This window comes from Tursiops truncatus, chromosome 1 (genome assembly GCF_011762595.2).
Source record: "Tursiops truncatus isolate mTurTru1 chromosome 1, mTurTru1.mat.Y, whole genome shotgun sequence".
In the NCBI taxonomy this organism is placed as follows: Eukaryota; Metazoa; Chordata; class Mammalia; order Artiodactyla; family Delphinidae; genus Tursiops; species Tursiops truncatus.
Window position 1 is genome coordinate 162,984,179 of NC_047034.1, and position 286,261 is coordinate 163,270,439.

The window sequence follows — 286,261 nt, forward strand, 5'->3', positions numbered from 1 at the left end:
AAGGCTCCTGAGAGAGGCAGGGGAGTGACTTCCCAACACTACTAAGGCCCACCCCGTTTTTGAAAGAAGCTGGGAGGCCCAACTACCTCAAAATCCTGGAGGGAAATTCTCTATCAAGCTGAGTAGCTCCCCTCCTCCCCCTTTTCCTCTCTCTTGTCCCTGGTTGTTGAGCCCTTACCCAGCCTCATCTGGGCTGCTCACCTCCTCTTCCTGTCCCCTTTGGAAGGAAGAGTCTCAGATTACACAGACCTCAGTGGCATCAGGCTTGCTGAGGGTAGGGGAGAGCCATATGCCTCATTTCCAACCCACTGTGTCCTCCATGTCCAGCCAGGGAGCCAACTTCCCATAGCCCCAGAAGCCCAGGTGTCAAAGTGGCTCTGAGCCTTAGTCTCTTCATAGCAAAACAAAGATGATAATATGTGTTGCTGTGAGGAATAAGGTATGAAACTGCCTGGCACATAGCAGTCATGCCACGTGCTCTTATTACTGTGTTCTGTTCTTTAGGAAGAAGCAGGAGGGGGGCACTTTTGGTCAGACGAGCAATCTTGTTGCAAGCATCTGAAATCAGGTTTTCCCAAAAAGGCACTGGACACTTGGACATTTTGTGTGTGTGTGTGTGTGTGTGTGGGTGTGGGTGTGGGTGTGGGTGTGGGTGTGGGTGTGTAGGAATATCGTGCCTTTCTGCCTTTCTGGAAGGAGACACAGTGGCCTGCCTGACCCCAATGCCTTGGCCTAGGGTGCCCGGTTAGTTCTGAGAAGGAACCTTAACCCCAATGCCTTGCTTTCCATCACCTACTTCTGTGGATCTACAGAGCCAATTTGGACTTTGCTCTCTGAAGTAACTGCATATAAGAGAGAAGAGTAGATACCTTCTTCAGAGAATTTAAGGTTGCAAACTTTCCCCACACAACTCAAATTCTTGGGAGAGGAAAATCTTTGTAAGCCCTGGGCCTCTGTTTCCTAGGGGATAACCTGGCAGTGCAGAAAGGATGGGACTGTGGTTACTTGACTCTTTGTGAGCCCGATTTCTATGTAGAAAGCTTTGCTTTATCCCAGAACTAGCTATATGTCCATTTTCCACAGTAGAGGACCTGGCACTAACCTGGTTTCCAGGCATTTGGAGGGACAGTTTTAAAACTAAGTTTTGAGCTCCTTCCTGCACACAAAAGCGTGCTGGAGACGCTGTGGGAAGAAGGAGGAATAATGGGACAAAGTTACCATTTTTAGGGAGCTCTCTGGGGAGATAAAAAATAAACCCAGGACATAGTTGCAAACCTAGAGGTAGAATTAAGTAGGTATGAAATCATGACTGAATAAATGTATTTATATAAGTGAAAGAATTTGGCGGAAGAGATAGTGTACCCAAAGCTCTGTATGTGTTAAAGGGAAAGGGATGGTGGCTAGTCGTGTTTTGACCTGAAGATGGCTTTGAAATTTGGAAAAGTTTACAAGAAAGTGCTTGGGGCTTCCCTGGTGGCGCAGTGGTTGAGAGTCCACCTGCCGATGCAGGGGACACGGGTTCGTGCCCTGGTCTGGGAGGATCCCACATGCCGTGGAGCAGCTGGGCCCGTGAGCCATGGCCGCTGAGCCTGTGCGGGAGGGGCCGCAACGGTGAGAGGCCCGCGTACCAGAAAAAAAAAAAAAAAAAGAAAGTGCTCAAGTGGAGAGGACAACTGGAAAGAGTGGCCACCACGAAATTTCCAGCAGAACTTGTCAATCTTACCAACTTTGCCCTCTGGGACTGATTTTTTTTAATTGAGATATAATTCACATATCATAAAATTCATTATAGAGTTTACAGTTCAGTGTTTTTTCATATATTCACAAAGTTGTGCGACTATCACCACTATTTAAATCCAGAACATTTCATCACCCCAAGAGAAATTCCATATACATTAGCAGTTGGACTGAAAAAAAAATTTTTTTTTAATTTTATTTAAGTATAGTTGATTTACAATGTTGCGTAGGACTGAAAAATTTCAAATGTCAAATTTAGGCCAGGAAAAGATGACAAGAAATGCTCACTGAGACCCCACCCTGGGTAACATTAAGAAAGCTTTAGATAGAAAAGTCTGGGACCCAGTTCAGAAGCTGGTGCCTAAGCCAGCTCACAGCTAGCTGTCTGATTTGGTGATATTCCAATCCATAGCATCTGCTTTTAAAATCTGTCAACACCAACATGCTACCTTAGGGTAGCTCATTTCTTTCCCCATAGAGGGCAACCATGAGCGGTGTAGAGGAAGTAGGCAAAAGTCAAATGCTGAGAGAAAAGAAAGAATTTCCTTTCTCAGGACCTACCCATTAAGAGGAAGTCACCAGACCTGTCCGGTAAGAGAAACCAGGTCACTTCCAGAGCTGAGGGTAAGTCACTTGCCCTCTCCCAGAGTCTCTGACTGGTTTGGAACCTTAAAACCCAACACCGTTCTGGGAAAAGAGAGGTGAAAACGAGGGACCCAGAAAGCATCAGAGTGGTCCTGCCAGCTTCCCCTGTAGAATTAGTAGCTCTGATAAGAGCCCTTTGAGTCCCATGGGTGTGACCAAACTTGGACTCTGGGGAACCTGATGAGGCTGGACTGAGTTTCCCCAATAATGTCAGGTGGAGGAGTGACCACTTGATGTCAGGCCAGTATTCTCAGGAGGCCCAGTGATCATGTAGGTCATATTTGGCAGTAAAGCTGTGCCTCAGTACTGGGCCTGATTATCCTGCTTTTGGCACAGAAATGCTGGATAAGTCCTAGACTGTTGATGCTGTAAGGATTAATAATGCGCAGCATGTATTGAATATGTACTGTGGGCTACTTTACATGCATGTATTTGCTCAAACTTCACAGCAACTTTAAGAGGAAGGTACTATTTTTTAATCCCCAGTTCACAAATGAGGACAGAAGGTAAGCATGGTGAAAAGCCTTGGCCAAGGCAGGCTGGGAGTCAAACCCAGGCAGTTTTAACTTCACATTTTTTCGTTATAAAGCCTTTAGTCCTAGCCCCTTATGATACAGAAGGGGAAACTGAGGCCCAGGGAGGCATAATGGCTTTTCCAAGCCAGTCAGGGACACTTCCAAGCCTCCTGGTTACCAGTTCAGTGCTGCCTGGGCTCCGGAGTGTGATGGGGACACCTTGGGGGCCTTTTCCTAGCCGACCCTGCCTGCCCGGCCAGGCTCAGGCACCGCCGGTAGATCAAATGACTCAGAGGGCAGGGACTACTTTCCGCACGACCCCGCCCTGTCCCGCTGCTCTGAGGATGCCGAGCTCTCGGGTAGGGCGGGTGGCAACTCGTCCGAGCGAAACCGGGAGAGCGTCGCCTCTGGCACCTGGCGGGGGGCGGGGGCCCCTCAGTGGCGCAGCCCGTCTCGGCGCCTGCGGGGCCGGATGGGCGGAGGGAAGACGCAATGAGCGCAGTCCGCCGCTCATTCTCCTATTGGCCAGTCGGGCCCCTGGGGCGGTACCCTGAGTGTCTCCCTCCCGTGATTGGATGACATCGGCCTCGGGCCCGCCTCCAGCCTCGGGCTGTGAAGGCCTGGCCGCGCTGGGAGGCCGCATACGTAGGCGTGTTGCAGCTGGGAGCCGGGGTTGGGGGGGGTGGGCCGGGGGAGGCGTGGAGGCGTAGGGCTCCGCTGACCAAGGCAGGACGCGCTCCTCGCGGCCCTTCCCACTCAACTTGAGTCTCCTCGTCGTCAGCCCGTTTCATTTTTGTCCTCATCTCCGAAAGCTGGAGGGCCGTCTTCTCAGACCTGGGCCAGACTTTTAAAAAGGCGGCGTCATACCCCTGCCCCAGGCCGTACTCCCCTCCGCTCAGATATAATGACTCTTTCCCGCTTTCAGATCTCAGGCGCCCAGAGCCGCTCACTGCAGCGTACCCCTCCGGCGCTGTCCTCGGACCTCACACCTGAGACTGCACTGGTTTCCTGTCCCCTCAGACCTGAGCTCTTAAGCCTCCCGCCCCGCGGCCCCTGCAGAGAAGCCTCCAAGCCGTCTTTGCACTCACCTGACCCTCTCGGGAGGACCAGTTTCGGGGGACCAGACCAGACCCTGATGGAGAGAGCTGGACCCCCAGCCTCTCTCCTGGAGTCACTGGCTCCAGAGTCTTGTCTGCGGGTCACTGAGCCATCCCCATGGGAGGGTCTCTGTAACTCATACACCAAACCCTGTCTCGTCCCTCTGCAATAACTGGAAAAGACAGGAGGAGTGTCACAGGGGAACTTTATTGAGAGGAAACATGGTCACACCCAGCAGACATGCTTTCGCTCGCTTCCTTGGTCTTGCTCGCTGCATGCACACACTCTCTCTCTCTCTCTCTCTCTCTCTCTCTCTCATCTCCAGCCTCTGCCACACAATTGAGTTCTCAGCCACAAAGGTGGGATACTCCTCAATTCCTAAGATCCAGAGGCAGCAGGGGCAGGAGGGGGGCGGGGTGAGGAGGAAGTGGCCAGGTTCAGGGGTGGGGTTGGGGGGCGGCGGAGGTGCAGAGAGCAGGGCTGGGTGGAATGACCAGTGGCCAGGAGCACCTGAAAGCTGCAGGAAGCATGGAATCCTCTGGCTCCAGGCGGCCTCAGCTCTGCTGGTTCCTCTCTGTGGAGCATTTCTGAGCTGGGGCAGAGCATTTGGGGAGAAGGGTTGGGCCTCCCACCCCGTACAAGTCCTCTCTGCCAGGAGTGGGGGACGAGCGGGCAGGGCAGGGAGGGCAGCGGGCACGGCTCAGCTCTGGGGCTCCTCGGGAGCCTCGCACCCCTCTTCCCCGGCGTTGTCGGCCGTCCACAGCGTCAGGTTGTCCCGCAGCAGCTGCATGATGAGGGTGCTGTCTTTGTAGGAGTCCTCGCTGAGGGTGTGCAGGTCAGCCATGGCTTCGTCGAAGGTGGTCTTGGCCAGCGAGATGGCCGCCTCGGGGCTGTTGGCGATCTCATAGTGGAAGACGGAAAAGTTCAGGGCCAGGCCCAAGCGGATGGGGTTGGTGGGCGGCATCTCCTTCTTGCTGATGTCCATGGCATCCTGGTAGGCTGAGCGGGCTGAGTCAATGATGCGCTTCTTGTCATCACCGGTGGCCACCTCAGCCAGGTACCGGTAGTAGTCGCCCTTCATTTTCAGGTAGAAGACCCGACTTTCGGCGTCACCGGCCTCCTTGATGAGATGGCTGTCCAGCAAGCCCAACACCGTGTTGCATACGCCCCGGAGCTCTGTCTCCACCTTCTCCCGGTACTCTCGCACCTCCGGGCCCTTCTCTTCTGAGCCCTCCTCGTTGCCCTTCTGCTCGATACTGGTCAGGACTCTCCACGCGGCCCGCTGGCCACCCACCACATTCTTGTAGGCCACTGAGAGCAGGTTGCGCTCTTCGCAGGTTAGCTCCTCACCCTTTTCCACGGCGCTCTTCATGAAGGCTGCCATGTCCTCATAGCGTTCAGCCTGCTCGGCCAACTTGGACTTCTGGATGAGGCTGGCTCTCTCCATGGCTCTGGGGACAGACAGGCGGCAGGCTAACTGGCTGCCTCGGAACAGATGCCGGGTTCTGTGCCTCTTCTGCTCTCGGCCTGCCTTTTGGCTGGAAGGCCAGGCCCACAGCAGGGTGGGGAGGGGCAGAGGGCGGGACTGGGGCCCCAGACCTGCCTCCTCTCCTCTTCCCCACCACACCCTTTCCGGCTCTTCCTTAAAGGTGAAAGGGCTGGGATGTGGGGTGAGTCATTGGGACAGTCAGCAGGAGAAATCTGGGCGTTGGCCACACCTGCACCGACACCTCTCCAGCCTCCAGGCTGCCCCCTCTTGTTCAGGGTTTCCATTACATTGCCACATGAGGTAGCTGCCCCAGTTTCTCGAATCAGATCCTCCTTCACCGTGTCCTTCCAGGGGCTGAGGATGGCTTCAGCTACCTGACCGCTGTGGGCCTAGGCAGAGCCCATGAAGCCAGGTGCAGGAGGATGGGGTTCCTGATCCTGCCAGGTACATTTCCCCCATTGGTTCAGGTGAGATAACTCATTGTTTAGGTAGGGCTGTAGTTTCCCAAGCACCTTCATACCCGTGATCTATATAGTATCTGCTGTGTCTCTGCAAAATGGGCAGGACTGTGACTACTACTCCCACTGCAGAGATGGGAATACTAAGGCTCAGAGAGGGATGAGATTTGCTCAGGGTCACACAGCTTTGGCTTCTCTCCCATCAAGGCTTCTGACTTGTGAGCTCCAGGCTGTATTTAGAAGTAAGATGCAGGCTTCTTCCAGAGTCTACCTGAAATGGTTCCATCCCCCACTCCTCACTCCCCCTCAGGGTCCTGTCCCCTCTGAGCTCCCAAAATGCACAAGCAGCAGCATTCAGGGTGCCACTTAATGAGGTGTTTAACGATCGGCTTCTGACGCTTCAGCCCAGCCTTTGTAATCAGTCACCCAGTAGGTTTTTGGATACATTCCCCATCACAGCACAATTTTCCCTTTCAAGTTGGTGGCCTGTTGCCACTTGTCTGAGCACTTACCCTCTGGCTCTCCACACCAGGTCACCTCGCCCCTCCAAGCCACCTGCCATCATGCATCAGTGGGGCTCACAGAGGGTGGGGACCCAGCTCACTGACTATCCCACTTTCGTGCCTGACTCAGCCCGCCTTCTGTCAGAGGCTGGGAAGCAGGCCACCTGGGTACTCTGCCCAGTTTGCTTCCCCAGGGTGGGGTGCTAGTAACCGGGGAGAGAGACAGGACCGAAAAAAAGGAGGTGGCTGTCACACAGGCCATTTTTTTTTTAAAAGGGCTTTAAATGCTTGGCTTTTTATTTATTCTATTTTTTATTTTATTTATTTATTTATTTATTTTTGGCTGTGTTGGGTCTTCATTTCTGTGCGAGGGCTTTCTCTAGTTGTGGCAAGCGGGGGCCACTCTTCATCGCGGTGCGTGGGCCTCTCACTATCGCGGCCTCTCTTGTTGTGGAGCACAGGCTCCAGACACGCAGGCTCAGTAGTTGTGGCTCACGGGCCTAGTTGCTCCGCGGCATGTGGGATCTTCCCAGACCAGGGCTCGAACCCGTGTCCCCTGCATTAGCAGGCAGATTCTCAACCACTGCACCACCAGGGAAGCCCACACACAGGCCATTTTGTTTTACGGGGCAGCAGTCCTAGCTGAGTGCTGCCTTCCCCAGCCTGCCTCTCAGAAGTTTCCCTGCCCCTTCCCGTTGACCATGGCCCCACCCCTGACCCCTGGCAGAGGCCTCAGAGATGGAGACTGCTCTGTTGCCAATCTTCTGTCCCTGTTCACTGAGGTGCTATCTTTTTGTCAGCCAAGAATTTCACCTAAAGGTGTTGGCATTGCACCTATGAGGGTGTGTTCCTGCTTATCTGCTCCACCCCTAGCCAAAGCTCAGATGGGACTCAGGGGTGGGGCTCCTCTCTCTGGGATCCAACCAGTTTAATCCTTGAACCAGGACTATTTCACAGGCCTGTCCGTCCCCAGTTCCTCTTGGTGTCTGAATACCCACCCTCCCCTCCTGGAGGGACTCTGAGGCCAGAACTCGGAGGCCCAAAGATGAGCTCTGCCAAGGAAGCAGAAGGGATTTTAGGCTTGCCATCCCGAAGGCTTTGCTTAGATCACTGACACGGAAAACGCTAGAAACAAAATACACTGAAGTACCAATTTACAGAGTATATCTTAAGGTAGTAGGAGTCTAAGTGGGTTTTTTTTCTTTTGATTTTCCTAGTATCTTCAGGTTACCAATGGTGAATGTGTATTATTTTTCTATGACAGACAGAATAGCCTAGTATCTTTGGAATCAGACTGCCTGGGTTCAGTTCTCACAAGCTGCTGTGGCTTTGTCTAAGTGACAACCTCTGTGAGCCTTAGTTCTCCTAAGTATAAAACGGGGCTTGTTGTGAGGAAAGCACTTAGTAGAGTGGATGGTAACTATTAACATTGTGTGAAAAAAAATCCACATAATAATGTTTATTATTATAAACATACACACTCAAAGCACTAATATGGAGCTGGTTTCTATGAAATAAGGAAGGACCTCAAACCAGGCCTCAGCCGAAGGCCAGACCCTGCCCAGCTGCAGAGAAGACGAATGAATGGTCAGATGCACTCGCTCAGCACTGCCTCCTCGCTCTCCAGCCCAGACATTCCTCTGGCCTGCGCAGGCGCTGGGCCCTCAAGGACCTTCCTTCGTATTAGTCATCCAGCTCAGGCTTTCCCAAGTCCTGGGGGAAAGCAGGAGATCCCAGAACACTAGAAACCTGGAGGGCAGGGCCTGATAGGCCTAGGAATTTTGGAGATGCTTCTGTCGCAAGGGAGGAAGCATGCTCTTCCTACCACTCAAGCCAGGAGACCTGATGGTTCACACCACAAGCTCTATGCCCTCAGCACAGTGATGAGCAGGCCAGGCTACCTAACACCTCCTGCCCGCTCTGGCCTGTCGGTCCTGACTCAGTTCCTGTCTCAGGCACCTCCCTTTGCCTCCAGGCCTCCCCTTCCCAAGTCCAGGAGCCCAGGCAGGCAGGAGGCAGCAGGCCCTGGCAGGGCACGGAGTTCCACTGTCAGCCACCTGAGTCAGCAGGACAGAAGCGGGGGCTGCAGCCCAAAGGGGCTTTCCTCATCCTGCCTGCTACCTCCCCACCCTCCCATATAGCATCCATCCTACCAGCAGGATCAAAGCCTCTGGTCTCACAGACAACCAATCCGTCTTAGCCAGTAATAACAGCCTTTGAAGGGTTGTGGCATAGAGAAGATAGCTACCTCCATTGAGAAAAAGGCTAGGGCTCTGATTGTAGCAGGAGGGATTCTGGTTAGATTTCAGAAAGAACTTCCTAGGAAATTTTTTCAGTCTTGGAATGATCAAATTAAACAGGTGACTGGAGAAACTGGCACCTTCTCCCTTGGTTAGCTGTGAACAAGGGTTCAGTTATTCAGCTAAGAGCTCACGGTACTAGTTGGTTGCCTTCGGGAGAGAGATTACTTTTAAGTGACTCAGCTGAGCCTTTTCTTCCTCAAGGTGCTGCTGTTTAGAGTACCCTACGTCTCCTAGGCCATTCCAGTCGAGGACACAGTGTGGAATCACTGGAAAGAGAATGCAATAAGGTCCGGGTGTGGAACTGCATCCATTATAAGGCTTTGAGCAGGTCCCTTCCTGCCTTTTGGCCTCAGTTTCCCCATCAGTACAAGGAGGCCAACACAGATCATCACTAAGCCCCCTGTTGGCTCTGAATGACATTCTCTAATTTTAGGGTTTCTCCCTGAGATCCCCTCCTCCCACAGCAGCCAAATTCATTCCTTGGGTGGTGCAGAAGGGTCAGAGGTTGGGGCAGAGATCAGGTTCAAATCCTGGATTTATCAGCTGGGAGACCCTGGGAAATTTCCGTGCCTTTCTTGAGCCTCTGTTCCCTCACCTGTAAAAAGGCTGTCATTGCCTTCTTCATAGGTTTAGGGAAGAGAATGGGCAAGCCCTTGCTAAATGGCCACCGTAATTATTTTTTAGCTCTTAGAACACTGTGTGTGTATCTCGATGTGGGGCAGCAGCTGGGGAAAGGGAAGGTTCCATTGTTACCCTGGGCTGGGCTCAGTTCAGGGGTGTGACAGTCCCTGACTGGAGTTAAACCCTCTGTCCCAGCCTAGGCTGGGACCTTTCCGAGTTCAGAGGTCAGCTAAGGTCTCTGGAACTGAGACCAGGAGTTCCAGAGGGGCAGGGTGACGATGACACTAGCCACTCTGCCTGTGTCACTTCTGGCTCCGCTGTGCCTCTTTTTTAAATCTCCAGGACAGCACTGACCAGCTGACAAGGCTGGCGATGAGGGTGAGCCAGGTGTTCTGCAGGCCCATCACAGGCCCCAGCCCTGGACCCCAAAGCAGAGGTGGTACCAGACAGCCAACGGTATGGCAAGAAGAGGGAAATCTTTATTTTGGTTAAAAAAGGTACAGGACAGCAGACAAGCAGCACCCACCGCACGCCCATGGGCTCAGCAGACTTCCTAGGCCCGGCCTGGTTTCCTTTAGTTCCTCTGGAGAGCACGGGGTTGCCAGAGCCAGCTCAGTCCCTCAGTGCCTGGAGCAAAGGGTACAAGCATTCTCCGGGCGTCCTACCTGCCCCGGGGGTGGGGGTGGCGCCGTGGGAACAGCGTCAGACCAGCTGTGCTTGGGACAGTCACCGAACTTGTTCAGCAGCATCAGTCAGCAGCCCAGACGGCTCCTTGAAGAAACCTGCTCGGCACCCCAGACGGCTCCTTGAAGAAACCTGCTCGGCTCGACTAGAGTTGTGCCTGATTCTGGGGCTGGGCAGGCTCTAAGGCAAGATTCCTAGAGTCCTGACTCCTTACAGGGAAGGGGAAGGAGAGCGGAGGAGGGGAGGGCGAGTTTCAGCATAGTATTATGTCATCGTGCCGACAGCAGCTTTATGGCTTTCTACACTGGCCGCGTGGAGGGGGGCGGGGGCAGAGAGGCCAGCCCCTGCCTCCTATGGGGGGCCCTAGTGAGAACACGTGTGGGGCAGGCTTGGGGGCAGACCCTGTAGGCACAGACGGTGGCCCGGGTTAGGCAGGTGGAGGTGCCGGGTGCCTGGCTCCCCCCAGGCCGCTCCTGGAGAGGCAGAGAGCAGCGGTCTTCAGGAGGTCCTTAAGCCCCCGCACAAACTGGAGATCCAGGGCAGGAGAGCAAAGAGGGAGAAGAGAGAGGGTTAGCGAGACGGGAGGAGAGAGGAGGCCCACAGGGGTGCCACAGCACCTGCCTCTTCCCCACAGAAGGGCCAAGGCTCGGGCAGCAGGCAACAAAGCAGGAGAGAAAAAGGGCAGGTGAGAGAAAGCTCAGCAGGGACAGAAAGCCAGGACACAGTGTTAGTGATCAAGGGCCCCTGCACACCAGGACACCACCCGAAGGGGCCCCAGCACCTCGGAGCAGGTGCGCATCCTCTCCCCGACCTCGCTCTTCACCTCCTGCTCCAGCTGGGGAGCTGCCCTGTGCGAAGCCACTTCCTCAGTCCAGAGTGGGGCTGGGCTTCTAGACCTGCCCCAACACCCCGGCCCTTCTGCTTAGGGGGGAGTCCTGGGGGCCCCACCACGGCCAGCACACACACCACACCACACACCAGACAGATGAACGGGCTCCGTGGGGGTGGCGAGGCATGCGATGAGGAGGAAACAGTGTGTGAGGGGAGCAGGCGGTGCTGGCTGACAGGGAGATACAGTCTTACCAGCTAACCCTCTGCAAAGAGGCCTGTTAGCTCCCCTCAGGCTGTGCAGGAGATGGCAAAATCCTGACAGGTGTCCTGGGGGAGATACCAGAGGTGGGCCAGCGTTACGAGCTGTCTGGCCGGGCCCTGCTGCCCAGGCGGGGGCGGGGGCCAGGGAGGCTCTGGCTCTCAAACTGGAATCCACTGCCTTATAAACATTTTCTTAGCTGAGCAGTCCCTGGGGGTCAGCATGGAAAGACAGGAAGGAGGAAGAACTCAGGGGTCTCCAAGCCCCCAAGGCAGGGGAAGGTAGAGGCGACAAAGAAGAGACAGGATGGCCTTTTCTTACACGCCTGCGGGGGCCTAGCTGCAGCCCCCTCTGCTCAGCCTCCAGCAGACAGACTCCAGCCAGGGGAGAATGTTAGCTAGGTCACTGGGCTGCCTGCCTTCTTTCTGTCTCCCCAGGAAAGACCAAGTTTGGCTGGAAGAACAGAGAGCTGCCAGTTGGGGCCTCAGCAAAGAAAGAGCAAACAAAAACCAAACCAAAGCAAATCAATTCTTAAAAACAAAAATTTTATTACAAGCAGGAACAAAGAATACTGGCTTAAATAAAAGGCAGGTAGGAGTCCCCTCCTCTAGCCAGCTTCCTCCCCACCCCCACTGCCACGGCAGCATGGCCCAGGGTCCTGAGGCTGGGGCGAAGCTGCTTCTCCCAGAGGGAACCCCTTGCAGCTGCCACCTCTCAGCTGCCTGTGACCCACTAGCCTCTGCAGCAAGGAAGGACAAGATGCGAGGACTTCCTATGTCACTTTCCAAGGGCTTCAGCCCACTTAAAGGGCCAAGGAAGGAGACAGAGGGACAATTTCCTATCTATTTTGACAAGAAACTAAAACTCCCAGGAGAGGAGGGACATCCTCTAAGTTTCTGACCCAGATTTAGGCCAACCTTCACTCGTCTCTCGGCCCACCCTGTTCCTTCCTTTTCTCTGGAGGGAGGCCTCCAGTTGGCCGACTCCCCATACTCTAGCCCCTGGCACTGGGTCCCATACTCAGACCTTGGAGGAAGGAGTGTGGCATGCAGGCTGGCAGCCACTCCCCACAGCCATTACCCCATCCACCTGACCAGGCCCCAGCCTGTCTGGGCAGGTCCCAGCTGGAAGCCTGACCTGGGGGCTGGGCGCTGAGTCCCAGCCACTGTTTGTCTGAAGTCCTTGGAGGAGGGGAAGATAGGAAGATGAGGCTGAACTGCCGCAGGAGCCCAGGGGTCTCCTGTGACCAATGCACACACTCCCTGTGCCCATGGTTCAGGCTGCTCCCGCTGTTGCCACCACCAGCTGACACCCAAGGGGGACAGTGGCGAGTGAGGCAGCCCAGGGGGTGTGGGGGAGTGGGAGCCAACCACATTCATACACGGGCACGCGAGCGCACACACACATACACACACACACTCACTCACTCACGGCCAGAAGGTCTCTTGTAATAAACTTATTAAAACCAAGTTGCCTTCTGATAACCCTTAACCTGGCACTACACAGATAGCAATGTGGCTGACTTCATTTTTCTTCTTCCATTTAAAAAAGGCTATGTAGAAAAGAGGTCTATAAAATTGTGCAAAATACCCAGCATTAATAATAAACCCATTTCAAGTATTGCCAGCATGAGTATAAGCTGCCCATCCCCAGACCTGACTTGGGAGGAAGGTGAGGGGCCAGGCTGGGCCCCTGGAGAACCGTCCGTGGGCAGAGAGAGGGCCAGGCCCCCGCTTCCTAGTGTGCTGCCCAGGAATCATGCAGGAGCTGAGGTCTCGGGTGCCTGGCTCCGGTTTGGCTTCCTCTGACACAGGCTACCCCTGCCACCCCCAGCTCTGCCCTCTCTACCTGGAGCCCCAGCTCTAGTCTACTGGCCAACTCCATACAAAAACAAAAATGGAAGAAAGAACAATGGCTATCACAAAAAGAATGAAGGAGACCACAGACCAAAGCAGACCACAGAAGCATCCTCTCCGACAGCCTGCTGTCCAGAGCCGATTGCTCCTCCGTCCTGCTTCACCCCTTGGACCCCGGCCCAGCAGGGCCCAGCAGCTCTCCCACCTCGGAGGCATCACACTCAGTCCGCACCCTCACTCGCACGGGGCACGGCTCAGAGGCACGGCAGAGGCTTGGCGTGGTCCCCTGGGCGGCCTCAGGAGCCCTGGCCTCTCTCTCCTGTCACTCCTGCCACTGATCAGCTGGGGGAATTTGGCACCCAAGACCGTGGGAACCTGGTTTAGGGAGCAGAGGGTACAGCCATGGCACAGTGTGGGGAAAGCCACGCAGGGTGGGAAATAAATACGAAAAGACTTAAAAAGTCTTTGGCGGCTCTGCTTCCCTTCGGGTGAAATGGGGAGGGTCCTGGCAGGTGTGGAGGGCGGCAGGTGAGTGCGGAGGGGCATACAGGCCAGCAGGTGGCAAGTACTGAGCCCGGCTCAGGGGTGGCCTCCTACCATGCTGGCATCAGGCTTGGCTCTGCAGGCTGGCTCGTCGCTTCTGATGGGCGAGGGCAACACGGTGTCAGACTGCACAAATCCCCTCCGGTCAATCAGGCTTTCAAAATACAAGGTGGGGGGACACATGAGGCCCTGCCTGACACCAGAGCTCCAGGCCGGGGGCTGGATGGCAGGGTCCTTCTCCCAGTCGAGGAAAGACCCAGCCCTAGAAAGGCTGAGGAAAGGGGAGCTGCGCTCCAGTGGGCGGCTCAAGACCCTTCCCTTCCGGAAGGGCCCTCTCTGTACTCTGGACACTTGGCTTTTGGCCACAGATTTTATCCACTATTAATTCAAACTGTCCAGCGTTCTGTCGGGCTCCCAGGCTGCAGGTAAGGGGAAGAGCAAGGATGAAAGGGCATTGGGAGATGGTGCAATTCCTACTGTCCTTTCCCCGGGGGCAGGATCGGAGAGAAGCATATTGGATATTGAGCAGGAGAAGGTGGGGATGGTGTTGGGAAGTCTTACCAGCCTCCCTCCCCCGCCCCCACAGTGCCCAATTTAACTCCGGAGCTGGACATCTAGCGCCCCCTGGTGTCAAGACAGAGGGGGCGCTTCCCAGCAGGGCTGAGCCACCAGGGCTCTCCTCTGCCAGGAGGAAGACGGAGGCCCCACCCAGTCCAGCCTTCAGCACCAGAAAGGCAGCCTCACTCTAGCATGGACAATACATTAATTGTGGTTATCCCTGGGGAGTAGGATTACATGTGATGTACAACACTCTTGTTAGTATTTTGTACTTCATTTTTTTCTACAATGATCGCACGGGATTACAAGTTAAAACTCTACAGAATTCCTTTATGTGACAAGTGTCCTGAGTGCACCCAGCAGGGGATGGTGGACAGAGGGCATCTGTGGTGTGGGGAGAGGTCTGCTGATTCCAGAACCTCTTTCAGAGGAACAGACTCACAGGGCCACCCCCCACTGGCCTGGCCAGGCCAGGCCCTATGACCTTTCCCCTGTGCCCCCTGGCTTACCTGGGAGGTAGGGGGCCGCAGAGCACAGCACAGCAGTTAGTGATAACACTTTTATGGCTGTAGGGATTGACAGAGGCCTCACCGCTCCTCTTGTTGGACCACGAGCCTTTGATCTGCAAGCAGGAAGGAGCTCTGGGTCAGGTACCTCCCTTCATTTCACTTGTTCTAGAGGCTGGGGAAGATCAGCAAATTCTGAAACCAATTCTGGCTAGTCTATTGCAGGGAACATGCCCTTAACCCAGGCCATTCAGTGAGGATGTGGGGGACTGCTGGATGTTGGGGGGCACCCAGAAGAGGAGGCGCTAACCAAGACAGAAGACAGAGCAGAGCCAAAGAGAAGCCTCCAAAGGAGACTTTGTGGGTGCATCCTTCCTTCTCTGTCCAGCCACCCAAGAGGGAGGACAGTGCAAGGGCACAGGGCTCAGGCTGACCTGGCCGTGAACTCTGGCTCTGCCACAGACTTGCTGCATGACCCTGGACAGATCACCACTTCTGAGTCTCAGTCCTCATTTGAAACATAGGGAACTCTCTGGTAACACTGTTAGATGAAATCTTGCCCATCTCTAGCTCTGTGAAGCTGGCTATCAAAGGCCTTAAGGAGATTAGCAGTAAAGGATACTGGCTTGAGTTTAACCTAGAGTTTTCCAAACTTATTTGGCCATGACATCCCTTTTTGCTTAACCCCTAGTATGATCCTACAGAAACAGCCCCCAGGAAATCACCTTGGGAGAAGCTGGCTGACATCATTTCTGCTCTGTACCAATCACCCAGCATGTGATACCCTATTGGGCATGTTAAGTTTCGTTTCCCCGAAAGACAGGCTGAGGTCAAGAAATGTATTTTCTGTTGGTCAATGGGCCTCTGAGCAGTATCAGATGGTGGCCCTGGAACAGATGCTCTCATTTGCTTTTTTGTTGTTTGGAAGGATGGTGGGGCAGGGGGGTGGGCGGTCAGGTCTGGCCCAGGGCTGGGCACACAGTGGGTGCTCAGACAATGCTTGTTGGTAGACATCTACAAGGCAGCAGGTCAGGAGGTAGATGGAGCTTCACATTTCTGTCCTGGCCGGCGTCCTCAACAAGGATGCCTCAGAGAGCCCCAGGACACCCTGAGAACAGGCACATCGCTGCTGTCTACAAGGGCAGTGCGGTGGGCACGGCGAGCTTGTGAGTGCAACCCTGGCTCTGTCCCTTTCCAGCTGGGCGACCTGGGGCAAGTCACTCAGCCATCATATGAAGAAAAGGCATCCTCGTTCCTTCTGCTTCAGAGCTGGCAAAAGGACCCAAAGAGATGACAGAAACTGAAAGAACTCTGGAAATGGTCATGAGCTGGCCAACTGGAATGACGGTTATGGCGTGAGCGTTGCTCCAGCGGGGCTGGGGAGAAAGCAACCTCGGGACCCCGGGAGCCAGCACCGAGGGGGCCTCGGAAGCCTGCACAGGGTCTCCCGGGGCCCAGCCCTGAACACTGGAAGGAGACGTCAGGTCACCTCACGTCTCCACCCGCATTTCCCTGGCAGTCTGAAAGGCAGGGCTGCACTGCGGCTGCTCCAGGCTCCCTCAGCCCTGCCTCCATCCTGGGATCGGGCCCAGGGATGAGGTGTTGCTCCAGCCTTACTCACGTCTTCATTAGTTGTCAAGTTGGAGGCGACGAGGTAAGTGTGAAACCCTGAGAGGCCCAGGATGGACCAGATGGAGAAGAAGCAGATCACCAACTCCAGCACGGTGAGCAGCGCAGTCAAGGAGGCACACGGACACTGGGGCCGGGAGCCTCCCTGTGCCTGGAAGCTGGCCTCGCCAGCCTCTCTCACCCATCCTTCCGTGGAACCACTTCCCCAGAAAGGATCTAACTTTGTAAGCTTTCCGTGATCTCAGATCACCTCCTGGGCCCCAAGCAGGGTGTGGGAGCACCCCAAGGGCAGGACGAGCCCAGGGTGATGGATGGTAGAGGGAACTGAGGATTCCAAACACCAGAACTGCGGACACGGCATGGTCCAGGGAGCTTGGTGTCTTAAGGAAGGACAGGGACTGTGGCCCTGAGAGCTCTCGGCCATCCGAGCTCCACAACAGCCCATTCAGAATCGGCTCCAGCCTGGGGCTGAACAGAAGCAGCTAGTAGACTGGATTCTAGAGCGTGAACATCAGCTCTGGTCCATTCCCCTGTTTACGGGATGAGGTGCGGGGACCCGCCCCAGTGAAGGGGCCTCGGGTCCCACCAGGGCTCCCCCTTGCCAACAAAGGATATCTCGCTGGTGTCTCCTTCAGAGTGGAGAGGAAGTTGCTTCCCTGAGAGCCTGGGGAGGAAGAGACAGGAGAGGGCACGGCTCAAGGGAGAGTGACCACAGTCCCTTGACCTGGCCAAGCTTGCTGGCCCGGGCCGCCCGCTTGCCCCTGCCCGCACTCCCACCATCATCCCCAACTCACGCAGCGTCAGGTGGGTGACCACGCAGGCGAAGATGAAGGCCGTCAGGAATGAGAGGGAAAGAATGAACGCATAGAAGAAGCGGTAGTTCCGTTTCCCCACACAGTTGCCCACCCAGGGGCAGTGATGGTCAAACCGTTCTGGAAGGGCCAGGGAGATGGGTTAGGGCCACCCTGGCCCACAACCAGCAGGGGTGTTAGAGGCCCCTCGCAGCTCCACCCCTTCGCTCTCTCCACACGTGACGCTCGGTTCCTCGACACTCCCGGCCTCTGGTCCTTCACCTGCCAGTTCCCGTAATTCTTCCTTCTTGTCTCAGCTGCAAGGCCACTTCCTTGAGAAAGTCTCCCCCAACCCCAGACAAGGTGAGGCCCCTGTTGTCTGCCTTGTTGCCACGGCATTTATCCTTTGCTGCACTTTGCCCACGTGTGTTTATATATTTATTTACAATTGGTGGGCTGGCCTGTAACCCCTATTCGATTGTGAGCCCCATGAGAGGGCCTGAGCTGCATCCCAGGGTCTGGCAGTCAGTGTCTGGTACAAAGAAGAGCCACAAAAAGTACCTGTCACCTGGCCTACGATCCCAGACCCATGCCAACAACCAATGACCCCTGTCCCTTGCTCTAGAATAGAGGACCAATGAGGGGCTGGGCCGCGACGTAACTTGTGGAGAACCGGCATCGGAGGCCTAGTCAGAGGGCTGAGCTCACACCAGTACTATGTCCCTGGGGGTGGGGTCACACCCAGACCAGTGAGGAAAGTCCCCTGTGGGAATGTGGGTCACAAGCCTGTCGCAGGCCTCACACCCAGGCCAGGGCCCTTCACGGTGTGGGGGGGGTGGGACAGATTCTCGGGGATGAATGACGCCCACTGAGTCACCCACTTCACTTCCTGCTGTCTGGGTGTTCCCCACTGTTCTCTCGCTCAGGGAGTACTGAGCTAGCGTGATGAGCTCTCCGCCCTGGGGACCGGGCACAGTCAACGTGGCTCAGCTCACCTGGGTCCTCTGCATAGCCTTTCCCTTACAACACCCTCCCAGGGGCGCATCCTGGGTCCCCATCAGAGCTGCCAGACCTCTGGAGAGCAGGGAAAGGGGACAAAACAGCCTCTGGCTCCCCAGCAACCACTGCAGTTGTGGGTCAGGAGCTTAGCTTCCAAGCCTGGCTATGTCCTCTCCACCCCACCAGCTTAAACTCCTCTGTTCCCGGATTCTTGTCCCTCTAAATTCTGGGAATCAGGTCAAAGTCTTTCGGTATAGCTGGCCCTGGGCCACATATCTAGAATGTCATTGCTCTAGTCTCTGGCTCCTTGGAACCTGGACCTACTGAGGACCAGGCCAAGGCCTGGAAGAAGGGTTCAGGGCATCTCTGTGTCTGCCCCACACTTCAGAGCTGGGGGAAGGAATCCACTAATCCTGCGCTGAAGGCAAGGTACCACTGGTCACATTCGGAGCCCCCGCTCCACAGCCCCTCCTCAGTCACAGCAAATCTAGGTGAACCAGACTTCCTGCCCAGCCCTGGATACTTCAGACACCCCCCGGCCCCCATGAGCGACTCCCCTGTCTGCAAGGCTCCATCCCTCTCAGGGCTCCCACTTACCCACACAGTTGTCGCAGACACTGCAGTGTGAGGTCCGGGGCGGCCGAAACATCTTGCAGGTGAAGCAGTACTTCAGCTTCACCACCTGCCCATTGATCATCACCTCCCGGGTCCGAGGGGGTGGCCGGTATGTGGAACTGCCTGTGTTGTCTGAGACGGGGACAAGAGACAGATGGGGGATGGCCAAGCCCAGAGCCGGGAGCCGCAGCACGGGGGGAAGCCAGTGCTGCCTGGCCGGGACAAAAGAAGCTTTAGGGAAGCTGTTTCTGGGGAACAAACATTAGGGCAAAATCCCTAAGTGGGGGACAAATCTCAAGAGCTGCTGCCACCTACCGAAACTTGCTATGCGCCAAGCGCCGCGCTGAAGCTTCACACACCTGCTCGCGTGCCACTCTAAGGAGGGCTATCAGAAAGGGAGACCAAGGAAGCCTTCGCGAGGTTTATCTGCATCTGAACAAGCCTGGATCTAAGTTCTGGTTTCCAGGAGGTTCAGGAGACAGAGGGACAGAGGACACAGTGAGAGTAAAGCTATGAAGAAACAATCAGATCCAGAATGGGGGACATCTACGAGACCACTGGCCTGCTCTCTAACAGAAGTCAATGTCAATACTGTTCATCAACTATAGTTCAATTAAAAAAAATTTTTTTTAAGTCGATGTCACTTACAAAAGGAGAAGGGAGATGGTTCTAAATTAAAAGAGATTTAAGAGATATAAACCAATACAATGCTTGGTCCTAGACTGGATCCTGTTTCCAAAAACAAAACACAGCAACAAGAGAGATTTGGAGGGTGATGGGGGACAAATGACTATAGATTAGAAATTTGGGAACTATTAATTTTCCTAGATGTGATAATGGAATTGTCATTATGAGGAGGCTATCCTTAAATCTTGGAGATACATATTGAAGTATTGATGGGTTAGGTGTCTATGATGTATATAATTTATTATGAAATGGCTTAATAAGAATTATGTGTGTGGGTGTGTGGGTGTGTGTATCACACAAATAACTAATCTAGACAGTGAATGTATAGGAATTTGTTGTATTAATTCTTCCAACTTTTCTGAATGTTAGAAATTTTTCATAATAAAAATTTTAAGAGAAAAAAGAAATACAGAGCTATATGATATTCATGGATTGGCAGAGACTCAATATTAAAAAAGGATTTATTCTCCCTAAATTAATCTGTAGATTCAACATAATCCCAGTCAGGATATTTTTGGTGTGTGGAAATTGACAAACTCATTCTAAAATTCACATGGCAATCAAAGGGCCAAGAATAGCCAAGGCACTCTTGAAGAACAAAGCTAAAGGTCTTATACCACAGGACATCAACACTTATGATAAAGCCTTAGCACGTAAGACATCCTGGTTTGGGTACAAGGGTAGAAACGCTGACCAATGGAACAGAACAGAGACTCCAGACATGAACATGTACATGTTTGTGCGGTTCACGACAAAGGTAACATTGCAGTGCCAAGAGGGAAGATGGGGGCTTCCCTGGTGGTGCAGTGGTTGAGAATCCGCCTGCCAATGCAGGGGACACGGGTTTGAGCCCTGGTCCAGGAAGATCCCACATGCCGCGGAGCAACTAAGCCCGTGCGCCACAACTACTAAGCCTGCGCTCTAGAGCCCGCGAGCCACAACTACTGAAGCCCACGTGCCACAACTACTGAAGCCCGCATGCCTAGAGCCCACGCTCCGCAACAAGAGAAGACACTGCAATGAGAAGCCCACGCACCGCAATGAAGAGTAGCCCCCACTCGCCACAACTAGAGAAAAGCCCGCGCGCAGCAACAAAGACCCAAAGCAGCCATAAATAAATAAATAAATTTACTTTAAAAAAAAAGGAAGGAAGATGGTCTCCCAGTAAACAGTGCGGGGTCCACTGGATACACAAATGGGGGTAAAAACATATCTGCGCCCCTGCCTCCCACTAAATACAAATTCAATTCCAGATGGCCTGCAGCTCGCAATACGAACGTTCTGGATTAAAAAAAAAGAAAAAGAAAAATAGAGCAACCTCATGACTCTGGAGTAGACAAAGATTTCTTAAACAAGACACAAAGGGACTACTCATAAAAGAGCAATATGATAAACAGCATTTTATCAAAATTAAGAACTTCTGTTCATCTAAAGAGATCATCAAGAGAATGAAAAGATGACCTTCAGAGTTGTATTTGCAGTATGTTTATCTGACAAAGGACAAAGGATGCGTATCCAGAATATGTAAAGAATTCCTATGAGTCAGTAAGAAAAAGTCAGACAACTGAATTCGAACGTGGACAAAAGATTCAAACAGGCATTTCATAAAAGAAGGTGGTCAAATGGCCAACAGACACATGAAAAAGTGCTCATACCTGTTAAGTCATCGGGGAAATGGAAATTAAAACCACAATATATTACCAGCACATATGCACCAGAATGGCTAAAATTGAAAAAAAGAAACAAAAAACCACACACACACACACACACACACACACATCTCTCAAGTGTTGGCAGAAATGTAAAGCAGCTAGAAATCTCACATGACCACTCTGGACAACTGTTCTGCACTAACTACCAAAGCTCAGCACACGCAACCCAGCAATCCCACTCGTAGGTGTTTTCCCAGCAGAAATGCGCATGAACTGACGTGCACCAAAGACAAGTACAAGACTGTTCCAAAAACAATTCTCAAAATAGCCAAAATCTGGAACTACCCAAACACCCATCAATAGTAGAATGGATTAAAAAAAAAGAAATTGCAGTATATTCATACAATGGCATTCTATACAGCAATGAGAATGAATGATCCTTAATTACACACGGCAATATGAATGACTCTCACAAACGTTGTGTAAAGTAAAAAATACCCATAGACGTAAGAGCACAAAATGTTCACAAACAGATAAAAGTAATCTATGGTGTTAAAAGTCAGGATCGTGGTTATCCTTGGGGGCGGGGGCTGACAGAGACCGGAAAGGGGCACAAGGGGGGCTCCTGGGACACCACTGTTTCTTGATCTGGGTGCTAATTACGTGTGTGTTCCAACCGTGAACCCTCAACAAACAGAACACTTACGAGTTGTACACTTTCAGCAAGCCTGTTATATACTTCAGTAAAAATCTGAGAAAAAGGAAAAAGAAAGTAACTTGTCCGACGTCACAAGGTGGGTAGGCCTGCAGAGCAGGAAGCTGAACTTAGATCTGCCATATGCAAAACCCACAATTCTACCCACAGAGCCTCTTGGTCCCCCAGGCCACGGAAGACCAGCGTTCCCCAGAACAGTGGCTTCTCCCCAGACAGAATCCCGAGAGTCACACAGGGCTGCCTGGGATCCCCAGCCCTCGGCTATGTTCCCAGACATCATTTCCACTGGATTGAGTCCCAGATAACATCTCCAGTTTGGCCACTTGCCCCCGACGATTACTTACTGAGTGCCTAGCGTGTGCCAGGCACTATTCTAGGCACTTGGCATGCATCAGTGAAGCGGATTCTGTCTCACGTTCCTAGCTCCCAGAGACTTTTGCTAGGCTGTTTCACCACCACTTCGACGGTAGCACGTTTAAAATGGAACTAAGCATCTAAGCATCTCTTCCTTAGCAATGGCAGCACGGTCAAGGCAGGGGGTTTGAGGCCAATGGACAGACTCCGAAACCTGGTTTTGCCACTGACTGTGTGCGAGGTTGCAGTCCAATGAACTTTTCTGAGCCTCAGTTTTCTCATCTGTAAAATGTGTATAACAGGTAGAATGGGACACGAGTCCTAGCTCCACCTTTTACCAGCTGGGTTTCTCTTGATGATGCCATTTGCTAGATGTGTGACAAGGCAAATCACTTAACCTCTCTGTGCCTGTTTCCTCGATCACCGAAATGGGGATAAGAAGAGTACTCACCTCATAAAGATGCTGCGAGGGTTAAATGAGTTAATACGTGTGAAGTGGCGCAAAGTAGATGCTTAGGAAGTGTGCACTGTTACTGCCAGCTCACAGAACTACTGAGAGGAAGAAGGGAAAGGGAACAGGTCACTGCGTGCCACTGTATGCTGGCCACGTGGCGTATATTCTCCTCTTCAGTCCTGATAACACCCCAGGAGGTAAAGTGATCGTCATCATCTCCAGGTTACAGTTAAGGAGCCTTTTCAGTGAGGCTAGTGACTCGTTCAAGGCCACACAGTGGCCGAATCAGGACGTGAACCCAAGCTCCCAAGGCTTGGGCTTGAGGTCTTCTTGTAAATTTTGAAGTGTCATGAGTGTTATTTTTCCCTGTCTAGTTCCTTATTTCTGCGGATGGCACAATCCAAGGGCCGAAAGGAACCTCAAAGAGCATATAACACAGCCCCGGGCACACAGCAGATACCTGACAAATGTCCCTTCACTGACTGCCTCTGTTCTAACTCCTTCAGTTTACAAATGAGAAAAGAGGGCCAGAGAGGTCAGGGGATTTGTCCGAGGTCACGCAGCCAGTAAGGCAGAGGCAGGGGAACCCAGTTTGAAGGCTCCTCGCAGACTCTTCCTTCTCCCTCATCCATGCCTGGCCAGTTGCTAGGTCTGGTCAGGTTTTTCCTTCATCACCTGTCACTCTCTCCACTCCCAACACCCTAACCCAGGCCAGGCCCGTATCACCAAACAGCTTCCCCAGAAGACTACCTGCTCCCAGACCCTCTGCCTTTCCACCCGCCTTGTACACACTGTCACATTCCTCTAAATAACCCCTCGTGAGTCACTTCCCAGCTCAGAAACCCTTCACTGGCCTCCCCTAAAAAACAGGATAAAGGCAAACAACTTGTCCTGATGTTAGGACCCTCCACAGTTGGGCTCAACCTCCATTCCCAGCATTTCTCCCACTACTCTGCCCCAGCTTCCTGCCCCTGTTCCTGAGCCCAGCCTCCCTTCTCTCTGCACACCAGGACTCACCGGGCCTTGTCAGCAGCCTCCCTGACCACAGGAGCCTCGGGGCTGTCGGACCTCACACACAGCACAGAACACACTCTCTGCTCCGTGCCGAGCTGGGACAGGACTGCTGTGTGTGTACACTGTCTCTCCAACTGGACCCTACACTGCTTGAGGGCAAGGACAGTGGGATAAACAGGCAGTCCTGGGCCTATCAACTACGAGGCAGCAGGCAAAGAGGAGAGATACAGGCAGGCCTGGAGTTCGAATCCTGACTCTTGAGACTTCCCTGGTGGCGCTGTGGTTAAGAATCCGCCTGCCAATGAAGGGGACATGGGTTCGAGCCCTGGTCCAGGAAGATCCCACACGCCGCAGAGCAACTAAGCCCGTGCGCCACAACTACTGAGGCTGCACTCTAGAGCCTGTGAGCTACAACTACTGAGCCCACAAGCCACAACTACTGAAGTCGTGTGCCTACAGCCCGTGCTCCGCAACAACAGAAGCCACCGCAATGAGAAGCCCGCGCACCGCAACGAAGAGTAGCCCCTGCTCGCTGCAACTAGAGAAAGCCCACGCGCAGCAAGGAAGACCCAACGCAGCCAAAAATAAATAAATGAGTTTTTTTAAAAAGTGGAACTTAATTGAACAAGAAAAAAAGAAAAGAAATAGTACACATAAGGGAACTGACACTTGGTGAGTACTTACTAGTAGCTGTTTTCATGAGGGGCAGCAAGGCACAGGCTCTGGAGTCTGGAACACTGGGTTCGAATCCTGGTTTTGCTACCCACTTGCTAATTCAGGAAGTCTCTTCACCTCTCTGAGCCTCAGTTTCCTCATCCATAAAATGGAGACAAGACCATCTCACTCTCACAGAGCTGTGGTGAGGGCTGAGTGAGAGGCTGCAAGGCACAGTGCCGGGTTCACAGGAGCCTTAGTCCTGACAAACGGCTCTGGCTGTGACACCCCAGTGTGCAGAACTCCCCAGCTCTTCCCAAAGCTGTTGATGCTACCCCAAACCCAACCCCTAATCCTGCCCCTCGGGCCCTAGGTCCCAGTGCCAGCCCCTGCCCACTGTGGTCTCCCGGCTTGGATACAGGCTTTGGAGCCAGACAGACACTTGGGCGTGAATCTTGGCCCAGTCACTTACTAGCTGTGTGATGTGTGTCAAGTCGGATAACTTCTCTGTGCCCTCATCTGCTAAGCAAATAAAATGGGACATAATCAAATCTACCTCCTAGTGCTGTTAGGAGGGTCAGGCAAGACTTCATCAAGTGGGTTTAGCAAAGTGCCTAGTACCTGGCAAGAGCTTAATAAATATTAGCCATTATTATTACTGTTGTCTCTACGAAACACTATATTCCAACAACTGATCTGTAGAAGAGACTTGAGAACACAACCCATCTGTGAGCAAAGGACAGCCACAGACCCTCTTCCGGACTAAGAGAAAAGTTACTGGAACCCTCACTGGAGTCCCAGAGGCCCTCCCAGGGCAGAGGGGTGCCCATGCCTCTCCCCCATGGCAGGGAGAGAACTCCTACCAGTATGTTCTGGCCCCTGGCAGCCAGGCCTCCTCCTCTCTAGAACCCTGAGAAAGAGGAAGTGAGGCTCTGCACACCCAGCTTCCTCGGGCTGCCAGGAGCTGGAGGTAAAGAAGAGGAAAAAGGGCCCAGTGCAAGGGTGCCAGCCAGACTCAGCAACGTCACCAACTGCAGGGCCCCGGATGAGATGGGTCAAAGCAGGCTGTGCAGGGATGCTGCTTCAGGGCTGAGCCCCGCATGCGGTAGGGGAAGACAAGCAGGTGTCCCACTGCTTTTTCTCAGGCCAGACAGTGCTGACCAATAACTACCCTGGTCTCGGCCTCAGAACCCTCCTCAACCCGCTCCTCCCAGCAGCCATTACCAGTGGTAGCTTGTTAGTGCCCAGAGCAAGACCACTTGCCATTCCTGACCACAAGTCTCAAGCCTCTTAAGTTTCAGTAGAGCAAAACCATTTTCAAAGTGCACTGACATTCCCCATCTCACTCGGACAAAAAACGCCCTGGGCTGGGCAACGACGGGACATGTGCCCGCGTTTTACAGACTTCACTCCAACAGTACAAGGTGGGGTTGAAATTAGAACCCTTGTCCTCCAGGGCATTCATTTGTCCATTCTTTCAGACACTAGCACCTATGACGTCAAGATATTGTACAAGGCCCGGGGTGGCAGGTGAGGGAAGTAGTGGGTAAGTACATAGAAATGAGTCGAGTGCGGTTGCTTGGTTACTCAGTTCAGAAAATACTCGTTGAAGAAACGAATGAAGGAGTGGTAATAAGAGATGCTCTCCCTGCCCTCCAGAGCTCTTTCTAGTTCAGGCTCTTCCCCGAGAAGTAAAAAGCACCTCCAGGTGGGAAACTAGAGCCCCAGGGACATGGTAACGGGGGGAGGCTCCTTCTCGCTGAATGGCTGGGAGGAGGAAATGAATCTCCCACGCCTTCCTCTTGACCAGGGGGCCTGCTTTGGGTATCTTCACCCCAACTCCAGCCCCGAAGAGGCGCAGCCAGGCCCCGAACGGCTGGGACTGTGACTGAAACCCAGGGCTGGCGGGGAGGCCCCTGCGGCTGGCCATGAGCTAGCGAGGAGGCGTTAGTGAGGGGAGGCCGGGGACCTCTACCTGCCCTTCTGGTGTTCCCACCTGTGGAGGAATCAGCTGCAGGGCTGCGGTTGCCCAGCTTCCAGGCTTGAGGTCAGCCTCAGTGGCCAGGCTGTGAATACCGGGTCACTGTGACCCCCACCAGACCATTTCTGTTCATTCGGGAGGTTTATGGAGCCCCTGCCGCACACAGGCTTCCTGGCAGGCCTGGGGGTACAGGAAGAGCTCGGCCTGGGGGCAGAGTGCGCAGGAGAGGTGGATAGTTACAGAGTCAGCACAGGAGGCACGGTGAGTCAAGTGTGGTGACTCTGGGGCCAGTGTGATCTCACTGAGAAACCCGGCCTGGCCACTTGTTAGCTTGTGATTTTGAGGAAGTTGCTCCACCTCTCTGAGCCTCAGTTTCTTCACTGGGTAATAACAGCGTCAACCCTGTAAGACGATGACGCCAATGAGAGATGTAAAGGCGTAACCCGCAGCTGGCCAATGAATGGCGTCACCGGTGTCTGTACTCAACCCGCCTTGAGGAGACAGAGTGGAATATGTCGGGAGCGGGCAAGAGGCAGCATTCAAGAAAGCAACGAGATGAAGCAGCGCTGCAGCTGGGTGGGACAGACTGAGACCTTGGGCTCATGGGGGCCGGGGGCGGGCACGGTAGCAGAGGGGGCCCCGTGGGTCAAGGCATCCGCATGCAGTGTGGCTGGGGCACCGGGGAGTGGAGTGAGACGACGAGGGAAGGGTGGGCACCGGGGAGTGGAGTGAGACGACGAGGGAAAGGTGGGCCGGAGCCTCCTTCATCCTGCAGGCGAGTGCGCCTCCGAGGACGAGCTTTCAGGAGGGTGGGAAATGGGTTGTTTCCTGGCCATGACACTAAGCAGCACTGAATCACATGATGAGAAAGTCACTCCCTTTTCAATTCTCTTTCGAGTCTCGACTCCATCCAGGGGAAAGTGTCAACTTTTAACACCGAATACCTGTGACCCTTACAGGCCTCAAGGTGACTGCTTTCCACAGGCGATGTAACCACCAAGAATTCTGTAACATTGTCATGCTTTTGTTCTTATGATTATCTTCTATTTAGAGCAAGTGGCTTCTGCTAACAGGGCTGATATAAATTTTCCTTGTAAAAACCGTTTAAAAGCAAGCCATGTAAAGGAAAATACTAAAGAAAGGAGGGTACAAGGGGAGACGCAGAAGCGCAAAAATCACCGAGGTTGTACTCCAATGGCCGATCCTCAGGAAACGCTGCTGAGGGTAGTAGGGTGTCACCCAAATCCTGAGCCAGGGAGGGCCAGGTCACATCTGGACCTCGGAGAGACAACTATGACCGAAGGGAGAGAGGACAGGGCCTGGTCAGCAGAGTCCCGAGCCGATCCAGGCGGAAAATGAGGTGTGTCTGCCCGGGGCAGTGGGCTTCAGAAGGAGCAGAGGGGAGACATCCTGGGGGCAGAGAGGATGCAGTTTGTGACCTGCTGTGTGGTGATGGAGGGAGAGGCGGCTTCTGTGTCTGTCGTGTGAGCTGTAACCGTGGCTAGGTGAGTGTCTGTCACTCAGATTCAGGTGTTCCTATGACTTCCCATCAGACCAGGAGCTTCTTGGGGGCAATGTTGCCGCCTCCTCCTACCTCTTTTCCAACGGCCCAGAGCCCACGGGGGAGTCTAGCTGCACGGCTCACCAGCTGACAAGTCAGGAGCTCAGGCCAGGGTGGCCAACCAGCCCTTTTGCCTGCAACTCTGGGGTTCCCCAAGATATGAGGCTTTCAGTGCTAAAACAGGGACAGTTCTGGGCAAACTGTGAAGCGCTGGCCACCCCAGCTGGGACGGTGCTCGCACGGTGGGAGCCCTAGAACCAGATCCCATGGGGCTGGAGCTGCTGGCCTGTGGGGCCAAAATGAGAAGGTCACACTGTCTGCACGGGCCCAGGCCCCAGTAACCAGCACACGTTTATATGGACAGCACCACCCACCTCAGAGCCGGCCCCCGACCTTCTCGAAAACGCTCAGTGACTCCTTTTTAAGAAGGTATGTTTCACCCTGATTAGAAGCCTCCAGTTCAAGTTTAGATTCAAAGACCCCAAAGATGCCATTTTCCAGGCTTGGGAACTGTTCTCAAAGGGGTGTTTCTGACCCTGACACTCAGGGCCCTCAAGACTGCCTCTACGCATCCTCCGGGTTCTCTGAAGCACTCCTGTGTCCTGCCAACATGGCCTGCTCAGCGCCCACGCCTGCCCCCCTCCTTCCCACTCTGTCCTCCGCTTCCTGTCCCATCTGCATGGGGGCTCCCCTCACACACCTTCCTGTGCTTGAACTCCACCCAAACTTTATGGTTTGGCGCCGGGCACCTCTCCAGGAAGCCTCCACATGACCTCCAGGCAGAAGACACCCTGGTTTCTTCAATCCTCTTCCCAAGCCTCCTCTAACCTGTGGCAGCCAGTCAGGCCTTCCACCTTGGACTGGGCTAAGCTGGAAACCACCAGAGGGAGGGTTCACATCAGATTCATATCCCCTCCCCTCCAACCTCCCTGCCTCCTCTCCCTGCAGTCAGGAGTCGGCATACAGAATTAACACATAAACGAGGAAACCTATAAAGCCTGGTTAGGAGAAATTCCAACTGTCTCTCCACCAGTCACCAGGGGACAGCAAGGAGCGCCTCTGTAGAGGCCGGTCCGTTCAGCCAACATCGCTGAGCCCTCCACGTGGCGGACAAGGTGAACAAGACACTTACCACCCGGGAAAGTCCGCTGGGTTTGCCTGACAATTCTGTAATGACCACCATGCAGCCCAGGGTCATGGTGGAAGGACAAGGTGCTCTGGGAAGGTGTCCCGAAGGTGTAGCCCACCTGGGGTCACAGAGGCTTCCCAGTCAATGGAACTGAGACCTCAGAAAAAAGAGCGTGTGGCCACGGAAGACTGGGATGTCTCCCTGCCGCCATCTCAGAAGAGAAAGCATACAGCTTGGGGGTCAAGGCTCTGTCTCTGCGCCCCCGATCCCGGCCATGGGATCCCCTCCCTCAGTTTCTGCATCAGCACAGCCGGGCTGTTGCGAGGATCTGTGGGGATAATGGCCGGGGAGCACCCAGCACAGTCAAGCTCTCCCCAAACACAGGGGATTACTGTTGTCAGTATGACCCAAACAGCTCACAGGAGGCCAGAGGACTCCAGGCAGCCAGACCTCTGAGCCTGGGCTGAGCTGGACAATAATCCTGCCTCACGATTAGCCCCGACCTGGAGAGAGGAGAAACAGGGCTGCCCCGAGCCTCCCCTGCTGCCAGCGGCCGGCCGCTGGGTCAGACCGCAGGAAACTGAAGCAGCAGAGACCAGGAGGCTGGGTGGCGAGTGGCCCAGGGGTGTGAGGGGGAAGGAAGCTGGATGCAGGCAGAGGAAGACGACAACCGAGGGCGTGGCTGAAGACAGGCCAGGGCAGAGGAGAGAGACAAAGAACAGACAAGCGTGGGAGAACATCCTCTCCCCTCCCGCCCGCCCTCCTGAGCTGCTCCAGACCATCGGTGGAATGACTTCCAGGACGGATGCAGCAGGGCTCTGCCACTCACAGGCTGCCAGGGCTCTTCAGAGGCAGCTGGGTATTTATTTAAGTCTGTTTGAAAGCCACCCTGTTAGGGGAAGGAGCCAACCACAGACCGGAAACCCCTGAGGTGTGCGAATCCCCACGTCACTTCTCAGCAGGAAGGAGCTGAGGTGGAGCAAGCTGAGATTAAGGCCGTGGCCGTGGCGCCCAGCCACCCAGGACACCCACTCAGCACTCAGGGAGGCACCAAGGGCCACCTGGGTGCTGGGAACACAGGTCCCTCCTGGCCACGCTGCCCTTCCTGCCGCTTCTCAAACACATCAGTCCGGTCGCCACTCCCGGCTTTTGCTTTTACTACGTTCAGAACGCACACTACTGGCTCATCTCAAGTGCCACCTTCTCCAAAGGGCTCCCCCTGACCGACGCATCTGGACCAGCCCACTCCCCACACCACCGTGCTCTCCCCCAGACACCCACGCAGCTCAACTCCTCATCTCTGCAGGTCTTTGTGTCTTTGCTCGGATGTCACCTCCTTCACAAGGCCTTCCCCACCCCCCTGTTTTCCCCCTATTTAAAATTGTACACCCTCCCCCAGCTCTCACCCTCCTTCCCCCAGCTTCCCTCTTCTCTGTGTCACAGACTAGATATTTAATTGTTAACTGTCTTTCCCCTCCCACCGGAATGTCAGCTCCAAGAAGACAGGGATTATCGTCAGATTTGTTCACTGCTGTATCTAGAAAAGTGCCTGGCACATAGTAGGGGCTCAATAAATGTTTGACGAGTGAATGAATAAGTGTGTTTAAGAGCAGGGACTCTGGTCAGAGTGCCCGGGGTCTCATCCACGCTCTTCCACTGACTGTGTGACCTTCGACCATTTACTTAACCTCTCTGAGACTCAATTTAATTAATCAGTAAAAGGAGAATAACAACAGTACCTGTCTCACAGGATTACTGGGGGATTAAATATGATCATGCATATAAAGAGGTGAACACAGTGCCTGGGCTCCAGTGAGCACCCAGTACCGTGTGGCTCTCAACACCGGCCCTCACATGGTAGTGTTTCTCGCTTATTTGCTCATGTGCTTATCCTCTGCTTCCTCCACTCTAGCATCGGCTCCAGCTTGCCCTGCTCACCACGGTACCCCCAGTGCCTAGCACAGTGTGGGAAGAGAAAATCAGGCCTCCTCTCAAATCAAGAAATGCGGAGCTGGGAGACACAGCCACAGCTGGAGTAGGAGCCTCACCGATCTGTTTCTCCAGGGCCGCTGCCTCACAGACGGTGGCCCGGGGCAGGATTCCGGGGTCGGTGAAACTTGTCTGTAGCAGGCAGCTCATGACGAAGAAAAACAGGATGGCAGCAATGATGGGGATGGCGAGGGTCAGCTGGCGGGCCAAGAAGGGACAGCTAGAAAAAGAGAGGGAGAGAGAGATAAGCAGACACTCCAAGGGCTGCCTGGGGCTCAGGGCTACGGCACCAGGCAGGCGCTGTCATCCCATCAAACACCACCACGGTCCTGAACAGAGGCAGATGTATGGTCCCTGGATGAGTGCAGCCCCGCACCCGTCCGTGCCTAGAGCAGACATCACTAATTGATCCTTGTACTTTCTCCCTGAGCCCCTGGCAGATGTGATCAACAGATCCCAGCACTCAACCCCTGCACTTGGCTGCAGCCTCAGATTCCTTCTAAACACAGAGCTTCAGGCAGCCACCGCCAATGAACTGGATTGTCACTTGAGATGAATCATCCAGGACAGTGTTCACTCATTTATTCGGTCTCTCCACAAATATTTACTGAGGTCTTCTCTGTGTTAAAGGCAATGACTTCAACAAGCAGCAGGGATAACGGCAGTGAATAAGACAAGAGGCCACCTGCTCCCTCAATGAGGCTTATGGCCTAGTGAGGAAAACAGACATGTAAACAGAGAACTGCCATGCAGGGCTTGGCATGTTATAATGGGGAAGGGGAAAGTAGTAGAACAGTTAGGAAAGACTGGATGAAGGAGAGACTTCCTAAGCTAGAACCTGAATGAGTAGGGTCAGCCAGGTAAAGGGTGTAGGGGGAAGAGCATGGTCCAGCCACTGCCACTGTCACCCAAGGGTTGGCATCCGGAGTCAGTTCTATCAGGCCCCCTGACCCTAGTGGGCTCCAACAGCCTGTGCACGGGTCTGACGTTGAGGCCCGCCCATACTATTAACCTCCATCCTATGTGGCCTTCCCTCCCAGAGCCAGAGTGGCACCTGATGGGGTGAGGAACTGCTATTTGGGGATGACTGACAGCTGGGAGGCCTGAATCAGCCAACGTCCCAGGAGCTGGCACAGTCGCAGGAGCAAACCCGTGGGCATCTACATGCTGTTGCTGGAGCCTCCATTGTTGGAGGCTCTGGCCTCCAGAGAGGCCCTTCCCTTGAGGAGCAGAGACTGCCAAAACCAAGGGCTCCAAGTGGGCCACGTTCTGCTCCAAACATCTCAGTGGTCCCCAGGTCTGAGCCTCAAACAGTGCTGCGCCCTCTGTGTCACCCACATGACAATTCAACCAGTTCATGTACAACCAGACTTCTTGGGAGATGGAGAAGATTTGCAGAGCCCTCAGGAACACCAAGTCCTGGCCCCTGGTTTTACAGACGGGACTCCAAAGCCCACAGTCAGATCCAAGGTCATCCAGCCAGGCGATGGCAGGATTGGGGTCTCCAAGCCCCCAGCAAATGCTCTGTCCATTTCATTCAAGAAATAAACGTATTTGCTATATTGTATTGCAATGTATTTACTGTATTGAGTGCCTACTACATACCAGGCCCTGTTCTAGGCACTGTGAATACAACAGTGAGAATAAACACCTGTTCTCATGGAGAGAGACAGGCAAGAAGCTAACCAGAAGCATAAGTGTAGTATGTCAGATAGTGGCGAGTGTTTTGGAGAATAAGTCAGGGCAGAGGGGACAGGAGGGAGGGGGCCAGTTTCCTGTATTACAGGCATGGTCAGGGAAGGACAGGAGAAAGTGAGGGAGTGGGCCAGGAAGCTATCTAAAGGAAGGATATTCCAAACCATGCAAAGGCCCTGAGGTCGGAGTATGCAAGGAAGCCAATGTGCCTGGGAGGGAATGCACAGGGGACAGTGGGAGGAGATGGGGACAGAGAGGAAGCCACCACGAGGGCTCTGGCTCTTACCCAGAGAGGCAGGGAATATTCAGATCTGACTTGGAAGTAAAGGGGGCACTCTGGCTGCTGTGTGGGGATGGGAAGCAGGGCAGAAGCTGGGAGGCCTGTGCAAGAAAGCACCAAATCACACATTAGAGAAAATCATTCACAGCAAGAAAGGCCCTAGAGCCACGTTTACCTCTCCCCAGAGCCTTGGGAGAGTGTGAGCACCTCTCGCCCTCCAGGCCCTCGCCAACAGCGTTCCCATACGCCAGGTCCCTCCTCCTCAGGAGGGACCACCCCAGTCCAGGCCCAGGCGAGCTCTCAGCCCAAACCCAAACCCTCCTGCCAACACCACCAGCCCAAGTGAGGAGAAGCAGCAACAAAGACGAGATGATTCACAAGCTCTTCCTGGAACCCAGAAGTCCTCGCTTCCTCCCTCTCTGGGGACAAATCTGTCACCAGTGAAGACATCCCCTCAGCCCAGAGGTTCTGAATTGACCAAATCCCACACTGCAGGGTCACAGGGGCCGGCCCTGCCAAGCACCACTTCCTCCTGCCTCAGCTGCATCCCTGGCTGGGAGGATCTGGTGGAGCCTGAGGGATGCTGGAAAAGGAACTTCCAAAACACCCACGTGGGCCGGCCCAGCGGGGTGGATCTGAAACTCAGCCAAGGGCCATGCTGGATCTGGGGGTTCCCCAGAGTTTCTGCTTGTTAATTATTCTGGAACTTTTTATCCACCCTGAGTCAGAAAGGAAAGGGTGAAAGGGAGAAGCTAATTGGTAGGAAGCCCTCACCTTGCTTCAAGGGGAAACCCAAGGTTGCAGATACATGATCTGGCAGCTGGAAGGGGTACCTGGGGGCCAGTGTCTTGGTGGAAGCCTTATCAAGGCCCTTGGGAAGGACTTTTTGGTGATGACAAGTAACAGCAGCAGCCAGCTTTAAACGCTTATCACCAGCTAAAAGCTTATGTGCATGGATTCCTGCCACCCTCGTGACAACCTGGGGAGGGGGCACTAGTATACACCGCATTTTATAGATGAGGAAACTGGGGTTCTGAGTAGTGAAGTGGTTGCCCCGAAGTCACACACTTGGTGCGTGGTGGAGCTGAGACGTGAACCAGCTCTGCTGGCTGCAGAGATGGAGTTCTGAACCACCTGTAAAATTGAGTAAGACCACAAAGGATGGGTAGAACCAGGAGGGAAAGGTGGGGCTCATGCAGCATGGGTAGGGGTGCGTTTGTGTGTATGTGTGAGTGTGTGTGAAAGGAATCAGGAAGCAGGTGGCTCAAGCTAGAGATCAATGGTAGAGTGGAAAACTTCTGATACAAATATGTGACCCTGGTAAAGTGACAGGCATCCCTTCCTCCATCCATGAAATGGTGACCGCTGTGTGGGCCAATCCTGAGTCACTGGGGATACGAAGAGGTCAAAAAGCCATGGGGGCAAATATGACCTGTCACACGAAAATCCTCTCGACTCTTGAAAAATAACAAGGCACTGCAACTGTCCCTGCCGTGGAACAGGCCAGAAGGTACTCTGGAGTGTTGGGAAGGGAAAGAAAGCCAGGAGGTCAGGAGGTGGGGGGCAGGGGCCTGGGACATGTCTGGGGGGACCAGAGGAGGAGGAGGGAAGGACAGGAAGCTCTGGAGAAACTAAGGAAGGTGCTGGAGAGAAAAGGGGAGGTCTGAGAGGCCCAAAGATATTTGAAGGCCTAGGGTAAGAACGACTGAAGGGAAAGCAAGGGGGGAGGGTCTGAGAGTAGAGAGATGACTAGGGGACCCTAGAGGGGCCCTGGAGGGAACAGGGAAGATGGCCGGGAAATCTGAGGTGGTATATAGCCAAAGGACAAGGAAGAAATTCAGAAGTTGTCTGGAAAGGATATAAAGAAAAGATGCCTCAAGGAGTCCGAAAGAAGCTGGGAACAAGAGATGGTCCAGGGGATAGGTGAGGAGAGGGGAATCTATCTAAGGAGCTGGGGAGGCCTGGGGCAGATTCTGAGAGGGCAGAGAGGATAGGGGTCTTGGAGGGACATGGGAGGGCAGTGATCCTGGCAGAGGTTGGCAAAGGCAGGGTGCCAGGGAAGGATGGGGGTGCTAGGGAGGGGCCAGAGGGGATGGGATGGCTGGCAGGGATGGAGGGGGCCAGCTTAGATGGTGATCCCAATTGTCACGGAAGGATGGCGAGTCTGGGAGGGGATCAGAAAGGACAGGTGGGAGATAAGCAAGGAGACTGGAGAGGCCTGAGGGCAGATTCTGAAAGGCGCCAAGGAGAAGCTGGGAAGGGAGGGTGCTTGGCAGGTGCTGGGAAAGGTGGAGGGCCCAGGAGGTGGGAGAGGACGGGGTGCCCAGCAGGGGACCAGAGGGGCTGGAGTGTCCATCAAGGGCTGGGGAAGGTGGGGTGAGCGGCAGGCGGCAAAGGGGATCGGAGGGTATGGGGCGCCTCAGGGGGCGGGGACGCCGCCGAACTCACTCGAAGACGAAGAAGAGGACGGTGGTGGTGAGGATGAGCAGCAGCGTGAGGGCGAAGACGCCGCCGTGGCCGGATAGCATAAGGCGGCCGCCGCAGTAGAAGCGGTTGCGGCCCGGGAACACCTCCCACTTGCGCCGCGGGCGGCGGCCGATGCTCTCGCTGCCGCTGCCGCTGCTGCTCCAGCGCGGCGCGGCGGCGGGCGGCGGGGGCCCGGGGCCCGGGCCGGGGGGCGCGGCGGGGCCGGGGCGGCGCGCCCCGGGGGAGGCGGGCGGCGGGGCGGCCCCGGGGCTGATCTGCTGGTATTCGCAGTCCTTCATGCGGTCGGCCGCAGACCTCGGCTCTGCACCCCGCGGGCCGGCCGGGCCGCACCAGGACCGAGGTGGATCGGAGAAGCTGCTAGCGGTGGCTGCGGCTGCGGCGGCGGCGGCGGCGGCGGCGGCGGCGGCGGGGGGCGGGGGCGCGCGGCGCTCGCTCGCAGGGGGCGGCCCCATCGCCGCGCCGCCCCGCCCCGCCCCGCGCGGCCTCCCGCCGCAGCGCCCCCTCCGCCTGGGCCTGGGATGGCGCTCGGGCCCCGCGGCCGGGTCCTGACCCGCTGCAGGGCCCCAACCAATCCCCTGCCGCCCCGATCCCTGCTGCACAATGACGGGGCAGCAGAGGCGCGCTCCAGGACTCTTTCTGTTCTTTTGCAATCAAACCATTTGTTGGGCGTCCGCTGTATTCCGGGCGCCGTGCCGAGCGCCGAGATTCGAGAGGTGGATTTCGTGAACTACTTCTGGCAATCTGTATTTCCAGGGCCAGGCTTCACCCATCTCTGATGACCTACCTACTGGACAGGCATTTTGCGGGGCCAGCAGGGGTGGGGATGGGGATACAATCTGCTTTGAAAGCCAGGGGCCTATTAATTACTGTGTTGAAGTTCAAAGTGTCCAAGGGGTATGTGTGGCACATCCTGTCCTCCCTCACCCAGCTCTGTGACCTGCATCCAGACCCAGGTTTCCTATCACCTAATGCAAGGTTGATGCCACAGGGCCCCAGTGTTTTTTTGTTTGTTTGTTAATTTATTTTATTAATTTATTTTTAGCTGTGTTGGGTCTTCTTTGCTGCGCGTGGGCTTTTTCTGGTTGCAGCGAGCGGGGGCTACTCTTTGTTGCGGTGCGCGGGCCTCTCATTGCGGTGGCTTCTCTTGTTGCGGAGCATGGGCTCTAGGTGCACCGGCTTCAGTAGTTGTGGCTCGCGGGCTCTAGGCGCGCTGGCTCAGTAGTTGTGGCACACGGGCTTAGTTGCTCCACAGCATGTGGGATCTTCCCAGACCAGGGATCGAACCTGTGTCCCCTGCATTGGCAGGTGGATTCTTAAAAACTGAGCCACCAGGGAAGCCCCAGCCCCAGGGTTTTTCAGGAATTCTGGGTGTATTATGTTTCTGTTGCTGTGTAACAAATTACCACAAATTTAGTGACTTAAAACAACACACGTTATATCTCACAGGTTCCAGGTCAGGAGCACTGGGACTGCTTAGCTGAGCCCTTTGCTTAGTCTCAGAAGGCTGCAATGAAGATGTCAGCAAGGCTGCATGCTCATCTGGGGACTCAACTGGGGAAGAAAATACCTGCAAACCCACTCAGTCTTTGTGGGCAGAACTTATTTCCTTGTGACTGTCTGACTGAGGGCCTGGCTGTCACCCAGAGGCCTCCCTGAGGTTTCAGAGGCCACCTGCAGTTCCTTGAGGTTACCACAGTTCCTTGCCACGTGGGCTTCTACAACATGGGCTCTTACTTCATCAAGCCCACAAGGAGAATCTCTAGCCCCAGTCTGCTAACACAGAGTTTTACATAACGTAACATATATGTAATGGGAGTGGCAGCCCAATACCTTCACCATATTTTATAGGTTAGAAGCAAATCACAGGTCCCACTTGAACTCAAGAGGATCACACAAAAGTGTGAATACCAGCAGGCAGGAATCACTGAGGCTCACCTTAGGGTCTGTCCACCACACTGGGGTTACTGGAAAACCTAAGGAAAAGTATAGGAAAAGAGAGAGCTGGAGACTAGGATAGGAGAGAGTAAGAAAAGAAGTCAGAATACACGATGCAGAGGGGTAGAAAGACAGCAACAATGACCTCAAGGTTCTGTAATTTTTACACATGACAAAGGCCACAGAACCATGCCCTTGGTGCCAAAGATCCTGGATTTGATGAGCCCCACCTTGGAATGAACCATATTGTGGACTTCCTCCCCTCTTGCTCTTTGGCTGTGGAACAAATCCACAAAACTGGACATACTGGTTCAAATACAGATTCCTGTCCCACCTCAACTGGATCTTCTTGCAACCCTAATTCTTGCTCCTTGTCACTTTACAGAAACCAAAACTATCCTGCTTGACTGTTAGCTACCCTCCTCTCGACCTCATAATTTCTATTTGTATCAATCCTTTCCTCTCATCTTAAAGATGTGGGCCTCATTCTGTCCATGGCCAACCCTCCACTCATGTCCTATCTCTCTTCCTGTTCTCTGAGACTACAAATGCATCTCAATTCTCCTCTATCAATTAAAATGCAAAACTAAACTAAAAAACCAACAACAGAAACTGCTTTCCGTGTTTGGCTACCTCCTCACTCTAGCTTCAGGTTTATCTTTTTCTCTCTCATTAGCCACTCTTATTAAAAAGTAGCTACCACTTCCCTGTCACTTAATCATTTCTTAACTTTTTACAACTCCCCTAAGAATTCTATCTTAAATGTCACTAGTGACCCATTTAGTGTGGCATACACTACCCATTCTCACCAAAACCCACAGTTCCCAGCCTCTCTTACAGAGAGGTACTGAATCCTGGCTAATGGAATATGAGTGGAAGTGACAGACTGTCCCATAAAACTCTCAAGTGCTGATCTCCGCTCTCCTTTCCATCTGCTGGCAGAATGGAGGAGACTCTGAGAACCTAGAAGAGAGTCAAACCACATGTCTCCATTCCAAGTTTTAGGGTCCCACTTCTTCTCAATCACAGGAAAGGCTTAGTCAGACTGAATTCAACTAATGAAATTCTACAACAGGCACCATATTTTTGTTTTATTTGTAGCAAATAAGGCTGGTGGCTACAAGAAATAAGAGAGTCTTTTATGGCTATCATGGAAGCTCTGTGACTCTCTGACCATGTCTTGAGCCGAGAGTTTAAAGACCTAAGCTTGGGACTTCCGTGGCAGCCCAGTGGTTAAGATTTCGCCTTCCAATGCAAGGGGTGTGGGTTTGATCCCTGGTCAGGGAGCTAAGATCCCACATGCCTCGCAGCCAAAAAAAACCCAAAACATAAAACAGAAGCAATATTGTAACAAATTCAATAAAGACTTTAAAAAAATTGTCCACATCAAAAAAATCTAAAGACCCAAGCTTGTCATTTTCTTTCTGCAAGGACTCTGATGCACTCAGAAGAATTCTTCCCATACAAAGTCCCTGTAAGCCATCATCACTGCCATAACAGTCAGGTGCAACAACCACTTGGGCCCCCAAGGCACTTGCCTTTTAGTTGGCACTTCATCACAAATAACCACAGGTGATAATTTAATTAATCATGTTGCCACGGCATGCCGTGGATTAGCGGCATCACGTTTCTCATTGACAAGCAGCTTTAGCACATTCAAACCCAATGACACAACCGGACCAGTTCCCTAATCCCATCTTTTGAGGTCTGTTTCCTGGGACCCCTCCTAGCACTAATTTCTGTGTCAGTCAGTGTCCCGCCAATGAGACAGAAACCACACCAGTCATTGGGGAAAATCTAACATAAAGAATGGTTAGAATGGTTAACTAGGTATAAAGTTGTTAACTAGATAACTAAAAGGATGAAAAGAAAACTGAGATACCATGGAGGCAGCAACAGCAGGAAGCATCTATAACTCCTAGGGCTAGGAGAACAAAGGAAAGAGTTTGGAAATTACTAAAACTTAGAAACTTAGAAAACGGGCCCTGGACTTCCCTGGCGGTCCAGTGGTTAAGACTCTGCTTCCACTGCAGGGGGTGCAGGTTTGATTCCTGGTTGGGGACCTAAGATCCCGCATGCTGTGCGGCGCAGCCAAAAAAAAAAAAGAAGAAGAGGGGCCCTACAGAGCTGAAACTCAGACCTCTAAGTCTAGTGCTGGTGTCTGGTGTCTCTGAACTTAGAGGAGGGACCAACACTTCTGAGAAAGAGGTGCTATCCAGATGGTGCTGGTGTCTCTGACTGGGACACCATGAAGCTGGGTTTGTAACTTTTGGGAAAAACTGCAAAGTGGATTCAGCTGTTGCTATAGGAAGGCAATGCTGCTGCTGGGGTGAAGGAGCATTGCTAGGGTGACCTCACACGAACAGGAAGCAGAAGGAAGAAAGGAGTCCTTTCTTCCTCCTGTGACCTCACTATCGCCCTCTAGTGGCCCCCATTGGCAGAGCCCAAAGTAGAGTCAGCTAACAGCAGAAAAGTGATTTGCAGAGTCCCAGCTCCACTATCTCATAGTAGAAAGTAGAAGGGTGGATTTGGAGCTGAGACAATAACTTAATAACTAGCACAAGTGTCTTTATAAAGTATTAGAAGAAAGAGGTGAAATTAGGTGAAAATTAGCTGATTTTCAAGCAGAGGTGAAAGGGAAATGGAGAAAGTCCAAAAATGATGGGCCTTTCAGGGTCAGAAAAGATGACTGCTTCTTGACTACAAATTGTATAAGATCAAAAAATGTCTTGAACAACATGAGGTGAAAGATGTGATTACCTCTAAGGCAAATATCAGGTAAAGAGTGTGGCCTTTCCACTTACTTCATATGACTTCAATGTAGCCACTATTATGCTGAGAGTGAGGCGAGGGGGTGATGAGGATATAAATATATCAGCTTGAGAATTCTATCTAGGAAAGAACTTGAGTGTGGTTAGTGTCACATGGATCTGACTAGAAGCAAATAGAGCAGAAATCTGTTGTGTTAATTTTGTGTGTCAACTTGGCTAGGCCACAGTACACAGATATTTGGTCAAAGAATCTAGATGTTTCTGTGAAGGTTTTTCTTCAGATAAGAGTACCATTTAAAACAGTAGACTTGAGTAAAAGCAGATTATCCTCCATAAATTGAGTGGGTCTCATCCAATCAGTTGAAGGTCTTAATAGAAAAAGGATGGACTTTCCCTGAGAAAGAGGTAATTCTGCCAGTAGACCGCCTTCAGACTCAAATTATAACATCAGCTCTTCCACTGGGTCTCCAGCTGCTGGCCTACCCAGCAGATTGTGGACTTGCCAGCCTCCACAATCATATGAGCCAATTCATTAAAATCTCTCTCTCTCTATGTATATAGACACATACATACATATAGATACAGATACACACACACGTACATCTAATTGGTTATGTTTCTCTGGAGAATTCTGATTTATATACCAAAAATATATATATATTTTTAAAGCTTGTGTCTCATTACTTCTTTTATTTTTTAAATGTAATTTTTTTAAAAATAATTTTATTTATTTATTTATTTTTGGCTGCGTTGGGTCTCTGTTGCTGCACATGGGCTTTCTCTTGTTGCGGTGAGCGGGGGCTACTTTGTTGCAGTGTGTGGGCTTCTCATTATGGTAGCTTCTCTTGTTGCAGAGCTCGGACTCTAGGTGTGTGGGCTTCAGTAGATGTGGCACTCAGGCTCAGTAGTTGTGGCTCACGGGCTCTAGAGCACAGGCTCAGTAGTTGTGGCGCACGGGCTTAGTTGCTCCATGGCATGTGGGATCTTCCTGGTTCAGGGCTTGAACCCGTATCCCCTGCACTGACAGGTGGATTCTTAACCACTGCACCACCAGGGAAGTCCCTAATGTTTATTTTTTATTGGAGTAAAGTTCATTTACAATGTTGTCTCTCTTTTAAAAATATTTTTATTATTTATTTATTTGGTTGCACCGGGTCTTAGTTGCAGCCGGGGAGCTCCTTAGTTGTGGCTCAAGGGTTCCTTAGTTGCAGTTTGCCAGCTCCTTAGTTGCGGCATGTGGGCTCCTTAGTTGCAGCACGTGGGCTCCTTAGTTGTGGCATGCGAACTCTTAGTTGTGGCATGCCTGTGGGATCTAGTGCCCTGACCAGGGATCGAACCCGAGCCCTCTGCATTGGGAGTGCGGAGTCTGAACCACTGCGCCACCAGGGAAGTCCCTCCAAAAATATTTTTTTTTGTTTTTTTGTTTTTTGTTTGCTTGTTTGTTGCGGTACGCGGGCCTCTCACTGTTGTGGCTTCTCCCATTGCGGAGCACAGGCTCCGGACGCGCAGGCTCAGCGGCCATGGCTCACAGGCCCAGCCGCTCCGCCGTATGTGGGATCTTCCCGGACCGGGGCACGAACCCGTGTCCCCTGCATCGGCAGGCGGACTCTCAACCACTGTGCCACCAGGGAAGCCCACCTCCAAAAATATTTTGAGGTAACTGTATTGCCAAAGAAATTATGAGCCCCAAAGAAAAAAGCTTTGACTACCTAAATTTAATATGAAACCTCAAGGGACCCTGAATAGCCAAAACAGTTTTGTACAAGAAGAATAAAATTGGAGGTCTCATACCTCCTGTTTTCAAACTTACTACAAATCTACAGTAATCAAAACAGTGTGGTACTGGCATAAAGAAAGGCATATAGATCAATGGAGTAGAATACAGAGCCTAGAAATAAACCCTTGCATATACAGTCAAAAGATTCTGACAAGACCTCCAAGACCTTTCAATGCGGAAAGGACAGTCTTTTCAATAAATGGTGCTGGGAAAACTGGATATTCACATGTGTAAGAATGTTAGACCTGGGCTTCCCTGGTGGCACAGTGGTTAAGAATCCACCTGCCAATGCGGGGTACATGGGTTCGAGCCCTGGTCCGGGAAGATCCCACATGCCGCGGAGCAAGTAGGCCCGTGAGCCACAACTACTGAGCCTGCACTCTAGAGCCCGCGAGCCACAACTGCTGAGCCCATGTGCCACAACTACTGAAGCCCGCGCGCCTAGAGCCCACGCTCCACAACAAGAGAAGCCACCACAACGAGAAGCCCGCGCACCGCAGTGAAGAGTAGCCCCTGCTTACCACAACTAGAGAAAGCCTGCGTGCAGCAATGAAGACCCAAAGCAGCCAAAAAAAAAAAAAAAGGGCAAAGGGGGACTTCCCTGGCAGTCCAGTGGCTAAGATTCCACGCTTCCACTGCAGGAGGCGCAGGTTCATCCCCGGCCAGGGAACTAAGGTCCTGCATGCCACGTGGTGAGGCCAAAAAAAATAAATAAATAAAGGGCAAAGGATCTGAATAGACATTTCTCCAAAGGTATACAAATGGCCAATAAGCACATAAAAAGATGCTCAACATCACTAATCATTAGGGAAATGCAAATCAAAACTACAGTGAGATACAACTTCACAACCACTAGGATGGCTAGTATTTTAAAAAAAGAGAAGAAGGAAAAAAAAAGGAAAATAAGTGTTGGTGAGGATGTACAGAAATTTGGATCCTTGTGCACTGCTACTGGGAATACAAAATGATGCAAATCCTGTGGAAAACAGTACAGCAGTTCCTAAAAAACAACAACAACATAGAATTAACATACGATCCAGCAATATATACTTCTGGGTATATACCCCAAAGAATTGAAAACAGGGACTTGAACAGGTATTTGTACACCAATGTTCATAGCAGCATTATTCGCAATAGCCAAAAGGTGGAGCTATCCAAGTATATCCCTCAAAGGATGAATGGATAAACAAAATGTGGTACATACATACAATGGAATATTATTCAGCCTTAAAAAGAAAGGCAATTAAAAAAAATTTTTTTATTGAAGTATAGTTGATTTACAATGTTGTGTACAGCAGATAATATTTGTTCCTGGTTTTTTAATGACGACGATAACAATGATGACGATGATGATGATAAAAAATAGCTACCATTCATTAAGTTCTTACTATGTGCTACGTGCTATGCTAGTGCTTTATCTAGTGCTTTATCTCATTTAATCTTCATAACTACTCTGTGTGGTAAGTGATGTCACCCCCATTTTAGAGATGAGAAAACAGGTTTAGAGAAGTTGAGTCACTTGCCCAAGGTTTTACAGGCCCTCCTTCTCTCTCTACATTTTTTCTTTTTGACAATCTCATCCAATATCATGGCTGCTATAATTATCATGTCTGTGTGGATTGCTCCCTGACCCCTCTCCTTGTCTCCTGGTCCACATTTCCTGGCATATGAATGTGCTGATGGCATTGTAAACTCAACATGTCCAAAATGCAGCTATTCTTTTGTTAGTACTATTCTAAACATTTTTCATTTAACTCACATAACTCTGAGATAGATAACATTATTATTCATATCTATGAGGTAGATAGTGTTATCCATGTTTTACAGATGAGTGAACAGAGGCCTAGAGATTCAGTATCTGGCTCACCTTTACACAGCTAGTACACAGTGGAGCTGGGCTTGGGGCTGATTTCAATGCTTAGACCACAATGACAATACCTCAGTTCCACTCAAACTGAGCTCTCCCTGTCCTGTTCTGTTTCCTGCTTCCTATATTCATTCTCTGCCCTTAACTTCAAATCCTACTGTCCTTCAAAGTCCAACTCAAAGGCCATTCCCTACAAAGTCTTTTCAAGTATTCCAAGCTGGGAGGGATCTCCATCTTGTGTGAATTTACAGAGAACTTACTCTGTACCACACTTACCTTTTCCCAAGCATACAAGTAAAATTTTAATTCATCCTCACCATAAAAAGTTCAAGTAGAGAATACTGAGCAAGAAGTTTAAGTATCTCTTCATTCCCCAGAATTTATTAGTTTTTTCCTTGATTAACGTTCCTGTGTTTCTGCTAGAAACTCTTATCAGGCAGCTATTTGAGGACAGGAAGCAGGGCGAGTATTCTTTAGTCCCCTAAAACAGGCAATACTAAACAATTGCTGAAAGAATCAATCAGTTGCAAATCCCATGAGCCTGCACACACTACATTTTTTGGAGGAGGGTGAGAGGGTCTGTTCAAGAAAAGTGATTTTTTTTTTTCAGGGGGACTGGTAAAGCCATGTCAAACGCTCCCTCTCCTCCCACCTTCATTAAAGAACAAAAAAGCATCTACTTCTAGGTACATAAAGCGTCTGGTTTCTGTTTTAGCTGGGTCTCAGAAGGAAATGACTTTTCTCTGAAATTGTAGACGCCCAACCCAGCTGCAGCATTGTTAGACCTCAGGGTAAACAGGAAGCTTCCTGCCTTGGGCCCTTCATATCCCTCTCGAAGGCTATTAAAGACTGTTAATAGGATAGTAAAAGGACAGCTGCTGGCCATAAAATCAGCCCATTCCTTAGCTCCTTAGAGAACTAGATCCCTCCAAGGTCAGAGAGAAAACTGTGTCCATCTCCAGGTCACACCAGGTACGTCCACCTAGCTGGGGTCCTCACTTAACTCCTCTATGATCGGCTGTAACCAGCATGGTCTTTGCAAAATACCAGAGTGATTTAGTTCCTTGGTATTAGTTGAGAAATGAGAGGTTCGCATTTATAGGGTTTCCGGTCCTTGAAATCACTTGTTTCTGGGGGTGACGAGGTCTAGTGTGAACGTTAAGCTGAGACTGCCAAAGCAGTGAAATCACCCCCTACCCTGCGGAGTTTGAGTCACCTCTTCCAGTAGGGAAACAATCAGTTCTGATTATCCCCCCCAAAAGAGGCAAAGAGGTCAATCCACGAGAGCAAACAATCTAGTACTCCTACCTCTGCAATAAAGAGCTGAATCAGGCCCTCAACGCTTCCTGCACACAGGGTGGAAGTCCCCAGATTTGCAGCTGTGGGTGAGGAGGGAGGGAACAGTTTCTGCCAACTGGAGGGACACTAGGGCAGGGGTGATCATCTTTTGCCAAGAAGGGCACTCGGGTGTCTTGGCAGAAGGCAGAGGGCTGTCCCGAGCTGTGTGTACATTTTCAGAAGCATTTGACTCTGGACCAAATTCTCTCAGCTGTGCTAAAGCTGGGGCGATGGATGGGAGATGCTTATTGGCCAGGCTGACTAGGAGCTCCAATAGAGGGTGCTGGGGCTCAGCCAGGAGCTTCCCTTCAGCTGGCAAGTTTAACTTTCAGTCATGGTCAGAGGGAGCGTGTCAATCCATCTATTTCGAAGTTTCTGCTTGTTGGAATTTTTGGCTCAAATGGGGAAAGAGTGGTGATGATGCAGAGCCTCTTACCTGGCTCAAAGAATGAGAAAAAATAGCTCAGCAGGGGTCAAGATTTTACTACAATTATAGAGTCAAGCCCATTACCAAATGGTGGCCAGGAAGATACCATTTCATTCAACCCTGGACTTACCTACAATTTATCAATTCCTGCTGCTGTGTTGGCTCATCTGACCCTTACCTACCAATCAAGAAAGCACAGGCACTCAGGCAGGGCCGGAAAACCAGTCACTGCTCACACATTGAACATTTAGTTGCCCCTGGGCAGGCTTACTTACACAGGACAGGGGAGCCTTATTTGCCAAGTGTCACTGCTCTTCCTCCTTCAGAGGAAACGTCACTGAAATTACTCCTCAGAGTGCTGAAAAGAGGAGAACTGGATATTTTTTCCAGTGGGAGAATGTAATTTTCCCCTAGTTTCAGAAGAGGTAACTAAGGCTCTGAAAACTCTCCCAAGGTCACACAGCTGGTAAGTGGGGCTTTACTGAGAGGACCAGAATCCAGGCCTCCTGCCTCCTCATGCAATGTTCTTCTTACCATGACTTTTTTCCCCCAAGTAACTTGTATTAATTTTTTTTGCCTCAATTGACCTTTAATAGCCAAATGAAGTGTGGATGCAGAGTATGTGGCAGGGTCTCAGCCCTTAATTTGTATTATATTTTTAACAAGGTAATTTATGGGAATTCACTGGTGGTCCAGCTCGGTGCTTTCACTGCTGTGGACCGGGTTTAATCCCTGGTCAGTGAACTAAGCTCCCGCAAGCTGTGCAGCCAATAAAATAAAATAAAATAATTTAAAAAATAAAAAGGTAATTAATTGCAGATATAATCAAGAGTTGTTTAATTTGCGTATCTTTGTAAGGTTTTTCATATAAATAAGTGAACAAATCATGAAAAAAATAATCAGAAACAATGTCCCATTTAGAAAAGATGGTCCCATTGTACTTAGGCTACACTGTCCAGGCCTCCGCCATCACTGTGTGGACTATGACCAGCTTGTCAGCTAGAGCCTTTGATGAAATTCACATTTAAATAATTTACATTTAAATTTACGTGTGGGTAGGTGGTAAGTTTAAGACTATCTCTGCTATGGTTGATTGACAAGACAGATCCAGGTATGCTTTAGACCTGGAATAAGATTTCTTCATTTACAGAGAAAACAGTTACTACCCTAAAGTCTGCCATAGCCAGGACCAGAAGGTGCTCTCTAGAGGCTCACACTTCTCCCATTCCTAACCAACCTTCAAGGAGAGAGAGGTTCTAACGGGCAGAGTAAGGGTTCCAGGGCAGCACAGGCAGCCCCAGCATGTATTTGTACTTTCAGACCCTGGTTAAGTCTGCTTCAAGCCTGTCCCCTAAGTCTCCAGGTCATGTCCAAGGTAGGAAGTTGCAATGCAGGAGTAGTCCCAGGAGCCAGTAGGTCAGGAAGTAGCCTAGAATGCACCGTGTGACCAGAGAACAAGTTTTCCAGTTGTACAAGAGTCCCATGATAGAGTTTCTGGGGACCTTTTGTCCTGGTGGGGAGGCCCCTGAAAGAGGCTTCCAAGGCACAGTCTCTAGGGATCTCAGCAGTGGTTCTTGATCTTGAAGCAAGTGAGCTGAAAACCAGTACACAATAGGAGTGGAGGAGCATAAAAACCTGGTGAGAACCTGGAAATCATAAGAGGGGGAAAACCCACACATTTACTGGAATGTCACTGCCTCAAATTGGATGAGCCTGGGACTTCCCTGCTGCTGGGTGAGCTATAGCTCTAAGACTACAAATGTATTACACTGGAAAAGATATTCATTCAGCAGAGCTTAGGATCTGCCTTATAAAGCTGTGCATGACGCCAGCCAGGTGACTGCAATGTTACAAATAAACATGGCTACACACTAATTACCACAATAATGGGCCAACTGATACTAAAAATTCTATGGTGGGGGCGGCGGGTGGTCAGGGGACTTCCCTGGCAGTCCAGTGGTTAAGATTCCATGCTTCCAACGCAGGGGGCGGGGATTCGATCCCTGGTTGGGGAACTAAGATCCCACGTGCCACGCGGCATGGCCAAAAAAAAAAAGTCTGTGGGGTCCACTTTTAGCCCAGGGCCAGGACTCTGATCCCCTGCCCCCTGAAACGGTTCCCTCATCCCACGGGGATGGCAAAGCAGAGAGAAAGGGGGCAAGGGATCCTGTGGTTCAACACTGTCCTTCTAGGGAAGCTCAGAGCCAGGTCTCCAAATGGCCCCCCCTCGTCTATCCTTGAAACTCTAAGCTTCGCTGGCACTCACTCTACTAGCTCATCCAGCTACAAACACAGAGTGCTCCTTTCTATTTCCCCTGTGCCTCTTAGTCACATAGCGCAGAGAACTTTACAAACAGCCAATGTGCGCCTCCAAGAGGCAGAAACTGCTGAGGAGTGGCCAGCATGGAGACAAAAAGACTTCCTCAGGGTTTATGGTGGACCTGGGGCCACAACCAGGAACCAAAAAAAATCGAATGTATGATCAAACCCTTCCCATCCCTCTCTATCCTCCCCACCAACTGAACATTGCACAAGAGAGCTCCTCTGAAAATGGAGCACCTGCCAGAGCTCAGAGTACCTCAGAAAGTCGACATTCAAGCAGACATTCTGGGTATAGTTGTAAGTTAGGGGAAGGTCCCAGAGATACCCTCTGTGCTATTCCTATAACTCAGTCAGATCAGGTCCTTTCACAACTCTCATTGTCTTCGAACATGCCCTTCCATTTGCCCAGAATGTTCTTCCTCTGCTTCTTAAATGGAATTCCTTCTTACCCTTCAGGACCCAGCCTAAATATGATGCCCTCCTCACCTCCTTCAGCCAGTTAGCTACTTTTTCCTCTGTGCTTCCACAATACTTTACCTCAAAAATATCTCCAATTCCATCCCACTATACTGTAATTTAAGCCGTTAAATGTCTGTCTCTCCATTTTGACCACAAGACCTACCAGGGCAGCAAACTTAACTTACTTATGTTCTAACCTCAGTGATCTGACCCAGGGACTCACACTAAAAACACCCCCAAATAGTTGTTGAATGAATAAATTAGGTACAGGTCACTCAAATGGGCAAAGTTAAAGGTCTTCCCTGTCCCCGACTGAGGGCTTTGGCCCGTGTTCCCACCTTTTCCCAGCCAGGAGTCCACCTCACCTGAACATGCAGGCACAGACCACCAAACAGCAGCAGCGCTGCAGCGTGGACCAGGTACACGAACACCCGAGGACTGAGGAATCCAGGCTCAGGCTTCTCTGGGGTCTCTCTGTTCTTGCTCCTTTGCATCCCAAGTGTAAGGCAGAGCCAAGGATGGGTGGTCACATATGTCCAAGTTGCCCAGGCAACCAGTATAGCCACTGGCGCAGCCAGTAGAAAATTGGGCACCTGCTTGAGTTCATAGTATCTCAAAAAGCCAACATTCCAATAGATATCCTGGATGTAGCTGTATATTAGGGGAAGATCCCAGGAGCACCAAGGCGGCTCATTCCCCTCTACGATTCGGTAGCCCTTGTCCACAGCTAACTGCAGCAAGGGCTTAGGAATGGGGTAGGCTGGGCCTGGCAGACAGAACTGGGTATAGGCGTAATATTGAAAGAGGGCAAAGGGAAGGCTAAGTGTGAGCACTGACAGGAACACAGAGCCCATCAGCTTCAAGAGCTGTCTCAGAGGATTCCTCACCATGAGAGAAGAGAAAAAGCCTCGGCACTGAGAATGCACGAGGAAGCCAACGTTGACCAGCCCGTTGGAGCGCACACCAGTGGCAAGGGCAAAGAGGAGTCCACTAGTCCAGCTTCGGCCCCTTTCCAGCTGCCCCAGGGCGCTGAATGTCAGGAGGGCAAACAAAGCTTCTGAGTAGCCAGCCGCCAGGAAGACATTGGCGGGGCTGAGGCAGAAGAGCAGCGCTCCATAAAAAGCCTGGCGGGGACAGCGCAAAACCAGACAGCCCAGGTCATGAAGCGCAAGTGCGGCCAGCACGGAGAACAAGGAATTGAGCGATGCTACTGAGATTAGCAGGCAACTCCGTAGGCTCAGTAACCCCCACAGGGGTCTCAGCAATTCAGTCCCCACCAACAGGACCAGGGGGAAACCGGGGAAGAAGGCAAAGTTGTGCTCATACAGGTAGCCATGCTCAGCAATGAACAGGAAGTGTTCAGCATCCCAGTGAGACAGGCCGCCCAGGAGACTTTCCACAAGTTGGTCCACAGAGCCGGAGGGGGCGAGGCGAGGAGGTGAGAAGGCTTCCGCATGATGGTCTGGGATGATGGCATTGAAGAGAGCCTGTGGGATGAAGGAGAACTAGGATTTTGGTTGAGCCAGTGGAAGCATTACCATTTAATAAAATGAGGAGGAACAGACATGTTGGGGAAGAATCACAAGTTCAGTTTGAGATGGACATTCCAGTGCAGAGGTCAACGAGACAGTGAGATATATGGGTCTGAGGGTCAGGAGAGCAATCAGGGCTAGAGATATAAATTTGGGAGTCATAAGTATATGGATGATATTAAAAGGTGTGAGACTGAATGAGATCACCCAGGGAAGAAGTGCAGATAGAGAAAAGAAGAGATCTGAGGACTGGGCCTCAGACATGTCAATATTTAGAGGCTCGGAAGACAGTGAGGATCTAGCAATAAAGGTAAAGAAGGAAGGTCAGTGAGGTAGGGAGGAAACCGGGAGAGCATGGTGTCATAGAACCAAGTAAAGCAAAGGAGTGATCGGCTCTTAAATGTTGCTGATAGGTCAAGTAAGATGGGGACTGAAAACTGACCACTGGCTTTAGCAATGGGAATGTCATTGGTGACTTTGACAAGAGCTACTTCAGTGGAGTGGAGGAGAGAGAAGACTGCCTGGACTGGGTTCAGCAGAGAAGGGAAGAATTGAGACAGTAGATACAGACAACTGTTTGGAGGAGTCTTCCTGTAAAGGGAAGCAGAGAAATGGGGTAGTAGGTGAATGACAATGTGGGGTCAAGAGAAATCTTGTTTTTTTTCCCAAAGGCGGGAGGTAAGTATTTGTTTGCCAATGGGAATATCCAGTGGAAAGGAAACCACTGAGTATGCAGGCGAGAAAGGGAAGAACTGCTGGAGCAGGCAAAAGGGGATGGAATCTGCTTTGGAGGTGGAACTGGCCTTAGAGAGGAGACAGACAGTTCATCCACCCTTCAGTAGTGAAGGCACAGAGGTGCAGATGTAGGTATGCTGATGGCTGTGGTGGAAGTATTCAGAAGGTTACTTCTTATTGCTTCTACTTTTCTGAATTTTCACTCAGGAAAACAAGCTGGGGAAAAGGTGCTAGAGACTTAAGAGGAAAACGTGTAAAATAAGTCATCTATGACCCTAGTTCTCAAAATAGGCTGTGCACTGGAATCGCCCAAGGGGTTTCAAAAATACTGATGCCTGGATTTCCCTCCTGCTACAACATTGATGACTTAACCAATATGGGGTACAGCCTGGGCGTTTAGATTGTTTTTAGCTCTCCCAGCTGATTCTGAGGTGCAGAAAAATTTGAGAGAATGGGTGAGCGACTGGACCAGGGAAATACACTAAGATTGCCAGGCAGCACTAAGGACTCACTTGGGTTAATGATATTGAATACAAAGAGACTAGTTAACACAGTTGTGTGCTTTTCTCTGGGCAGATGCACGCGTGGAGTAGACACAGAATTGAATTTAACCATGGCTGGGCTTTTGTCTTGTGATTAAGACATAGAGAGAAGGGAGCGAGTGAGTTGTACGTGTATGCATGGTGGACCATGGAATCTAAGCTGGGTAAGAAGAGGAGCTGAAGCCATGAGGCAGGTGAGGGACAGTGAAACCGTGGTAGAATCAATGGATAAGTCCTGAGGGAGTGGAAGAATCGTTAGAACTGGGGTAGTGGAGGGAGTGAACTGGAAAGATAGGAGATAGTGGTTAGATGTATCAGCTTTACTAATATTGAAACCACCAAGAAATATACAGTAGTGCTGGAAAGAGTAGCAGTGAATCAGGAGCTAAAACCTTCAAGGAATGAGGAGGAATGAGTTGTCGCTAACAGAGATGACAGCAACAACAAAGGGTAACTGGGGTATAACCTGATGGCGCGAGCTTTAAAGCTGGAAGGCGGGGAGGGGAGGATAATGAAATAGCATTATTATTAAATGTCTTTTTGCCCCGTTAGATTTGGTCAGCTGCTTAAGGGAAAAGAGGTCGTGACTTTTTATACTCCCACCTAGCATAGTTCTTTGACCAGGGCAGGAACTTAATAAAATTTGGTGGTTGAGCGAACAGTATAGAGGAAACATACTTGTTTCCAAATCACCATCTGAATTAGAACCCAGCTGTCCTGGTACCCTATCCCAGATGCCGAGTCACAGTATTGCTCCCTTAGTTCTGTCAATCATTCAGCTGATGCTGGTTCAAAGCCATCATCAAGTCAGTTTTCCAGCCTAGCAACAGGAGTATAACCTCATTTTTAAGGCTCTTCCCTTTTTCGGTCAGTTTCTTTATCAGGCCACTTCAAACAGTGAAAACAAGTGGGACAGGAGTGACAGTCACAGGTAACAGCCCTAGTCTCCAAGTTGAAGACACTTCTAACTAAACCTGGGACCCAGCAGAGGCTGTTATGCCTCACATAGTGGGGGAGGAGAGAAAAAAGGAGTTTTCCACAAAGGAACCACCGATGAGCCTCAGAGAGAATGTGCTTGTGATGAAAGGCACATATAATATGCTAATAGAACATCCCTAGGGTGCTGACATACATTCAACAATAACAGATACTGAAGACCTACTAAGCACTGGGCACTGTGCTAGGCACCATACATAGTTCATATATACCTGAAATTTGATTAAAATATGTATCAAGGGCAGCCTTGGAGGGGACAGGGAATTGCAAAATGCATTCTGCAGGTTGTGTGTGGGTGAGACAGCAAGGGGACATAGCTGGGGGAAGAGTAGGAGACACTGCTGACTAAACAACTATACACAGAGGGTCTCAGGACAGTGCCACCTCTCTCCCACTCAACTGACTGATGCAACAACGCTCAGTCTCCTGGTCAGGGGACCCAGGGCAACGCTTTGAGCTGTCACACCCTAAACCAGAACACACCTGTTCTGGTTACAGAACATCATGGTCTGCTGGAAAGACCACTAGCCCAAGAGTAAGGAAACCTGGGGTCTGATTCTGGTCCTTCTCTAACCTGCCTTGTGACTTTAAGGAAGCCATTTATCCTTTCTGGGCCTCAGCTACTTCATGTGTAAAATAAGAGATTAATAGATCAAAATAAATAAATAAATAAATATAAAATAAGAGATTAATAGGTCATATCTACGAGTCCTGCCCACTTTTCAGCTATGTGGTCTAGGTCTCTATAGTTCTAACCACATGGTCGGGGGTGGGGGGGGCGCATCTGGGAAAGGGAAAGAAGATGAGGCCTATTCTTAATGTCTACCCCAGTCATGTGGCAATGGCATGTTCAGGACAAAAGATCAGAGACTGACCTGCAGCACCAGAGTCAGGACACGGCAGCTGACTGCAAACCCCAGGACCTCTTTCCGGGATGTGTCCAGGGGCCACATCCTCTCACCACCAGGAATCCAGGGGGGCTGCTGCCAGGGATGAACTCCCTCAGGCTTCTAAACTCCAAAACCCAAAGAGGAAATGTCACACATAGGCAGAAAGTAAATTATTGAAAGCATTCTTCATGAAAACATCACCCCTGCTTCAGGACTACTATGGCAGACTTAACCACCTTACTTTCCAGATGAGGAAAAAGCGTCTTAAAGGCAGATGGGACCTCTTGGTGTCACTCTCAAGCACTGTATTCTTGTAGGGGAAGTTCCACACAGATAGGCATGGAGCTGGAAAGCTAAGCTCACAGAAAACCTTTAAAAGCCTGTTGAGTGCCCCTATCCAGGAACTAAAGACCTGGGTTCAAGTCCTGACTTTGTCATTCATAAGTTCTCATTTTGTTCTTCTAAGCCTCAGTTCTCTGTGTATAAAATGAGATCAGGGGACTTTCCTGGTGCCACAGTGGTTAAGAATCCGCCTGCCAATGCAGAGGACACGGGTTCGAACCCTGGTCCGGGAAGATCCCACATGCCACTGAGCAACTAAGCCCACGCGCCCTAACTACTGAGCCTGCGCTCTACAGCCTGTGAGCCACAACTACTGAAGCCTGCGTGCCACAACTACTGAAGCCCATGCGCCTAGAGCCCGTGCTCTGCAACATGAGAAGCCACCGCAATGAGAAGCCCGCGCACCACAAAGAAGAGTAGCCCCTGCTCACAGCAACTAAAGCCCATGCATAGCAACAAAGACCAATGCAACCAAAGATAAATAAATAAATTTATAATAAATAAATTAATTAATTAAAAAAATGAGATCGGACTATTTTGCCTGTCTCATGAAATTGTCACGATGTGAAATGGACTGAAGTGTGAAGAAGTAGTACCAAATCTATATTGTGGTTGCCGTTATTTAGTGTGTGCCCTTTCTCTGTTGCCCAGAATAATAAACTAGGTCCCAAACCAGAGTCCCAAAAGTGGGGCATAGAACTGAACTGGAAGACCATAATGACTACACACTCTAGTTAAGCTCTCTGATGTGTGTTCAGCTGGTCTGTTAAATTAAGTGGAGAAGGAAAAGAAAACCACCACTCAGCAGGACTTCAGCCAGCTCACATTGCTAAAACAAACTTATGGGGACGACAGAGTCGACTACTAGGGATGGGGAAAACTGTTATTTCCCATCTCTTTGTTGGAATGGCAGCAATGTATAAACAACTGCAAAGCCATTCTGAGGGAAGGAATGCACTTTAAGGCTTTTTTTTTTTTTTAACAATTCCTTGTGCTAAAAGAAGTAGCAATGGCTCCTACGGAACCAGTCGGAAATCAGAAGGAAGGGCAAGAGCATCAGGGGCAGCTCATCAACTTGGGGTGAAGAACTAACGCTAAAAGAAAAAATACTAGAACTGAGAAATTAACAGGGAGGAAGGCCTGGAAGACTTTTCTTCCTTCTCCTATCTCCTATCAAACCTTTAGGTTATCACTTGTTTCTGGAATTCTCTGACTCTCACTAGACTATGTGATATGCTCTCATTACACTCTGCCTTGTCGTCTTTATTGCTGTTGCTTATTTAGGTTGTTTATGAGGGCAGGGGCTTTGTCTATCTTGCTCCCAACTATATCCCCAGGGCCTAGCACTACAAACAAGCATTTTAAGCGTGTGTTCTAATTGAGTGGAAGTAGTAAGCACTGGATATGGCTTCACCAGTTCATTGGCTCTGGATATAAAATCCCTGCTCCGAGTACTCCTCCCACCATATCTCATGTTGAGAGCAAAACGACAAAGTCACAGAAGCCACAGGAAAATACAATTTCTCCAGAAAACTGGCCATAAGCAACAGTTCTCTTTCCTCTCAGCACAAGGGGGCGCCTGTTGCTTACTCCATCACCAGGAGGCCTGGAGGAAGGGAGGGGCCACAAACGCCACACCGGTTTGCTCATCAAAATTCAGTTCAAAGGCAAGCTTCTGAAATCCCCCCAACACTGCCAACATCTGACTCGCCGAATCGAAAGGAATCGTAGAAACAAGCACAGCCAACCTTACACGGCCGCTGGTTCTCCATCCGAGGGTGAATTCACTTTTTCCCTTCCTTCATTTCCCACCCACATGCAGAAGAGTTGGGAAAAGAAAAGCACGGAACCCACCTCTGCCTCTTCACCAGGCTTCCATTCTTCCTTTCCTTTCTCCAGAGTCAAGCTCTAGACCCAGCGATCACAGACGACTTGTAGCTACACTTAGTTTACAGGTAAACCATGTGAAAACAAAAATAAAGCCAGTGAGCTCTCCCTCTCAGCTAATTGCGGGCTTTACTTCCCAACAACCCGTTTACGAAATCACAGGCCCTCTGAACTGGCAGGACACTTACAGAGCAACTAGTTTTACTCTATTTTCCCGTGAGATAAATATGCCCCAGAGAGGTGAGTAATAAGACTCTCCAGAGTTTTTACGTCAGAGATCTCATTAGACCCTGTGTAATTACCATCGCCATTTTATGGATGTGGAAACTGAGGCTCACTGGGGTCAAGTGGCACTCCCAAGGCTATATTTAAGGAGAATTTTTTTTTGTCTGAAACATCCATCTTTCCACCAGCCGTCACTCCTGCCAAAGGGGATGCGCTCTTTCAGAGCCAGAATTACAACCAGGGTCTCCCAACTCCCAGCCCAGGACTTGTCCAGTGACAGCGCATGCTCTTGCTGGCTATGCTTAGGGCAGGGAGGGCCCTATCTGAGCAGATAGGAAAACCTGTTGAATCGGAGCCCAGGACTCACATCCTGGGCTGTAAGACTAACATCCTCAGGGGCGGGCGCGGGGTGGGTGGTGGTGTTCGGACCCAGGGTCCTTAGGACCAGAGGTCTTGATGGCCGCCGCGAGGCAGGGGCCGCCTTCTGCCAGCCTAGGCGGGTCCGAAGCCCGTTCTAGCCCCTTCCTTTCGGACACAGTCCCAAGAGGGGAGTGGGCATCTCCTCTCCCCAAAGGGGCCACGGCTCAGAGGTTACTCCCGAGGGGGCCGGCGAGGCCCGTCCCGGCCTAGGGCCGGAAGGCAGGGGAGGGCGGGAGGCTGTAACGGAAGAGGCGGCCCTGGGAGGCCGCTATGGCGGAGGGGCGGGGCTCTTCGCTTCTCGGCGGCCTCCGCCTCATTTCCCTCGGCCTCCGTTTGACAACTTCCCTCCCCCCAGAACTCCTAGGCTCCCAAGCTGGCGCCGGATCCCCAGCGCCCGCCGGTCTCTACCTCCCAGGCGGGGCCCGAACCACAGTTCCTCCATCCGGGGCCCCGAGCGGCCGCGCCTGCGTACTGGCTCCGCTGATGGCGGCCCCGCCCCGCTCCTGCCGGGACTCGGAGCTGCCCCGCCCCCCGCCGCAGCGGCCATGTTGAGTCCGGGCGAGCGGGGTGTGGATGGCGTGAGCCGGATCCTCCGCTCTCCTCCGCTCTCCTCCGCCTTGGCACTTTCCCGCTTTGGTGACACCAGGGGTTCCTCAGCCCCTTCCCCCCGCCTTCAGTTAGTCCGCCGGGGCTGCTGTCTCCGAGTCGGTGCTCTTGCCCCAGTTGCACCCCACAAACATCCACTGAGTTCCCGTGTGGGCCAGGCCCTCGGAGTTGGGGGCTGCCCCGCGGCCTCTAAACGGAAGGCAGAGCCGCACTCTCCCTGCTGTCAGGCAACAACAGCTCAGTACAGGGCCTAGCACACAATAGCTGTTCTCTGAAGGGAAAGAAAAGCCTGCTTGGGGCTTCTGTGGCCAGGAGCGGCCCCCTGCGTCCTGGGCGTGAAGGAAGTGGGGGTTCCCCCCGACTTTCCCCTCCTCCGGCTGCTCGGGACCTTCGCTCCCGCTGCAGCCCGCAGCCCCACCTCCCGTGGCTGACGAGGGCGGTGAAGGAAACTTCAGAGAACGACCCCCAGGACTCCTTTCTCCTTCCTTACTCAAGCAGTTTCTCTCTCGTAGAAAGTGGGCCCAAAAAAGCAGAAGAAAGAAAGAAGCTAACTCAACAGAACTGTCTGTGCGGGAGGAGCGGCCAGTTGGGAACCCTGTAACGGAAACTGTTAGAACAGCTTTGCACCCTCCTTAAAGGAAATAGATAATAAATCCTTCTCCGTTGGTGGATTTCTCGTTTCTCAGGATTCCAAAGCCGCCTGTGGTTTCAGTTATCTGCCCTCCAAACGAAGCTAGGGCCTGGGTTAGCCTCTGGCCACAGCCCTGGCGGAGGGAGGGCTTTATCTTCCGCAACAGCTACTACTGTGGGTGGGAACAAAAGAGGTGGTTGCTCTCGCTCCAGGCGAAGACAGCGAATCCACAGCAGTTCTCTGGGGGCCAGGGACTGTGCCTTTTGATTCTTTATAGCTCATTTCAGGCCCTGGGACCTGAACTGCCCTCAGGTATTTGTTGTGTGTAAGGTGGATAAATCACGTTTTAGTTGTGGTGTGTTGAAGGAGAAGGGGGAAAATGGAGTTTAGAACCCCAGGTTTTTCGGTGACACACCCTTGTTCTCAGCCCCGGAGGGATGTGAGTGAATCGGCAGAGCCGTGGGGCACACTCGTGCCTGGGGCCTAAGCTTGTGGCTTGGATCTCGAGAAGTCTGTGAGGCTCCAAGCAGTACTGTGTTTGCAGAGACAAAACTGAGAAATGAACTATCCTTCCTTTGTGGATTCACAAGGGAAAAAGACATGCATTCTTTAGGTTCCCTCTGTTCACACCAAATTCCCTCAAAAATCTGTTTGTAAAAAGGACAGGGGTCTCTTTTGACACATCAGAATGTTTTTTAAAAGCTCAACTGTCACCCTTTAGAGGTAGAACTTTGTCCAGCTCTTCAGCCCTACTTTCTTGCAATCTCTCCTTCCTTTCCTTCTCTACTACCCACCCCCCTTCTCTTCCGCTCTGTTTCCTGTTTCATTTTCTGGCTGCTGCTCCAACTGGAAAACAAGGAAGCTGAATCTTGTGCTCTCAAAGCTCTGGCTTGTCAGAATGGAAGAGGACTAGGTGGGGTGGGAGGGGTTCTGGGCCTTCAAGGCTGTGAGTAAGTAGTGGAGGAGGCAGCTCTCTCCAGTCTGCTTTTAGAGTCTGCAGCTAAAATGGAGCCTGCATCTACACAGGGAGCCCCTGAGCGGCCAGCACTGTGGGAGAGCTGGAGAGACAGGGACGTATCCCAGGGCTCCCAAAAGATTCTACACCGCCCAAACACTTCCATAAAGAAGCAGATATGCCACACCACCAAGAAACGGTTTCATAATACAAATCCCGGACCAAATTAAACAATGTAAGCAGTGCATCGCTGTTTCTAGACTCCTAGAATGTAAGAGACAGCATTTCTGTTTCTGAACTTGCCTGGCTCTGCTCTTGCTGTTTCCCCCGTTTGAAATGCTTCACTGCCGACCACTCTTTGGCCAACGCACTATATTCAGGTCTCAGCTGAAATGTCACCTCCTTGGAGAAGCTTTCTCTGTCTACCCAGCCACAACTACCGCTCTGTACTATCCCATCACTGTTCTGCTTTCATCATAGCACTTATTATCACCTGGTTGTCCTGTCCATGAATTTTCCTCATTTCATTGTCTGTTTTCCTCTTAGGGAATGCAAGCTCTATGAGAGCAGGGGCCTTGTTCACCAAAGTGTTACCAGCACTTAGAACAATGCCTTGCACATTGTGTGTACTCAGTAAGGAACTAGTGAATAAATCCGTTTGTTTAACCTGATACCTGCATTTTATGGATGAGGGAACTAAGGCTCGGGAAGAAGTGACTGGCCTGAAGTTACACAGCTGGGGGCAGAGGTGGGATTTGAATTCAGGTCTTCAGCCTCCCTGGCTGTTTTGTTTTGTTTTTTACCACCCCACAGTATTTTAATCTTTCTCAGGTTTACCTCTTTCCCTCTCTTCCTTTTTTTTCCCACACAACTAAGAGTCTTTACGGGCTATGCCGAGAATTCTACATAAGGCACACCAAGTCTTAACAGCTCCTACCTACTCTTTCCTCCATTAAATTACAGTTTTATCTTTTTGATTTGTTCAATGAAATAGGAGTGCCTACTATGTGATGGGGATGAGGCTGTAACACTAAGCAAGACAGACACAGTCCTTGTCCTCATGGAGATGATGGTATCATCTACCTTATGGATTTTATAGTGCTTGGCACAAAGTGCTTGATAAACATGAGCTGTTAGGTCCAGTGGTTAAGAATCTGCCTTCCAAGGCAGGGGACACGGGTTAAATCCCTGATTGGGGAACTAAGATCCCACATGCCGTGGGGCAACTAAGCCCACACGCCACAACTAGAGAGCCTGAGTGCCGCAACTACAGAGCCCACACACTCTGAAGCACGCACGCCACAACTAGAGAGAAGCCCATGCGCCGCAATGAAACATCCGACGTGCCACAACTAAGACCCGACGCAACCAAAAATAAATAAATAAATATTTTATTTTAAAAAAAGGTGCACTGTTACAACTCCCTGAACAAAAAGGGGAGCAAGTGATTTTCCCACTGAAGATGTGAAGGAAGTTTGGGAGTTCTCATGGAGCACTCACTTCCCTGGAGCAACCTGACGACTCATTTTTCTCTGTAGCTGCTTTGCTCTGCTGCCACATCTGGAGATGGCCTTGGCCATCTCTCAGTAACTCAGCTTCCAGACACCAAACTTTCCGTGGTCCTAATCTTAGGGGAATGACGGAGTAGCTGATCCTGATCTTGGCTTTGAGGCCAGGCCATTATGGGACAAAAGTGAGCACACTGGCCTCTGATTCTGTCACTGCCAGCTGTTAGCAGGCAGGGCTAATGCCTGTGATGACAGGCAGCTGTACCTTACCCAAACTTTATGCTACTTCTTTTCGTGCGGATTCTTTTCGTGGGCATTCGTTGGCAGTTTCCAAGGATGCTGGATGACACTTAAATCCATGCTGAAACTAGGGGTGGCACCAGTCAGGTCTTGGACATTTACCAGAAGCATCCTTTTTGGCTCTGGCCATATATATCACTTGAGGATGCCCATCCACCCTGGGACAAGGACCCCACCCTTCCTCCCAATTTCAGGAGCCAAAATGCTGATCATTTAAAGGCCACGGATACTAGGTGTTTTTCACCCTTTCTTCGGTGTTTGCCTTTCGGTAGTTAGAAAACCTTGACCCCACCGAGAGGCCCAGTGGGAAGGGCCTTAGCCACTTGGGGGTGGTAGTGGCCGCAAGGCAAAAGAGCCAATGAGGTTGAGAGTATTGTTTAGGCTGGACTTGGCTGCTCTCCAGCCTTGAAAGAAGGTTACGGTCACTTGCGGGGCTGGGGAGGGAGGAGCCTGGGAAAAGAACTACTTACTGGCCACACCCCTGGGTTCTCTACTGGCGAGGTTCTATTTACTTCTCAAAAGCAAATTACTCACAGCTCAGTGGCTAGCAGCCCTTTCGGCCTGCGCCTGCGGTAACTCCAGTCAGAAACTGGACACCAGGCTAGGCTCCTCCTGCATTGCAGGAGAGCAGATGAAAAGAACCCAGGAAACCAAACTCCTAGGCAATGCTCCACACACAGCCCAGAAATGCAGTTTCTTGACTAGAAATTGGAGTTTCAGAAGCCCAGAGCAAAAATAGCCAAGAGCAGTATTACTCACCAAAATATAGATATGAAAAGCTTGCCATTTAGTTTTTTTCCAGAAGAGTCCTAGGAAGGCATCTTAGTTGACAAACGTTAGCCAATTGTCTCTATTTCCCCCTCTCTCAATGGAGACGTATGAATTAGTCATTCCTGTCCCTGACCCAAATATTAACAACCACACTTAGTTTGATGAACACTTGACTGAGATTCCTGGGACAATTTTACCTCATGCTAAACACAGCAAAAAACGAATCTTGCCTGCTGTGCTCCACAGCTGGGTCCAGTTACTCCTGGTTGTTCTCCAACCCAGGAAGGAGGTGGAGTGTGGTGCATTAGGAAGAACTCGGGCCTTGGACTCAGGGGGACCTTTGTGTGTGAACTCAAACAAGCTGCTTTCCTCAGCTGTAAAACGGGAGCCAGAATACTGACCTCACAGGCATGGGGCTGTTGTGGAATTATTTGATGTACTATGTCTGGTACACAAGTAGGTACTCAATAGAAATCTTTTGTCTTGTTTTGCTTCTAAGTGTCCACAATAATAGCATTTTCTCTGTTACTGTTTCTGGTTTCTCCATTGTCTCCCTAAGGAAGGAGATGAATAGAGAAGCTATATATTGCAACATTAGCCTTATAAATGTAACTGCATCTGGCCAACATCTACCATTTCATTCAGCAGCTACTTAGTAAGTGGCTACTATGTGCCAGGCTGTTCTGCAGGACAGGGATATAGCAATGAACCAAATAAATCCCCTGCCCTCAGAGAACTTACATTAATTACAGTGGAAGACAGTAGGTAAGTACAATATACAGTAAGCCAGATGGTAAAAAGTGCTATAAAGAAAAATCAAGCAGAGAAGGGAAATGAGGCAGGGGAACAGATTGCTATCTTATTTTATTATTTCTTTTGGCCGCACCACGCGGCATGCAGAGCTTCCCCAACCAGGGATCAGACCCGTGCCCCCTGCAGTGGAAGCACAGAGTCTCAACCACTGGACCACCAGGGAAGTCCCAGATTGCTATTTTAAATAAGGTGGCCAGGGAAAGATTCACCAAGCTGATATTTGAGCAAAGACCTGAAGGAGATGAGGACTTGAGCCATGCCATTTTATCTGGTGATAACAGCTCTGTATGGTGGAACAAGCAATGGGGAAGAGAGAAGACCAAAGAGGTAACAGTAAGATAGATAACTGAGGGCCACTGTAGGTCACTACAAGGATCTGGACTTTTACTCAGAGTAAGGCTGAAGCACCGAAGGATTCTGACCTTAGGTTTTAAAGGGAGCATTCTGGTTGCTATGTTGAAAATAGGTTCAAACACCAGGCAAAGCAGAAGCAGGGAGGCCAGTTTGGAGGATATTTTGAGTTCAAGAAAGATATGATGGTGTCTTGAACTAGTGGTAGTAGCTGGACTGAGGATTATTTTTTGAAGAGAGCTAACAGACTGGATGTGGAAATGAAAGGAGTCAAGGATGTTTTTGGCCAAGCGATGGAGTTGCCATTTCCTGAGAAAACTATGGGAGAAGCAGGTTTCTAGGGGAAGACAGGGCATCTTAGGCATATTCATATTAAACTTTCAAGCAGAGATGTCAAGAAGGCAGCTGAGGGCTACCCTGATGGCACAGTGGTTAGGGATCCGCCTGCCAATGCAGGGGACACGAATTCAAGCCCTGGTCCGGGAAGATCCCACATGCCATGGAGCAACTCGGCCCACATGCCACAACTACTGGGCCTGCGCTCTAAAGCCCATGAGCCACAACTACTGAAGCCCGTGCGCCTACAGCCCATGCTTTGCAACAAGAGAAGCCACCGCACGTGCACCACGATGAATAGTGGCCCCTGCTCGCTGCAGCTAGGGAAAGCCCACGCGCAGCAACAGACCCAACGCAGCCATAAATAAATAAATAAATAGATAAATAGATTAAACATTTTTTTAAAAAGGCAGCTGAATGCTCTAATCTGGAATCAGGGAAGAGAGCTGGTCTGGAGAAATAAATGGTTAAGTTGGAGGCTGACTCCAGATAATGGTCTTTTAAAATATTTCTAAGAAAAATGGAGATCCTCCCTTTGCCAACTATTTCCAAAAGTTTTTTCCTAGAGTATCATCAATTTCTTTGGCTACTTAAACCCACTTTACTTCAAGAGGCTAACAAGCTTTTTATGCCTAGAACTTCTTCTGCAGGTAAAATCATCTCTACAGCTCTCTTAAAGTCAGACTTACACTGTGGAAGGTCAAGTGAATATGGTGCAGAAATGACAGGGTCCAGGATGCCACCATTTAGGGAGAGAGTATACCAAGGGGGACTCGCAAGGACAGGACCAGCTCCCCAACACCCCCAAAAGGGTCAAGATTTTAAACAGTTTAAAAATAAAAAGCTTCACAAACGTCTTACCAAGATTTAATGTACATTTATTCTTAACACGTGGAACATATAGTATAAAGATTTCATACTGAATAAATGATATTCATTAAGCCAAAAAAGGAAAAAAGGAGGAATTTACATCAAGTTTTAGCTACATTGTTTGAAATACAAATATGCAGATTTTATCACTGAAAAAATCTCAATTGTGTTTCTTCATCAGGAACTTCAACTGAACCTAGAACTTTTTCACACCTCGATTAGAAAGAAAACAAAACAAAACAAAAACCCAGAAAAAAATAAACTATAAGTTGATTGGCTGCTGAGACAGCAAGGACTTTTTACAGAGACCTGTACAGCATCGCACCAAGAGGGGCGATGTCTGGCAAGAGATTAAATAGCTGTGTCTCGCTTTGTGCAGGTCACCAACTTGTTAACTCGTCATACTATAAAGGGGTAGCTGGGAGGGGGTCCAAACTGTGGGGATCCAAGGGTATGTGCAATGTACAACGTCATATATATACACACGTGGCAGCGCAGCCGCTGCAGCTAAAGGTTAAAACCAGTTCTAAGAGGTGATCTCAGGGTTATTCATACAATCAAGGAGGAGAGAAAGAGGTCAGGGTGTTGTAGGTTCACACATGATACTTTGGGGGAAAAGCCTTTTTTTTTTTTTTCTCCTCAACGTTTAACTAAAAACATTTTTAAAAACTACAGCTTGCTGCTGACCCAGCGTTTTCTCTTGTTTCCATGTGAGACATTATTATTACAGTATGTTTACAGTATCAGGTGTACAGTACAGTACATGAAAGGGTCTACACTCTACTGCACAGGCCTCTCCAGTGAACAGGGTTTGTCCACAACTGCGAACTTCTCGGTTCCTGCAAGATTGTGAAAGTACAACAATAAACCACACACAGTTCAGCAGTCACCATTTTTGTCCTTCAGGGTTTTTTTTTTGTTTTTTTTTTCCTTTTTTTTTGTTTTTTTGTTTTTTGTTTTTTTTAACCATTAAAAACATTATGAAATGCGGCATCCCCTTGATGCAAGGACTGGGAAAGCCATTTTTATTTTTATTTTTTTTTCCCCAAACTCACTGTAAACGACAGTAACTTTGGTTAAAATAAAAAAAGTCTTCTATGTAGGCAGAGCTTTGTCTTTTCAAATAGGGCAGGGTCCTGAGGGGAGTAAAGTGAGGACAGGGAATAGAAAGATCGGGAGGAAGAAGGGGCGAGAAGGAAGAGAAAAGAGAAATAGGAGAGACTTTTTTTCCAAGGGAGAAGCTGGACAGCACAGGGTAAACTGGATTCTGAGGTGGTTTTGCATAAATAAAGGGCAACAGTCAGTTTCTAAGTTCTCCACACACGCACACGCACACAGGGAGGGAGGTGTCCCACGGCTGTCATGACTGGCCAATCAAAAAGAGTACATCGCAAATGACTTGTGAAACCAATGAGTTCATCAACGGTGATACCGAGATGTCCAACAGCCGTGACTCATACAGCGTGAACTCCGAGTGGTTCTCGTCCACCTTGGCCAGGGCCAGCAGCGCACGGGCAGCCCGTCGCATCATGTCCACACTAGTTGGCTCAAAGGGCGGGTTCTGCATGTGGAGCAGGCTGGCCTGGCTCTGCTGGAACTGTGTGGCAGCAAGGCTATCCTCCAGGAAGCCCAGGAGGTTGCCGATGCTGCCTTTCTGCACTGCAATGGCACGGGCCGCCAGGCTGTCACCCTGTGCCAGGTTGGCTAGCAGTACCACAGCCATCTCCCGGCACACCGGGTTCTTTCGGTCACTGAGGAAGCGCACCATGGTGCTGTACAACTTCTCCAGGCGGCTGAAGGGGGGTGTGGCCAGGATCAGGTCCACATTGTTGTCCTGGATGCTGAGTTTGCTGAGGGTTTCCAAGACCAGTCTCTGTGGGGAGAGGACGGCGTTGGGGCCCAGGGTGGAGAAGGGGTCCTGGGCTTCAGCTGAAGGGCAGACTGCCCAGTGTAGGAGTCCATCCAGGACAGGCAGGCAAATGCTCTCGGGGTATGGGGAGAGGTCCAACTGCCCCGAAATGTTGGCGAGCGTGACCAAGGTGTTTTCCCGAAGCATCTCCAAGCAGTCCCACCACCACTCCACTTTGTTGCAGCTCACCCCTTGGTCCTGCTCCTCCTCCTTCTCGTAAGTCAGTGGCGCCTGCTTCCGTTCCGGGTGCTTGTGGTGCAGAAGGATCAGCTTGCCCAGGATGAGCAGCAGCCCCGGGTGCTTGGACATCTCAAAGTCGTTGCCTGGCACAAATGACAGACTTCGGATGGTATTGGAGACACAGACGCAGCGTTTGGCAAGGGAATCCTGCCAGTCCAGAAGGGTACACAGTGGGGTCTCATCTTTACTGTGGGGTTCATCCTCTAGGATCTTGATGTTCCGATGGCTCTGTGCTGGGCTGATGCCAAATGGAAACTTGCTGCTTTCCTTGGTGGCCTCTACACTCTTAGCTCCCTCCTCGGTCAGTGTGCTAGACCGGGTGGACAACATGTCATCCATAGTGGCTGTGATCCGTTTTTCTGGGGGGCCATCAGTCGGGGGGCCCTCCTGCTCTGTTGTCCCTGGTGTACCCTCTACTGCTGTCACATACTTCCGAGTGACTGGTGGGCAGGGTACATGAGGCCGGGAAGGCAGCAGCTCTGTTTTGCTCTCAAAGTGGGTCTGGATATGCTCAGTGGTGTCCCCCCCACCAATCCGCCAGTGCAGCAAGCCACTGTCAAACTCCTGCACGCGCCCAAGCTTATCTGAGCAGTCCACCACGAACGGGTCATTCTTTTGCACGATCTTTACTGGAAGCCTGTCAAACTTACTAATCAGTTTCTCCTCACTATTCTCTGAGGCGGCTTTGTCCTTGCCCGCAAAGGCCATCTCCTCATCATTTTCAATTACTTCCTCCTCTTCTTCCTCCTCTAGTTTGGGACCTAGAAGGTCTTCCTCCTCCACCCCCTCCATAGGAGCTGGACTAGACGCTTTGCTGAATCTCCCAGGGTCCAGTAGTGTTCTCTGTCCTGGGTCACCCACCTCATACTCCTTTAAAATGCCAAAGATCTCAATCAGGCAACGTCGGAAATATTCCACAAGGAGCTCTAGCAACCCTGGGAGCTAGAAGAGAAAGAACAGGAAATAAATTAAGGGAGAAAAGTGGGCTAAGAAGAGAATCCTTGACTTGAGAGGCCTGCCAAGGTCTTCTATCTAATCTCCCCTCTTCCCTTCTAGGTCAGATGTCTGTATCACTGGGAGAGTCAGAGTTCTCCTTTCCCAAAGGCTCTCCACAAAGCAAGTCATTTGAACTCTCCTCTGCTTAGCACAAAATTCTTCCTTCTGCCCAAACAATCTTCACACAAGCCTGCTTCAGCAGATGGACCACTGACCAGCAACCCTGCACCTCACCTACCAGTGCCACCCACCTCTCAGCCTCACCTTTCTCAACCAATTTCTGCTTCTCTTCACCAGGCCCAGTTTCCTACCCGTTGGTCACTGCCATTGTCCCTCTTAGGACACTCTCTACATTCCATTGCCAAGTGGAGCCCAAGGCTAGGCATGGTGGGATAACACCTTCCAACACAATGCAGGGTGGACAGATGTTCATTTGCTCTCTTCCCCAAGCTCCCCAACTTTTCCAGGAGGCTGGACCTCTGTGCGTCATGTAACATAATGAGTGGGATGAGGCTTATATTCTCTAAACACTGTTCCAAGCTGGTGCTAGACAGACCCAAATCTCAGCTTAGATTCTGTACAGGCCATTTACTACTCCCAGCAGAAAACATTAATCTCCAGTCAGATTAATCTCTGGCTAAAGAGTATAGCAGAAAGGAAAAAATAGGGCTTTAGACTTAAAAAAGATCCAGGTTTGAATTCTGGCTTTTCCAGGAACTATCTGTATGATTTAAACTCTCTGAGCTGTAGCTTTCCTATCTTTCCACTGAAAATGATGCACATTCCTAAACTTTACAGGGTTGTTCTAACGTCTAAATGGAATATGTCAAGTGCCTGGCTTATGGAAATTGCTCAATCAATATTTGTTCCTTTTCTTTCTCATGGGAAGCAGGCTTTGGATTCAGAAAGACTGCTAACAGCTGTGTGAACCTGGGCAAAGATAAGACTCTGAGCCTATTTACTCATCTAAGAGGCCACATCTGCCTCAGAAGGCTGCAGTGAGGATGACACAAAAGAAAATATGAAGTACCTCGCACAAAGTGAGGGCACAGTAAATGGGAACTATTAATAACGATGCCCCCCTAGTCAACTCCTAAACAGATGGGCTGGTAGGTGCTGAGGATGATCAAAAGAAAGAGTAGGATAGTGCAGCAGAAACTCTTCCCAGTTGAGAAAACTCCAGGTGCGTGTCTATGGAGAAAAGGTCTGGAAAACCACCTCTACATTAACTGCCCCCCCAGCCCCCGCCCAGCAGCGTGCACTTCTTTACCCTTCCCATTCTACACCTTAGGAAAAATGGGATCAAGAAAGACCTCTTCTATTCGGAGTGGATGAAGAAAGAAAGGGAAAATAAAGAAACTGCTCTACTCACTGACAGACAACAGGTTCTTCTTGGTAGTCTAAAAAATATGGTGTCCTCACTGACGTCAACAGAATCTGCATTTCTTACCAATACCAACAAGTTTCTCCCTTTGAAGTCAATCCTGATTGACTAAATTACACAATTATTGTTCTCAGTATTCTAGGCCCATGGCTGGTGGCAAAGTACTGGCATAGAAGGTATCAGACAGCAAGTGAGAGAAAGGAGACCATGTTGGCCAGGGATGGCTTAATTCCCTGGTCACTTAGCATCATCTCCTTCAAGAAGGTCCCAGGCCCTCCCAATCTTCCCCGGGCACCTGTACTCACCTGACTGAGGTTGAAAGTCATGATGCTGTTGTCATCATACAGCAGGATGTTAATGGTGTCTAATGCCCACGTGCTCTCTGCCAGCAGCCCAGACTTGAGGGACATCATTACCCGCCATGCCTCCGGGGTTCCTGAAATAAACCTCCACGTCGTCCATCCACCAAGCCCAGGTTGGCAGGAGGCACCCCCCACCCCAGAGCTGGCTCATCAGTCAGGCTACTCTGAAGAGAACACATGGTGAGAGGCAGTTCCAATCTGGGAGATGACACACATCTGCCCCTCATGGCTTCTAGGCTCTCTTAGGACATCACTGTGTGGCAATTCCTTTAGTAAAGCCTGACATCAGCTGATTTCTTCCTTTACCCAAAGTTCTTTGGCTCTACTTTAGTCAACACTGGACCAGATTTTAATTCACCCAGAACATCAGGATGGAGAGAGAACAATGAACAAGATGTAAAGAGGCAGATTAAGCAACCCAATCAAGGAGGTCTCCTTACCGATGTCTTTCATCGTGAGCCGCCTCCTCTGCTTCAACACAGGCTGTGTGGCTTCAACAGAGCCAGGTGGGAAGGTGATGTCCCGCCGAATCATAGGGGGCTGCACAGGGGCAGGTGCTATGTGTGAGGCAGGTACTGGGGGACCTGCCTTCTGCATCTTCATCCCGGAGTGCAGGAATGGAGACTTGCTAGGAGAGGTGCGGTTCTCCATTGGCCGGGGCAGGGGAGCAGGGCTGGATACCTGAGGAATGTGATTCTGCATGCTTGGTGGGGGCTGGTAGTTGGATGGAGGGGGCCTTGTCATGGGGGGCACGGGGGCAGAAGGACCATATGGGGGCTGGCGTGTGCCATGGGAAGGCCATGGGCCTTCATGGTTGGCTCTCTGATCCGTGTGCAGCATTTCATCTGTTCGGTTCACGCCATGATAGGCAGCACCTTGCGGGGCAGAGCCCGTGCTCTGCCTGTTGGCGTAACTGTAGGTCATGTCATTACGCCCCTGCCACATGGTGCCTTGCTGAGCAACCTCAGCCGATGCCTGTATGGGGCCGCCCATCATCTGCGGTGGCATGTTCTGCTGGGCACTGGAGCCAGGGGGTGCTGAGACACGGTCTCGGCCAAACTGGAATGGAAACTGGTTCTGGGGGCCGCCTGCTGGTCGGCGCTCAGTAGCAGCAGTGGCAGGATAGGCATTGCCATACTGGTTGTACACATCTTGCTGAGGGGAAGGCTGAGCAGCTTGTTGCTGGCTGGCAGGCTGGGGCTGGGCTGGGGGCAACTGCTGCTGCTGGGGCTGCCCCTGCCCCGTGCTGTACGGCACACTGTACATCTCCCCTTCGTGCCTCTTGGCAGGAGGGCCATATGTGCCATCCATCGGCCGCTTGTAATTCTAAGACGGGGACAAGCACAGGAAAGGTTAATACTCTGCACTCAGGGACACAAGACCCACAGCTGCCCAGATGCTACACCAGACACCTGCTGGGCTTACTTCTGCCCCTCTAGAAGAGAGGACACAGACTCCAAGGGAACAAAGGAATCACCTTTATGAGTTATCTTTTGAAGTTGTTTCTGAAAGCAAGAATCATTCTCTATTCCCTCTGGCTCTCCCTTGCTCTAAGTAGAAAAATGTGGAAAAGTTCAAAACTCAAAATAAGGCCTTTTTCTAACCCTTTTGGAGAACTAGAGACGGGACTAGACTCCAAACAGGGAAGAGACTGAGGGCCTGGCTCTTCAGACAGAAGCGGCCATCGGGGTGGGAGAAGAACACCAAAGAATCTAAAGTGGACTTCACAGACTGCACAACTTAGCCTTCTAACTGGCTCTCGGGGGAACCTGTGTGTCAGCTCACCCGCTACCCTCCTCACCTGCTGCTGCTGCTGATACATCGTGGTCTGCTGGCTGGGGAAGGGGCTGCTGGAAGGGGTGCCTTGAGCGGAGAACTGATTGCCATAGGAATCATGTCTGCAGGAAGGAGAGAAACAGAGGATCAGGGTGGGAAGTGGGGAAGCCTGAGCCACAGTGGCACTGAGACCAGGTTTTACTTACCGTTGCTGCTGCGGCTGCGGCTGCGGCTGCGGCTGTGCGGGGTAACGGCTAGGAGAATACATCCCCGAGTCTGGGTTGGAAGGCATGAGATTCGGCTGTGGGGCTGCAGTGCCCATGTTTCCCTCGGGTCCTATTCCGGGCTCCGTCCTAAACAAAATTGGAGAAGCAGGTTGAGTCCATGATAGTTGTGGGGTGCTGGTGTGGGACAGGGGTGGGAGGTGGGGCGTGCTTACCTCACTCTGTCATAAGGACCTCCATAGGGATAGTGCTGTCGCGGTCCCATCGCCACATTTCCCAGCCCAGGGCCGGCAGCTCGACTGTAGGGGTCCCCCATCCCGCCGTTAGGGCCCTGACCTGAGGACATGAAGGGATCACTCCCCGGAGCTAAGAGCAAAAGGGAAGATGATGAGCAAACTGGTTCGTCAGTAGGCCTAGCAGCCTATACCTTGCCTGCCCCAAAGACCCAGGCCCTCTTCAGAGCTCAGGTTTGTACCAGGTCTTTAACAGAGATCTAAAATGGCCCCAACCAGCAAAGAAGACACACTGATAAAGGGATGACAAGGTGAGGCCAGGGAGAGGGAGACAAGAAGGGAGGATGGCTCGACAAGAAACCTTAAATCACTCTCAAGTCTACCCACCGCCCCCGCAATTCCCCGTCCTCAAGGAAGTAAGGCAAACAGCAGTTGGTCACCTTTCCTCATGCTGCCATAAGGATCCTTATTTGGCTCGTAGGACATGCGCCCCATCATGTCAGAGGTATTCATACTGGGCTGGTACCCAGGGTTTGGAGTCATGGAATTCCGCTTTTGGAATGTGGGGTCACTTCCATCAGGAAAGGCATCCTGGATCCCGACCGAATTGCTCCTGCTCCAGAGTGAGGAAAGCCAATTAGACCCCAAATAAAGGAATTCCTCCAATAATGCAAGGCACATGGGAGTCACTGGTTGGACAGGCAGAGCAGGGACCGCCCTGGGCTGCACAGGAGCTCATGCACTTCTGTCCAGGATCCCCCAAACCACCTGTCCCTGCTCCAGGCCTTACCTCATGCCTGGCAAGGGGGGGATCTGGCTGTGTGGTGTGGATGCTGGAGTTGGTGGCTTCAGGTCTCCCCCTTCTGCCATGGAACTGCTGGTTGACTGAGGTGTCTGTGGCCCCTGCATTGACCCTGATCCCGCTGTGGACAGAGATGCAGGGTGAGCAGGAAAGTGTTTAACTCTCACAGCAACACACAAATGCCCTAGGATCTCTTTGAAGCAGATCATTATAAGGCTAGAACTAGGGTTCTTTAAAACCTAAATAACCCTCCTCAAGAGAGGATCTGCAAGGCCAGTAATAAAGAAGGAAATCTGAGAGCGCTATCGCTTTTTGCTGCTGTTCACATTTGGAGACCAGGAGTGGTGTGGTGATGCCATCAACATGCTGGTGATTCCTTGAGTCTGTCAGCTTCCCTGACTACTTTTCTTTACTTCCCCCAAGGACCCTACCTAACCTATTACACATTGTTATGCTGGTACACAAGCTCCCAGTAAGAGGCCCTGGAATGCTAGAGATGGGGAGGTTCCATCTTGCCCCAAACCTGCAGAACACTGCAGGAGCCCAGGAACTCCTATTCTCAAGCATCTAACCCAGTGGCACTTGTGCAGTTTCAAATGTTCCCTTAAGCTGATGAGCACAGAACTACCCATAATTAATGTTTCCATTAGCTACCATTCCCAGCAGCAGATATCCCACTGATTAGGCCTCCCCAGCTGATGAGTCATCTCAGGCACTCACTATACCCTCAGAGGTCAACACCAGGGCGCATGTGTTTACACCCACCTTCTAGGAGCCCTGGCCTTCTTCCCTCCCCATGCTTGTCCAGGCCCCATCCTCCTCTCAGAAAGCAGGGTGGGCAGAGGCACTCCCAGCAGAGAGCTCCATTCATGTTCCCTCCCCACCCCCTCCTTCCCATTCATTACCATCTCAGCTCCCTGGGGAATTCAGGGCTCTAGTCTGAGCTGCATTCTAAGGCGCTGACATCAGTGAGCCAAAGCTCCCAGATGGCCCTGCCTCACTGCTATTTGTCAGATTTCCCGACTCCTTTGGTGTCCCTCCCACTCACTAGTTTACAAACATTTGGCAAGACGCCAGGTGCACAATGAAAATTAAAACTTAAGGGCTGCTGCAAACTATCTCCCAAGGGAGTCGCCACTGCCCGCTCTTTAGTCTGCCAACCTGTTAAGCTCTGTGGTAGGACAAGGCAAAGCACACATCCCTGGTGGCAGGCACTGGTGAATAAGGAACCTGGACCCTTGAATGCTACCCCTTTTATTTTTTTAAAACATCTTTATTGGAGTATAATTGCTTTACAATGTTGTGTTAATTGCTGCTGTATAACAAAGTGAATCAGCTATACATATACATATATCCCCATGTCTCTTCCCTCCCACCCTCCCTCTCCCACCCCTCTAGGTGGTCACAAAGCACCGAGCTGATCTCCCTGTGCTATGCGGCTGCTTCCCACTAGCTATCGGTTTTACATTTGGTAGTGTATATATGTCCGTGCCACTCTCTCACTTCGTCCCAGCTTACCCTTCCCACTCCCCATGTCAAGTCCATTGAATGCTACCCTTGAAGGGTGAGCCTTGGTGAGGCTGCTCACCCAATCCTTACCAGGAGAGGGAGGCTGGATCTTGGGCTGGGACTTCTTGGAATCAGCAGCTGCAAAGATGTCTGGGGGAGGGTCTTCTCCCCGTTCGATCTTGCACTCAAAGGCATAGAGACATTGGATGTACTGCTTTTTCAAGGAGCTGGCAGCACTGCTTGAGGTGCCGACATTGAGGTTGGTCGCAAGTTCCCGCCATTTTTTGTTCTTGTTGACCTGTACAACCAACCAGAAGAGTTGGGGGTACATCTTCCATCTGGTCTTCCTGCCCACATACCCCAAACCCCATCAGGCTACCAGGTACTCATCTTGTGATATCACAGTTCTGTTAACCACAAAAGTTAACCTTGCTTGTGGAGAGTCCACAATAAACATTAAATCCATGGCTTCCCTCTACCCTCAGCAGGTTTTATCCACAGATCACTGCAACTGTCAGACAGTGCTTATTCAAAATAGGGCAAACCTTACACCACTATTAGAGAGAATGGAATTCAGAAGGTATGGGCTTTGCTTTACACAAGTGTACTGATGAGAAATGATGTGCAAATCACCATCAGATCCAAATCATATTTTAAATGAACTGATAAAAACTAACATTTTATAAAATGGAGACGTGTGGCAATATCAACGACCACGCTGCTTGACTTTTACTTTGTCAAACTGGGGGTTTTCATTAACTGATTTTTTTTCTCAGTGTGGGGCTCCTTCCAAATTTGATACTCTGCGTCACTGCTCCCTGCATCTCAAGGACATATAACTACAAGCCCCTTTCCCTCAGCAGTCACTGTCTTGATTGTCCGGAAGATGCTTCAGACCCTATGACTCCTTTGCCCCTTCCCAGCGGCCGGCCTACAGTTCTGCCTCCTCTCCTCAGCTTCAGCACACACTGATCAAGACCAGTCCCCCAGTCCCTACACTTGGTCTGTCTGCTTTAGCCAGGCAGGTCTCCTTCTTCACGTATTCCTTTTTTTGGGCGCTCTGCGCGGCATGCGGGATCTTAGTTCCCCAACCAGGGAAGGATCCCATGCCCCCTGCAGTGGAAGAGCGGAGTCTGAACCACTGGACCGCCATGGAAGTCCCCTTCATGTATTCTTATGTTTATTCATCCACCATGTGATAAGCCTGTCTCTCAAGGCTAGAAACACTGACTTTCCAGTCCCAATCCACAGGGAGTTCAATATGTTTTGATACCTGCTGGTCTGGTACCTGTGACACCAGAGAAGAGTGATAAGGCAGCAAAGAAAGGAACAACCTAGACGAACACTTCCTAGAGCAGGCAATATCTGAGCAGAGTCTTGAAGGTTGGAGGTGGCACTGGTAGGGTATACTCCAGACTCTTTCCCATCAGCATGACAGCTGGGCCAGTCAACTGCCTCCTCCCTCCCCCGCCCTCTACCTAAACCCTACTAATCCTTCAGAAAAGCTCAGGTCTCATCTTTTGCCTTCTTGGAGCCTTCACAAACTAACTCGTAACAGCACTCTTTCTCCTCTGAACTCTGTCTTTAGAGTTTAATCACATCACTGCATCTAAAAGGTTGGCAACCTTTTGCAAACTGGAAGACAGACCCAGGCTTTGGGATTCCCTCTATATCTCATTTTAGGTCCAGTGAACCCAGAAGCCCACACAATCAACAGTGTGCCAAACCTAGCCCAATGCCCCCTTTCCCTTCAGGTAGAAGAGCCCTGACTACGAGAGCTCAATACCAGGGAGAATGGCAGGAATGAACCCAGGGTCACCTCAGAAGCCTGCTGTGGCTCGGCTTCCCACGCTCGTTATGTGGTGGTGTGCACGTGTCTTGTTTTATTTTGTTTTCCTTTTGTGGGGGAGGGGAACGAAGCCTGAGGGAGAAGGAATTCATAACTGACTGTTGGTTGGCTTCATTCCAATCATTTTCTTTTCTGCTGGTGACAGCTGTTTTCTCTTCTGATTTAAAAGGTTTGGAATACACCCCTCCCCACGACGCCTCCCCCTGAGCTCAGCCACACACTCAGATCCAATAGCAGGCTCCCGGTATGATGACTACAGAACATACATAGGAGGAAAGTTTGCAAGGCACAGTGGGCTGTCTGCCAGCGTTGCCTCACCTGTTTGACTCCTGGGCTGAGTGTAAAACAAAGATATAAGTTATTAGGGCAGGCGCAAGGCTCAGGGTGGTGCTCAGTTCAGAGGTTTCCAGTGGAGATTAACCCAATCACTTAAGTCTCCCATACAGAGTGACTAAACACAATTTCCCACCTACTTCTTCCTTCATAAACTATTTCTATTTAATAGCTCCTGAAATCCCATCTCCATTGGGAAGCTTCCTAGAATGAAAGGATCAGCAACCACTCTGGCTTCCCTTGTACCATACTGTAGACCAATTTATGTGACAGAAATCTTGCTGAAAGCTGTTTGATTATCCCCAGCTTTCGACAGTCTCAACAGGATACACACTGTCCCTACATTCCAAATAAGGAAAACGAGGGCTCGGAGTAGTTATAAACCTCGATTAAGGTCACATATATCGTAAGTGGCTAAGAAAGAATTCAAAACCAGACCCATCTCTTTTTTTTTTTTCCCAGACCCATCCCTGAACCTTGCCCTTGTCTACTACTCCAAACTGCCTGCCATGGAATCAGAATGCCCACAGACTTGCCCGATTTTTGCAACCCAGGGGGACTCTGGACACATGGTAAGTTAATGCTAATACTTTACACTACCCACGGAGGTCTCAGCCTCCTCCCTTTGCCTTATCTTCTGGAAGGCCCGAGCTCCCTGGTCTGTCAGTATGTGACTCAGAGAGCAGCAGGAGAGGGTGATGTGCCTGTGGGATGCATGGCACCAGTGATGCCACTGAGTACCTAGAGAGAGGCTTGTTGAAACCACAGGGGAAGCCAAGTGCCAGGCACTCACCTGAGTCAATCCACCAATTTCCTTCACAGACACATAGAGGCGGTACAGGTCCAGAGGTTTCCTACCCACAGCAGGCAGATTTGTCATGCCCATGGCCTTCTCCTCCGTGAAGGCCAGATAACGGTCCACCCACATCTTCCTCTCAGGCTCACCACCCAGCTCATACAACTTGGTGATCTTCTCATTGGTTGTAGTAGAAGAACTGGATTTCTGAAAGGGGCAGGTCAAGATTCTTAGGAACTGGTCAGATTCAAAGCCTATGCTAGGGGTCTTAGAAATCCCTCGATTAGGGCAGTGGTAAAGCTTCTCATTCTGGGGTGGCCACTAACATCTGCACTGCCTTCACAAAAACCAAAAGGGAGATAGACGTTCCTATAAAGAAAGAAAGCTAACACTGCCTATGTGTTATGTATTGAGTGCTGTGCTAGAGGCCTTTACACATTAGGTATTATAAATTATCCTGCTCTTAAAAGATAAGGTAGCAAGCACAAGGAGGCCATGCCTGAGATCTCATAGCTTTTAAGTAGCAGGACTGAGAGTCAAACCCTTGTCCACCTGACATCAATGTCACTACTCCCATACTACTACCCAGGAGCCTGGACACACTTTTACAGACTGTTTCAGAGAACTCAAGAAACACAAAACATGACCTTGAGACAACTGACTAAAATGAAAGCCAACTCTTCCTCCTCTCAAGAAAGGAAGGGTCCTGCTTGAATGGCTTTGGATATCCTATCCAAGACATGAGGATGACTAAAAGGGTCTAGAAGCCAGAGGTGAACGTCCACAAGAGGTGGCAGTTATGATTTTGATTTCCCCTACTTTATAAGATAGGGAAAATGAGGCATGACAAAGGGCCGAAATAATTTAAATGACTTAAATACTGAGCAGGTCCCCAAAATGCCACACAGTCCAACCAATAGCACACTCAGGACCAATCTAAGAGAGGCCAAGGACCCAAAACCCCACCTGCCTCGTCTCCCACTTTATAGAACGTAGGGCACCAACCATTCCTGCTGTTCTGAGTAAGGTCCAGGAAGAGAAGAACTAGTCCCCCATGGCATACACCATCTATCAATGCATAAGGACAAGGGTCACAGTTTCAGAGAGAGCAGTGCAGAGAATTCTACTCTGCAGGTCTGGCATTTCCTCCATATCAGACAGCTGTGAGAACATGTTATTTACGTTAGGACCCCTTAGGCTAACTCAAACCCAATTCAGTGAACTATTATCTTGGGACCCTTCATGGTAAGAAGAGGTGAGAGCACTCTTTTCCAAGATTATCTAGTTGGTGTCATAAAAGGCTGGAATCTAATCACCCTCTCTTCTTTTTCCTTCCTATCACTGAAAGGATGGGACAGAAAGTTGAGGGGTCAAAATATAAATCATTACCTTGGATTTAGATTCCGTCTTGGGTGTCCCATCTGCCTTGTTGTTCATTTTGGTGGCTGGAGTTAACTTGACATCCCCAAGACCCATCATCTCTGGGCTGGCTGCCATCCCTATAAAAGAGAAAAAAGTCCAATAGGTTTGTGACATGAAGATCACTTTGGAAGAAATCCCTGGGGTGAACAATGACTAGGACTTACCTGCTGAATTGTTAGCCATGGTTCCACCCATGGGATATGGGGGTCCCTGAGGGTTGATCATGCCAGCCATACTATTAATCCCTTGTCCATAGGGAGGTCCAGTTCCCATTATGCCCCCTTGATTCATATTGGGGTAGCCTGGTGGCCTGAGGAAGAAGATGCAAAGTGTGAGAGAGAGACAAGAGTTAGAGACACTAAGCTTTCAGATTTGGACTTGAGCTAAATAGGGCCGTGTGAGCCAAGATCATCTAGTTAGGCTTACAAGGAAAAAGTTTATGGCTCCCGCAAACCACAACCATGCACAGAGATATTCTTATCTTCCACCACCCACAAACGGCTCTAAGAGGGTGCAAGCTCCCAAAAGGAACTCACAGCTCAATTTTAAAGGATACACTCCTTGAAGAATGGAGTCTTACGGTGCCTCTTAAATACTGCCTCCTTTTAAGGCATCTCCAAAGTCAAGCTGTGTTTCCATTTAAGGGCCCTCACTATGGCAAAAGGCCTAGATTAAATGCTCAATTTTACTACTCTAGCATGGCACCTGGAGGGGCTTTGCATTCTTTTTATTTTATTTTTAAAATTATACCTCAAAAAACCCTTATTTACTTATTTTTTGGCCGTGTTGCATGGTTTGCAGGATCTCAGTTCCCTGACCAGGGACTGAACCACGGCCACGGCGGTGAAAGCCCAGAGTCCTAAACACTAGGCCACCAGGGAACCAAATCCACCTCTTTATAGTCAATCACCCTATTCTACCGTGGTTCATCAACATCCCAGTAAGAGTCGCTTTAAGAACTGTAGGCACCAACAATGGGGTACAAAACAGCAGAATTCAAAAACAGCAGAATCATAGTCACTGAAGGCAGTGGCCAAGGAAGAAGAGATGAATCTTGAAGTCATTAAACCAAATCACACGAGCCTTCTACACTTTTGCACCAGAGTCAAATACACAGGACCACACAGAAGAGTAGGAGAAATGGCAAACCACAACCTCACCACCCTCCATTTCTTACATCGTAGATCCAAATCATGTGAATCATTAAAAATCCTTTCGGAGGGCTTCCCTGGTGGCGTAGTGGTTAAGAATCCGCCTGCCAGTGCAGGGGGCATGGGTTCGAGCCCTGGTCCAGGAAGATCCCACATGCTGCGGAGCAACTAAGCCCGTGCACCACAACTACTGAGCCTGCACTCTAGAGCCTGCAAGCCACAACTACTGAGCCCACGTGCCACAACTACTGAAGCCTGCGCGCCTAGAGCCCGTGCTCCGCAACAAGAGAAGCCACCACAATGAGAAGCCTGGGCACCGCAACGAAGAGTAGTCCCCATTCGTCGCAAACAGAGAAAGCCCGCATGCAGCAACAAAGAGCCAACGCAGCCAAAAATAAATAAACAAATAAATAAAATTGCATTTAAAAAAAAATCCTTTTGGAAACCAAGAAGCTAGACTGGCAGAAGAAATAAACTCTGAAGACTTATTTTACTAATCAAAATAATGTATACTTTATAAAGTTCTTCACATATGGTATCTGGTCATGTGAAATTTGATACCAATCTAAGATGCTTACAAATCAGCATTCCTGCTCTATTTTTCACTGTAAAGAAACCTGGTTTTCTAAAGAGCTCTCAATAAAATGCATATTTACCAAGATAACATGATTTAGGTCCAGAAGTATCTCAACAACCTAAACGACTCTACAATGAGTTTCCTAGCACTGATACCCTCCCTCTTCACTTCCCAGGCCTTACCTGTTCTGGATAGAGTTGGCAGCAACGTGCATGGCGACAGCAGTTTCTTGAGTTTTCCGGTTCATACCCCCTGGTGGGGGACACATCCCTGACCCAACCTGAGGTGGCATATTGGCCATGTTAGGGCCATAAGGCCGGTTGCCCATGGAGGCATGACTCATTCTCCCTGGAGGGAGTGTGCCATAAGGTGGGATGCCAGGCTGCCCATGCATCTGACCTCCAGCACCCATAGGGTTCATGCTTCCAGCCATGCCTGCACTGGGGTAGTTAGCATTGGGCAAGGCATTATAGTTTGGCTGCCTGGGGTAGCCTCCTGGGAGGGGAAGGAGAGAAGATGCAGAGACTTGGTTAGTGACTCACTAGCAACTCACTAATAACACTCAACTCTAAAACTCCAAAGATAACAAATAATGGGAATCATTCAATATTTGGTCTGGAAAGAGACCAATTTCATGGTCTCTTTAAACAACAACAACAAAACTTCATGATCCATTTAAAAACAAAAAAAGTGGGGGGGGGGGGCAGGAGTATTTAAAGGCAGGCCTCAGTCGTCCCCTTATCTTAAGGACAGCACAGCACAGAGCAAGGCTGTCTGGCAGGCAAGGCTGGCTACGCTGCTATCCAGGCCCTTCAACGCCCAGAATTCTTTCCTTTCTACATACTCATCTTCCATGCTCTGTTTAAGAAATTCAGCTTTAGATCCACCTAGGGCTGATTTTGAGCAAAGATCTACTCTAGTAGGACTAATTTACTCAAAGAAGTTTAATAACCAATAATTACCATTTACTAAGTGTCTGTGCTCAGTCTTGGGCTAAATACCTTATCCCCATTTTAGAGATGAAACAGAGGCTCAGAGATATTCAAGGACTTTCCCATGATGGCAGTCCTGCCCTACTTTAAGGGCCTGGCCTTGGTGGACTTAAGGCAAAGGACAGTTCTACTCTAATAACCCAGAGAGCAGCATATCAAACAAGGAACTCTTTTCTCGCCTCACCTCCATGTACTCCTACGGTAGTATACTCACCCTGTGGGCCGTACTGACTTCCCTGGGGACCATAGCTCCCCATGGAGTTCTGCTGGTAGGAGCCCATGCCTGTGTGCATCTGTCCTCCAGAAGGCTGACGTGGAGATAAGGCCGACCCGGGCTGGGGGGAACTGTACTGGGGCATCTGGGGGTTCCTCTGCATGTAACCTATTTGTGGGTAGTGTCCATAAAGTTAGTACCTCAATACAATGGGAACAAATGCTCTCCCTTACCCTACCTAGGTCTTCACCATCTACGTTTTCTTTAGCAAATACTTGCACGGGGGCTCTTAACTGCTGTATAAATTGTGTGCTCTTTTAGGCACACTCAAAAGTGACACAGACATTAACCAGGGCATGCCAACTGTTTCTACTAAATGGAGGTTTGAAAAAACAAACAGCAATGGCCCCCCCTCTCCCCTCAAAAAGAGGTAGGATTTAAAGGGTAAAGATTCAATGCTGAGTATTTAGTATTTGCTGACCAAATCAGGCACAATGTAGGGGGGAAATCCATCAAAACACATGACCAACAAAGAATGACTGTGGGGGAACATAATTCTGGAGACACCAAGATGGCCAAGCCCATCCTAACTTCACAACCTGCTGCTGACACTGTCCTAAGCTTCATGGTCATATAGTTCTCCAAAAGCTGTTGCACAGATAATCAATCAAAGGTCTGCCTCTGCCCTGCTCCCCCCTCCCTTGAAGCCCAGCCTCTCACCTCGATCTTGGGCAATGCTTGATTGGTTCATAGAAGGATGCATGATGCTGTCCGACTGGCCACTGGGTGGCCGAGGTGGCATCTGGTTGCCTGCTCCAGACAGAGAAAGAAGTAAGCCAATTATGACTAATTGGAACTAGAATTCCGCCGCAACAAGAATTCCATAGCCTGGAAATTCTAGCCAGAAGGTCAAGTTAGAACTGGAAATGGCTTCTGAGAAGGCCAAGAACCTCCCAGTATCCCATTCACAAAAGGATCCAGCAAAGGGGCTCCCATCTCCCTTCTTCAAATGCTGAAGGGAAACTCTCTGCCAGTGGAAGCCTGGGGCTCCCTAATATTGCTGGGGGCCAGTCCTCTTTCCCTTTCCCCAAAGGTCAGCACTCGTGGGTACCTGGCACTGCAGCAGGCGAGAGTGGTCCTGAGCGAGACTGAGCAACACTGGCAGGAGAGCCAACTGGGGACGGGGAGGGGCCTCGGATGCCAGGCAGGTGAGGGGAGGTATGGGGAGAAAAAGGAGACTGAGCTGGATTACTCTGCTCCCCTTGGCTGCTTGAAATCCCTGATGTGCTCACTCCAGGGCTCAGAGCTCCTTCTGTCCCCATGGGGAGATCGTCTATTGAACCAGACAGATCCTGGAACATACACACAGGGACATGGATTAGCAGTATTAGGCAGAAAGATTCTTTTCCCAACAATCCTACTACATGATCAACATTTTTCTTAAACAACCCGAAGTAAATATACTGCACACATTTATGCAGTCGTGATACTATAGCTTACATACAGCAAGCTCTCTATTAAGGGCCAGAGAGGAAATACTTTAGACTCTAAAGGCCACATAGTCTTTGTCACAACTATTCAACTCTGCCACCAGAGTGCAGAAGCAGTCACAGACAACACATAAACAAATGGATATGACTGTGTTCTAACAAAACATTATTTATAAAAACAAGTAACTAGGGACTTCCCTGGTGGCGCAGTGGTTAAGAATCCGCCCGCCAATGCAGGGGACACGGGTTCGAGCCCTGGTCCGGGAAGATCCCACATGCCGCGGAGCAACTGAGCCCGTGCGCCACAACTACTGAGCCTGCGCTCTAGAGCCCGCGAGCCACAACTACTGAGCCCGTGAGCCACAACTACTGAGCCCACATGCCACAACTACTGAAGCCCGCGCGCCTAGAGCCCGTGCTCCGCAACAAGAGAAGCCACCGCAACGAGAAGCCCGCGCACCGCAACAAGAGTAGCCCCCACGCGCAGCAACAAAGACCCAACACAGCCATTAATTAATTAATTTTTAAAAGTAACTAGCCCACAAGCTATAGCTTGCTGGTCTATCTGGTCTATCTTCTGGTCTATCTACCAGAAGCACATATAGTACTTTCATCTTCTTTCCCAGCCCCAACTTCTACAGTCATAAGAGAGCAGCTCTTTCAGCGAGCCTTTAGTTCTTTTCCAACGGGGAAACTTAACAAAACACTGCCAGGACAGCATCAGGAGCTATAAGAAAATGTTAACAAGTTTGGGCAACATTCACAGATCCCCTCTCCATCAAATTATTATAACCTACATTTACCAAGAACTCACTCCAAGTTACCATACTTTAAAACATAAGGGGTAGGAGGTAAGAAAGGGATATATTGCACAGACAATTCTTTAACTGCCAAGAGGGTCTGGGACTACATTCCTAACACCTGGCCAACAACAGGGATGAACAAATGTTTGCCAACTGAACAAACCCAGTTTTTTTTCCTAGTTTTAAGTTTTTCAATGAGAATTTGGTATTTATTTGGAGGTTGTGCTTGTCTTGAATTAATCGGTAAAGAGTTCACTCTAGGTCAGTAAACCCCAAGATTAGCAATCAGGAGCTCAATATGAAAAATATTTAAAAATAGAAAAAGGGACTTCCCTGGCAGTCCAGTGGTTAAGATTCCACACTTCCACTGCAGGGGGCGTGGGTTCGATCCCTGATCAGGGAACTAAGATCCTCCATGCCGCGTGGCACACCAAAAAAATAAAAATATTCACCCCAGGAAATGCACCCCCAACCCACTCCCAGCCCCAAGTTCACTCTCTAGCAATACCATGGGCTCAACATCACGCATTAACTTCAGGCTGGGAACTAACTGTACCTTGAAGAAAGAATGAAAGCTTTCAGTACACGCTCAGGTCTGTGAAAACCCTAATACTCAAAATAGTTAAGAAAAGAGTTCTCTTAAAGAGACACAGCTGAAGAGGAAGGAAATCCAAAATGGCCTGATTTGAGTCTATTCCTATTCCCACAACAAGCTCACCTTGGAGAGATCAGTTCAAGGTGATTCTGACCCTGGAGTCGGACAGTAACATTGGAGATCAAAGAGCACCTCTTAGGCTCTCCCCTAAGTATCCAGGTTGGTTGGATCTTTGCAAACCAGTTGGTTACTTCACTAGGCTGGGAGTATTTCTGCTGAGTTCTGTGGGAACAAAGCTTGCCTTGAAGGCAAGGCAAGTAGGTAGGTGTGCATTTGTGTCTGTGTTCAGCTCTCAGTGTTAGCTGAGAAGTCAGAAAATGCTAGCTTTCCTACAAGGAGCAGACCCAGTACACCATAGCATGCTTTCACAAACTGCAACTAGAATTAGTCCCAGCATGGAAGAGAACTCAAGAAGCCCTTCTCTAGGTAACACCAAAGGGCCTCTTTCGTCTCAAAGGATTAAAGTACCTGGAGCTATGAAGAGCCCTAGATTCATCCCAAGAGAGGAGGATTCCTTCCCCACGTTGAGGGCTAAGCTGTACCAGGGACACCTAGCTTCTGAACCAAGGAGAGTAAACTCAAAGAGGCAGCAAGATGACAAGAGGAGCCAACTGCGTAGGCCAGAAAAGGCCTTGAAAGCCACTTGTTAAGCCCTGGTTTATAACAGAAACCACAGCCCAATGCTCTGTTTTAGGGACCAGTAGCTTTCCTCAGCATTCCCTCCTACTGTCTCCATTCCTTACCAAACCACCAGCTTCTAGTAATAAGAGCTACTTGCTTAGAGGAAAAAGAAATCAGCATACTTTGGAACAGTACAGGAATTGAAGGTCTATCCATAAGACAAGAACTCTTCAAATGGCCTTGAAAAATTAAATGTTTTAAACATTTGTGTCTTTGATTAAACAAGTAAAACATGAACATTCTCATGGTAAAAACAGTTGAGACAGTATAGGTAAACTTAAAAGTCCCCTTTGCTCTCTTTCTGCTGCCTTCAATAGAGGAACCCCTATTCAAGCTGGTGTATATCCTTGGAGACCTTCTGAGGAACTGAGGAGGAAAAAAAAAAGAGGATGTTCAACATCACTAACCATCAGGAAAATGCAATTCAAAACCACAATAAGCCTCACGTCTGTTAGGATGGCTATTAACAAAAAGACGAAAAGAAACAAGTATTGGCAAGGATGTGGAAAAAAGGGAACCCTCGTGCACTGCTGGTGGGAATATAAATTGGTGCAGCCACTATGGAAAACAGTATGGAGGTCCCTCAAAAAAAAAAAAAAAAAAAAAAAGGAACTACCACATGATCCAGCAATTCCACTTCTGGGTATTTATCCAAAGAAAACCAAAACACTAACTCGAAAAGATAGATGCACCCCCATGTTCACTGTAGCATTATTTACGATAGCCAAGGCATGAAAGCAACCTAAATGTCCAATGACAGATGAATGGATAAACAAAATGTGGTGTACACACACACACACACACACAGGAATATTATTATTCAGTCATAAAAAAGGATGAAATCTTGCCATTTGTGACAGCATGGATGAACCTTGAGTGCACTATGCTAAGTGAAATAAGTCAAACAGAGAAAGATAAGTACTGTATGATCTCACTTACATGTGGAATCTAAAACAAAACAGAACAAAAACCAAGCTCACAGAGAAGACTGGTGGTGGCCAGAGGTGGCGGGGGAGAAATCAGAGAAGGGGGTTAAAAGGTACAAACTTCCTGTTATAAAATAAATAAGCCATGGGGGTGTAATGTACAGTATGGTGACTAAAGTTAATAGAACTTTAGTATATCTGTATATCTGAAATATTTAAAAAGTTCTCATCACAAGAAAAAAATATTCTGTAACTATACAGGTGACGATGTTAACTAGACTCATTGTGTTACTCATTTCACAATATATACAAATACTGAATCGTTATACTGTACACCTGAAACTAATATAATATTGTATATCAAATATATATCAATAAAAAAATAAAAAGGAAAAAACCCCACCAACCCAACAACCGCTGCTATGGGGTCAGGGCGGGGCCTATAGATGCTCTTTCAGCCACACATCTGTTAAAAACCAGGCTCTCCACAGATACACAAGCAAACGTCCTAGCCCACCTGAGGGATCCCAGGAGCCTGAAAAAAACCACAGGCAGCCCCTGGGGTTGCGCTCTCAGGACCCTGGAGGCACCTGTGGTGGCTTCCTTCACAGAGGCATTCTGAGGAGAGCTGTCAGTTTTGGTAAAGTGCCCTGAGCTTCGTAGAGAAAAAGTACTAAGTAAACCACTGTCAACAGCAGTCCACGTGGGCTGGGATGCCTGGGCACAGAGTAACCGTAGGGGAAGAATCAGCATTAATCTTCTTATCTCTCTCATTTGGTTGGTTTGAAGCCAGTCTCTCAAACTGTCATTTTCATCAGAGGGCAACTGGTCAGCATGGGGGGAGTTGATTTAAAAAGATATTAAGAACCAGAATGTTAGCATAGGAAGGAACAGATCATTTATATTAATACTAACAATAACTATCATTTGAGCATCTACGATGTGTCAGGCATTTTATGGAGTTACTTAATTTTCTACAATTCTTGGAAGCAGGTACTACCACCACTAACATGTTGAAAAGGAGCAAGCGGGTGCTCAGAGACGGGGTTACATGCCCAAGCCATCCAGCCAGTAAGTGGCAGAAATCAGACTTTGAACCCAGATCTGCTGAACCCCAAAGCCTATGTTCTTTCTCTTTCCACTACGCTGTGATACTATATAGACTGAGGAAAAAGCATCATAACCTTGAGTTAGGAGACCAAAGCCCAGCTCTTGGTACTTATCAGTTGTGACCTTGGGCAAGCTAGCAACAAGATGGGCTTCAGTTTTCTCATTTATACGACGAAAGGACTGGACAAATCTGAGTCTGTGACAAATCTGAGTCTGGGGCATCTGCAAGAAACTCTACCGGCACCATACAGTCAGGGCCATATGGAAAATGCAATACCAGCAGCAATACCCTGAATAAGAGATACAACTAACTATACACAGCAGTATAAGATGTAAGACATACCCATCAATCTGAGCGGCTAATCACACTAAATGTTTTTATTGGGAAATGAGAGGGAGTGGTAAAAGCAGAAGACTCCAAAAGAAGTCTCCCTCCTCTATCTGCATGAACAGATATTGCTCTGAACTCCACGTCCTTTTATTGCACAGGACACACCTCTGCTTTCTACCCTACAAAAAGCCAGTTTTTCAGGTCTTTTGTTCCACAAAAAGCCGGATGTCTGGTTGTTGAGTCAGACTTCAATGTGCCTAACAAGTTCGGCTTTCTACAGCACACATATCACACAGACAAAGTTCAATCAATCCAAGCCCCTATTCTCTCTCCCTGGTGGGGCGACCTTTAGCATTTCAGGACTCAGGTTCTCAGTTCTCCCAAAAGAGTCCACCTAACAGGTGTCTTCTAGGAGGACTGCTGAAAGAATTGTAGCAATGCCCTGTAAGTGGAAAGATCTCTTTTCCCGGGCTTGCATTCCTCCAAGCATAATCCTGCTGAGAGATAGGAGGTGAGGATCAGCCCACTCAGTGCCCTGCCAGTTCCAAGGAAGCAGCAGGGCCAGGGAGAATTTCCTCACGTGTTTCCAACGTGTTTCATGCATTTTATTGCTCATCTACCATGCAGATCAAAAGCGCTGGAGCAGGTCCAACTATTTCACACAGAATCTCACACTCCAGGCTGGCTACAGCCCCGAAAGCCTTCGTTTCTTCACTTGAAATACTGCCCAATGTTATTTTGGGATGTGACCTGATAGAGGAAGCCCATAGGGATTCCATGACGATAACTGTTCCAGCTGTGATTGGTTGCCCAGCCCCAGCGAGTGCCAGCATGGGTCTGTCAGGCTCTGCTGACAAACAGAACTCAGCAGCTAACACCTCTTCACACCACAACAAAACCATGCCCAAAATCACACAGTCCATACCTCACTGGGTGTGTGGTGGGGGTGGGGTGGGGTTGGGGGGTGTTTGCAGTGCTCTCACAGGAAGAGCTACAAATTCTAACATGAACTGGCTGCCTGATTAAGTACACTTTCAAGCAGGAAGATACCAGATCAGGGTTACAGAAGGGTGGGGGGTTAAACAATCTTCTGACAGAGACTCACAAGGATGACATCAGCTCATTTTGCTGAACAGATTAAGCAACATCAATAAGGAAGTCTAAAGAACGAGCTCATAGCAATGCTCAGATTCAGGGTTTTCTCATAAATTTGGCCGAATCCTCGAGAAATAGAGCTTCTGTTAACCCCCAGGTGGAGTCCTCATATTCTTTCAGTTGTGACGAGCTTTTGCCAAGTTGTGCTGACTACTGGCAGGGAAACCATCCGCCCCAGGTAAATTCTACACACATACTTGCCCAGCCTAACAGATCCACGGTCCCTGTGGGAGGCTGCTCCCAGGCTGGAGAATGGGAGGAAATCCTGAAGAACACAGAAGAGGTTGGGAAACTTAACTTTGATGAAAGGCAGATGGTAGGAAAGGAGGCAATAGTTTTAACAAACTTCAAGGAAAAAGACAAACTTAATTACTTCAGAACTACTTAAGGCAAATAAATTTGGGGGAGAGCTGATTTTTCATAAAGCCTTCTTTAAGCAACATATTTGTCAAGGGTCAGGGGAGGAAGAGGCTACCTCTATCATACACTCACAAAAAAATATTCAGTACAATAATTCTCTTTTTTCTCCTCAGTCTTTGCTAAATGGAAAGATGGGCGATCTGACCCACCCAGGCTAGAAGGGACTCCAGAGTTACAGGACTGCTGCTCTGTTGTTCTAATAAGTGGTCTTAGTCCAAGAGACTAAATGCCATCCCTCCCTTGAGAGCAGGCTAGCGGTAGCAGTGCTCGTGGAAATGCCAAGAACGAATCAACACACAGAAGAGGCTGCCTCTTACTTCCAAGTCAGGCTTTAAGCAGGTGGTAGGGAAGGGGAAAGAAAAGACACAGAGGCTGGCAACTATCCTTGCAGCTTAGGACCAAGCACCATCTCCTGCCTGGACTACACTCACTGTGTGGAATAGAAGAAACTGCTCTGGGAAAGGCTCAGAGAACTCTTATTTCTTAACCCCCCACCCCAAGTTCCCAAAAACCCCTCACCAAACTCCCACTTCTCTTTTTCTACAAGCTTTTATTTTGGCGATAATGAATCATTTCTTCTGGGTACCTTCTGGCTGCCTGGTGGGAAATGCACAGTAGAGAAAGGTCAGACTCTTCTTGTCTCCAGAATGCTTTTCAGGGGCCCACTTCCAAGACGAAATCCCCTACATATACTCAACAAATTTCATAAAGAAAGCTCTGGGAGACCAAATCTCCAAATTCAAAGGATGTTGGAAAGAGGAATAAAAGCCAAGTCCCTTCGTGTCTCCCTCTTTAAGGGACTCAGAACTGACACGAATATGTGACTATCATGTGTTCAACCCTAGGGTACGTGGCTGTCTCACATTCCACTCTCACAATCTTCTGAGGTAGGTATCATCCCCATTTTAACAAAGCAGCAAGAGGCTCAGAAGTTAAATGACTTACCCAAGGAGAGAAAGCTATTAAACAGAAGAACTGGGTCTAAACCCATATTTTTGATTCCAAAGCCTGCACTCTTTCCACCATAAGGTAGAAGTTTGCCACTATCAAAGGCTAGGCTCCGTGCTCCAAACAAGGTGAGGCAACAACAGTCTGTCTCCAGACACACCGGGTGATTAGCTACATGACTCTAAGAGGCTAACCTCACTAGGTATCACTTAGTTCTTCTGCAGAAGGAAAGAATAAAACTAGATAATCCAACTCTACAAGTCTACAATGCTGTGTGTTCCTCTCTTTCCTAGCCACTCTTCCTTATAAATCACTCTTCCTTTCATGGTTATTTCAAGTCAGCTCTGTCACCTATAACTCTCTTAATTTAAACCTACTTTTTCTATACTAAAGGGTGTAGTACTTTTCCTCTCCTCTGGGTCCTTAGAAGGATACTTAATGCACAGGGGTGAGGAGGGAGGAGAGTGTGACTTAGAATCTAGGGAGATAAGCAGGAAGTTAAGTCCCATGAAAGTAGGTGTCTGATCTCTCTCTGCAGGTACTCCTGGGCCCTAATCCTATTATCAAGCATAAGGGTGTGGCCCAGAGAGAGAAGTCAAAACACTCCTAGCCTCTAGGCGGCCTCATCTCCGATAATTTCACACTTTCTTCCTCACCCAGCCCTGCAGCCACCGTTGCAAACTGCAGGACAACTGGGTCTTGTTTAGGAGCCCCAACTCCCAAACTACTCCTTTCTGGGGCATGTGCCAAGCAAGCTTCAACCCCCTGCCCACAGCCACGCTCCAACAATGGGGCAACAGAGCTCTCCTCTAACACAACAGGGTAGCCCATTTCCCAGCCACCAAAGAGAACTGGGTGGCAAGAACAGCTGCTTGAAGTTGCACTATAGGTGTATCAACTACAGACTAAAACTGTTTTCTGCCTTGGGATCTTCAAAGATGAGAACAGCTTTGTGGGGGCAAAGCCTCCACAATCACAGTATAACTACCCTGACCCCTCACGCTCGCTCCGCAGGCAGAGCCCAGAGTCCCTTCAACGTCCTCTAGACCCAGTGTTCAAGACTGATGGTACTGTGCTGAATCTGCCTTTTTCCTCATTAGCCTTAGGAGCTATATTCTCCTATGTTATTAGTGACCAGAAAAATGCCAGGCACACAAAAGACTATAAATGCTTGATAAATATTACTCAAAAGCATCCTCTTTAGACCCAATCTCTATTAGTCTCTTTCCTCTAATAGTCATTCCTCCACCCTAACCCTGCACACCTCCACTCCAGACCTCCACAATGAAGGAGGGACTCTTGGGTGTTGTCATCAAGGGAACTGACTCTCCTGCCTAAGACGGAGAAGTGCAATCCTGAAAGGGCCTCAGCCACTTGATAAGAGCTCTTGATAGAACTGCAGTGCAGGGAAGGAACGTCGGGCAAGGAGGCTGTCGGGAGGTGGGGCTCTGTATCACTGGAGAAATTTCAATCTAATTACAAAAAACAAGAACCTGCTGTTCTAATCCACCTCAGCAGAATCTCTTGACGTAGGTCTGACCCTTTGGGTGGAGGCTGAGGGCGTTGCTGAGGTAAAAAGTGGGGAGAAGAAAGAGCGTTGGGCTGCCAGCATTCCTGCAGTGGGCGCCCCTTCAAACAGCAGCTCGGCCACTGCAGCAGCCATTGATTTTCCAGGGGTCGATACTCTGCTCCCACAGATCTGCTCGGCTAGAGGTTTAATCACATTGAGTGCTTCTGCTCAACATCTCCCCTGCACTTCCCCCTCCCCAAGCCAATAAAACAAACACCAAAAACACAATAAGAGTTGGCAACGGATAGATGGTGTTTCCCACAGCTGGCCCCTAAACCCAGAAAAATTGTAAGCACCAGCTCAAGGGAACCAAAGCTACCTGGGCAATCCACAAGCTGCAGGGGTAGACCCACAGGCCCCGGAGAACCTTTTAATCCATTGCCCAACGTCCCCATGAGACCTTTCTAATAATTCAGATGTTTTACATAAAAAAATCCAGGTTCCCAACTTATAAAAAGAATAGATCCTAGAACTCCCAGAGGTGCTGATCGATTGAAACCTTGCTTTCTAGTCTGTCACAGACCCCACCACGTCTGTGTAATACCCATGTTACCTACCTGACCAGCCTTCTGACACATACCCCTCCCCTGCCAAGGTTTCTTCTCACTTAGGCATTTCTCATTAGAGAATGTCTCATCTAGCCAGAAACCACCTCTTGGCCAAAAGTGTACAGAGTGTTGTAAGGGTCACTAGCTGCTAAGACTCAAATCTAAAAAAAAATGAAACTAGGTCAGAGCTGGGCCTGAGTTAGAGCAGTCAAGATCAGTGCATATTTATGGAATAGGGCTATTCTAATCCCAGCAGGAAGTGAGCACTGTAAAGCTAGAGAAGACAAAGAAGTTAAGAACCCCCTACTTTCTCCAAGCTTGCATTCCCTGTCAAGAAGGCCAACCACACAGACCGTGTTCCACCATGATCATCAGCTTGGATCCTAGAACTTGAGTAAGGAGAACAGGAAAAAGGGGAGAGGAAAAGACGGCAGAATTCTAGATCTGAGAAGTGTAAGGGGGAGGGGTACTGCCTTAGGCTTCACCTCATTTGGCTGCTCCTCAGAAATACAGCAATCAGAAAGCAAGGAGGACGGACGTAATGTACACAAGTAGGGAAGGTAAAGTTGGCACTGTGCTTAACACAGCGTAGACCAAGGTCTAGGGGGCTGGATGGCCTCCTTGGTTTGATATTTAAAGCCCTAAATTTATATTTGCCAGTGGTCTTCCCTACCATGACCTACGGGTCTAGATAAAATCCAAAGATTTGGGGGGAGGGGGTGGAACAAAGAAATCTGAGAGTGGGGAATGGATAGAATCCTAAACCAGAAAAGACAGCCCTGAAGGCCTTTAAAACCAAAAAAACAACAACTCTGTACACAGGGAAAGACATAGTCAAGTCCTAAAAGCAAAAGACGAGGAAGGAAAAGAACGAATATTCTTGATGACAGTTCCTCTGAATACAGATGCAGTGAATTTATTTGGAACTTGGTTTCTCTCCTACTTTTTTTTCTCTCCTACTTTTTTTCTCTCCTCAAATATCAGGAAATTACCTTCACTCACCTCAGTAAACAACCGTCAATATTCCTCCCACAACAAAGCTGGCCTTAAGGGACAGATTTGCTCTCAGTCTGAACCTTCAACCTCTAGTTCCCACCTTCAACAAGGCATGGCTTCTTAACTCCCTTGGGGAAAGGTCAATAGGAAGCTAGCCAACAGCTTGGAGATGAGCTCCGCCTCACAGCAATCAGAGATTACATCACAATACCAGCCAATTCCATGCTGACACCAGGTGGGGAGGAGAAATAGGTTCTGGCCATGGAAGTAGATGGAGCAAGAGATCAAGCACTGGCCCCCAAAGGGACAGCACTAGATCACATACCAGTTTCATCGTAACATTCAGGTAGAACATCAAATATCTTAGAAATATGAGAAAAAGACAACAGAGCTGATTCCATGCTTGATTTATCAGGTATGTTAACATAGTTCACACCTATGGGCCCTCCTCTCTGGACCAAGATTCTCACTCTGGTGCAGGGGGGCCCTAGTGGTTTCTGTAAATATAGCATTTCTAGAAGGACTTCGTTCAGAAAGTCCAAGCTACCCCTCACCCACCTTCCCCAGACAGACAAGAAACAGCTTCACAATCCCAAATCTAGGGGCTAGCTTTTGGATTTTGTTTGGTCTTCTTGGAGAAGGACAATGGCAGAACTGGGGCATGTACTTCACCAAGGTAGTCTCCCAGACAGCTCTGCACGTTATAAAAGCACCAACAAGAGAGAAGGAGAAGGGGAGATAGATGGAGGAAAGCTACTGTCACCTAGGCAACTGAGTTCATCCATATGTTGACTCAGGAATTTCAAGAAATTCTAGTTGTTGAGGTTTCTTCCTTCCAGAGTAAATGCTTCCTACATCTTCCTATGGAGGAGACCCAAATCCAGAAGCTACAGTATCACTACCTTTGCCTAGAAGTCTCAACCCCACATCTCTCCATACCTCCTCCCTCCCTTTCCTCAAAGAGAAGAGAATATGGAAGACAAAGTCTGTTTTCTTTTTTTCTTTAATTAATTAATGTATTTATTTATTTATTTTTGGCTGCGTTGGGTCTTCGTTGCTGTGCGCGGGCTTTCTCTAGTTGCGGCAAGCAGGGGCTACTCTTTGTTGCGGTGTGCGGGCTTCTCATTGCGGTGACTTCTCTTTGTTGCGGAGCACAGGCTCTAGGCATGCGGGCTCAGTAGTTGTGGCTCACGGGCTCTAGAGCACAGGGTCAGTAGTTGTGGCGCACGGGCTTAGCTGCTCCGCGGCATGTGGGATCTTCCCGGACCAGGGCTCGCACCCGTGCCCCTGCATTGGCAGGCAGATTCTTAACCACTGTGCCACCAGGGAAGTCCCCAAAGTCTGTTTTCTGAATATGGCACTCTTCCTTCCCCTAAAGGAGCTTTTTACTCACCCTTTATAGGAGTTTTTCCTAATAGTAAATGCAATGGGTTTTCACTATTAGGGAAGCCCATATTCTCATTTACTGAATGACCTTGGGCAAGTCCTTTAACTTGTTCGGGTCTTGGATTCCTCATATATGTAAAGAGTGGGGTGAGGGGGGATGGTGGTGTTTGTGTTAAGTGTGGTGAATATTCTGTGGAGTAGCTCATGCTAACTTCATTCTACTCTTTTCCTAATTGCAGAGGTTAAAAAGCTAAAAACTACATTTCCCAGAATCCCTGCAGATGGGTTTTGGCTATAATTCAGGTTCTGCTAATTAGAATCAGACTCAAGATTAGATCAAAGTATGGCAGTGATCATACTTCTGTCTCCTTCACTTGTCTCTCCAGGAGCATTTTGGTTTCATCTTCCAGTTAACTGGGTGCTGGTTCTGGTAGCAGCAGCTGCTGCTTCTTGATTCCAGCTTACTGATCCCTAGATAGCAGATTTAGAGCACTCAATCTGATAGTGACTCACAAGCAGGAGTTCCCTTGGTGGGTCAAATCTAGGTCTAGATCCCGACTCCTGGAGGATGAGCCTAGAGCATGCTCCCTCAATCCGCCTAACAATTTTTAAGTCCAATTCCCTATATTAAATACTTCTCTATTAAACATACCTAGGGTTTAGCATGGCCTAGGTTCAGTGTAGAAATCACTCTATCTGACGCAGTACTGTCAGATGATCCTAAGAGAGTAGTTGTGAAGGAGAAAGAAGAGAATTATTCACAAAGCATATTCCCTGAGTCAGAGTCTTCTGGGGCAAAATGGGCAAAATGGGGAAGCCTAGAACTTTAAAATACATTTGCCCAAGACAACCTCCTTCACTTCTTCCTTTTTTACAACCTTCCTGTACTTTCTCCCTCCCACTCTAAGCTCTGAGGGGTGTTGAACTGCTCACATAAGTTGGAAGGTTGAGTCAGCACATGCTTTCCTTTCCATCCCTATATTCTCTGTAAGCTTTTACTCTGCTGAGGATAGCATTACCTGCCCAAGCCCAAATATATTCTCTAGGCTTGGGCTAGAAAGGGTACCAACTGTCTTCCTCAGCAGCAGGAAGTATGTTTTACATACTCCAGGTGGTAAAGAACCAGGGCACAACAGTCCTGACAGCCCTGCACTGCTAATAAGTGAAGATACATTTGGCCTACAAGATCCCAGTTTATCTTCTTATACCAATTTCTGATTGAAGTAACGAACCACCAGCTTCCTGTAGCAGGACTGGGGACAAACTGAAAAACAAGGTCAAATCGAAGTGATATGCTTGGTGGGGATGGGGTACTTCCCACCAGTCCTCAGTAACGCTAACTGAGCCCAGGAGCCATAACACTAGACCTAAGGCTCAGTTAGTTTTCAGAATGAAGTTGTTCCGAAGAAAACAAAAGGTTCCAGCAAGAGGAATCTGTGTGAGACACACAGGCAGGAAGCAGAGCTGAGCCACCAGCAACTAGAATAGAAACAGGAAATGGGCCCAGGAACAAGCATACAGTAATCTGCTGCTAGCAGCACAGGCTCCAGCAGGCGCCAGGCAGTATCAGGGCCAAAGCAGCGTGACTAAGATGGAGAAGCAGATTGGCTAGTCCTGCCAGAGAACCGGCGTTCTAGAGAAGGGACAGCTACTTGCACACGGTACATGCTGCTCTGAGCAGTCTGGGCAGATATGTGAGAGGGGGTGGGGATTTCCTTTATGAGACTTTCTAAGAGCACCTGGATTACAATTCAAGGGGAGCAAGCATAGATACACAGTCAGATGTAAAGAAAACAGGTCACCAACCTCAGAATGGCCCAGCTTCTCTGGGTACCAAAATTGCTAGTGACATTTCTGTTATCCCTTTAAAAATAAGCCATCGAAAACCTAGGCAAAAACCGTTGGTCCTGCCTCCTTTTACCATGAAATGTGATGAAAGGAAACACTAACAGTGTAAAATTAAAATCCTTCACAAACATTCCAGTTTTTTAAGCCTTTAGAGAATTTCTGTCATTCTGCCCCCCCCGCCCCTCACCAATAAACCTAGACAACAAAAAGCTGGTCCCCAAGATCAAGTAGGTAGCAAGAACCTAGGGGCTAGTCAACAAAGGTTTACTAAGTATTTGCCTGACACAGGTATTAGACACAGGCCTGAGTACTCAAGCAGAAGTACCAGCATAATGCTACGTCAACATGAAGAAAATGGGAAGAAGTCCCAGAGAAGGTATTTCACAGCTAGGTTTTGAAGCCAAAGTAGAAGTTTGCTGGGCTTTAAAAGAAAAAAAAAAAAAAGTTGGGGGTGGGGGGGAAGCAGAGATCACACACACACCTTAAGCAAAAGGACAATGGCAGGAAGGACCACAGCTTGTGAGGAGCTTAAGGCACACGCGAGTGGCCAGAGATGAGGTTGCAGAGGTATGCTGGGAGTTGTAGATGGCCCCATAATAGTGTCTGGACTGTAGGCACAGGGAGTCAGGGCCCCCAGAGCACCCACAAAACAACTGGTTTACTAGACACGGTAAAATTTATTGTATTCCAAAGTCTCTGGCATGATACTTTATTTGAAAATATTACTCTCAGCTTTCAGGGTCTAACTCCTCCTTGCTTCAGAACCATAAGACACATGAATCACCTGGAGATCTTGTTAACAGTGTTGGATTCAATAAAGCTAGTGTGGGGCCCAAGAATCTGCATTTCTTGCAAGCTCCCAGGTGATATCTGTGCTGCTAGATAATGGACCACATTTTCCCCAGTACCAAGGATCTAACTGATTAAAGTTTTAGCATTAATCAGGACACTGCTTTAAAAAAAAAAGGCACAGGGACTTCCCTGGTGGCGCAGTGGTTAAGAATCCACCTGCCAATGCAGGGGACACTGGTCCTATCCCTGTTCCGGGAAGATCCCACAGAAGTTGCCACGGAGCAACTAAGCCCGTGAACCACAACTACTGAGCCTGCGCTCTAGAGCCCATGAACCACAACTACTGAGCCTGCGTGCCTCAGCCACTTGAAGCCCACGTGCCTAGAGCCCGTGCTCCGCAACAAGAGAAGCCACCGCAATGAGAAGCCCACACACCACAACGAAGAGCAGCCCCCGCTGGCCACAGCTAGAGAAAGCCCGTGCATAGCAACGAAGACCCAACGCAGGCAAATAAATAAATAAATAAATATTTTTAAAAAATAGACTTAAAAAATTTTTAAGAAGGCACAGAGCAGGCTCCCATACAACACAAGGAAACCAAAGAACCACTTTTGTCAACTTTTCAGTTTGAGGTGATTCCCCAGTCGGTTAGTACCTCCAGCAGGCCTGACCTATAGATTTGGCCATCTTCCCTCTCCCACTCCTCCCTGTGCCTTCAGTTCACAACTCATCTATGCCTCCATCACAGGCAGGTCTGGGCAAAAAAGGGAAATGGAAATACATTTATACTCTTCTTTTAGGACAAATCTAGTAAATGTTAAATGACAAAGGGTTCAGGCTTTTGGCTAAACATTAAGAGAGAATCAAGATTGTCCATGACTTTCCTCTGCTGGGTGGGATGCTAAAGGAAATATTTCATCTAAAATATCAGAGAAAACTGGATTCAAATTCCAATTCCAAGCCTTAGTTTCTTCTTATGTAAAACAGAAGTGATTATTCAACTTAATACATTTCAATTCCTGCCTTTCCAGGAAGATTCGTTTTGGCTGTAGATCCTTTCCTGGCTTCACTCCTGCCCTCTAAGATTCAGATTCTACAAGAGTTCCCTCCCATTTCCTCTTTCCAGATCACTATAACCCAAGCTCTCAAGATTTGAGAACATCACAGTAGTAAAGCATGAGTGCTAATAGCTACTTTGTTGTTAAGTAGAAATCTAAAGAAGGGCTTGGAAACCCAAGTGATACAACAATATCTTTAGATAATTTAACAGACATTAAAAATCCTACTCCTGGGCTTCCCTGGTGGCGCAGTGGTTGAGAGTCCGCCTGCCGATGCAGGGGACACGGGTTCGTGCCCCGGTCCGGGAGGATCCCACATGCCGCGGAGCGGCTGGGCCCGTGAGCCATGGCCGCTGAGCCTGCGCGTCCGGAGCCTGTGCTCCGCAACGGGAGAGGCCACAACAGTGAGAGGCCCGCGTACCGAAAAAAAAAAAAAAAAAAAATCCTACTCCAGCTCACCTCACTCCTGGCATCAACAACTTCCACACTTCCACTCCTATCTAACCACAGCAAACAAATATGGTTGAGATCTTCAATGGCAGTGTCTGAGACATTTTCAGTCAAGGATATATAGTGTCCCTTTTAAGCTAAACCAGTGTCCCTGATTCCCTTCTCTCGCAACTCCTGAAAGATGTGCCTGTTTATACCTTCCTAATGTTCTGCCAGCAGCGTCACCATTCTGTATCTATCTGCTTTATACACATGTGGGTCTTGAGATGAACCTAAGGAATTCAGGCCGATTCAGCTGCCTCCCTTTCCACGCCTTTCAAGGGTGCTCGTTACCCTTACACCTTTCCCTTGCTCATTTCCTTCCCTCCAGCCCTCAGAAATTAGGTCTTCTCTCTACCTCAGAAGTATTCCAATAACCTGCTTCATGACAAATCTAACTTTATATTCCTTGAAAATACTTTAGATGCACACCATCTTTGTCCCTTCCTTGGCTTCCAGAAATATGGAAATATGACATGATCCTGGTCCCCCTCCAATCTCTCCAGCTACGTGTTGGGCGCTTCTACTCAGTGACCACAGGCATTGTCCAGGGCTCCATCTGGCTCCTCTCTCCATGCTGCATGGTCTGGGTGGTTTAACTATTCCATGGTTTAACTTCATTCCATGGTTTAACTATTAACCACTATGCAGACAACTCTCAAGTTCTATCCAGACTCAGCTCTTACCCAAGTTTCAGTCTCCTATCTCCAACTAGTAACTAAGCATTTGTTTTTCGATATCTCACTATATGGGACTTAACTTCTCCTCAAAAATGCGTTTTCCTATTAACCTTTCTATTTCCGTCAATGAGATTCCCCCGACCCCCGCCCCAACCCAGTATACAACATTGTTAAATTTTCCAGCCAGTAGAATGCAGTTATTCTCAGTTCTATAGATTCTTTCCTGTGCATCTCACAACTAAGACTAGGTGGTTATGTAAATGAGACAGAGGGGTAGAACTCCACTGAACACCAGAACTATTTCAACAGTTTAACTTATCCCCTTGCTTGCAGACTATCCCCTTTTCAAACTACACTACACACCAATGGATCATTTCTGTAAAACATTAATTTCATCATGCTATTGCCCTAATTACATATCTGCAGGCCTATGAGATAAGATCCAAATGGCTCCCTTATCCTACCAGGGCTCCAGCCCCTGTGATCTAGCTTTCCATCCTGTTTGTTACTCCCCACCCCGGGAAGCCTGATCCTGACCAGCCCCTCTAAGTGTCATCCACACTGCATCCCACCCCCACCGAGCCTCTGCTCAGGCTGTACTTTCCTTTCCAACCACCCCAATACATCCATACCTAGTTCATTCTAACTAAACTTCTGCCATGATGTCTTCCCTCTACTATTTAGACATAAATGGATCACTGAGTTCACCAAGCCCTGATAGCACTCACTGTAACATTCAGGCACACATTCTTCCATCTATTTTACTAATGAAACAGAGGAGGATCCTTGAGGGTTGCAAGCATGTCATACTCAGACTCACCAACTTAAGAGCTCAGATTACCTCAGAAGTCATCAAAGTTCAACCCTTGTCTAATGCGTATTCTGCCTCCTATATGACAACCACAGCAAACAGGGTGCCAGGTTTTACAGGTATGACAGGGAACTTACCTACTTTTCTTTTTCTTTTTAAAATATCCTCAATACTCCAGATCACAAAGGAACTTGTATGTCACACTTGGGCTTAAACCTATAGGCAACAAGTACCTAGAGGTTTTAGAACAATAGTGTAACTTGCCAAGTTTGATTTTTTAAGATGATCACTCTGGTGATTATGTTGAGGACAGACTTGGAAGGAAAAGAAACAGGTCAGGACTCTGTAGCAAAACACCTGGTGAGAGATACTGGGGGCCTGAAAGAAAGGCAACGAGGAAGGACAAGGGATTTAAAAGCCATTTCTGAGGTAGACTAGGATTTGGTGAACAACTTATACAAGGGATCCAGCAATCAGTGCCACAGAGCTGAGAGCTCCCAGGGTGTGCTGGCAACGCAAGGGCTGCCCTAACCTCCGAATAAACTGCAGGGGGCACAGCTGCAGGCAGTCTGTCTCTCCCAAGGTCTCCCCTCCTTCATTTTCAACCCGCAGTCTTCCCTCCAGATCATCAAGAGGCAAACGACAGTGTAAGTCACCACCACTATTATTCAAGTTGCCACTGTGGCTTCCAAGTCTAGTCATTTTTTTCTTCCCTTTTCAAAGGACTACCAAAGCTCATTGTTATTCAAGTATGGTCTTTAGAACTACAGCACCACCTGAGAGCTTCTTAGAAATGCAAATTCTTGGGTCCTACCCCACAACTACTGAATCAGAATCTCTCTGGGTAGAGGTCAGTAATCTTGTTCTAATTGATCTCCAGATGATTCCTAATGCATGCTGAAGTTTGAGAAGCAGTGATATAGCTAACCTCTACCAGATCAAGGCTTTTAATCCTATATCCATTTTGCACCACTGAATGGAAACTCTATCCCAGGTACACTTTCAAGACTAACATGTAAATTTACAAATGTGCTGCAGTAAGAAAAATTTGGGAAGCAGTCATTACTCCAAGGAAACCACATACACTTGAATGAATCACTTAAATAGAAGCTTTTCAAGATGCAACTCCAAGTCATTCTCAAAAATGACTATAATCAAAAGTCAGAAACCAATTTACAGATGACTCCCTTACAGATTTTGACCCAAAATAAAGAAAACTGAAGACTTAACGAAACACCTAGAGGTTTGCTCACCCACCCCTTACAAGAACCTTCTTTCTTTCTTTTATTTTTTTTGGCTGCACCATGTGGCATGCAGGATCTTACTTCCCCTGACCAGGGATTGAACCATGCCCCCTGCAATGGAAGCACTGAGTCTTGACCACTGGACCGCCAGCAGGGAAGTCCCAAGAACCTTCTTAACATAAGGTGAAGTGGTAGCTATAAGATAATGACAAACCCCAACCCCATTTCTTCCTAAGGCCACTGTCAGGAAGCACAAATAAATTAATCTATCCTCTAAAATGAAGTTTGGGCATTCCCATATCAGTCTGTGATAACAGCTTTGCACTAGCAGTGAAAACAACAATCTGGTAATATGGTCACGCTGTCCCCTGTCAGCCATACACTTTTTGGATGATCAATGAACCTGCTCAGGTTTATTTGTTCAATGAGTTGGAACCTACTATATGCCAGGCACTATGATGGCATTGAGCAAGACAAAGCAAGTCTACCCTCACTAAGCTTGGAATAAGTAACTGAAATTACCCTTGAGATAAGCACTGACAAGAAGCATGGGCACTAAGATGGTCTATTACAGTAAAGGAACCTGACATAGTTTGGACTAGTGGATCTCTACAGGCGCTGTAAATCAGAATCACCCAGGACAGCTTCTAAGCATACCAAAGCCCAAGCCTCACCCCATATCAAACAAATCAGAACTCTGTGAACCCTGGCCATTGGTTTTAAAGATCATTTGCTTCCCAGGTAATTCTAACATGCAGCCAAGGTAGAGAACCACTGGTTTTGGGTATAATGCGATACGTGTTATGGGCACAGAGGTCAATAATACAATGCCTACCCTCCAAGAGCTTTCTGTCTAGTGGAAAAGATCCAGCAACGTAGAAGTATCAGCAAAATACTCTAGCAAGATGGAGCAAAAAACCCTCAGATACAGGATAGTGCTTCTCTGGGCACAAGGGTAGGGAAGTGATCCCACTGGGCTATATAAGGTGCTTTTACCTGTTCCAGCAAGGTTTGGTTTCTAAAGATGGGTACTCAGGCAACTAATTATTTTTTATACCTTTTCATATATCTTAAATATTGCAGGCTTTTAAAATAATAAAATAAAAACTACCTTTAGGGACTTCGCTGGTGGCACAGTGGTTAAGACTCTGTGCTCCCAATGCAGGGGGTCCAGATTCGATCCCTGGTCAGGGAACTAGATCTCACATGCATGCTGCAACTAAGAGTTCACCTGCCACAACGAAGGAGCCTGCCTGCCGCAACTAAGACCCAGCACAACCTAATTAATAATTAATTAATTAAAAAAACTGTCTTAAGTCAGTGAAGGCATCATAGAAGTTATTTACGCTGTTTTTTTTTTTTTTTTTTTTTTTTTTGCCGTACGCGGGCCTCTCACTGTCGTGGCCTCTCCCGTTGCGGAGCACAGGCTCCAGATGCGCAGGCTCCGCTGCCATGGCTCATGGGCCCAGCCGCTCCGCGGCACATGGGATCCTCCCAGACCGGGACACGAACCCGCGTCCCCTGCATTGGCAGGCGGACTCTCAACCACTGCGCCACCAGGGAAGCCCCTTAAGCTGAGTTTTGAAGCTTGATTAGGAAGGAGTTTTCTGAGGAAATGATCTTGAAGATGTAGTCTGAAATATGAACGGGAAAAGTTAGGAGGAAAAGTGTATTAGGCAAAGGGAAGATTGTGTGCAAGGGGCTGGAAGCAGAAAAGGCATGGGGCCTTACAGAAACTGAGAGGGCAGAGAGCAAAAAAGGATGAAGCAGAGGTTCTCAAAGTGCCATCCTTGGTCTAGCAGCATCAAGAATTTGTTAGAAATGCAAATTCTGAGACCTCACTCCAGACCTACTAAATCAGAAAGGGAGGGCGGGGAGGGGGGCGGAGAATAGCCTTTGTAATAATAAGGATTTTGGATTTTATTCTAAGATTAATGAAAAATAATTGAGAGGTTTTAATAGAGGGATAACATAATCAGGATAATAGTAGCTAAATGGTTTGGCATTAATAGCTGAGCAAAAACTCCTCAAAATCTAATTTTTGTAATAATCAGGATCAGAAACCATACTGAGCCTTTAAGTCAAGGGTCACAATCCTAATGCCTTTAGGGCTAAGCCAGAAAGGCGAATGATTGAAAAGAGGGATGTGGAACACTGATGGGGCTGCACAGCATCTGCTCTGGAGCCAAACAAACACGTGCTGAGTGGAGGGATTCACTGGCGAACTTAGGGCTCCCTTAACACACCTGCTGAAGAAAGGAGTGGGCCCCTTGCAGGGAATCCAGCCTTCTCCCTTCTTCAGATGTGACTATTTCCCCAGCCTGGCTAGGCAAATCTGGCATCAAACCAAAATTTCGAAGAGTAAACCACCTTTTGTTTCTTTGTCCAAGTAGCAGAGGGATAAAAAGCAATTCAACAAACAAGATGCCAATAACCCAGCCTGCTCACCTCTCACACGGAGTTTCTACTACAAAGCAAATGACCCATTTGTATGAATCTACAGTAGAAGCCTGAACTTGGGAATGCTCCTTGTGATAGGCTAACCCAGGAACAACCCTCTCCTGGGCCCAAGAGGCTACCAGTGTCTTCACTTCAGAAGGTCAAATCAAGCTCTTGGATTCAACAGTATAAGGCCCTCAACCCTCAAAAGACACACAACATGTTTGTATGCTAGGTTTCTCAGGACTAAAAGCTATCAAATACAGTCCAATCAAAAGGTCACTAGAAACAAGCAGAAACTTTTTGATGAGGAGCAACTTACAGCACTGGTAGAAATCCACCGATCTGGATTCTTGCCACAATATTGTGTACCTCACCCAGATTTAGCTACAGACCATAGATGATGAGGGAGTGGTTACACAGTTCTGACTGAATCAGGTTAAAAAGCACATTCCAGTGAAGTTCAGGATGCAGAAAAGGATTGCAACAGACATTAATGAGAAGGGAACAAAGAGTGATTGCCTTATTCAGACACTTCCTCCCCCAATTCCTCAGCTGAGAAAGTCAACAGTCTCCGAAGTCCCATCTGACAATAGCTATTCATCCTGGCCTGGGAAGCCTGAATTACAGGTGCTGAGAGACTCCACAGACCTTGCCCTACTAAGGTTATGGTTCAGAGATCTTCAAGGGAAGCCATGGAGGCTTCACGATGAAGTGAGTTCCTGCCTCCCACCTATTCCTTAAAGATCCCAAAACCATTTTCCCCAAAGTCAGAATAAATGAAGAGACAAGCTTCAAATCCAAGTAGAATCAAAATTTCAAAAGAATCTTATTTGCACCTGTGGCTGAACTTCCATTTCCTAAACTGAAGCCAGATTTGTAATGGCAGGTTTGCTACCTGCAGTCTTACTAGATTTCAGAACATCCCATTTTATTCCTGTGCCCAGCCTAAGTGACTTGCCTACGTGTACTGGCAGAGCTAAGACGAAAGGTAAATGTTCCCAGAACCAGCCTACTATTTAATAGTTGGTGTTAACTGCCTTTGAGTATCAAGTATAGTCCCTCTAAGATGATGATGATAACAGCTGACATTTATGGAGCACCTACAAGCACCAGTACTCTCTTTATATAAACTTACTTAATATTAACCTCTCCATGAAGTGGGTACTTAAGAGTTTCATTTTACAGATGCAAAAACTAAGGCACGGAGAGGTTAAGTGACTTGCTCAAGGATCCAGAGTTAGCGGCAGAGTCAAAATGCACACCCAGGAACTCTGAGTGTAGAGCCCAAGCTCTAAATCAGCAAACCACACTGTCTTTCTCAGGATACTGTCAGTCCATTCTACAAACACTAACCAAGCATCTGGGCACCAAAAACTCTACTAGACGAAAGCACCTATTCACACAAAACAACAACTAGCAAATCTGCTTTTACTCCGCCATGCTCAAGGTGACAATCCATGCTGAATGCACCCCAGATCCTACCTCCCAGCTTACCGCTCAGACAAACACCTAAAAATCAAGCCCTCAAAAGTAAGATGAACAAACAAAAAAACTTTAAAACAGTGTTTAGATCTCTAAACAGAGATCACACACATATTCCTCCCTGGGCAGGCAACCAAAACAGACATTCTATAAGGTCAGTCCATAAATTCCTATTCAGAATTTTGAGCCTGAATTCAAGGAATAGCTCATCATTCATTTAGCTCAATACCACCAAAACATCCAATCAGAAACTGGTTTTCTTTGCTTTTCTCTCTGCCCCCATCATCTTTTAGAGGGTGGCAGAAATACTCACAGGCAAGCTTGAAGGTCTTGACTGAAGACTCAGGTTCATATCTTCTTGCCCTCCCTTACTGGAGGTCATTGAGGGGGCTGAGGACGCCTGAGACCCAAATGAATCTTGAGATAACTCCTAAAACAAGAAAAACAAAAGCTGTGAGAGCTTGGTATTGATAAACCAGGCAAGCTTGCTTCATGATGAAAGGCCTATGGGACTCTCTTCAACAGGGGAAGCTAGGTGTGAGAGACTGCCCAATCACACACAATATTACCCAAAGGCAGAAAAAAACAAGCTGTGGCTCTTAAGAATGTCAACAGTGGACATAAGACTCTCTGATGGCACTCCTGACCATTTATCACCACCCACAGAACGCTGTTACTTGGGGATAAATGCTAAAGTCTAGCTAACTACAAGTTATATCTATCAAGGAATGAGACCACCTGATTCAAAAACACCAACAAAAAACTCACGCTAGGACCTCTGCATTAAAATGAGTACTGCTTCCTTTAAAGATATTTATTCCAACAATGCCATCAATGCACAAAATCTTTAATGGACCTGTCATCACTCAGTCATTCTCCTCTTTCTGCTCCTTAAAGAATAAAGCCCAAATTTGTTATTTAGACTTTATCACCTACCTTGTTCATAGACATGGCTACAGATGAATTTTAGCTATTTCCCAAAATCAAATCCACTCTCAAAAAAATAAAGAGATTTGCTACCACTGAGACTATTCTAAAGAATGTGATGTCAGCTCTGACAGCAGTTTCAAATGAAGGGCTCCAAAATATTTTGAGCAATAGCAGAATGGAATGGCAGTTGGATGAATGTACAGTACAGCCTCCCAAAGCGACTGTTTTTAAAAAGACCAAACTAACTTGGATGCTCAAGTTCTGAATTCTGAGTTAAAAAAAAAGAAAAAGAAAAAAAAAAAATCAGTCCCATTACCTTTATCTCTTTTCTGCCTATGCAACTCTCCACTGCCCTATTTCATGAGTATGGAGAGCTACAGGTTTTTATGCAGTTATATCTTTATTAGTTTCAATTAGAGAACCAATTTTGTAAGGCAAAGTTCTCATGACACCAGCCCCCAAAGTCTGCGGTCACACGCAGGGAAGGGCATGAGGAAGGGGCCTCTTACCTGTGGTGGAGGGAAGCGCTGCTGAGAATAGGCAGTTTGCTGTGACTGCTGAGACTGGGGCTGAGGGTACGCAGCCTGCTGGGAAAGCGTCGAGGATGCTGGCTGCTGAGGTGGCGGCTGCTGGTAAGGAGACTGTGCCTGCGGCTGTGAGTAGGGGGGCTGGCTCTGGGGGTGCTGCTGGGTGGTGGACTGCTGGGTGGGGTACGGGGTTGGGGACTGCTGATGGGGGGGCTGGGATGGCTGCTGGGAATACGGAGGCTGAGAGGACTGGAGCTGCGGTGGCTGAGACTGAGGCTGCTGCTGATATGAAGGCTGGGCGTGAGGGGTCTGGGATGGTGGCTGCTGGGAGTAGGGCTGCTGCTGCTGCTGGGGGTGAGGGCTTTGCTGGTTGTAATATGGAGCCTGGCCCTGCTGACCATACCCGCTGGGGCCTGGCTGTCCATAAGGTGGAATCTGTAAAAGGAAAGGATACTTTTAGCACTGACCCTTCTGGATGAAGAAAGATGATTATGTCAGAAGCCATGCCCTGAAGATGGGTATACAAAGCTGGCAAGCCAAGCCTCACATTTAGAAAGCCCAGGGTTTTTCTACCAACCCTGTTAAACTGAGCCAGGAAGGACAGCCAGGCTGGGTTCCTAGTTGGTTTGTTCTTAAGTGGATCACATTCATTCGCAGAAAATTCACACTATTTAATAAAAATATGGTCAACTTACAAGAGTTCAAGAACAGCTGTTTTCACCAATGAGTCTACTCTTTTTATCATGGCCTAGACTGTTTTTATAAGCGCTAGGAATCTGTATCCTAGCCACAACGAAGAGTCAAGAGCAGCCTGGCTCAGCCGACTGAAAACCTAGGGTTTAGTAAGCCAGATGGTATGCCAATCACTAAACTACCCTGGTTCTCTTTTTCATTTAGTCTTCATTCAAAAAGTATCTGACAGCCTACTTGCTTACTTGTACCAGGCACTACTCTAGGCACCGGGGATATATCTGGCAAGGAGGGGGGAAAAAAAAGACCAATAATATCCTTCCCAACTCTCCTCCATTTTCTCATTGAAAAAAAAAAGTGATTTTATATAAGGGCATACTTTGCTTTCAAGTCTTAGAAGTAAAGTTACGTCTTATATTCTATCCCTCACCATTTTCAGTATGAATACCATTCACATATAAATGGTAGAAAATGCTGTCAAAACAAAAAATGGCAATAAAAAGATGATGGTGCGGATGGTCAGATAAAAGGAGATGAGTAAAATCTTAACATCTGCAATAGCACTGTTAGCATCTTTACTGTTCAATCCTCCCTTTTCCTGCTACTCCCAGTCCCTTCTAAACATTCACTTTAAACCAGACAGCTGTATGTTGAAGGCCTTGAGAACATGAAGGGCCTCTTCTCTCCCCAGGGCACATGGTATGAGCGGTTTTTATTGGTAGCAGTGGATTGATTGGTGCTCAGCCACTGCCTTTTTCTTTCTTCCCACTTCCTTCAGAGATCGCCATTCAGTGGGTACAAGCAGGCCAGCCAGGTCAAAGAAGACAGATACGTATAGCAGGTGGCCAGGGAGCAGTTTTCCTTCAAGCATACATGCGATGGTGACCACAACCTTGGCCTTGTACATAGCACAGTGAAACTAACTGAGTCAGTTGGCCTATATTCCTTTCAAGAGGTTTGGAAGCCAAAGACACATTCTTTTTTTTTTTTTTTTTTTTTTCAAAGACACATTCTGATTCTATAGCTGAAGACCAGATCTTGGACAGCAACAAGGATTGAGGTAATCGGAGTCAACATCTACCTGCTGTGCATAAGAGAGGCCGCCCATGGTACTCTGCGCTCGGCCCTGCATGGTCATCGGGTACCGCTGCGGGGTCTGGGACCCATATGGCTGCCCTGGGTACCCATGTCCTTGCTGCGGTCCTGATGGAGGTCCCTGTTGTTGCGAGTATGGGTTAGTCCCGCCATATGGCTGAGGTCTCATCTTGCCCATCTGATCCATTGGACTGGATGGCTACAAAATAAAGAGCATTTCATTAACCTGAAGCTTTGATGTCCTCTAGCCAATATGAACACAAACCTTGGCATACAGGTCTGTATGCCACAAAGGAAAACAGTTACTATGAAATAAAGTAATGGTATAGACCCAATAACCCTTGAGCAAGTCATGTAACCTTCCTCAGAACCTTGATTTTGTCATATGTAAAATGGAAACACCACCAGTTTGTGAAAGCATCTTCTAAGCTATATACTACTTCATAAGTGTGGTACTACTTGAGATCCAAGGAACGGGCCAGGTGTGGAGCAATGAATACACGTACTCTATGGTACAGAAAAATGAGAACAAAGGCCCTTCAGTTGGGAGGGGATGGTGCTGCTATACTCTGCCATGATCCTGTTCAATAACACCAGAACTGATGCTTTAATACTGTGGTAGGGAATTCAAATACACAAGCCTTTAGATGTTTTTATTCTTTAAACAGTGGAAACTTATTTCCTTGCACATCCAGAGCCCATTTGTGCTATGGCACGAGGACTTAAATTTATGCTTTCTTCCAACTGGGTATCATAGCTAAGTTACAGTTGTTGAGGGAATTGTGACCCCGAATTTATTTAGAGCCTTGTACAACTCAACTGAAAAGTTCACCTCCTTTAATATTCAAGAGCTTGAGGGTGTAAGGCAGGTAGAGAGTATGTCTCTCTAAAAAACAAGATGCAGAGGTACCAATAATGGAACCTCAAAGCTCATAGGTATTTGGCTACAAACATAATTTCCAGCTCTTTGTGGTGCAACAGGATCAGTCAACTCATTCACTTTCTGACATAATTTTATCTTACTGGAGCTACGTAGAACAGAGACCCAGCACACTTTCCCCTCCCAGAGATGCCTACCTGTATCTATTGGTGGTGAGAAGGGAAGGAGTATCTCTAAGCACTTAAATAGATACACCCAAGTTGCCAAGTAGGCCTGCACCTGACGTAAAACCTGAAAACTGAATCTTAAATTGGGGATGGGGAGTAGGTATTAAGGAATTCAGTGGTTCTCAAACTTCAGAATGCATCAGAATCACCCGGAGGGCTTGTTAAAATGCACACTGCTGGGACCCATCCCCAGGGTACGATTCTGTAGGTTCAGGGGTGGGCCTAAGATATGCATTTATAGCAGTTCCCAGGTGATACTGATGCTGCTGGTCCAGGGACCACCATACTTTTAAGAACCACTGGCCTAGATAACACCTAGGGTCCCTTCTGGTTCTATTATTCTATAATTAATAAATTATTCTAATATATTTTTTTTGCAGCACACTACCTAAGTGTTTTATAATAATGAAGAAGTCGAGCTGTCGTGAGGAAAATGGATAAGATAAAAAGCCACAGAGACTATTCTTCTAAATACTAACCGAAAAAAAGCAGAAACGAAGTTCTCTCTTAGGCTGCAGCTGAAATCTCACCTTAAAAGGTTAACACTGAAACCTCCCAAGTTTCCAAACTACGAGAATCATAGTAAAACCGTGTCCCAAATCACTACTACATGTCAATATTATTAAAGTGCTATTTCCAACAATCATAACTAAACAATTTTCGCCCAGACCTGCCTCTGTATCAGAAGCTCCAATAACATTCCCGATCATAACTTTGGAGCCACGTGGATTCTTTTGAGCCTGTTTAGGAAGTTCAAATTCAACAACCAAACTAGTGAGTAATAAATAGCATGTGGTCTTCCCCAGATACACCTGGCAATGGAGCCAAAACATCACCATTCTCTCCTACAAAGAGCTCAGGGGCTTACACAGCCACATCATGCCGCAAATAACAAGGAGATCCTCATCTTATCCTAGACTGCAGCTGCTGTCCACGTGGCCCCCAGGTGAAGAGACTACATTTGCTGAACAGAGACCAGCCCACTCTGGGTGTCTCTGTCAGTCTAGATCTCCTCAACACACAAGGGGCAGAGTCATTACCATGGTTACTACGGAGCTTCTAGAGCAGCAGCTATTAACCACAGCTACCGATCAGATGTGAGAAGCTGCACAAATGCCTGGGCCTCTCCCTAGAGATTCCAATTTAGCGAGTCTAGAAAGGCTTGGCTCCCTCCCCCTAAACCCCTTAAGATCCTTGGATGATTCGTGTGTCGGGGGAGGGGGCAATGCATGGCTTGTGGGATCTTAGTTCTTAGTTCCCCAACCAGGGATTGAACCCAGGCCACGGCAGTGAAAGCGCCAAGTCCTAACCACTGGACTGCCAGGAAATTCCCTAGTTCTAACATATATTACTAGCTGAGAACCAGTGATCTAGAGAAACACTGCCCAATAAAATTTTCTGTGTTGTATGACTATTAAGTACTTGAAATATGCCTAGTGTGACTGAGGAACTGAATTCTTTTTATTTACTTTAAATTCAAATAACCACATGTAGCTGGTGGTTATATTGGATTGCACAGTTCTAGAGCAATACTCACAAATCATTTTCACCTCTCCCTGCTCAACAACAGCCCCAAACTTCCTACCTACTACATCATGTACAGTAACAAATAGAAAGAGCAAAGAAAGTAATAAATCGACAGACTTGGGTTCAACTCCTAACTCTTGTCACTGACCTTGAGCACATCAATTCTTTAACTAAAATGCACATAACTGGGGCTTCCCAGGTGACGCAGTGGTTAAGAATCCACCTGCCAATGCAGGGGACACGGGTTCGAGCCCTGGTCCAGGAAGATCCCACATGCTGCGGAGCAACTAAGCCCGTGCATCACAACTACTGAGCCTGTGCTCTAGAGCCCATGTACCACAACTACTGAAGCCCGCGCGCCTAGAGCCCGTGCTCCGCAACAAGAGAAGCCTGCGCACCGCGACGAAGAGTAGCTCCCACTCACCGCAACCAGAGAAGGCCCACGTGCACCATCAAAGACCCAACACAGCCAAAAAACAAAAACAAAAAAAACATAAAACGCACATAACACACTTCACACAGTGCCTGGTACTTAAACACCCAATGAATAGTAGCTATTATCAATTATGATAAATAGTGCTTCTGCCTGGCTCTCAAATGGGCCACAGCGCTCCAGTTCTACGCATTTTTCAGCCTCATGCCAGACTTCCCACATGTCCAGCTCTGCGCAATAGTACCCTGCCCTGCCCTCCTGTCCACAATGGCTTCCACCAGCAGAAACCCAACCCTTCAACATGAAGCCACTTCCCACTTCTTTAGCACATTCTGTTCTTTCATACTTCTAAATGTCCTATTGTAAAATCAGTCAGAATCATAGGTTTAGCACTTAGTTGTCCAGCTAACTGACTGCATCTCTCGAGACTAAGTTCTCAGAAATCGGAGATCAGGTATTTTATCTTCAAAGTCCCCCGAAAGACCCCAAGTGCAGAACTAGGGCTCAGGAACTTCACTGTGCCAGGCTGCCCTACTTTAAGAAGTGGGTAGGGGATACTATGGGAAGAAAGCCTAGATTAAACCACCTAGCCAAAGGGCCAGGGACACCCCTAAACCCTAAACCAGGTTATGACTTTGAGGGCAGAAAAAAATGGGGACTGAACTGAAAAAGCAAAGGGGAGGGTAGAACAAACAGTCAAGGAAGAATGAGCACACCTCTGAGGAGACTCTTAAGTGCCATCCTTAAGTGCCTCTCTCCTATAACCAGAGAGGTCTTCAAACCACACAGGCATCCACAAACACACTGCTTAAAAACAAAAGGCTAAAGGCAAGTTACTCCCCCCTACCCACCACCCCCGCCCCATGTCTCACATCAGGGTGCCTGCACTCCCAATTGAGGACAGCTACTAAAGGGTTCAAGGATTCTTCCATTACTTTAGAAACTCCTTGCAGACTAAAAATAAACGCAAGTTAAAAAAATTCTTATTCTAAAAAATGAAATTAAGACATTTCCCTTTCCTGGACATCAGATTTCTGACCCCTTCCCTTCACTAAAGGGTTATAATAAACGGAATACACAGCTTAGCAACTAAAATATATTCAGTTCAACCAGATTAATCTGGTCTCATGTCAAAGTTAAACATCTGCTCATATCAGAAGGGGAGGTAGGCAGGGACTGAACTCACACTTCTGACATTTAAAACCATTGTGAAAGATTTGTGATTTGCAGTTATAGATGAAATGCCATCTTCCAATCTTTCATAACAGAGAAGGGGCCTTAAATCTTCACTAATCAGTTTTTTTGGAAAGTAGCAATTTCAGCTGAGAAAAATGCCTACTACATACAAGATAGAAAAACCAGTATCAGCAGTCTGCAGGCACCAAGGAAGAGGCAGAGGATGGGAAACACCAAAGAGCCAGAGATTCCTCTCTGGGAAAGACAGAGAGGAAATCCCTTCAATGGGAAACCACAGGAGTAGATTACTGTGATTACACTTCAAAAGCAAAGGCTCTGCCACAAAGACACATAATTGAGAGGAAAATGCTGCCCCCTTGATCAGGGCAGTCGGGCCCCCTGCTATATACTCTCCTACATTCATAAAAAATAAAAATAAAAAAGAGGAAAAGAGCCATAAGAAAACCCCCATCTCTATTCACCACTTATCTCCTTCCAGATCACTGGACGTCTTACAAACTGCCTGCCAAATGAAATGCATCAAAAGTTGTAGTTTCCCTAGGCATCAAAGGCAAGGATGCCTAGCAGGCTGGTCCCTTTGAATATATTCAGAACAAACAGCTTACAGACTAACCACTTGCACAGAGTTTCCCTGCTCTAAGCAAACGGAATTAAAAGCCCCTCCAGATCAGAGGGCTAATGGAATCCCTTACAACTTCTTATTGCACCAAGGAAAGCCATAACGACCTAAGGGGTTGCTGAGATATAACACACTGGACTTCAAATTCTCCAACTTCTGATCACAACTGATTGAGAAGAGAGCAGAGAAGGCGGGGCCAGGGACTCCAAAGTGAGAGATACTGTTCACCAAAATGCACCACACCACATGCAGTGGCACCAGGAAAGAGAAACTTCTTAATTTTCTTGAAATAAAAGTCCAACTGAGGAAAGTTCCAGGCTTCAGTCCCAATCCAAAGATGCAGAAAGGAAGTGACTGTGTAGCAAACCAAAGGAACCAGATTTGGTACCCAAGGACCAGCAAGAACATGACTGGAGAGAGATGGACTGGGCTGCCAAAAATGTGTCCATCAGAAAGCAGAAGTCTTGACTACCACTTGTCCTGTCACCCTAAATGCCAACTAGTTGAGGCTAGTAGAAACCTAGAATATTATTTCTTACTCACTGCGCTTTCAATTTATTCCTGGCCAGATTTGTTGTATGACTTTTAATAACAACAATAAAAAAAAGCATTCCTGGCTCTTTAACCAAAAGAACCACCTAATTGATTCCCACAGTAATTAACCTGCATTTTACCTCAGAGAGCGGTAGTTAAGGAAGTCGGCACTGCTATTTATAACTCATCTCAAATTGAGGGCAGACTGCCTAAAATCTAACACATCCCAGCTGTACTCCTGTTTGAACTGGGGCCAAGGGAATTTTTTAAAGCAATCTTGGCACCGAATGAATGACACCAACAGTATGAGAGCTCGAGCGGTTGTGTTGTGGTGACGTAGCACTGGAGGTGGAATGGGAGGGGGCCAGTGTACTGTGATCCCTCTCGTGCACGCCTGCTGCTTGCTGAGTCCCAGTACAGTAAGCTGGGAACCGCCCACTGAGAGCCAAACACAGGAAAAGGCTTTTCCTGTGGAACGCCTTGAAGTGAGAAACACATGGCTAATCTGCATAAACGCGAAGCCACACCACCCCTGCCAGGAAGGTTAGTGCTCGTAATCTCTGGCCATGAAGCTGGCTGCCTGGGAGGACTTGGACTGGCGCCTGATAACCCAGAAAGAGCCGAAAGAACAGATGGGTAAGGACCCCGGCAGAAAACAGCCCCAGGTCACGTGACTCGCCACATGGCCCCGCCAGCACAAACTATTGTCTGGCTGTGGAGCTCCCATACAAAGGCACCCAGCCTTGGCTTCCTGTGATTACAGGGACAGGCGGCAGCTGTTGATCCAGTTTTCCTATGGGACGCTCCCCTACTGAGGAGCATTCCAGGGAGGGATAAATACAAACGTTAAGGCCTCTCCCAACCAACGTGCTCTCAGCTTCCCGCAAGCTCCACGTGGCCCCACACTCAGATCTGAGGAAGGACCGAGTAGATTCCATAGAGAGAACCACCCTTTGCACCCCGATACACGTGAGCTGACCAGCATAAATCATTCTCACAGTGCCCCCCTCCCCAGCCACACAGACATCTGTATCCTCATCCTGTTTTTTCTCACTCCTCCAGTACACTTCATGGCTTTGAAGACTGGTCTAGGGGCCCAACCCCAATCAAGGAAAAACTGCCCAGAAACCTGCATTTAGTTCTATCCCCAGACCCTGCCTCCTAAAATAAGGAGATTCCTTCCCTTCATTTTGTTTTGCATTTAAACAGTCATGTGCCCACTGTTTATGTGACCCAGGATAACAAGAGATTCTTCACTTCCTATTTGGCCTCACCAGAGACATCACTGATTTCCTGAAGCTATACCGATGATAAGAAAATAAAAATCTCTCATCAGATATACCAACACCTGACCCAGGAGATCAACCCACTCAGCCTATGTTTCTTATCATTCATAACCTGAGAATCACACCCCATTTTTCTACTTCACAAGAGACTGAAAACAATTCTTTCATTTTAGTTCTAGTTCATTCCAGTTCTCAACAAACTGGCCATATGCCTATGGTGAGAGAGGAATTACCAACAACTAGTTTACAACTACCACCTGAAAGAGACAGTTTTTTAAAAAATTCTTTCAACGTTCCATAAGTGTCCAAGTTGAATATAAATAAAAAACCCAAAGTCAATTAAAAGTTCTATCTACCCCATTCTGTTTACAGAAACGATTCTTGAAGATCAGGGCACATTCCCCTTTGCAGCCTTAAGTAAGAGCCCATTTCAAAGACATGGCCTGAAGCATCAAGCTGACCGAACTCCTAGGAGGGGCTGCAACCTGACAACAGACTCAGGACCTTCCAACCCACACTGTCTCTAATGTGATAGAGAACAAGACAAGATGCCTGGCTCTCTCCCTGGCTCAGAGGTATTTAGGCTACTGTGCTCCATCTTTCCAGACCAGAAAATCAGAAAAAAACTCACTAAGGGTAGAAAAAAGAGACCAAAGGGGGAAAAGTCACTGAATCTTCCACAAAACTCAAATAAATTATGAGAGCCAACCGTAATAACCACCTCGCAGCTGTCCCCCAGAAGAGGCGTGACAGAAAAACCACAACCAGGTGGCTGGCATTTCTTTATTTCTTCGCTGGGTCCTGAAAGAGCTCTTCAAATAAAGCAAGTAGAGCATTAAAGTAATAAATTCCCCAACAAATGATGAAGTTCTTCTCATCCAGAGCACTTTCATTAGCCACCTTTCAAAGAGAAAGTGCTCTTCCAAAAATGATGATCCCTTTTTCGGAAGACCAAACTTAGCTAACCAATTTCTCCCAATTTCCAATGAATTACAAAAGCCTCTAAGAAAGACACATACCTTCTTGAGAAAGAATTCTTCAGGTACTACTGAAAACCCAGGTATATAATATATAAAACAGTAAGGCCCCAAGACAATGATTAAACAAGAATGAAATGCCATTTGATAAAATTAAACATCCCCTTGTTTACAACTTTTTAATCTCAAGAGTAAGACAGCATTACAACACGATGAAAAGAGTACACTAGACTAAGAGAATGCCTGAGTTTCAATCCCAGTTCTCTGACCAACTGGGGAGAGAGGGGTAGGCACTAATCAGGCTGTACCTAACCTCTTCAGCTACACACTTGAATCCCGCCCTCTAGATTCTGAATCAGCAGCTCTGGGATGGGGCCAGGAATCTCCTCAGGCAATTCTCATGTCCAGTCTGGGAGCATTTGGGCTGCATGGCCTCCCTCCAAATCTCCTCCCATCTCCAGCACAGAATGACCCTAGAACTCAGATGCACGTTCAGCTTCCTTAGCCAACCTATGGTCTGAAGAAGGCAGTGCCTGGCCAATAGAGAAAAACTAGGAACGGACCTCAGATTCCCAAATAAGCAGCATTCTCAAAGCCAAGATTTCCCAAATTCTTATACTTAATCCCCGACTGTCTTGTTCACCTGACCACCTATTACTAACAATACTATATGCTTTACTTATTTACCTTGTTCACTGTCTGTATCCTAGACTAGAACACAAACTCCGGGAAGGTAGACATCCGTGTGTAAAACAAACTTTTCTACTTTAAAAGAGGAAAAGAAAGGGGACTGTGAAAGAGAAAGTGGAATTCTAGAGGTCTTGGCAATTCCTAACCTCTTTCATGCTGAGAGGAAATGCTTGGTTCAACACAGTTAAGTCCTAAGAGCTCTGCCTCCACAATGCCTTCAACTTCTCTGTCCCTCAGTTTCTACATCAACAGAATAGAGACGGCACTAGCAGCACCCTCAGGGTTGAATAAGTTAATACATTAAAACGAAACAAAACATTGTTCTTCAAACCAGCTGGACATGCTCCAGCCTCAGAGTCTTTGTATTCACTGATCTCTCCACCTGGAATACTCTTTCTTCTCTCAGGTATTAGTATAGCTCTCTCACATCAAATATCACTTCATTTTGGCCTCCCCTGGTGTACCCATTTAAGATTTCAATCCTGCACACTTCTTACAGTTGATCCCTGATTAACTTTGCTCCTGAGCACATATCACTAAGCATACTATATGCTAAAGTTTACTTATTTATCTTGTTTAAAGTCTATATCCTAGACTAGTATAAGCTACAAGGCTAGAATACAAGGTATGTGTCTGTGTTTGATTGCTATCTCCTCCAGCACCCAAAATGTTAGCTATTATCATCCTACACAAGTCCCAAATTTCTAAGCAATAAAGCTTAGAAACCAGACCCAGTTCTGGTCCCACACACTCAAGACCAGAAACCCAAAGTGGTCAACTAGAAGTTAACTAACAATCAAATAAATTACTTCCCTCTCTCCATACTCAATAGGAGAAAAAGCAGAATGGAGCTGAAAGCAGTTTCAAAATACCCACTTAAAAAACAAGAATACTACAGGACTTCCCTGGTGGTGCAGTGGTTAAGAATCCGCCTGCCGGGCTTCCCTGGTGGCGCAGTGGTTGAGAGGCCGCCTGCCGATGCAGGGGACACGGGTTCGTGCCCCGGTCCGGGAAGATCCCACATGCCGAGGAGCGGCTAGGTCCGTGAGCCATGGCCGCTGAGCCTGCGCATCCGGAGCCTGTGCTCCGCAACGGGAGAGGCCACAACAGTGAGAGGCCCGCGTACCGCAAAAAAGAAAAAAAAAAGAATTCACTTGCCAATGCAGGGGACATGGGTTCGAGCCCTGATCCAGGAAGATCCCACATGCCGCGGAGCAACTAAGCCTGTGTACCACAACTACTGAGCCCACGTGCCTAGAGCCTGTGCTCTGCAACAAAGAGAAGCCGCCGCAATAAGACAACTTCGGTGCACTGCAACGAAGAGTAGCCCCCATGTACAACAACGAAGACCCAATGCAGCCAAAAATAAATAAATATTTTTTAAAAATAAAGAAAACTTAAACACACACACACACTCACACACACACACACACACACACACGTTAGACACCAAAAGGGTTGACCAGTCCAGTTCTCAAGCTCTACCTACTTTCAGTCTGTTCTCCCAAAGGAATTTGTTCAATAGCTCCTTCCAAGAATCCTGACAGTAAAGCCCAACGGTTTTCAACCAGGGCAATACTAGCCCCAGAGAAGTGTTTGGAAACCAATGTACGAAAGTGCCTTTTAGGTTACCACAGCGATTCTGTGGTATTACTGACATTCATTACCTGGGGAGCAGGATGCCAAATGTCCTGCAATGCATCTCCACACAAAGAAGAGCCTCACTGAGAAATAATGGACTCTAGCCCATTACAAGTCCAGTCTGAGATGGAGAATTTCCTGTAACAATTGACCCTGGAGCAGTGATGGGAAAGGGAATCAGAACTGACTGGTACCTATCCCAAGAGCTCAACAGTACAAAGTCACCCACTAGCCAAGGTAATCATAAATAAAAATTTACTTTATGAAATAGTTGGAAAATAATTTACTGAAGGCAGTACTTCCCCAGTGCATTAATACAATTATAATTATATAGTTATTTGTGATTATTTATTTATATCTTTCCCTACTAGAAAGTACTCCATGGCATTATGAATCCTGTTGCCTGATACATTGTAGAAGCTCCTTAAGTAGCTGTTACATTACTGTAAGCAACTGCCAAATGGTAGGTAGGTACTCACAGGTTTTTCAAAAAAAGTTTTGCCACAAGATTTCTTACACTGGCAAGTCCCAACTATTGTATGCTTTAAATTAGACAATATTTCAGTAACAGGACCGGACAATTAAGTGAGCTAAAAAAAAAAGTTCTTATCCTGAAAATTCTTGAGAAATGGGGCATATGATCAAAGTCCAAGAAAACCTGATGGTATACAAGGAAAACAGGTTGGTATACTGCCTTCCAGTATATGCTTAATAATTAAAAACTTAACAAAATACAGACCTGACTACCCACACGAGGTGTTATGGGTTGACATCAGAAAAAAGTATTTCCTCCCACAAACCATCCTTTGGTGCTTCTACTAGGGAACGGACCTTATTGTGGATGGACCGCAGCCCAACTGAGCAGGTTAAGAATGAAGCACTAAGTAGGTTTAGACATTTTCTTCCCTACCTATTTGTTATTTATCAGGAATTGATATGGTACGCTTAAGGGATACATGGAGAGGCAAGGGGCACATAGCCTTTCAAACAGAGCTTTACCCAGGAGAGTATATATCAACTTTTCAGTAAAGACAACACTTCTAAATCACACCTAGTTCTTTTGACCTAGTTTCTAAAATACTACTCCCTCTTCCATATGTTAAATTGCTTTACAGATAACTGCTCAAAAATAGACAAAAAAGGCAAAGGCAAAAACTGCTTCTAGCCAGAAAACTTCAAGGCCTCCTTGCCTTCTCCTTTAAAAAGCTCTCTTTTCCCCCGTTCCTTTTACTTTATCGGTAACTCCAGACTTGGTCTGGCATGGGTCATATAAAAAGGTTCTAAATTTCTCTAAGTGCACAGTTTTACATTCTGCCCAAGTTTTTCCTTCTATACTAAAAAAGGTATCTGTGACATCACTTAGCTGTAGGAACTTGATTCACATGCAGTAGGGGAATCTGTTTGCCATCATGCTTTGATTGTAATCAATCCAATCAAGTACTATATTTTGATAAAGACACTGAGAAGCAGCAGCCATGGCACTTTCATTAATTCCTAGGGCTGCCCTGGACCACTTTCCAAAAATGCCAGCCTTTCCCTTGGTCCCCCTATGTCCACTATAACAAGCACAATAAAATAAGTTAAAGAACGGCCAAGGGCACAGCCTACCTTATTAAGATTACAGATGCTTCCAAATCCTCAGGCTTTTTTAAGGTCAGCAGTTCCCTGAATGAAAAGCCATAGAGTACTATAGATTCTCCTATTCTTTTCAGAGCTCCAAAAGTACATTGGTACCAACCTCCCCTCCTCTATACCACTGTCCACACAAATGTGTACTGAAGACCCTGGCTTCATCATTTATACGAGAAATGCATGAGACTAGACCAAAGTTACCAGCTGTCTTTCCTGCTATCTGTGGCCAGTATAATCAAATTGGGATGAATACTTGGCACACTAAGCTATGGAAATCTAGCTAATATTTATCCGTACCCCCCCCCCAAGTCTGTTTTGGCTCATACACTCTTTTGAGATTGCTGTGTTCACTCACCCAGACACATTTACCAAAGGGAAATTCTGTGTGCCTTGAATAAGGCAATCTCAATCTCATTTTATTTTAACCCAAAATACCATAATGAGACCACATATTGGTCACTTGAGGTTTTATGTAGGGGTTTTAAAGAAGCCAATTCAAAGCTGCACTGGGAAAGCAGAAGATTCAAATCACAGACTAGAAAGAAAAACAAGAATGTTACAAATCTGTCTTAGACCAACAGAACCCCCAAAACAGATTAAGGAGGGCTAAGAAAGTCTCCAGACCAAAGACAATAAGGTGAGAAAAGAGAAGAGGGAGAGATCATCTAGGAAACTTCTGTTTCTTAGTTTATTAGACAAAGACACGTCCTGCCTCTAGTTAGCCAGGCCATTCCAACAGAGGTAAGCAGATACCAGGAATCTTCACTGAAACAATGTTGATCTGAAAGTGGTATAAGTTGATTCTCCGGTTCCCTCAAGACATTTTGTCAGCTCTGGTGTGTTAAAGCTACTGAAGTCTCCATGTGCTTTGCATTCTACTAACAGAGTTAGAAACCAAAGGAGAGAATGAAAAAGGAAAAAAACAAGAACAGAGAGAAAATAAAGCTGAATGGCAGAGGGATGATAAAGTGAGTCTAGAACACAAAAACACACACACGGAACATATGACTACCAGAGTATTGTCTGTACATACAAATATCAAATCACAGATCAAACTGTCAGCATACTGCCTCCTGGAAGCCTCTGCCTTCATCGCAGCCAGGTCACAGTGATCACAGCTTCCCTTCTCAGGCAGGAGGGAAAAGAGGTCTGGTACAGGAAACATGTTTTTAATGGGAAGGATTCAGAAACCACATCAGGTTTTCAGAAAGCCTCCATGAACTACAACACTGGTTCTCCACTTGGTCTTTGCATTATTAATGTTTATTATCTAACCATTTCTGTAACTTCCATCTCTGTGCCAAGCACAATCCTTATTAAGTCATACAACTAGGGACAGGTTTTGGCTCAAATGTCCATTCCTCAAAGAGACCTCATCCACTTCAGAGATGGGGTAACTTGTCAGGAGTCTTCTTAGAGGGTTTATTTACTAGGACTTCACAACAAGGGACACAAGGAAAGGAATCACAGCAAAACTCAAGGTGGCCACTGGGGCACTGAGGGGTGGGGGATGAGAGACAGAGGGAAGTCATTAAGAATGGTCTACTCAGAGACCACCAGATTCTCAGATCAGCGGGCCATCAACGAGCAGAAAGGATATCATGGCATTTAATTAAGGTTTCAAATACTAGCCTCTGAGGAGCATTTTCAAGAACGACTTTTTTGGGCAGTTTTGTCAACTGGTCATACTTGGAGGCCACCACCCTAAAATGAGCTTTTCCACCTTCATCAAACCAGAACCATCCTCATGCTACGCCACCAAAGAGCTAAAAGAGAAACGGAGGGCAGGGAGTCCCCAGGTCCTATAAACAAACAGAGTGTGTCATTACTGCATAGAAGATCCATCTCAGAAGTATTTTCTTTCTTCTCCCCCAACCCCTAGCACTTTTAACCTTTTCTCCAACCAATAACACACTTTCAACATCATGGGAAGGGCAGATACATCTGAAACATTAGCCTTTGGTATAATGTGGAAGAAGCCCCTCAGGTATTTCAGATATATTCTGTAGCCTAGTTGAGCATAAATCCAGTAGTTCTCAAACTTGAGTGTGCGTTATAGTGGCCTGGAGGTCTTGTTAAAACATACTGCCAGAGTTTTGGATTCAGTACGTCTGGATGAGTATTTGTATTTCTAAACAGGGCCCAGGTAAAAATGCTATGGGCCCAGGTAAAAACTATGGGATAGCTTTTAATTCAGCACAGACTAATGCTGTCTGTCTTTAACCATTCAATTCTATCCCCCTCTCAAGCAGGGGCCTCTACCAACTAGGAGCTGTGTTCGAATTTTATTGGATAACAAGTAATACTTACATATATGTTATTTAACGTTTACTACAGCTGCAAGTAGATATTTTTCCTTATCATACAGTTGAGGATACAGATTCAGAGAAGTGACTTGCCTGAAGTCACACAGCCTAAGGGAACTTTAAACCTCACTTTTAGAGCTGACTGACATGAAACTGTGTGAGGCACTTAACCTTTACGTGTTCACTTCCCTGAAGTGGAAAATTAAGACAATAATCCTCATCTCTCCAGGGAGTGCTCCAAGTTCTAGAAAGTAAAATCACTCTGCAAATATTTTCATAATGCAAGTTACTCTCATTTAGGTCAAAGTGAAGGGCTCTATCTTTGAGCCTGAATCCTACCTCTATCCCCACTCTCAAAGAGAAAAGGGCCTAAGGACCAAATCCTGCCAATTCTTACCATCGGGATCATACAGACATTCATCAAAAACCTAAATAAAATTCTAAATGGAAGAGATGGATGGGACAGAAATCTGGGCATAATGTCAAACTGTAACTAAAGGCTTTTCAGTCTTTCACCCCATTTAAGAGTTCTAGGGACTTCCTTCGTGGTCCAGTGGCCAAGAATCTGAGCTCCCAATGCAGGGGGCCCGGGTTCCATCCCTGGTCGGGGAACTAGATCCCACATGCACGCTGCAACTAAAGATCTCACATGCCGCAATGAAGACCTGGCACAGCCTAAATAAATAAATAGTTTTTTTTAAAAAAAAGAGTTCTAGATTATTGCAAAAAATAATGTCCCAACAAGGTCTAGTGCTTGAATAATTTATTTTGGAGAAGCAAACTTAGTATTTTATAATGTTACACAGCTCTGGAGAATCAGACAAACCTTGATTCAAACCTAAACTCTACCTTTTACTAGTTTTTTGTCCTAGGGCGAATTTCTCATTCTTACTCTACTTCCTCATCTGTAAAGTGGGAGGAATAACTCTAGAACCCACCTCTCATGATTGTGAAGATTAAATAAAGAAATTCATGGAGAGACCCAAGCATAGTGCTTGGCACATAGCAAGTACTCAACTACATGGTAATTACCATTAATATTCACCCCCAACACACCATCACTTGAAAACAGGGAACTCAGTGAGGTCCCTGGCCTACCCCTGGCCCAGGACAAAGTTGTGGACAAACTACCTATAGAATTGATCCCCAAATCCTTATTAATATCTTTGGCAGCCCAGATTCCTAAACAGGTAAAAAGTTAGAAGTCTGGAAACGAAAGGCAGGTTATCCAAATGTGAATCAAGAGTTTCACACTCCTAAACTAATGCCATGAAACTCCATCACCTTCCAACCAGAACAGAATCTTGTCCAAAAGGCAAGAGAGAAAGCCATCTGTATTCACCAGAAAAGATGTAGTAACAAAGAGCAACCAATTCCCAGCATTCTGCTCAGGTGATTTGTTCTCTAAGAACAACAGAAAGCTGTAATAAGGTCTACCCAAGAGAGAGGGGAAATCACTGGGCAAGAAGAGCCCAAAGACATATCTGTTTCCTCTTAAAGGAAGTACCCAGCACGATGTAGCCTTTAATCCTCTACCACGTGGCTGAACTCACACTCTTCTTAAAGTCAAAGTACACCAGGCACCAGTCAGTTGAGAATAAACAGCTGGACCCAGATGCACTCATGCAAGTTGTGACCTCAAGGAAAACAGGAGGCAAAATAAAGACACTAAGCACACAGCAAATGGGTTTTCAAATATCACACCAATCCCTAAACTCCCCTGCTGCCGTCATGCTGGTGCTAGATCTTGAGGGGGGAGTTCCTTTTAACAGAGACGTCTATAAACAAGCAAGCTGAAAGCTAACAAGTTTAAGAGGGAAAAGCATACAAGAATCTTGGCTGCTGGTGATGAGCCACAAAAAAATCATGAACGTGCCAGTGCCAAGGGAGGAGGAAGTCTAATACCTAACATTGCAGACTTACGAACCCAGAAGCAATGAAGCCATAAGGAAGCCCAAATGCAAAAGAGAAAAAAAAAAGCACATGGCACATTTCCTCTTCATATTCAAGCAGCACTCTGGGCCTGCAGAGCGCATAGCCCAGTGCCCAAAGCCCCTTAGTATTTCATACCAACATTAACTTCCTGGAGGACGACAAAAATCTGTCCTGGATTACTGAGTGATTTCTAATATGTACCATAACCAACACTAAGTCAACATTTTAGGGATCAAATTTCCTACTCTGCAGCATGTTGGAATGCATTCTTGGCATTAGACTTCTTCCCACTGCAGTCCACCCTTAGAAAATGCAGAAGCCACTGGGAAATACAGACTCAACCTGTCCCAAGACCATCTTCTAGTATGCACAAATGACTAACAAAAATAAAAGTTCACTCAGATGTCCCTTCAAATTCAATAAATACTAATGCCATCCATTTAAATAGGGGGAAGAGCAAGTTCAGGGAAGAATACTCAAGGCAGTTAAGTCAACATTCACCCCAACTTGGATTCTTAAAACCTGGACTGACTAAGGAGTTCATCTCAAGCCCCTACACACTTGCGGGAACCACTGTGCCCAATTCTGAGTTACTGGAAACTCACTTTCACAAAATGCCAGAATGGCAAGGTAAAGATGGTGGAAGAGATATTTCCAAACTAGAATCTGTATTCAAGACTCCATATCTTTATACTGGAACAGTGTAACCTACCCTCCTCTTCCAGGTGGAAGCACTGTAGTAGCCTGGTACTGGACACTCCATGCGTCTTCAGTTGTTAAGCATCCACTTACCATTTGAAAAGTGCCAGAAATCACATGTGATCCAATCACACATGGACTAGCAGGTAAAGAGAAACCAAAATCACTACATTTCAGAGGCTCCCATAAGGAATAAGCATGTGTTTGCAGCATTTATGAGCTTCTTGGCCACAGCCAACCTAATCAAAAACAATATTAAAGGCCATTTCTGTGAACAGATGGGCAAACTGCATATGTGCAGGCTTACCCACCCAAAAACCCTCAATATAAGGTCTGATCCAAGCAACTCAGCTTGAGCACAGCTCCCAAACCTTCAGAAACAGCAGCAGCCTGAGTCCAGACAGGTACCTCATGGCTCCTGTTTTAAGAAAGGTCAATTAACTTTGCCGAAAAAGAAAAAACTCAGGCTCTCTAACCAAAGTTCAACGACTATCACTGTAGAGTTGTCCAGGGCACACAACTCTGAAGGTGACACAAACTTCCAAACCCAAAATTACTACAAGAGAGCCTCTGAACTAGCCAAGAACTTGGCAGGTTGTACTAAAGGCCCCACATAACCACAGGAACCACTAAGACCCTGAAACCACTCTCTTTCATGGAACTGGTTACAGTCCAAATTCTCAAAGTCACCAGAATCAGACAACTACAGGTCTGGGGATGGATGTGTAACTTAAATTCTATAAAGCCCATGAAACTCAGAGTAGCATTATGAAAAAGCAAATTAATATTTTAACTTTCCCCTTCTTGGACATTTAACTTCACAAATCACTGCCTCTGGAAAGCTGTCCCAGGTTTACTCTGCCCAAATGTGATTGCTCCTTATTCTCAGATTCCTTCAGCCCATACACTGAGTTTGGTCTGTATCCATTTGTAAAACCCTGCTTTGCAAGTTTTCCAAATGTGTACACATAAGCATGTTTCCCAAGAAAACTAAATTCTTCTGAAGCAGATATTGCCTCTATCTTTTAAGTCCCTCCCTAGTATCTAGTAGGTATGTTCACAAAGAGCTACATCCCACCCCCATTTGAATCTCCAGACCCCCCTGAGCTAGAAATCATGCTCTCAGCAACAAGCCTGAAGTTCTAATACCCTCCCTACCACCATACTGGGGAAAGGCCTGGGCAATCAATGTCAGTGTCAATCCAAGTTTTTGTATCTTGTTTTAAAACAAGCTGATAGCCTTTGGTAAGTTAGCTGAACCGAACTAAAAATTATGGTCAGGGCCATAATTACATTCATACTCCCTACTACTATGCTGAGTCAAAAAGGCACTTCCAGGACTCTGGTCTAAAAAACACTTCTTGTGAAGAACACTGGTGTCAGAGTCAGTGGATTACATTTAAAAAGAGACTTTGAGAAAGTAAATCCGGTCATCTCACAAGGCTACCAAGGGAGAGTACGATAGGCAACAGATAAAACACTTCTAAAATACCTCCTCCTCCATAAAAAGAATGTTTCACCAGAAGAACCAGAAACGTTTTTAATCCTAAAATGGCAATTTTAAAAACAAAGATTGAATCTACTCACATAACCCTTCAGGCAGGACTTAGCGAGTCCGCAAACACTGTAATGACCCAGGAACCTGGGGCATTAATTTTAATATAAAAATAAGTGATGGGGCTTCCCTGGTGGCACAGTGGTTGAGAGTCCGCCTGCCGATGCAGGGGACACGGGTTCATGCCCCGGTCCGGGAGGATCCCACATGCCGCGGAGCAGCTGGGTCTGTGAGCCATGGCCGCTGAGCCTGCGCTCTGCAGCGGGAGAGGCCACAGCAGTGAGAGGCCCGCGTACCGCAAACAAAAACAAAAACAAGAACAAACAAACAAAAAACAAGTGATGCACAGGAGTCAAGTAAAAGCTATATAAATTAAACCCAGCCCGGGCTTCCCTGATGGCACAGTGGTTAAAAATTGCCTGCCAATGCAGGAGGGGACACGCGTTCGAGCCCTGGTCCAGGAAGATCCCACTAAGCCTGGTGCAACTAAGCCCGTGAGCCACAACTACTGAGCCCACGTGCCACAACTACTGAAGCCCGTGCGCCTAGAGCCCATGCTCCCTAACAAGAGAAGCCACCACGGTGAGAAGCCCGCGCACCACAATGAAGAGTAGCCCCCTCTCACCACAACTAGAGAAAGCCCACACACAGCAACGGAGACCCAATGCAGCCAAAAATTAATTAATTAATTAATTAAAAAAAAAATTAAACCTGGCCCTTGGAGGAGTGGGCTTATAATCCTGCGAGCCAAAGCAGAACAGAGGCTGAGGACAGCACTGAAGTAGTAGTATCTTTTTTTTCCTTTTTGGTATTCCAAAAATGCAAACCCAACCCTAAAAACATCTCACCAAACTACAGAAACGTTCTGAAAGAACAATGCTTTAAATTTAAAACTCACAGTCTCATAAAGCAAGCTTTAGGAGCACACTTAGTTCACTAACTGAAACTTAGGACCTTCTTTCCAAACTTCTGTTTATTTTCACTCTGAAACTGCAACTGATTTTAAACAGGGCTCCACGTGCCCTGAACTCAGCATGGAGCCAGAACCAGGGAGGTTTCTCTTCCAGGGCATCATCTTTTCACTTCAAACCTCTTTTACATCATTTCTTCTCAACTCCATGCTCTCCACCCCCACCTCTACCCTCCAGCATTACCCTCTCTTCCCTACCCCCAAGTCTTTTTCTCCAATGTTATTTTATTCCACCACGTGAGAAGAAACTAGCATTATCTTTGCTTGAACACTGTTTATTAATTTGCCTGTCAAACATTCTATAGAGCCGTTTACATCTTACTATAGAAACCTCCTGGGTACATATTGACAGCTCAGCAAGTATTTACACAAAGCTCTGAAACACTTGGCTCCTTCAGAGAGAAGAAGCTGCTGTGTCAAGCAAAGAATTATCAAACACCTTTCCCTCTACCTTTTTCCCTCTTTCATAAAGGGAAGCTTCCTTCTAGCACACCTCTAAGATGCCTAAATTACACTTTTTAACTACTAAACCAGGAGGAGAAAAATTGGAAATTCTGGTATACTGGAGAACAGCCGAATGAACAGCATTTCCAGGACCAACTGCAAACCACACAACATAGTTTTAAAAAAACAACAGGGGTATGAGAAATGGCAATACACCTATGAAGCTGACCCTGAGACGCTTAGCTTTTCCTGTTCCTGTTCCAGTCTCAGGAACTTTTGCTCCTCTCTCAGCAAAACTTACAGGGCAAGTTCAGGCACTCAGATTACAACCAACTGCCCAAACCAGACCTAGACCTGCCCAAACACCAGAAGAGTCTGGAGAGCTTAATACTACCTCTCCCCACCTTCCTATCCACCCCCAACCAAAGAAACAGTGTTAATGCTGAATTTATGAATATCCACTCCTCACCCCCTCCCTAATCTACCCAAAATCCCCTCATGGAGATTCTGAAGGAACTATTTTTCAAGTCTTGCTCTAATGAACTCTAATTTTTCAATTACTGTTTAGTGTATTAATACCACCAGCCAGGTGGAATGACTAATGACAACCAGATTAACAGTCTCAAAGCAAAACAATCTGGTAGGGCTTTTTCTGTGAAGGGCCACAGACCACAGTGGCACCCAACTATTTAGAGCTTGTTCCTGTAAGTCCTCAAGAGAAAACAGACTTGAATTCCTTGAGCCCAGGGAAAGAAAGATGGTCTCAGGATCCCTGTTGAAAAAGGTACAGGAAGGAGCTGCCCTCCTAACAAGCCAGGTATGGAAGCACAGACAGATGTGTAGCATCAGAGAAGGTTATGCAGTTCACCAGCTTCGCTTTACCAGCGAAGAGAAAATGAAACAGAGAAGGCAAATGCCCTGCCCAAAGTCACACAGCTTAATCCAGAGCTGCATGTGGAACCAAAGCTCCTCTTCCTTCTGAGTCCTGCACTCTTTACTGCTCACTACTATACCACACACAACTCGATGCACATCAGTAATGATAATGACCAATCTAAACAGGGAAAAACCCAGAAATGAAAGCCAAGGGAATCAGGACTCCATTTCAGAGACCAAGGTATCATCCCATCTCACTGGCAGGAAAGAACTATTTAGTGCCAATTTATTTTGAATGCCATATTTTAGCCATATTTGCATGCTTCAGTTGCTTCTAGAATTTGGGGATTTGAAGCCAATCAATACAAACTTTTGGGGGATGGGAATGGGAAAAGACCCTGACCATTACTTTGTTAGCTTATTTCCACGTTTTAAAAAAGGTTCACTGGGCTTCCCTGATGGCGCAATGGCTGAGAGTCCGCCTGCCTATTTAGAGGACACGGGTTCGTGCCCCGGTCTGGGAAGATCCCACATGCCGCGGAGCGGCTGGGCCCGTGAGCCATGGCCACTGAGCCTGCGCGTCTGGAGCCTGTGCTCCGCAACGGGAGAGGCCACAGCAGTGAGAGGCCCGCGTACCGCCAAAAAAAAAAAAAAAAAAAAAAAGGTTCACTGGGACTTCCCTGGGGCGCAGTCGTTAAGAATCTGCCTGCCGATGCAGGAGACATAGCTTCAATCCCTGGTCCAGGAAGATCCCACATGCCATGGGGCAACCAAGCCTGTGAGCCAGAACTACCGAGCCTGCGCTCTAGAGCCCGCGTGCTGCAACTACTGAAGCCCGAGCACCTAGAGCGTGTGCTCCACAGCAAGAGAAGCCACTGAAATGAGAAGCCCACACACCGCAAGGAAGTGTAGCCCCTGCTTGCCGCAACTAGAGAAAGCCCGTACGCAGACCAACGCAGCCATAAATATATACATACATACATACAATAAGGTTCGCTAACTTTGCAAAAGAGTGACTGTAGACTTCACACCCTACAAGAGTCAATCTAACATATGAATATTTAATGCAATCCAAATCATCTTGTTACAGCAGGTGCCACTTGTCATGGTTACTCTGTGCCACACACAAGGGAAGGAACCTTAAAAAATCCCCACAGGGCCCAATACAAAGAAGCCAGCCTTGGTCCTGACTGCTTTCTCTCTTCTCTCACCATCATCCCAACCTTCATCAGCCCAGTTCTCTCATGGAAAGCAGAGAAACATGAAGCCCTCACAACTAAGTGCCGTCTCAGTGTGGTTTTCCTGATCCCTCCTACTTGAGAGAGCTCCAAGAGTCCTGTGTTTCAGCCAGCCCAGAATTTCTGCCAGTAGGCATTCCCATAAGCCCAGGATTCCTGTATTTGTTTCCCAGGAGTCGGAAATATCATTTGATATTTCCATAGCAGGAACTAACAGCCAAGCTTCTACAATCAAATCCACCTTGATCCTGGACTACATATTCTATTGGATTTTTTACTTTGATGAGCGTAGTCTACCAGCTCAAGGTACTACAGCTAAAAAAAAAAGCTTTACACGAGGTTCAAGAACATAGGTGACTGAAAAGTATTTCATCAGTAGCAGGATTCAACACCTTGAGATACAATACTACTTATGGAAAGGCATAAAGGAAAAGTTTGTTTGATGGGATCCAACCAGCTCCTGTGAAAAAGACAGAGCCACAATACACACACATACCTAATCTTTACTCCATAAAGATTCAGAGTCAAATGAACATTACCACCTTAACTCTGTTAATCAAGTCCCTGCAAAAAACTTTTTTTTAACATCTTTATTACAGTATAATTGCTTTACAATGGTGTGTTAGTTTCTGCCTTATAACAAAGTGAAACACTTGCAAAAAACTCTTAATTCAAGACGGAGTTAGGGAAAGAAGAGAACAAACCAAGATCTTATTATTTAAGAATGCTTAAGAATAGGCATCATGGTCTGACAAGTAGTTTATCCTTAAGTAGCAAAAAGGAATTCAGAACGAAATCTACCCACCTACAACCTTCATCTAGATGACACACCTGAAACAACCCACAAAACTGGAAGTTGCACTGTCTCTTCTACAAGTGAATGCTCACCAGCCCATGCTCTGGGTCTCAGGAGAACAGGCAACTGAACTGAAATCCGACAGAAATCTATGTTGTGTGAAGTGCTAGGCCTGTTAATGTTAAAAGGGAATAAGAAAATTCGCACAAAGGCAGCACAGACAAGCTTCCAAACAGGGACTGTATCTACTTTCCTACCATTTATCCAGAACAGAACATAGTGCCTAGTACATAGAAAGTGCTCAGATATTTGTTTAATGACTGAAAAACAGTAATTACTATACGGCAAAAATTGGTTTTACCAAAAAAAAAAAAAGAATTTGCTTGAATATCCCCAAGCTGAAAGAATTCAAATTAATTTTTGTTTTTAAATGAGCCTTGACTTACCCCAAATTATTTCATCTAACGGTTTAAGAATAGTAAATTACTTAGCCTCCTTTCCCCCTCACCCCCAAAAGGGAAAAAATGAGGGGAAAGAGATAAACTACAGAATGACCCAGAGAGAAGATGTTCTAAGACAAAATTTCTCCTCCAGACACTAGGAATCTAATTTAAAATTCCCCTATTTCTTACCCAGATGTAGAACATCATGGAAGACACGGAGTCAAGGCACAGACCTCTAAACCTGCTACCTGACATAAATATTTTCAAAATTCCCAGCTCAACGTAAGGGTAGAAAAGCAGTTCTAAGATGGGGAGGGAATACATCTAATTAGGCCGCCGAAGTGAACAAAATGTGAACAAAATCTCATAGGACAAAGGTACAACTGGGTACTGCTGGGAGAGGGGCAGACATGAAGGAAGACTTTTTTCTGCTTTGAAAAGATAGATGACTCCAAAGAATACCCAATATTCGTGGCCAAAGCACTGAAGACAGAACATGATGAAGAGGAAGAGCAAAATAAAACAGAATACATAAAAACACACCTAAAAGTTGTAATTTCTAAGCAAGTCTTAAGTATCATTGTAGGTCATATCTTTGTTATCTTGGAAGACAGAAATAAATGGAACTTAAAATGCAAAGAAAAAAACTGGTTGACCTCTATTTCAAAGCTGTAAAATGAATGATGACAAAATAGAAAACTAGGCTTTTTGATATTTCCAGGAACAAATGATAAATTTCACCAACCAAGCCTTTAAGAAACAGCCCCTCTCAAGATCAAAAAAGATGTCCTTCCCTTTAAATTGATCTGCTCTCCCCAAGTTCAATTAACAAAAGAAAGTGTTAACATGTAAACAAATAATGAGGCCAGCCTTCCTTAAAACAGAACACCTAAATATGAAATTCTCTTTCAGAAAGCTTTCAGTTCTCAAAGTTTTTTCCTACCCCCTCTGATAAAGATCCCATATTTGCCACTCAATAAAAAGGTCAGTAAAATAATTTCAGTTCTGCAAAGCGAACAGGGTCAAAATTACTCAAGACAAACGCATCTTCAGAGCCATCAAAGAAGTCATTTATACCATCAGGAAAGTCACAAAACCAAAACAAACAGCAAACCCATTGTAGAGAAAAACTCAGCTACTGTTCTGACAACACAGAATCTATTTCAGTCTGCATAAAACATAACAAGCAAAATAAATCCAAGGTACAAGCAAAATGCCACTGCCTCCTCTTTTGTTTCGGGCACAATGTAACAAGGGCAGCCTGTCTGGGACTCTGCTCCTGCTGATACAGTATTGCTGCTTAAACCTCCCTCCTCAAGGTCACAGCCAATTTCAGCTCTGGAATAAAAAGCAGATAGTGGCAGCGATGGTTTGGGTTATCACTGGCAGAAAAGCAGAGTGTAAAAGTTTATGAGCTCATCAGGATTGTTGTACCATTACATCAGAGGCAATTATAAATGGCCAAGAGCAGGAGATGGGGAGCCAATCAGATCACAGATAGGATGTCAACCTAAGACCAACTGTCTCCTGGCTTTGACAGAAGGATTTTACCTCCATAATTCAAATCCCAAACCAAAGCAATCTGCACTTACTACTCCAATCACTCAGCTGTTTACCAGCACTTCCAGGGAGAAGCCCAGGCCACTGGGCCGACGGAGACTAAGGCAGGAGACGGCCCGGGCTGCCCTGGGTGGACCGCAGCCGGCCTCTAGCTGCTCCCAAGCAGGCCCCTGCCCTCCCTCGAGGTCCCCCCGAGCCCGAGGGGCCCCTCCTTGGAAACACAGATGGGGACCGGCCTAGAAGAAGGTGGGCGGTGGGGGGAGGAGCAGAGAGGAGCGGCAGGTGAGCAAATAACTGTTCACTCAACTCCAGACCTGCTAGCACTGCCTATACCCCTAACCTGACCCCCCAGCACCCCGTCACCCCGGGCCGGGCCCTTTCCCGCACACTCTGCTTCGCACCCCCTGGAAGACTCCCAGAGCTGGAAGGGACCAGGGTAGAGGGAGAAGGGGAGCAGACACCTCAGGGAAAGCCCCACACAAAGGCTGAAAGAGGGAAAGAGAGTAAGGCAGACAGGCAGCCATTTTAAGAAGGAAGAGCGAGACAATGGCAGCTCCCCAGCAGTGGGGGCCCCGGACTGGGGGTAGCCCACGGCTGTGGCCTGCTCCCCGCCGCCGCCCCCCACTCCCAGGACCCCGCTCGCCCCAGCCCCCTCCCCACTCAGCCGTGTACCTGCGGGGTCCGGGCGAGCGGCTGACCCCCGCCGCCGCTGCTCCCGGGGCTCATGGGCGCGTGGTGGCTCCTTTGTTGGGCTCCTCCCGAGGCGGCCGCCGCCGCCGCAGCAGCAGCAGCAGCAGCAGCAGCCCCCCAGCACTGCGAGGCCATGTCCGCCGGGCCCTTGCCGGCGCCCCCGTCCTGGGGCCCGCCGCCGTAGTCGCCCCCGGGGTAGCCCTGGTAGCCCCGGGCCGAGCTGGGCGACGTGAGCAGTTGGTTGAGGGTGGGGGTGGCGGTGGGCTGAGGGGTTCCCCCTCCGGCCGCTGTGGGGCCGCCTCCCCCCATGGCCCCGAAGCGCTGCTGAGCGAAGGACGAAGACGACGAGGAGGCGGAGGCGCTGGAGGAGGGAGGCGGCTTGGAGCCGGCGGCCGCCGCCGCGCCGGACCCCGGAGTGCCACCTCTCGGGGAGCTCAGCGCGTAGGCCTGGGGGGGCGGGGGGTAGGCGCTGCGGTTGGGGTAGTAGGAGTTGTACTGGTGGTTGGGGAAGCCGTGGTCGTGCGAGTTCTGCTGGGGCCCCGCGTAGGGCTCCAGGCCCCCGCCGCCGCCGCCGCTCTGCAGCGCTGCCAGGCCAGGGCTTTGTTGTCCGCCATGTTGTTGGTGGAAGACGGCGGCCGCCGCGGCGGCGACGGCAGACGGGCTCCGGCCGTAGGGTTGCCCGAAGCCGTAGGCTGGGGGCGGCAAGGCGGCCGCGGCTGAGTGAGGAGGCGCCCCCACCCCGTCGCTGCTGCCGCCACCACCGCCGCCGGGCGGCTCCGTGAGGTTATTGTTCAGGGCGGGCCTAGGGCCCGCGTTCCCGTTCGAGTTCTTCAGGTCCGGCTCCGCGCCGGGCCCGCCACCGCCGCCGGCTCCGCCGCCGCCGCCACCCCCATTGCTCTCAGCCCCGTCCTGCAGCTCTTTTCCCAGTGGCTGCGGCGGCCCCACGGCGGGGCCCTCGCTTTCCTGCCCGGCGGCTGCCTTCATTTCCCCGCGCTCGGCCGCTACCGCCGCCGCCTCGCCCCCCGCCTCCTCCCGCTGCTGCTGCTCCGCTTTCTTCAGCTCCGAGGGCGGCGGCGGCGGGTTGCCCAGGCTGCTGGCGGCGGCGGGGGCGACCTGCGCGGCCATGATCCCCGCTGTCTCGTCCGCGGAGAGACCCGGCCCTGTCTTCGTCTTCTTTCCCCCTCCCACCCCGCCCCGGGGCCGAATCCCCCGGGCTGCCCTCCCCACTCGCCCGGGCGGGCCTCGCGGGGCTCCGCTGCTGCGCTGCGCTCGCTCGCTCCTCTCCCCCCCGCCCCGCCGGCTCAGGCTCCGGGCTGGCGGCGGCGGAGGAGGAGGAGGCGGCGGCGGCCGAGGCGCCGGCGGCTCAGCTGCTCCCGGCTCTGTAGGCTCGGGACCCGGCTCTCCCGGCTCATTCCCCCCAAGCCCTTGCCTGGGAATGAGGGGGGCGGTGGAGGCTCCGCTCCCCAGGGCCTGGCCCCGCTGTGACTCTCCGCTTTCTGCTGCCGGAGAAAGGAGGAGGGAGGGAGGGAGGCAGGCGAGGGGGAGGGGGCGGGGAGGGAGGGAGGGAGGGAGGGAGCGGGGGGAGGGGGACCCGGGACGGGCGGGCTGGAGGGCGCGCGGCAGCAGCCCAGGCGCCGGGAGGTAGAGTCGGAGCGTAGGCCGGGCCGGGCGCCCTGCCTCCCCTCCCCGGCCGCGGCGCGGGCTGAGGTTGCTGCGCGGCAGCGGGCGAGCGGGCGGGCGGGCGGCCGGACTGAGCGGCTAGAGCGCCCCACTCTCCTCCGAGTCCCCCTCACTCCGACACGAGGCTCAGCACTGCCATTTTACCCAGCGCCGTCGCGGCCGCCTGGCAAACCCGGAGCGGAGCGCGGAGCGGGCGCAGGCCGTGGAACGGACTCGCTCCCGTCCCTTCACAAAGGAGGAGGGGAGAGAACCAGCCGCGGCGGCGGCAGGCCCTCTGCCGCTTTCGCTCGGCAGCGCCGCCGCCGAAGGCTTCGGGGAAAACCCGGCCCGGAACTCGCGCCTCTCCGGAGCCTGCGCCGCCTCCCTCCTGGCGTTCCTACCCAGGTCGGTCCCCTCCAGGCCGCGCGTAGGGGAGCGGGCAACCGTGAAGTTTACTTGGGGCTGCAAAATTGGCCTGAGCCCGAGACCGCGGCCGCCTCGGCCCAGGCCTGACCCCCTGGCAGCGGGCCTGGTCTCTTGGCTGCTACTTAGCACCTCTACAGCACTTTTCTTCTTCAAAACCTTTTACAAACCCGCTCCAAAGAACCAGCTGAGCCTTACAGTTTATCCCCTTTGCAAGCTGCATGGAATGACAGATCATTGTTTTAGACTTTCCGTTTTCCCACTCCTCTGCCCTCATTAGCCAGTCCTCACAAGGCCCTGGGGGCATGAGGTCTATTATCTCCATTTTACAGAATCAAGACAGAGTGTAGGGGACTGCCCTGTCACTTAAAGTCAGAGCAGAGGAGGGTGGCTTTAAAAAGCAGAGTCCCCACAGCTGCCCCTAACTACTTAGCATTAAAAACAAACAAAAAACAGTGGTCACGGGCTTCCCTGGTGGCACACTGGTTAAGAATCCGCCTGCCAATGCAGGGGACACAGGTTTGAGCCCTGACCAGGCAAGATCCCACATGCCGCGGAGCAGCTACACCCGTGAGCCACAACTACTGAAGCCCGCGTGCCTAGAACCCGTGCTCCACAACAGGAGAAGCCACAGCAATGAGAAGCCCGCGCACTGCAACGAAGAGTAGCCCCCACTCACGGCAACTAGAGAAAGCCCGTGCTCAGCAACGAAGATCCAATGCAGACAAAAATTTTTAAATTAATTAATTTAAAAAAAAAAACAGTGGTCAAGTTGTGCCATATTCAACAATGTGATCAGAATGGGTTTGAGATCAAAGCTGGTCATCTCAACACTGACTTAAAATAGTCACCACTGAAGCTACTTTGAGGGCATATGACAGCCTTCTAGCGGGAGAACACAAGCCCCACCTTTGCCCACAATGACCAAGAGCCCCAGTCTCCAAAGACAGTACCTGTAAAACTGTAAACAGATCACAGAAGAGGCTTCAGGGACTGGAGGAACCTAAGTGTTCAAAGAAACCACTGCAGAAGAGGGATGACCAAATGGAGGAAACTATTTTCGCCTTAAAGAGAGAAAAGGTGCAGTCTAAGAGGTCACTTAGAAAACAGATGCAACCCAAATTTGTTTTCTGTCCTACACTGTAAAGAATCATCAAAGTTTACCATTATATTCTAAGAGATGCTGATAGAGCTGCAGGCATACATAGAAAATTCTAGATCCACAGGCCCCACCGAATCCCAGCAGCAGCCTTTTCCTCCTCTGGCTGACTTGGAATGCTCTGACATGACAGGCTACAAAAGCCAGAGGGGATTCCAGCTCCTCACCAAGCCCAAGGCTGCCTTGGGAGAGGCCAAGCCAGCTAGTCACTAGACACCAGAGCCTTTTCCCCCCTTAGATTCTGTAAATGGAGACTTCATGGCCACAGAACCATTACCTTAGAACTTCCAGATTCTGCAGGCCCCTGGAGTTTTGGCCATGCCACTGGTCACTGTGAATAATTCCGAAAACCTGAACTCATTCTTACCCCCAAGAAAACCTAAGAGCATCTTACACTAAAAAAGCAAAAACTTCCTACTGGTGTTTTCTTTCCCCCCAAGCCAAGAACCAAACCGGCCTACCAGGATCTGACTGACTGGAATGGACCAGTGCCCTCCTTTCACTCACAGTCCTCAGGGGCAACAACTCGCCCGGTGCATTAGGTCCTAGAAACCAGATTATAGGCTGCCTCTTAAATGGACTTGGCTATTTAATCAACTGCCTCTGAGCTGGCAAACAGTCCTGAGTCCTGCACACAAATGAGGAATTTTTTACATGCAATTACCCTGCCATTTCCTTCAGAGGTGGAGTATAATGAGAAACCTGGAGCCCAGTGACAATCTGGAAGCCAGAATGAATTTGTCTCCAGAGGAAGCCCTCATCCCCTTTCTTCAATGGCTGTGAAATTTGGAAAGTGCCAAAATCCCTGTCCGACACGTGGGCAGGCTGTTTTGAAAACAGCCACCATTTTTGTCTAGCAATAAAGTGCGCGAAAAATCTCTCCACCTGGGTTGGAGGAGGTAGTAATGTCGGATTTCTCCTTTCCCACTTTTTTTTTTTTAATCTCAAATCCTTTAGGGTCCTCTTCCACCCCTACCCTTACAGCCCCACATCACTATCCCGAGTTGACGGGAACTTTCTTAGAAACTGGCCCATCAGCTTTCCCTAGGGGTAATGGCTGCGGGAAAGGGGGGAGGGGAGGAACAGGGCACGTGGCCGGCCCAAGCTCCGAGACCCGGGTTTGGGGCTGTGGGTCCTCCCGCTGGTGGAGTTTTCTACCCCACGGCCCCTGCCTTTTAACCCCACACCTAGGCAGCTCAGGAATCCCGGCGCCGATTGGAGAACTAGGACTAGGACAGCGCTACCCGCACGAAAGCTCCTTTGCCACCAACAGCCTGATGGCAAATATGGACTGTATCGTTGACATGGAAACCGGACTAAAGTCTCGCTCGCTCCGTCACAAGAGAGTTCTTATCGCCGTCCCCTACCGCACGGCACCTGGCAAACGTGGACTGGATCTCCGGCCCGGAGGATCAGGCGGAGTTTTCTGCTCGCAGCATTAACTCCCGCGGCTGCCGCAGCCAAGGAAGGGGGCAGGGCTGCCAGGACAAACCGACTGAAAATGGCAGAAAATGTGCTCTCATTTTATCTGGCTACACAGTGTGCATGGATTGGGCCCGAGAGTAAGGGAACAGCCTATTAAAATCCACGCAGTCAACTGCAAAATGTGGAACCGAGGCCTGGAGGGTTTGCTAAGAGAGGGAAATGTTTGCAGGGAGGACAGCCCTTCCTCTCTGGCAATTTGCTTCCCAAGTGTCCGAAATACAAAATTCAACAAACAAACAAAAGATCGGGCCCGGCTCCTTCCTTTCCCCACTCTTTTTGAAGGAAGACGTTTAAGCCCAGGGACCCAAGTGAAGGTTTGCCTCGGTTCTGAACTAAGGCGCGGCGAAATAGGTGGAGCGCCGGCTCGTAGCCTCACACGCGTCCCCGCCGCGCCGAAGCAAGCAGATACCCAGCGGAGCTCTCTCGAGTGCGAACTGGAGCTGCGAGTTTGAGCAAAAGGGCAACTATGTCAGTTGACGGAAGCCAGAAGCAGAGCTCAAAGCCTGGCGTGGATTTCCGTCTGGAGCTGTCTGTTTCTTAAAGTTTGTAACTCCGTGTTCTGAAACAGCCCCAGCGGAGGCTTTGGGAGCAGTGTGAAAGTGTAGCAGTACCATCTGACAGCGAGCTGCAAAACTTTGGACTGCATATTAAGCGAGGAAAGTGGATTGAAGCAAGAGTCAAGGCAATTCATTACATTACCGGCTTCCAGGCGGGAGCTGTAAGATACGAACTGGATCGCCACGGAGAAAAATGGAATGGAGTCCGAATGGCGCTCAACAGCCCTGGTAAAATTGCGCTTGCCCAGCACCTAGAATTCCAAAGGAGCAACCCCAGAGGTATCAAGCATGGTGGGCGCTCAACAACTCCTTGTCTAGATCCTTCTTCCATTCATCTCAGAGTTTTAAAATAAACAATTTGAAGGAACTTGCATTTCAGAATAATAAGGAACACATTTTGAGAAATGTTAATTTCTGAATGAGGCTTTTTTTTTTCTTCACCAAAAGAGTAGCTCTGCAAAAAAAACCCTTAGGTATAAGTCAACTTGCTTTTTTTGTACCAATATAAAATAAGAATTACCCTCACCATCACCTACCCCAAAACTGAAATCTAAAATAAAATTAAATAAATAAAGGTCCAGGCTAGTTTGGTTTGTGGTGGGTTTCAAACAAAGCAAGCACCCAGAGTCAATCTAACATGAAGGAAAAAGCACAAGCTCTCTCACACTCTAATATATACATTTTCCGTAACCACTTTTCTCATTGGTGAGCTTGTTGACGATTCTTTTGTAGAAGATAGAGTAAAACTATTAATAATATTTTAAAGACAAACAAACCAACCCAGACTCGAGTTTTATAAAACCACTGGGCAGATCAGGAATTTGGGCATTTCTCCTGAGCCTCACTGAAGGTTTGTGTTCACCAACGGACACAAAAATAGTGCAGATATGAAAAACCTACTTACAAAGAAGCTTGAAAGCCACTTTACAGTCCATCAGAAGAGACACGACAATTTTGTGTTTGGTACTTATTACACAAAGCTGTTTTTAGATTTGGAGAGCTAAACGCTAACAACACTACCAAGGAAAGATAAGGTCACCAATCTGAATACTGAAGGTATTGCTCAGGAACAGTAAAAGTCTGTTTTCTTTGACTTCCCATATTAAACCAATCCAGGCTGCATTTGTTCTGCTTTATTCTTTAAAACCAATCTAGAAAATTCCACACATGTAAAATGATTGTAGGGGAAATTTTTGAAAGTTGAGAGTAGAGAAGAAAATCAGAAGGAAAATCAAATATTCTAGGTGGGTATTTCTTTCAGCCCTGACTGCATAGAGCTTTCTTACACTGCCATTTTACTGAGATAGGAAAAAAAGTCAGAGAGTGGGGAAGTTTCTCATAGTAACTCTGGAATGGATCTGGAATGGAGTCTTTTGCTCCAACACAAGTCTGTAGAAGAGAGGTGGAAAGAGAAGGAAAAACCCAGTGAGCACTGACAAAATGGAGGGAGGTAGGCATGCAGTCCTGTGAAACAGGATAGGAGCCTAAAACAGCAAGTGTGCAACACAGCCGCCTCAAGAGAATACTCCAGCATGATCATCCCAGGCTTTTTATGTAAGCATCAAGGAAAATCCAAGGGAACTTATTAAGCATAAGGCAGGAAGTGAATGACCCTTAAGGGAAAGCATTCTGACTAGCTTTAATAGAGTGTAAATCCGTCTATCCCTACTGAAAAACGGCTTCTTCCAAAGATAAAAGTGGACCAAATGAAAAAGTCTGCTGCGAGGTACTGTAGTAGTAGTGGTGCGGTACTCCAGTGAAATGCAGAACTTACCAATGACACCAAGGGAAAGCTGCCAGGAAAAATTACAGTGGGTTTTGGCACTTTTCCAAATTATCACTTTCTGCCCTGAAATTTAACAACACTGAAACTGGATTCAGAACCTACCAGAGTGGCTGGGGGTGGGGACAAGCAGTTTGGTTCTAATTGGCCTACCCTTCCAAAGAGACTACTGGAGGCTTGGGTATAAGTGTGTTGTTCTTCCAGTCTTACGGTGGAGGGAGAGAACAGGAGACAAAGGTGAAATAACCTAACACATTTCATCAAACCTACCCAACAGGCCATTTAAAAACAGCACTGAGGGCTTCCCTGGTGGCGCAGTGGTTGAGAGTCCGCCTGCCGTTGCGGGGGACACGGGTTCGTGCCCCGGTCTGGCAAGATCCCACATGCCGCGGAGCGGCTGGGCCCGTGAGCCATGGCCGCTGAGCCTGAACATCGGAGCCTGTGCTCTGCAACGGGAGAGGCCACAACAGTGAGAGGCCCGCGTACCGCAAAAAAATAAAAAATAAAAATAAATAAAAACAGCACTGAAACATACACACACACACATTCCTCTCCACCACAGTGTGTTTTCACTAATAGAGTCCATCTACAAACTATGTTCAAACAAAAGAATACACAATATCACACAACATTAGGTACTATTTTTGTGTCAAACACCAAGATCAGGATATAGAATACACATTTTTAAATGCGGTCCCTTTTGACCTCAGAACAAAGTCCAAGAGCCCATTTAAGTATTTTTTTTCCCATAACCGTCAATCATGGTTACTTAAAAATATGGCACTCTGTCCAGAAAACCCTGGAGTTCATGGCTCATGTCGTTCCACTTTAGCCCAGCTAAAGTTGGAAGTCCAAAGTATCTAGAAAAGAAGGATTCTAGTTGACTCTGTACATACTCTCTGGTTTTTTATGAACTAGCAGCCAGTGTTTCCAAGACGCAATCATAGGAGAATTGAGATACTACATAACCTTCATAAGATATTCTCTAGGAAGATGCTTAGAAGTAAGGAGGTCGCAACCTGATTGGCTACTGAGGATTTTTGTAATCCATTATTAGCACAATTGGTAACTATTACAGAGAGTTTAGGCAGAAACTGTTTTATAAACTTAACCAAGGGCGCTCAGTCTCCACGTTGAATATTCACCTTTCATGATGAAGCAACTTTATGCACCTGCCCTTCTTCAGCAATCCTTGAGTTGCATGTGCTGTTCTAACCCAATTTCCACCAAAATGAGTCTTCTACTTAGGCTCAGTACTCCTGTGAGCATGTGATTCTTTCAGCTAGAAATTAATAGTATGACTATTGCCAGTAAGATCAGTCCAAAGCCATATTTATAAACTTCATTAAGAAACTTGTTCCTTGCTCTAACTATCAACTGGAATACTTATTAATGCTACCCTTGGCAGTAGACATTTCTAAAGTCCCACAATAAAATTCACAGGAGAGGCCTGCGTACCGCAAAAAAAAAAAAAAAAAAAAAATTCATAGGAGAGCCCTGCAGTAGCAATAGTGCTAGGAGTAAATACAGGAGCAAACAGAAGCAGTCATGCTGAGCCATAACCATTCACTGACATCACCTTTTGACTGCCAGTGAGTGATTCATATCCTCAGTGATCTGCTAATTGAAGATTAATTAAATTTAGTCAATTCTTCACCACTGCACACATTGTACTATCTAACCTGGTCTTTCCCTCACCTCTACCTGCTCCCCCCCCCCACACACCTCTGACATCATGTTTTGGTGTGTGATGCCAAAATATGAGAAATGCTTAACAGGAACAATACAAGAAACATTTTCTTTTTTATTTTTAACTTATTTATCTATTTTTGGCTGCGTTGGGTCTTCGTCGCCGTGCGCGGGCTTTCTCTGGTTGCTGTGAGCGGGAACTACTGTCCGTTGCAGTGCGCAGGCTTCTCATTGCAGTGGCTTCTCTTGTTGTGGAGCACGGGCTCTAGGCGTGTGGGCTTCAGTAGTTATGGCTCACGGGCTCTAGAACGCAGGCTCAGTAGTTGTGGTGCACAGGCTTAGCTGCTCCACAGCATGTGGGATCTTCCCGGACCAGCGATCGAACCCATGTCCCCTGAATTGTCAGGCCATTCTTAACCACTGTGCCACCAGGGAAGCCCTCTATTTTATTTAAAGTTTTTACTTCTAGGGAATTCCCTGGTGGTCCAGTGGTTAGGACTCTGTGCTTCCACTGCAGGGGGCAAAGGTTTTGTCCCTGGTCGGGGAGCTAAGATCCTTCATGCTGCAAGGTGTGGCCTAAATAAATAAATAAATAAAGTTTTTAGTTCTATACTTTCAACCGCAGAACACACACACACACACCCATGTGTGTGTATATATATATATATATATATATATATACACACACACATATTTATATATATATAATATATATATATATTTTTTAAAGGGATGAAAAATGCTGGCCAGGACTAGGGTTATACCAAACATACTCTACACTGTCATTTTCCAAACTACATAAAACAGAACAAAAACATAGAGAAGAAGGAATTTACAGGAATGAAGTACTACAAAGACATTGAAAACTCTGTCAGAGATGTTCTTCTTGGGAGTGATTGGGGGTGGAGGATGAAGAAACAGAAGACAAGAGTTAAAGGAGGATAACCTACCTAATATTCAAGGCAAAGAGCCTACAATTTGATAGTATCTCAATATTTGAGACAAAGGTCCAGGCTTTCATTCTAAGTCAGACTTCCAAAAGGCTATATCCATTTATAGACTGTAATGATCAAGATTTCAGACTTACAAAATCTAATCATATGGACTATGTATGCTCTGAAGCATCAGAGCAGAGGTTCTCCATGAGTCACATGACTGTCCTTTCACTGTGATGCTTTGAAACCAGTCTAGAGGTTTCCACTTTTTGATTTTGGATGTCAATCCTCTCATTCAGTTTACTGTAAATGGAAGGTTCTCTGTCAATTACCCTGCTGTGATGTACAAAATTGTAATATACACTACCTTTGTACCTCCTATAAAGTACAGTGTAGGATGATGTCTAACTAACAGGAAAGATAGGCCTTTTTCCTTCAAAATCGATAAGTTCCTAACTCTCAGGGCGAGATCCCTCATTTTCCAAGAAAGTTGATGAATAAAGAGGAAAGAGGAACAGGGAAAAACTTAAGACATGGCAATTCCCATTCTATGGGACGTTAAAGAGATTTTGGTGAGTACAAAGAAAATAATGGATGTTAAAAGTACTTGAGGGGTGCTTCCCTGGTGGCGCAGTGGTTGAGAGCCCGCCTGCTGATGCAGGGGACACCGGTTCATGCCCCGGTCCGGGAAGATCCCACATGCCGCGGAGAGCCTGGGCCCGTGGGCCATGGCCGCTGAGCCTGCGTGTCCGGAGCCTGTGCTCCGCAATGGGAGAGGCCACAACAGTGAGAGGCCCACGCACTGCAAAAAAAAAAAAAAAAAAGTACTTGAGGGCGTCCCTGGTGGTGGTGCAGTGGTTGGGAATCCGCCTGCCAGTGCAGGGGACACGGGTTCAAGTCCTGGTCCGGGAAGATCCCACATGCTGCGGAACAACTGAGCCCGTGCGCCACAACTACTGAGCCTGCGCTCTGGAGCCTGCGAGCCACAACTACTGAGCCTGTGTGCTGCAGCTAATGAAGCCCACAAGCCTGGAGCCCATGCTCCACAACAAGAGAAGCCACCACAGTGAGAAGCCCACAGTGAGAAGCCCGTGCACCACAATGAAGAGTGGCCCCCACTCGCCGCAACCAGAGAGAGCCCGCACGCAGCAACGAAGACCCAATGCAGCCAAAAATAAATAAATAAATTTAAAATAAATAAATAAATAAAAGTACTTTGAGATCAGTGGCCTAATTATCAAAGATATTATTATTAATATTACTAATGCTCTTACACTCAGGTTATATTTTAGTCATTTTCTCCCCTTGGGGAGAATAGAATTAAGATAACTTCTTTCCTCCTGTTCATCTTCTCCTACTCTCTTTCTGTTTGTGTCACATAGGCTCTCATGATGGGTAATTGTACTTGGACTAAATGGCACAGAAATGTCCACAAGTCACAATCTATGCCACTCTGGCTGCTCTCTAAGCTCAGGCTTCTGTACATAACAGTGCTCATGCCAGGGATTCCTGCATAGACTAGAACTCAGTCCTCCTAAGGCAGCTATGTGGAATTATGCGATATTTGTTTTACCTATTTGGCTGACTCTGGGTTTAGAATGGTCATTGGTCTTTATAACAAGAGAAACAACTGTCCACCAAAATGAATGGCTAAGACGCACCAAATGAAATAATGTCCTTAATTGGTCGAATAAGAAAGGAAAGAACAAGCCGACTTAGAGTCCACTCCATTGCAACTCTTCACCAGAATCCTGGTGCTAGATGAGGAAACAGGATACAGCCTTCCAACATTTTGATCCTTGCTGTTGAAGAGAAGAACTGGATCTTTAAGATCAGTGTTTAGGGGGTTTTTCAAAATTAGTGACCTGGGAAGTCCCCAGCCAGCAGCTAGCACTTCCTCACTCCATGAACACGTGACTGTCCCTTTCAGGGGGCTGGTGTTTCCAGTCCAGCCTTTCTGAGGCCCTCATGCAGTAGTGACACAAAACAGAACAGTTAACAGAAGAAATCCTAAATATTCAAAGCTGCACTGAAGACATAGAACCTCTTGTTTCCTTCTTCAAATTTCAAAATATGTCTTCAACACAATTCTCCATAAAACAAAATTTTTGATTTGTTTTTGCATCTCTAAAACCAGTTTTCTATTACAGTGTTTACAAAAGTTAGAGTGATGTTTACCTTAAAATCTAAACATTTACCAGCTGACAGCATTAGAGTCTTCTATAATTTAAAAAACAAATAGAGAAGAAAACAAGTTCTTAAGTCTCCATACTGCTTAGGCCTTCATATAGCTAATGCTGAGTACACAGTGACAGAAAGGTGTTGGCAAGGGGTTAAATTTACAAAAGTGTTAAAAAAAATTTTTTTAAACACAAGAATGATTTAACAAGAAGGAAGAAATGAATTTCACTAATGCTGTATGCCGGGAACTTGCCAGTGACAATTAGTATTTGCTACATATTCTTCCAGAAACTAGGAAAATCAAGGAGATAAAGTCAGCCTAAAAGTCGAAAGACTATAAAAACAAAAGGAAGCAAATACATTGGGCAGCCCCTTGCAAGTCTACAACATTCAGACTGCAGCCCAAGTATAACATGGAGGAACAAGGCACCTGGGTGCTTGCCTAATACTGTAGTCCATGGGCCTCCCAGGTCAGAGCACCACAAGAAGGAAGAAGCAGCAGTCCTCACTCTAGTCCAAGCTGTGTGCCTGTGATGTCTTGTCATTTGTGGCAGGAATTCCTCTTCCATGCGGAGCTATTGAGGAGCAGCTCTCTTCCAAAACAGGGTTTTCCGAATTGCCTCTCTCTGTAGGCTTCCCTGAGGGCCAAGCATTAGAAGAACTTGCCTGCTGTACCTGTAAAGGAAAAGGAAAATAGCAGAGGCCCTAAAGTGAAATTGAGTAACTCAGTTTGAAAATTTTTTTAAACAAAAATAAGTCATTGATGTTGAATTATTCCAGCTTAACACTAGAGAATCAGGGAGACCAAAATTCCTTATTAAACATCCTGAACAGGTTTCCCTGGTGGCGCAGTGGTTGAGAATCCGCCTGCCGATGCAGAGGACACAGGTTCGCGCCCCGGTCCGGAAGGATCCCACATGCCGCGGAGCGGCTGGCCCTGTGAGCCATGGCCATTGGGCCTGCGCGTCCGGAACCTGTGCTCTGCAACGGGAGAGGCAACAACAGTGAGAGGCCCGCGTACCGCAAAAAAAAAAAAAAAAGCAAACAAAACAAATCTTGAACTTTTTCTTTGAATCTCTTAATAAAAGAACAAACCCTCCCACAAAAAAGAAAGCAGACATCTACGTATTAAAAAGTATATTCCGTATGGATTTTACTAGAGCTCCAAACAACACCTTCTTTAGGCAGATAAAGAAAAATAATTTTTGGGAATCATCTCCCACACAACCAAAATTTCAAGATTTAGGAGGTTTTAAAGAAAATATGGAGTGATGCGAGATCCAGAGAAGGAAATGTGGTAGCTCTCCCACCTCACACAAATATGATGACAATAATAGTAGTTATCTCAAGAGTGAGTATAATGTGTGTACCATAGTCTCCAGCACTCCCCAAAATCCGCTGAGATAGGTATTAGTATCTCCATTCTATACACAAAGAAACTGAAACTCAGATAGTCCAAGGCCATGACATTGGTTAATGATAGAGCCAGGATTCAAACCCAGTTCTCTTACAGTTCCAAATCCTGAACTTTTCAATAAAAATGGATAATAAAATACCATAATGTTAGTAATGTACTTTTTCAAGATACCTGTATTAACTGTTGTTAGAAGCATCATATATATGTTGTGCCACTAGCAAGTCAAAATAAAAATATTTACTTGGCATTTTAACTTCAGTACAGAGCTGACATAATACTAATCTCAATCAAAGAACAAATATAATTTCAATGAGTCTCTTAGAGTCTCTCTATTCCAAGTGTAATTCTAGGACCAGCAGCTTCAAGATCGCCTAGGAGCTTCTTAGAAATGCACAGTCTTAGGCTCCACTTCAGACCTTCTGAAACAGATTCTGCATTTTGACAAGATCCACAGGTGATCTGTATGCAAATTAAAGTTTAAGAGGCACTGGCTTAGAAATGGGTGATTCCAGGAAAAGGCATGCCTCTCATCCCTATTGAAACCATAGGTATTCAAAGGACCAGGGAGGGAGAGAAGGGTTAAGAATGCACTCACGTTATAACCTTTCCTCTCTGGGTTTAATTAAATATTCGTTTTTTAAAAAGTAACAGCTTTATTGAGGTTTCATTACAATTTCTCCATTAAAGTGCAAAATTCAATGGTTTTTAGCTTATTCAGAGTTGTGCAACCATCACCACAATCAGTTTTAGAACATTTCATCAACCTAGAGTGAAACCCTTTAGCAGTCACCCCCTCTTTGTCCCCAGTCTCAAGCCCTAGGCGATCACTCACCTACGTTCTGTCTCTATAGATTTGCCTGTGCTGGACATTTCACGTAAGCAGAATTGTACAGTACACATCTTTTGTGATTGGCTTCTTTCACTTACCATGTTTTCAAGATTCATCCATGTTGTTCATCAGTCCGTCTTAATCCTTCCTCATAAGTGGCAGTTATTCTTTTAACAGACGTATGGGTGCCAGGCAATGTGACCTCATCACGCATCCCTCCTAGTGGAGCTCCTGGTGCCACTGCTTCCCCAGGAGAAGCCTTTTTCCTTCCATCACTTACTACCCTAATAAAGAGGTCTTTAACAGAGTTCCCCTTTTCCATCTTTTCCCTGGGACTTAGCAGCTCAAGTACAGCTGGCCCTTGGCCAAGTTTCTCTCCACAACACCTGCAGGCACTACCAGTGCTGCCACCTTATGCCCATTTCTTGAAGTAGTGGACACTGGGTCAGGCACTGTCTTCCTCCCCGAGAGCCCAGCTCTTCGCTGTTTCCACAGGACTCAAGGTTGTGACTCATGACAGAGTGTGACCAGGAGAGGTCGAGGGTGTGCCATGTGGCAACGCATGCCTGGCACCTCCAAACAACCAAAAGGCAGAGAAAGAGGCAAATGCAAATGCACTTGGGGCTAAAGGGGGCATGTTTTGCAATCTCTCTTCCTGATTCTTGGCTGTTTCTTCAGCTCCCATTTCTCTTCCTCTCCAGTTCACTTTCATTTCCCTACATTACTCTTCACAGAACAGGGAACCTAAACATCTTTTCCTGTTCATTTCTACCTGGATTGTTTTCTCTTGCCACTTCCAGCAGCATAACAGTTGTGTACTTAGACATTTGGGTATGCTAAGTTACTTCTGTAAAAAAGAGAGTTGGTCTAAACATTCTGCCCTACTGAACAGCAACACAAGGAAAACGGTGTTCTGTTCTCCAAAATCATGATGTTCTTCTTTAATAAATGAAGCTGGGGGCTTCCCTGGTGGCGCAGTGGTTGAGAGTCCACCTGCCGATGCAGGGGACACGGGTTCGTGCCCCGGTCCAGGAAGAGCCCACATGCCGCGGAGCGGCTGGGCCCGTGAGCCATGGCCGCTAAGCCTGCGCGTCCAGAGCCTGTGCTCTGCAACGGGAGAGGCCACAACAGTGAGAGGCCCACATACCGCAAAAACAAAAAAATTTTTTAATAAATAAATGAAGCTGCCCAAAGCCAAATGTCTGTTATGAAACATAAATTATCAGTCCCAGAGAAAAACTAGCATGGTAACAAAATCATTTTCCCTAGATGCCTGTGCCTGGATTTGGGACCTTGTCTGAGTTCATTTGGGGGCATATAGCTCCATTACAGATTGTTGTACACTGCGCTGTACTCCTTGAGTAGCTTATATATCCCCAGGTCATGCCTTTATGCCTGGGAAATGCTTTCCAAATTAAGGCTCCAGTTACCTCAAGTTCTCATTGCCACTCTATCATGTTCATTTAGGAAATGATTGAATACTACTACATGTCAGCCCTGTGCTGTACGCTGTACATAAGACAGACAAGGTTCAGCTCTCATGGGGTTTTGCCCTGGAGGGGATGGGAGGGAAGGTATATAATGGTAGCCTGCAGCCCTAACCAACCTGTCATGTGCTTGGTGGATTCTCTCAGCGTGTCTTGAAGAGTCTTGCTCTTCCTGAGTGAATCAGACAAGAAAGACCCTGCTGTCTTGGACAGTAAGGAAGAAAAGCAGATAGATTCATGTGTTCCTGGCTGGTAGTCTTGCAGAACTTTCTGCTTTCAACTTACTTTGACCCTTGAGTAACAAATAACCCCCTAAGAGCCACAGAGGTATCTCAAAAGGTGAGAACTATAGCATTAATGGACTTCAAGATATTATTGAATTCTTAAACAATAGCTTATATGTGTTAGGAATTGCTTAGAAATTGTTCTTATATATAATCTTTGTTAATTTATATAGTTTCATATTATTCAACAGTATAAATAATTTACATTGTGGGTTTGTTCATATGATCATCCTTTAATCCTTGGGAAGTCAGAACAAGGTGCTACATACCTTTCTTATTTTCTACTCATTTTCTCTTCCACAGGTCTGGGCATACCAATGGGAACTTGTTACACTTTTATGGTTAGTCAGCTTGTAGAGGAATGCATTATTTATTCTCTCTTGCTTGGGGGTCAAAGCAACCAACCAGATCTAAAGACACATTTAGAAGACTTGTCAACATAAACAGGTATTTATTCTGACTTTGCTATTATAATTTAGAAAATCTTCATTTATCTAACACCTTTGAAGAACGTGAAAATTCTGAATTAGTTTTCTAATTAATTTAAACTAATCCCCTTAAGTGTAAGATGTTTAAAAATCTGCCTTTAATGAAATATTTTAGGGACTTCCCTAGTGGTCCAATGGTTAAGACTCCATGCTTCCAATGCAGGGAACATGGGTTTGATCCCTGGTCAGGGAAATAGGATTCCAGATGCTGCGCAGCGCAGTCCCCCCACAAAAAAATTATTTTAAATAAAATTGATCCCTGCCTTCTTGAAACATATAGCAAATATACTTTAAGCTCTTGTTATTTTCTCGGTCATTGTTAGCATTAAGAAATAGAGTGCAAAGTAATGCATTTTGGGAAATATTAAAATATACCAGGGACTTGCCTGGTGGAGCAGTGGTTAAGAATCAGCCTGCCAGTGCAAGGGACATGAGTTCGAGCCCTGGCCCAGGAAGATCCCACATGCCGGGGAGCAACTAAGCCCGTGTGCCACAACTACTGAGCCTGCGCTCTAGAGCCCACGTGCCGCAACTACCGAAGCCCGCGCGCCTAGAACCCGTGCTCCGCAACAAGAGAAGCCACCGCAATGAGAAGCCCGCGCACCACAACAAAGAGTAGCCCCCGCTCAATGCAACTAGAGAAAGCCCGCGCGCAGCAACAAAGACCCAATGCAGCCAAAAATAAATTTAAAAATAAAGTTTTAAATAAAATAAATAAATAAATATAGAGTGTCCACTATACGTCAGGTGTACATATTTTCTTTCCTATACCTTGAACAGTGCTGTGAAATATATAACAACCTTACTTTACACCTATGGAAAACTGAAGCTAATAGATATTAAAGGAACTTAACTGGGTCACAGGAGTGTTAAGTTTAAGAGCTGATATTCGAATCCAACCCTTAATCAAGAGTCTCTATTCTGACTAATAAGAGCTTCCTGTATAAAAATAAAATAAAATAAAATTCAAAAATTCAAAAAAAAAAAGGTGTCTGTACTCTTTTTTTCTTTTTTAAAATGAGAAAACAGAAGTTTATTTCTCAAATAACAGTCTGGAAGATGCTGAGCAGCAGGTAGCTCTGCTGCACCTGGTCAATCAGAGACTTGGGTTCCTTTCATATTGTTGCTTTGCCCTCTCTTAGGATTTCACCTCAATTGCATGGTCAAAACTCAGTCACATGCACATCTGGTCCAGCTTGCTCTGGAATGGCGGAGGTCAGACTGGAGTGGGTAAGGGACACTTCAAGTCCTGTGTATTGAGGGAAAGGAGAGATAGGGAATCTGGGTGCCCCTGGGTAAATAAGGAGGGTTAAGGACTAGGGTTGCCCATCTCTCCACCTCCACTCACCTCCCTCTCTCTGGTTCCCAGACCTAGAAAGCTACTCTCAGATTCTGCATCCTTTCTATTAAGTCAGGTTGCCTTCCTTATACTGTTGCTAAGAGGTAATAATAGAGTAATCAGCATGTATTCAGCAGAGTAATTGAGGCCAACTTGACCATGGACCTACTGGCAATAAATGTAACCAACCAGCTGTGCTTGTAATTGTCAGTTATCATTAGAAGATAAAGTGGAAGTGGTTCTTCCCAGTTGTTAGAATCTCCCTCTGAGGGGGTGGTCAGGAGACTTGGACTAGCCCAGCTGAGACCAAAGGCCAACTTGTTTAAAGGCCAGGGCTGGGTTTCATAAGAGCAGATCTAAAGCCACCTGATGGGGGACTCTCCTGGTGGTCCACTGGGTAAGACTCTGGGCTCCCAATGCAGGGGGGCCGGGTTTGAACCCTAGTCGGGGAACTAGATCCTGCTAGGCAGTTAGGGATATGAACACCCCATCCGGAGTGCAAAGGCAAATGTTGAACTGATATAGTACAATGTTGAGACTTTGGTGAGAACAAGTACAAGTGTAGTTCAATAAGAGGAAATCTTAGGCAATTTCCTAAAACAACTGTTATCGAAAGATAGGTAGAGGGGTCAACCTTGCTTAAAGGGGACAAGATCTTCTGTGATGATACTAAGAGACGATTTGAATCGTAGGAGCCATTTACAAGCTTTGTCAGTCAGTCAGTGGCATAGTCCATAATGAATGAATGACAATAGAACCGTGCTTTTCTGAGTTCTTTTTTAATATTTACAGCAACTTTTAAAGTCTTTAATTCTTTAATTTTTCTTCCTTTTTTCCCTTTAATTGTGACAAACACCAATTCTAGTGCCTCAATTAATTCATGGTCTTTCTTCCATTTTCTGTTTCTGCTTTAGGTTAGTTTTATGCTATAATTAGCTATCTATCAATATATATCTATATCTACTGTATTAGAGTTTCTGCCTAAACTGCTTCTACCCCGTTGGTTATGCCATTCCATGATTCTCTGACCAACTCCATCCTTGGTGGGTTTTTTTTAAACTACATTGGGTTCTTCTGAAAAGTCTGATTTCAGCAAGCTTGCATTTGAAGATTCATACATGTGGTAGTCAGCCTCCAAGATGGCCTTCGATGGTCCTTACCTCCTGCTATCCGTGTCCCCTCTCATGCTGATAGGGATGACCTCTGGAACCAGTAGGGTAGTGTGGAAATAAAGACATACGATTGCTTTTTTTTTAATATTAATTAATTAATTAATTAATTAACTTATTTGGCTGCACCGGGTCTTAGTTGTGGCATGGGGGATCTTCGTTGCCACCTGTGGGATCTTCGTTGCGCATGAGGAATCTTTAGTTGTGGCTTGCGAACTCTTAGTTGCAGCATGTGGGATCTAGTTCCCTAACCAGGGATCAAACCCTGGCCCCCTACATTGGGAGTACAGAGTCTTAACCATTGGACCACCTGGGAAGTCCCAGGTATACGATTTCTGAGGCAATTCATAAAAGACTTGTGGCTTCTTCGTTACTCTCTCAGATCACTCTTTCTAGAGGAAACTAGTGGCTATGCCTTGAAGACAAGCAACCCTATTGCTTGAAGACAAGCTTGAAGTTGCTTGAAGTTGCTTGAAGTTGCTTGAAGACAAGCAACCCTATAAAGTAGGCAAAGAACTGAGTCCTCCTGCCAACAGCCAGGTGAATAAGCCATCTTGGAATTGGCTCTTTCTGCCTCAGTTAAGTCTCAGATGACTGCAGTCCCGACCGACACTTTGACTACAAAACTCATGAAAGTTTCAGAACCACAACACTTAGACATTCCTGAACTCCTGACCTGCAGAAACTATATGGAATAATAAATGTTTATTGTTGTCTGAAGCTTCTAATTTTGGAAATTATTTGTTATATAGCAATAGATAACATACAATATGCTTGGTGGCTTTCCTTCTTTTTAAAAAAAATATTTATTTATTTATTTATTTGGCTGTGCCAGGTCTTAGTTGCAGCATGCGGGATCTTTAGTTTTGGCATGTGGGATCTAGTTCCCTAACCAGGTACCAAACCTGGGCCCCCTGCGTTGCAAGCATGAAGTCTTAGCCACTGGACCACTAGGGAAGTCCCGTTAGTGGCTTTCCTTCTATCTAAATTCCTTGTAGTTTTGCAGGACACCTTGAACTTCTCTTCTTAGCTTTGAAAATATCGAATTCTACATTTTAAAATGTCTGTCTATCTCCTTCATTGGGGCAGAGAGCACATGTAATTTTTCATCAAGCACAACTCCCAGCATACAGAAGGCATTAAAATATGTTTTAGTAAATATCTAATAACAAACAAAATAAGGAATCCTAAACCCAAGAATGATTTGTTCCCCACATTTTGTATCCCTAAAATATATTATAGTGGTCTTTCCCAAAATCATTTTTCGCATAATATTCAAACATTTATGTGCCTCTATTGTAGCATTATCACACATAGTAATAGTTGGCAGTCTGTGAGCTCCATGAGGGCAAGGAGCTTAGCTTACTGCCTTTGCATTTACAGCATTTGCAAGTGCCCGCCACAAGGGTGTTCAATAAATGCTATTGAGTGATAAATTAAGAGAAGTGACTGGGGACTTCCCTGGTGGCGCAGTGGTTAAGAATCCGCCTGCCATTGCAGGGGACACGGGTTCGAGCCCTGCTCCGGGAAGATCCCACATGCTGCGGAGCAACTAAGCCCGTGCGCCACAACTACTGAGCCTACGCTCTAGAGCCCATGAGCCACAACTACTGAGCCCATGTGCTGCAACTACTGAAGCTCACGCACCTAGAGCCCGTGCTTCACAATGAGAGAAGCCACCGCAATGAGAAGCCTGTGCATCGCAACGAAGAGTAGCCCCCGCTCGCCGCAACTAGAGAAAGCCCGCGCGCAGCAACGAAAACCCAACACTGCCAAAACTAAATAAATAATAAAATAAGTAAATTTTTAAAAAATTAAAAAAAAAGAGGTGATCAATCTGTGGAATGACTAAAGATGGACTTCCCATGATACTATTCAAGATTTGAAGGCATGCCATCTCACTCAATATTGCAGTTTTGGGGATTCTTTGCTTTGTTGTGGAATCATCAGTTATACTGAATTTTTTCAAAAGCCTTATTAAAAAAAAAGCCTTCTATTAATGCCCTTTGACCAAACCAAATTTAAGTAAGAGGTTCTATTCAGAGAGACAGTAAATCAGAGGAAGGATAATATCTTCTGGTCCAAATGCTGCTCCAATTTGGCAGATGGCGAACACAGGAAATACACGTTCCATAAGACATGTGGATACATAGACTAATCAATTCATGCTCATGCTGAACCAGCAAATCCAAGGATACTAGGCACAGATTCTGCAATTAGAAGGGCTCCCTTGAGAGAGATTGCCATTCAAAATACTAGAAAGTCCAAGAGATAACTGAGGAGTTGGATGATTCATGATACATGGAATAGTAAAGCCCAGAGCAAAATGCCTTGAAACTATATAGTATTTACAGTAATACTCATAAACAGCTATGGGTGCAAATACCATTATTACGGTGTCGACAAGTCAGCAGACACTTTTTAAACTCATTTTTATTTTATGTTACTGTGGAAATTTACAGTAGAACTGTTAAAGTCATTCTCAGTGGAAGAAGTACATCTAGGGCTTCCCTGGTGGCGCAGGGGTTAACAATCCGTCTGCCACTGCAGGGGACACGGATTCAAGCCCTGGTCTGGGAAGATCCCACATGCCGCAGAGAAACTAAGCCTGTGCGCCACAACTACTGATCCCGCGTGCCACAACTACTGAAGCCCGTGCGCCTAGAGCCCGTGCTCCGCAACAAGAGAAGCCACGTCAATGAGAAGAGCACCACAACGAAGAGCAGCCCCTGCTCGCCTCCACTAGAGAAAGCCCACGCACAGCAATGAAGACCCAACATAGTCAAATAAATAAATAAAATTAATTAATTAATTTAAAAAAAGAAAGCCATTAAGAAAAGTTTTTTTAAAAAAAGTACATCTAACATATCATGTTAGGGACTTCCCTGGGGGTCCAGTAGCTAAGACTCCTTGCTCCCAACACAGGGGGCCTGGGTTCGATCTCTGGTCAGGGATCTAGATCCCGCATGCCACAACTAAGAGTTCGCAAGCCGCAACTAAAGATTCCACATGATGCAACAAAGATCCCGCACACCACAACTAAGACCCAGCGCAGCCAAATAAATATTAAGAAAGAAAGAAAGAAAAATAAAGCATCATGTTATACTAGAACATATCAAACATGATTTGTCCTGACTGCAACCACAGCTGCTTATACAAATTATATAATAAGTATACTCACTAATTAAAACTAGCAAGAGTATCAGTTGATTTAGGGATGACTGAGAGTTGAAACAGTTAATTTTCTTCTGTTACTTACAGTTCCTATTGCAATGACTACTAATATAACTTATTCATACTAATGTATCCATGTAGACTTCTCATCAAAATAATGAGGTCATGTTTTTTCACTAGTGGTCTTCCTTACTATTGATGACCTTCTCATCCCATATACAAAGAATTGCCATAAAGCAATAACAAAAACAAATCTATAATCCTCTTTTGCAACCCAGAACTCATTGTTCAGTATGAGTTTTGATACAGATAAGAAGGAACATGATACCTAAGAGAGTCAAGTGATGGGGGTATATTGATAAACATAAAGATTGCTTCCAGGACTATAGAGCTGATAATTTCCCTCATATCTTAAGCTTTTAAATTATCAGCTGTATTAATTTAGTACTCTAATTTTAATGTTGACATGAAACAAAGATGGCTTCTTTTTTTAGGCTTTTATCTTGAACACAGTGTCTGGATAATTTTAAAAGGTATTGGCATATCCCAATGATCTGTACTGTTCTAGGGTGTGATGGCTTAGGAGTGAATATGATTTGAACCTAATACGTTTTTAGAGGGTGTCAAATTCAGAACCAGGCAGATCCATCTCCTGACCCTAAACATGGTCCTAAAGTAAATCGCTTGAGGAAATTGGATCCCAAAGATTACAGGTGGGGAATTTTGAAGTGTGTCCATATTTCATTGGAGATCAAAGAAGCCTAACTAAAAGAATTGTGGACTGACTCACATGATAACTTCTTTTTGAAAGGGCTATTTTATCTTGAAGATTATGAGTTTGGAGGAACTAAGGTGATTAGCAGTGGAAAGAATCAGAACGTGTGAAATTCCTTAAAAATTTATTGACTTAAATAACTTTGTGTTACACATAATAATAAAAAAACCCTTTACACTTAAAAAAAATCTATATTATATTGCCAAAGTATAATGACCAGCATGAAACACAGATCTTGGTTAAAAAAAAAAAAAAAGCAAAGGTAACATTTAAGCTGGTACTCCCGTATTCAAACATTTTTGTTCAGATCATACAGTATTTAGCCAAAAAGAGGAGGCCATAGTAATGCCAGCAATGGATCACACAACTTTGAAGAGGATCTCTCAGCAAAGTCAAAGGAGCCACCATTGTACACATGGTGTTTAATGAAACATAAAAGCACAATGTTCTGGCACTGGGCTATGTTTACACAGTGTTGATATAAAAACCATCTCAGCTCCAATTATGGCTTGCTCACCAAGAGTCTTTCATTGCAATGGTCATGAGGGAAGGAATTTTGTTAGCTGATAAAGCTGACAAAGCTGTTAATTAACAGTTCCTAAGAGGTAGGAACCATGAAAGCCTAAATTCTAACTTTCACAGAAGTAGCCAATTTGATAATATCCCAATTTAATATATCTAATTTCATTATATAGTCTCAAACTACAATGGCAATCGTTCATTCATATATTTTTTAAAAGCCTATAATTTGCCTGGCACTATTTTAGGTATTAGGGAAACAGAGGTGAACAAAGTGAACAAAAGTCTCTACCCTTAAAAACTTACATTTTAGTGATGGGAGCTAGACAGTAAAAAATAATTAAAATATAGGTATAATATGCCAGATGATTTACTGGAGAAAAATAAAGCAGGAAAGGGGGAAAGAGAATGCCAGGGTTAGACAGGGTTGCAACTTTAAATACGATAGAGAGGAAATACCTCAGTGAGAAGGGAACATCTGAGCAAAAACCTGAAAGTGGAGTGTGTTAGTCAATTCAGGCTGCCATAACAAAATACCATAGGCTGGGTGGCTTAAACAATAGACATTCATTTTCTCAGAGTTCTGGAGGTTGGAAATCAGAGATCAGGTAGTCAGCCTGGTCCGGTTCTGAGGAGAGCTCTTCCTGGCTTCCAGAGGTAGCCTTCTTGTTCTTCGCGCACATGGAGACAGAGGAGAGAGAGAAGGAGGTGGGGAGAGGGAGGGAGAGAGCTCTCAGGTATCTCTTCTCACAGGGACATTAATCCTGTTAGATCAGGTCCTACCTTCATGACCTCATTCAACCTTAATTACCTTCAATAAGGCCCTATCTCCAAATAGTTATATTGGGAGTTAGAGCTTCAACATATAAATGGGGGTGGGTGGGTGGGAACAAAACAATTCAGTCCATAGCAGGTCGTTAGTAATACATATATCTGGGGGAAGAATGTTTTAGGCAGAGAGTTTGGGCCAGAGATACAACCTAGGGAGTTGTCAGCATATAGATGATATTTGAAGCCCTCAGGCCGGATGAAATCACCACTAGAGTAAAAGTAGAGAAGGGAAACAAAGCCAAGGGCTGAATCCTAGACTGAAAGGAGCAACCAGTGAGTAAGTTAGGAGAAAACTAAGAGGGTGTAGTGTCCTGGAAGCCTAGTGGATAAAGCATAGAATTTCAAGAAGGAGGAGGTAAGAGCTCTGTCAAATAAAAATGAAGGCTGGGCTTCCCTGGTGGCGCAGTGGCTGAGAGTCCGCCTGCCGATGCAGGGGACACGGGTTCGTGCCCCGGTCGGGGAGGATCCCACATGCCGCGGAGCGGCTGGGCCCGTGAGCCATGGCCACTGAGCCTGTGCGTCTGGAGCCCGTGCTCCGCAACGGGAGAGGCCACAACAGTGAGAGGCCCGCGTACCGCAAAAAAATAAAAAGAAAAAGAAAAGAGAACGAAGGCTGAGTCTTGACCATTGGATTAACAACATGGAGGTCACAGGTGACCATACCAAGAACAATTTTAGTGGAGTGGTAAGGGCAAAAGCCTGGCTGGAGTAGCTTCAAGAGAGACTGAGAGAGGGACTTCCCTGTTTGGCCCAGGGGTAAAGACTCCACGCTCCCAATGCAGGGGGCACATGCTCGATCCCTGGACAGGGAACAAAGATCCCACATGCTGCATGGCACGGCCAAAAAAAAAAAAAAGAGAGAGAGACTGAGAGGAGAGGAATTCAAAACATTGAGTAGACAAGCAACAAAAGAAAAAAATAGATAAATTGGACTATATCACAATTAAAAATCTTTTGCTACGAATGATATCATCAAGAAATGAAAAGACAACCTTCCATATGGGAGAAAAATTTTTACAAATCTGATAAGAGACTTGTATCCAGAATATATATATTTTAAAATTCTGTAACTCAACAATATAAAACCAAATGACCCATTTTTTTCAAATGGGCAAAGGACTTGAATAAACATTTCTCCCAGGAAGATATGTAAATGGTCAATAAGGACATGAAAAGGAGATCAGTATCATTAGCCATTAAAGAATTGCAAATCAAAGCCACAATGAGATACCACTTCATACCCACTAGGATGCCTATAATAAAAAAGACAGATAATGTTGGTGAGTTTGCGGAGAAATTGGAACTCTCATTTATTGCAGGTAGGAATACAAAATGGTCCAGCATTTTGGAAAACAGTTTGGCAGTTCCTCAAAAAGTTAAATATAGGATTACTCTATGACCTAGCAATTCCACTTCCAGATATATATCCAAGAGAAATAAAAATATATGTCCACACAAAAACTCGTATGCAAAAAGATGTACGTGAACGTTCACAGCAGCATTATTCATAATAGCCCAAAAGTGGAAACAATCCAAATGTTCATCAACTGATGAGATCAATGAAAGTGGTATATTCAAACAATGGAATTATTATTGAGCAATCAAAAGGACTCAAGTACTGATACATGCTACAACTTGGATGAACTGCAAAACATTGTGCTAAATGCAAGGATCCAGTTAAAAAAGATCGCGTAGTATAATTCCTTTATATGAAAAGTCCAGAATAGGCAAGTCCATTAAGACAGAAGATTAGTGTTTGTGTAGGGTTTTATAGGATAGGAGTGATTAATGGATGGGGGGTTCTTTTTGAAATTATGAAAATATTCCAAAATTGATTGCTGTTGCACATCTCTGTGAATATGTTAAAATCATTAAATTGTATACTTTAAATGAGTATATTTTGCAGTATGTGAATTACATCCCCATGAAGACGTGGTGGGTTTTTTTTTTTTTAATTGCATAGTGATGACTTCAGGAACAGAGAAATAAAACTCTAGTAGATACTTAGCATCACCATTTGGGATCCAATTCTAAGTGTATCTGACTCCAAAGACTGTGTGTTCTTAACCACTCTGCTATACTGCAGATAACCTAAGGGTTATTTCCTTAGGTTAGATTCCCAGAAGCAGAATTAATTACTGAGACAAAGGATCTGAACAATTTATTGTAAGGGCTGAAGGAGTCCATGCAGCCATCTGGGCTTGCCAGGTACATGGGCCCCTTCTAGGCAAAGTGATCCAAACTGTTCTTTCCCGAGCAGTTGTATGACTCAAACAACCTGTTCTGAATGAAATAAACCCTGCTATCACAGCTGATTAACCAGTGGCTAAGACACAAGCCAAAGGCAACTACATACAGGCTAGTCAACTTCCACTGAGGCAGAAGCAGTAGCTTAGAAGCTTAGTAGCTTAGTTCAAAAGCAGCACTTGGGACTTCCCTGGTGGTCCAGTGGTTAAGAATCCACGCGGGCTCAATCCCTGGTAGGGGAACTAAGATCCCACGTGCCTCGGGGCAATTAAGCCCTCAAGCCACAACTACAGAGCCCGCTTGCCACAACTAGAGAGACGCCACAACGAAAGATCCCACGTGCCGCAACTAAGACCCAATGCAGCCAAATAAATAAATAAATATTAAAAACAAAGAAAAGCAGCACTCAATACTGAGTAATGGTAAATCAACCCAATCAAATTATCTCTGTAGGGATGTGCCAGGTGAACAAAGAGACGGCAAATAACTCAAGCCCAAGGTGTTAAACTTTTAGCAGCTGTGTGCTAAGTATAGAAAATGAATTTTGTGGAGAGTTTTCAGTTGTTGTCCAAAGAGTAAGCCCAAACACCTCTTGAAGAGAATCTTACCCCACTAGGAACCCATGCAAAGCACATTGATACCAAGTTAATTTTACTAATATAATTATATGAAGCATTTTCTAAGGATAAAGGAGTTTTCAAAGGGAAACAAAGTCATTCCATCAGATTGAATCATTATATCAATAAGAATTTTAAATAAATTATCTTTTGTTCCAAGGTCGGGAAAATGAACATAAGCTAGAACATCTAATCCAACAAGGCCTCTAAACCTTCTATATCTTCATCTGTCCTCAAACCTTAACACCCCTTTCTGCCCTGCACTCAGCTAATAAGTTTGCCTTTATGCCACTGGGAAAATATAGGCAACCAGATAAGACTTTCTCACCCTCTCACCACCAAATCCACCAACCTATCTGCATCAGCACGCATATTCTCTGTTTTCTCTCCCATGACAAAGGGAGGAGTATCCCTGTTCTTATTAAAGCCCAATTATCCCATTTAGGCTTTGTATCTCATTCCCTCTAGCCTAATCATAGACTTTGCTCCTAAAATTTTCCTTAATAGCTCCTGCATCATCAATTCCTCCCTTTCTATTGAAAACATGCAAACATGCTCTAGTATCGCCAACCCCAATACTTTAAAAACTCTCCTGGGAAATTTTTAAAAAAACAACAACAAAAAACTTTTGGAGTAGGGACAGTTTTCAAAGTATGACACAAAATTCAGAAAAATTCAACTATGTAAAACTTTTTAAATTTCTGCAGAGAAAAATCAACATAAAGTGAAAAGACATATTTGCAATTCATATCACAAAGTGAAGTCTAATGTGCCTGATATATTAAAAGCTCCTACAAATCAATAAGAAAAAGACCAATAACCCATTAGAAAGAAGAACAAAAGGTAAGAAGAGACAATTCAAAGAAAAAGAAATACAAATAGCTTTTAAACTTTTGAGAATATATTCAACCTCACTGGAAGTAAAAGAAATAAATGAAAATTTAAAATACACCAAGAGGGGGACTTCCCTAGTGGTGTAGTAGTTAAGAATCCACCTGCCAATGCAGGGGACACGGGTTCGAGCCCTGGTCCAGGAAGATCCCACATGCCGCAGAGCAACTAAGCCCGAGCGCCACAACTACTGATCCCGGGCGCCTAGAGCCTCTGCTCTGCAACAAGAGACGCCACCACAATGAGAAGCCCGTGAACTACAACAAAGAGTAGCCCCCACTCGCTGCAACTAGAGAAAGCCCGAGCACAGCAACGAAGACCCAACGCAGCCATAAGTAAATAAATAAATAAATTTATATTAAAAAAAAAATACACCAAGAGGGGACTTCCCTGGTGGCGCAGTGGTTAAGAACCAGGACACGGGTTCGAGCCCTGGTCCAGGAAGATCCCACATGCCACAGAGCAACTAAGCCCGTGAGCCACAGCTACTGAGCCTGTGCTCTAGAGCCCATGAGCCACAACTACTGAAGCCCGCGTGCCTAGAGCCCATGCTCCACAACAAGAAAAGCCACCACAATGAGAAGCCTGTTCACCTCAACGAAGGGTAGCCCCCACTGGCCGCAACTAGAGAAAGCCCATGCACAGCACCAAAGACCCAACGCAGCCAAAAAAAACACCAAGAAACCATTTTTCACTTACTAGATTGGCAAACATTAAAAAAAAATTAATAACATGATATGGGGAAACAGGTTTTCTCATCATTGCTGGTGGGAGAGATATTGGTACAAATTGTATTGACGCATTCTGGAACCATATCTATCAAACTCACAAATGTACTTACCCTTTGACTTAACAATTAATAATTTTACCCTATAGATATGTTGCCACACATGTGAAAAGACTTACGTATAAAATTATTCATTGCAGCTTTGTTTGTAATAGCAAAAGATTGAAAACAACCTAATATTCATCAACAGGAATCACTAGGGGGTTGAATAAATAAATTATGGTATAACAACACAATGTAACCATCAATAAACTGGAAGACCTCCTTGTATACCTATACGGAACAATCTCCAAAATATGTTGATAGTAGAAAAGTAGGGGGCAGAAATAGTGTGTACAATGAGCTACCATTTGTGTATTTGTTTAAAAGGAGGGAAAGTGGAAGAATAGATATATATTTGCTTGTACATACACAGAGTATTTCCAGAAGGATTCTTAAGAGACTGGAAACATTGGAATGAGAGAGGAAAACACTGTGACTGGGGGAAAGTTGTGGGAGTGAGACTTTTCACTATATACCCTTTTGTACCTTTACAATTTTGTACCATGTAATGTAACCTATTCAGAATTTGCTTCTATTAAAAAAAATTTTTTAGGGGGCTTCCCTGGTGGCGCAGTGGTTGAGAGTCTGCCTGCCGATGCAGGGGACACAGGTTCGTGCCCCGGTTTGGGAAGATCCCACATGCCGCGGAGCGGATGGATCCGTAAGCCATGGCCGCTGAGCCTGTGCGTCCGGAACCTGTGCTTCGCAGCGGGAGAGGCCACGACAGTGAGAGGTCCGCGTACAGCAAAAAAAAAAAAAAAAAAAAAAAAAAATTTTTTAAAGTTTTCCCTGACCTACCTCCCCTCCCAACTATCATCCTAATTCTTTACAGAACCACTCAAAGTGTTTGTCTATATTTGCTGTCTCTACTTTCTCATCTTTATTCTCTCTTCAATCCATTCAAACCTAGGTTTTGTCCCAACCATTCTACTGAAACTGCCTTCTTCAGGGCATTATAACCTCCATCTCTGATGGAGTCTAAGACCTTCATCTTAGCCTCTCAACAGTATTCAACACTGTTGACTACTCCCTGCTTGAAGTAATTTCTATTTATCTATTTATTTTTATTTATTTTTAAATTTATTTATTTATTTTTAATTTGACTATGCCGGGTCTTAGTTGCAGCACGCGGGATCTTCATTGCCACGTGTGGGGTCTTCCTTGTGGCATGTGGGATCTTTCTTTTATTTTTTTTTGGTTTTGCTGTGTATAGGGTTTTTTTTTTAACATCTTTATTGGAGTATAATTGCTTTACAATGTTGTGTTAGTTTCTGCTGTGTAACAAAGTGGATCAGCTATATGCATACATATATCCCCATATCCCCTCCCTCTTGCGTCTCCCTCCCACCCTCCCTAACCCACCGCTCTAGGTGGTCACAAAGCACTGAGCTGATCTCCCTGTGCTATGCAGCTGCTTCCCACTAGCTACCACTAGCTATCTATTTTACATTTGGTAGTGTATATATGTCAGTGCTACCCTCTCACTTTGTCCCAGCTTACCCTTCCCCCTCCCTGTGTCCTCTAGTCCATTCTCTATGTCTGTGTCTTTATTCCCGTCCTGCCCCCAGGTTCGTCAGAACCATTTTTTTTTTTTAGATTCCATATATATATATTAGCATACAGTATTTGTTTTTCTCTTTCTGACTTATTTCACTCTGTATGACAGTCTCTAAGTCCATCCACCTCACTACAAATAATTCAATTTCGTTTCTTTTTATGGCTGAGTAATATTCCATTGTATATATGTGCCACATCTTTATCCATGCATCTGCCGATGGACAGATGTCCATGTCCTGGCTATTGTAAATAGTGCTGCAATGAACATTGTGGTACATGCAGGATCTTTAGTTGAGGCACGCAGGATCTTTTTTAGTTGGGGCACGTGTAATCTTTAGTTGCTGAAGTAATTTCTTTTCTTGGCTTCTAGGACACTTCTTTCTCCCAGTTTTCTTCTTGCTTCCTTGGCCACCCCTCAGTCATCTTGGTGGGATCCTCCTCTTCCTCTATCTAATTTCTAAAGATTGGTTCTCTCTTTGGCTGTTCTCTTTCTTTTTTTGAATTTTATTTAATTTATTTTTTTATACAGCAGGTTCTTATTAGTTATCCATTTTATACATATTAGTGTATCCATGTCAATCCCAATCTCCCAATTCATCCCCACACCCCCACACCCCCACCCCCGCCACTTTCCCCCCTTGGTGTCCATCCGTTCTCTTTGGGTCTTTTCTACTCCATCCACAGTCTGCCCTAAGTGATCCCATCCAGTCCAATAGCTTTAAATACTACTATTGACCACCTAATTTATAATCCAGTCTCGCCTGTCTCCCTGAGCTCCCAGGCTCATATATTAAATATACACTTGAAAATTCACTGAGATGTCTAGCAGACATCTCAAACTTAACATATGGGAATTCCCTGCTGCTCCAGTTGTTAGGACTTGGTGCTTTCACTGCTGGGGCTGGGTTCGATCCGATATTGCAAGTTGCATGGTGTGGTCAAAAAAAAAATAGGACTTTACTCCCTCAAACGTTTCTCTGTCTACTCAGTCTCCTCCAGCTCAGTAAAAACCTCTTGTGGATATTCACAGATACTCAGATCCAAAACCTAGAATCATCTTTGATTCCTCTTTCCCTGATACCTATATCCAATCATCAATAAGTTATTTCAGTTTTACCTTTAAAACATAGCCCAAATTCATTCACTTCTTATGTCTACAGCTTCCTAGCCTGAGGCACCATCATCTTCCTAGTGTGTTACTCATCTTTTTGCTACTATTGGTAATTTAACATTTCTACCTCCTCAAATACAGTATGAGCCTCTCAAAAGTAGGACCCACATCTTAGTTATTTTTGTATTCTGTTATAATGCAGTGCTTGGTACATTATAGCTGCTTAATAAACATTTGTTGAATGAATAAATAGATGACTGGAGGAACTAATGAGTGAATGGTGACAAGTAAACCATGACTCAGGTAACTAACAACACCCACATCTAGTGCCTCCTGTCATTTCCTTGCAGTCCTTTGCTGGAAAGGCCACATCTTTATAAAATTTCATATAGTAGGCATCCATTAGGTTTTCTGTCCAGCATCATATTTTCTGTGAACTGCTTTCCCCACCTCCACAGCACTAAATTCACCTTATAATGGTAGTGGGCCCTTGGTACCATTTTGTGCGATGTTTATACACCAAAAGACACCATAAACTAAATCAAATGGAAGAAAAACCACTGTAGACAAAAGGCTAATACTATTAGTGTAAAGAGAACTCATATAAACTAATAACAAAATGATAAACAACCCAGCAGGAAAAATGCTGGGCAAAGAATGAGAACAGGCAATTTATTAAAGATGAAATACAAACGTCAAAAAACAAAACAGGGCTTCCCTGGTGGCGCAGTGGTTGAGAGTCCGCCTGCCGATGCAGGGGACACGGGTTCGTGCCCCGGTCTGGGAAGATCCCATGTGCCACAGAGCAGCTAGGCCCGTGAGCCATGGCCGCTAAGCCTGCGCGTCCGGAGCCTGTGTTCCGCAACAGGAGAGGCCACAACAGTGAGAGGCCCGTGTTCCGCAAAAAAAACAAAACAAAACAATTCTATTCCATTGGTCATGCTTTTCTTTATGAAAAATAGACTTTTAATATACCATTTTTAACTCCTCAGATTGGCAATATTTCAAAACATTGATAACATTCAGTACTGGAAAGAATATGGGGGGATGAGAACTCTCATACATTGCTGGGGGAAATGATAAGTGCTATGACCATTTGGGAAAGTAATGTGGCAGTATCTTTTAAAATGTAGTATACCTTTTTTTTTTTTTTGGCTGCACCGTGTGGCATGCGGGATCTTAGCTCCCCAATCAGGGATCGAACCTGTGCTCCCTGCATTGGGAGTGCAGAGTCTTAACCACTGGACTGCCAGGAAAGTCCCTAAAATGTAACATATCCTTTTAATGCAGTATATGGGATCTTCTCTATAGAAATAAAAATACCAGTACATAAGCATACGTGTACAAAGATATTTATTGTGGCATCATTTGTAGTGGGAAAAGGCTGAATTAGAAAATAGCCAGGTAGCTTTCTCTCCATTCATTTTTCTTCCCTGGGATCACATGTTTTCTCATCTCTCCTTCTCTCTGTATTTCTTCCTGGTCTTACAGATGGACCAACAAGGTCACCAGACTTGAATCTCTGATCCTACAAATTTCAGTGCTCACCATGTCTCAGTCTAGAGTTTCTATTTTGTTCATTTACAAAGCTGCTATTTGTATTTTAATGTCACTTTTTATAGTTTCCAGTTCTCTGCCAAATTTTTCAAGTTTAGCTTTTATTTCCTGGAACATAGTAAACAGTTATTTTACAGTCTGTGTCCAGTCATTGTAACATCAGAGTCCCTGTGGGTCTGTTTCTATTATCTGTTATTTCTCTCCTTCCTCATGGTATCTTGTCTCCTTATGTGCCTGGTTATCTTTGTGCTGGACACTGTATTTGAAAAAAAAAAAAAATTGGGAATTCCCTGGAAGTCCAGTGGTTAGGACTCCATGCTTCCACTGCAGGGGGCATGCAGGGGCATAGGTTTTCTCCTACGATCCCACATGCCACATGGCAAAAAAAAAAAAAAAATTATATAAATAGTTTGATGCCAACGATGATGATATTTTCCTCCAAAGAGGATTTTTGTTTGCTCTTGCCACTAGCAATTAGGGACAGTTTAATACAAGTTCAGGCTTTTAGATTTTTCTGGGCCACTTAAGAAGATATGAAGTCAGCCTGCAGTCTGTATGAGGGTTAGTTAACTTCCAGTGCTCCCTTATACCTACAGTGCAGTGTTTTAAAGTCCTGAGCCAAAGCACAGGGTGGTATATTAGGGTTACCACCTTTTATGGCTCCTAGACACCAAATTTTGTTCCCATAAACTCTCGAGACTGCCAAAAGTACACTAACTTCCCAGTCACTTCTGAATCAGTAAATGTCTCCAGACAAAAGCAGCATGAGTGCCAGGCTCATCACTCCAAATTCCTTACCTATTGAGAATTTTGGCCGAGTAATTCCTCACTGTCTTGTTATTTTATGAGATGTTTCTAGAAGACGCTTTTTAGGTTTCATCCAGGTTGTTTAGCTGCCTTCAGTAGGAGGGTTGACGTGAATTATGTAGTCTACCATTACTAACAGTGAAAGTCTATTCAGTTTACCTTATTCCTGCAAGAGAAAATTTCATTAGTTCCAGTCAAGGGCTGATTCCTGGTGATGTGGCCAAGGGTATAGGGTCATTCAATATATAGAGTACTCAATATATATTAGCCTTGAGAAGGGCAAATTCCTAAGAAGAGGAAGTGAGCATAGGAGAAATGATTGGCATCTCTAATATACCTAATTACTTGCTGTTCTCTAAATATACTCTCCGATGTCATATTCCTGTACTTTTTCATCTGCTATCTCCTCAGCCAGCATTTCATCCCCTCTGGTTCACTAGACAAACTACCATCTCTTTTCAAGTATTGATACCTCATCTCAAAAACAAGCAAACAAACAAATAAACAAAAAGGCAAAGACAAACATCCCTTCCTCTGTATGCTCTTTGTAATGTGCAAAACTTTTTCATAACAATTTTTCTATCCTTCAGGGCAGGAATTATTTTTTCACCTATGTGACCTGACATTGTATCAGGCACATTCAACAAATATTTGTTTAATAAATGAATGATTGTGAGTAAAGAACAACTCTTTCTAAGTTCCCTCAGATCTTACATTCCATGATTCTATAAAATTCCAACTCCAAAAAATAACTTACTTCAGTGGTTTGTCATTCACAGAACCTTAACACTTACAAAGCCCTTTTTCTCCTTTCTTCTAAGAATACAGGTATGTTTTGAGAAAGAGTAGATAATGATATCATTTTAGGGATTCCCCTGGTGTTCCAGTGGTTAAGAGTCCACCTTCCAATGCAGGGAACATGGGTTCGATCCCTGGTCGGGGAACTGGGATCCCACATGCCAGGGGGCAACTGGGCCTGTGCGCCACAACCGGAGAGCCCTCACACCACAACTAGAGAGAAGTCCGCATCCCACAGTGAAGATTCCGCGTGCTGCAACTAAGACCCAAAGCAGCCAAAAAAAAAAAAAGAAAAGAAATCATTTTAGAGGTAATTTCTTAACTACTTTTACCCTACTAGATTTGGTTCTCTAGATTCTTAATCTTTTTCCTTATTTTCATGCCTGAATGACAAGGCTTCAAACTCATTAGCTGGCTTTATGACTGATTCACACTTTACCCACCTCCCTCTCCATTCCCACAAAATCCTATTTTTTTCCTTCCACATTTTCATCCCTTCTCCCTTCTAACATTTCATTCCTTCTCCCATACAAGGACCATTCACCATCACACTACTGGTCAAATGCAGCAAAAGAAACACACAACGTTATATCTACACAATTTTGTAACTTCTATGAAAATCAGAGAATAAGGAATCAAAGCAATTACTAACAAATTTAGAGCATTCCTCAGGGACCTGTATCAACCAGTTCTAACAATTGCACTCCAAGGGAGAAGTGGCAAAATGTTTGTGAGTACTAAGAAGCCACCTTTTGAAGTTTTTTGTTTGTTGGTTTGTTTGTTTTGCCACACATTGTGGCATGGAGAACTTCCCCGCCCAGGGATCGAACCCACACCCCCTGAATTGGAAGCGTGGAGTCATAACCACTTGACCACCAGGGAAGCCCCTGAAAATATTTTCGAGAAAGATAAGGAGAGCAGTGTGACCAAACAGCCCACCCATTAGCAATCACCTTCACCAGGACAAGGAAAACAGAAAACATCTGTTCAACCGTACTCCCCAAAAAGAAGAGACTAGGAAGAAAACAGACAGAAAACTAATAGTAGCTCTTTGAGGAGGAACAAAAACAGAGGTTGACGTATGACCAATTGTACAAAGCAGGAAGGATGCAAGAAAACAATACCATTAAGAAGTTGCTTTGGGGGCTTCCCTGGTGGCGCATCAGTTAAGAATCCGCCTGCCAGTGCAGGGGACACGGGTTCAAGCCCTGGTCCGGGAAGATCCCACATGCCTTGGAGCAACTAAGCCCATGTGCCACAACTACTGAGCCTGCGCTCTAGAGCCCACGAGCCACAACTACTGAGCCCGTGTGCCGCAACTACTGAAGCCTGCGCGCCTAGAGCCCATGCTCCGCAACAAGAGAAGCCACGGCAATGAGAAGCCCACGCACCGCAACAGTGTAGCCCCCACTCGCCGCAACTAGAGGAAGCCCGTGCGCAGCAACAAAGACCCAATGCAAAAAAAAATGCAAAAAAAAAAAAAAGACCCAATGCAGCCAGAAATAAAAAAATAAAATAAATAATTTTTTTTAAAAATCCATAAAGTAAATTATGAGGACAATTGGGAAATTTTAAATACGGGTCATATATTAGGTAATCTATGTATCTGTGTTAAATTTCTTGAGGATGACAATTGTATTGTGGTTGTGTAGGTGTATTGGAAAGAATGGTAGCCCCCAGAAAGATATATCCATGTCCTAATCCCCAGAACCTTTGAATGTTATTTGGAAAAAGGGTCTTTGTAGATGTAGGGTCTTGAGGGTCTTGAGATGAGGAGATCATCCTGGGTTATCTGTGTTGTCACTAAATCCAATGAGAAGGATTCCTATAAGAGATGCACAGAGGAGACAGAGAAGAAAAAGAGGTAATGTCACCACAGAAGCAGAGACTGGAGTGATGTGGCCACAAGTCAAGGAATACCAGCAGCCACCAGAAGCTGGATGAGGCAAAGAGGATTCTCCTGTAGAGTCTCCAGAAGGAATGTGGCTCTGCAAACACTGTGATTTTCGAATTCTGGTCTCTAGGGCTTCCCTGGTGGCGCAGTGGTTGAGAGTCCGCCTGCCGATGCAGGGGACGCGGGTTCGTGCCCTGGTCCGGGAAAATCCCACATGCCGTGGAGCGGCTAGGCCCATGAGCCATGGCCGCTGAGCCTGCGCGTCCGTGGAGCGGCTAGGCCCATGAGCCATGGCCGCTGAGCCTGCGCGTCCGGAGCCCGTGCTCCGCGACAGTGAGAGGCCCGCGTACCGCGGAAAAAAAAAAAAAAAAAAAAGACAAAAGAATTCTGGCCTCCAGAACTGAGAAATAATACATTTCTGTTGTTTTGAGTCACCAAGTTTGTCGTAATTTGTTACGGCAGCCACAGGAAACTAAAACAGTAGAGAATGTATTGTTTCTTAAGCAATGTATGCTAAAATATTTAGCATATTTAAGAAATGCCATGATGTCTACAACTTGTAACTTACTTTTGAAAGGATCATAAAATAATATTTTTAAAGTATCTATGTATATATTTTTAAGATATATATACACAGACACATGTAGTAAATAAGACAAGATATTAATGTTATCAATTGATAAATGGATGTTGTACTATTTTTTTTTTTTTTTTTTTTGGCTGCGTTGGGTCTTTGTTGCTGCACATGGGCTTTCTCTAGTTGTGGCGAGTGGGGGCTACTCTTCGTTGCGGTGCACGGGCTTCTTATTGCGGTGGCTTCTGATGTTGTGGAGCACAGGCTCTAGATGCACAGCTTTCAGTAGTTGTGGCACATGGGCTCAGTTGTGGCTCATGGGCTTAGTTGCTCTGTGGCATGTGGGATCTTCCTGGACCAGGGCTCGAACCCGCGCTCCTGCATTGGCAGGCAGATTCTTAACCACTGCACTACCAGGGAGGTCCCCTGTTGTACTATTCTTTCCATTTTTATGTAGAATTGAAATTTGTAAAAAAAAAAAAAAAAAAAGTAGAAGTTTGGAAAAAATAATAAAAGAGTACTTCTCTAGCTAAGTAAGAAAAAAAAAGAGATTTACTGGCCATGGGGCTGTCAGTTCTTAAAAGCAGCATCCACAGGTAGAAGGACAGTTATTTCAGAAAGCTTCTTGGAAATCTCAAATCAAAACCAGCAAAATCTGCTGCCTTATACCCTCCACCCAACCCTCAAGATGGAAGGGCTATGGAAACTATCTAATGCTTCTGAATGGCAGAGCTAAGCAGGCTCCATACTGTACTTATAAACTGGGGTGACGAGGAAAAGGTAGAGTGGCCAGTTTAAGTAAAACGAGAAAGAACTTAGAAAATGAATTTGTTTCTCATCTTCCCTTTCTTCAGATTCATGATATGAAGAAATAATTCCACCTGCACATATGGGTTCCTCCACATCCTGCCTTTATGGTGCTAAGTACGGAGACCGTTAACTTGAATGGTGCTAATATGATTAAAGTCCTCTGAGGAGGAAACAAACCCAGGGTAATTGTTTTTTAAAATAATGTAAATATTATAAGCAGTAATCAGACAAAACAAATTCAGAGACCCAGTTAAACTCTTTGCTCTCAAAGGTGAAATTTAATGAGAGCAATTTTTACAAGTAAATCAGGAAAATAAATACTGTGGAAATGAGGAGAACATGGACGAACCAGCTCAATTCTGTAATGGTATATGACCAAACGGTACCTGTACAAGTGACAGATCACAAAATAAACCAACAAAAGTGAAAATAATCTTTGAATATACTTTTTAGTTGCAGAGATGTTGATCTGCACTCATGCTAATTGAGTGCATTACTAATTTAAGGAGAGAACTAAGCAACTGTCTTTCTGGAGCTTAAAGAGAAAAATATTATCAATTATTTCAATTTAATTTTCCACTCATTCATTCAAATAATTTTTGAGCACCTGCTGTGTGTGAGGCACTGGGGTTGGTGACGGGTGGTTGTTGAAAATACAAAGCGGAAAACGAGCACAAAGCTACTTTCTGTCTCCATGGTCTTGCTTATTCTGGACATTTCATATAAATTTCATATACATTTCATGGAATTATGCAGCATGTAGCCTTTTGTGACTGGCTTCTTACACTTAGCATAATGTTTTCAGGTTTTATCCCTGTTGTAGCAAGTACCGGTACTTCATTCTTTTTTTATTTCTGAATATAGTATTCCACTGTATGGATATACACATTTTGTTTATCCATTCATTACCTGACAGATACTTAGGTTGTTTCCACTTTTTGGCTATTATGAATATTGATACTATGAACATTCGTGTACAAGTTTTTGTGTGAACAAAGTTAATACAGCATGATTAATTAATGTACTAATTATGTATTCATTAATACAGAAGTAATGGAATGTGGTAAGCATCATGTAGTGGATTTTTATTGGTTTTGGCTGCCCAGCATCTATTCCTCCTTCCCCTTAGAAACAGTACCCATATTCTCTTACGTATGATCACAAAAGGAAGCTTCCAAGGAAGCTGACTTCACACCCAAAACCAGGATAGACCCTATTTGGCTTAAGCAGAGCACATCCTATCTCCATGGACATTGATTAGTTCAGTGATGGACAAGTGATCTTTTTTTTAAAATAAATTTATTCATTTATTTTATTTATTATTTTTGGCTGCTTTGGGTCTTTGCTGCTGTGTGCAGGCTTTCTCTAGTTGCAGTGAGCAGGGGCTACTCTTCCTTGCGGTGCGCACGGCCTTCTCATTGCAGTGGCTTCTCTTGTTGCGGAGCACGGGCTCTAGGCGTGCAGGCTTCAGTAGTTGTGGCGCATGGGATTAGTTCCTCCCCAGAGTGTGGGATCTTCCCGTACCAGGGCTCGAACCCGTGTCCCCTGCATTGGCAGGTGGATTCTTAAACACTGAGCCACCAGGGAAGCCCCTGGACAAGTGATCTTAATTCAGGACAATGGGATATGAAAAGACCTTTGCTGGGGCTTCTGGAAAAGATGCTTCCTTGTTATTTTGAAATAGCTTCCTTGAGAGATGTTCTCTTCCCACTAGAGATGAGGGAAACACATGCAGCCCTCCTAGAAACTGCTACAGCCATACTGAGATCATGAAGGAGGAAACTTTAGAAAATCAAATATTTTAGAAGATGAAATGGAAAGAAACCAGGTCTCTAGTAGTATCATTGAGCCTCAACACTGAGGACGAAACTTTGAGTTTTCAGTTGATAACTAGTAAATTCCCTTAATTAAGTTTGAGATGAGTTTTCTGTTGCTAACAATCAGAAGATTACATAATAATATGAACAGGAACTAAATTTTTATAGCACTTATATAGTGTAACTTCAAGCTGTGTGAATTCAGTGGTGGACACATTGGCTACTGCCTGTGGGAGTCGTGAAAGGCTTCATGTGGAATGTAACATTTGAATTACAACTTGCAATTAACAAAGTATTTACTGAGTACAATGGGCTAAACAAAGTTAAGCAGATTTCTTTTACTGCAGATGTTCTCAGAGACTTTAACATTCATTCATAATTATTCATAACATGAATCATAAATATCTCCAAGAGAAGGATATAATATACAGTGTTTACTAAATTTATTTCACCCGGAACACCTAGTAATATTTCAAGGAATTGGCCGGCTTGGGAAACACTGGTATGTTTAATGTGTTAATGGATGGCTAGAAGTGAAGAACAAGAGCATCTTGGCCACCTTATTAGGAAGTTTTTATGAAGATGAGGGCATTTGAAACAAATTTTAAGAGACTGATAAGTCCTGACCAAGTAGAATGGATTTAGGTAGCTTCTTTTTTTTTTAATTAATTAATTTTTATTTATTCATTTTTGGCTGCGTTGGGTCTTTGTTGCTGTGAGCAGGCTTCCTCTAGTTGCAGCGAATGGGGGCTACTCTTCGTTGTGGTGGGGGATTCTCATTGCAGTGGCTTCTCTTGTTGTGGAACACGGGGCTCTAGGTGCATGGGCTTCAGTAGTTGTAGCGCACGGGCTCAGTAGTTGTGGTTCGCGGGCTCCAGAGCTCAGGCTCAGTAGCTCCACGGCATGTGGGATCTTCCCAGACCAGGGCTCAAACCCGTGTCCCCTGCATTGGCAGACGGATTCTTAACCACTGTGCCACCAGGGAAGCCCCTAGGTAGCTTCTTGACTAAGTCAAGTTCATCAGCAAAGCTCTTTAGTCCAGAAGAAATCTGAAAGGTTAGCCAACGGTGACTCACTTTTAAAATTTATCAGTAACACTCTTTTTTTCTGAGTCCTGCAGCAAATTCAACAAATAAAAGGTAATAACTATTACTAAAAAAAAAAAAGCTAAAGTGAAAAATTTTTTAATGTATTGGCCACTGTATTTATAGGAAATACTTGCAGAACACAGGCATGAGTAACAAGCAACTGATTCTTTTATATTTGATAAGGGACCTGGTAATGTGTTTGTCACATTCAGCTTCACTATATAATTGTGAATGTATCCTGAAATAAATACTACATCTTTTCAGCTCTGCTATCCAACAGGAACAATTGATAGTTGGAGAAAACTCTGCAAGTTCGTAGGGATAAAATTAGAGAATTAGGGTTGTTACTTTATTAAGACAAAATCATTAAGTTTCTAAAACTCACAATTTTGTTTAACATCTTTACTGCAGTATAATTGCTTTACAATGGTGTGTTAGTTTCTGCTTTATAACAAAGTGCATCAGCTATACATATACATTTATCCCCATATCTCCTCCCTCTTGCGTCTCCCTCTCACCCTCCCTATCCCACCCCTCTAGGTGGACACAAAGCACCGAGCTGATCTCCCTGTGCTATGCGGCTGCTTCCCACTAGCTATCGGTTTTACATTTGGTAGTGTATATATGTCCGTGCCACTCTCTCACTTCGTCCCAACTTACCCTTCCCCCTCCCCGTGTCCTCAAGTCCATTCTCTATGTCTTTATTCCTGTCCTGCCCCTAGGTTCTTCAGAACCTTTTTTTTTTTTTTTTTTAGATTTCATATATATGTGTTAGCATACAGTATTTGTTTTTCTCTTTCTGACTTACTTCACTCTGTATGACAGACTCTAGGTTCATCCACCTCACTACAAATAATTCAGTTTCGTTTCTTTTTATGGCTGAGTAATATTCCATTGTATATATGTGCCACACTTCTTTATCCATTCATCTGTCGATGGACACTTAGGTTGCTTCCATGTCCTGACTATTGTAAATAGAGCTGCAATGAACATTGTGGTACATGACTCTTTTTGAATTACAGTTTTCTCAGGGTATATGCCTCTCATAATTATTGATGGTAACTCCATTAATTCCAGATGAAGAGGTCTTTCTCTTCCACATTTTTCCAAATCACGTCTATGAATAGCATGCCAATTAAAGCTTGAAAGGAAAAGAGACCATTAATATATATCCATCCTTTATTTTCCAAAGAAAATTGTACAATTTTGGGCTTCCCTGGTGGCACAGTGGTTAAGAATCTGCCTGCCAATGCAGGGGACACAGGTTTGCGCCCTGGTCTGGGAAGATCCCACATGCTGCGGAGCAACTAAGCCCGTGCCCCACAACTACTGAGCCTGTGCTCTAGAGCCCACAAGCCACAACTACTGAGCCCGCAGGCCACAACTACTGAAGACTGCTTGCCTAAAGCCCATGCTCCGAAACAAGAGAAGCTACTGCAATGAGAAGCCCATGTACTGCGCGAAGAGTAGCAACTAGAGAAAGCCCGCATGCAGCAATGAAGACCCAACGCAGCCAAAAATAAAAGAAATTAAAGAAATTAAAGAAAAAATTGTACAATTTTGCCATAAATTGTTTTCAACAAAGGCTTAGTTTACACATAAAAAGATGGTAGGGAGGTGAGCATGGGGGTGGGTTGGGGGGTGGGAATAAAGAGATTAACTAATAAAAAAAACCCAAAGACTATTTCTGGAAAAGCTACATGGCAGAGGAAAGAAAATATAAACATTGACTTTTCTCTTTAAGAGTAAAGCTTCCACTGACTTTTTACATCCATCAGTCAGTGCTTATCCAAACTCCAGGCTGAAGTATTATCTCATATAAGGCTCACCTACCAATAGAAGGCCAATTTGTCCCAAAGTAGGTAAAGCACCCAAAACCAAATTTCTGGGCTGCAAGATGCAAATGCTGACTAAACAAGGTGTTTACAGGGTACTTCTTATCAACAGCTAAGTCTTTAAAGGTAGAGAAGGGACTTCCCCTGGTGGTCCAGTGGGTAAGACTCCATGTTCCCAGTGCAGGGGGCCTGGGTTCAATCCCTGGTCCAGGAACTAGATCCTGCATGCATGCCGCAACTAAGAAGCCCACATGCCACAATTAAAAGATCCCTCATGCCACAACGAAGATCCCATGTGCTGCAACTAAGACCCGGAACAGCCTACATAAATAAATAAATATTTTAAAAATAATAATAATAAAATAAAGGTAGAGAAAACCTGAGATACTCCTCAATGTACCAGATTCACACACCAAACATTCACTCTGAAGTTTTTCTACTTATTGGCTGAGTCTCTAGCTGAACTGTCTTAAAAATACATAAATTGTAAAAAAAGCAATTGCCTCTGCTCTGCCCTTTAAAAATTGTTACAGTATTCCTAGGACCCAAAGACTTGTCCATTACCCTAAAATCTTCTGCTTCCCTCATACTAAATAATTTTTTCTTGATATTTTACTCTGCTCCCCTGAACATGAATCCCAAAGGTCTTTTCAAATAAACAATTCAGTATTTTAGGAATAAAGATAGGGTATATTTTCAGCAGAGTCAAAGGTGATTCAAACTCTACTTTGTGAGGTTTAACAAAACATCACTCATTCATTAAAAAAAAAAAATTCTAATTCCGATTCCTTTCCATTGTTTCCACTGGGCCATGGTAGTTTTTATTGTAAGGACAGATATTATCAATCACTATTTTTTCTTAAATTATTTTCAAAATATTCTGTAAGTATAAAATAATACACGGGCTTCCCTGGTGAAGTGGTTAAGAATCCGCCTGCCAATGCAGGGGACATGGGTTTGAGCCCTGGTCCAGGAAGATCCCACATGCCGCGGAGCAACTAAGTCCGTGCGCCACAACTATTGAGCCTGTGCTCTAGAGCCCGCGTGCCACAACTACTGAGCCCTTGTGCCACAACTACGGAAGCCCGCGCGCCTAGAGCCCGTGCTCTGCAACAAAGAGAAGCCACCACAAGGAGAAGCCCGCACACTGCAAGGCAGAGTAGCCCCCACTCACCACAACTAGAGAAAGCCTGTGCACAGCAACGAGGACCCAACGCAGCTAAAAATAAATAAATTTATTTCATCAATGGCAAAGATGGAAAGAGAAAGAGAGAGAATGCACAAGCTAAAGTTGCTCTTGAATGGTAAAAAGGCAAAAATGAGGAAATAAAGGAGATCCAGGTGACTGACTGACATGAGAACTAAGAAAAAGATAAGGGGAAGAAAGAGACAGTGAGATTGAAAGATAGACCCAAGTCCATAAATTGGGCTGTAGAAAATATAAGGTAGAACATGGATACTGAGGTAGAAAGACCACTACCCTGGGAGTCAGGATATCACATTCATGCCACATCTCTGAGATATCAGCTTTATGATGTTAACCTCTGTTTCCTCACCTGAAGTATAAGGAGACTGAACAAACTGCTTCTGGTATTCCATCTCTAACTTTCTATGAATTGCTGGATGGATCCCAGGTGGCAGAAGCTAATATAAGCCAAGATGGAAATTTGGAGTAATTTGAAGAAAGAATCTCACAGAGAGTGACAGGACAGAGGAACAGCCAGGGTAGGAAAAGAAAGTGAGAAGTTGAAGATTCAAGAGCAGATACCACATGAACTATCTCCATTTTTCCACCAATTCCGTAAGAGAAGAGAAAACACATCACTACCTAATAATATGCTTACTGCTATCAGGTTGAGCCATATGAAATTGTTGACATTTAATTTTTATTTAATATTTTCCATTATCTCACTTGGAGACAAGGCATCCTCCCGCTGATTTACATGGAAAATGATAGATCTGATTTCTTAATTTTTTGATAAAGCTGATTTACTCAGTAACTAGTAAAACTAGTAAATGGCCCCCACCATCTATGATTGTGGTTAGATTAATCTCCATATTTTAAGACTATAATTCTGAAATGCTATGTTCCCTTTTTTTTGGCATATTATGCCTTAATTTTCCACCAATTAAGGAAACTGAGTCATAGAACCACAGAAATGAAAACATACAATTTTATTTAGAATAGATAATATTGAAGAGACCTTGAAATGGAGTGGTCTATGGAAAGAAGTTTAAAGAATAATACATCATCACTCTATGGGGGACAGGGTACAAATAATACCATATAAAAGAAGCTGACCATGTACAGAAAAAGACTGGCGATAAGAAAGATGTTAAACCTACAAGAGGAAAGAGATATCCCAACTGTACAGCTCAAAAATTTCAGACTGATCCTTGCCTAATCATGAAGGAACTGAAAGAAGCATTTAGTTATGTTAGTCTGGTTCTCTAGCAGAAGGAACTAGCTCTAAGGAACCAAGAAACTAAAAAGAGAAGTAAAAAAGGGGTGGCTCAACCTTTTCCATCCAAACAGAAACACCAAACAATTCAGTTGGTGTTGTAAAAAGAGCACTGACATCTGGAGATCTGAATTTTGGCCCTAACTCTGTCACCAACTTTTTGTGTGACCTTGAGCAGTCTTCACCTTCCAAAATCTCAATTTTCACCTCTTCAAAGGGAGAGGGTGGAACAAATGATCTAAAGCAATGTGATTTCAAACTTACAGAAAAATGTCAAGAGTAGCAGAAGGAACTCCCCTAAGTCTTTTATCCAAATTTTAAAATTATTTACATTTTTTCCATTTACTTTATTATTCCCTCTTACATATAGACTTATATGTGTTTTTTCCTAAACCATCTGAGACTTAGAGACATCATACACTTTTTAACCCTAAATACTTCAGTGTGTTATTTATTAAGAACAAGGCCATTCTCTTATGTAACCACAGTGTGTGTGTGTGCGTGTGCGTGTGTGCCTGTGTGTATATACAAATTAGGACATTTAACATTGATACAATATTATTGTCTAACTTACAGTCTATATTAAATTGTGTAAATTATCCTAAAAACATTATGTAGAGATATATTTTTTCTTAGTTCAGGATCAAATCTAAGGTCACACATTGCATTTAGTTGTCATGTCTCTTTTGTCTCTTTTAATCTGGATCAATTCCTCAGGCTTTCTTTTTTTTCCTGACCTTGACATTTTTGAAGAGTACAGGCTAGTTATTTTGTAAAATGGCCCTCCATTTGGGTTCGTCTGACATTTCCTCATGATTAGATTCAGTTTGTGCATTTTTGGCAGGATTATCACTGAAGTAATGTTTGGTCCTCAGTGCTTTTTTTTTACATCTCTGTTTTTTATTTACTTGTTTATTTATCGATGCATAGAATTGATTAGCTTTTATTCATGTTACCAAGAGTTCTGTTCTTTACAAAAATTATCTTTCTGTCTTCTCTTTTTTTTTTTTAACATCTTTATTGGAGTATAATTGCTTTACAATGGTGTGTTAGTTTCTGCTTTATAACAAAGTGAATCAGCTATACATATACATTTATCCCCGTATCTCTTCCCTCTTATGTCTCTCTCCCTCCCTCCCACCCTCCCTATCCCACCCCTCTAGGTGGTCACAAAGCACGGAGCTGATCTCCCTGTGCTATGCGGCTGCTTCCCACTAGCTATCGGTTTTACATTTGGTAGTGTATATATGTCCGTGCCACTCTCTCACTTCGTCCCAACTTACCCTTCCCCCTCCCTGTGTCCTCAAGTCCATTCTCTACGTCTTTATTCCTGTCCTGCCCCTAGGTTCTTCAGAACCTTTTTTTTTTTTTTTAGATTTCATATATATGTGTTAGCATACAGTATTTGTTTTTCTCTTTCTGACTTACTTCACTCTGTATGACAGACTCTAGGTCCATCCACCTCACTACAAATAACTCAATTTCGTTTCTTTTTATGGCTGAGTAATATTCCACTGTATATATGTGTCACATCTTCTTTATCCATTCATCTGTCGATGGACACTTAGGTTGCTTCCATGTCCTGGCTATTGTAAATAGAGCTGCAATGAACATTGTGGTACATGACTCTTTTTGAATTATGGTTTTCTCAAGTAATATGCGCAGTAGTGGGATTGCTGGGTCATATGGTAGTTCTAATTTTAGTTTTTTAAGGAACCTCCATACTGTTCTCCGTAGTGGCTGTATCAATTTATATTCCCACCAGTAGTGCAAGAGGGTTCCCTTTTCTCCACACCCTCTTCAGCATTTATTGTTTGTAGATTTAAAATATATATTTATTTATTTATTTTTGGCTGCATTGGGTCTTTGTTGCTGTGCGCAGGCTTTCTCTAGTTGCAATGACTGGGGGCTACTCTTGTTGTGGTGCACAGGCTTCTCATTGTGGTGGCTTCTCTTGTTGCAGAGCACAGGCTCTAGGCACGCAGGCTTCAGTAGTTGTGGCTCGCAGGCTCTAGAGCGCAGGCTCAGTAGTCATGGCACACGGGCTTAGTTGCTCCACGGCATGTGGGATCTTCCTGGACCAGGGCTCGAACCCAGGTTCCCTGCATTGGCAGGCAGATTCTTAACCACTGCGCCACCAGGGAAACCCTGTTTGTAGATTTTTTGGTGATGGCCATTCTGACTGGTGTGAGATGATATCTCATTGTAGTTTTGATTTGCATTTCTCTAATCATTAATGATGTTGAGCATTCTTTCATGTGTTTGTTGGCAATCTGTATACCTTCTTTGGAGAAATGTCTATTTAGGTCTTCTTCCCATTTTTGGATTGGGTTGTTTGTTTTTTTAATATTGAGCTGCATGAGCTGCTTGTAAATTTTGGAGATTAATCCTTTGTCAGTTGCTTCATATGCAAACATTTTCTCTCATTCTGAGGGTTGTCTTTCTGTCTTGTTTATGGTTTCCTTTGCTGTGCAAAAGCTTTTAAGTTTCATTAGGTCCCATTTGTTTATTTTTGTTTTTATTTCCATTTCTCTAGGAGGTGGGTCAAAAAGGATCTTGCTGTGATTTATGTCATAGAGTGTTCTGCCTATGTTTTCCTCTAAGAGTTTTATAGTGTCTGGCCTTACATTTAGGTCTTTAATCCATTTTGAGTTTATTTTTGTGTATGGTGTTAGGGAGTGTTCTAATTTCATTATTTTACATGTAGCTGTCCAGTTTTCCCAGCACCACTTATTGAAGAGGCTGTCCTCCCTCCATTTTATATTCTTGCCTCCTTTATCAAAGATAAGGTGACCGTATGTGCATGGGTTTATCTCTGGGCTTTCTATCCTGTTCCATTGATCTATATTTCTGTTTTTGTGCCAGTACCATACTGTCTTGATTACTGTAGCTTTGTAGTATAGTCTGAAGTCTGGGAGCCTGATTCCTCCAGCTCCGTTTTTCTTTCTCAAGATTGTTTTGGCTATTCGGGGTCTTTTGTGTTTCCATACAAATTGTGCAATTTTTTGTTCTAGTTCTGTGAAAGATGCCATTGGCAGTTTGATAGGGATTGCATTGAATCTGTAGATTGCTTTGGGTAATATAGTCATTTTCACAATACTGATTCTTCAAATCCAAGAACATGGTATATCTCTCCATCTATTTGTATCATCTTTAATTTCTTTCATCAGTGTGTTATAGTTTTCTGCATATGGGTCTTTTGTCTCCTTAGGTAGGTTTATTCCTAGTTATTTTATTCTTTTTGTTGCAATGGTAAATGGGAGTGTTTCCTTAATTTCTCTTTCGGATTTTTCATCATTAGTGTAAAGGAATGCAAGAGATGTCTGTGCATTAATTTTGTATCCTGCTACTTTACCAAATTCATTGATTAACTCTAGTAGTTTTCTGGTAGCATCTTTAGGATTCCTCAGTGCTTTTTATTAAGAGGTACATGCAGTCAGTTTGTCCCAGTATCAGTGATGTAGGCTTGATGACTTGGTTAAAGTGGTGTGATGAGGTTCCTCCACTATTGCTCTGTAACTATTAAATAATTTATGGAGAGATACTTTGCCATGTAAATATCCGGCTCCTCATCAAACTTTCACCCAGTAGTTTTAGCATCCATGAATGAGTTTCTTACTCCATCATCCCATCTGTATTTATTAGTTGTCATCCTCCTGAAAGGAAACACTTTCACTTTTCCTATATTTATGTAATGATTCATATACTTATTTATAATGATTCATTTACTTATTTACTTATTCATTTACTTATTTACAACAGGGATTCTTATTTTATTCAGTGGTTTATAACCCATTACTAATAGTATTTATTTTGATTAAAGCAGAGGTTCTTAATCTTTCTTTGTACCATGGATCCCTTTAACAGTGTGGAGAAACCTATAGACCTTTTGTCAGAGTAATGTTTTTAAATGCAGAGGATATTACATTGGTTTACAGAGGAAACCTAATATACTGAATTAGTTATCAAAAAATTTTAAATGTATGATACATTAATAAATATATTTCTGGGACTTCCCTGGTGGCACAGTGGTTAAGAATCCGCCTGCCAATGCAGGGGACACGGGTTCGAGCCCTGGTCTGGGAAGATCCCACATGCGCAGAGCAACTAAGTCCATGCACCACAACTACTGAGCCCGCGTTCTAGAGCCCGCAAGCCACAACTACTGAGCCCACGTGTCACAACTACTGAAGCCTGTGCACCTAGAGCCCGTGCTCCGCAACAAGAGGAGCCACCGCAGTGAGAAGCCCATGCACGGCAACAAAGAGTAGCCCCCGCTCACTGCAGCTAGAGAAAGCCTGCGCGCAGCAATGAAGATCCAACACAGCCATAAATAAATAAATAAAATGTATTTCTTTTTTTAAAAAACTAATTTATTTATTTTTGGCTACACTGGGTCTTCATTGCTGTGCGCAGGCTTTCTCTAGTTGTGGCAAGCGGGGGCTACCCTTCGTTGCAGTGCGCGGGCTTCCCATTGCGGTGGCTTCTCTTGTTGCAGAGCACGGGCTCTAGGTGCGCGGGCTTCAGTAGTTGTAGCACACGGGCTCAGTAGTTCTGGCTCGCGGGTTCTAGAGCGCAGGCTCAGTTGTTGTGGCACACGGGCTTAGTTGCTCTGTGGCATGTGGGATCTTCCTGGACCAGGGCTCGAACCCATGTCCCCTGCATTGGCAGGTGGATTCTTAACCAATGTGCCACCCGGGAAGCCCAATAAATGTATGTCTTTATTAACACATTAAATAACAAGATCTCCTAGTAATGAGTACAAACTATATCAATGTGTCTGCAACAACTGCAGTGTGATATGAAATTATCTGTGATTTCTATCAATGACAGTCACAAGTACGGTACTGCTAATACAGTAGTGCTGTGGTTTTGTTACTAACATTCAAACTAAAAAGAAATGTTAAATTTCAATTACAAATTAGTGAAAATAAAGATGTGATTTCCCTCAATCCATGTTCATGGACCCAATGCATTCTATCCTGGATGCCAGGTTAAGAATCCCTGAAATAGTCTCTTTGTTCCCCTAACCTCCCTAAGACCTTGCCTTAACATCACATTATTTTTGGAGCCCAAAATTTCAATTCCCTCAGTGTAAAACTTCTCTCATCAATGTATAAAAGCTAAATAAGACTAGAAAAGACAGATATGAGTAAAAGAAATTACTTTAAAAGTCCAGGGTCCTGCAGCACTAAAGCAAAGAAGTAACCTTCTGGAGAATGACCTGGAGCTGGTTGTGGGTTCAGCAAGACCCAAGGTAGAGAAACTGAAGCCCGAATAAGAGGAATGACTTACCCAGGATCCCAAAAAGAATGAAGTCAGAGCAGTGGCCAGAAAAATCATCTTTAGAAAGCTTCATGATAAAAAGATTTTGCAGGCATCTATTCAAACTGTGGCTTCTAAAATGACTAAAGAAATGGAAGCCTTATGACTTCCAGCTTGGATGCAAGACCAACAATAAGGATCCATTTATGCTCTATGACACAGAGGTTGACAGTAAAGGGGAAAGCAAGGCCTGAATTCCATTATGATAAAGCTGATGACTGTGTCAATTTTTCTATAGGTTTTAGTCTACAGTATGATTTTCCCTTAAGAAATCAGATAGTGCCACTCTTCTCCCAGTTCAGTGACAATAATCCACAGCAGTTTGACTCTGATGTCAATGGGGCACTGTTGCAGGTTATGAATAGCAATACAGTCACATACAAGAGTTCAGAGAATTATCCCTAGATTTAATGAGAAGTAGTACATTTTCACATGTAATTTCTTCATTTTACTTAAGAAAGACTATGTTCCTGACTTTCTACTGATTTGAGCCTGTGGTAATTTCTTCATTTTACTTAAGAAAGACTATGTTCTTGGGGTTTTTACAATTTAACTTCTGAATCTAAATGTTAGAATAGGATTGAGCTGAAAACCTAGTTACACTATCTTATAGCACCAACCCCATGAAAGGCATCAGTTTGCAGACCAGGATGTAACAGCAAGGTTGCAGTAACTCTGGAAGCAGAAGCAGGAGCCCAGCAGAAACATTTAGAGTAGCAGAATGAAGCTAAAGCTTATAAAATCACTGTAGAAGGTAAATTTGAATAATAAAGTTCAAATGCAAGGCTTTCTAAATTGGTCAAAAAGTATTTAGATTTAAGTTATATGTTTAATGTCAACTGTAAGTGATTTTCTTTAGGGGTGGGGTGGATAAGAGTTTTGGTTCTGTCTAACCTAAATCAAAGGATTCTCCCCTCCTTCTACTATAGGAAGTTTGAATTCCATTGCAAACTAGATTTTTTCTTCTCTACCACTGGTCTTCCTTAAAACTCCTCACCAAGGAATTCCCTGGCGGTCCAGTGGTTAGGACTCCACGCTTCCATTTCAGGGGGCACGGGTTCATCCCTGGTTGGGCAATTAAGATCCCACATGCTGCGAGGCACGGCCAAAAAAAAAAATTTCCTCACCCAATCTGTGCACCTAGGCAACTGCTTAGACTTAGATGCAAGACTATTTCATCCTTCCAGAAATAAAAGCTACGTTTGTCAACACTCACACAAAGTTAAACAGCACATAATTCCTAAGGCCTTCCGTTGTTTTTCAGTATTTAAAATCTGAAGACCTGGACATCCTTACACTTACACTTCTCTTTCTTGCCATTCTTACAGTCTTATTCTTCAGTATTGAACTGTGTGATTATTCATATTCCCATTAAATCACTGCCCACTCCTGATCCTTTCTGTTTAGATGCTTCTTAGCTCTTCATTCCTCCCATCCCTTAATCTACATGTTCAGAACCTGAGAACTGCACATGAACAAGGGGAAAAATTTTGGGAAATCTCAAATCAATATATAACTTAAGTGGTTTAAAAAAAAAGTTAATCTAGAAATAACAATGACTTTCTACTGATTTGAGCCTGTGGTGAAGAATTTTATCTCCACTACTAGGTTGCTTCTTAAGAATAGCCTTATCTTGTCCACCTTTATTTCTCACAAAAGACCTAATATAGTACTATGCACATAGAAAACATTTATTTACTGAACAAAAGTTCAGAAAGTGTTATCATGCAACACTCAGTCAACTTAACAAAAAATTGCCTTGTAACAAACCTGGACTGGTTCTTCAGACCATCATTGTGCTTAGAAGACATCAGCCCAACAGACTATTTAGAAATATTTGCAATAGAGGAAAATCATGATAAAAGTCATTTAAAAGAAAACAAAATAACAAAACAGACCCATATTTACAATGCTTGGAATGAGACTCAAAATATTTGAATCTGAAATAATGACTCGTTAGATATACATAAAATTACACAAGTCTATTTCCTTTCCTTCCCACTTATAGCTTTAAAGTTTGTGATACACAAAAAGTTTACAGAAGCAGTACCTCAAGATTCTCCATGACATCTCTTGCAAGCCTCTCATCGACTGAAGGTAACTTTAATTAGAGCTGAAGCCCAGGGAAGAATTGACTTTGGGGATTGTGGTGTGGAATTTAGGAATAATAATCAACCATACTAACAAAAAGGAAAAGTTATCCTTTAAAATGAAATGGTAATTCTTTTTTACTGGAGGAGACAAATTACGTCAAAATGTTTTCAAAACCAGAAGAATGATCTCGAATGGGGGAAGGAATAAAAGAATTACAAAATCTAAAAGAAAACATTAAACATTGTGTTAAAAAACGACTTCACATTGAATAAATAACCTGCAGCACCTCTAAAAGCCTCTGTGCCTGCTAAGATCTCCAACTGGTCCTTCTTCTAATTCAGTAATCGCTACATAGTTCATTTGGGATCAATCATTTCTCTGGCTTTTGCCAACTGGGCTGGACTGCAGGACTGAGGGTGCCAAGGAAAGACTGGGGACTGGCTTCCCACGGCTGCTTAAATTGTACGAAGTCAAGGGTTACTCTTAACAGTGTCAATTACCGTGTTTGATTGTGGGGACAACTCAAGGAGCCTTTAGAGGCCAGCCTGTCCTAGCTCTGGACCTTAACTTCCTCATCTGTAAAATGGAGCAGGCGATAGCCTGCTGAAGGAAAAATACAGGATTACTACCCGCAGCCCCACCAACGTGAAAGCAGCCATCCAGTTAGGGCCGGGAGGAGGCGGCGCCGAGAAGAGCGAGAACAGGGCAGTTTGCAGGAAGCGCTTCAGGCTTGGGAGGGGAGATAGAAGGCGGAGGCGGGAATGTGAAAGCTGAGCCCTAGCTGCGGAGTTTGTACCGAAGCTCAGGGGAGGCGGGGCGAAGCTGGGGTGAAGGGGTTAGTCAGTGGATGGGCAAGACAGGCCACCTCCCCCGAAAAGAGAGGGCTGGGTGCGGGGGAGGCTCTGAGGTGGCGGCTGAGGAACGTGGGGGGAGGGGGGACGCTAACGCGCTCAGGAAAGGGGCGGAAAGCGCGCGCCCACTGCACGCATGCGCGCGCCTAGCTTCTCCAGGTCGCAGGCCTGGGCTTCTAACCGCACGCCCAGCGCCGACGGCGCGGACGTTACAGGAGGAGGAGACACGTGGCCCCTCCCCGCCGGGACATGACGGCCCTTCTGCGCGTCTTTCGAGGTGGCGGGTCGCCACTTGTTTCTTCAGTAGGGATTTAGGAAGCAGGGAAAGGGAACACATTTCTCTCCCTTGCTCTTTTCGTTCCCCTCCCCCACGAAGAATGGGGCGGGAGGTTCTGGGCGTGTCAAGGAGAGTCCGCTCCGGGTTTTCCCGCCCACTTTAACTCTGTGAGCGCTTTACTCCACCCGGCGCGTCCGAGCCCTCCGCCGGAACTCGTTCCGCCTCCCCCACACATCTTTCTCCAGGAATGGAAAGTGGGAGCTCGGACCTCTTTGCTTGAGCTCCTCAGACCAGGCAGCCACTCCCTATCTTTTCGGAGTTTCAACTCCGACAGCCCCTGGTAGCTAGAATTCTCCTCTAATCAGGTCGCTCTGAGGGACTACTTGACGTCTTCGTGCGCTCGGTGGTGCGGCCGCGTTCTGAGCTCTTCCTGGAAACTCCCGCCTCGGGGAGCCAGGAGAGCCCGGCCGGGGGGGAGGGGAGCGGAGGGGACGCACACGCTCCCTGTCCCGGGGGAGGACTCCGCGCCCCCGCCCTCCTCCCCGCGGGGAGGGGAGGGAAGGCGCGAGAGGGGGAGGGGAGGGCGCGGGGCAAGGAAACGGGGGGGGTAGGGGCGGCTTCCCGCCCCACCCTACCCCCGCCTCGAGAACAACGGGTTCCCGCTGCTGCCCCCTGCCGCCTACAGAGCCCCGCACCCCGCGGTGCTGCCCAGCCCCTAGAGGGGCGTCGGGGGAGCCGCAGCCTCCGGGGCCGTGGGAACCCGAGCCGAGGCTTATAAGAACTGACCGGTTTCCTGTCAGAAAACTTCCAGTTACTTTAGAGAAGCCCTTTGGGCCAACTTGGTCCCAGCCGGAACTGGCCACATTTCACTACAGCCCGGTGACCTCCCTTCTACTTTAAAACAACGGGGAATAATCTTGGGGGAAGCAGTCGGTTGGTAAAACCAAGAGCAACACTACGTTGCACTGCTCTGACTCAAAGGAAATTAAAATACTGATTGTGGGGAATTTTTAAAGGACTACCAACAGAAGGGACTCGGGTTTTTGAAGTGAAAGCTTTTTTCCCTTCTGTATGTACACAAAGATTTAAGTCATGAGAGTTTATTACAGCAGTACATCTGCTTGTAAGCGTACTTGAGTTTGTGGTTTAAAAAAACCTTCCTGAACTTTTTAAAAGAGAGGGGTTTGTTTCCGAATCCAACAGGAAAAAAACCAATTCGAAAAAGCCTAAAAAAGTTCAGTTAGAATAGCAGCCACATTTCAACATTTCCCAGATTTTGCAATATTAAACTGTGAGGGTTTGTGCCAAATTTTAAGGCAAGAATTCTTGCTGCCAAATTACAAATTTCTCAAAATGAGGGGTGTTCAACCAAATTGCTGCCAGACCCCATAAACAGGCACTAACAGCACTGCTATAATTACACCTTATTATCTCCCTCGCAGCCTTATTTGATTCACTGCCGGATAAAATCTTCATCCCGGGTGTCACTAGCTGGCCTTTTTCTGGGGCTGAACAATCACACACCTCCCATGCCTCAGTTCCTCCAACGCCTCTTTAGCTGTACAACCAGTCGCCTTCTAGTTCATTCTTTATGGTCCATCTCTTCCAAAAATGCAACCCAATCAGATAGGTTATTTTCACCCCAGCTTCCCTAGAGACTAAGAAATGAAGAAGATGAAAACAAATTTATCAGAGTTACTCACAAGAAAAATTTCTTCTTTGAAGAAAAGGATTTAGGCCAAGAAACCAAATTTGTTGTTTAACTCGAGCCCCTACGGGGATTTAGCATAGTGGGTTGAATGCAGTTAAACCAGCTTAATCACTTTCTTTGTTCTGGGCTCTTTGCATTTATTTAATGTTGTATTTTAACATGATTTGACACAACCTAAACTAATTTCTTCTGTTAGTGTAGAGTCTACACTGTGGACCGTGTAACGTAACCAACCATAGCTTTCTGTGGAACCTTTGACGTTTTTGTAGAATTCTGTCCTAAACTGCTATATGACTAAGACTAAAAAAGTGGGGGTTTGGTGGGGGAGGGGTGGGGAAGAAGTCATGTTTTCTTTTTTTTTTTAATCCAGAGATTTTAAAAACACAAAAGCGTGGCCATTGTAGACCACTTAATTCTTTGGTAAGATCTATAGCTCCACAGCCCTTTCTAGGAGCCTTTACTCATCTCTGTCTGAAAGTGGGTTTGTTTATTTGTTTGTTTGTTTCAATAGGGAAAAAAGGAAGAGAGCATGCTGGATCTCATGCCCAATAGATTCTAATTCTTCTAGCCTTTACTCTCCCTCTTAAATAACAATTCTACCCTGCTTCTCACCAGCCCCAGATTGAGGGGCATTCATTCACAAATGACTCTTGAGCTTCCTTCTGAGTGTCTGCTTCCTTATAAAGCCAAAACCTCAATACTAAGACTCAGTGAATTAAGGCTTGTAAAGATTCAGGCAGAAAACCTAAGTGCCTGGGAGAAAGCATCTCTTTTCTGTTCTAACTTTAAATTATTTTGCAACGTGCAGGAATAATAATATCTGTCCTTTACTGTGTGCGAGACAAGCACTCTTCTAAGCTTTTTCCATGAATTAACTCCTTACAACAGGCCTAAGAAGTGGGTACGATTGTTGCCACTGTTTTACAGATGAGGAAATTGAGTCATAGAAGTTAAGTAACTGGCCCAGGATCATCCAGGGTGGAACCTAGAGAACTAGGATTTAAACCCAGGCTGTTTCCATTGTGCTTCTCATCATCCAAGCTGGTTATCAGCTCGACTGTCCATAAAGTGAAGAGTCATCATTAATTCACCATCTTTTGCTTTCACAGTGTCCCCTTTATGACCAAGTCCTGGGCTATGCTTTTTCCTCTGGAACTCCAGTAGAGTGAAATTGTTGAGATCTGCTTAGGAAAAACATTCCCAAAGCAGATTACTCTCTTGGAAGGCAGCCTCAGACTGTCAGCATATGCATTGTAAATGCTAACCAGGACAGACACATCCAGCCTCACCAGATTCAGAAAGAAGCAAGATGGTTAGAAAGTGATTTGGATTCTCTGATGTTGGAACAGGTAGAAACAAGGAGATGAAGTGGGAAGAGATAAGGCAATGGAAACTGAGGGAAAATAAATGTAACATATGTGCACAGGGAGAGAGCAGTCTGGCACTGCAAAGAATGAGGATCGAGGTCACGCAGAAAAGAAGTGTATGGGCATGTTATGAGGGAACTAGAAGAAGAACATAAACATGAAGACCAAGTACATAACAAGGAGAGGTAGTGGGGAGTCAGGTTGGTTTTTTCCACATGTGGAGCTTCAGATGAATCAAATACAGTTTTAGGCTGGATTAATAGAAATATAGCAACTGGAACAGGGAAAGAAAGAGCTCCATTTCATTCTATGTTAGACCACATCTAAGTAATGTGTTCACTTTTAGAGGGAGGTAATAAAGACAGCAACCAACCAAGATAGTGAGGAGACTTGAAACCTTGGCTTGCAAGGAAGAATTGAAGAACTCGTAAGTGATAGAAGAGCCATCCTGAAATACCTGAAGAGCTATTGTGTAAAAAAAGAATTAGGCTTGTCCTGGGAAGCTCCAAGATTCTAGAACTGATGGTTAGGAGCTTTAGCTCAGAATACAGAAGAAGTCATGTAAACATGAAATAGATTGTCTTAGAATGTAAGAAGCTCCACGTCCATCACTAGAAGCATTCCAAATATATGTGGTGGCTGGACTGTACAATGTTGAGGTGCCTTTCATCCTTGCTACCATTCACTTGGACACTGTAAAAAGGGGGAAAACAATATAACCCACCTCATTAGTTTGTTGAAAAGCACTTAGCACATAGTGATAAGTGATAGCACTCACTAAAAGTCAGCTGATAATAACATCCCTGAAGTTCTAAGATTCAGGATTTCTAAATTTATCAGTGGGCAATTATTTAAGTCTTGTGTTTATAGATCACTTCTTCGGCATTATCAGTACTATCCTGAATGATGGCTTGGGTATCAACTGTCACCTTTAGGAGATCTTGGTGCAACTAAAACTTATTTAGTAGCATCAAGGGGCAATTTGTGAATTCTCCACCATGAGGATCTTTAAAATTGAATTGTAGTACCACACAGCAATTCCAGAGGCAAACAACACAGTAAGATAATGTGGGGTGACTGTAGGAAGGGTGGATGAAATAAAATTAATAAAATATGGCAGACCGAGAGAAGTCAAGCAGTACAGCTTTGTTTTGATGGTTGAAAAGCAATGGCAGCTGAGGTCAGCCTTGCACCTCACGTATAAGAGTCAGATGAAATGGCTCATCTTGAGGAAAACGTGTCATGAAACCAACTGGGAAAGCTGGGTACAGAGACGAAGACAAGCCAACTAGTGAGCTGGTTACCTGCTCACCCCAGGAAAGTAGTTTGGTAAAGACGTTGCTACTTCATGTAGAATACAGCTGACCTCAGCCACATCTTCAAACAAAAAGAAAGCATACATGACTGTTAAAAGGGACAATGAAGCTGTCTTAGCAATCAGACTTACTTAAATTCTTCTTTCCTCCAACCAAAAAGGGAAAATGGAAAGGAGACAGGACTGCTGCAGAGTGGGACAATACTGGAACTAAAATCCCAGCTCTTCCTCTGCTAGATGAGCAACTAGAGCAAGTGACTTCACCTTTCTAAGCCTCAGTTTTCTCATCTGTAGAATGGGAATAATAACAACACACACCCCATGGCATTGTTGTGAGGATCATATATTACCAGTAAAATATAGTTAGGACAATGCCTGACACATAGTGCCTAATATATTACCAGAATAAATGTTACTGGGGAAGCAGGGAAGAAGGTTTGGCCATCTTAGTATCTGTGATATAGATTCTGCCATATAGAGATAGTGACATTATACAAAGGGAATGAAGAGCCATGACCACTGCACAACCCTCCCATCTTCGGTGGTCACTAAAGGGCCTAAAGCTAAGAACTTGTGTAACTTATAGGAGAAAGCCAGCTGGAATGGAATTGCAAGTGTCCTTGCTCCAAATGCAAGGTAAATGATTTCCCTTTTCTCTCCTTTGGTTCTGCTTTTCTTTTCATGCTTTAATCATTTTGACACCAAGCTGTACAAAAGTAATTTAAAATTAACATGTCTGACACTTGGAAGCTAGCAGAACCTGATTCTGAACCCTGCCCCCTCTCCAGGGCAGCCAAAAGTCTTCTTTGATTGGCTACTGGTCCTGCAGCAGCTGAAGGGCCCAGGAAAACACATCCAACAATTAATTTGCTAATTTAGTTTTCTGTTTAATTTGAAACCAGAAAATCCTCAATCACCCAAGAGCTTGGCTTTCTGGCTTGAGCATCGGCTTCTGAAACTTCCTTTTCAGTAGCGAGCAAAGAAACAGAAGAGAAAGGGAGAAAGCTTACCTACTTAGGTACATACCATACCTCCTGTGCCCTTCTATCTTCACAATGGTTTTCTATAGGATCACAGTTCGCAACTCCTTTCACCAGGAGAATTGGGAACAAAACATTAATACTCAGTGTAGGTAAACTGCTTCATGAGTGACAAGGAATTTCCAGGCCAATATGTGTTCATAATTTAGAAAACTACCTTAGGGTTACAGACAGACCCAGATGGGTGTCTAGCATTAGAAGTAAGCATCGCTCTGAATTTTGAAGCAGATTTCAGGTTCCCTGGGAACTTTTCTGCTTATTTCAAAAGGAAGAGGCAAAGGGAATTTGTATCAGAGATTGAAAAGATTTGTATTAGAGAGTTGGGTGAGAAGAAAGACACAAGTTTTTTCCCACAGATCCCTCTGATAGCTTGCTCTTGCTGGAGAGAATCTCAGAATTAAGAGGCAGAGGGGTAGGCTTAACCCTCGAGTATGCACCAGAACCCATACCCTTTCTGCCACTCAGAGTGGGTTTTGCTCAGTTGGTGGTTTAATTTTACTCCCAGTTTCCCCACCTCAGGCAGGTTAAACTCTTCTGCCTGACTTCCAAGACCTTCTGTGATCTAACCTCACCCTACCTATCAATCCCTGTTTCTAACTCTTCATCAAAGTGTATTTTCTAATTTGGCCAGACTCAATGTTCTGAAAACATGCTGCTATGTTCCTGCTTCTGAACCTTTGTTCATTTCGCCACTGATTTTCCCTGCACATGCTCCTCTCCCCCTTATTTAAATCCTATCCAAACCTCAAGGCCCACCAAGATATTATTTCCTCCATTCAATTTTCCCCACCACTAACTTCTCCCCGTCTGTCTTCACATTGGTAACATTTATATGATGTACCACATGTTGACCACTCTGATGAAACCATATTCAGTTATTTCTTATCTCAGTTCTAACTTTCCATGTAAACTGTCAAGTTCTGAAAGCCAGGGTCCATATCATATACTTCCTTGGTATCCCAAAATGGCCAGCCGTGATAATCATCAGTGCTTGTTTAAAAACACAGATTATCAGGTTGTACCCTGATTCTGTTTTGTTAGGTCACAGATGGGACCCAGGAGTTTGTATATTTTACAAGTGCTTCAGGTAGAGCCCGTCCCTGAGAGTAGTTAGAGAATCGCTGCTCACAGCACATGGCATGGCAGTCACTCAACTTGACTATGAACATTTGGGTATAAACTACAGTATATGTAGTTATTAATGTCACATGGTGACCTAATTGATGGGCACTCCGACTGCCAAAGGTACACCTCAGGGCACAAGTTTGGAGGCAGATAATCTGGTTTATCTTTGGTGGCATCAGTTTGGTATGTTTAGAATCCAGATCTCTCTCCACCTTAGGATCTCTTTGTAATTACAATTACAGAGATTAGGTTGACTGAATTGATGGAATTGTAGCTGGTTAGAAACATTCCCATCTTCATTGCCCATCCTCTTCAATCAGTTGCAATCTATAGTATTTGTTTGTGGAGTACTATTTAGGGGCAAGTGGACTTTGGTGTGTGAAAAAGCTCCAGGCACAACTGCAAAATTCGTAAAATACCCCATATCCTAAATCCAACTCAAGTGTTAAATGATGAAGGATTAAGCTGTGATCCCCTCCTGGGGTATTTGTGTTTCAGAGGGAATCCTTTGGAAGTGAGAGGAGGGGATTATCTTAATGACTCCCAATCTTACGTGACAGGCAAGCTTCCAGAGCCCAAGATCTGGGTGCGCATTTTCTTAGCAGATGAGCCCCTGGGCACCCCTCTGCTTCTTCCTGGACTCTACCATCCTCTGTAAAGTAAACAGTGACCGTAAAAGTTTACAATCATTGTTCTCAGAGCTGAGAACAGTTTAAATGTGGACATGTTGGTCTGCTGTGGCTGGTGTTAGAAGAAGCATCTGAGTCAGAGTCCCATCGCTGTTTTGACAAAACACCATATTCTGGATTTTTCACATTCTTACATTATTAAATTCAAAAGAGAAAACCCTTGAAGTCTTCTTTTATTCGTCCAACAAATGTTGATCTAGTGCCAAGTACTGTCCTATATTCTAGAGATACAGTAATGAACAGATAAAACTCATGGGGGTCACATTATGGTGAAGAACAGGGGTGGTGAAGGGCAAGATATAAACTAAATAATTATATTTTAAATGATGAATGCTGTGGAGAAAAAAATAATCAGATAATGGAAATGAGCAGTGTTGGGGGAAGGGTTAATTTTTTTTTTTTTTCTTCCTTTTTTGCGGTACGCGGGCCTCTCACTGTTGTGGTCTCTCCCGTTGCGGAGCACAGGCTCCGGACGCGCAGGCTCAGCGGCCATGGCTCATGGGCCCAGCCGCTCCGCGGCACGTGGGATCTTCGCGGACCGGGGCATGAGCCCGTGTCCCCCGCATCGGCAAGCTGACCCTCAACCACTGCGCCACCAGGGAAGGCCGGAAGGGTTAAATTTTAAATCCAATGGACAAGGACGTTCTGAGAGGGTGTCATTGGAGTAAAGACCTAAAGGAGGTGAGGAAGCAAGCCGTGTAGATATCTGGGAAAAGAAAATTCCCAATAACTGGTTTAATACCTCTCAAATCATAGATTAAGAGTTAAGTCTTGCAAATTCCAACCAAACTCTAGTGCCTTTGCTAAATGCACAATAACTTCCCCTTGAAAGTTATTCAGTCCTCAAAACTATAAAGTCTTTTAAGGCTTAGTTGAAAATTTTGTATTGAAGAGCAAAAACAAAATGTTTCCCGAAAGCCAAACAGTGCCACCGTAGTCACTTAGAGGCATGGGAGTCCACCCAGAAACCAAACAAACCAACAAATAGTTTCTTGTAATTTTCAGCTGAAAGATTCATGTTAATTAATTACTTTAATTTAAAAAACATCATTCACATAAACCATTAGACATTGGATTTTAAATGGATTATTTGTTTTTAAAAAATGAAAAGTAGTTCTTCTCATTTGGTTCTCAGAACAAATTGTGATATAGACAAAACAGGTATTATGCTCAGTTTACACGTGAGGATGCTAAGGCTCAGAGAGATTAAGTGCCTCGCCTTAGGTCACACAGCTAATAAATGGTTGAGCCAGTGTTAAAACTCAGGTCTTTTGATTCTAAATCCCATGTTTCTTCCCTCTATCATAGCTACCATTTCAGTTCCCAAATTAGGAAAACAGCTACAGCACAGTATTTACTTACAGAATTTAAGCAACCTCTAGATGCCCTGTGAAACCACATCTGTCATATAAAAAAGAGAAATAACAACAGTATATTGGAAAAGCTAGCTGTGAAGTTAAACTTAAAACCAAAAGGGCAGATAGCTGGCACCAGTTCCTAAGGCCTAAGTCTTAAAGGCTGGAAGTCTAAATCACAGCAGAAATATTATACCTTTCTACCACTGGGCTCTGGTACAAGAAATGCTTTCCACCTAGGGCAGAGTAGATGCTGAGAAGCAGCACAATGTTCCATTAAGTACTAAAATTTATCAATACCCTAGTTCAGGCAAAAGAAGATATAGATAAAGAAGTGGTTATATTTCTGGAATTTGGTTCTTTCCCCTCATTTCCAAAACCACTCTAGTCAGGGCCCTTGTCACTTATTTCTCATATTTCTGTAAAAGCCTACTATCTGGTTCTCCCACCCCTGTTTCTCCCCTTTCCTTGACCTCTTTCCCAAACCCTTATTTTACATTCTTCAGTACTGTCACTCTTTTGCATAAAAACCTTTAATGACTCCAAAATATAGTTCATTTCAAGAAAATAAGATTCAGTCTAGCATTCAAGATGTTATCTAATACAACTTATTAAAACTGACACAAGATGAAGTAGAAAATGTGAATTGCCCTGTATCTCTTAAAGAAATTGAATTTGTTATCAAAAATCTTCCCTAAAGTAAGCTCTGGGCCCAGACGGTTTCACTGGCAAATTCTATCAAACATTTAAGGGAGAAGTAACACCAATCTTACACAAATTCTTTTAGAAAATAGATGAGGAGGGAATAGTTCCAGCTCATTCGACCTTATATAGCCAACCTGATCTTTGGTACTCCTGCCCAACCACTGAAAACTATGCGTGTTTCCTAATTATCTTCCACACAACATGATGTTTGCCTTTGCTGACAGTTTTCGCCTTTCTTGGGATTCCCTCCCCACTCCCTTTGCCTATACAAGTACTTTGGAAGGATAAGAGTGAGGATTCTTAGATGGTCTGAAACTTAGGTCTATTGTTTTGTCACCTGCCTCTAAAGACAAGAACAGCCTTGAGAAGTCAGCAGAGAAAATAAAACAAACCACTGTTAGTACTATACATAGACGTTAAGCCCAGCATAGTGTACACCAAAGAAGAGTCAAGGGCTTTTCTGATTCAACAAAGTGGAGTTTTTCCACTCAGCAGTGAAATGCAATATAGAACTATGCAAAATGCAGAAAAAAATGAGACTTTTTTTTGAAGAACAGAAACAGAATACCAATAAGAGTCTCACATGTCCCTCAGCTTTTCAGCAAACATTTCTTGAGAGCCTACTATGAGCCAAGATTTTGCCAGACATTGTGTATACACTTGGTGGTCCCTGCCTTCATGGAACTTACAGTCTAGTGGAAAAGACAGACAATCAACAGGTGAACAGAATTATAAATTGTGTTGTGATTAAGTTTTCTGAATGAAAAGAACAACCCCCCCCCCCCCCATTTTTTGGTCTTGCCACACAGCTTGACGGTGTCTTAGTTCCCCAACCAGGGACTGAACCTGGGCCCTGGCAGTGAAAGCGCTGAATCCTAACCACCGGACTGCCGGAGAATTCCCAGAACAAACTCTGAAAGAAAGAATAATGGTGGGAACCTATTTTAAAATTGATGGTCAGGAAAGGTCACTCTGAGGAAGTAAAGTTTCCTGCGGGATGAGAAGGCACCAGCCACTCTGGTGAGGGCCATTGCAGGCAGAGAGTAGGGAGTGTGTGATAGTTCTGAAATTGGAAAGTTGTTAAGTTCTCTTAGCAGCCGGACAGAAGGTCAATGTGGCTGGTGGGTTGGACAGGTAGTTGAGGCCAGGCCATGATGGGTCTTCCTGGTTTTGGAAAGAGTTTGAATTTTATTCTAAATATAGTGGAGCCCTTGGAGGAGGATAAGTTAATGAAGAGAGAATTGAGAAGACCCCAGATCCATAATATTTCAAGAGGCATTATTTGCTCCCAGATTCAACTGACATTTATTGAATATTTCTGTGCCAGGTACTTGTCTCAGCATTTTAATATCCCATTCAGTTCTCACCGTAGACCTGTAAGTGAGGTATTACATCATTATCACTTTCTCACTTATAAGGAAACTGACACTCAGAGAGATGCAGTGACTTGCCCAAGATTATACAAGCCCAAAGCTATGGATTTGAAATTTAGTCTCACCTCTGCTTCGAGGCCCCTGCTCATTCCACCAGATTATCTGATAGTTGCTCAGGCCCACACATCCACAGAATCCTTGACTCATTTCTATTTCTCCTATAACCCCCCAACCCCACGCTGATATCCATCAGCAAATCCTGGTACCTTTACCTCTTAAATCTAACCACTTGTCACCACCTCCACTGCTGCCGTTCTGACCTGAGCCACCATTGTTTTGTGCCTAGATTCCTGCAGTTGCCTCCTAACTGTTCTCCCTGCTTCTGCCCTTGCATTCCTATCTTCTTTTTTCTACACAGCAGCCAGAATAAAACCTTTAAAACATGTTATATAGTAAAACATAAGTCATTCCTCTAGTGACTTCCCATGTCACTCAAATAAAAGCCTATAATGACTTCCAAGACCTGACAAAGTCTGCTCCCTGCACTCCCACTCCCCTGTCCTATCTTTTAAGTCTCTCCCTGGCTCGCTCTATTCAGCTACACTAGTCGCCTTCGACAAGGAAACTCTTGTCTCAAGGCCTTTGCATTTGCTGTAACTTCCACCAGGAAATCTCTTCCCTGTCGTATTTGTAAAGCTTCCTCCATTCTTTTAGGTCTTAGCTCAGGGAGTCCTTTCTGATTACCCTTTATAAAATAAATAACTCTGTCCAAACCATAATCCCCATCTCCCTTAACTCTGCTGTCTGATTCTCCATAACCCTTATCACCATGAGGTAGACTGTATGTTTACTTATTTGTTTATTGTTTGCCTCCTCCCACCCTTCAGAATGTAAGTTCCATGCGGACAGGGACTTTATTTTCTGTTCTTAGAACAGTTTTCAGCTCCTAGAACACCGCCTGGCCCGATGAATAGAGGTAGGTGACTAAAGAACAGAGCCTATCCGTTCAATGACTGAATGAACAGAAAGACAAAGTCATTCTCCTGAGGTTGGGAAGCAGTTTGTAAACTAGGAAGTGATGTAGAGGTTTATTTCTTCCAGTTGGTTCTTTGGTTTCTAAGCCTTAAGAATCACTCTGAAAGCCTTGACTAAACTGAGTGGACCCAAGTAATCTGTTTACGCAGTGCTGACTACCAGTGACATAGGCTACCAGTGACATAACTGGGTATCTCCAGGGAGCCCAGTCTTGCCCCACTTGCCTTCTCTGGTTCATTGGCAAAGCTAGTGAGGACCCCTTCTCTCTTCTAAGATACCCTTATAGGTCTTTGGCTTTTTAGAGTTTTTATTGTAGGCAATGGGAGTGATGGTTGGTCCCTATCTGTGGTTGGGATTCCATACAGGGAAAGTCATTCAATTAAATCAAGCAGTACTGAATTCTTAATTGACACAAATGAGACAGACAGACAGCTGGAGGAGTGGGGGAGGGACAGGGAGCAGGTGCTCTGCATAACGGAGAAAGAAGAGGGGCAGAATATAAATTGAGCTCACTTGTAAGTCTAGGTTTTGTACTACAAGAAAGGTAAGTTTGCCCCAGCTTACTTTACATACAGCGGAAAGGATCCAGTGGTGTCTTTGCCAAGGATAAGGCAACAGGTTCCAAATGCTTGTGCCATTTTGGCTGCCCTGCTGGCCAAGTCTGCCTCTTGTCAGGTACTGTCACTTAGGAGAATCACTCTGTAAAGCCCAGGTTTTTCCCAGATAACTTTATCAGATAATGTTTGAATAAAAGAAAACACTTTTTAAACTCCATTTTTCAAACAAAGGGATTCTTAACACCTGAGTTAGGAAGGTGAAGGAAAGGCTGTTTCCAAATCGTCAAGTCAAATGCCAGACATAGGGGCATTCCTGCAGAGAAGGCATGTCCCTTGACAACTCTGGAATTTCCCTGAGAATGTTGGGGGCATTTTTCCTCTCAGCCCCCTCTTGATCAGGGCTTTGACTCCCCAGCTCAGACAATTCTTCTCTGTATCCATGGGAATTGCTCCCGTAATTAGCAGTGTCTCCTGCCTGGAACACAGACAAGTAAATGTTCAAACCTGGCAGCTGATCCTGGGAAGGAGAGCTGATTAAATCTTTCCTGTTGAGAGGCACCTCTTTGATTTGAATGTGACACCTACATCCTCCACCTCAGGTTTGTCTGAGGGAAGCCGTTTCATCCATACCTTCGTAACCGGAGATCTTGATATTTAAAGACACATTTCATCTTACAAAGAGCCCACTGGCTTCCTAAGTCAAGTGACTTAGGAAAAGCACAGTTTTCCCCCTTCCCCCCTCTCCTGGCCACGTCTCCACAAAACGCCACCCTGTATTTGGTATGATGAAAGCTCCTACTGCACAGGGCTCAGCAAATGCCAGGGGCCTTGAGAAATAAAAGGAGTTCAGAACACCACTAAATACCCATAAGTATTAACTACAAATGGAAGAGTGAAAGAGCGGGCAAACTATTTCTTTAGAAGTTTTAGTAAGACAGGCTGGAACCATCAAGCCCCTAAGTGAATACTCTTGGTGATATTCTGTTCCAGAAAAGCTTTCTATGGGAGGAGGTGTATCCTTATCTGGATGTAGCTAGGATTATGTACTATCATTCAAATGTGTTCAGGAGAGACAATATCCATTTTCTTCTGACATCAAGGCAGCCTTTTAAGTCTATCCAGATTTATTTTGGTGAGTGCAGTAAAAAAGCCAGGTTGGAGAATTATGTCTAACAACCGCCACAGAAAAAGCCATTGTATGCTTAAAGTTTCCCACTGGAAGCCTGCTTTTAAAGCAGTTTGCTACTCCACAATTCCAGTCACTTCACAGTATTTGCATTCAGGCAGGTTGGCTGTAAACAAAGCAAATTTGCTTCACAGGAAACAGCCCTAAACCTACTCTCTCAAGACAAAAGTTTTTCTTAGCAATGTTTTCTACATGGCTCTGGTGAAGGGCCATTCACTTACCTCCAACCTCTTTCTCCTGGGAGACAAAGACACCTTTGGGCTGCAGTGACACAGGAGAGTTAGAATCAGATTTGTTATCAACATTGCAGCCTTCAATTTCAGTAAGAGCCTGACTCTGTCTATTCCAACTACAGGAAGGCAGTCTTTATAACCCCTGGAGCACTTGGCCAATTATGCACCTGCAAATATACCATACAGGACATTTCAGGTTCCTAAGCACTTTGAAAACTGATACTAAAACAGTCTCAAGGGATCCTATCACCCACCTCAAATAATAGCTGCTTTGGAATCTGTTGTTGGCACCAGAAAGAGTCCTCTGAAGTCATTCTAAAGCCATTTTTATTGTGCATTTTCAAACAAAGAACCTCACCAAAAGAACTTCTGTTACAAAATCAGGGTAGAAAGTCAAACTCATCTAAGAGTCAATTACCCTGGCAATTTTGTGAAGGGATGGGAAATAAGGGCTAGGGGAGAGGATTGTGGGGAGGGAGTGGGATTAGCCTTATAAAATCCCCTGTGTGAGAAGTGTGTTCCCATTGACTCTAAGCTCTAACAATTACAACAGAAGGGCCTCTGTGACTTTCTGGCTATAAACTTTTTATGATTATTAACTGGGGAAATCTAGAATATGTGGTATTTTAACAATCGGCTTTCAACCTCCATTTGCTTCTTTCCGAGAAATTTGTTTTTGCACAGAGTGTAGTAATAACCTAAGGCTCAGAACTTATGTTGACTACCTGATATTCCTTGCTGAAAAGCCACCTTCTTACATATCTTACTTCCAATAAAGAGGCAGATGCCCTGCGTGCTGTTTATCTCCGGAAAGAAATACATGTGGGGAAAAAAGCGATTTTCTTCTTGCAATTAAATTGTCATGACCACCTGTTGTGGGATTATCCTGCCATCTGCTGTTCAAAAGAGAAACAACAGCAGAGAAACAGGTTGAACGAGCTACAATGTCCCTCAGTTGATGAAGGGTTTCAGTACAGTTAAAATCTTCCTTCTTTTAAGGTATCACTGTCTGTTTTTATTATTGTGAGGTAGAGCAAAACTGCTGATGGAGGGCCCAAGAAATGGGGTACAATCCTTTCTGAAAACAATTGGCATTATTGTTTCGAGTCATAGAATGTTTTTTTTTTTTTAAACATCTTTATTGGAGTATAATTGCTTACAATGTTGTGTTAGTTTCTGCTGTATAACAAAGTGAATCAGCTATACGTATACATATATCCCCATATCCCCTCCCTCTTGCGTCTCCCTCCCACCCTCCCTCTCCCACTCCTCTAGGTGGTCGCAAAGCACCGAGCTGAGCTGATCTCCCTGTGCTATGTGGCTGCTTCCCACTAGCTATCTATTTTACATTTGGTAGTGTATATATGTCAGTGCTACTCTCTCACTTCGTCCCGGCTTACCCTTCCCCCTCCCCGTGTCCTCAAGTCCATTCTGTATGAGTCATAGAATGTTCTTTTCCTTGACTTATTCATGCCACTCCTAGAAACGTCTTCTAATTGATGAATCCAAAATTCAGAAAAAGCCATGTGTGCAAAGATGTTTATCACAATGATCATGTTATATTGAAAAAAAATTTTAAAGAAGCAACTCAAATGTCCACCAACTAGCAAATGGTTAGAACCATCTACTTGCTGGAATATTCTGAAGCTATTATAAATACTTATATTAAAAATTAGTGACATGATATAGTGTTTGTATTATAATACCACATGAAAATAAAATAGATTAAAAGAGCAGATTGAAACCTAAGCATGAAAAATAAGTATTTTTGGGGAAAAAAAGCCACACCAAAATATTACCAGTAGCTCTTTGTGAGGCCATGAGGGACTAAACATTTTTTCCTACTTTTTAGTCTTTTCCAATTGTCTTTAATCAGCATATATTAAGTTGCAGAATGGAGGAAAAACTTATTTCCCCTAAAAGATGACTGGGTTCTAATTCCATATTTTACTAAAAAACATCGAAGAAACAAACCCTATGTGACCATGGGCAACTCACTTCAGCTCTCTGGGGCTCAAGCCTTTCATCTGTCAGTTGCTTCCCTCCTTTCCCAGGGTTGTTTGAGGATCAACCCAATAATGGATGTGAAAGAACTTTGAAGAGTATGATATTCCATATGATTTATTATTAATAATTTACTTTGTTTACAGGTTCTCCCCAATCTTACCCATATCCCTGGTTTCTTCTCTGGGATTAATAGGGAAACTATAAAAACTTTTATTTCCGCTCACTCTTGGCAAAATAATAATTTATAATCTTGGTAAAAGACACCACTCTCCACCCAATAACCCAAGTCTCATGGGTGTGTCCCTTGAGCTCTTGATTTGGCCACTGTAATTGTCTCCCATCTGACCTCTCTGTTTGGTCTCTCTTCTCCCGCGGCATTGCTTACACTACTGCCAGCCAGAGTGAGCATTCTAAAATACAAGGTTGGGCTTCCCTGGTGGCGCAGTGGTTGAGAGTCCGCCTGCCGATGCAGGGGACGTGGGTTCGTGCGTTCGTGCCCCGGTCTGGGAAGATCCCACATGCCGCGGAGCAGCTGGGCCCGTGAGCCATGGCTGCTGAGCCTGCGCGTCCGGAGCCTGTGCTCCGCAACGGGAGAGGCCACAACAGTGAGAGGCCCGCGTACCACCAAAAAAAAAATAATAATAATAATAATAATAAAATAAAATACAAGGTTGATCAAGCCATTCCCCAGCTCAGAATCTTTCAACAGCTCCCACTGCCTTATGGGATTAAGATCAAACTCCAGGCTATTTCACACCTCTGTGATTTGCCAGGGATGCCCTTTCTCACCATCTGCCTGACAAACTCCTCCCCATCTTTTGGGACTCTGTTTAGGCATCAGCCCCTCTTGAGACCTTTCCTGACACTTGGCTCCATAGAATTGGCCACACCCTCCTTTGTACCAGTGGCTCCCTTCCCCACCACACTTTAGTAACGTACTTGTCACATAGTCAGGTAATTTTCTATTATTTCCTTATCTGACTCCCTTATTGGATTAAAAGCTCCTTGTTTACGAATCTTTTATCGAGGTGTATATCCCAGCACCTAGTACTGTCTCTGGTTTGTAGTAGAAGTTCTATAAATACTTGCTGAATAAAGAATTCATCTAACATTTTGTTTATTTATTTCAGCCACACCATGCAGCTTGCAGGATTTCAGTTCCCCGACCAGGGACTGAACCCGGGCCATGGCAGTAAAAGCCTGGAATCCTAACCACTAGTTCACCAGGGAACTCCCACATCTAGCATTTTAATTTCCAGAAGGCTTTCATTATAATGTTCCATTTGATCCTGGTAAATGGCAAAGCAAGGATTTGAACCCAGGTTTTCTAAAGGGAAGAAAAAAACCCAAACCCTGTGGCAGATACTGTTCTTGCTCATCCCAGATCGTCTTAGATCTCTTGCCACTTCCTCCCCACCTCCCTTGGCTGCTGTTTGCTTTTGTTTCCGATAACCAGTACCTGTGCCTCTTCTGAGGAGGATGGTCTTCTGGCTACCAGAATAGCATTGATTCTTCTCTCTTCCCTAGTCTCTAGCAAATGACTAACTGGATATGGGAATTTGCAAACCCAGTTTACTTGTCTGCAGTAGAGTTTCTACTACTGAGTTCCCTAAGGGATTAAGCTACCCTCTCTGGGACTGCCTGAAATCTCATTTTTGCTTGGCTTCTTCCCCTTCCTTGCCCTGCTTCCCCTGTGCCCTTACTGGCTTCTTGGAGGACTTCCTTAATTAATCTCCTATTCAGGAATCATTTTCTCAGTGTCTGCTTCTAAGGTTCCCAAAGCATCCAACTAAGCATGTCCTTAGTTCCTACTATATGTTAAAACCTGTTAGGTGCTCTTACAAAAGCTACATTATTTATACTTCACAAACTCTCTGTGAATGAAGTACATGTATTTAATTTTTTTATATACCTGAATAAACAGGCTCAGAGAGGCTGGGTAATTTATCCAAGGTCACACAGCCATTGGAAGAGTCAGAAGTTGAACGTAGTTGCTTTGACTCCAAAGACATGTCCTTTCCACTAAGTCTTGATGCCTCTTGTAAACTCTAAATTTAATGTTTTTCTTTTTGTGAAGATTGCATGATAGGCTGACTAAGGTAAAATCATTTGGTGGGAACTCTTTTATTTTGGAGCTTTATCTACACATCTGGTTGACTCATTTCCCAGTTTGTGTAATTTTTAGTAACGTAAGATGAGTGGCAAAAGCAGGTAAGAGACAAAAAGACCTTCATCAAAATAGGCTCTCTCCTTTTTTCTCCTCCTACAGGATTCTCCTAGATTAACTATAAATCATTCTAATAACTTGTGATCTTTGCAAGTTTCCTAACTCTTTGGACCTCAATTTTATCATCTTTAAAGTGGGGAAATAAGATAATAAGAATACCCACCTTACAAGATAGTTTAATGAAAAACACTCAGAATAGTGTCTGACACAAAGTGTGCATTCAGTAAATGTTGGTTACTATTATTATTGTTATTAAAACTGCTACTTATTAAACAAGTTACTCTCCAAAAGGTTGTTTGTAAGTCCTTTTGGTCATATGTACTTTGCAGTGTAGAGACTCAGGATGGACAAGACACTAACGAGTCAGTCACATGGCCCTGGATGTGACGTACTAAGAAGGAGCTGGTTGCTCAGATATCAGTATCGTTATTTCCAAGTGGGTAGATAAAAAATATTATTGAGTTGTTCTCACAGTCCACAAGAGTAAATTCCTAGTCCCTCTTGTGGTAACTCCTAGAATTACCATTACCACTTAAATCATAGACTTTATAGGATCAAATTTGCAGTTGTTAGAGACCACTGAGAAACCACTTTAGTTCAGAGGTTACCAAGCTACAGTCCCAAACCCCTACATGTCAGAGAAGGTCTAATGAATATTTTCAAAATTTCAAAAAGTCTAGCTAAAATTGTTCATTTACTTATGACAGAGAAAAAAATATTTTCACACATATTAACTCAATCCTTTGAGGTAGGTGTCACATTATCATTCCCATTTTACAGATGGAAAAGTTGATTCATAGAGACATTGAATAACTTGTCCAAGGAAGCAAATAGCAGAGATGGGTTTGAACCCAGACAGTATGGCTCCAGGGCCTATCTATTCACCTAATTGCCCACCTGTATAGTTGCAGTAGTACAAGCTCTATTTCCCCAGTGCCTACTATATGCCAGACCACAAGCTAAGTTCACATCATACATCCTCACAACAGAGCTGCATTTTGCAGATGAAAAAGCTCAGACTCAAACGGGCACAAAGAAGTTTTAGGGGTGAAGGATAAATTCATCACCTATTTGTGAAGATGGTTTCACAGGTGTATACAAATGTCAAAACATCAAATTGTACACTGTGCAATCTATTGTATGTCAGCTTTATCTCAATAGAGTTGTTTTAAAAAACAACATGGAGATATCAGGTTGTAACATTAGACTAGTAAAACTTAGAAAGCTGGGGAGTGCTAAGTGTTAGCCAAAAAGGGGGGATATAAGGACTCTAGTGGGAATGCAGATTAGTGCAGCCATTCTGTGGAGCATTTTGCCAGTACATAGTCAAATGAATTTTGGCTTTAGCCTATGTCCCAGTAATTCTGTTCTTGAGTCAACATTTAAAAAAGAAGAGTTACATCATAGTGAAACTGCACCAAATCAAGGAAGAGAAAATAAAAAAATATTCAAGACAGGAGGACTTTAAACTACCCAACATTTAGACTTACTGTAAATACTATAAAGCTATGGCAATCAAAACAGTATGGTATTGTATTAAGACATATAGATCAATAGAATAGGGAGTTAAGGGACAGAGCCACATGTATATGGTCAATTGATTACCAACAAAAGTGCCAAAAAAGGATAGTTTTTCAAAACATGGTGCAGAAACAACTGGATATCCATAAATAAAAAAGAAATATCAACCCTTGTCTCATACCATACAGAAAAAATTAGTTTGAAATGGATCGTAGATCGCTAAAAGCTAAAACTTTGCAAGAAAATAGAAGAAAATCTTTGAGACCTTGGGATAGGAAAAGCTTTCTTAGAACTAAAAAAGAAAATTAACCATAAGAGAAAAACTTGGTACATTGGACTTAATCAATATTAAAATCTTCTGCCCTTCTAAAGACACCCTTTAAAAATTAAAGCAGCAAGTTGCAGAATAGGGGGAAATATTTTTATTTTTAATATATATTTCTTACAAGGGAGCTGTATCCAGAATATGTAAAAAAAATCTATCAACTCGGACTTCCCTGGTAGCAGTGGTTAAGAATCCGCCTGCCAGTGCAGGGGACACGGGTTCGAGCCCTGCTCTGGGAAGATCCCACATGCCACGGAGCAGCTAAGCCCGTGTGCCACAACTACTGAGCCCACGTGCCACAACTACTGAAGCCTGTGTGCCTAGAGCCTGTGCTCCGCAACAAGAGAAGCCACAGCAATGAGAAGCCCGCACACCTCAAGGAAGAGTAGCCCCCACTCCCTGCAACTAGAGAAAGCCTGCGCTCAGCAACAAAGACCCAATGCAGCCAAAAATAAATCAATGAATAAATAAATTTGTAAAAAAAAATCTATCAACTCAATAATAAGAAAACTCAATGAAAAAGAGCCAAAAGATTCGTTCAGACTCTTTTCCAAGGAAGATATATGAACAACCAACAAGCACATGAGGAAATGCTCAGCATCATTAGGCATCAGGGGAAATGCAAATTAAAACCACAATGAGATATCTGTATGCATCCACCAGAAAAGCTGTAATTTAAACAGACATAAAACCAAGTGTTGGTGATGTTGCTGAGCAACCAGAACCCTTATATGCTGCCAGTGGGATTATAAAGTGGTACATACAAACATTTTGGAAAACAGTTTGATAGTTTCTTATAAAATTAAACATACACTTAACTTATGACCCAGCAATTCTAATTTAGATACTCATTCAAGATAAATAAAAACATATGTCTACAAAAAGTCTTGTATATGAATGTTTATAGCAGCTCTATTCATAATAGCCCCAAACTGCAAATAACCCAAATGTCTATAACAGGTAAATGAATAAATGAATTGTGGTATAATACAATGGAATACTACTTGGCAATAAAAAGGAACAAACTATTGAATATGCAATACGGATGAATCTCAAAAACATCATGCTGATGAAGGAAGCTATACAAAAAAGAGTACATACTATATTACCCTCTTTTACATGAAATTTTAGGACAGGCAAAACTATAGTAATAGAAAGCATATCAGCAATTTTCTGGGGGCGGAGAGATTGACAGCAAAAGGACAGGAAAGAATTTGTGGGGCTAGTGTAAATGTTCCGTATCTGGATTGGGGAGGTATATATACTCATATATATAAGTATATATATTTGTCTAAACTCATCCAACTGTATACTTTAAGTAGGTGTATTTTATTGAATGAAAGTTATAACAGGACATTTGATTTTTTTTTTTTTTTTTGTCTGCGTCAGGTGTTGAGGCATGTGGGATCTTTCGCTGCGGCGCATGGTCTCTTTGTTGCAGCGCTCAGGCTTCTCTCTAGTTGTGGAGGCGGGTATTCTCTCTTTAGTTTTCGCACGCAGGCTCCAGAACACATCGGCTCTGTAGTTTACGTTGTGCAGGCTCTCTCGTGGAGGCATGCAAGCTCAGTAGTTGTGGCGTACGGGTTTAGTTGCCCCGCTGCCTGTGGGATCTTAGTTCCCCAACCAGGAATCGAACCCATGTCCCCTGCATTGGAAGGAGGATTCTTTACCACCGGACCACCAGGGAAGTCCCTCATTTTAAAAATAAAGAGACTTCCCTGGCAGTCCAGTGGTTAAGACTTTGCCTTCCAATGCAGGGGGTGAGGGTTTGATCCCTGGTGGGGGAGCTGGGATCCCACATGCCTCGTGGCCAAGAGACCAAAACATAAAACAGAAGCAATATTGTAACAAAATTCAATAAAGACTTTAAAAATGGTCCACATCAAAAAAAAAGTCTTTAAAAAAAAGAAAAAGGAAGATAAGAAGGAGACAAAAGGAGTAGGAGGAGGTAGGGGAAGAGGAAAGAGAAGGTGAGGGAGAAAGAGCATCACTCAGGCTCAGAGAGGGAAAGTGATTTACCTAAGGTCACACAGCTGATGAACTGTGGAGTTGAGATCCCAGTCTAGATCTAACTGACTTCAAATCTCAGTCTCTTCCCACTGCTCCCATCAACAAATGTGGTTTGATTATAGACACAGGATTAGTGAAGGAAAAAATAACACAAAGGGGGCTTTAATGGTTTTCAAACAAACAGAACCATTGGTTGGGTCTTAGTTCCTCATATTACAGATGGGAAACCTGAAATCCAGAGAGGGAAGTGACTTGCCCAAGGTCACACAGCTGGTAAATAACAGAATTGGGACGATAATTTTGCTTCAGTGTTTTTATGATTTCTTCATGAGACACTTTTTCTCCTACCTCATTCTATTATTTTTCTCTGCCTCAAAGAGTTAAGAAGAGTAGCTCATAGAGTTAAGAAAAGAGTAAAGAAAGAGTAAGAAGAAAGATGGAAAAGCAATAGTCAAATGAGTGTTGCAAGCAACAAAAATAAAAGGAGACAAGAGAAAGCAATTGGGCTCAGATGATCAAGAAAGTCTTTCTGGAGGAGGTGAAACTTGATGGAAACCTGGAAAGACAGCATAGTGATGTTTGTGAGCAAGAGAGTTTAATTACAGGGTAGTAGGTAGACTTCATGGGAATGTGGTTTGGGAGGCACCCTGCTATCCCGTTCAGAGTTTTTTCCTCTGGAAACCTGCCACCCCAGAATGTCATCATTAGAGACTTAATTTTTTAGCTTGAGACCATATGTCTCCCGCAGTCCTAGGTCAGGGAAACTATCCAACACACTGAAGACAGAGTTCAGTCATCAGCTCTTCCATTATTTGATAACTATGTCTACTTAGTGGGGTTGCAGAGTACGAGGGGGTCTGGAGTGAGTGATACTACCCTAGCTGGGCTCTCTGTGTGGGCTTCTCAGGTCCACAAAGACAGATCCTGGAAAGCTTGGAGGCTGTGGATTGCCAAAGATGAGAATAGACCCTTCATTGATCTCTTAGGGTAGCACTTGCTGCTGTAAGAAACAAAGCCACAAAACAAGTTTATTTCTGGCTAATGTAAAGTCCAGAACAGGTGTCCCTGATTGATATGTGACCTTCCTCCAAACAGTGATTCATTAAGCCAGGCTCTTTCCATCTTATGGCTCTGCCATCTTCACCGCATGAAGCCCAAAGTGGCTATGTTTGTCAAACCACAGGAAGGAGAAAGAAATGAAGAAGTCTTCTTGGGAGGATTTTGTGGACAGATAATGTCCGCTCATATCCCATTGTCTAGAACTCTGTCACAGAACATGGTAAATGTAGTCTAGCTGTGTGCCCAGGAAGAAGAGGAAACAGAGAGTCAGAAGTGACACAGGCAAAAGGGACCTTGCCCGCAGCACTTAATAAATAAAATAACTACCACTGATTAAATGTCTGCTTTGTGCCGGACATGGTGCTGGGCACTTTACTTAGTCAACTTAGTCCTCCAAAACTCTTGTGTAAAGTAGGTATATTATACAGAAGATGAGAGAGAAAAAAAACCGAGGTTCAGAAAGGCTGGCTATTTTGCCCAAAGCCATACAGCTAGTGGGTGGTGGAACCAAGTTTTCAAACCTGGATCCAGCTGATACCAGAGCCCAGTCTAGTTGTGAGAATGGGATTCCTTAGACTTGTGTTCCTTATTTACATTTATATCTGATCACCTTTCTATAAACCACTAAAGAGCAACAGATTATTCATTTATGTATCCTCCCGATGCCTCCCGGTATAGGCTGTGCACATAACTGGTGATCAATAATGTTTTTTGATTAAATAATAATACATGTGTAAAGTGCCTTAAAGGTATACAAAATTCTTTTGCAACTTTAAAACAATCCTCGTTAAAAAACTTAAGCAAAAAACTAAATTGAGGGCTTCCCTGGTGGCGCAGTGGTTGAGAGTCCGCCTGCCGATGCAGGGGACACGGGTTCGTGCCCCGGGCTGGGAAGATCCCACATGCCGCGGAGCGGCTGGGCCCGTGAGCCATGGCCGCTGAGCCTGCGCTCCGGAGCCTGTGCTCCGCAACGGGAGAGGCCACAACAGTGAGAAGCCCGCGTACCGCAAAAAAAAAAAAAAAAAAAAAAAAACAAAAAAAAAACTAAATTGAGCCGTTCAGTGGCTTGCCTAAAATCACATTGTAAAAACAAAATCTGAACAAGGTCTACTAATGCCAAGTCCAGTACTGGTACCAGCTTTACCACTTTCTAACAGGATGACCTTGGGTAGGTAATTTAACCTCAAAAATAATTTAACCTTGGGACTTCCTTGGCGGTCCAGCGGTTAAGACTCCATGCTTCCAATGCAGGGAGTGTGGGTTCAATCCCTGGTCTGGGAACTAAGATCCCATATGCCACATGGCTAATAATAACAATAATTTAACCTCATACTTATAAGTAAAATGAGTATAATCAAAGCATTCTCTCCATAAGTAAGTGAATAAAGGCAATAATACTTATAAAGCACTTAGTACAGTGGGTGACACCGATAAGCACTCAATAAACATGAACTATTGATTAAGGGATTTAAGTTCTTCAATATTTCATTTGATTTAAGTTCTCTGACATTCCATGTTTTTCATGTGTGAAATAATAATATCTCTTTGATGTAGTTTTGGTAACTAAATGAGCTAAAGCATTTAAAGCCCCTGGTTAAGTGCTGAGCGTGTGGTAAATGTGAGGAAGGAACAGTGCCTTTTAACAAACACCAAACCAAAATCATCATTTTTTTTTCCTCCAAAAAATTAGATGCTGCGTGGGTGCCCAGGAAATGTTGTGTTTTTTTAAAAAATATTTTATTATTAATTTATTTGGCTGCGTTGGGTCTTCGCTGCTGCGTGCGGGATTTTCTCTAGTTGTGGTGAGCAGGGGCTACTCTTCATTGCGGTGCGCAGGCTTCTCATTGCGGTGGCTTCTCTTGTTGCAGAGCACAGGCTCTAGGCACGCGGGCTTCAGTAGTTGTGGAGCACAGGCTCAGTAGTTGTGGCTCACGGGCTTAGTTGCTCCGTGGCATGTGGGATCTTCCCAGACTAGGGATCGAACCCGTGTCGCCTGCATTGACAGGCGGATTCTTAACCACTGCGCCACCAGGGAAGTCCAGGAAATGTTTGTTGACTGATAAATGAGCAGATGCCAACATCACTGCAATGTATAGTGTAATAAATAAATTTCATCTTTCTAAAACATCTTGCCTTTTAGGCAATCAAAACACTTGCCTGTCCCTACTTAGGCTTCCTTGCTTTCTGTGTCGGGAATCAGTAAATCATTTTCTTTTTGCCATAGTGTCCCTGCAAGGCTCTGGGGATTAGTTAAGACTCCCCTTTGATATCCAGATGGCAGAAAGGTGGCTCTATAGGGCTATGGTCAAGGGTACAGCAGCTACTTTTTGTTTTTTTAACATCTTTATTGGAGTATAATTGCTTTACAATGTTGTGTTACTTTCTGCTGTATAACAAAGTGAACCAGCTATATTATGCATATATATATCCCCATATCCCCTCCCTCTTGTGTCTCCCTCCCACCCTCCTTATCCCACCCCTCTAGGTGGTCACAAAGCACTGAGTTGATCTCCCTGTGCTATGCAGCTTCTTCCCAGTAGCTATCTATTTTACATTTGGTAGTGTATATATGTCAATGTTACTCTCTCACTTTGTCCCAGCTTACCCTTCTCCCTCCCCGTGTCAAGTCCATTCTCTACATCTGCGTCTTTATTCCTGTCCTGCCCCTAGGTTCATAAGAACATTTTTTGTTAGATTCCACACATATGTGTTAGCATACGGTATTTGTTTTTCTCTTTCTGACTTACTTTGCTCTGTATTACCAACTCTAGGTCCATCCACCTCACTACAAGTAACTCAGTTTTGTTTCTTTTCATGGCTGAGTAATATTCCATTGTATGTATGTGCCACATCTTCTTTATCCATTCATCTGTCGATGGACACTTAGGTTGCTTCCATGTCCTGGCTATTGTAAATAGTGCTGCTATGAACATTGTGGTACATGACTCTTTTTGAATTACGGTTTTCTTAGTGTATATGCCCAGTAGTGGGATTGCTGGGTCATATGATAGTTGTATTTTTCGTTTTTTAAGGAACTTCCATACTGTTCTCCATAGTGGCTGTATCAATTTACATTCCCACCAACAGTGTAAGAGGGTTCCCTTTTCTCCACATCCTCTCCAGCATTTATTTATTTATTATTCTTTTTGCGGTACGCGGGTCTCTCACTGTTGTGGCCTCTCCCGTTGCGGAGCACAGGCTCTGGACACGCAGGCTCAGTGGCCATGGCTCACGGGCCTCGCCGCTCTGCCGTATGTGGGATCTTCCCGGACCGGGGCACGAACCAATGTCCCCTGCATCGGCAGGTGAACTCTCAACCACTGCGCCACCAGGGAAGCCCTCCAGCATTTATTGTTTGTAGATTTTTTCATGATGGGCATTCTAACTGGTGTGAGGTGATACCTCATTGTAGTTTTGATTTGCATTTCCCTAATAATTAGTGATGTTGAGCATCTTTTCATGTGTTTGTTGGCCATCTGTATATCTTCTTTGGAGAAATGTCTATTTAGGTCTTCTTCCCATTTTTGGATTGGGTTGTTTGTTTTTTTGATATTGAGCTGCATGAGCTGCTTGTATATTTTTGAGATTAATCCTTTATCAGTTGCTTTGTTTGCAAATATTTTCTCCCATTCTGAGGGTTGTCTTTTCGTCTTTTTTATGGTTTCTTTTGCTGTGCAAAATCTTTTAAGTTTCATTAGGTCCCACTTGTTTAGTTTTGTTTTTATTTCCCTTTCTCTAGGAGGTGGATCAAAAAGGATCTTGCTATGATTTATGTCATAGAGTGTGCTACCTATGTTTTCCTCTAAGAGTTTTATAGCGTCTGGCCTTACATTTAGGTCCTTAATCCATTTGGAGTTTATTTTTGTGTATGGTGTTAGGGAGTGTTCTAATTTCATTCCTTTTTTTTTTTTTTTTTTTGCGGTACGTGGGCCTCTCACTGTTGTGGTCTCTCCCGTTGCGAAGCAGAGGCTCCAGACACACAGGCTCAGCGGCCATGGCTCACGGGCCCGGCTGCTCCGCAGCATGTGGGATCTTCCCGGACTGGGGCACGAACCCGTGTCCCGTGCATCTGCAGGTGGACTCTCAACCACTGCGCCACCAGGGAAGCCCCTAATTTCATTCTTTTACATGTAGCTGTCCAGTTTTCCCAGCACCACTTATTGAAGAGGCTGTCTTTTCTCCACTGTATACTCTTGCCTCCTTTATCAAAGATAAGGTGACCATATGTGCATGGGTTTATCTCTGGGCTTTCTATCCTGTTCCATTGATCTATATTTCTGTTTTTGTGCCAGTACCATACTGTCTTGATTACTGTAGCTTTGTAGTATAGTCTGAAGTCTGGGAGCCTGATTCCTCCAGCTCCGTTTTTCTTTCTCAAGATTGTTTTGGCTATTCAGAGTCTTTTGTGTTTCCATACAAATTGTGCAATTTTTTGTTCTAGTTCTGTGAAAAATGCCATTGGCAGTTTGATAGGGATTGCATTGAATCTGTAGATTGCTTTGGGTAGTATAGTCATTTTCACAATGTTGATTCTTCCAATCCAAGAACATGGTATATCTCTCCATCTGTTTGTATCATCTTTGATTTCTTTCATCAGTGTCTTATAGTTTTCAGCATACAGGTCTTTTGTCTCATTAGGTAGGTTTATTCCTAGGTATTTTATTCTTTTCGTTGTAGTGGTAAATGGGAGTGTTTCCTTAATTTCTCTTTCAGATTTTTCATCTTTAGTGTATAGGAATGCAAGAGATGTCTGTGCATTAATTTTGTATCCTGCTACCCTGCCAAATTTATTGATTAGCTCTAGTAGTTTTCTGGTAGCGTCTTTAGGATTCTCTATGTATAGTATCATGTCATCTACAGACAATGACAGTTTTACTTCTTCTTTTCCAATTTGGATTCCTTTAATTTCTTTTTCTTCTTTGATTACTGTAGCTAAAACTTCCAAAACTCTGCTGAATAATAGTGGTGACAGTGGGCAACATTGTCTTGTTCCTGATCTTAAATGGTATCAGTTTTTCACCATTGAGAACGATGTTCAGCCAGCTACTTCTGAATATCCCCACCTGTTTGATTCTCAGCACATGTGCTTAGGAAAGGACTGGGTTCTGAAAGCACACATGCATGCACATTTTTTTAAAAATTAATTAAATAATTTATTTATTTAATTTTGTCTGTGTTGGGTCTTTGTTGTTGTGCATGGGCTTTCTCTAGTTGTAGCGAGCGGGGGCTACTCTTCGTTGAGGTGCACAGGCTTCTCATTGTGGTGGCTTCCTTCTTTTGTTGTGGAGCATGGGCTCTAGGCACGCCAGCTTCAGCAGTTGTGGCATGTGGGCTCAGTAGTTATGACTCACTGGCTCTAGAGTGCAGGCTCAGTAGTTGTGGCGCATGGGCTTAGTTGCTCCGTGGCATGTGGGATCTTCCCAGACCAGGGCTCTAACCCTCGTCCCTTGCATTGGCAGGCGGATTGTTTTTATTTATTTATTTTGATGTGGACCATTATTTTAAAGTCTTTATTGAATTTGTTGCAATACTGCTTCTGGTTCATGTTTTTGTTTTTTGGCCACGAGGCATGTGGGATCCTAGCTCCCCCACCAGGGATTGAACCCGTACTTCCTGCATTGGAAGGTGAAGTCTTAACCACTGGACTGCCAGTGAAGTCCATGCACATACTTTTTCAATGTATGAGTTTGTGACTTTTTTTTTCTGAAATCATAGATTCATTTTAGGAAGTTTGTCAAGTATTTAAAAAGCACAAAAAAGAATCATTGTTAATGTTTTGTTGTCTATCTTTTTTTTTCTATTCATATAACATTAAGAAAATAAGTCTACCTTATACTGTACTTACACTTGCTTTTTTAAACACATTATGTCATGAATATTTCCCCATGTTCTTAATAATTTTCCCAAACAAGATTTTATTCATGTCATATATCACCATATAGCTGTACCATATATGCACTTGTTATCTCATTGGTGTATATTTAAGTTTCACCAATTTCCCACCAATAAAACAACACTGAGAGTACATTTGTGCATAATTTTTATATTCATCCTCAATTCTCTCTTTGACATAAATTTAGTGGTGTCCCGGAGCCCATCTGTCCCAGCTCATGAGAGCCAATTGTGCCCATCTCTTCCCAACTGCATGTCTGTGTTAGTGCTTGAAACTGGCTATTATGGGAGTGTTTACATCACAAAATCAGTAAAGGCTACAAATTGGGGACCCCTCTCCCTGCCCCTATGAGTTGTTAAACATTTTCCAGCATGCTACTGTATAAGTTCCTCAAAGTAGTATTTCGGAAGCAAGAAGTATGTGTATTTTACGCACCTTTTAAACCTTTTGTTATTGCCACATTGCCCTCCAGAAAGATCAGGCACCTCTACTAGCAACTCATGAGAAAGAGGCATGACAGAGTTGGTATTCTAGTCAGCTTCCATTGGAGGAGCCAGGATAAACCTTGCAGATTTTAAGAGTAGAAATCAATGAAATAGATGACAGAAAAACAATACAAAAAACTGATTAAGCTGAAAGCTAATTCTTGGAGAGTATCAATAGAATTGATAAACCCTAACCAGACAGATCAGGATAAAAAAGAGAAAAGACACAATTACTGATATCTGGAATGAGAGAGGAAACATTATTATAGACACCACAGACATTAAAAGATAATAAGGGAATATTCTGAATAACTTTACACCCGTAAATTAGAGGTCAACAATTTAGATGAAATGGACAAATTCCTTGAAAGACACAAACTACCAAAGTTCATTCAGGAAGAAATAGATAATCTGAATAGCCATCTATATCAGGAATGCAACGCTGGTTTAACATCTGAAATCAGTCTATGTAACTCACCACCTTAACAGACGAAAACAACAACAATGAAAACAAACAAACAAACAAAACATGATCATCTCAATAAGTACAGAAAAACATTTGACAAAAACGTAACATTCATTTATGATAAAAACTCTCAGCAAACTAGGAAGAGAAGGGAACTTCTTCATCCTGATAAAGGACATCTAGGAAAAACCCACAGATAACATCATACTTAATGGTAAAGGACTGAGTGCTTTCCTCCTAAGATTGAGAACAAGGCAAGGATGTTTTTAAATTTAATATTGTACTAGAGATTCTAGCCAATGCAATAAGCAAGAAACAATATTATATTTTAAAATATCAAATTCTTAAGGATAAAGTCAGCAAAAGATATGGAAGACCTGGACACTGAAGTCTACAAAACATTGCTGAGGGAAATTAAAGAAAACCTAAAAAGGTGAAGATATACTACATTCTTGAATTGGAAGACTCAAAATTGTTAAAGTGTTAATTCTCCTCAAATTAAGCTATAGATCCAATGCAATCACAATAAAAACTTCCTAGACCTTTAAAATTCCCAGATTAACCATCATTTGGGTTTAAAATTATAGAGGCATGGGACTTCCCTGGTGGCGCAGTGCTTAAGAATCCGCCTGCCAATGCAGGGGACAGGGGTTGGAGCCCTGGTCCGGGAGGATCCCACATGCCGCCGAGCAGCTGGGCCCATGCACCATGACTGCTGAGCCCGAGTGCTGCAACTACTGAAGCCCACGAGCCTAGAGCCCATGCTCCACAACGGGAGAAGCCACTGCATTAAGAGGCTGGTGCACTGCAACCATGGGTGGCCCCAGCTCACCGCAACTAGAGAAAACCTGTGTGCAGCAACGAAAACCCAAGGCAGCCAAAAATAAAACAAAATTTAAAAAAAAAATAGAGAGAGGCAGTAAAGAAGCAAAGGTTAGGAGCAGGGAGTGCCAAGTTAGATAGACCTGAATTTAATCCCAACTCTATCTCTTACTAGCTGTGTGTCCTTGAGTAAGTTATTGAGTAAGTAACTTCTCACTGCTTAGTTTTCCTCATCTTTTTTTTTTTTTTAATATTTATTTATTAATTTGGCACGCCGGGTCTTAGCTGCAGTACGCGGGATCTAGTTCCCTGACCAGGGATCGAACCTGGGCCCCCTGCATTGGGAGTGCAGAGTCTTAACCACTGGACCACCCAGATTTCCTCATCTTTTAAGTAGAGATAATAATTTACCTCATGGAGGTAACACTGATGATTTAGCATAGTGCTTGGTGACAAAGGCTCAGTGGTTGTTAAGTATAATCATGGATTCAAATTACAGATTTCCCTTAAAAGAAAATCTTTGTGACCATTCGATAGGTAAAAATATGAAATAGGAAAAAAAGTGAAACTAAGTTGAAATTTGAGAAATAAATTGTATTTCATCAAAATGAAAAACTTCTTCAAATGAAATGGCAAGTCACAGATTGCAAGAAAATATTCACAGTATATATATATGATCAAAGATCTTATATCCAGAATACGCAAAGAATTATTTACAATCTATAATATAAATAACCCAATTTTTTAAATGGGGCAAAAGTTTTGAACAGACAAAAGATATATAGGAATAACCAGTAAATACATGAAAAGATATTCAGCATCAATAGTCATTAGAGAAATGTAAATTAAAACCACAAAGGGAAACGAATTCACACCCACTAGAATGACTAAAGTTAAAAAGACTAATAATACCAAAGATTGGCAAGGGTATGAAGCAACTGGAACTTTCATACATTGCTAGTCAGGGTGTAAAATGTACTTTGGAAAACAGCTTAGTTATATAATTAAACATATACCTGGGGGGCTTCCCTGGTGGTGCAGTGGTTGAGAGTCCGCCTGCTGATGCAGGGGACACGGGTTCGTGCCCCAGTCCGGGAAGATCCCACATGCCGCGGAGTGGCTAGGCCCGTGAGCCATGGCCTCTGAGCCTGCGCATCCGGAGCTCCACAACAGGAGAGGCCACAACAGTGAGAAGCCCATGTACAGCAAAAAACAAAAACACAAAAAACCCCCCAAAAAACCCATACACCTACCTGGGGATGCAGCAATGCCACTTCTATATGTTTACCTAAGAGAAATAAAAACATATGTCCACACAAAGATCCTACATGAATATTCATATGAGCCAAAATGGGAAAAAATGTCCAACAGCAGATGAATGGATTAAACAAATTGTGGCACATTCACTCCACGGAATGCTACTCAGCAACAAAAGGGAATGAACTCCGGACACAGGCAACAACATCCACGAATCTTCACAGACATCATGTTGAACAAAGGAAGTCAGACACAGAAGAGCACACCCTGTATGATTCCATTTATACAAGTTCTAGAACAGGCAACACTAATTTATGGCGACAAAAAATCAGAAAGGTGCCTGCCTCTGACCTTGGGGGAGATTGAGAAGGGACACAGGGAAATTCTCTGGGTAATAAAAACATTCTGTGTCTTGAGAGTGGTATGGGTTTCACAGGCATACACATTTGTCAAAACATCCAATTGTACACTTAAAATCTATGCATTTTATTTTCTGTGAATTAAACCTCAAGATTGGGGCTTCCCTGGTGGCGCAGTGGTTGAGAGTCTGCCTGCCAATGCAGGGGACACGGGTTCGTGCCCCGGTCCGGGAAGATCCCACATGCCGCGGAGCAGCTGGGCCCGTGAGCCATGGCTGCTGGGCCTGCGCGTCCGGAGCTTGTGCTCCAAAACGGGAGAGGCCACAGCAGTGAGAGGCCCACGTACTGCAAACAAACAAACAAACAAACAAAAAACACTTAAACCTCAACATTGATATAAATATACATGTGGAATTGCTTCATGGTCTGTCAGCCTGTGTTGGAGTTTAGGAAGGGAACCCCCCTCCATGAATCAGCTCAGAATAGGGCTGGTCATAGTCAAGGATTTGCCACCTGCAGGCAGCTCATCAGCACCCCCAGGAGGTGTGCCCGCACCTCAGCTCCCTCATTGTGACCCCAGGGCCTTTCTTATGGAATGCTGATCCTGCTGGTCTTGGTTAGCCAGAGGGAACTTGGGCAAGCCACAGACCTGGGGCACCCCTCTACTGAGACAAAAGTGGCCAGCTTTGCAGTCAGAGATTTGGGGTTCCAATCCCAGCAGTAGGTTTCCTTCTAATCTCAGAAGTCTGTGACCTTGGCTAAATCACTTATCCGCTCTGAAGCCTAATGCTCCAGAAAGGCAAGTAGCATTCATCTTTGCATCTTCAGTGCCTGGAACATACATGTCTACTGAATGAACTACTGCCCAGTGCTGGGACAGGAAGGCTGTTCTACGTACTTGTAAAGTAAAAGTCTAATTATCTGCTACCCTGGACACAATGCTTCTTAATATTTTAGGGGATCACAAACCCTTCTGAGAATCTGATGAAAACCCCGAACCCTCTCCCTGCAGAAAACTACACGTGTATACCATTTTACATATCATTTCCACATTCCTGGGAAGCCCATGGACCTTGAGTTAAGATCCTTGGTTCTGGAGTGTCTCTTTCAGCTCTGAAGGTTCTATCAAGCATTTTTGCAACACAGCTACAGTTTGTTCTGCACTTAATCTCTGCCAGAGCCTCTACTCTTATAACCCTCTGAGGATGGTTTACAGATAAGGAAAATGAAATTCAGAGAGGCCAAGTAACTTGCCCAAGATCACACAGCTAGTCATGGCTGATGTTGAGATTTGACTTCATTCTCATGCCTTCTGATTCTAACCCTCTGCTCATTCCTCCAGGTGAGAATTTAGACCCATTCAGATGCTCTCTGAAGCTCAGGCCAAGGGTCTGGGAACTATAAAGCTCTGTAGTAACAGCAGGAATGACTGCCCCCATCCATTCCTCTGGTAAGAAGATTCTGCAATGGGTGAGTGACTCCAGGCCCATCCCAGGTGCAGGCCTCAGGCCCAGCTCAAACATGTGTCATCTGCCGCTTTATTTCTCAATTCAGCCCACAGCCCGGGGAGTGGGTATGGAGCGGAAGAAGGGAAGAGAAACAGAGGAAATTACTTATAAAAAGAAGTTTCAGACTGAGTCATAAACATGAGTTATAACCCAGAGAGAGGCTCTGAGGTAGGAGAGGAAAAGAGAGGGATGGTCCTTACGAGAGGGCCCCTTCTCCTCATGGGACAAAGATGCTTAGATGAGTTGACCGGGATCTCTGCTCTGGAGAGAAAGAGATAAACTGAGAGGGTGGAGTCTGTGCTTGGGGAGGAGGGAGTGGGTAGTAGCCCAAGCGTGTTAAGCATTTCCTATGTGTCAGGCCCTGTGCCGTGTGCTTCTGACACAGTGCCTAGTTTACCTTCACCAAAGAGTAGATACTACTATTAATCCCCATTTTATTTTTTTATTTATTTATTTAACATCTTTAATGGAGTATAATTACTTTACAATGGTGTGTTAGTTTCTGCTTTATAACAAAGTGAATCAGCTATACATATACATATATCCGCATATCTCCTCCCTCCTGCGTCTCCCTCCCACCCTCCCTATCCCACCCCTCTAGGTGGTCACAAAGCACCGAGCTGATCTCCCTGTGCTATGCGGCTGCTTCCCACCAGCTATCTATTTTACGTTTGGTAGTGTATATATGTCCGTGCCACTCTCTCACTTCGTCTCAGCTTACCCTTCCCCCTCCCCGTGTCCTCAAGTCTATTCTCTACATCTGCGTCTTTATTCCTGTCCTGCCCCTATGTTCTTCAGTTAATTCCCATTTTTAAGATAGGGAAATTGAGGCAGAAAGTTTAAGTGACTTGCCCAAGGTCACACAGACAAGGGGTCCAAATTGGATTCTAACCCAGAAATGCTTATACTTCAAGAAAAAAGTTAAACAGCAAAACCAGGACAGCCCTGACCCCACAGTCTGTGCCTAACCACAGCTCTAGACTTCTTCCTATGTCCTGGTTGCCATTTGCTTATAAGCAAATGGCTCTGTAGACATACCCTCTCCTTTGATGCTCACAGCAGCCCCATTTGACAGTTGGGGAAACCTCAGGGCAGTGAAATGACTCTCCCAAGTTCACACAGCAGGTCAGCGCTGGGGCTGGGGAGTGATTGCAGGTCCGTCTGACTGCAGGTCCAGCACTGTTCCCACCACCACTCCTGCCTTCACAGAGAACTGGGCGGGAGCGAGTAGGTGGGGTCCACTGCACAGCCCGAGGGACGGGGATGGCCCACAAAGCCCGCCTGCTCACCTCCACGTCTTTCTCTCTTGACAGCACAGCCTTAAAGGCAACCCTTGGCCTGTGGCTGCAGCTGCCTTCACTGGGGGTGGGGGTGGGAGTGTCATTTAGATTTCCCTCCTGCTACTGCTGAGTCATTTCTCCCTCGAGTCCTTGGAGTTAGCGGGAACCCCCCCCCAAGAAATGGAAGCTACTCAGAAGACCTCAGTTCAAAGTGGAGGAACTTTCCAGCCGTACGGGGGACTGCCTTGTGATGTGGTGGGGTCTCTGTAGTGGTTGGCGGTATTTGAGCAGAAACCGGATAACCATCTATGGGAGATTCCTGTCATGGGCAGAGACTGGGTCTAGGCCTTTAGAACCCTTCTAACTGTGAGATTTTATGAGTCACTGTAAGGTGAAATTTAGCCCATGCAGCAAGGTGGCTTAGTATGAGCTTTGGGGCCAAATTAGACGTGGGCTCAAAACCTGGCTCAGCCACCTCGTGTGTTGCTGGAGACCCGTGGGCAAGCTTCCTCTCTTAGCTTCAGTTTCCTTGTTATAAGATGGAAATGATCATACCTACCTCATGAGATTGCTTTGAGTATTAGGGGTGATGTATATATTGTGCCCCGTAAAAAGTGGGAACTCAATCATGCCTACTATCATAGCCATTAAATGAATGGCCAAATCAAGGATTAAAGCCATGTGTTAACCAAAGTACCAAACGTTTGGATGCATAACATTTGGGGGAAACCAGATTTTTCTCTGACGGTGCCTGTCTCAGAAATAATCATCAAAAACACAAAATGTAAGTGGGTGAAAACAGGAAACAACTAGGGACTTCAATGCCTGTGCCAACAACTGAGAATTGGCGTCTCTGACTCCGACGGGGTATGTAAAATCATCTAAAGAGTCCCCGACTGGGAACAGGAATATTCTCTAAGACCTTGACAAGTCCCATTAGTTCTCTGCATGTGCAGCCCATGTGATGGGGAACTCACTACCTTCTGAGACTGTCCATAGGAAACTCCTCAAATTCCCTAAGGTGTTTCCTGCTGTTTGCCAGCTGGTAAATGTAATTTTCTAACAACTACATCTTCTAATTGAGACCAGACCCCAATATTATAGGAACCTTTATGACCACATGGCTGGCTGAGGGGAAAAGTGATAACCAGACAGGTCTGTGGAACATGTAAGTAGATCTTGGGCATCTTGGAAGCAGAGAGGTGGGACAACACCCTGTTAAGAGTGAGTTTCAGGGACTTCCCTGGTAGTCTGTCCAGTGGTTAACACTCCATGCTCCCAATGCAGGGGGCCCAGGTTTGATCCCTGGTCAGGGAACTATATCCTGCATGCATGCCGCAACTGAGTCTGCATGCCACAACTAAAGATCCCGCATTCTGCAACTAAGACCTGGCACAGCCAAAATAAATAGATTAAATAAACTTAAAAAAAAAAAAGGGTGAGTTTCAGAACCACACAAACCTCGATTTGAGTTCTGCTCTGCCACTTAGCTGTGTCCTTGGGCAAATCACTTAACCTCTTAGCCTCAACTTTCTCATGTGTGGAATGGAATTAATCATATCTCTGGGAATTCCTGGTGATCCAGTGGTTAGGACTCTGCTCTTCCACTGAAGGGGGCATGGGTTCGATCCCTGGTCGGGAAATTAAGATCCTGTAAGCCACGCGGTGAGCCAAAAAAAAAAAAAAGCATATCTCCTTCACATGAGGATCAAATGAAATAAAGCCTGGAAAACACCTGGCATCCAGCATCTCCACATAGTATTTGTTTAATAGACTGGAACGGGGACTTCCTGGTGGCACAGTGGTTAAGAATCCGCCTGCCAATGCAGGGGACATGGGTTCGAGCCCTGGTCCGGGAAGATCCCACATGCCGCGGAGCAACTAAGCCCGTGTGCCACAATTACTGAGCCTGTGCTCTAGAGCCCGCGAGCCACAACTACTGAGCCCGTGTGCCAGAACTACTGAAGCCTGCACGCCTAGAGCCCGTGCTCTGCAACAAGAGGAGCCACCGCAATGAGAAGCCTGTGCACCTCAATGAAGAGCCACCCCCGGTCCCCACAACTAGAAAAAGCCCAGGCGCAGCAATGAAGACCCAACGCAGCCAAAAATAAATTAATTAAAAAATATATATATTAAAAAAAATAGACTGGAGCGGATATTTCATGGGAAGGGGCATCCTACAGGGTGGGAGCTCAGGCATTCTTATTCAAGTGTTGAAGGGAAGAGTGACTCTGGAACTTGGGGACATCTGGACTGACAATTTGTTTCCCCAAGCCAGGTAATTTCTATTAGTGGGTTTTGCCCAAAGAGTCAGCACTCAGGAAAGTTCCTGGTTGAGATGTTGGTGGCTTGGAACTGTGTTTCTGGAGTCCACCGAGTTCCTGGGGGGCCGTCCCGACCTTATGAAAGTTAGAACAAGCTTAACTGTACAAGCCACACTTTTTACCTTCCAAAACATGTTCACACTCACTTGCTCATTTGATCTTCAGGTTATGCTGTGAGATGAGCACAGATTTTGATCCTCATTTAGCAAGTGAGAAAACTGAGGCTCAGAGAAGGGAAGTAATATTTGAGTTTTGGGGTTTAGCTGCTGAGAAAGCGGTTGTGGACTCCCACTCTACCCATTACCATTTCCTAGTTCTTGAATCTTCCCTCTGGTGCCTGGGGCAAGACACTGCTTGGTGTCTCAGAGCATCAGCTTCCTTTCCTCCTCCCTAGATGCCTTTCCAGGCTCCTGCAACTCTGTGGGTGAAGTTTCTATACTTCCTCCAGCACTACCAAGTCCACTGTTCCTGCATTCTCTCTTGCTCACCCTTTCAACAAACACTAGCTGAGGACCAATATACTGTGTGCCAGGCCTGGTGCTAGGTGCTTGGGATAGAAATGAACAAAACACAGCCCATACCTTCGAGTTCACAGACTGGGTAGGGAGAAAACACATCATCAGCTAACTCCAAAGCTGTGTGATATACAAAGAGATGGAGTGAGAGCGTCTGGGGATCCCAAAGGACGACTGCCAAACCCTGTCTGGGATGTCCTTTTTGGCTTCCTGGAGGTGTCATTTGAATTTTCCTAAAGGATGAGTAGAAGTTAGCCAGGCAGAATCCAGTGGAGGCAGGAACATGTTCAGGTCTTGTGAGCAGTATGGGGATAAGTTATGAGAGCTGATGCTGGGGCTCAGCGGGGACCAGATCAGACAGGACACTGGCTGTCAGGCTAGGATGTCTGGGCTCTCTCTGTGGGCAGAGAGGAGCCACTCCAGGATAGATGCTGGGTCAGATTTGTGATTATAATGGAGTATGCTGCGGACACAAAAGACTGAATGGGGGACTTCCCTGGTGGCGCAGTGGTTAAGAATCCACCTGCCAATGCAGGGGACATGGGTTCAATCCCTGGTCCAGGAAGATCCCACATGCCGCGGAGCAACTAAGCCCATGCGCCACAACTACTGAGCCTGCGCGCACAACTACTGAAGCCTGCGCACCTAGAGCCCGTACTCTGCAACAAGAGAAGCCACTGCAATGAGAAGCCCGCGCACCGCAACGAAGAGTAGCCCCCGCTCACTGCAACTAGAGAAAGCCTGCGCGCAGCAACAAAGACCCAACGCAGCCAAAACTAAATAATTAAAAAAAAAAAAAAAAAGACTGAAGGGAATTAGTAGCCTGTGGCAAAGAAAAAATGCGGTAAACAGGGAGAATGGAGAGGATGGGATGGATCCCACAAATATTTAGGGAACGATATTGATGGGACCAGGAGGAAGACTGGATGTAGGAAGTGGGGGAAGGGGTCAGGGATGGTGCTCAGGATTCCAGCTGTGATGATGGGGTCCAGGGTGGACAACCTAGGGTGGTGGGTGGGACAGAAAATGTTGGTTTCACTGCACAGAGAAGCGGAACACACCCAGGTCAGGGACTCAGTACTATGTGTGTCAGTGGTGTTCACCAGAGCTCCAGTGCAGCCTTCCCTGCTCCTGTGGGGAGGCTGCTAGCTCAGAACCTGCAAGCCGAGGCCAGCTCAGAAGCTGAGCTGCTAGTGTCACAATCTCCTTCCATCATAAGAAGACTTACCTCTTGGGCCCTTACTTTCTAATCTATAAAGTGAGGAGGTTGAGAAATACCAGAAGCAGAAGACCCTGGTTCATAAAGCTTTGAATCTTGCCGGACTGGCAGGTCCCCACTCACTGACTGTTATCTCACAGTTTCTTTTGCTGGCTCTCCCCACTCCAGGTCACCTCTAAATGCTAGCATGTGCTGGGGCTCAATCAGTCTCCTCCTCTGCTCAGTCCCTACAACAGCACTTCTCAGCTCTAACGTGCACACAAATCACATGCAGATCTCATTGAAATTAGACTCTGACTGAGCAGGTCTGGGGATGGGCCCGAGATTCTGCACTTCTAACAAGCTCCCAGGTGATGCGGATGCTGCCGGTCCATGGACCACACTATGAAAGTCCAGCTTCCTGGCTCTACAAACTTTCTCCAAACTAATGACTCCCAAATTTATACTTCCAATCCAGACCTCTCTCCAGAACTCCGACTTCTAATTACAACTCTTGGTTGACACCTCCATTTGGATATCTTAAGGCATCTCCCAGAGTTCTCAAACCTGCTTCCCCCCAACTTCTCCTTCAGTACTCAACTGCTCGAGTCAAAAACCTACAAGGTATCTGTGCGTCTCCTTTTTCTCTTAGCCTCTACATCCAAACTGACAGCAAGCAAGTGCGGTCTACTTTACCTCCGAAGCATATCCGGACCCTGTCTTCTCCCTCCCCATCTCCACTCCCACCACCCTAGTCCAGGCGACCTCCTCTCTCGCGTGAGCTACTGCAGAAGCCACCGACCTGGCCGCCCTGCTTCTTGCCTGCCCTCTCCCCGCATCATTTCTCTACATGTTAGAGTCGTCTTTTTAAAATATAAATCAAATCATGTCACTCTCCTGCTTAATTAAATTCTTTTAGGAGCTAGCATCTCATCTAGAATTAAATCCTAACTCCTTACTCTGGCCTACATAGCCCAGCATGCCTGGCCCTGGCCCTGACACCACAGCCCTGTCAGCTTCTCTCCAGTCCCTGAGCATGGCCAGCCTGTTTCCTCCTTGGAGCCTTTGTCCTGACTCTGCCCTCTGCTTCCTGGTCCTGGCTGGGCCCTTCTCATCATTCAGATCTCAGCTTGTGGGTCACCTCCCCTGAGAGGCCTTCCCTGATCACCTCATCTCTCATCCCAATTTAACTCCGCATGTCTCATCAGTAGCTGACCTTTGTTTACTTGTCTGCTTCCCCACTGGAAGTAAGACCCAGGAAAACAATGACCTTGTTTTCCACTTGGTTCACCAGCATCTGGAACAGGGCCAGCATAGGTACTCAGAAAAAAATTGTGTTAGGAAATGTCATTCCCCCTCTGGGCCTCAGTTTCCCCATCTATTAAACAGGGATAATAATATAATAGCATCTTCCTCACAGGGTTGTTAAGATTAAGTGAGAAATACGTGTAAGGCCCTGGCACTTGGTCACTAGTGGCTAGTAATCCCATTACTACGATCAATACCATATTGGAATCCCTGACAGGAACGTGTGGGCAGAGCCAGCGGGACTCCCACATGCTCCCCAACTGAGCTCCAAGCAGCTGGGTCAATTGGCCCTGGCCCACTACTTGTCACTGCCAAAGTCCTCAACACCCAATAGCAGAGGGAGGGCAAATCCAGGGATGACAAGCGGAGACAAGCGAGCTTCAACTCAACTGTAAGTTTATTAGAAAGGCCGTGGACAGATGAACCCTGAGTTACCAGCTGAGGAAGGAATGAAAAAAGCCCCTGCCCCTCTTGTCCTGCCCCACAGGCCTCCTGTGGACTCTGTCCTGTGGCAGACTCCAACAGAAGTCAGCCAAAAAGTGCTTTCCAGATGCTCCTTCAGGGGCTGCCCGACCTGACTGCAGAGGACCCAGTGGTACGGCCAATGTGGATGCTGGTGCCTGGAGCTGGGAGCCGCGGGGCCTTGGTCCTCTCCTCTAGCAGAAAGTGGTTCCAGAAGCCCCAACAGAACAGAAGAGAAAAGGAGCCGATGGGGATAGAGCAAGTTCTGCCGAAGAGCCAAGGGCTCTGGAAGGCGGCGCTGGGCCGCCTTGGAGGTGGGTGCAGACGGCTACACATGGCCAGTTGTAGGGGTCCCCCCAGGGGGACCCCGAAGCTGCTCTAAGGAGTCTCAGCTACAGACAGCCCTAGTGCGACTCAGTGCCCCTCCTGGGGCTGCACTGGCTACTTCTGCTCCCAGAAAGGCAAATGGATCTTGTAAAAACCCATGGTGGTTGGTGCCATTTCTGTCTTAAAAGAAGACAAGAGTTTGTACAGTGAATCGATTTCAACCAGCAGAGCCTGAACCGAGAAGAGTGCGTCCTGGGGGAGGAGAAGGCACTTCTTACGTCCTCCCCGGGGTGATCTGGGCCCCCTCGGGGCTCCGCTCCCTCTGGCCCTGTGACTGGGGCCCGCTCCCTCTGGGAAGTACGCTGCCTCCGTCGAGCTAGCACTGCCCTGCGGCCCGGACGCTCTGGCCCCTCACAGGGTGGTCGATGGCAGCTTCCTCACCCGCCGCTGGGCCAGGATGGACGACTCGATGGGCTTCAGCTGAGGGGTGGGCTTGGAGCTGTTGAGCGCAGAGTATGTCGCTGCCATGGCTCCCTGGGGGAGGAGGTGGGAGTCAGTTCCCGGGTGGGAGGCGCATGTGCTCCAGGGCCAGGCCAGCCCCTCCCAGTGTTCCACAGCCCCCACAGGCCCCTGTTAATCCCGCCTTGGTGGTTCTTCATGGTCATCAGTCCTGCCTCATCCCTCAGACTGGAGGCTTCAGAGCTCAGGGGCTGGGCCCCCTAGAGGACCAGGGGGGCCACGAGTGCACTGTAGACACCCCTGCATGTCAGACTGGGGCTCCCTGGGAAGAGACACACATGGCATCTCCTGGCTCTGCCACCCCAAGTCCCTGCCCATGGAACCTTGACCTGGCAGCCTGGGTGTCTGTACCTTCACAGTCTGCAGGTCCTGGTGGGATAGCTGGCTCTGGGGGAGCTTGTCTTTCTGGGTGATCCACGGGTGCTGCAGGACCTGCTTAGCTGTGAGGCGCTGGTGCGGGTCCACATGCAGCATCTTGGATACCAGGTCCTGGGGGAACAGCAGGAAGGGGTTGGTGGGAAGGGCTAGCAGGGGCGCACACAGCTGTGTCTGTAAGGCAGCCATCTCCTGCCATCTCCCGCCGGGACCCTTGCAGTGGCCCCTTCAATCCACTCTCCACACCACGGCCTCCCCGAGCACATGCCCTTCTTCAGGACTTCTTCCTGGAAGGCCGTTTCCTTTCTCTTTCACCTTCTAGGAGCCATGCAGGAAGGTGGGAAGAACCTAAGGCTGGGGTTGGGCAGCTTCAAAACCTGACTCCCCTGCTCATCAACTGCATCTCCTGGGCAAGTTACTTTAACTCTCTGAGCCCCAGTTTCGCCTCTGAGAAACGGGATAACAAAAATACCTGACTCATAAGGTTAATGCAAGGTGGCACTGTTCATTAAGGGCTCAACCTCTGTCTGACACAGAGGTTCCCATGACTGGAACCCATTGCTAACAGTGAAAGCTCAAACGTCCCCTCCTCTGAGAAGGCCTCTCTGCCCGGTAGCCTGGGGCTCTCCTCGTGTCTCCACTGCCTGTACCCCTGACCAGGAGGACCTGCCTCTCCGCACCTGGCATCTCTGTTCCTTGTGTGCAAGCCTGTCTCTCACCTCACACTAAGTTTTCCCACGGCAGGGGCTGTGATGATGCAGCCCTCTGTTCCCCTACAGGGCCCAGAACACGGGAAGGGCCAGTAAATGATCACCAAGTTGTTTTCAAACAAGGTGTGGGGGGCAGTCTGCCTGGGAATCTTTCACTTGGAGAAATAGGGCAACAGAGATTTGTGGGACATTCCACTTGGAGAAATGAGGCTGCAGGTCACCTGTTCGTGAAGTGCTGAAAAGCCCTGGGATGGGACCCTCCCCCCCCCCCCCCCCCCCCCCCCACAAATGAGCAGGGTCCAGGCTTTACAGCCTCACCTTGGCTGTGTCTGAAACCGTGTTCCAATTTCCCCCGCTGAGGGTGAACTTCCCACTGCCGATCCGGGTCAGGATTTCCTCTGGTGTGTCACTGGGTCCATTGGCAAATGGAGTGTATCTGGGGAAAAGTCCACCCAGTCTGGGTATAGCCTCTGGCCTCCATCCTGGGGCCAGGGGTGGGGAGGGGCGGGGGGCTGTGTCTCCCCCTTCAGATGGGGTGCTCCCAAGTGTGGGACTTCCTCCTGCAGGTGGAGCTCCCAAAGGCAGGGCCATGTCCCTGTCTTCAGCCTTCCTGAGGCAGGGCTGAGTCTCTCCCATCAGACAAGCACCACCCCAGCTACACTAGGGCTGGAGGAAGGGGCGGGGGGCTGAGGGGGGCAGGCCAGTGGGGTACTCACCCCGCCAGCATGGTGTACAGCAGAATGCCCAGGCTCCAGATGTCGCAGCCCTCGTCATAGCCCTGGCGCTTCAGTACCTGGCAGGAAGGGAGGCAGGGGAGGGTCTGTCTGAGGGGCAATGACAAGTGGCCCCATATGCTTGCCTGCTCCTCCCCAAAGGGTAGGACAAGGGTCCCAGGCCTGGGCTGATCCTCCCTTGGTCCCCGGGCCAAGGCCACAGAGACGGGCTCTGGACAGCGTGGGGCCTCTGGAAGGGACACGAGGCTCCCCGTGCTAGGTCCCCTCACTCTTGCAGCTGAGGAGGCCAGGCCACTCACCTCCGGCGCCACGAAGTTGGCGGTGTAGCAAGGTGTCATGAGAAGCCCGTTCTCAGCCCGCAGCTGCTTGGCAAAGCCAAAGTCGCAGATGCGCAGGCACTCAGGGTTCCCAGACTCGTCCACATACAGGATGTTGCTGGGCTTGAGGTCCCTGTGCACAACCTGGGGGAAGAGGGCCCGGGTCAGTTCTCCATGTGGGCAGGCTGCCGGTGGCCCAGGTCCACTGCCAGGGATGGGAGAGTTAGAAGACGGGCCCAGAGAGGGGGCAGAAGGACCCAGAATCTGAGAGGGGAAGGGGCTACAAAGGGGCCTTAGTGCTGCTGGTATTGCCGACTTGAAACTTCTAGGTCAATGTCTGTGAGGCAGCTCTAACTTGTCCACACAGAACTCCTCAAATCCGCCATCACACAATCTTACCTAATGGCAACTCCATCCTTCCCATTGCTTGGATTGAAATCTTAAGAGTCATTCTCAATTCCTCTTTTTTTCTCGTATTCCTCAATCAATCCATTAGCAAACTCTGCTGGCTCTACCATTAAAACACACCCAGAGCCCAAGCACTTCTCAGCCCCTCTCCTGGCAGCACGCTGATCCCAGCCACTATCATCCCTCCCCCGGGGTTACGGCAGCAACCTCCTAACTGGTCTTCCTGCTTCTGACCTCACCCCCTACAGCCTGTTCTAAACAGAGCAGCCAGAGCGATCCTATTAAATGTAAGCCAGATCGTGTCCTCTCCAAGGGTTCTGCTCTCAAGAGGAAATGTCTTTACGATGGCCTGATGGCCCCACCTCATCTCTCCCCTGCCCCCTACCCACGTCGCTTGCGCTCTCTGGTCCTCTAGCACTCTCCTCCTTGCTCAGTTGGCTTTGGCCACACCAGCCTCTTTGCTCTTCCTTCAACATGCCAAGCACACTCCTGCCCCAGAGCCTTCGCACTTGCTGTTCCCTCTTTCTGGAATACTCTTCCCTTAAGCATCGGCCTGGCTCATTCTCATTTCTTTCAGGTTTCAGCTCAAATGTCACCTTATCAGTGAGGCCTTCCCTAGACCATTCCATATAAAATAGCAATCACGGACCTGTACTCCTTAGTCTCCTCACCCTGCTTTATCTTTATCCACAGCATTTACCACCATTGGATATTTACTTAATTGTCTTCTGAACCCACCCACTGGAATGTAAGCTCCACGGGTGTTTCGCTCACTGCTGCATCCCAGCATTTAGAATAGTTCCCAGCACAAGGTAGGTATTCAATAAATAACTGCTGAATGAATGGATGAATGACACTTAACTAGTGAGGCCTTAAGCAAATGACTTTCCTCTGGCCCCATTTGCTCATCTGTAACCTGAGGGGGCTGAACCACTCCACTTACTTTTCAACCACCCCCTCTCCCTTGGCATGGTTCTATTCATAGTCATTCCTCTAACTATTACCTAATTATCAACAACTCTCAGATCTCTGACACTAACCCAGAGCTTTCCTGAGTCCAGGCTCATACAGCTGCTTACCAGACGGCAACCACTGAATGTCCCATAGGCCCTCAAACCCAACACATCCCAGACTAAACTCATTCTCACCCTCCTTCTCCCCCTCCCATGAGCTCATGGTATGCCTTGAGCACCGTCAAAGACCTTCAATGGCTCCCTACTACTTGCAAGATAAAGCCTGAAGTCCCCATCCTGGTGTGGAAGGTTCAGCTGTCCGTTCCAGCCTTTGTCCACCACATCCCTCAAGCGCCCTGAGCTCAGGCCAGTGGGGGTTCCTTCAGCCATAAATAGCCGTATCTCTCTGTGGAACACCGGCTCACCCCCAGCACCGAGCACAGGGACTCGCACAGAGCAAGTGCTACGTGAACGCTGTGCAATGAATGAATGACTCACCCCTCTGAAACACACAGAGACCTTGCAGGTTAGATCAGCTGAGTCTCGCAGGTTAGTTGGCTTCACGAGATGGTCCTTGCATATTCCCCGTAGAGCCAGGCCAACAGGCTCAAGGGGCAGCCGCTGCGCACTCCAGCTGACAGGCACCATACAGCAACTCGGGCCCCGGTTTCAAAAGCGGCCAAATTACCAAACCAAACCAAATCCCAAACAAGAAAACACCCGCCCTGTGGAGGCCAAATGCAGCCACTGAGTCAACAGGCTGTGGCTCGGGCGGAGTTGTGATTTCAGTCAGGAGGCAGATGGGCCAGAGTGTGAATCCTGGCTTTACCAGCAGTAGCTGTGTGGTCTTGATGTGTCACTTAACCTCTTTAGTCCTTGGTTTTCTCACCTGTAAAATGGGGCTGATGAGAGTGCTCGGCCCCCAGGGTTACGGGAAGGAGCATATGAGTTATGTACCAGGAATACTTAGCACAGGGCTTGGAAAGTGGCAGCTGCTGCCACAGTAACGCCAGCACTCCCTGGGGCTGAGCCCCACCATCATGCTGGACATTAAGATACAGTGAGTGCTTGTTAAGAAGCCCTTAAGAATTAGAAGACAAGAAGGGGAGGAAAATGAAGGGACAGAGGCTGTCCAAAGCAGCATCCGATCACACACAAGTTAGGGGCACAGACTCTGGGGACAGCTTAGCGATGAGGCCTTTACTTAAGCTCCCAGAGCCTCAGCTCCCTCACTTATAAAATGGGCAGAATAATACTAATACTTTCTTCATAGGTTCGTTGGAACAGTTAAATGAGTTGATGTGCAAAGTGCTTAGAACCTGTCTGGCCTGTGGAAAGTGCTGTGTGAAGCGGCGGCACCTCTGTCATCACCAGCACCGTCGGAGGATGTGCGTTAGGGCGCCTGTGACCAGCCACACACACACAAAAGGGTGAAGTTCTTCTACATGAATCATCTGGCTAAACAGAGAAGCCAAAGTGTGAAGCCCTGCTGAGTTCTCAGACAAGCTGTCCCCGGCATGCTGGGGCCCTTACAGAAACAATATGAGGGAAGCAAGAGACCTGAAAGGGCCCACGTATTAAACAAAGGACTCTTGCAAAATAGATGAAAAAGGCAGACAACCCAATTTCTTCAAACGGACAAAAGACTTGAACAGACATTCCATAAAAGAGGCTGTCCAAATGGCAATAACCCCACGAAGAGGTGCTCAACTTCCTCAGTCGTCAGGAAAATGCAAATTAAAACCACTATGAGATACCATTCCTCATCTCCTAGGATGGCTGTGATTAAAAAGATGGAAAACACCAAGTGTTGGAGAGTACCAGAACTCTCACACGCTTCTGGGAGGAGTGTAAGTAGGTAAAACAACTTTGAAAAACTGGCAACATCTACTAATGATGAATATACACTGCACTATGAGCCAGCAATTCCACAGTTAGGTTTACACCCAGCGTTAAAATGGGCACGTGTTCACGAAAGACAAGGGTAAGAATGTCACGGCAGCATTATTTGTCACAGTCAAAAAACTGGTAACAACTCCATGTCCATTAACGGTAGAAAGAACAGTTAAATTGTGGTCTATTCATACAGTAGAAACCACACGGCAACGAGAAGGAGTGAACTGCAGTCACACAACATCGCAGATGAATCTGAGAGTGCTGAGTGACAGAAGTGAGATATGAAAGAGTACGTTTATATAAAATTAGAAGTTCACAGGCTTCCCTGGTGGCGCAGTGGTTGAGGGTCCGCCTGCCGATGCAGGGGACACGGGTTCGTGCCCCGGTCCGGGAGGATCCCACGTGCCACGGAGCGGCTGAGCCTGCGCGTCCCGAGCCTGCGCTCCACAACGGGAGAGGCCATGACAGTGAGAGGCCCGCGTACCACACACACACACACACAAATTAGAAGTTCACTTAGAATGGTTATCCTTGGGGAGGGTGCAGGGACTGGAAGGGGCTCGAGGGGGTTGGGGGGGAACTGGAAATCCTTCAGTTCTTGATCTGGGGGCTCAGTTACATGGGTGTATTCACTTTTTGAAGATTTATTGAATTATACATGATGATTTGTTTATGTGATATTTCAATAGGAAGGTAACGTTAAAACAAACAGGAGGTCCCAGTGGACCCTGCTCCTGGTCAGCCCCTTCCCATTCCTCGGCTGTTATGAGATTCCCAGCTTCTAGACCACAGATGCTGCCAAAGTATAATCAGCCCCGAGAATCTCCCTCCAAATACCTCCAGGAGAGCTTCCCATTTCCTCCTCATCTACCCCTGGCATTTGGAAAGGGCCAGAAACTTTAGAAGCCCATAGATTCCAAAATCCCAAAGATTTTCTCTGGGCAAGAAACAACATTCTCCCATGACACCCCACCGAGCAGCTGTCTGTCCTGGAGCTCACTGCCCCTCATGGGGGGCTCACTCCTTTTGGAGGCAGCTCCCACTCTACAAAGCCCTTCCCTGCTCTGAGTTCAGGGGGCCCACTGGAAACGCACTGCTTCAGCTCTGTCTTCTAAACCTTCTGTGGGTAACATGAGCTAGTACTCACGTGAGAACAAAACAGGAAAAGGAAGCACATTTACTGTCTGACCTGACACGTTTCCATATCAGTCTGTTTGCACTGGCCTTTTCAAAAAACTAAACCACTTCAAACGTGACCATTAACAGTACATGTGGTAAGCAAACTGAAGCTCTGGTTATGAGGTAAAGATCTTTTTCACAAAACTTTTACTTTATTTTTACAAACCCTAATGAAAGGATTGATTCAGGCCAAGGTCCTGAAAGGGTGAAACCATTGCATGAAGGGTTGGTGAGGACCTTTATGATACACCTCAGGCCCACCCACTGCCCGCCACCCACTCACGCATCCCCAGACTGTGACCACCGACACGACTGATGACTAACGGGGGCAACGAGATGTTGGCTCAGGGACGTGATGCTTTGTGAAGTACACTGTGCCTCCCATGGAGTGTTTATTGACTCCTTGATCCCAAAAAGAAGTTGAAGCTAAACCTAATTAAGACTTTGGAGCACCTTGCAGTTTACAGGAAATATAGACAACAGAGGAACAATTAAAATGATGCCATGAGGAAGCAAACAGACACATTCAGAATGTGGGATAGGGAATTCCCTGGCGGTCCAGTAATTAGGACTCCACGCTCTCACTGTCAAGGGCACAGTTTCGATCCCTTCTCGGGGAACTGAGATCCCGCATGCCATGCGGCACAGCCAGAAAAAAAATCAAAAAAGATTTGGTGAATCTTGGGACTTCCCTTGCAGTCCAGTGGTTAAGACTCCGCGCTTCCACTGCAGGGGGCGCAGGTTCAATCCCTGGTCAGGGAACTAAGATCCCCCATGCCGTGGCTCGGCCAAAAAAAACCCAAAAAAGATTTGGTGAATCTTAAAGGGAAACGTTTTTCCTTGTACTATTCTCTTCTTTTTTTAAAAACTTTTTATTTCATATTGGCGTATAGTTGATTAACAGTGTGTTAGCTTTGGGTGTTCAGCAAAGTGATTCAGTTATACATATACATGTATCTATTCTTTTTCAAATTCTTTTCCCATTTAGGTTTTTACATTATATTGAGCAGAGTTCCCTGTGCTATACAGTAGGTCCTTGTTGGTTATCCATTTTCAATATAGTGCTGTGTACATCCCTTGTACTATTCTTTTAACTTTTATATAGGTTTGAACTTTTTCCTCAATAAAAAGTGGGGGAAAATACTCCAGCAACAACAAAAAAGAAAGTAAGAAATTGAAAGAGGGAGAAGGAGGGAGAAGGAGAGGGAAGGAAGAAAAGAGGGAGGGAGTGGGGTAAAAATCTTGACAATTCTTGAATCTGGTTACAGGGGGTTCATTTTTCTATTGTTGTACAATTTGTATACGTTTGAAATTTTTCATACTAAAAAGTTAATGTTGGGCTTCCCTGGTGGCGCAGTGGTTGAGAGTCCGCCTGCCGATGCAGGGGACATGGGTTCGTGCCCCAGTCTAGGAAGATCCCACGTGCTGTGGAGCAGCTGGGCCCGTGAGCCATGGACGCTGAGCCTGCACGTCCGGAGCCTGTGCTCCGCAAAGGGAGAGGCCACAACAGTGAGAGGCCCGCGTACCGCAAAATAAACAAACAAACAAACAAACAAATAAATAAATAAATAAAAATAATAAGAAGTTAATGTTAAAAAAAAAAAGGCATAGCAATGATCTGGTCCTATTTCCCCGTAATGTTTATGTGGCCTTTTCCAGGGGCCTGTGCTGGACCATGGTACTTCCCTGGCACAGCACCTCACTTCATGCCTCATCCAACCTGTGAAGGGGCAGCTCTTACTGTCATGAGTTTGCAGATGAGGAAATGGCTCAGAGAGGTGGGAGGTTTTCCCAACCTAACACGCAGAACTGGACACAGCCAGTCTCATTCCAGAGTCTGCGTCCTTAACCCCCATACTGCCTGACCAGAAGCACCCTAAAACATCATCTCGTCCAGAGAGGAACTCACGCTGACTCTGTTTTCAGCTTTGATACCCTATAAGGACCTTTTCTAGCTCTGCCTTGTGCAATGATAAGGACAAGTCCTACGGTTCGGACACACACTCTCCTGTAGCACCTGCAGTGTCTCCAGCAGCATTTCCTCTTGCATCCACTTCCTCTGTCCTAACAGCCGAACCCATGGCCGGATTCACCACCCTGAAGCCTTGCAGCTCCCACAGTGATCCTGCTCGTTCCTAACTTAAAGCCTCACTCCCCATCTGTAGCTCTCCACCCAAATTCCTCAGTCAGACATTCTGGCTCCATTCTTCCTGGACTGTGTGACCCTGGGCAAGTTAGCTCACATCTCTGAGCCTCAGCCTTCTTACCTGTAAAGTGCGGCCAATAACAGCACCTACCTAACAGGGTTGTTGTGAAAATCAATTGAGATAATGTAAGGAAAGAAGTCAACGTGACGCCTGCCTAGGTCCTGAACAAATGTTCATTTTCACAGTTTGGCCTCATCTCTCCCTCCCTCCCTTCCTTATGTCCATCCACTCGCCCCCTCATTCATCCCAAGTCTCCCCTCTGTCTGGCTGGTTGAAGACTGCCTGGGCCAGTCATGGTTCATACACTGTTTACGGTACGACCCTTGGCCGCCCCCCACACCCACTTGGTGCCCCAGACCCAAGACTTACCCCCTGGGAGTGCAGATACTCCACGGTCTTGCCGATGGTATGCAGGACGAAGCTGGCCTCACGCTCTGAGAAGAATTTCTGCCGTAGGATCTTATCCAGCAGCTCCCCTCCCCGCATCAGCTCTGTCACCAGGTACACGTGTTTGCCATCATCGTACACCTGCCAGAGACCTCACCATCAGGCCCCTCCCCTTGATGCCAGGCCTGGGCCCCTTGGCCACCAGCTCACCAGGACAGGAAGGAAGGAATGACATGAGGCTTGGGCGTGTGTTCTGCTCTTCAGTCACCCTGGCAGGGCCTTCACCTATCTGGGCCCCTGGACAGGGTGCTGGCTCTGTCCTGATGGGCAGGAAAGCTCTCAGAAACTGCCTGGGTCTGAAGTGGAGGGCACTTGGGTGCAGCCAGATCAGCGGCACTAAGGGGCCTCCCCATCCGTAAGCACAGGAGGATCAGAAGCCCAAGGAATGGCAGCCCCGAGACGGTCCTAGAGTCGAGGGCCCCCGTCCCCAGCCCACTCTCGAGGACCCCCACTTACATCTTTCAGAGTGATGATGTTGGGGTGCTGCCCGTACCGCAGAAGAATCTCAATCTCTTCCGAGGGATCTCGCTTGCTCTTGTCGATGACCTGAGGAGAGGGGTGCGTGTGGTGGTGTCCGAGGGACCGACTCCAGACTCCCTTCCCGCCACAGAGCCCACGCTGCAGGGCGTGGAGTCTCAGCCGCACACCTTTCACCCATCCACAGAGCCTCAGGCACCAACTCTCCCCCACCAACGGGCCAGGGCTACGTGGCCCCCCACCTGCACCCCGCCGAGTGGCCTCGGCCGAGACAAGGTCGAGAGGCCTACCTTGACAGCATACTCCATGGTGGTGGCCTTGTGGACACAGCGCTTGCACTCGGAGTAGGAGCCCACACCGATCGTCTCTTTTACCACATAGCCGTCGCTAAAAACCAGGTTCTTTCCGTGTAGTTGCTGCAGGAGACCAACAGGTAGGACTGACCCCGAGCTCTAGGATGCAGAGGTCATCCCCCCAGAACCCGAGGCCTTGGCACTGTGGAGATGGCACTGGGCAAGAGGCTGGAGGCCCGGGGTAGAATGTTGGCTGTGTGACCTCAGGCAAGAACCTGCCCCTCTCTGGGCCTGTTTTCTACACTATATGACGGGCACACTCACTCTCTCCAGGGTGCCTGGCTGCAGTCTGTGGTTAGTGGGTGCTGGAGGGGGCAGGCAATAGGCCACAAGACACATGGAGCGGTTTGAAGCTCCGAGAAGCCCAGGCAGGACTGAGAGGGATGAAGGAGTCCTGAGCCAGGTCCCAGCTCTGCCACTTACGTGGCCTCCAGTGAGCTGCCTCCCCTTTCTGGGTGACACAGCCCACCTCAAGGGTGTCTCGAGGCTCTGAGACATTAACAGTATCAGATGCTGCTATGGTGCTGAGAGTGCGGCAGGCACTATTCCGAGCACTTTTCACCAGGTGACCCACGGCCCGTGGACGGCCCTGGTTCATGTCTGTTGTCCTCACATCCAGTCTGGTTTAACGTTTGTCCGCGACCAACATATCCCAGGTGGATAATAAATCACATAGTCACCTTAACTTTACACACGTCAACTCACATAATCCTCGAAACAATCCTCGGAGAAAGGTTTTATCATCAACCCCATTTACAGATGAGGAAACTGAGGTACTGGGAAGGTGAATGTCCCCTCCACAGTCCCTGACCTTGGAAGCTCTGACCCAGGCAGGGAGCTCCAAAGTCTACATTTTTTTTTTATTTTGTTTGTTTGTTGTTGTTGTTGCTGTCGTTCTGCGGCCGCACTGCGCAGCATGCAGGATTCTAGTTCCCTGACCAGGGATTGAACCCACAAACCCCTGCAGTGGAAGCATGGAGTCTCAACCCCTGGACCACCAGGGAAGTTCCCGAAGTCCACCTTCTTGCCTCTCGACTCTAAATTTCCTACAGAGCCGGGAAAGTGTGCAAATGGGGGACAAGTGGAAGGAGACCCGAGTGCCACGCCACCCACCCCCGTCAGGACCAGCCACTGCCCAGCAGCACCACCCTGGGCACTCCCTGGCATTTACCCAGGCCCTACAATGTCCTGGCTGTGTCAGGAACCTCATAACCGTGCTGTTATCCCTGTTTTATAAATGGGGAAACTGAGGCTCAAGGAGGCTGGAGGCCCAATGGGCTCCACAGTGGCGTCAGGGTTTGAACCCAAACCTATCCAAGTCCAGAGCCTGTGTTCTCAGCCATCTGCCTTGTGGCTTCTAGGTGGAAAAGGACAACTGAGCAGCAGCCTCCTGCCCCTCACCTGTACCACCGAGTGCAGGGGCGCCTGCGTGGCCCGAGGCTTGCCGTCGTCCTCCATCAGGCCAGTGGCCACGAAGCTGAAGCCACGGAACAGCTGATGGGCACCAGCGCTGGGGGGGATGCCTGGGGAGTCTGCAGGGGCAGGAGAGGGATGTGAGCCAGAGGAGGTACCCTTGACCCAAGGCAGCCCAGCAAAGTGGACCACAGGGGCTTCCAGGCCTGCCTCAGCAGCTGGTCGTTGTGGCAGCCTGGGCAGGGCCCCTCATCCCCGGCCTCAGCCCATCTGCCCATGTGTGTTTAGAGCAGCCCAGCCCTTACACACAAGGAACAGAAAGACCCTCACCTCCGCCACCCGCCCAGGCCAAGGCACTTTATCCCTTTCTGGAGGCCTCCCTGCCTCTGGTCTGCCCCTTCAGGTCCATCTTCTGTGCAGCAGCCAGAGGGATAGTTCCAACCACAAGTCTACCCCCTGCCTGTACCCTTCAAATGCTCCCCTCTGCCCTCAGGAAAGCCCAGCTCCTCAGCCTGGCAATAAGGTGCTTGTGAGCTTAGCCTCCTCTCTCCCCATTCCACAGCTCAGCCACGCCAAGCTTCTCAGGTCCTTAAGGAAGACTCCGAGCCCCTGCACATGCTGTTCCTGCTAACTACAATCCACTCCTCGTCCATCCTTCGAGGCTCAGCTTACACACTGTCCTCTGAGAAACCTGGCCTCATGCCGCTCCTCCAGGCCCTCGCCTCATTAAGCTGCACTTGTCGTGCTGCCCAGAGCTGTCCTCATGTCTCTTCCCCCACTACAGCCTGAGCCATATGAAGGCAGGGCCTGGGTCTGTCCTGTTCACCATCAATGCTCCCATGGCTGGCACACAGTAGGGACTTGGTACGTATTTGTCAGATCAACAAATAAAGATGGGACAGACTGCTTGGAGAAGTGCTAAGCTCCCTGACATCAGAGATGTGCAAGCCACAGTGAGAAAAGCACCCCCTCTGCTAAACCTGCCCCTCCAGGAGAACTTCCAGAACGAACACTCTTCCCCAATATCTAGCCAAAATGTTAGGATTTACCAAGTTCCCTCCCAGAAGCCCCCTACTTGGCTTCTAGCAGTAACCCCAGAGACTGAGTGGGTCTATGGCTGAGCCAACGTTTCAGATGAGTCACTGAAGCCCAGTGGTCAGAGTAGCCAAAGCCGATTCCCACGCTTGCCCCTGACCTGTGGGCACCGTCACCTCTGCTGCCAGACCGTCTCCACCTCATGTGTTTGCCGGGTCAGATACTTCAGCCCTGACGTGAGTGTGAGCCTGCTGCGTCTGGTCTTCCCAGTGGGCTGAAGATGCCTGGGGCAGGAGTCCCGACTTCTCTATTGTGGCCTGAAGGCCACCCCCACCACCTCACCCAGGCACAAAGAGGCCCACAGAATCCCGGAGTGGGACGACCAGGCAGAATGAGATGGAGACAAGGAGTCAGAGACCCATCCACCTGTCTGCCCACACACCTGGGCCTGCCGCAGCCCTGAACACCCCTGTGCCCCAAGAGGCCCCTGACTCCCTGCTTCCCTCCTGTACCAGTCCAAGACAAACCGGACAAAGGGCGCACCCTTGGGCGTGCGGGATGTGAACTCAGTGTCAAAGTAGAAGGTGTCATCGGGTTGTGCCACAGCCGGCTTGAAGGGTGGCTTGATCTCACGCCGGTACAGCTTCTGCAAGGCGGGGCGGGCACAGTGGTCACCTTGGCACCTCCACAGCCTGCCAGCGGCCCCGTGCAGGAGTCAATGGCCTGGACAGAGCACAGGCTATGCAGACAGGGCATGACCGCTTGCCCTTGGGAGGCGAGCCCATGCCTCCAAGGCCATGGTGTCACCTCTGCTTCTTATGGGAGGCCCTAGGCAGTAGAAGCCCCCTCCGACCACAGCTGAATCCCTGACTGGGGCTCTGGGGTGGACAGACACACTCACATTCCAGTCAATGGTGGAGTAGAAGACATGCCGCTTGATTTCCTCTGCCCCATCAGGGCCGGAGCCTGAAAAAGCCCAGATGAGAGGTCTGCCTTGGGACGCTCCAACCCGCAGACGCCCGCCCTGTCCTCCGAGCAGCCTCGCCTCACTGTGGCCTGGGACCAGTGGCTGGGCTCACGCCGCCCCAAATCCATCCAGCCATCACCCCGAGGCCTACTGCCCACTCAGCGTTTTCCACTGTCTGGAGCCCCTCTATGAACAAGCTCCAATGTACTGACAGGAGAAGGAAAGCCCAGAGAGGAGAGGCCAGGCAACGCGCCCAAGGCCGAAGTCAGGACAGGCCGAACCTGTTCCGAGATCTGCAGGGGGCCCCCACCTCCCTCCCAGCTCCGGCCTCATCTCTGCTGCTCTTATCCCATTGCCCTTGTCAGCCACCAGACAGGCTCTCACTCCATTCAAGCCCAGGGACCTGGACGGGACCTTACAAAGCTGGTCATGATCCAGGTGAACCCAGGAGCCAAGGAGTCAACACATACTGAGCAGCTGCTACAGACACATTCGCTGACTTCACTTAATCAACAGAGCTTGAGATCATTGTCCTCCATGGAGACGAGGACCTAGGGCTCTGGGGGGAGAAGTCAACTGCCTTGGGTCACTTCGCTCACAAATGGTACTCACTCGATCAACACATATTTGTGGAGGGACCACTGTGTACCAAGGCAGTGGGGTCCCGTCATGGGGCTGGGACTGGGGCCTGAGCCTCTGACGCCTGAGCTCGTGCTCCTTCCGTGCAGGGCCTCTGTCCTCATCCCCAGGGGGAGTACAGATGACTCAGTTCCTGCCTTCCCCCTACACACAGGTCACCCCACTGCCCCAAACGCCACACATGGAGCCAGAAAGCAGGGTGGCCAGAGGCATTGTCTCCCCACACAAAGGACAACGGCCCCTTTCAGCCCCAGATGTGGCCCCGTGGCCTAGGCCGCAGCTGTACCCCGCTCCCCTCCCCTGAGCTGGGGCTGCTTACCGAGCCGGTTGGCAGGATTCCGCTTGAACAGGGACCGCAGGAGGCTCTGCGCTTCCGTGCTCAGAAACTGGGGCATGCCTAGCTTTGCCCTGAAATGGCCCCCGGGTCTCGTCAGGGCTGAGCTCCGCCCCAGAGGCCCCATCTCACCTCCCACCTCTGTCCACGTCTAGTTTCCAGCTCAGTCCAGACAAGCCATCCTCAAACTCCCCTCCCAATGACGCAGGGATTCCCCTCCCACAGGCCCCTGTGGATGAAAAGGGAGCCCTGGAAAGCACAATGCCCAGCCCAGAGGAGCGTCTCATTAATGGGGAATCTGAGGCAGGTGTGGGGTGTTACTCTGGCCCCCAAACTGGGGCCAGGCGTGGAGGAGACCCTGAGGCGTCAGAGAGGGGCTGAAGCTTACTTCAGAATCAGTGTCATGGTCTCCTTCCGGTCCTTCCCCTGGAAGGGCAGGGAGCCCGTCAGCATCTCAAACTGCAGAGGACAAGGGTCTGTTCAGGCTCTGGTCCCATCTCCCATGCCCCCCACCTCCTCCCACCCCAGCCACTCAGCTCCAGGCCTAGGAGTTCCGCCTGGATCAAGAACTGCATCTGCCCCTCCCCACTCTGTCAGTCAGACCATGAGGAACTGTGCTAGGGGTCCAAAGCTGGGGAGACGCCCAGTACAGGGCTGGGGGCTGAGCCTGGAATCCTTCCAAGGAAGGAAACTGCAGCTGGGTGGAGGGTGAGGCCAGCTTAGCTGTGAGAGGACAAGAGGAGAGCCTTAGAGACCATCAACCACCCCCTTACACAGATGGGGAAACTGAGGCCCAGGGCCTGGGCACTCACCATCAGCACCCCATAGGACCACCAGTCTGCACTGTGGGTGTGGCCCTGGCGGTTGACGACCTCGGGGGCCATGTACTCCACCGTCCCACAGAAGGAATAGGCCTTCTTCTCGTGGTCAATGGCCTCCTTGCTCAAGCCGAAGTCTGTGGCAAGGAGGGCAAGAAGACACATCTTCAGGAGCCCCTGCCTTCCTTGCTGCCATTCCCTGCACACCTATCCCTCCTGCCCAGAGGCCTGAGGGCATCACCCCCATCACACTCAGGAGGAAGCTGAGGCCCAGGGAGATTAGGTGACCTGTACAAGGTTACACAGTGGGGAGCTGGGATTCAAACCCAGGCCCTTCCAGGTCTGGGGCCTGGGCTTTTGACCGCTTCCAAGTGCCTGGCACAGCCTCTCAGAAAAAGCGGATCCCCTGGCACTCAGCCCAGGCCCGTCAAGAGCCCCTCCTGCCCTCCCCTGAAACCGAGGGGTCAGGTGCCCTCCACTCACCAGTGAGTTTGATGTGGCCTTCCTCATCCAGAAGGATGCTGCAATGGAGAGATGGGAGTCAGGGCGCCCCAGCTGTGGGCCCTCGGTGGGTTCAGGGGACACCATGGGGCCTGCGGGGGTCAGGTCCAGCCCAGAGAAGGTGATCCACCCAGGGCCGCTCATCTGATGAATGGGCAGGTGGAGTGGGTGTTGGTGGTGCCCTGTAGGTGTGTTGCCTACCTTCTTGCTAATTCTTGAAACAACTGTGTGAGGTAGGTATTTTTATGGCCCCATTTTAACAATGGGGAAGCTAAGGCTCAGGGAGGTTAAATAACTCCCCCGGTTACAGAGCTAGTAGGTGGTAGAGACAAGATTTGAATTCGGGTCTGCCTGACTCTAAAGCCACATCTCATTCCACCTCAGCACCTGCCCCTGGCTCCCAAGTTACCACTTGAGGATATTCAGATGTTAAGGAAAATTCTAGAAAGGGCCATATCAAGGAATGACCTTCAATGGTGGCATCTCAGATATCACACTGGATTAGCAAAAAAAGTAGGCAACACCCAGGCACAGAGGTACCTGGCCCTTGGTAATGGCATTACTAGAGATCAGGCAGCCCCTCGGGTGAGCCTGCTGCCTCCACCACTCTGCTCCACCCACCCGTTCATGGGGCAGCCCATCAGGCTGGCTCCGTACCCCAGCAGGCTGGTTCTGTCCTAGAAGAGGCCCCAGGGCCTGCCTCTGTACACCCTAGGGAGGCCGGGCGCGGCTGGGCCTTCACTCACTTCTCAGGCTTCAGGTCTCTGTAAATGATGCCCAGGCTGTGCAGGTGGTCCAGGCCCAAAGCCAGCTCAGCCAGGTAAAATTTCACATCCTCCTCCGTGAACATAACCTGCAACAGGCGGGAGAGGGCTTCAGCTGGGATGGCTTCTTCCTCAGGAGCTGGGTCACTGGGCAGGCAGTAGCTTCCCAGTCCTCCTTAGAGATTCCAGTGCCACACACCCTTCTCTGTATGAAGGGGTCCGAAGAATAAAATGACTAGCGTCCAAGTCACTCACGGTAGCACTGAAATGCAAACAGCGAAAGGCTGGAAACAACCCAAGGGTCAAGCAGTGGGCTAGAATAAACTCTCTCCCCCACATGACGGAGTGCTGGGCAGCCATAAACTAGAACGAGGATCCCTCCATGCTCTGATACGGTCCCTCTCCAAGATACACTGCTGTGAAAAAAGCAAGATAAAGAACGGTGCCTACAGAACAGTACTTTGTATGTAAGAAAGTAGGGGTCAGGATTCAGAACACACAATGAATTGGTTTGTATTTCCAAAGAAACGCGGGAAGCTTAGATAAAAACCAATAAAATGTTTATCTGTGGGGGAGTGGTAGAGGGGGCTGGAGTGGGAGGAAGACTTCTCAATGAATATTTTTCTTTTCAATCATGTATTATCTATTTAAATGTTAAAATAACATTTTAAAAATTTAAAAAGTTTGGTTCTCTTCTAAAGTTTAAGTTGTATTAATGGCCCCATTTTTATATTTGGCTCAAATTCTTTTTTTTTCCCCAAATAAATTTATTTATTTATTTTTGGCTGCATTGGGTCTTTGTTGCTGCGCGCGGGCTTTCTCTAAATGTGGCGAGCAGGGGCTGCTCCTCGTTGCATTGCACGGGCTTATTGCGGTGGCTTCTCTTGTTGCAGAGCACGGGCTCTAGGCGCACGGGCTTCAATAGTTGTGGCATGTGGGCTCAGTAGTTGTGGCTCGCGGGCTCTAGAGCACAGGTTCAGTAGTTGTGGCGCCCGGGCTTAGTTGCTCCACGGCACGTGGGATCTTCCCAGACCAGCGCTCGAACCCGTGTCCCCTGCATTGGCAGGCGGATTTTTAACCACTGCGCCACCAGGGAAGTCCTCAAATTCTTTTATGTGAGTTCAAAATCCTTTTGGTTAACGGGACATAATGTTAAAGCATCTAGCTTTCTAGGTGATTTGGGCTTCTCTGCATCCTTCACAGCCCTGCGCAGAGAAGCCCTGAAAGAATGGAGGTGAAAGAGGTGAGAGCCACCCTTAGCTTCTGGAATCAGGGCAGCATCAGATCCAGAGCCTGATTCTCCTCAGACCATCTTGGGGGAAACTCTCAGAGGCTTTGCCAGGGAATGGGCTCTGTCCCAGGGTGGGTCAGGGACTGCTGGGCAGGTCTGGGGAGTCTCAGGTTGAGGTCTCACTGCCGTGCCAGCTCCATCCTGGTGCCCTGGCAGTGGGGTGTCAGCTCACCTCTTTAGAGAGCCGTGTGAAGAGGTCTCCGCCACGCAGGAAGTCCAGAATAAGGTAGAGCTTGCCCTCAGTCTGGAAGGCTGGGGAGACGGGAAAAGGCCGTGGTGGAACCAGCTGGGCCCTGGGCCCTGCCCCTCTGATCCCAGCTTCCTTAGCCTGCTGGGTGGCAGACAGGGCAACATACAGGGGAGGCAACAGCCCACCAGCAAGGGCAAAGGCTGGCAGGTAGGGTAGGAGCTCAAGTAGGGTCTGCGGTCTCACCATAGTGCAGCTTCACCACAAACGGATGGTTTACATCAGCCAGGATGTCTCTCTCCATCTTGGTCCGAACGCGGTCACGCACTGGTCAGAGGAAGAAGGCGGTTACCAAGGGTCTGGCCACCCAACACAGCTACGCCCAGCCCTGGCTAAGAAGGACTCTCTTTTCTACTTGTTCCTCACATCTCTCGGCAGTGCCCAGGGCTGGCCCTTGGCCCTGCCCATCTCTCTAGCCCTGTCTCTTGCCATGCCCCAAGAAGGCCATTCAATCCAGCCAGTCTAAGCATCCTGTTCCTTGTGTGCCCTTAGCCTCTGCCCCCGTGGCTCCCCCTGGGATGCCTTCATCAGCCCCCTCTCCATCTGGCATAAAAATCCCTAATTCCAGTCTAGGGCAGATTCTCTGGGCCTGAAATTCAGACTCATGGGTCTCAGCAGACATCCCACAAACACTCTTTTTTTTTTTTTTTTTTTTGCGGTACGTGGGCCTCTCACTGTTGTGGCCTCTCCCATTGCGGAGCACAGACTCCGATGCGCAGGCTCAGCAGCCATGGCTCACGAGCCCAGCCGCGCCGCGGCATGTGGGATCTTCCCGGACCGGGGCACAAACCCGCGTCCCCTGCATCGGCAGGCGGACTCTCAACCACTGCGCCACCAGGGAAGCCCCCTTTTTTTTTTTAAGGAGTAAAAGTCCCGGGACTTCCCTGGCGTTCCAGTGGTTAAGAATCCGCCTGCCAATGCAGGGGGCACGGGTTCAAGCCCTGGTCCGGGAAGATCCCACATGCCGTGGAACAACTAAGCCCGTGCGCCACAACTACTGAGCCTGTGCTCTAGAGTCCTCAAGCCACAACTACTGAGTCCACACGCCGCAACTACTGAAGCCCACGCGCCTAGAGCCTGTGCTCCGCAACAAGAGAAGCCACTGCAATGAGAAGCCCGTGCACCACAATGAAGAGCAGCCCCCGCTCGCCGCAACTAGAGAAAGCCTGCGCGAGCAACAAAGACCCAACACAGTGAAAAATAAATAAATAAAATAAATAAATTAAAAAAAAAAAAAGGCTACTCCCATGTGAGCCCACACCCTTTGAGGCTACAACCCACGCTCTCCCGAGCTCCCTGGTCACAGCACCAACTGCACCGCGCTGCATAGTCTGCTCAGCCTCTCCTGCCCCAGCCTGGGAGCCCTTCGCAGCATTCTTCTCCTCCCACCATCCCTCCTGGGGAAGGACTCCCATCCCTACCAGGATGGCCTTGGGGCACCACAGCTGCATCACCCCACAGACAGCCCTCTGTGGCTCCATGACCCCAAGGCCAATACCTCCTATTATCCGTTGCCCCCCAGCCCAGCCGGGGCCCGCTTCACTTGGTCAGTGGCCACACTGGTTCCCAGGCTGGTCAAAGAGACACTACCGGGCCCAAAGCCCACTTCCAACCACCCTCACGCCCTCTGCAAGTCCAGGGATTCTCGACCTGGGCTCAGCTCCCTTCTCTGAGCCCATCCATCTCTGCGGCCTTGCCTTGACCCACCCTCTCCTACCCACCCAGCTGCCTCCTTTCCCGGGTTCCCTCCTCTCCTCTCACGCCCTTCTCCACCCCGAGACGTCTCCCGCTGACTCTCCTAACATTGCGAAGCAACTCTGTTGACAGCACAAGGCCCCCCGCAAACACAGCGCACTCACCCTGCCTCCTTCCAGGCACCTTCAGCCACAGTCAGCACTTGGCTTAAGGGGAGCAGGAAGGGGTGGGGTTAATCCCCGGAAGTCTGTGCTTCTGAATGGACCCTGTCTTTGCTATCAGCTGAGGTGGGGGATAAGGAGCGGCTGAGAATAGGCCTGTTTCTCTACCTTCAGACCAGGTACTCCTGGTGACAGAGCTATCTCCTGCATCAGACCCAAGGCCCTTGAGAGCTGGGCTGTCTCCTTCAATCTGTGCCCAGCCTGGGCTCTGCATGGGGAGGTACCCCCCACTCACCTTTCAGTGTCGCCTTCTTTAGTACCTTCATGGCATACAGGTGCCCACTGTCAGGCCGGGTGACCTTCCGCACCAGGAAGACCTGAGAAGGCAGCGGGGGGGAAACCAGGGGAGGAGCTGGGCAGGGGTCGAACACATCAGCTCCCACACGCTCCAGGTCCCAGGCTGACCTCCAACTTCCCTAAGCACCAAGTTGACCTTGTGTCCCCACTAGGTACCACGGTGACCTCTCTCCTCCTCCCCTTAGACCCATCAACCCTTGCCCTCTGATCTTTTAAGCTCCAAGGCGACCCTCCCACCTGCCCTCTGATATGACCAGCGCTGCCCTTCCAGCTGTGGGCTCAGGACTCACTTTGCCAAAGGACCCCTGGCCCAGAACCTTGAGGAGCTCAAAGTGGGATGGGTCGGCCTTCTCGGAGCCAGCCTTGACATGGTGCGTGATGGAGATCTCCTTGAGGACGTCTTCATCCTGATGGAGGAACAGAGCGGGTGAGCACGGTGGGCCCCATTCAGGTCAGCACAGGGCATGTCCCCCCATCCAAGTCTACTCCCACCGGATCTCAGCAGACAGGGTCCTACAGGCCCAACCAGCCAGCTACCCTGACAGGGCCTCCCAGTTCATCAATAGCAAAAGCCGGGGAGGGGAAAATTACCAAGGTGCCAGGTCAGGTGAGCTCCTGTACCTCCTGCTGCTCCAGCCTGTTCAGGCCCAGAGGGATGCCCAGGCACGGCCAGGTGGAGGCAAGCCCAGGCTCTGGCTGAGGCCCACGAACCTGCCCCAGGTCCTCCCTGTGCGGCTCCCCTCCCCCTGCTGCAAAGGTTTTGGTTTTGCCACAATAGGAAGTAGGGTTTGTTCTCATACTGGGAAGGCACAACTGGGCTTTTGTTCCTGGTCAAGATGGAAGATGGGCTGTCTCTGGCTAGAAGGACAGGGCTGAGATACACAAGAACCCATGAGTCACCTCAGACTCCCCCACCAACCGGGTAAGTGCCAGTCTGGGGTGGGTAGGAGCTAAGGCCAGAGACTCTATGCTCCACCCTCTGAAACTTCCTTCATACAAGTCTACTAGAAAGCCCTTGCCACGTCCCAGTTGTTCTAGGACCCCTCTGCCCTCCCTCCAATCTGTCCATATGGCCCTGGAGCCCTGAAGTGCCTCCTCACTTCCCCAGGAAGCAACTCTGGGCAGGGTCCAATCACCCAGCAGGGACAGGCGTGGGCAAGGAGAGCCCACAGCCAGCTGAGGCTAAACTGGCTTCCAAGGCACCTGCTCCAAGGGCCACAGTCAGGCCAGGCCCAGACATCTGGGCACACTCACCGAATCCCGCCTGGGGCCAGGGCCAGGGCCAGGGGCAGGCAGAGAAGTCTGGCTGATCCTGGGCCGCTGCTTCCTGGGCAGCCAGGGGAGCAGGGCCCAGAGCCGCAGACGGGGCAGCTTGGGATCCCGCTCCATCCGCCTGGGCTGGGCAGAGGCACCATGGCAGGAGCAGGCAGCGTCCGGGGCTGCTGCGGAGGTGGCCAGGCCCAAGGCGGATGTGCAGGGTGAAGGCGGGGGCTGGGCCGAGCCCAGGACCGCCAATCACTCAGGGCCTGTGGTTTCCCAGCTCCCTTACCACGCTCCCTTCCTCTCTCTTCCCCCTCCCCATTGCCTGAGGGCTGCCCTCGGGCCCTCCTCCCCATCCTCCCTGTGGGCCTTCAAAGGGAAAGCCCCATGCCAACCCAGCTACTGAGGAGTAGATAGGTACCCAACAGGGAGAGACAGGCAACTAACATGTAGAGGCAAATAAAGAGGGACACCCAACAGGCAGAGGCAGGCATCCTACAGGTGAAGACAGATGAAGGTGGGCATCCAACAGATGGGTAGGAGAGTCCACATGCCCAACAGGCAGGGATGGATAGGGGCATGTGCCCAACAGGCAGACGTAGGAAGAACACACATACAATAGGCAGAGACAGATGGGGACATGTACCCAACAAGCGGAGGCAGGAAGGGACTCATACCTAATAGGCAGAAGTGGACAGAGACTCATACCTAACACGCAGAGGCAGATGGGGACACATATCCAACAGACAAAGATAGATGGGGACATGTACCCAACAGGCAGAGACAGATGGGGATCCAACAGGCAGAGGCAGATGGGGGCCTGCACCCAACAGGTGGAGACAGATGGGGACATGTACTCAACAGGCAGAGACAGAAGGGGACACGACCCAACAGGCACCCAGTACGTGACATGTACCCAACAGGTGAAGACAGACACTCATGAAGTGGAGACAGAGACAGGAGCTCAACAACAGAGGCAGGTGGGCAGCAGTCAGCATCAGTGAGGCCCAAAGAGACTGACAGATACCCAGGGCACACATACAGGCAGGAAAGACACAAAGACACCCCGAGAGTCAGACTCTGGACTTAAGGGAAGACCTCCAGGTTCCTGCTGGTCTGCCTGGGGGCAGGAAAGCGATGGGACATCACCTGCAAACTCCCAGCACTTGGGAGAGCAGTCTGGTATTCGTGGCAGACTCATCTCTGAGGAATTCCATTTCTCTGGAGTTTCCTTCCCATGCTATGGCCTGAGGGGCCCAGGATCAAGACACTGGAGACCGAGATGGATGTCTCCTGAGTGCAAACTGATGGCTTTGATCCAAATATCCCAAAGCTGTCATCCTCCACTTCAGGAACAAGAAACTGAGGCCCACAGGACAGTGACTCACCCAGGCTCAATGTGAACAGGTGGCAGAGCCAGCTCAAACCCAAGTTCTTCCCCTGGTTACTGCCTGGCCTGGGGTCAGCAGACCTCAAGTACCAGGAAAGCGTGAGCAGGTAAGTCAGCCAGAGCCACGTCCTGCCTTTCCAATCCTGCCCCCTCCCTTAGCACCAGGACAGTCTGGGGACTTCCCATTCTAGATGCTGACCCTCAGAGACACAGCCCCATCTTCAGGGGATCCTGAACAGCCACAAAAGCTGCAGGCTAATCAGTCCCCTGAGTGTAACCCAGTGGGTGGGACAGGCAGAAAGCCCAGCTCAGAGAGGGGCTGGGGAGGGCCAAGACCACACAGCAACCCCTACCCACCCCATCCTGAGGTCTGAATCTCCACCTGTCTGTCTGCCTCTGACTGAGAACACTCCCTGGGGACACAGGCAGTCACCCGGAAACCCCAGGGGACACAGCCACCCCCAAACCCATTCCTTGCCCAGAGTCATGACAGACCCCGCTGGAGGCAGGCCAACCCTCTGCTCACCTTTCTGGGACACGGGAGTGAATCTCTCTCAACTCTGGGGAAATCTGCCGGGGTCTGCATGGTGGGGCCCAAGCTGGCGGTCAGAGGGCCCAGTTACTCCCCTTACTTCTGCTTTTTCAGCTTTCCTGGCCGAGCAGGCAGGGTCCCTGACCCCCTCCTTCTCACTTCCCCCTCTGCAGGGAGGAGGGACAGAAGACGGCTTAGGCTCCCCTGCTAAGGAGGGGACAATGCAGACCCCAAACCCAGGGCTCCAGGGTGGGCCCAGAGAGACACCCCTCATCTCCTCTGATCCTAAGGAAAGGAGACTAGAACACAGACAGAAGTTACAAGGAGATGAGGCAGTGACACAGTGGGTACCCCACACCTGCAAACATCCCCTGGAGAGAATGGGGGGCAGAGGTCACCAAGGCCACCATCTCTGACTGTCCCGGTCCAGAGCATGGGAAATCCTTCCCCCGTAATGACCTCCCCATGGCTGGGCCCGCCCAAAATGGCAGCCTACAGAGCGGACACCACCCTGCCCTAAGAAGCCTGCCAGCCCAGGGCCCTGGCACGGGCAAGGGGGCAGAAGGCCCTAGCATGGACCTCACAGAGGCCTGAGAGGAGGAGCAGGTAGCCATGGGGCAGGGGTTGACCAGGCCCAGCCCTTTGCCACATGGCCTCACCACATCCCTGACACCAGTACACCCACAGAAAGTGACACACGCAAATGCACACAGTCCGATGATCGGAAACCATTTCCACAGACATCCCCTATGTGGAAACGCTCCCACGTACACTGAACTTCCCCTTCCAGTCCCCACAGGGCCTCCGATAACTGCCTGATGACGGCCTGCTGGGTGTTGTGAAAGACGCTTCCTTAGACCGAGGCCTCTCATTGTACTCCAGCTTCTTCTGGAGCGTCTGGGGTCTGGAGGCTGGGGCAGTCCTGAGAGCCCCAAAGCTCTCTGGTCCAGTGCCGGCTGGGGCCCCCCAACCCTTGCATCCCTCGGAAGCAAAGGAAGACTCGCCATGGCTAGCAGGCTACGGGAAGGGGCAACAGGAAGGAAACGGTCTCAGAACTGCCTTCACTGAAGGGAATGTGCAGGGCCTGTGAGGTCGCTGGTGGCAGGAGTAGGGAGGACAGCACCAGACCCCACCCCCTGGTCCCTGCCCCATTCCCCCTAGAGATACTTCCTCTTATTTACTTCCTCCCACAAGGCAGCTGGAGAGAAGCCCAGATCCCCCCCACCTGATCCCTGGCCCGTAGGGTCCCCACACTGGGCCTCCCTCCAGCAGCTGCAACCCAAGCCCACCTGCTAATCTCTGGCCCTAATGGACACCAACAGCCCCTCCCCCAGCTGGCATCATCTGCAGGGCCTCCCAGGACTGCCCCCTCTGGTGGGACAGATGTCCCCAGGGCCTCTCCCAGCATGCCTCTGGGCAGGTGAGGAGGGATCTACATTTCCCAGGCATCCTTGATAGGGGAGGTGGCTTTGGGCCCGAGGCCAGGACTGGCATGGAATGACAATGAGAATTGTGCCTATTAATTGAACATTTATTGCATGAAGTCATTCTTTCCCTCAACTTTTGTTGGTGTGGATTCTGCCAGGCCCTGTGTCCTAGCTCCAAGGAAGTACTGATCCCATTTCAGAAAGGAGAAAACTAGACTCAGATAGAAAGTGACTTACCCAAGGCCACATGGCCAGAAAGGGGGAGAGCTCAGGGCAAAATCAACCTGTTTACTTCCAAAGCCTACACTCTAAGCATTTCATTATCACCTTCCTTGCAAGCCCTGCCAGCCTGCCTCCCCTCTGGAAATCACTCACAGCTACTGGCCCACTGCTCTGTCCTCAGGCCAGGAACCAGACACTAGGAGGCGCACATGTTAAGGCAGACCTGTCCCCAAAATAAATACACACTAACAAAACACAACTATCCTGGGACACAGTGCAGTCAAGGTGCTGTAGGTGCCCAGAGGCTCTAACTATCTGCCTGGGGTGAGGTCCAGGAAGACAGGGCAGTCCAGCTGGACCCTGAAGATGAACAGAAGTTGGCCAGGCAGAAAGGAGGAAAAATATAGACACTCCATGTAGGAAGAGACCAGCGTGGAAAAGAGGCTTGAGGCCAGGAGTACAGTGTGGGAAGTTAAGAACCGTCTACTCACTAGCTGAGTGTTCCCAGGCAAATCTCTTTCCCTGTCTGAGCCTCAGTTTCTTCTTCTATAAATAGAGGTCAAAACTAGATTGTTCTACCCCCAAAAGGTTGTTTCTAGAAGCAAAATGGGCCACAGAAACAAAGGGATGTGGTAAACAGAACTCCCTGGATTACACGGGCACTCTTACTGCCGCAGGGTCTCCTCTGGGCAGGCTGAAGGGACAGAGCCCAGCAGGTCTCAGGTGCTGGGAAGGTGGGCTAGCCTGCCCTGGCTAGTCCCAGGGAAGTTCCCCTCAACACCTGAAGCTCCCAAGGCTCCCCGAAGTCCACAGTCACATCCTGCCTGAGCTCCAGCCAGGGGGAGCATGAGGGATCCGGGAGGGATCAGGGTTTCATAAACAGGAAGAGAGGAGGGGAGGGGGGAGACGCTCAGCTCTCAAAATAGACCTGCAGGAGCTTCAAAGGGGTCCAGCTCCGGAGATAGCCGGGGGAGGGGGCCTGGGGCACCCAGTCCACCCCCAGGAAGGGAGGGAGGGTGAATGGAGCCCCAGCATGCCTGAGGGCACCAGGTGCACTCCAGGAGCTCTCACCCTAGACTGCAGTCCTCACTATAGCTGCTAAAACCCCAATCTCCCCTTCTGCCTGAAATGGATAAAATAAACAAGCATTAAACACCAATAGTATGCCTCAAACCCTGTTGGATTCTTCACTTTATACACATCACATTCCCTCCTCTGGGTGGCCCTGTGGGGTGGACCCTATTCTTTTACAGAAAAGACATCTGAGCCTCAGAGGGGCAATCACTTGCCCCAGGTTACACAGCAAACAAGAAAGAGGGGCAGGATTCTGAACTCAGAGCCCCTGCCTCCCAAGTCCCCCTCCAAGTCAGGCCTCTCCTCCACCTGGAAGGCCCACTTTTCTCTCCAGCTGCCCAAATCCTGCCTTTCGAGGCCCAGCCAAATGCCAGCTCTGCAGGGAAGGTGACCTGGTGCCCCACGGTCCATCCCAACTCTTCCTCTTCTGCCACACACAGCAGTGACTGTCCTTCTGGTCCACGCTCAGCCCTGAGTTCAGATGCCACTGGCTGGGTTCCCCGGGATGCGCTCATCTCATCATGCCCCCAAGAGACATGTAGGAAGGTGGTATATTTCACTGCCCACTATGAGGCCTGGTGCAGAATGGAGGTCTTAGGTGCCCACAGCCTGTTCTTCCCCATCACAGCGCCCTCCACACAGCTTTCCTGTTACTACCGTTCCCCCAACACTGGGAACTCCCTGAGGGTGGGTGTTGAATTCATTTTGGGGTCCCCAGTGCTACAGCAGGGTGCACTGAAAGTCTGATGTTGCAAAACATAAACCAGCTTGCTGCCAGTTTGTTCCACTAAACAAAGGGATGAGGTCCTGACCACAGGCTGAGCGCTCCCTGGTGTGCTGAGCCCAGAAGTGGGCACTGGGGATGCTAGGAGGTCCTGGAGCAATGGAGAAGGTGAATGAGCAGGTGCCGAGGAATGATGGAACTTGGGGTCACGGGGACCCAATGCTCCTCCTCTTCAGCACTCAGTGGGTTCCTGGGCTGGGAGGAGGGTGGGCTCTCTGGTCAAGCAAGACCTGACCCTATCGCCCACCAGCTATTTGACCTTGGGCCTCAATTTTCTCATCTGTAAAATGGGGAGAGTTAACCTCCAGGGGTGTTATGAGAACCAAATGCAAAGCTCCTGATATGGCGCTTTCTCTCCCTTAACGTGGCATTGGAGGTTCTCCCTGACCCATCGTGTCCAGCCACATCTCCCTTCCCAGCCCAGGATCTGCTCTAGAGCAAGAAGGAGTCCCAGGCTTGGGATCAAATATAGGGCGCCCGCCTGGGTAAGTTCCTGCCCTTTCCCAACCAGCCTCTCCAGCACTGAGGTGAGAAGCTGCACTCACCACCAGCTCCCTCAAAGCTGCAAGCACTTCTGCAACTCCCAGAACCACAGCCCCAAGATCTGAACATTCTGGGTCTGCACTGGAGACCTACAGCCCTTCATTCTGTTCCTAGGCAACCAGTGGCAGCTCCTTTGTGGGAAGAGATTCTCCAGACATGGGGCTGAGATAAGCCAAGGGGCCCAGTCCACACCACGTGGATTGCTTTTGGTGGTCCAAGGTTGCCACAGTACCAAAAAAAGGAGGGGGTGGGAGCCTACTTCTGTCAGCCTGCCCCACCCCGGGTAGCTCAGCTCCCTTATCCTAGGAGGCTGAGTCAAGGCAAACATCAGGACCAGCTCTGGGTCTATCTCAAAGGTCGAGCTCGTGGTCTGGTGCCCAGGCAGACCCAGGCCAGGAGGGTGTGGCCACTAACAGGCAGTGGCGCTGAGCGATACAGCAGGGCGTCCACGCTGCTGCTGCTGAAGGCACTGTGTGGCAGGCGGTTGCTACCTCACTTGTCCTTCACGTCACTCCTGAGAAGTAGGTTACTATTATTCCCAAGGTACAGCTGAGGAAACTTTTGAGAAGTTTCTGGTCAAATGGTGATGGTGGAGCCAGGACTCGAACTCAGGTTGGCTCTGCTGCCAGAACCCATACTTTGTCCTGCCTGGTGGCTTCCAAAGCCCCTCCACAGCCAGCAGCTCTGTGACCTCACAGCTCCTCGAGAATTGGAGGAGCTCAACGTGGAGATGAGAAAGCCCAGGCCCAGAGGAAACAAACGACCCACCCAAGGTCACACAACTGTCACCCAGCCCTGGCACTTCTGTCAACACACAAAACCAGCAACAGGAGCTGAGGGGCTGAAGGGAGGAACCCAGGGGAAGCAGAGAGAGCAGAGGAGAGGGAGCCAGCCTGGGGCTGAGGGGTGGGGTCCCTGAGAAATGGCCTGTGCGCCACATGCCAGGCACTGGGCCCTGGTTAGATTTGAGGCCACCAGGTTCCCTCCAGCGCCAGGTGCCCAGATGATTCCAGGCCCACGTCAGGCCCAGCAGACCTGAGCCTCTCTCAGCACCCCTTCACCTTCTCAATACAGTCGGCCAAGCTGCCACAAGTAAATAAACTGAGGAAGTGTCCTGGTCTGGGTGATGGGTAACCAGAGTTCTAGCCTGGATTCTGACCCTGTCTGGGCCACAGTCCCCTCACCTGAGAAATAGGAAGGTTGGAGCAAGTAATCCTGACACACAGGGCTGCCTCGAGGATTAGGTGGGACCAGAGAAGGAAGGCTGAGCTGGGCCAAAGGGCCTCACGCACGGGGGGGACAAGGGCAGGTCTCCCTCCTCTTCCACTCCATGCAAACGGTCCCCCCACCCCTGACAGTCCCTAGCTCTGGTGCTAGCCCTGGTCCTTACCTTGGACGGCTGAAGTCCAGCTTCTTCCCCTGAGGCTTGTCCATTCTGGAAAAGAGAAGGGAGATGAGGAAACACTGTCAAAACTTACCAGAGTGGCACAAAGCAAAGAGAGACCCCATGGGGCACCCCCACCCTCTGCTGCTCCCAGTAGCTAGGGGGCCAAGGAGGTGAGGGTGGGAGTTCTGGCTGTGTCCTCTCTACCTCCACAGGCATCAAGGCTCCTGCAACAGCCCCTCACAACTCAGGCGGACCATTTCCCGGCATCTCTCCCTCGGGCTCTCTGCCTGGCAAATACCTCATCTTTGAAGGCTCAGCTCAAATGTCACCTTCTCCCAGTGAGAAGGAAAGGACTCCCAGCTTTGCCACAGACAAACTGTGCATGCCAGCTAACCAACTCAAGAGGCCTCAGTTTCCTGATCTGTAGCAGGAGGGTATTTACATCACCTCCCAGGGTTGATGCAAGGGCTGAAGGCAACAAAGTCTGGAAGAGTGTCCAGCCCAGTGATGGTGGCTACCCTGGCCCTGCCAGCTCTGGGACCCCTCCCTATCCTTGCAGAATCACTGCTGCTCCACTACGGTCCTGCGATCCTTCATTTTACCACTTATCACAACGCAGGGACTATTTACACATGGGCCTGCCCCTCCTAAAAAACGGGGAGCCCTGGGAGGGCAGAGATTAGGGCTTGGTGCTAACAGCTTTTCTCTTCCGAGCCCCTGCCACATGCCCGGCACTGGGCTCAGTGCCTCACACCTGTGGCACCATTAAACCCTCCTGACCTGGGAGGCAGGCCCTGGTCCCACTTGGCAAAGGAAGAAACTGAGGCGCAGAGGGGCCTAGTGATGGCGCATAAGGTTACACCGCTGGTAAGTGGGGATTCAAAATCCGGTCTCTGACACCAGGAGGTGCTCAAAAGAGGACTGAGGAAAAGCAGCCCACTGCCCAGCTAGGGGAACTACCTGCAGAGAGGCAGGCGCTGGAGCCCGCCCCTGGGCAGTCCTCCAGCCCCCAGACCTCACCCTCAGGTGGGTGCTACTCACCCTGGGGTACACCGTCCCTTTCCTGTGTGATATTAGGTGAGTAACCTACCCCATCTGGGCCTTGGGAAGCTGAAAGAAGCTGTCCCCACCCCTCCCGCACAGCGAGAGTGTGCAGAGGCCAGGAAGACCCAGGACTTTGGAGCCAGGGGCCGGGTCCACAGGGCAGCTGCGGCTTTGCCCGGCCGCAGCAGGCATAGCTGTGCTCTGCCCATTACATAATCTCCCTGCCCCTGGAGCAGCCCTCCCCTTGTCGCTCCCCGGACATCCTGCCCCCTGAGCCCCTTTAATGCCCCTAATCCTCCCCAGGGGCCAGTGTTCTACAGGCCCCACCACGCACGCATACACATACCTGTCATCTCTCAGAAGCCTGGGGAGAAGGACCCGGTCGACCAGGGCTGGGGGGAGGGGGAGGCACGGTGCATTTGTAGATGGAGTTCCACTTCACCCAGCATTCTAGACTCTTGACATAATTCCCCCAGATGGTAACAACGGCCTATACACCAGCCTCCCCCATTCCAAATCCTCACCCTTCCTAAAACTCAACTGTAATCGTTACACTTGAGTGATCGACTCCCTTGGTCACTCACTCACTCCTTATTGAGAACCTCCTACGTACCAGGCCCCAAACCCTTCCATGGCTTCCCACTGCCTGCAGGATAAAGTCCCAGCTCCTTGGCATGGCGTTCAAAGCCTCATCACCAACTGCCCAACACAGGTGATTAATGTGGGTTCTGGAACCTGACCATGTGGGTTCAAATTCTGGCTTCTACCACCTGCATGACCCTGAGGTTACTTCATTTCTCAAGGTCTCAGTTTCCTCATCTGTGAAATGGGGATAAAAGTGATGTACCTCATTGGGTGGCTGTAAGAAGCAAGCAAAATAGTGTCTGTAAAGTACATATGCCTGGCACGTAACTGGTCCACAAACAGTCCCCATTATTACTATCAGGCCCTATTACGGAGCTAAACTGAACAACCTGAGACCCTGAACAGACCAGCTTGTTTCACATCCCCATGCATCTGCACGGTGGCTCCTCCTACCAAGAAAACCTTTCCTGCCTGGTCACTTTGGCAAACCCCTGGTCTTCTTTCAGGACTCAGTTCTAATGTCATCTCCTCTGTCCACACAGTCTCAAGCCCTTTCCTCCCTCCCCTGGGCCTCAAAGCACCGAGCAAACTGCAGATTAACTCAGGGAGGAGCCATGACTTGTCCAGCATCATCTCCTTGGCACCCAGATCAGGGTCCAGCATGTAGCCTGTCAAATGAAAGCTCAACCCAGCAAAGAGAGCAAGGAGGCCAGAGCAAGTTCTGTTTATTTGTTTGCCATGCCATGCGGCATGCGGTATCTTAGTTCCCCGACCAGGGATCAAACCCATGCCCCCGGCAGTGGAAGTGCAGAGTCCTAACCACTGGACCGCCAGGGAATTCCCCAGAGAAAGTTCTATTACTCTCATTTTTCAGACAAGGTTCAGAGGGTTGAGGGACTTACCTGTGGTCCCTAAGACATCGGGCCATGACCCAGAGTCATGTGGCTGCAAGCCTGAATCCCTGATGAGGGAGGGGAGGAGGTGGTGGGTGTACCCAGAGGTGTGTGCTTACAGAGCAGTATCTTGGAGGATTCAGGGGGCTCCACAGGCCCTATTTGGTTGCCTCCAGTCCAGGGGTCTCTAGCTTGGATGCCATCCTCATGAGGCCCCATGCCTGTAAGAGCTGTTGCACAAGGTCTCTAGAGGGGAGTGGGCAGCCCTGGAGAAAGAACTGTAAGTGCAAAGAGGACCACAGGTGAGCTTCCCCGCTTAGAGCCAGGGTCCTGGGAAGACAGGGCTCATTTGCCCCTCTGGTCTGACTGCTGCACAGATGGTGGAAAGAACACAGGTTTGCAGCCACAAAGACACAGCCGCTAATGCTAGGTCTGCCAGCCTCTCATTCTGACCTTGTGTCTGTCACATTACTTCTCTGAGCCTCGGTTTCCTCATCTGTACTACGAGGGCAGGTCCATCTTGTTCACAGCTGTACCCTGCTGCTTGGGTTAGTACTTGTCACATGATAAGTGCTCAATAAATATTTGCTGAATGAACGAATGAATGAACGAAAGAGGACAATGATACTGACCTTGCAGAATACTGAATGGAAGACCTTGTCTAAAAAGTCTGGTATAGGAAAGGGCTTTTGGCCTCTTGGAGGATGGAGACCCACTCTCCTCCCTCTTCCTCAGAGAGCACTACTCATGGGGACAGCTGCGGAGGGCCTCCAGACCACTGTCCCCCCTCCCCAGAGGTCAGAGATGCGTTTCACCAAGCATCCTTCCTTCCCACCCAATCAGCTCTGTCTCGGGAAGAGGGGCCAGGGCAGCGTCTGGAGAGGCCGGGCAGCAGATGGACAAAGACAGCACGTGCCCCACAGGCAGGAAGCAGCCCCAGGAGTTGGGTTCAGAGCCCAGCACTGGCAGCCCTGCGCGCTGCTGGAAGCTGGGGGCCAGGTGCCAGGGCCGGCTGGTACCACCAGCCCTCAGCAAAGGCTGGACAGGAGAGTCTGCCAACATCCGGAGCCTCTCTTGGAGTACCTTCCACCTGGGCCAGTTTGATCCCAGCTCTTCCCTGTCCTTAAGCCTCCCCCAACTAGGCTGGAGACAACAAGAGATCTGGGTTCCAATTCTGACTCTGACATTAATTCACAGGCCAGTTCTCCTCTCTGAGTTCAGCTGTTCCATATGAAAATGGGGGTAATAATCCCTACCTTGAGAAGTTGTTTTGAGAGTTGTTTTATTTTAATAAGGTAACAGTGGTGAAGTGGGGTGGGTGGCACATAATGAAGCTCTGTACACAGCGAGGCTGGGCCTGGGGTCAAGGTTACTGCTTTCAGCAAGGCCAGGGAAGGCCCAGGCAGAATCGTCAACCACACTTCCAATGGGTTTACTCCACCTGGGCCACACCCCAGACAAGGCCCCGCCTCCCAGCAGCCCATTTTCGGCAGCGTCATGGGAGGGCAGGGCAGTCCAGATCCCAGGCCTCTGCCAAATGCCCCCACCAGCCCCTCTGCCTGCCTCCTTCCTGGCCAGGAGCCAGCAGCAGCGCCTATACCTGCAGGTCAGGCTGCTGTATCACTTACATGTCACCTGGGCTAAGAACAGCGAGGCCCTGTTCTCCAGTGAAAACAGCCCAACCCGCGCCCTGGCTGCCCCATGGCTCCTGTTACCCAAACAATAACACCCAGTCGCCTGGCACCTCCATGGAGTGGGGAGGAGGAAAATGGGCAGTGGTACTCGGGACTCTGTACCCTCTCAGGCCCAGAAAGCAGAGGCCAGAACCCAGCCCTGGCCATTGGAGAAACAGAGGCCCAGAGAGGCTAAAGACTGATTGGGGGTCACACAGTGTTTCCAAGGTGAAGCTCCTAGAGAAATCACAGCCCCCTTAATCCTAGGAAATAAGCCAGTCTCTTCCTCTCAGAGTTCAGCTGCAGCAGTACTAAAACTGAGTTGAGTTTCCTGTTTAAACCTGGCCCCTGCCCCAGGATTCCCCAAAGAGAAACAGGAAGTAGTGCCCTGGACCGGGAATTGAGCTCCTGGGTGTCTTTCTTCCCTACTAGTATAACCCATGGTAAGTCCTCAGATTAAGTCTCTCCCTGGCCCCTCCCAGTCCACCTTCCTCTAGGGAGGCCTAGGTCTCAACGGTATGCCAAGGCAAAGGAATCCACCTCTGAGCACCTCCCCAACCCCCTGTGCCCCAGTCCTTGGGGGGTGGGCTGTGGTGGATAGGGGCTGCAGAGGGCAGTGTTCCTCACCTCAGAGGGTGAGTCAGCGAGAGAACTTCTGAACTGAGCAGGGCCCGTAAAAACCCCATGGCAGGGATCCCAAAGCAATTTACTCCAAATTGCGCCTTCAGGTTGGCTACCTAATCCTGCCATGCGCCCACCCTCCAATAGCCAGTGTCAGCCATGACCATCCCTTTAAAGGGGCAGCACACCCTGGGTTCTGGGGACCAGGGATCCTCACTCTGATCTCAACCTGTGACCCTGAGAGGCAGGGCACTTGGTGGTTGGCACAGTTAAGAGAGGGCAGAGGAGGGGATCTAAGCAGGGGCTCTGAGCCCAAGCCAGAAGAAAATCACCTTGGCTCCCAGGCTCACTGAGGTTTCCATACCCTCCCTGCATATCCCCACATCCCCTCTGGAAAGGCAGTATCACCTACCTCCTTCCCAGAATGAGGCTAAGGGAAAAGTTTTTTTTCTCCATCTGCTGGCAGATGGGCTTGACCTTGACCCTGGGGGTCAAAGGGCACAGGAAGAGCTGGCCTTCTGCAAGCTTAGGGCCTAGCACCATAGAAACCTCAGAGGGCAGGAGGTGCTTCTGGGAGAGGCTAGGCAGGCAGAGGCCAAACTCCCCAGGGGCCCAGTCCTTCCTATGGGAGGGGGCAGGAACCAACGTTCTCCTCATCTCCAGGAATAATTTTCACAATGTCTAAGGGCTTTCCCCCATTCTCTTCCCCCCAGCCTGGAGCAGGTGACACAGGTGTCCTCTGACCCTAGGCTGGGGCAAAGAAAACCAAGAGTTTCAGCCCCAGACGGACGGTGTCACCCCAAATTCCACAACTGCTAGGGTCAAGAGGGACAATTCTTCTAGGGTCAGCAGCCGAGTAGCGGGAGCTCTTGGGGTAGGGCGCTGGGAGACATCAAGGAGAAGTGAGGGGGGGTCCCATGATCCTTGTCTCTTGTAGAATCCGAGACATCTGACACCCCAGCCCTGGCCGTCTGCCCTAACGAAGGAAACTCCGACAGCTCCCGGTACAGGTCCTAGGTGTGTGGGGTGAGGCGGGGGTCAGATCTCAGCGCACCACGGCATACCCTCTCCGGGCTAAGGGGTTTCTCGGCGCTGTGGCGGAACTGTCCCTCGCGCACACACACCCGGGGCAGAAGGGGGTGGAGCCGGAGAGGGGGCAAGAGATCGGAGGGCACTCGCGTCCGCGCGGGCGCCCGCCAGGCTACAGAGGCGCCGCGGGCCGCCCCGCCCCTGTGGGGACTCGGGCTCGCCGGCCGCCAGCGCCCGTCCCCCGCCCAGCTCACTCACCTCCGGGTCCAGCGGCACCAGCTCCATGAGCGGCCAGGGCTCCTTGAGCTGGGCGAGCGGCATCGCGCCGCCGCTGGGCGGCCCGCGCTCCACCGGCGGTCCGGGCCGCCTCGCCTCCCAGGTCCTGAGGTCCCAGGCTCCGCGCTGCCGCGTCCCCTCGTCCCCGCGCCCCCTAACCCCCTCGCGCCCGCCGAGACCCTCTCGCTCTCGCTGGGCCGTCCGCGCCGCCGCCGCCGCCGCGGCACTCGCACTTCGGCTCCCTCCGTCACCCGGCGCCGCCGCGCCCATTGGCTACCTGAGCGAAGGGCGGGGCCAATGAAGCCCCGCCCCGGCCCCCGCGGCGCGGCATTCCCAGCACAGACCCCCAGCCCCCGCCGCGAAGAGAGTGCGGGCCCCGCCTTCACCGCGAGCCCTGGGCCCGCGCTCTGCTCAGCCCAGAAGAGGCCCTCTTGGCTCCTCCCTCCCAAACCTGGTCGCCGGAGGGGACCATGCCAGGGCTACCCATCTCCCCCACTCACCTCGTTTGGAATAGCTCCCCAGATGTTCTTTCTACCCCCCCAGCGGGGGCTGTTTCCCCCTGCCCCCCCCCCCACACACACTCTGAATGTCCTGGGCCTGACCCCGGCAAAGGCTAGAAAGGAGCCTGGGCCCTACTCCCCCCATTACAAGGCTCTAGGACCCCCTAACCCCGCCCCGGAAGGCGACACTGGAATCTCCTGCGCCCTGGCTCCAGGTAGGGTACAAGTCTTTCACCACCATCAGGACCCACAGTGCCTCCAAAGTGATGTCTTAATACGCATGTTTTGCTCTTTTCAAGCCGTCTCCCCGAATCTCTCCCAACTGCAGGCCCAGCTCTGGGCTCATTTGGGCTTGTGCCCCCTCTGAGGAGACCAGGGACCACGTTCCAGGATTGACCGACACTTGCGCTGTGCTTGGGGTGCAGGGAGGCCAAGGAGAGAGATTTCCCCCGGAGAGATTCAGCCTCCGTCTAAAGAGGTGTTAGGGGTTCAGGTGTGATGAGATTTATTCACACGTGGGGGAGTGGAGAGATGGGCTTGCGTGTTTCATGGGTGGGGAAGAATGTCCATTTGCAAAGCCGTTCTAAAGCAGGATTGTTTATCAGAAGCCTTCTTGCAGTCAGGCTTCACCAATATATGATCTCCTTGGATCCTCACCACCACCTAGTTTACACATCATAAAACAGCCTCAAAAAGATGAGGTGACTTACCCAAGGGTACACAGCAGATGGGGAACAGATTAGGACTTTAAAAAATCAAAGTCCATGAGGATTTCTCCTAAATCCAGATGCTCCTGTTATTCCATCACTTTCCAAGGGTAGCACCTCAGCTGTTAAAGTGAATTGAGTTTTGAGTGGAAAAGACTTTGGAACCGAACAAATCTGGATTTGAATCCTAGCTCTGCCACCTCCTTAACATTGGAAAACTCATTTCATGCCTCTAAACCTGTTTCCTTATCTGTGAAAGGGGAATCATTAATATAATTCCAATCTTTCAGGTAGATCCTGAGGACTAGATTTAATTCAATAAATATTTTTGGCTATATATTACAAGCCAGGCCCTCTTCTCGAGCATGCATTATAAACCAGCCCTGCTCCTCATTCCTGTGGATATAGCAATGAACAAAAGAAAGTCCCTGTTCTCATGGAGTTTACATTCGGTCTGGTGTGATTAGATAAATTATTAGAGCTAACATTAACATAGCACTTACTATGGACCAGGCACTATTCTAAGCACTTTACCTGTAAACTCATTTAATCCTCACAACAACCTTATGAGTTAGGTGCTGTTATTATCTCCAGTGTATAGATGAGGAAACCAAGGACAGAGAAGTTAAGCGTTTCATTTTCTGGGTCCCTCCAAGGTCACACAGCTGGAAAATGGCAGAGCTGAAAGACAACCCTGGTAGTCTAGGCCCAGTGTTCATTCCTTTTATTTTTTATTTTTGGCTGCGTTGGGTCTTCATTGCTGCGCACGGGCTTTGCGCACGGGCTTTCTCTAGTTGTGGCGAGTGGGAGCTACTCTTCATTGCGATGCGCCGGCTTCTCATTGCGGTGGCTTCTCTTGTGGAGCACGGACTCTAGGTGTGCAGGCTTCAGTACTTGCAGGGCTCAGTAGTTGCAGTGCACGGGCTTCAGTAGTTGTGGTGCACGGGCTCTAGAGCACAGGTTCAGTAGTTGTGGCGCATGGGCTTAGTTGCTCCACGGCCCGTGGTTGCCCCATGGCATGTGAGATCTTCCCAGGTCAGGGATTGAACCTGTGTCCCCTGCACTGGCAGGTGGATTCTTAACCAGTGCACCACCAGGGAAGTCCCTAGAGTCCATTCTTTTGTTCACTCACTCTATTACCTCCTTAATGAGGGCTAAACTGGAGGCAACCTGCGCCAAAGTTGGCAGCTGTTATAGACATCAGTGTTAGTATCAGTTGCCTGGAGCCAGTTTCCGATGCCCCAACCCCTGCTGCTCAGGGCTAGTGTTGTAATGTTTAGACTCAAAATTGAAAAAATGCTTGTTGTTTATCTGAATTCAAATTTAACTGGGTGTCCTGTTGATTTGCTAAATCTAGTCATCCTACTCAGGGCTCAGAACAGATTGCACCCAGGTGCCAAATATCTGGCTGCAAGCCGGTTTAAGTTAAACTTGGGAAGAGACACTGAGATCTAGAGAATGAGGGCAAAGGACTGCTGGGCGAGGAAAATGAGGTGGATGCGTGGGAGGGGCATGGGTGAGGGGAAAACTGGAGTGATTCTACCTTCAATCTGCCCCCTTCCTGGGGCTCCTGGCCTCTTCCTTCCCCTTTTTACAGGAAAGGATTCCATATCAAGTGCATCATCTCAATTTAAGGACCCAGTAGTGACTCTGCTTTCCTATGAATGTTTCACTTCCTGTGTCCTCTCTCCCAAGAGTATTGGGTTATGCTGGAAAAGGGGGGTGCCCAGAGGACACCTGGGCCCTGCCTGGGAGCTTGGGCAGGTCAGCTTGCCCATGATTGTTGAAGGGATGTTACAGTCACTCAGCAGAGAGCTGTAGAGACCAATCCATAGCCTACAATGTGCTGATCCTGCTGCAGCCTCAGCTCACAGTTTTCTGTTTCTCTCTAGGCTGCAGCCACACTGACTTTCCTTCAGTTCTGCTGCCCCAGGGCCTTGCTCCTTGTTCTTGAAACTGTCTGTCTTCCTCAAGCCAGTTTATCTCCACAATCACTTCCTCCAGGACATCTTCCCTTACCTGCCTGTTATATACACTCGTGGCAATGGATACTTCTCCTTAGTGCTCCTCAAGGTGTACTTTTACATTTGTTTTTGTGATTACCTGATTAACATCTAGCTCTCCAATTAGACAGGAAGCTGTGAGAGGGCAGTAATCGGGTCTTCTAGGCTCTTGTCTTCCTGGCACCTGACACACTACCTGGCACATAGATGCTCAAAGAGGCTAAGTGATATGTACAACATCATCTAGCTACAGTACAGTACATCTAGGACTCATGCTCTTAAATGCTACACTCTGAGTCGTGGATAAATGATAGCTATTATTATTATTCATAATGGGGTGAGAACAGGCTGTTCGGGGCAGTCACTTGCGGTGTTTGTTAAGTGAATGACTCATAAGTGTGAAAGGGCTCTGCTGGACACAGTGAGGTTCTTATTCTGTACCTTATGGAAGAGGTTATTCTAGCATGAAGCAGGGGGCTGAGCTGACAGGCTGAGCGCTGGGTTTTAGGTCCTTCTACCGCAACCTGGGCATGTGCTTGCTATAATGTTCAAGAGCACAGGTTCTGGATGGGCCCTGCCCCACAGGAAGAGAGCCTGTCATTATTCTTTCTTGGCCATTCAGTAGAGGAGGGTCTTGGCACACGTGTCTCCTGGCAGCAGGTGGAACAGCATAAGGGGAACAATCATAATGGTAGTTCCCTTTAACAAGTGATTACAAAATGCCAGAACTTGGCTCAGCATTTAAATAGTAATCATCATCATCAACTATGACAGCTGATTGAGAGAGAACTATGTGACCTGCCTGGCACTGTGAGTGTTTTAGAGGCAAGAGCTCATCCAGTCACCCCAACAACACCATGAGACAGAAATTATTGTCTCCATTTTCCAGATGAGAAAACTGAGGCTCAGGAGTGATGCAATCGCCCATGGTCCAACAGCTAGTAAGTATTACAGCTAGGCTGGGAACCCAATTCTCTCAGACTCAAAATCCAGTGCTCTTATTCACTTCACTACACTGTCAGCCCAGAAGGGGCTTCACGGGTACTCAGTATGCAGAGGTGCGTAGTGATGAACAAGTAAGGGGGTGGATTCTCTTGTCTGCCCCATCCAGGTCTGAGGGATGGAGGTGCTTGAAACCCTCCTGTAGCTCCCCCATCACACTTCAAACAAAATCCAAGGACTTTGCTGGGCCTGCAAAGTCCCGCAGGACCTGGCCCCCTACTCCCCCTGCCCCCCCCCCCACCACTCACTCACTGCCCCCCTGCCACCAGTCTTGCTGCCTGCTCACTGACATGCCACATACACTCCCACCTCAGGCTTTGCTCCTGCTGTGCCCTCCACCTGGAACATTTCTTTCTTTAGCTCTCAGAGTTTGCTCCCTCACTTCATTCGCACCTCTGCTCAAATGTCACCTCTTCGGAGAGGACTGACCCTACCTAAGATAGCTCCCCATCGACGGTATCATCTTATGTTATCTTTTTTTCATGGCATGCCTCTCTACCAGGGATCATATTGTATATTTACCTGTTTGTTTATTGTTTCTCCCACTAGAACAAAGCTCCATGAGGTAGGACTTTATTTTGTTTACTGCTGTCTCGCTGGCTACAGCTGACGTGTGGCAAGCCTTCAAAATATGCTTGTGTGGGGACTTCCCTGGTGGTCCAGTGGTTAAAAAATCCGCCTTCCAATGCAGGGAACGCGGGTTCGATGCCTGATCGGGGAATTAAGATCCCACATGCCACAGGGCAACTAGGCCCACGTGCTGCAACCACTGAGCCCACGGCACAACAACTGGAGAGTCCACGTGCCACAACTGCGAAGCCTGCGTGCTCTGGAGCCTGCACGCCACAACTAGAGAGACCGCCCACTGCAACTACTGAGCCCGCGTGCTCTGGAGCCTGCTTGCTCACCAAAACTAGAGAGAATCCTGTGTGCCGGAATGAAAGATCCCACATGCTGCAACTAAGACCCGACTCAGCCAGAAACAAATAAATGATAAATAAATAAATACTAGAAAAAAAAAATCCCTACTCAAAAAAAAAAAACAAAATGAGGCCAAGGGAATTCCTTAGTGGTCCAGTGGTTAGGACTCCGTGCTTCCACTGCGGGGGGTATGGGTTCGATCCCTGGTCAGGGACTAAGATCCTGCAAGCTGTGTGGCATGGCCCAAAAATAAAAATAAAAAAAGAATGAGGCCAAGAGCTAGGACAGCTACCTAAGGCTGTTGGTCAAGCTGTACAGGTTTCTGGCCAGACCAACCAACTCCTTCAGTCAAGTTGTGCTGAAGAGGCTGTTCGTGAGTTGCACCAACTGGTGGCCTCTATCCCTTTCCCAGATGATCCAGAAGGTGAAGCTTCCTGGAGGGGAAGGCAAAACAGGTGTGGTTATAGGAACTAAAACTGATCATGTGTATGCCCAGTAGGTGCCCGAACTGAAGGTGTGGGCACTGCCCTGGAGCCACATCCCCAAGGCCTGGGGCAAGATCCTCACCTTTGACCAACTGGCCCTGGACACTCCCAAGGGCTGTGGCGCTGGCCTCCTCTCTGGTAAAGACCAAGAGGTGTACAGGCATCTCGGCAAGACCTCAGGAACACCAAACCCTACGTTCCAAGGGCTGGAAGTTCAAGCGCACCAGAGGCTGACAGGCCCGTCAGCCTTGTTTAATAACAGGCCTTGTTATTAAAAAGATTTTGGGTGCTGAAAAAAAAAAAGAAGAATGAGGCCAAAGATAGGGTAGTCAGAGAAGAAGAGGAAAAATGGGAGCATCCAGATGGGGCAGTCCCAGGGCTACTGGAGAACTAGCTAGTGGGCTCCTCCACTGACCTGGAGACCGGGACCGGGAGGGGGCAACAGAGGCTTGTTGCTGCTGGTTACAGAGAATGGGAGCTGGAAGTAGAGGTGGATATAGTAGCAGCAAGAGATGGGAATGGAATTGGAGGTAGAGGGGCAGAAGAAGAAAGCAGTTGGTCATCAACAGATCCTTATGGACAGCTATGTGCCAGGCACTGTTCTGGGCACTGTGGACACAGCAAAGGAATACACAGAGAGGGTCTCTGCCCTCTAGAATAAGGGTGGGTAAACTATGAACGGCCTGTGGGCCAAATCTGGCCGCTTTTTATGTGCCTATGAGCTAAGAGTGGCTTTTACATCTTTAAATAATTGAAGAATATTTCATAATGTGCAAAAATTATATGAAATTCAGATTTCAGTATCCATAAATAAAGTTTTATTGGAGCACAGCCACGCTCCGTTTACGTATGGTCTAGGGCTGCTTTCACACTACAACAGCAGAGTCGAGTAGTTGCAACAGAGACCATATGGCTGAGAAAGCCTAAAATGTTTACTAGCTGGCTCTTCAGAAAAAAAATTTGTTAACCCCTGCTCTAGGAACTTACATTCTCTTTGGTTAAACAAGCAGGTAAACTAATTTCAGAGTACTTCTGAGGACAAGAGCCAGCTGGCATCACTAGTTTCTCACACCCTGCTTCTGCCTCAGCCACCTTCCCCTGGAAGGGAAGTGCTCCATCCAGCTGGGTTGTAATACAGCAGCAGAGGAACTGGGGTCATTGTGATCAGACCCCTGCTTCTGGGCCAAGAGGATCAAGACTTTTCCTGGAAGAAAAAAGTCACTGTCAGTGATTTGCAAAGTCCAGCACCCGCTGGTTCCCCTTCCCCTAACTCAGATCCTCAATCTAGGAACAACTTATTTATGACTTCAGAGGAACATCATCACCTTTGTCATCAAGGCCTGCCAGCTGTGTTCCTGCCACTTGTATGCAGTGCCTCCTTCTTTACAAAAAGTCTTCTCCCACACTACCTCATGGAGCCCTTATGGGGTAAGGCATGGCTTGGGGTTACTGTTCCCATTTCACAGATGAGGAAACTGAGACTTGGAGAAATAACCTGACTTACCCAGGGTCACATGGCTTGAAATAGCTTGCAAAGCCACAATTAGAAAGTAGTGCAATGTCATCTTTGGAAGGGCCTTTGGGACTGTCTCATCCAGAGATAGGAAACTGATGGCCTGGGGCAGAGGTGAATCAGTTAAGGGTGGTAGCCAGTCCTCCATGTGCAAGAAATAAGGCATGCATTGTCTGTAGAGAAGTTTAAAACATTAATGAAACTGGGTGGGTCTGCTTTTTTTATCACTGTGCCCTGGCAATTCTAAACAATGTCGTTGGTGATAAAATCCTCCCTCCTGAAGAGATCTTTCTTGGTCTAAGTTCTAAATAATTGCCGCGATTACTATGAGATATATATATATATTACTTCAAATTAGTACATTTTATCACCTAACCTTTAATAAATAACATATTCTACATGGAAGCTAATTTGAAGAACTCCCAGTTACACAACTGGCACCAACATATACCTTCAGTTTGAGAGCTCATAGCAGGTCAGCATCATTGGAGCTCACATCAGGAGCATTCATGTCCCCATGTCCCTGCATTTAAACAGCAGATTTGAAATCAACGGTGATAGCACAGTGATTGTAAAACGGTTACTGTAGTTCTGTCATTCTCTATGCAAGTCATTCTCTGAACCTGCCAAGTTGCCTCTTTTAGAGGCATTTCTTCATGTGTGTTTAAAAAATACATTAATATAACCATAAACTATTAGTCCTTTACTTTTTTCCCATTTGTACTATAATTTTTATTTTATTTAAAAAATTTTATTGGTCTGAGTATATATATGAAGTTCAATAAAAGCAAGTTTTTACTGTCTCTGTTGCTTTTCTGCCATTATTATTATTTGTTTTATTTCATGATTATTATTGAAGATAATTCTTGTCATGTTGGGATTAAAAAATGATCTTTTCTACACACACTACTATATATAAGATAGGTAACTAACAAGAACCTACTGTATAGCAGTAGGGAACTCTACTCAATATTCTGTGATAACCTATAAGAGAAAAGAATCTAAAAAAGAAGTAATATATGTATATGTATAACTGAACCACTTTGCTGTACACCTGAAACTAACACAACATTTTAAATCAACTATACTCCAATAAAAATAAAAATTTAAAAACTTTTTTTTACATTACCAGAAAATCTAAGAAGAAATTCAAGAAAAATAAAATTTGATAACTTGGAAAAAAAAACACATTTTGGGTGTCAAACATACTAGGTTCACCATTGGCTTACAGACAGAAGAGGGGGGCTTCCCTGGTGGCGCATTGGTTGAGAGTCCTCCTACCGATGCAGGGGACACGGGTTCGTGCCCCGGTCAGGGAAGATCCCACATGCCGCGGAGCGGCTGGGCCAGTGAGCCATGGCCACTGAGCCTGTGCGTCCGGAGCCTGTGCTCCGCAACGGGAGAGGCCATAACAGTGAGAGGCCCGCGTACTTCAAAAAAAAAAAAAAAAGACAGAATAGGACCCACAATGACATCATTATCTTCTCAATCTTAATCATCATTATTTTTTTATTGAGCACCTACTTGGTGCCAGGCACTGTTCTAAGGTTGGACATGTATCATCCCAACTTTTTCCCCATTCAACAAATATTTATTAAGATCCTACCATGTGTGAGGCACCATTGTAGGTGCTGGTGATATGGCAGTGAACAAAGTCAAATGCTTTCTCTCTCTTACCCGTGAACCACTGGGCCTGGAGGTAGGATGGGTGTTCTCCTTGTGTACCATCCTATTTTAAGAATAAAGCCAGGACCCCACAGACCCAGGATTAGGGTGAGGTGAGTTAAAGCCAAGTCACACAAGTGCAAGGTCATATCCTGTCTTCACTTAAAATGTTGCTATTTTGGTCATCATGGATTTTTTTTTTTTTTTTGCATTACTTTTAACTTTTGAAAATATATCTTGATTGTTGAGTTTTTGGCACCCCCTTAAATTTTGCACCCAAGATGATTCCTCATTAACCTCATTCTGTTAACCTCACCCTAGTCCTGTCCTTGCTTATGTGATCCTCACAACAATCACGTGAAGTAGGTGCAATAATTACCCCCATTTTACAGATAAGAAAAGTGAGGCACAGAGAAGCTAAATGACTTGCTCAAGGACATACAGTTAATTAAGTGGTAAAGCTGGTGCATGAACTTCTCTTACTTTAGAATCCATGCTCTTAACCCTACTTTACATTTTGTTTAGTCCATACAGGCTGCTAAATATCTCAAGTAACTTGCCATCACTTTAATTTAAAATTAAAAATACAGCACAGTGCATTCCGCAGCCCCTCAGGACCGGGGTTGGGTTGGAAGACCCCTTGGTCCTGGGACACAAGGCGCGGCCAGAAAGGCAGCAGCCCCTTCACCTGTCACACAGCACACGTTGGTGGGGAACCTGGTGCTAAACCATTCATAGATGACCTGCTTCTGCGTCAGGGTTTCCTACATAACAGAGCAGCTCCCTCGCTGGGATCTATTGAAAGTCAGCCCTGGACAGACGTTTTGTAAAAAGAAGGTATTAAAAAAAAAAAAAAAAAGGAAGAAAAAAATTTAAAATACAGCTTTCCAGCCTCTTTAAAAGTCAGGCAAGGGACTTCCCTGGTGGCGCAGTGGTTAAGAATCTGCCTGCCAATGCAGGGGACACAGGTTTGATCTCTGGTCCGGGAAGATCCCACATGCCGCGGAACAACCAAGCCCGTGCGCCACAACTACTGAGCTCGCATGCCGCAACTACTGAAGCCCGCACGCCTAGAGCCCATGTTCCTCAACAAGAGAAGTCACCACAATGAGAAGCCCACGCACCGCAATGAAGAGTAGCCCCCGCTCACCACAACTAGAGAAAGCCCGCGTGCAGCAAGGAAGACCCAACGCAGCCAAAAATAAATAAATAACTTTATTTTTTTTAAAAAAAAGGCCACCTGCGCTCACATTCCAGTTTTGTGGCCATCAGCAGAATGGAGAGGCAGCCTCTCTCAGATAAAGCAAGCTCATCAGGTCACCACAGTCTCCACCACCCACTACTATCTCACTGCCTCCCCCACTTCATTCACTTGCTACCTGTCTGCTCCTGGGGGCATTTAGATTTGGACCCCTAATCTGGTCATCTCACAGATGGAAGAATCCAAGCCCCAGAGAGGAAGAGGTTTACCCAATTCACACAGCACTTGGAGCCTGGGCTCCAAGCCAGCCCTTACACAGCCCTTCAGTGATAAGAGACACTTGTAACTTTACACTTGATGGGAGCTCAGAAAGGGAGTTCCCAGACAGATCAAGCTAACCCCTATTTGCTGAGCACTGCCCAATTTTTGCCTCCAAGGTGGGCATCTCCACATCAACATCTCAGGTGGCCCTCCCAACGACTCTGGCAGGTCAGCCTTGACAACCTCTATCTTACACGTGAGAAACTGTTGCTTGGGAGGTTAAGTGACTCTCCCAAGATCTCACTGCAAGCTTGTGGTAGGTCTAACTTCAGTTCACTAGCTCTTGACATAAGACCTCCTGCTCTCTCCCCAAAACACCCTCTCTGACTCTTACTAGGATTTTCTTGGACTGAGGCTGGAGTCTCTGCTGGCTAAATTTACTCTCTTCCAGAAGGATTCTAACACAGGGCAGCCCGAGAGCCAAGCTGGAGTTGTCAGAAATACCGACTATAGGCCAAGCATATGCTAGATGCTTTTCACAAAGCTTCTATATTCTTTCTGTTTATCTGCATCTGAATTTTCCACAGTGACTGTATTTTACTTCCTGTACGAGGAATTGCTTGATCTAGGCCTGGAAATGATTCTACTGAAAGTTTGGAGAAGTTGAGGATATTGGTTCCCAACTTGCAGTTAAGGAAACTGAGGCTCAGATGGATGGCCCAAGGTTACACAGGTAAGAAGTGATGGAATCAGGATTCTGTCTGAGTCCGAGGCCTGTGCTCTTTCCATTCCACTACTCTGCTTGCCCTTTTTTTTTTTAACACCTTGTTCCACAAAGGAGTTCAGGCAACTTATAAAAATACATTAAAGGAATCAAGCATTTATCCTGTCTTTCTTTGTACAAACTATTTCAGGAAAATCAAATAATGAATGAGGAAAAGTTATTCTTTTATTTTTTCATTTAAGTTTTTTTTTTTTTTTTTTTTGCGGTACGCGGGCCTCTCACTGTTGTGGCCTCTCCCACCGTGGAGCACAGGCTCCAGATTCTCAGGCCCAGCGGCCATGGCTCACGGGCCCAGCCGCTCTGCGGCACGTGGGATCTTCCCAGACCGGGGCACGAACCCGTGTCCCCTGCATCGGCAGGCGGACTCTCAACCACTGCGCCACCAGGGAAGCACTCATTTAAGTTTTATTTTTAAATTATTTTTGTAATTTAATTTTATTTTTAAAAATAATTTTTATTGAAACGTTGTTCTTTATGGAAGAATTCCAGCTAATGAATGCAAAAAGAATGCCAGAGGGACTTCCCTGGTGGTCCAATGGTTATGACTCCGTGCTTCCACTGCAGGGGGCTCGGGTTCTATCCCTGGTCAGGGAACTAAGATCCCACATGCTGCTGGGCGTGGCCAAAAAAAAAAAAAAAAAAGAATGACAGAATTAGAAAGTCATGGGGGATTCCCTGGCAGTCCAGGACTTGGCGCTTTCACTGCCAGGGCCCGGTTCCCATTTTGCAACACCTAATGAAATAACGGATCATCAGCAGATGCTAAAACCAACAGATAAAAGGTTGATGGGGAATTCTATAATGAAAAGAGCAGGCCAAGAGCCCTGAAACCATGGATCAATCAATAAAAATATTTAAACTAAATATGTGCCGCTAGATGAGACATAATAATAAGTAGACAGCACCATCGCCAATAAGGTATTCTTGCTAAAGACATTAAACCTGAATCTAATCAAGCTCTAGATCTAACTTTCAGTTTAATGGAAATACAAGAGACGGAAGAACAAGTTAAACTACACCATCAGGAAGCAATCAGCCAAATCTTCTGGGATGTGGGAACCTTTACAGGGCAAATGCTCTGGTTTCCTTTACAAATAAATAGCATGAAAAAAGAAGAAAAGAAAAGTGTAACTGTTATAGATGAAAAGTTACTTATGACGCATATCAACCAAATGAAATGTGTGAGCCTTATTTGAGTTCTTATTGGAAAAAACCAACTATTAAAGAAATTTGAACATGAACTAGGTATTAAATGATTTTAGGGAATTTGTATTAATTTTGTTAGGTATGATAGTGGCATTGTAGTTATATTTGAAAAAGCCCTATCTTTTAAAGATATATGCTGAAATAATTCCAGTGAAATGATATGATATCTGGGATTTGCTTTATAATACTTCAGAGGGAGGGAAAAGTGGGGAGGTAAATGAAACAAGATTGGCAAAATGTTGGTAATTATTGAGGATGGGTTACAGGTGCATAACAGTTTATTACATTCTCTCTACTTTCATGTGTTTGAAATATTCCATAATAAAACATTTTTTAAGCCTTAAAGTAAATAATTAAGAAAATTGGGACAAAGAGAAAATACAGATCCAGAATAGAATAGTTCTGAGCTTCTTAGCAGCCAAAACAAAGAGGGAAATGAGTCACGATGGCCAACTGTTGAGAAAGACAGTCTCATGCCTGCAGTTTTTTGACCCTTACTCAATTATGTAAGAATGGGCCCTGAGCCTGGAACACTTCCTAACCAAGAGATAAAGAGCCCACACAGCCAGCTGGATTTATCACCTTGTGTGGGAGTATCTTTCCTTGTTTCAGGTGTCATGAGTACTCTTTTGTCTCTGCTTAAAGCATGTCGGTCGTATGGCATCTAGCCAACCCCATGGTTATTATCTGTCCTCCTCTTGGAGGGGATAGGGTCCTTCCACTATGGCACAAGAAGGGTGAGCATAGGTGAAGTGCCCTGTGTTGATCACTGGGAGAGATCCCCCGGCAATGAGGGACCAACACCCACTACTGAAGCTGATCCTGCTGTCTCTTCTCTATGTGAGCAAAGCGTGGTTCCATCCGGTGCTTGACTGCATTGTGTCTTCCTTGACTACTCAGATACCAAGAGGAAATGGGTAGAAGTGTTTAGAGTCTTCCCCGGGGAATGATAACTGGTGCAAGGGTACTCCACTTGACACAAGGAGATTTCTAAAACCAACAAACCAGCACAGTTTCTTGTAATCAAAGAGATTCCGATGCTGGCAAAATTCCTACTCAATATGGCCTATCAGTAGGGGGCCAGTCATCTGCCCTGATTTGGGGTATAATGAAGGACTTGCAAAGAGCTAGGGCCAACAGAAGGAGGGGAAAGAGGTGGAGAGAGGTGGACCTTGGAGGATGAGGGAAATGGAGAAGGACATGGGAAAGGCAGGGCATTCTAGGGGGAGGGTACTGAGTGAGCAAAGGCAGACAGGCTATTTCATTTTCATAAAAGAAGAAATACAAAAAATGCATGTGAACCTGAAGAAAGCTGGTCTTTTATTTGCTCCCTCTTTGCCAAAAGAAATCGATCCAACTCCAAAAAGCACTGACAGGAAACGAAAGTCTTTACCAAAGGTCTCTGGAGGACACTGCAAAGGGATTACACGGCACAGCTCAGGGCAAGACATCCTTTCAGAATCCTCCTAAATCTCTCTTCCTCAAAGTTCCACACCATTACAACAGCTCCCCAAACCTCTTCCTTCTTTCTCTTTTTCCAAATTCCTGACCACCCAAACTCTGCCAGCTCCCTCACTCCCCTCCCTTCTCTCAGAAGCAGCTTTTCCTGATTGCGACTGGGCGGAAATTCCTCCAGGTCTCTCCACTCTTTTGCTTACAGGTCTATTTCTCTCCCTCTGCCCTCCTTACAAAGGCTCCTAAGCCTGGGAAGGAGGAAAAGCAGTGCATATTTACATGTGAGTATTTTTGTCCCGTGGCCTGGAAATTAAAAAAAAAAGATTGGAAGGAAAGACACCCGCATGTTAACAGGAAGATGCCAGCAAAGCTTTGGAATCAGATAAAGTTGGGTCCAGGTCCTGGCTCTGCCACTTTCTAGCTGTGTGACCTTGGGCAAGCCTCACTGGAGACATTTCTCCAAACCTCAGACTGCTGTTCCGTGAATGACTTAGCATGGTATCTGGCATATAGCAAGCGTTCCATAAAGTGTAGCTTACAAAATAAAGGAGTTAGTTACCTGTAGATAGGAGGAATATGGTGAACTTTATTTTGTCTTTATCCATATTTTTTGCCTTTATCAGTATTTAAAAATTTTACAGTAAGTACATACTTGTAAAAATAAAACAACGTAAAGATCATTATAAACACAGGCGTAGGATTAAATGTTTATCAGTAGAAGATCAAATGAATTATGGGGTACCCATATTCTGGAATATTATGAACGCCTTAAAAATGGGGTATCTCTATAAATAATGACACGAAAAAATGTCCACAGTATACAGCAAGTTGCAAAACAATATGTGGTGTGACCCCCTTTATATATATATATATATATATATAGTATGCTACAAATAAGAAAAACCGCAGCTATCTCACCAGTGAAGATGAGTGTTTTTCATTTTTCAAATCCATATTTTTGTAAGGTTTTAATTTAAAAAAAAAGACTCATGAATTACTTTTACATAAAAGAAAAAAACTGAAAGGGGGGGAAAAAACAGGCAGGTAGGGTTTCCCCGTGTGTTTCCCAGGTCCACGGCGGAACAGAGTACCAGACAAACGAAGAACCCCAAGATTCTGCGCACCTAAGTCCTATTGCTGAGCCGGTTGAGCTCCTGCCAGCCACTAGGCTGGGCAGGAAGGGTAAACAGGGCACCCCATCTTCAGCCCTCGAAGGCTCCCCCCGCCCCCATGTCCTGTTTTGCAGACTGCAATAGAAGGGAGCCAGTAGAAATTGCTCCCTTTCTCCCCATGGGGACCCTTCTAATACCTCTGCTAAGGAGAGTAAGGTTTGCTGGAGCAGAGGAGAGGGCAGGGGCAAGAGAAGGTCCTGGGGCCTAAAGATCTTTCTAGATGTATGTGGCCTGTGGCCCCCAAGACTTCCCCGCTCCCCCAATCTTGTTGAAACTGAAGATGGGGGGGCTCTGGAGGGACCAAAGGGCCTTGCCGGGCTCTCAGGGTGGGACCCGCCCCGCAGCGTGAAGGGAGGAAGCTGCTGAGCCCCCAAACTCTTGGGGGACAAGCCTGAGCAGTTCCCGGAATGTGGGGAAAATGGGTGCCCTATCAGCGCTCTCTATAAAAACCATCGCCTACAGAAGATCAAGCCCCAAGATTGAGTCCCAGGATTTCCTGACCAGTTCCAAGAACCCAACCTAGAAAGTGGGCGGGGTTCCTGCCTCCTCTTCCCCTCCCCACTCAGGCCCTTCTCGCTTTTGGGTCCCCAGTCCAGGCCCAACCCCACGGCCAGCCCATTCAGCTCCCAAGTCTAGTCGGCCCTGCGCTCCCTCAAACCACCCCCAGTGCCCGCCCCGCCCCCAGCTCTGCGTCTCCCCCCGCCCCATTTCCGCTTAGTTTGCACTCCCGGCACCCCGCGCGCGCCTGGGGTACCTCCTCGGCCCGCGGCAACTCAAGCGCCTTGGCCCCGCCCTTCTGATGCCCCGCCCAAAGCCCCGCCCTGGCACGTGCCCGCGCTTAGCTTGTTTACCTCTCAGTGCCTGTAAGGGGACCCCTCTACAGGTCAAACCCTGACTATATTATCAGCCCTTGGGACCTGCATTCGAAGTGTTGGGAAGGGGGTTCGCGGCGTTCAGAGAAGTTTGGAGAAGATGCAGGCCCGGAAGCGGAAGCAGAGAATGGAGAGGGCCGGAGGTCGGGGCAGTGAGGACCACAAAGCTCGAGCGCACGCCCACCTCCTTCTCTCCGGGCCGGCGCACATGGGAGTGGGACGAGACGCTCGGTCTGGGTCCGGCGGGCTCGAGCCTGAATCTGAGCAAGGGCTGGCCCGGTACCCGCCAGGTGTGCTGCGCGGGACTGGCGGCAGGGCGGGGTGGCCCTGGGAACGATTGTCGGGGGTGGAGGGCGAGTCAAGTGAGCTGGGAGTGCCCGGCCTAGTATCAGGAATCGAGGGTCCAGTTGGAGGTATTGAGGTGAGGTGAGATTAGGCCCAACGGCTCTCTCGCCTGGATACCGTGACCTGTCCTGGCAAGGGTGGGGAGCAGGAGGCCCAACCTTTGGGGCTGTGCCTCATTAGCGCTTCCCAGGTGGGGCGCGCAGCTCGACTCTACGCCGCCACCGTGTGGCCGCAGGGAGCAGCGCCTGCCTGGACCCGGAGACGACTCAGCGCTGGGGCGGGGGACCAGGCCCTGGAGACCTTGGGAGAGCCGCCCTTGGGGAGACTGACTTTCGATACCCTGCTCCTCCCGAGCTGGGTTCCAGGAATGGGGCTGAAGTTGCCATGGCGGCGGCGGAGCAGTCGCCGGGCCTTCCTCCATCCGCTCTGAATCCTCAGGACAGCGTGGGATTGTGGTGTGGACACCCATTATCCGCCAGCATCTTGTTGCTCACTGAATAAGGAGGTGTGGAGATGTGGATGAGAATAATCCCTCCCAAAGGCAGCAAGGCCTCCAACAACCAACCAGCTTTTCCTAAGCACCTACTATGTGAAAGGCGTAGAAAGATGAATAATTAAAATAAGTAGGGAAAGCCCTCTCATATTTGTGGCTCCCCACTCTCATGAAAATAACAGGTAACTTTTAGGAAGGCTTACTGTATGCCAGACATATACTGAGTACTTTTATATGCGTGATAACATTAAATTCTCACCACAGTCCTCTAAGGTTAGGCACTATTATTCCTATCCAACAGATGAGGAAGTTTAGGTTCAGAGAAGTTAAGTAACTTGCCTAAAGTCACACAGCTAGATCGAATTTCTAAGCCTTGGTTTGACTTTTTTTTTTTTTTTTTTTGGCCGAGCCTTGGGGCTTGCAGTATCTCAGTTCCCCAACCAGGGATTGAACCCAGTCCCTGCAGTGAAAGCCCAGAATCCTAACCAGTAGGCCACCAGGGAACCCCCTTGGCTTTTTTTTTTTTTAATAGACTTTATTTTTTAGAGCATTTTTAAGTTCACAGCAAAATCGAGCAAAGATGCAGTGTTTCCATATGCCTCCTGTGCCAACACACAACTTCCTCTATCAACATCTAACACCAGAGTGGTGCATTTGTTAACAATTAGTGAACCTACATTGATACATCATTATCACCCAAAGCCCAAAATTTACGTTTGATAAGCCTTAGTTTTTAACCACCATATCAATCTCCTACCCTAATTATAAGGCCACTTTGCTGAGCGGGGGATTCAACTGGGACTTTGAAGGGTATGTAGAATTTTCCAAAGCAGGGGGTAAGAAGGACATTTCAGGCAGGAGAGTTGTATAGAGAAAGATGTAGAGGGATTTTCAGGGTACTTGGCAAGTTTGACTTGAGCAAGAGGCCCCAAGCTTTAGTTAGTCAATTGAGTATCGACCTCATGAAGTTTGTCCTAAACAATAACAGCCATGAAATCATGGGTTTAGAATGCAGGTTATATTTTTGAATCCCCATTGAAATAAATATGTTAATCTTTGAAAAATATGTGGTTATATGCCACTAAAATTATCCCTAGAGCCCCCGGTGATAGTCATGCCCCATTCTGGAAAACACTACCATAGGGAATTACTGGAGGTACCCTGGGGAGGTAGGATGAGGCCACTGTTTGTTGAGCAAAGGTCATCTGTGTCCCAGGTAAGCTGCCTGCTGCTGTTCACAATTCTCTGAGCCCCAGACCTACCAGCATATTTGATCTTATCTTTCCTGGCTGGCAACACTTTGGTGGCTCCTTATTCTCTTCTAGATAGAAGAGTAAATGCCTTAACATAACCTACAAGGTCCTTGGGGATCCTGGGGTAGGCCCACCATGGCCCCATCAGGCTGGTGAAGAGGGAGATAGGAGACAGGATCTCCTGGAGGAAGTGACATCTGAGCTGAAGTCTAACGGATTTATGGGAGAGAACTAGGTGATGGTGGTGAAGAGCTTTTTTAGGTAGAAGGAACAGCAAGTGCAAATTTCCCGAGGCAGGAAGGAACAATGTGCATGTGAGCACCTGAAAGAGGCACTAGAGGAGGAGTCGGGGAGAGGAGTTTGCAGGGGCCAGACCCTGCCTGCAGTCCCTGGAGGCATCACACGCATCCTGATCTTAATGCTGTGCCTTACAAGGAGCCGTTTAGGGCCTCAAGAACGGTGACTTCAGTTACTTGAATAACAAATACTTTTTGAACACCTGCTTCAGGTGGAGCACTGGGGATTTTAATAGAAGACTCTCATGGTCCCTGCCATCAGGAAACTTACATTCTTTCACAAACAAAAGTTATACATATGCATGGTTTAAAGAAATAACAAGTATTATAAGGTTTTCTATGAAAACAGAAGGCAGTCCACTACCTTTTCCCTCATTTCCACTTTTGCAGAGGCATCTATTTTCAACTTTTTTAGCTGACTGTATTTTAGATTTATCTCCATTATCTCTAAATAATCTTGGTTTGTTTTTTGTTTTTGTTTTTTTTTTTTTTGTTTTTTGGCGGTACGCGGGCTTCTTACTACTGTGGCCTCTCCCGCTGCCAGCGGCCATGGCCCACGGGCCCAGCCGCTCCGCGGCACGTGGGATCTTCCCGGACCGGGGCACGAACCCGTGTCCCCTGCATCGGCAGGCGGACCCTCAACCACTGCGCCACCAGGGAAGCCCTGATTTTTGAATTTTATTTAATTTATTTTTTTATACAGCAGGTATGTATGTCAATCCCAATCTCCCAGTTCATCCCACCACCACTACCCCACCCCCCTGCCACTTTCCCCCCTTGGTGTCCATACGTTTGTTCTCTACATCTGTGTCTCTAGTTCTGCCCTGCAAACTGGTTCATCTGTACCATTTTTCTAGGTTCCACATATATGCGTTAATATATGATATTTGTTTTTCTCTTTCTGACTTACTTCACTCTGTGTGACAGTCTCTAGATCCATCCATGTCTCTACAAATGACCCAATTTCGTTCCTTTTTATGGCTAAGTTAATATTCCATTGTATATATGTACCACATCTTCTTTATCCATTCGTCTGTCGATGGGCATTTAGGTTGCTTCCATGACCTGGCTATTGTAAATAGTGCTGCAGTGAACATTGGGGTGCATGTGTCTTTTTGAATTATGGTTTTCTCTGGGTATATGCCCAGTAGTGAGATTGCTGGGTCATATGGTAATTCTATTTTTAGTTTTCTAAGGAACCTCCATACTGTTCTGCATAGTGGCTGTATCAATTTACATTCCCACCAACAGTGCAAGAGGGTTCCCTTTTCTCCACACCCACTCCAGCATTTGTTGTTCGTAGATTATCTGATGATGCCCATTCTAAATGGTGCGAGGTGATACTCATTGTAGTTTTGATTTGCAGTTCTCTAATAATTAGTGATGTTGAGCAGCTTTTCATGTGCTTCTTGGCCATCTGTATGTCTTCTTTGGAGAAATGTCTGTTTAGGTCTTCTGCCCATTTTTTGATTGGTTTTTTCTTTTTTAATATTGAGCTGCATGAGCTGCTTATATATTTTGCAGATCAATCCTTTGTCCATTGATTCATTTGCAAATATATTCTCCCATTCTGAGGGTTGTCTTTTCGTCTTGTTTGTAGTTTGCTTTGCAAAAGCTTTTAAGTTGCATTAGGTCCCATTTGTTTATTTTTGTTTTTATTTCCATTACTCTAGGAGGTGGATCAAAAAAGATCTTGCTATGATTTATGTCAAAGTGTGTTCCTCCTGTTTTCCTCTAAGAGTTTTCTAGTATCCAGTCTTACATTTAGGTCTCTAATCCATTTTGAGTTTATTTTTGTATATGGTGTTAGGGAGTGTTCTAATTTCATTCTTTTACATGTAGCTGTCCAGTTTTCCCAGCACCACTTATTGAAGAGACTGTCTTTTCTCCATTGTATATCCTTGCCTCCTTTGTCATAGATTAGTTGACCATAGGAGCGTGGGTTTATCTCTGGACTTTCTATCCTGTTCCATTGATCTATATTTCTGGTTTTGTGCCAGTACCATATTGTCTTGATTACTGTAGCTTTGTAGTATAGTCTGGAGTCAGGGAGTCTGATTCCTCAGGCTCCTTTTTTTCCCCTCAAGACGACTTTGGCTATTTGGGGTCTTTTTTGTCTCCATACAAATTTTAAGATTTTTTGTTCTAGTTCTGTAAAAAATGGCACTGGTAATTTGATAGGGATTGCATTGAATCTGTAGATTGCTTTGGGTAGTATAGTCATTTTCACAATATTGATTCTTCCAATCCAAGAACATGGTATATCTCTCCATCTGTTTGTGTCATCTTTGATTTCTTTCATCAGTGTCATACTTTTCTGAGTACAGGTCTTTTACCTCCTTAGGTAGGTTTATTCCTAGGTATTTTATTCTTTTTGTTGCAATGGTGAATGGGATTATTTCCTTAATTTCTCTTTCTGATCTTTCGTTGTTAGTGTATAGGAATGCAAGAGATTTCTGTGCATTAATTTTGTATCCTGCAACTTTACTAAATTCATTGATGAGCTCTAGTAATTTTTTAGTGGTATCTTTAGGATTCTCTAGTATAGTATCATGTCATCTGCAAACAGTGACAGTTTTACTTCTTCTTTTCCAATTTGTATTCCTTTCATATTTTTTTTCTTCTCTGATTGCTGTGGCTAGGACTTCCAAAACTATGTTGAATAATAGTGGTGAGAGTGAACATCCTTGTCTTGTTCTTGATCTTAGAGGAAATACTTTCAGTTTTTCACCATTGAGAATGATGTTTGCTATCAGTTAGTCGTATATGGCCTTTATTATGTTGAGGTAGGTTCCCTCTGTGCCCACTTTCTGGAGAGTTTTTATCATAAATACGTGTTGAATTTTGTCAAAAGCTTTTTCTACATCTCTTGAGATGATTATATGGTTTTTATTCTTCAGTGTGTTAATATGGTGTATCACATTGATTGATTTGTGTATATTGAAGAATCCTTGCACCCCTGGGATAAATCCCACTTGATCATGGTGTATTATCCTTTTAATGTGTTGTTGGATTCTGTTTGCTAGTATTTTGTTGAGGATTTTTGCATCTATATTCATCAGTGATATTGGTCTGTAATTTTCTTTTTTTGTAGTATCTTTGTCTGGTTTTGGTATCAGGGTGATGGTGGCCTCATAGAATGAGTTTGGGAGTGTTCATTCCTCTGCAATTTTTTGGTAGAGTTTGAGAAGGATGGGTGTCAGCTCTTCTCTAAATTTTGATAGAATTCACCTGTGAAGCCATCTGGTCCTGGACTTTTTGTTTGTTGGAAGATTTTTAATCACAATTTCAATTTCATTACTTGTGATTGGTCTGTTCATATTTTCTATTTCTTCCTGGTTCAGTCTTGGAAGGTTATACCTTCCTAAGAATTTGTCCATTTCTTCCAGGTTGTCCATTTTATTGGCATAGAGTTGCTTGTAATAGTCTTTCTTTTTTTAAAAAAAATTATTTATTTATTTATTTTTGGTTCCATTGGGTCAGTTGCTGTGCGTGGGCATTCTCCAGCTGCGGCGAGCAGGGGCTACTCTTCTTTGCGGTGTGTGGGCTTCTCATTGTGGTGGCCTCTCCCATTGCGGAGCACGGGTTCCAGGCACACGGGCTTCAGTAGTTGTGGCTTGCGGGATCTAGAGCGCAGGCTCAGTAGTTGTGGCTCATGGGCTTAGTTGCTCTGTGGCATTTGGGATCCTCCTGGACCAGGGCTCGAACCCGTGTCCCCTGCATTAGCAGGCGGGTTCCTAACCACTGCGCCACCAGGGAAGCCAATGTAGTACTCTCTTATGATGCTTTGTATTTCTGCAGTGTCTGTGGTAACTTCTCCTTTTTCATTTCTAATTTTATTGATTTGAGTCCTCTCCCTCTTTTTCTTGATGAGTCTGGCTAAAGGTTTATCAATTTTGTTTGCCTTCTCAAAGAACCAGCTTTTAGTTTTATTGATCTTTGCTATTGTTTTCTTTGTTTCTATTTCATTTATTTCTTCTCTGATCTTTATGATTTCTTCCTTCTACTTACTTCGGGTTTTGTTTGTTCTTCTTTCTTTAGTTCCTTTAGGTGTAAGGTTAGATTGTTTATTTGAGATTTCTCTTCTTTCTTTATTTTTTTTTTTAATAAATTTATTTATTTATTTTTGGCTGTGTTGAGTCTTCATTGCTGTGCACGGGCTTTCTCTAGTTGCGGTGAGCAGGGGCTACCCTTCATTGTGGTGTGTGGGCTTCTCATTGTCGTGGCTTCTCTTGTTGCAGAGCACGGGCTCTAGGCGTGCAGGCTTCAGTAGTTGTGGCATGTGGGCTCAGCAGTTGTGGCTCATGGGCTCCAGAGCTCAGGCTCAGTAGTTGTGGCACATGGGCTTAGTTGCTCCGCGGCATGTGGGATCTTCCCAGGCCAGGGCTTGGACCCCTGCCCCTGCATTGGCAGGTGGATTCTTAACCACTGTGCTACCAGGGAAGCCCAAGATTTTTCTTCTTTCTTGAGGCAGGCTTGTATTGCTATAAACTTCCCTCTTAGAACTGCTTTTGCTACATCCTGTAGGTTTTGGATCGTTGTGTTTTCATTGTAATTTGTCTCTAGGTATTTTTTGATTTCCTCTTTGAATTCTTCAGTGATCTCTTGGTTATTTAGTAACGTATTGTTCAGCCTCCAAGTGTTTGTGTTTTTTACGTTTTTTTCCCTGTAATTGATTTCTAATCTCACAGTGTTGTGGTCGGAAAAGATGCTTGATATGATTTCAGTTTTCTTAAATTTACCGAGGCTTGATTTGTGACCCAAGATGTGATCTATCCTGGAGAATGTTCCATGTGCACTTGAGAAGAAAGTGTAATCTGCTGTTTTTGGATGGAATGTCCTATAAATATCAATTAAATCTATCTGGTCTATTGTATCATTTAAAGCTTGTGTTTCCTTATTTTCTGTTTGGATGATCTGTCCATTGGTGTAAGTGAGGTGTTAAAGTCCCCCACTATTATTGTGTTACTGTCGATTTCCTCTTTTGTAGCTGTTAGCAGTTGCCTTATGTATTGAGGTGCTCCTATGTTGGGTGCATATATATTTATAATTGTTATATCTTCTTCTGGGATTGATCCCTTGATCATTATGTAGTGTCCTTCCTTGTCTCTTGTAACATTCTTTATTTTAAAGTCTATTTTATCTGATATGAGTATTGCTACTCCAGCTTTCTTTTGATATCCATTTGCATGGAATATCTTTTTCCATGCCCTAACTTTCAGTCTGTATGTGCCCCTAGGTCTGAAGTGGGTCTCTTGTAGACAGCATATATATGGGTCTTGTTTTTGTATCCATTCAGCAAGCCTGTGTCTTTTGTTTGGAACGTTTAATCCATTTACATTTAAGGTGATTATCAATATGTATATACCTATTACCATTTTCTTAATTGTTATGGGTTTATTTTGTAGGTCCTTTTCTTCTCTTGTGTTTCCCGCTTAGAGAAGTTCCTTTAGCATTTGTTGTAGAGCTGGTTTGGTGGTGCTGAATTCTCTTAGCTTTTGCTTGTCTGTAAAGCTTTTGATTTCTCCACTGAAACTGAATGAGATCCTTGCCGGGTAGAGTAATCTTGGTTGTAGGTTCTTCCCTTTCATCACTTTAAGTATATCATGCCACTCCCTTCTGGCTTGTAGAGTTTCTGCTGAGAAATCGGCTGTTAACCTTATGGGAGTTCCCTTGTATGTTATTTGTCATTTTTCCCTTGTTGCTTTCAATAATTTTTCTTTGTCTTTAATTTTTGTCAGTTTGATTACTGTGTGTCTCGGCATGTTTCTCTTTGGGTTTATCCTGTGTGGGACTGTCTGCGCTTTCTGGACTTGGGCGACTATTTCCTTTCCCCTGTTAGGGAAGTTTTCGACTATAATGTCTTCAGATATTTTCTCGGGTCCTTTCTCTCTCTCTTCGCCTTCTAGGACCCCTTAATGCAAACGTTGTTGCGTTTAATGTTGTCCCAGAGGTCTCTTAGGCTGTCTTCATTTCTTTTTATTCTTTTTTCT

General features: G+C 47.2%; 5 protein-coding genes, 2 long non-coding RNA genes, 1 other non-coding gene and 1 pseudogene across 24 annotated transcripts; 3 read left to right on the forward strand and 6 right to left on the reverse strand.

Moving 5' to 3' along the window:
• Positions 1–4,183: 4,183 nt before the first annotated feature.
• SFN (stratifin) lies at positions 4,184–5,523 on the reverse strand. The gene has a single exon (XM_033840270.2). It carries the CDS (start codon positions 5,440–5,442, stop codon positions 4,696–4,698), a length of 747 nt encoding a protein of 248 aa, XP_033696161.1. The 5' UTR covers positions 5,443–5,523; the 3' UTR covers positions 4,184–4,695.
• Positions 5,524–11,671: 6,148 nt separating this feature from the next.
• On the reverse strand, positions 11,672–35,696 carry ZDHHC18 (zDHHC palmitoyltransferase 18). Of its 2 annotated transcripts, XM_033840274.2 has the most exons (8): positions 35,254–35,692; positions 30,890–31,050; positions 18,623–18,772; positions 17,030–17,167; positions 16,851–16,899; positions 16,228–16,330; positions 14,610–14,722; positions 11,672–13,696 (listed from the first exon to the last, which is right to left on the reverse strand). In XM_033840274.2, exons 1-8 carry the CDS (start codon positions 35,568–35,570, stop codon positions 13,579–13,581), a joined length of 1,149 nt encoding a protein of 382 aa, XP_033696165.1. In that variant the 5' UTR covers positions 35,571–35,692; the 3' UTR covers positions 11,672–13,578. The 2 variants fall into 2 exon arrangements, with proteins under 2 accessions (XP_033696165.1, XP_073649801.1); XM_073793700.1 differs by lacking the exon at positions 17,030–17,167 and having other exon boundaries at positions 35,254–35,696.
• Positions 35,697–36,617: 921 nt separating this feature from the next.
• PIGV (phosphatidylinositol glycan anchor biosynthesis class V) lies at positions 36,618–56,819 on the reverse strand. Of its 6 annotated transcripts, none has more exons than XM_073793689.1 (5): positions 56,166–56,819; positions 55,080–55,163; positions 52,869–53,003; positions 48,554–49,675; positions 36,618–42,775 (listed from the first exon to the last, which is right to left on the reverse strand). In XM_073793689.1, exons 3-5 carry the CDS (start codon positions 52,944–52,946, stop codon positions 42,446–42,448), a joined length of 1,530 nt encoding a protein of 509 aa, XP_073649790.1. In that variant the 5' UTR covers positions 52,947–53,003; positions 55,080–55,163; positions 56,166–56,819; the 3' UTR covers positions 36,618–42,445. The 6 variants fall into 6 exon arrangements, with proteins under 6 accessions (XP_073649790.1, XP_073649784.1, XP_073649781.1 ...); XM_073793683.1 differs by having other exon boundaries at positions 55,080–55,168; XM_073793680.1 differs by lacking the exon at positions 56,166–56,819 and adding an exon at positions 55,705–56,156.
• A 6,060-nt stretch (positions 56,820–62,879) lies between these two features.
• ARID1A (AT-rich interaction domain 1A) lies at positions 62,880–135,411 on the reverse strand. 3 transcript variants are annotated; one of them, XM_033840308.2, is made up of 20 exons: positions 131,912–135,411; positions 106,761–106,973; positions 104,972–105,424; positions 103,846–103,962; positions 80,779–81,019; positions 80,388–80,477; positions 79,668–79,835; positions 78,644–78,956; positions 76,898–77,043; positions 76,701–76,810; positions 75,309–75,518; positions 72,424–72,631; positions 70,813–70,945; positions 70,463–70,638; positions 70,005–70,155; positions 69,772–69,918; positions 69,591–69,687; positions 68,230–69,115; positions 67,733–67,863; positions 62,880–65,989 (listed from the first exon to the last, which is right to left on the reverse strand). In XM_033840308.2, the coding sequence occupies exons 1-20, from the start codon at positions 133,052–133,054 to the stop codon at positions 64,259–64,261; spliced, it is 6,864 nt and encodes a 2,287-aa protein (XP_033696199.1). In that variant the 5' UTR covers positions 133,055–135,411; the 3' UTR covers positions 62,880–64,258. The 3 variants fall into 3 exon arrangements, with proteins under 3 accessions (XP_033696199.1, XP_033696192.1, XP_033696212.1); XM_033840301.2 differs by having other exon boundaries at positions 70,463–70,635; positions 131,912–133,680; XM_033840321.2 differs by lacking the exon at positions 131,912–135,411 and adding an exon at positions 108,361–110,612.
• On the forward strand, positions 91,563–108,397 carry LOC141276719 (uncharacterized). 3 transcript variants are annotated; one of them, XR_012326698.1, is made up of 3 exons: positions 91,563–91,646; positions 99,682–99,791; positions 108,262–108,362. It is a non-coding gene; the product is annotated as an uncharacterized lncRNA (long non-coding RNA). The 3 variants fall into 3 exon arrangements; XR_012326696.1 differs by lacking the exon at positions 99,682–99,791 and adding an exon at positions 106,685–106,739 and having other exon boundaries at positions 91,600–91,715; positions 108,262–108,397; XR_012326697.1 differs by having other exon boundaries at positions 91,641–91,715.
• Positions 135,412–138,346: 2,935 nt separating the features above from the next.
• LOC141276720 (uncharacterized) lies at positions 138,347–147,039 on the reverse strand. Its single transcript, XR_012326709.1, has 3 exons — positions 146,145–147,039; positions 142,227–144,475; positions 138,347–141,260 (listed from the first exon to the last, which is right to left on the reverse strand). It is a non-coding gene; the product is annotated as an uncharacterized lncRNA (long non-coding RNA).
• Positions 147,040–154,214: 7,175 nt separating this feature from the next.
• LOC117309970 (small nucleolar RNA SNORA40) lies at positions 154,215–154,311 on the forward strand. The gene has a single exon (XR_004524247.1). It is a non-coding gene; the product is annotated as a small nucleolar RNA SNORA40 (small nucleolar RNA).
• A 71,876-nt stretch (positions 154,312–226,187) lies between these two features.
• On the reverse strand, positions 226,188–262,263 carry RPS6KA1 (ribosomal protein S6 kinase A1). Of its 7 annotated transcripts, XM_033840372.2 has the most exons (23): positions 262,117–262,237; positions 257,404–257,449; positions 256,017–256,061; positions 247,685–247,801; positions 247,333–247,414; positions 245,368–245,448; positions 245,107–245,186; positions 243,626–243,732; positions 242,862–242,899; positions 242,373–242,515; positions 241,949–242,019; positions 241,546–241,634; positions 240,522–240,586; positions 240,164–240,266; positions 238,574–238,704; positions 237,110–237,235; positions 236,799–236,888; positions 236,265–236,423; positions 229,235–229,396; positions 228,918–228,994; positions 228,520–228,637; positions 227,468–227,605; positions 226,188–227,131 (listed from the first exon to the last, which is right to left on the reverse strand). In XM_033840372.2, exons 5-23 carry the CDS (start codon positions 247,361–247,363, stop codon positions 227,009–227,011), a joined length of 1,932 nt encoding a protein of 643 aa, XP_033696263.1. In that variant the 5' UTR covers positions 247,364–247,414; positions 247,685–247,801; positions 256,017–256,061; positions 257,404–257,449; positions 262,117–262,237; the 3' UTR covers positions 226,188–227,008. The 7 variants fall into 7 exon arrangements, with proteins under 7 accessions (XP_033696263.1, XP_033696232.1, XP_033696253.1 ...); XM_033840341.2 differs by lacking the exon at positions 257,404–257,449 and having other exon boundaries at positions 262,117–262,263; XM_033840362.2 differs by lacking the exon at positions 262,117–262,237 and having other exon boundaries at positions 257,404–262,084.
• A 4,007-nt stretch (positions 262,264–266,270) lies between these two features.
• LOC101335040 (large ribosomal subunit protein eL18 pseudogene) lies at positions 266,271–268,064 on the forward strand (annotated as a pseudogene).
• Positions 268,065–286,261: the final 18,197 nt, after the last annotated feature.

What these genes read in the sequence shown, in the direction of transcription:
- PIGV (XM_073793689.1), bottom strand. Translation starts at nt 52,946, where the DNA reads ATGTGGCCCCTGGACACATCCCGGAAAGAGGTCCTGGGGTTTGCAGTC. An exon ending in TCCTGACTCTGGTGCTGCAG is followed by an intron (nt 49,676 to 52,868) that starts GTCAGTCTCTGA and finishes TTCATCCCACAG; the next exon opens with GCTCTCTTCAATGCCATCAT. An exon ending in GTCTGTGCCTGCATGTTCAG is followed by an intron (nt 42,776 to 48,553) that starts GTGAGGTGGACT and finishes GTTGTTTTTTAG; the next exon opens with GAACTGCTGTACTGTTTTCC.
- ARID1A (XM_033840308.2), bottom strand. Translation starts at nt 133,054, where the DNA reads ATGGCCGCGCAGGTCGCCCCCGCCGCCGCCAGCAGCCTGGGCAACCCG. An exon ending in CATGGCTAACAATTCAGCAG is followed by an intron (nt 76,811 to 76,897) that starts GTAAGTCCTAGT and finishes TCTCTTTTATAG; the next exon opens with GGATGGCAGCCAGCCCAGAG. An exon ending in TGACTTTCAACCTCAGTCAG is followed by an intron (nt 65,990 to 67,732) that starts GTGAGTACAGGT and finishes TTTCTCTTCTAG; the next exon opens with CTCCCAGGGTTGCTAGAGCT.
- SFN (XM_033840270.2), bottom strand. Translation starts at nt 5,442, where the DNA reads ATGGAGAGAGCCAGCCTCATCCAGAAGTCCAAGTTGGCCGAGCAGGCT.
- ZDHHC18 (XM_033840274.2), bottom strand. Translation starts at nt 35,570, where the DNA reads ATGAAGGACTGCGAATACCAGCAGATCAGCCCCGGGGCCGCCCCGCCG. An exon ending in GTCCTCTTCTTCGTCTTCGA is followed by an intron (nt 31,051 to 35,253) that starts GTGAGTTCGGCG and finishes CTCTTTTTCTAG; the next exon opens with CTGTCCCTTCTTGGCCCGCC. An exon ending in ACTTGACAACTAATGAAGAC is followed by an intron (nt 14,723 to 16,227) that starts GTGAGTAAGGCT and finishes TCCTGCTTGCAG; the next exon opens with ATCAAAGGCTCGTGGTCCAA.
- RPS6KA1 (XM_033840333.2), bottom strand. Translation starts at nt 248,783, where the DNA reads ATGGAGCGGGATCCCAAGCTGCCCCGTCTGCGGCTCTGGGCCCTGCTC. An exon ending in TGTGGTGAAGCTGCACTATG is followed by an intron (nt 245,187 to 245,367) that starts GTGAGACCGCAG and finishes CCGTCTCCCCAG; the next exon opens with CCTTCCAGACTGAGGGCAAG. An exon ending in AGTATCTGCACTCCCAGGGG is followed by an intron (nt 229,397 to 236,264) that starts GTAAGTCTTGGG and finishes CTCTTCCCCCAG; the next exon opens with GTTGTGCACAGGGACCTCAA.